The following is a 288,358-nucleotide window of genomic DNA, read 5'->3' on the forward strand; positions in this document are numbered from 1 at the left end:
TCAATTGTTTACGACCTTCAAATGATTTGTAATGCAATTGAAAGAATCTCAGAAGTCATAAATTGGATTCTGACCTCTTAAATTAACTTCATTTAAATAGCTCCAACATCAGGAAAGAGCAGACCTTCTTGCTTTGGGGACAAAAAGAATCATAATTTGCAATGGCAGTTGCCTCAGGCAGGCACATCCCTTTGAGTTGTGTTTAATCATGGCTTAAAGCTAGCTTCATTGTGAGCTATAATTAAGTCACTAAAGTCATCTCTTTTCATCTGATTTGGAAATTGAATTTAATATTACCTAATATAGGGAAAACAGTTAATGTATATAATATCTACCTTTATATAATGATACTTTTCTCTAAAAAAATACATTAAAAATAAATAAATAAAATAAAAATTATTTTAAAAATCTAAAATTTATAGTTATTCAATAATTGAAATTCTTGGTATAATGTTAGTACATATTAATGTAATGGAAACATAGAGATAAAAATTAATTCAGTAATAACAATGACAATATGTAGTTAGTGATTACCTAAGGGGGGCAATACAAAAGCTTTCTGAATTCTAGAAGTATAAGTCTGTGAAAATAAGTAACGTTATCTTCAACAAAATATTTTTTAAAAGAGGATCGCTCCTATTTAGGTTGATCCAGCATAAATCATTCTCAGTGATGCCAGTAATATCTTCTCACATAAATTATTTTTTTAAAAAATATATCTTTAGCCACGACCAGTTTGGCTCAGTGGATAGAGCGTCGGACTGTGGACTGAAGGGTCCCAGGTTTGACTCCGGTCAAGGGCATGTACCTTGGTTGCGGGCACATCCCCAGTGGGGTATGTACAGGAGGCAGCTGATCTATGTTTCTCTCTCATCGATATTTCTAACTCTCTCTCCCTCTCCCTTCTTCTCTGTAAAAAGTCAATAAAATATATTTAAAAATATATATATCTTTATTAATTGCAGAGAGAAAGGGAGAGGGAAAGAGAGATAGAAACATCAATGATGAGAGAGAATCACTGATTGGATGCCTCCTGCACGTCCCCTCCTGGGGATCAAGCCCACAGTCCAGGCATGTGCCCTTGACTGGAATCGAACCTGGGACCCTTCAATCCACAGGCTGAAGCTCTATTCACTGAGCCAAATCAGCTAGGGCTCACCATAAATTCTTTATAGCACATATAGAAACTTAAGTTATGTGCTAAATATTTCTTAATCCAAAAAAAGGAAACCAAGATTACAAATGGAGACAATTAGGAAGTATCAAGAATGCACCAAATTAAAAATTATGACTGCAGCCTGTGACAAAGAAAATGTATACTATTAAATATTTTTAGTAAATTCAACTAAAGAGGCAATAACAAAGGAAAGAAAAATTAGCAGTCAGGAAGATATTTAAATAAGGAAAATAGAAAAAAGGAATTGTTAGGGTCACCAAAGGAGGAACGCATGAGGCCAAAAGGGGTAAAGATGTATACATTTATTACTACATCTGCTAGCAGAAGGGCTGGGGCCAAAATGGCATCAGCAGTGCAGAGTAGGGGGAGTGGGATATTTATGTCTCCTGTAAAGGTCAGTCAGAGTAACCAGTAGGACCAGGTGCAAGTGGGGGCTTGGTGTAGGCAGTTCACTGAAAACTGAATCATGAAACCTATAATGAGAACAATAAGAAAATCGGTGGGGAAGATGGCAGCATAGATAAACACCGGGAAATTGCTGCCTCCCACAACAATTGAAAAATACCTCAAAGGACAGAGCGGACATCATCCAGTCAATTCTACAACTAGAAGGAAAGAAAAGCACACTGAGAGCCAGAGGAGCTGCGGAGGTGAAGTGCAGAGGTACAGCGCTCGCGCGCGGGCGGAAAGCAGGTGGCACCTGAGGACGCGGCTGTCTTTTTGAATCACAAGCTCCCGACTGCTCTGAACTCCGGTTCCGGGAAGTCTCTGGGGACCCAGGACTCATACGGGGAGAAGCTACACTGTCGGGCAGCGGGCGAACTTGAGAGCGGCTTTCCCTCAGAGGTGCTTGCAGCAATTATCGGGACACTGAGACGCGCAACTCCTTAGGGCTGGGCGGAGAATCAGCCATAGCTGCTTGCTTCGCCCTTTGATTCCCTGAGACCCCGCCCCACCCAGGCTGCAGCAGAGGCTTTTGCATGTGAATGTACCAGCCCTTTGCAAACTGATAATTACCTAACTGCAGCCCCAGGCAGACCCAGAACTTCCAAGAGAAGGCCCAAGGCCCCGCAGTGGCTTGCATTGCTTCACAGCTGAGCCTCTTCGTGGCTCCTGCTGTGTGGCCTCAGGCAGAGGCTGAATTAGCACCTCCTTAGATCCAGGAGCCACTGTACCCAGTGGTCAGAGGGGGACCATCCAGATTGCAACTCCTCAGATCCATAAGGGACACACTCAGGGAGCAGACTCAGTGAGCACCAAAGCCCCACTGAAGCAAGTCTTGCCCCAGAAGGGTGTCTTCAGCACAGAAGTTCTCCCACTTCAGACACAGCTGATTCTCACAGCCAATTGGCCTGGAGGTCAATTCCTCCCAGTGCTCCTACAACAACCAAGGCACCAAGAGTGTCCACCTCAGGTAACTGGGAAGGCTGAGACACTGGGCCCTACAGGACACCTGGCGCGCAGGGCCACTCTATCAACACAGGGAAGCAGCCAAAATGTGGAGACAAAGAAACAGGTCACAAATGGCAGAAATGGAGGAAAGCAAACGACTGGATATAGAGTTCAAGGCCACGTTTATAAGGTTTTTCAAGAATTTTATGGAAACCGCCGATAAATTTAATGAATCCCTCAATAAGTATAGTGAGACCATGGAGGACATGAAAAAGGACCAACTAGAAATTAAGCATACACTGACTGAAATAAAGAATAATTTACAGAGATCCAACAGCAGACAAGAGGATCCCAAGAATCAAGTCAAAGATTTGAAATACAAAGAAACAAAAAATACCCAACTGAAAAAGAAAAAAGAAAAAAGATTCCAAAAATATGAAGATAGTGTAAGGAACCTCTGGGACAACTTCAAGCGTACCAACATCAGAATTATAGGGGTACCAGAAGGAGAGAGAGGGCAAGATATTGAAAACCTTTTTGAAGAAATAATGACAGAAAACTTCCCCTACCTGGTGAAAGAAATGGACTTACAAGTCCAGGAAGCGCAGAGAACCCCAAACAAAAGGAATCCAAAGAGGACCACACCAAGACACATCATAATTAAAATGCCAAGAGCAAAAGATAAAGAGAGAATCTTAAAAGCAGCAAGAGAAAGACAGTCAGTTACCTACAAGGGAGTACCCATACTACTGTCAGCTGATTTCTCAACAGAAACCATGCAGGCCAGAAGAGAGTGGCAAGAAATATTCAAAGAGATGAATAGCAAGAACCTACAACCAAGATTACTTTATCCAGCAAAGCTATCATTCAGAATAGAAGGTCAGATAAAGGGCTTCATGGATAAGAAAAAGCTAAAGGAGTTCATCACCACCAAACCAGCATTATATGAAATGCTGAAAGGTATTCTTTAAGAAGAGGAAGAAGAAAAAGGAACTCTTACCATTTGCCACAGCATGGATGGAACTGGAGAGTGGATAAATACCACAGGATCTCACTCATTTGTGGAATATAATGAACAACATAAACTGATGAACAAGGACGGATCCAGAGATGGAGAGGCATTAATTGGACTGTCAGGCCTTCGAGGGGAGGTAGGGGAGGGTGGGGGGAAGGGGGAAAGATCAACCAAAGGACTTATATGCAAGCATATAGGCCTAACCAATGGACAAGGACAACGGGGGGGTGAGGGCATGAGTTGGGGGTGGGGGGTGGTAGGGCGTAACGTGGGGATAAGGACACATATGTAATATCTTAATCAATAAAAAATATATTAAAAAAATAAAAATAAAATATGCATATAAATTTAAAAATAAATAAATAAAATAGTTCAACTTAAAAATATATTTTTGAGGTGAAGAAAATAAATAGAGAAAGTATAGGAAAACAAAACTAGGTTTTAAGAAAGATGGCTATAGTTATTTTCCTTTGCTATGCAAGAAAAAGAGAACTTAGAGTTTATAGAATTACTAGTAAATGTAGTATTAGTGGAAGTATATTATAGTAAACCCAAAGTTATAACTTCCTTTTCTTATATAGACATCATTTATGTGATTTAAAGAAAAATATGCGGAAGGAAAAGACAACATTTCAGTACCTTTAAAATTGCTCATAAATACACCTGAGGTGTTAAATTTAACAGAAAGGTAGGCTGAAGCATAAACTACTAAGTAAAGATAAAACTATAACGTATTTCTGCTTTATTTTACTGGGGCACGGATACCATATAAAGCTTGAAGTACCTTTAATGCCCAAATGATATATATTCTAATTTATATTAAAAAAACTCTATAAAATTTTAACTTCTGATTGAGCTGTTGCGGGGGGGGGGGGGGCGGGGGGCAGAGGGGGGAGGAACATGGCACAAGCTCTGTCCGAGGAGGAGTTTCAACGGATGCAGGCTCAGCTTCTGGAACTCCGAACAAACAACTACCAGCTTTCAGATGAACTACGCAAGAATGGTGTTGAACTCACCAGTCTTCGACAGAAGGTCGCCTACCTGGATAAGGAGTTCACCAAAGCTCAGAAGGCACTGAGCAAGAGCAAGAAAGCTCGGGAAGTCGAGGGGCTGCTAAGTGAAAATGAAATGCTGCAAGCAAAGCTGCACAGCCAAGAGGAGGACTTCCGCTTGCAGAACAGCACACTTATGGCCGAGTTCAGCAAGCTCTGCAGCCAGATGGAACATCTGGAGCTGGAGAACCAGCAATTGAAGGATGAGGCTTCCAAGGCAGGGGCTGCCCAGGCCAGGAGCGTTGTGGATGGGGAGCTGCTGAGACTGCAGGTGGAAAATACAGCCTTGCAGAAGAATGTGGCAGCTCTGCAGGAGCGCTATGGGAAAGAGGCTGGGAAGTCCACAGCTGCCATTGAAGGCCAAGGGACCAAACCCCCACCGTCTTGTCCCCCATGCCACTGGCAAGGTGGAGCTGAAGTGGGAAATGGAGAAGGAGGAGAAGAAATTGCTCTGGGAGCAACTACAAGGCTTGGAGAGTTCAAAGCAAGCCGAAACATCCAGGCTACAGGAAGAACTTGCTAAGCTCTCAGAGAAACTGAAAAAGAAGCAAGAAAGTTTTTGCCATCTGCAGACAGAGAAGGAGACACTATTCAATGATAGCCAGAACAAGACTGAGGAATTACAACAGCGGAAGGAAGCTGTTCTCAAAGCTCAGTTGGCTAGAAATCAGAAGCTGCAGCAGGAGCTCCAATCAGAGCCTGGAGAGCTAAGAGATCAGCGACAGGGGGAACGGCTGCAACATGCAGCAGCTCTGCGAGCCCTACAAGATCAGATCCAAACAGCAAAGACCCAAGAGCTGAATATGCTCCGGGAACAGACTGCTCAGCTGACATCTGAGTTGCAGCTGCGGCAGACTGAGTATGAGCACCTCATGGGACAGAAAGATGACCTCAACTCCCAGCTTCAGGAGTCATTACGGGCCAATACTCGGCTGCTGGAACAACTTCAAGAAATCAGTCAGGAGAAGGAACAATTGACCCAGGAACTACAGGATGCTCGGAAGAGTGCTGAGAAGCGGAAGGCCATGCTGGATGAGCTAGCAGTAGAGACGCTGCAGGAGAAGTCCCAGCACAAGGAAGAGCTAGGAGCTGTCCGACTTCGGCATGAGAAGGAGGTGCTGGGGGTGCGTGCCCGTTATGAGCGCGAGCTCCGTGAGCTGCATGAGGACAAGAAACGGCAGGAGGAGGAGCTCCGTGCCCAGATCCGAGAGGAGAAGGCCCGCACTCGGGAACTGGAGAGTCTCCAGCAGACAGTGGAAGAGCTTCAAGCTCAGGTACACTCTATGGATGGAGCCAAGGGCCGGTTTGAACGGCGCCTGAAGGAGGCTGAGGAATCCCTGCAGCAGTAGCAGCAGGAACAAGAGGACGCCCTGAAGCAGTGTCAGGAGCAGCACGCCAAGGAGCTGAAGAACAAGAAAGAGAAACTACAGGGTGTTCTGGATCAGCGCCAGCAGGCCCAGGAGGAGCGTGACTCCCACCTGAAGACCATCAGCAACCTGAAGCAGGAGGTGAAGGACACCGTGGATGGACAGCGCATCCTGGAGAAGAAGGGCAGTGCTGCGCTCAAGGACCTCAAGCGGCAGCTGCACCTGGAGAGGAAACGGGCGGATAAGCTGCAGGAGCGGCTGCAGGACATTCTCACCAACAGCAAGAACCGTTCCGGCCTCGAGGAGCTGGTTCTCTCAGAAATGAACTCACCAAGCCGGACCCAGACTGGGGACAGCAGTAGCGTCTCCTCCTTCAGTTACCGAGAGATCTTGCGTGAGGAGGAGAGCTCGACCATTCCAGCCCGGTCCTTATCCAGCAGCCCTCAGGCCCAGCCCCCGAGACCAGCAGAACTGTCAGATGAGGAAGCGGCTGAGCTCTTTCAGCGCCTGGCAGAAACACAGCAGGAGAAATGGATGCTAGAGGAGAAGGTGAAGCACCTGGAGGTGAGCAGCGCCTCTATGGCAGAGGACCTCTGCAGGAAGAGCGCCATCATTGAGACCTACGTCATGAACAGCCGGATCGAGGTGTCCGTGGCAGCAGGCCACACAGACCGCAGCGGGCTGGGCAGTGTCCTGAGAGACCTAGTGAAGCCAGGTGACGAGAACCTTCGGGAGATGAACAAGAAGCTACAGCACATGTTGGAGGAGCAGCTCACCAAGAATATGCATCTGCATAAGGACATGGAAGTTCTATCCCAGGAAATTGTGCGGCTCAGCAAGGAGTGCGTGGGGGTCTCCTGAACCAGACCTACAACCAGGAGAATCCAGCTAAAGACCTGCAGGCTGTCCCCACTCCCACCCCTCCTCTCCCCTCCCCCTGAACACTATTCATTTGGGCTAAAGTGGGGAAATGGGGGCTGGCACCAAAATCAAATAGGTTGGGACACTGGACATTAAAGGGCTGGAGGCCTGGTGGCTGGTTGTTAGTGACCCTGTCTTAGGACAGTGGTCCCGGGGAGTGAGGATCCTGAGGGGAGTGGCAGGGGTTCCCAGGGGCATTTGCCTCCATTTCTGCATGAGTTCTCCCTCCCAGGGACCAACTGTTTTTTATTTTACTTTATTTTTAATTTATGTCAAAAAAATTTTAAATTCTAAAATTAAATTTTAAATTTTGCTTCATACTATACGATCTCTTTTCTGTTTGAGAATTAATATAATGCCTATTGGCAGATTACTTTACCTATCTAAGCCTCAATTTCTTCAACTATAAAATAGGGGAAATATTCTGAGTAGTGAGTGAGAACAGGCAGTATGCATGCGGAACATGAAAACAATAGGCTTGGCCATTCTCACTCTATCATCTCTTTGTTGACATGATAACCTAAAACCGGGGTCGGCCACATGCGGCTCTTTGGCCCCTTGAGGGTGGCTCTTCCTAAGCCTTAGGAGTACCCTAATTAAGTTAATAACAATGTACCTACCTATACAGTTTAAGTTTAAAAAATGTGGCTCTCAAAAGAAATTTCAATCGTTGTACTGTTGATATTTGGCTCCGTTGAATAATGAGTTTGCCAACCACTGACCTAAAAGAATAATCAACCTGATTAGTAATATTTTGTCTAATATATAGACGGTACTTGATAAACATATATACTAGTTTGAACTGAGTTCTTAGAACACTAAGAATATCATATCTTAGCTCTCACACATGGCATTTCTGTCCAATATCTCTCTCAAATGTCACCAGTACATATAATATCCCAAACTTCTGACCTATGCTGATGACAGATCTCCATCTATTGTGATGTCATCCAGAACGTCATGGTAATAATTCATATGACAATTTTTCTGGCCATAGTTTAAAGGGCACTTCCTGTTTGTGGAGTAAAGCCTACCCCATTCTCAAAATATGTAACTGAAGGATTACAGTATGCCTTCCTGTGATTTCATTACTATATCGTTGCCTAAGTAGCAATGAGTAAATCTTCTAAATTATGTCGTAAGACTTCTTGTCCAAGAAGCAATATATTCTGCAATCTTGTTGACAAAATTGTTAAAAGACCATCATTGCAGTTTTTGGGTCAATGGGGATATCACTGTTATGAACCTAGAATTTACAGAACACTGGCAAAAATTCTGAGGTACGTTGACTTGGATGGGTTTGACATACTACTCACAGATTACATCGCATTTGTGGAAAAATCAGGATACCGTTTTGAACTGAATTTTAATCTTGAATTTACCGAAATATGTGTCAATACAATTCTGTACTGGGTTTTTGCCAGAAAAGGTAATCCTGACTTTGTGGAATTGCTTCTCAAGAAGACAAAAGACTATGTTCAAGACAGAAGTTGTAACCTGGCACTGATATGGAGGTAATAATCTCATATGTTTTCCCCATAAAAGAAGGAAATTGTTATTTAGGAAATTATATTACTACTTTTTTCTAAAATGTATATGTATAGTGGCTATACATACATATGGATAAGAAATCTTGACTTGAATGCTCATTCATTTGTTCACTCTTTCATTCCTTCCTTTTCTTATTCAATAAATTTATATATATATATATATACCAGTAAATTACTAGTGGTTCTGCTCTATAAAGCTTACATGTTAATGCTCAAGGTAATGCAATGTTAGACAATTTAGATTTCTCTTAAGTAGACAAAGGTACTATATACCGAGAATGTATATCTATTATGTATATAAATGGACTTTTTAAAATAAATTGACTTTCAAAAAATAATTTAAAATATACACACAAATTCACTTAGTAATACTTATTAAACACACTTGTTCCCTCTTTGTATGTTAAGCATTGATAAATGTGACTCCAAACTCACCAGAATTGAGCACAATGAAAGCCAAATACCTGCTTTAGTCTGTTATAGAACAAACTTTCACATAGTCTGCACCTGTCAACCTAGCTAATAAATATTACTGAGGATCTTGTAAAAATAAATCTCCAATGTGACCTCTTTGCAGAGTCCATAACATAGAGTCCCCAGTTACTTAACTTGCACTAACTCCAGTTTGTGCTTTAATTTTAGGTATTGGTTTGATTAGATGTGCATTTGTTCATTCATTCAAAATCATTTATCATCTTACTATGTGTGATGCACTGTACTAGGCATGATGATAGAAGCATATATGCCATGAAAAACAACACAGATAAGATCAGTTAAAGACTAAACCAATTTAGATTCCACCTGAAGTTGAACTCTTTTCTTAATTGTGTATCACTGTGGTATTGGAGAACTGGATTTCTTTCTTTAATGACCACCCAAATACAGGAACTGATAGCTCTGGTATGCAACATCAGTAATAAAACCCTGAAATAGCACTTTTGGTTGTTTTAAGGACTATTATATTTGTAACTATAGCAGAGATCAGCAGCCTCTAATATGGAGTGAACTAGCTGATGTCTCTCTTTTTCTTTACATTCCACATCTTATCTGTCAGGATATCTGTTGGTTCTACTTTCAAACAAGATACAGAATATGACCACCTCCACTGTTATCACCTTGTACCAAGCTAAGTGACTTCCCTCCTTCTATCCCATAACAAATTTTCAACAAACATAGGTCATGTTGCTTTTTTTACTCAAAATCTCCAATGGCTCCTCCATTCCATTTAGAATAAAAAATTAAGTTCTTACAGCGATCTACAAGGCTCCATCTGATGTAGCATCCCATGACCTGTGTGCTCATTTCCTACTATTCCCACCCTATTCACTTTCAGCCACACTGGCTCCCTCACTCTTCTTTCACCACTCCAGGTACACTCTCCTACCTTAGGGTCCTTCTTCTTTATCCAAATGTCATCATTCTGCTATGCCCTCTCTTATCATCCCATTTAAAATTGGAAAATGGCCTCACTGCACCCTCCTGCATGTCCATATTTCTTACCCTGCTCTACTTTTTCTTTTCCCACTCATCAAACCTTCCAACATTATAAAATTTGCTTATTTGCAATGTTCATTTGGCATTGTCTGTTACCCCTCACTACAATATAATCAAGAAAGGAGGCATCTTTGTTTTGTTGATCCGTGTATCCTATGCACCCAAAACACTGCTGGCATATAGTATGTATTCAATAAGTATTTGTTGAATGAATTAGTAGACAACAGTTGAAGTTAAAGCCATAGATGAAATTGCCTGAGAATAATTAGTCAAATGAAAATTAGTGGAAAGGCCATATCTGCTTAAATGTTGAGGGCAGAGAAATAGAAACCAGTAAAAGAGGATTGAGAATAGTCAACTGTCTTAAATATCAAAGATAAACTTATTACAAAGAAACAACTATTAAATTTACCAGTTCAAAACCAAAGGAGAAATCGTAAAAGAAAATACATTAGAAATAATTAATATAGCTTCAAAACAAAATCATTCTCTGCATGTCTACATGGAAATATTATGTCCCATTTCATAAGCGTGTGTGACAGGTTTTCAGATACGGAGAGTTCAGTTCATTAACCTCACATTTAAAAAAGGATTCCTGCTTTGCTTGCTTCACTCCATCCATATAAGAACTATTATAATTAACTGTCAGTACAGATTAAGCAGATTTTGGTTAATAGTAACACGCTCTTTAAACATGGGAATTAATCATATGTCATTTGGGTACAGATTAGACTTTTAAATCTCATTTTAAACTTACTTGAGTTTTAGTTAGGTTTTCAACATTTTTGGTGCAAAATATCTTATTTATAGGACTCTTAGGTCAAATATCTTCTTAAGGTTAGCAAGATGAATAAATTAGATTGCTTTTGAAAATTTTAAATGATTGCACTTAACTAAAAATCTTATTAGGTCTGAAAGCTACAGGATAGATTTAAGGAACATATATATATTAGGGATAATAGTGAGAAATAATAAAAAAAATTTATGTGTCTACTATGAGCAAGGATTGTTCTAGGCATTAAGGGATATAGCAGTGGACTAAAACAGACAAAAATTATTGCTTTTGTGTAGCTTAAATTTGTATAGTTCATCTTGCTCACTCATTTATTTTTGAAGAGAAAATTAAAGATTAAAAATGTCCAAAATGATAAGGGCTTAATGGAAGTATGCACAAAGTTCCATGTGGATAAGAGGAAGATCAGGTAATCAAAGAAGACTTCACAAAAGTGTTTATTAGACAGGGCCTTATAGAATGAGCAAGATAGAATTTAAAAGGTAGGAAAATAACATATAAATCAAAGAAATGTGAGACAGTTGGATGCAGTGCTGTTTGGGCAAAGTGAATACCAATAAGCAGGATAAGAATGCAAAAGGAGAAGTAGTTTAGGAGTTCAATTTTGGATGTGTGTTGGGAGTACTTGTAAAAAGATGAAATGTCTAGTACAATAATGACCTGGAGACAATTCCAGGAGAGAGTACATATATTTGTATATACAGAACTTAGAAGGATATAGATATACCATGAAGAGAGTTATGACAAAACCCTCTTCTTTTAAAAAAAATATTTTTATTGATTTCAGAGAGGAAGGGAGAGGGATAGAGAGATAGAAACATCAATAATGAGAGAGAATCATTGATCAGCTGCCTCCTGCACACCCCCCCCCCCGAACTGGAGATCGAGCCTGCAACCCCAAAATGTGCCCTGATCAGAAATCGCACCGTGACCTCCTGGTTCATAGATCAATGTTCAACCGCTGAGCCACGCTAGCGGGCTACCCACTTCTTAATTTCTAAACTGCTGCTCTACACTGCACTGTCCTATTATTGTTTTGTTTAAATCACGAAATCTTGTCATTTTAGGGCTCAATGAAGTTTTGGAGATAAAGTAGTTGGTTTAGTGATTTTCAAACTTTACTTTTTAGAGGTCCTGACAGAATCATCACAGAGGAGGTCTCTAGGACCCCCAAATACACTTCAACCAGAGAACTTACCTAATACAAAATATTAATTTTTATATAGGTAATTCAGGTACAACAATTCTCCAATGTTGGTTTATGAAACATTCTTTCCAATCTTTTTGTTGGCAAATGCCTACTAATACTTCCAGTATTAGCTCCAGAATAAACTAGAGCAATGACTGTTCCAGTAGAGTAAGTGTCCTTCCTCAGTGCTTTCAGAGTGCCACAACCATGCTTCTAACATAGTAATTATAACCCTGCCTTATATTTATTGAATTATTTGTCTGTTTCCCTTACTAGACTGTAATAAACATTTTAATACCAAAACTATATCTTTCATCTCTGCATACCTATTACTCAATATGCTCTAGATAAGCAAGTATTAAATAAATGAATAAATGAATGAATGAACAAGCTAATACATAAATGCAAAAGGAAACTGAGACCCAAAGAGGTTGACTTACTCAACATCGTACTAGCTAGTTAGGAGAACCAAAACCTAGAACCTAGAACCCTTAATCTCCATTTTTATGGCATTATGCCATGTCACCTCCCATTTTAATTAAGTATATGCAATCTTAAAATTCCTCCTTTCAAATAATGCTTTCCTTGTTCTGCATAACTGTCCAAAACCAGAATTTATAGTTTGTATACTGTCCTGCAAAATATATTAGCATTTTATTAGACCAATCAAGAGAAACCAGAGACAAGAAGCATGAATAAAATGTCCCTTTCTTTAACCCTAAAAGTCATGTTTACTTGGCCAAATTAAGGCCTGATAACATAAAATACCCTGTGGTTGGTTCTACTATGTCCTACCTATATATGGAGACCAATTCAATAGCAAACATAAATATCTTTAAATGAAACAATTGCAAGACTCTAAATGTAGAAACAGTCATTTTCATTTCAGTCATAGGGAAGAGGAATTTTCAAGTCTAGTCATCATGAAGCCCATCAGGAAAAGAAGATTGCAGAGGATTTTCATAACTTTACTAAAGAAAGAAAATAAAATTCTGCCCTTGAAGGATCTGACATGGCATTTACATTTCTTAAACTTACAAATACCAATTCTAATGTTATTAAAGTGAAAAATTGAATTTAAAAAAGTTAAAGTAGTTGCACTTACTTCTCTTCACCCAATATTTAAACTCAATTCAAGCACACCAACACTGACATATAATCGAGAACAATAAAAACAAACAAGAAGATATCAAAATGGTCATATAATTCTGTGATATTAATAAGGTGAAAAAGTCTTTCTCCCTTTTCCATTTTAGATTTTTCAGAGCTGCATCAGTTTTATAATACTTGTTATAATCGCAATGGATTTCTCAAATGAGAAACAGAATTACTGTTACTAAAAGTAAAACTTCCTACACATTGCATATCTTTTGTTTGTTTGTTCTTACAAGTGTAAAAAGGGTTTAAGTATGTAGTAGAAGTTTTCTTATTTCTTTAACCTTGAGTATGTTCTAGATTAATAGAGCAGAAAACTAAGACATATTCTATATAAAGTTACATGAACATTTAAGACATTTAATATATAAGCAAGTACTATTATTTTCCTATTATTGTTAAGACAAAGTGTTTACCATATCTCTTAGTTCTATATTCAGTGAGGTTCGTTTGTTTGATTCACAGAACTTTCACACCAGTATACTGTCCAAGCCCACTAAGTGGCATCACACCTCTACTTTATGTAGCTCAGACAAGACAATCTAGCATCTTAAAAATACTCCTGCAATATGGAATCTTAGAAAGAGAAAAAAACCCTATCAACATTGTGTTAACAATACTGCTCTACCCTTCAAGAGTGAGAATAATGGTTGATCATGAATTGGTAGACATCCAGGAAGATGCGAAAACGTGTTTAGTGCTATGTTCCAGAGTGCTTTCTGTCATTTCAATCAGAGAAATACAGGTAAGCAAAATATTGTTCTTTGGGTTTGGGCTCAACTGTTGATCAATTTTAAGAAAAAAAACTTGTGAGGCAAAAATGAAGTTAATTTTTAATCTATAGATTGTAGTCATTGAAAAATCAATCATTGAGTATATGCTTATAAGTTACAATTAGACAAAATTCAAATTTTCTCCAATATCAGTCCTTTATTTCATAATTTTGTCTTCTAAATATAAATATAGTTTAGAGTTTATTTTAGTACTTTTAAGTAAATGTATGTGTGTTTTTTGTTGTTGCTGTTTTGAATTTTCATAAGAACTTTATAGGATGATTCACACATGGTGTATTTTCAAAGACTGAAAAACTGAAATAAAATAACATTAATTATAATTTCCATAAAATCATACATGCATAGCAAAATATATGATTATTGCTCACATATTAAGGCACTCACAATACATTTTATACTACACACACAGGCAAACTTCAAAAAGGTTGGATCTTAATAACAAAATGCTTTTTTTCCCCTTTTTTTAAAATATATTTTTTATTAAGATATTACATGTGTCCTTTTCCCCACGTTACCCCCTACACCCCCCCACTCATGCCCTCACCCCCCCCCCTCACCCCCGTTGTCCATGTCCATTGGTTAGGCCTATATGCTTACATATAAGTCCTTTGGTTGATCATTCCCCCTTACCCCCACCCTCCCCTACCTCCCCTCCAAAGCCCGACAATCCAATCAATGCCTCTCCGTCTCTGGATCAGTCCTTGTTCATCAGTTTATGTTGTTCATTATATTCCACAAATGAGTGAGATCATGTGGTATTTATCTGCTCTCCAGTTCCATCCATGCTGTGGCAAATGGTAAGAGTTCCTTTTTCTTCTTCCTCTTCTTAAAGAATACCTTTCAGCATTTCATATAATGCTGGTTTGGTGGTGATGAACTCCTTTAGCTTTTTCTTATCTGTGAAGCTCTTTCTCTGATCTTCTATTCTGAATGATAGCTTCGCTGGATAAAGTAATATTGGTTGTAGGTTCTTGCTATTCATCACTTTGAATATTTCTTGCCACTCTCTTCTGGCCTGCATGGTTTCTGTTGAGAAATCAGCTGACAGTTGTATGGGTATTCCCTTGTAGGTAACTGTCTTTCTCTTGCTGCTTTTAAGATTCTCTCTTTGTCTTTTGCTCTTGGCATTTTAATTATGATGTGCCTTGGTGTGGTCCTCTTTGGATTCCTTTTGTTTGGGGTTCTCTGTGCTTCCTGGACTTGTAAGTCTATTTCTTTGACCAGGTAGGGGAAGTTTTCTGTTATTATTTCTTCAAATAGGTTTTCAATATCTTGCCCTCTCTCTTCTTCTGGTACCCCTATAATTCTGATGTTGGTACACTTGAAGTTGTCCCAGAGGCTCCTTACACTATCTTCATATTTTTGCAATCTTTTTTCTTTTTTCTTTTTCAGTTGGGTATTTTTTGTTTCTTCGTATTTCAAATCTTTGACTGGATTCTTGGGATCCTCTTGTCTGCTGTTGGATCTCTGTATATTATTCTTTATTTCAGTCAGTGTATGCTTAATTTCTAGGTGGTCTTTTTTCATATCCTCCAGGGTCTCACTAAATTTATCGGCGGTTTCCATAAAATTCTTGAAAAACCTTAGAAACGTGGTTTTGAACTCTATATCCAGTCGTTTGCTTTCCTCCATTTCTGTCATTTGTGACCTGTTTCTTTGTCTCCGCATTTTGGCTGCTTCCGTGTTGGTAGAGTGGTTTTGTGTGCTAGGTGTCCTTAGGGCCCAGTGGCTCAGCCTCCCCAGTTACCTGAGGTGGACACTCGTGGTGCACCCCCCTTGTGGGCTTTGTGCACAGTCTTGTTGTAGTTATGCCTTGATTGTTGTAGGATCACTGGGAGGAATTGACCTCCAGGCCAATTGGCAGTGAGAATCAGCTGTGTCTGCAGTGGGAGAACTTCTGTGCTGAAGACACCCTTCTGGGGCAAGACTTGCTTCAGTGGGGCTTTGGTGCTCACTGAGTCTGCGCCCTGAGTGTGTCCCTTATGGATCTGAGGAGTTGTAATCTGGATGGTCCCCCTCTGACAACTGGGTACACTGGGTCTTGGATCTAAGGAGGTGCTAATTTAGCCTCTGCCTGAGGTTACCCGGCAGGAGCTACAAAGAGAACTGCAGATTCCCCTTCCTTTTTTGGAGTTTAGAAGTGCCCTGATGAGGCCCAGCTGTGAAGCAATGCAAGCTGCTGTGGGGCTTTGGGCCTTCTCTTGGAAGTTCTAGGTCTGTCTGGCCCAGCTGCAGTTTGTTAGGTAATTTTCAGGTTGCAAAGGGCCAGGGCATTCATATGCAAAAGCCTCTGCCTGCAGCCTGGGTGGGGCGGGGTCTCAGGGAATCAAAGGGTGGAGCAAGCAGCTATGGCTGATCCTCAGCCCTGCCCTAAGGGGCCGCGCATCTCAGTGTCCCGATAATTGCTGCAAGCACCTCTGAGGGAAAGCCGCCCTCAAGTTCAGAGTTCTGCCTGCTGCCAGACAGTCCAGTTTCTCCCCGTATGAGTCCTGGGTCCCCAGAGACTTCCCGGAACTGGAGTTCAGAGCAGTCGGGAGATTGTGACTCCCTCCTGATTCAAAAAGACAGGCGTGTCCTCAGGTACCAGCCCCTTTCCGCGCGCGCGCTTGAGCCTCTGTACCTTTGCACTTTACTTCCGCAGCTCCTCTGGCTCTCAGTGTGCTTTTCTCTTTTCTTCTAGTTGTAGAATTTCCACTCAGCCAGCCTTCCTGTAGTTCTGGATGATGTCCGTTTTGTCTTTTTGTTGTATTTTTGAAGTTGTTGTGGGAGGCAGCAATTTCCCGGTGTTTACTTATGCCGCCATCTTAGTTCCTAAGTAAATGTATCTTAATATTACATTCTAATTACATAAAAACCTATTTTATTAGGATTTCTATGTTACTTAAAGACACAATAAATTAAAATTTTAACAAACTTTTTCTGCCAATAGAATAATTTCTCTTTTTTTAATATATTTTGATTTTTTTACAGAGAGGAAGGGAGAGGGATAGAGAGTTAGAAACATTGATGAAAGAGAAACATCGATCAGCTGCCTCCTGTACACCTCCTACTGGGGATGTGCCCGCAACCAAGGTACATGCCCTTGACTGGAATCGAACCTGGGACCCTTCAGTCCTCAGGCTGACGCTCTATCCACTGAGCCCAACCGATTAGGGCATATTTTCAATAATATTTACATTTCCCTCAAACTACAATCAGATTTTTTACAATCAGGATACAAATTTTTCTTTTCAAAATCTCTAAATAATTTAAGCATAAAATATAAAGGTTTAGATCATATCAATTGATGCAGAAAAAGCATTTGACAAAATCCAACACCCTTTTTTTTTTATAAAAACTATCAGCAAAGTGGGAATAGAGGGATCATACCTCAACATAATCAAAGCCTTATATAACAAACCTATAGCCAATATCATATTTAATGGGCAAATACTAAAACCATTTCCCCTAAGAACAGGAACAAGATAGGGATGCCCACTTTCACCACTCCTGTCCAACATAGTTTTGGAAGTGCTAGTCATAGCAATCAGACAAGAAGAAGAAATAAAAGGTATCCAAATTAGAAAAGAAGAAGTAAAACTGGCATTATTCACAGATGACATGATATTGTACATAGAAAACCCTAAAGAATCCATCAAAAAACTACTAGATTTAGTAAATGAATTCGGCATCATAGCAGGATACAAAATTAACACCCAGAAATCTATGGAATTTTTATACACCAATAATGAACTCACAGAAAGAGAAACTAAAAACAAAATCCCATTTACCATTACAACAACAAAAAAATTAAGATATCTGTGAATAAACTTAACTAAGGAGGTCAAAGACCTGTACTCTGAAAACTATAGGACGTTGAAAAGGAGATAGAGGAAGATATAAACAAGTGGAAGAATATACCATGTTCATGGAATGGTAGAATCAACATGATTAAAATGTCCATACTACCCAAAGCAATTTATAGATTCAACACAATCCCAATTAAAATACCAATGGCGTATTTCATAGACCTAGAACAAACTCTTCAAAAATTCATTTGGAATAAAAAAAGACCCTGAATAGCCACAGCAATCCTGAGAACAACAAAGTTGGAAGGATCACAATACCAGATATCAAGCTATATTACAAAGCCACTATTCTCAAAACTTCCTGGAACTGGCACAAGAACAGACATATAGACCAATGGAACTGAACAGAGAACCCAGAAATTGACCCAAGCCATTATGCTCAACTAATATTTGACAAAGGAGGCAAGAGTATACAAAGGAGTCAAGACAGTCTCTTCAAGAAATGGTGTTAGGAAAATTGGACTGATGCTTGCAAAAAAATGAAACTAGACCACCAACTTACACCATACACAAAAATAAACTCAAAATGGATAAAAGAATTAAATGTAAGATGGGAAATGATTAAAATCTTAAAAGAATCCATAGGCAGCAAAATATCAAACATATCTCGTAGCAATATATTTAATTGATACATCTCCCAATGCAAAGGGAACTAAGGAGAAAATAAACAAATGGGACTACATAAAAATAAGAAGCTTCTGCTCAGCAAAAGAAACTATCAACAAAATGAAAAGGGAACCCATTGCATAGGAGAATATATTTGCCAATTTTATATCCAATAAGTTCTTAATCTCCAAAATTTATAGGGAACACATACAACTTAACAACAGGAAGATAAGCAATCCAATCAAAAAATGGACAAAGGACCTAAATAGGCACTTTTTTATTTTTTTTATTTAAATTCTTTATTGTTGAAAGTATTACATATGTCTCTTTTTTCCCTCATTGACCTCTCCCCAGACACTCCCACCCCCAGCACATGCCCTCACCCCCCTGGTGTCCGTGTCTGTTGGTTATGCATGCATACAAGTTCTTTGGTTAATTTCTACCCCCCTCTCTCACTCTCCCTTGCCTGCCCTCTGAGCAGTCTGTTCAATGCTTCTGTGTCTCTGGATCTATTTTTGTCTATCAGTTTATGTTGTTCATTATATTCCACAAATGAGTGAGATCATGTGATATTTATCTTTCTCCAACTGGCTTTAAATAGACACTTTTCAAAAGTGGACATACAGAAGGCAAAAAGGCATATAAAAAAATGCTCAAAGTCATTAATCATCTGAGAGATGCAAGTCAAAACGATAATGAGGTACCATCTCACACCTGTCAGAATGGCTATCATCAACAAATCAACAAGTGACAAGTACTGGCGTGGATGCGGAGAAAAAGGAACCCTCATGCATTTCTGATGAGAATGCAGACTGGTGCAGCCACTGTGAAAGACAGGATGGAGTTTCCTCAAAAAACTCAAAATGGAACTCCCATTTGACCCAGTGATCCCACTTCTAGGAATATATCTCAAGAAACTAGAAAAACTAATCAAAAATAATATATGCACCCCTATGTTTATAGCAGCACAATTTACAATAGCTAAGATTTGGAAACAGCCTAAGTGCCCATCAGATGAGTGGATTAAAAAATGGTATATCTACACAATGGAATACTACACTGCTTTAAAAAAGAAAGAACTCTCAACATTTGCAACAGCATGGATGGACCTGGAGAGCATATGCTAAGTGAAATAAGCCAGTTGGAGAAAGATAAATATCACATGGTCTCACTCATTTGTGGAATATAATGAACAACACAAACTTGAACAAAAATAGATCCAGAGACATAGAAGCATTGAATAAATCATCAAACCTCAGAGGGATGGCAGGGAGGGTGGGCAGGGGTAGAGGGTGGGGGTAAGAGATCAACCAAAGACCTTATATGTATGCACATAATAACCAATGAACACAAACAGTAGGGGGATGAGGGCCTGTGCTGAGGATGGGCGCAGTCTGAGAGAGGTCAATAGGTGGAAAAGGAGACATATGTAATACTTTCAACAATAAAGAATTAAAGTATATATATTATATGTATATGTATATACAGTATGTGTATACATGTGTGTATGTGTGTGTGTGTGTGTGTGTATCCTATATAATAAAAGGCTAATATGCAAATCAACCAAACGGTAGAACAACCAGTCACTATGACACACACTAATCACCAGGGGGCAGACACTCAATGCAGGAGCTGCCCCCTGGTGGTCAGTGCACTCCCACGGGGGTTGTGCCACTCAGCCAGAAGCCCTGAGCTGGGCTCACTGCTAGCAAGCGCAGTAGCGGTGGTGGGAGCCTCTACCGCCTCCATAGCAGAGCTAAGGATATCTGACTACTGGCTTAGCTCCGCTCCCCCGAGGACATCCCCTGACGGCTCCCAGACTGCAAGAGGGCACAGGCTGGGCTGAGGGACCTCAGCCGTGTGCACATTGGGGACAATCAGGCCAGCAGGGGAAGGCCGTTAGGGGCAACCAGGCAGGCAGGCAGAGGCAATTAGGGGCAATCAGGCAGGCAGGGGAGCAGTTAGAGACATTAGGCAGGCAGGCAGCTAAGTGGTTAGGAGCCAATGGTCCTGGATTGCGAGAGGGATTTCTGACTGCCGGTTTCCTGCAGGATTGGGCCTAAACCAACAGTCAGACATCCCCCAAGGGGTCCTGGATTGGAGAGGGTGCTGGCCGGGCTGAGGGACCCCCCCGCCACATGCACGAATTTCATGCACCGGGCCTCTAGTATGTATATACATCCTATGTAATAAAACACTACTATGCAAATCAACCAAACAATGGAATGACCAGTTGCTATGACTCACACTGACCACCAGAGGCAAACACTCAATGCAGGAGCTGCCCCCTGATGGTCAGTGTGCTAGAAGCCGGGCTCATTGCTGGTGAGCGCAGCAGTGGTGGCGGGAGCCTCTCCCACCTCCGAGGCAGCACTAAGGGAATGGGCCTAAGCCAGCAGTCAGACATCCCAGAGGGGTCCCAGACTGGGAGAGGGCGCAGGCCGGGCTGAGGGCCCCCCAGTGCATGAATGTCGTGTACCGGGCCTCTAGTATATATATGCTTAAATATTTGCTCAGTAGAAAATACCTATCCCTCAGAAATGTGGAGGGATTCTTCTCCTTGATAAGATTTTTTGAGATAAACCAAATTTAGAGGGGGGAAAATCAACCATACGGAGGTCATCTTTACCCTAACAAAATGAACTGCAAATTTTCACATCATTGTATCATGTCTACTAGCATAGCAAGAAATAAGTCTGCTTAAGGACAAGAAAGCTACTCCTATAAATTTAAACCAATAAAATTACCAAGGACTTTAGCAGTTCCCCTTATCTTTAAATGCCTTCAGAAACAAATTCCTTACAAATATAACTCTGTTGGTATTTTGTTTTTTCTTAAGTCTTAACAGTGCATATCAATCAACCATGCATTAGACCACTATAAAGAAAGCAAATTGGTCAAATTATTTTGGCAACCAATTTTTAAAACAAAAGCAATTAAAAATTTCTGCATCTTCAGTAACTTGCTTGTCCTCATTCAGTGCTAATCCTGCACAATTATTATAGAAAAAGGAATTCTCAACAAATTCCTTGAGTGCTATTTCTTAGGAACAATCAAACTAGAAAAGTACTAGAATAGAGTGAGTTGATCAAAATCATTTGCCTGAGGGGCAAAAAGATTATAGTTGGGTTCTAATCAATTACATTTTAATAAGCTAAAGTAGCACTGAGCAAGATGGTCAAAGAGCATAAACACTGGCTTAAAGAACACTTTAAATGCCCCTACTTTGCATTTCCATACTTCCTAGTACTGTAGTTCCCCTATTGAGGCCTATTTATTTTATGGTAAACATATAAATGGTTTTACCTCTGGACCACCGTCCTATCATCACAGACTATGTCTATTTTGTGTACCAAAGCACCGAGCTCAGTTGTAGCATATACTACTTTTTTAATAACCAAGTATTGAATAAATAATGAAAAATTATCTACAGCCCGAACCAATATGCTCAATTAATATTTGACAAAGGAGGCAAAAACATACAGTGGAGTCAAGATAGTCTCTTCAATAAATGGTTTTGGGAAAACTGGACAGATATATGCAAGAAAATGAAACTAGACCACCAACTTACACCATACACAAAAATAAACTCAAAATGGATAAAGGACTTAAATGTACGATGGGAAACCATAAAAATTCTAGAAGAATCCAAAGGCAATAAAATCTCAGACATATGCCGAAGCAATTTCTTCACTGATACAGCTCCTAGGGCACTTGAAACTAAAGAGAAAATGAACAAATGGGACTACATCAAAATAAAAAGCTTCTGCACAGCAAAAGAAACCATCAACAAAACAACAAGAAAACCCACTGCATGGGAAAACATATTTGCCAATGTCATATCTGATAAGGGCCTAATCTCCAAAATTTATAGGGAACTCATACAACTTAACAAAAGGAAGATAAACAATCCAATCAAAAAATGGGCAAAGGATCTAAATAGACACCTTTCAAAAGAGGACATTCAGAAAGCCAAGAGACATATGAAAATATGCTCAAAGTCACTAATCATCCGAGAGATGCAAATCAAAACAACAATGAGGTACCATCTCACACCTGTCAGACTGGCTATCATCAACAAATCAACAAACGACAAGTGCTGGAGAGGATGTGGAGAAAAAGGAACACTCGTGCACTGCTGGTGGGAATGCAGACTGGTGCAGCCACTATGGAAGACAGTATGGAGTTTCCTCAAAAAACTAAAAATGGAACTCCCATTTGACCCTGTGATCCCACTTCTAGGAATATATCCCAAGAAACCAGAAACACCAATCAGAAAGGATATATGCACCCATATGTTCATAGCAGCACAATTCACCATAGCTAAGATCTGGAAACAGCCTAAGTGCCCATCAGTAGATGAATGGATTAGAAAACTGTGGTACATCTACACGATGGAATACTATGCTGCTGTAAAAAAGAAGTAATTCTTACCATTTGCAAAGGCATGGATGGAACTGGAGAGCATTATGCTAAGTGAAATAAGCCAATCAATGAAGGAAAAATACCACATGATCTCACTCATTCATGGATAATAAAGACCATTATAAACTTATGAACAATAATAGATACAGAGGCAGAGCTGCCTCAAACAGATTGTCACACTGCAGCAGGAAGGCCGGGGAGGGTTGAGGGGCAGGAGGGAGAGGGGGGGAAGAGATCAACCAAAGGACTTGTATGCATGCATATAAGCATAACCAATGGATATAAGACACTGGGGGGTAGGGGAGGCCAGGGGATTGTCAAGGGTGGGGAGAAAAAAAAAAGGACACATATGTAATACCCTTTGTAATACTTTAAGCAATAAAAAATAAAATAAATAAAAATAAATAATAAAAAAAGAACAAAAAAAAGAAAAATTATCTATCATTTAAGTGAGAGTGTCATGTAGTCTGTAGAGTGTAGGTTCTACTGGAGAAATGTCTGCAACACAGTAATACTTTTAATTCTAAGTCAACCTACTGCTGTTTGGCTTCTAGAATTAAATCTCTAAAAGGGCACCTTAACTGAAACTTTAAGACTTAGTCTTTTCATCTGGATGGGCCTCCTGTTAGGTCTTCTAGTGGCTTAGCTGTATGAAGTTGTACTCTATAATGATTAGAACCATTTGAGGAAACTTTTAGGATTTATGTTGTCTGTGCCCAAACCCAGATCAAATCAGACTTTCTGAAGTAGAACCTTAGCACTGGTATATCTTAAAGTTTCCTAGATTGTTCTAGTGTACAACCAAGTTGAGAACACTACTCTAATAACACATATGTACTTCACCAGTTAAAGAAAGACAAATACCATATGATCTCACTTACATGTGGAATCTAGTGAACAAAATAGTAAAAGAGGCATGAATACATGGAACACACTATCAGTTCTCAGAGGGGAGGAGGAAAAGGGTGACGAGGTGAAAGAAGGTGAAGAGATTAGCCAAAGAACATATATGCATAACCTACATAACCTATAGACAGGCAACAGTGTGGCGATGGTCAGAGAGAAGGGGGGCAGAGACTGGGTGGAGGTGGGCATAGGAGGAAAAAATGGGGACATCTGTAATAGTGTCAACAATGAAAATAAAGTTAAAAAAACAATGTATGATCTGTCTAAAATTAAAAACATATACAGATTCACTGTTGTAAGAAATAATGTATGTCCTACGTATATTAAAGTGTATATATAGTTGTAATAATGAAATGGGAACAAAAATATTTTCCTCAGATGAAAATGCTTTATAAAAAATATAAGGGTCATATACATTTAAGATATAGTTTATTAATTTAAATAAAAATGCTACTTGAACTCATCCAATGATTAACATTACAAAATTAAAATGTTTCCCTTTTCATCAGACGCAGCTAAGTCTAGGAAGACGTCCAATTATTTCAGATTGGTTCGACTACATACCTTCAACGAGATACAGGGATCCATGTGAACTATTACATCTTTGCAGAATAACCATCAGGTCTCAACTACTGACCAACAACATGCTCCCAAATGGGATATTCTCACTTCCAATTCCTGTTCGTCTACAGAATTACCTGAATTTAGAAAGTTAACACGTGTTTTTTCTGAGTTCTTCAAGGATACTCACCATTGTATGGCTTAGAAGTTAATAAACTATTAACTTCATGCAAATTTTGATTGTATTAAATATTCACACGACACCCTAAGTGAGACAATTTTAAACCAACATATAGCTCTTCCCATTACCTTTCTATACTGTGGAAGAAATATAGGCATTTTACTTACATATTTTATATTTACCCTTTTAGTCCACTCTTAATGGTTGTCTTAGATAATTCTTGCTACTTGTGGAAATTTTGGTCATGTTAATGTTCTGAATTCTCAAGCTCTTCTTATTAGCATGTAGTAAGCAAGATAAATAGTACTTTTATATTATGCAATCATATTAGCACATATTTATTTACTAAGATATTTTGCAACTAAAATATTATAGTTGGCAGTAGGGAATAATCAAGGAAATTAAGATGTAATGCCTTCCTTGAGAAGAAATTCTAATTCTGTGGCAGCCATAGTTGCAAATATAAAGAATTAGTCAACTAAAGGGTAGGAGTTGGAAGTAGAATGACAGAAATGGATTACATTTTAAAATAACTTGCCTTAAATTACAATATGGGGCTTTGGTGGTTTGGTATATAATATATCTAAATACTAGCTCAGTAGTATTTTTTTAATATATATTTATTGATTTCAGAGAGGAAGGGAGAAGGAGAGATAGAAACATCATTGATGAGATTGGCTGGCTCCTGCACACCCACTACTGGGGATCGAGCCTGCAACCTGGGCATGTATTCTTGATTAGAATCGAACCCGAGACCCTTCAGTTTGTAGGCTGATGCTCTGAAACTCAAGAAGATTAAAAATACTGGCCAGGGCAGTATTTTTAATCTATACTAATAATAGAGGAATATGCAAATTGGCCAGGACAGCATCATGTAATGACCAACCAGGATGGGGACAGGGCCATGGCAGAGAGCTCTCTGGGACTCAAAGGGCACAGAGAGGAAGGGAGAGAAGATAGGCACTTAGGGTGATGAAGCCAGGAGGGAGCGCATATAGGGAGTTAGGGGAATCAGGCCAGGAGGGGAGCGCAGATAGGCAGTTAGGGGGATCAGGCAGGCAGGCATGCAGGTGAGCAGCTAGGAGCCAGTGGTTCGTGATCCCTGATTGGAGAGGGTGCAGGCCAGGCTGAGGGACCCCCATACCCCCGTGCATGAATTTTGTGCACCAGGCCTCTAGTTGAGATATAATTGTCAAATATCATAAGTTTCCAGTGTACATAATGATTCAATATATGCATATATTCCAAAATGATCACCACACATAGTTACAATATTTTTCATGTGATGATAACATTTAAGATCTATTCTCTTGCTCTGGCCAGGTAGCTCAGTTAGTTGGAGCATCATCCCATACACCAAAAGGTTGCGGGTTCAATTCAGGGCACATGCAGATTTGATCCCTGACGAGGGTGTGTATGGGAGGAAACCAGTCAATGTTTCTCTCTCCCCACCCCTTCCTTCTCTAAAATCAATAAACAAGTCCTCAGGTGAGCATTAAAAATATCTATACTAATAAAAGAGTAATATGCCGATTAGACCGGGAGACCTTCTGGACATCCTTCTGGACAAAGCCATGGTGGTGGGGCCGAGGCAGAGGCAGTTAGGGATGATCAGGCCAGGAGAGGAGGGCAGTTGGGGGTGATCAGGCCAGTGGGGGGGGGGGGAGTTGGCGGTGAGTAGGCTGACAGAGGTGGCCAGTTGGGGGTAAGCAGGCTAGCAGGGGGGGCATTTGGGGGTGAGCAGGTGGGCAGGGGGGCCAGTTGGGGGTGAGCAAACCAGCAGGGGGTCAGTTAGAGGTGAGCAGGCCAGCAAGGGGGGGGCAGTTGGGGGCAAAAAGGCTGGTGGGGGGGGCAGTTGGGGGCAAGCAGGCTGGCAGGCAGAGTGGTTAGGGGCAATCAGGCAGGCAGGCAGGTGAGCAGTTAGGAGCCAGCGGTCCCGGATTGCGAGAGGGATGTCCAACTTCTGGTTTAGGCCCGATTCCACAGGAATCGGGCCTAAACCGGCAGTCGGACATCCCCCGAGGGGTCCCAGATTGGAGAGAGTGCAGGCCGGGCTTAGGGACAACCCCACCCCTTTGCACAAACTTCGTGCACCGAGCCACTAGTAATAGTAAAATAAAAGATCTATTCTCTTAGCAACTTTCAAGTATACAATAGAGTATTATTAACTTCTTTATTTTATAAGTGGAAGTTTGTGCCTTTTGACCACTTTCACACATTTCACCCACCCCTAAATTATATACATTTTGATGCCAAAAGATAATTTTGATCCAACATTACATTAAAATGAAAACATTATCAATTAAATATATATGTTCTTTGCTTACAAAGAATCCTATCTTTTAAAAAACTAGAATTTATTCAACTACAACTTTTTAGCCCCTTTCTAATATTTAGAATACTAGACTTTTCTCTATTAAACTCTAAGGTCAAACCATGACAACACAAATACGAGAATTGGGAGAGAATTCTCCATGTTTCTCTCATTTTTCTGCCTGTCCTATGAGCAAAGACACTGGCCACCTCATTCTCCCCCCCCCCCCCCCCCCCCAGTCCTTAAAACAGGCTCTTTAATAACATTTATGTCTTCATTGAAGAGCTTCGCTTTTCCCACCCAGCAAGGGACTAGGGCCGGCACCTGCAGGGAAGCAGGGTCCACTGGATGATGGACACGATGGCGGTTGCAAGGCAGGACTGGTGGCATCAGGGCCTTGGCGCTGGGCTAGTAGGAGTACTGGTTCTCCACCGTGTGAGTGTGGCGTGTGTGCGGCTGCGGGATCCCTTGCAGGGCGCAACCTCAGGGGGCTCCTCTGCACCATTCGCCTCCAGCAGCCACTTGATGCTGTACCTGCAGCTGCGATTGCTCACTGACTACCTTTTTAAGGATGTTTGTATAGTGAGCAGCATTGAAAGGTAGAGACAGTGTCTCCCTATGAGCAGAGGGCAGGTTGCTCAGTGTCTCCCTAAGGAGAAGGTAATGTCTTCCCAGGGGGAAAAGGTTGAGAATGTTTGCTTAAAGCTCATTATAAAAGACTGGAGTTCCCCAAGCTTGGGGTTCCTTAGCTGTAACACAAATCCATTGTGAGCACATCTACATGGACCACTCCATGTTTCAGAGGATGGGGATGCATGGAACCAACACAAACATGCCACCCAGCTGCATGCTCAGCCACCAGTAATCAATCAAGTCTTTTGTTTTTGACCCGGGATTTTTTTGTCTTCTGACAGCAAACATCAAACTATGGTCAGCTAAACTGCTAGTCTGCAAGTAAGGGAAAAACCTTGGACCCTTTATAGTTCTTTTCTTTTACATTGAGATATAACAGTAGTCCCCCCTCATCTACAGTTTCACTTTCCATGGTTTTAGTTACCCACAGCCAAGTGTAGACTGAAATATTAAATGGAAAATTGCAGAAATAAATAATTTGTAAGCTTAAAAACTGCATGCCATTCTGAGTAGCATGAGAAAGCTTGTGCTCTCCTGCTCCATCTTGCCTGGGATGTGAATCATCCCTTTGTCCAGCATATCCAGACTATAGGAGCTTCCTGCCTGTTAGTCACATGGTCACTGTCTGATCTAATAACCAATTGTGGTATCCCAGTGTCTATGTTCAAAAACCCTTATTTTACTTAATAATGGCCCCAAAGTGCAAGAATAGTGATGCTGGCAATTCACATATGCCAAAGAGAAGCTATGAAGTGTCTCCTTCAAGGGAAAAGGTATGTATAGGAAAAAAACATAGTATACATAGGGTTTAGGACTATCCACAGTTTCATACATCTACTAGGGACCTTGGAACACATATCCTACAGGTATGAGGAGGCTACTATATATTCATTTTATATATAAAACAACATGATTCAATATATGTATATATTGCAAAATGATGATTACAATAAGTCTAGTTAACATCTGTCACCATACATAGCAATGCAGTCATGGTTCTCCCCCCCCCTTTTTTAAAAAAAAATACATTTTTATTTATTTCAAAGAGGAAGGGAGAGGAAGAGAAAGATGGAAACATCAATGATGAAAGAGAGTCATTGATTGGCTGCCTCCTGCACACACCTACTGGGAATCAAACCATGACCTCCTGGTTCATGGGTCGATGCTCAACCACTGAGCACAAGAGCTGGGCCTATCACAGTTCTTGACAATGAGATTCTGTTCTCCACCTCATCACTATGTATTTGAGGATACATTTTGATAGATTATATCAGATAGTACCCATTCTTACTGTTTACTTCAATCTGAGAACTATCAAAAACTTTGACAATTCATAGGTAAAGAGTATTTATTTTGATTTTATAGGAAGATTAAAAAAAACCTATATGATTTAGCCCTGGCCAGTATGGCTCAGTTGGAGCATCATTCTGTGCACTAGTCAGGACACATACCCAGGTTGCGGGTTCGATACCTAGTCAGGGAATGTATGGGAGGCAACTGATCGATGTTTCTCTCTCACATCAATGATTCTCTCACTTTCCCTCTCCCTTCCTCCCTGTCTAAAAATCAATAAAAAACACATACTCGGGTAAGGATTACAAAAAAAAACAACTATAAGATTTAAGTTTCTAAAGAACAGCATGGAAACAGCAAAGTGGCAAAACAACTAGGTTACTTGCTTTTCCTTTCTTTCCATTTTCATTCCTGTGAGCTACAAATGCATTATTGGATTGAATTTATATACTTAATTATAATGTTACATATTTTAAGCTCATAAATAAGTATATAGAAGTTCATAGTACACACCGTATATTAACATTTGAATTTTTAAAAAAATATATATTTTATTGCTTTTTTACAGAGAGGAAGGGAGAGGGATAGAGAGTTAGAAACATCGACAAGAGAGAAGCATCGATCAGCTGCCTCCCGCACACCCCGCACTGGGTACCCGCAACCAAGGTACATGCCCTTGACCGGAATCGAAACTGGGACCCTTCAGTCTCTAGGCCGATGCTCTATCCACTGAGCCAAACCAGCTAGGGCAACATTTGAATATTTTTAATAGTAGCATAAACATAATTATATATAACTAGAGGCCCAGTGTATAAAATTCGTGCATGAGGGGGTGTCCCTCAGCCTGGCCTACACCCTCTCACAATCCGCGACCCCTCAGGGGATGTCAGACATCCCTCTCGCAATCCGGGACCACTGGCTCCTAAACACTCCCCTGCCTGATCGCCCCAACCCCTCTGTCTGCCTGCCTGATTGCCCCTAACCACTCTGCTTGCCTGCCTGATCACCCCTAACCATTCGCCTGCCTGATTGCCCCTAACCACTCTGTTTGCCTGCCTGATTGCCCCTAACCACTCTGCTTGCCTGCCTGATCACCCCTAACCACTCGCCTGCCTGATCGACCCTAACTGCTCGCCTGCCTGCCTGGTCACCCTAACCTCTGCCTCGGCCCCTGCCACAGCAGCTTCATCCAGAATGATGTCTGGAAGGTCGTTCAGCTGTCCGGTCTAATTAGCATATTATGCTTTAATTATTATAGATTTACCAAACATCATGGTGATAGATAGTATAGCAAGGAATTATGCAACTGAGAAATGTACTAAACCTGGCCCTCTGACATTTTATTATATGTTTAGCCCAACAGTCATGATACACACCTCTAAGCACAGTACTAACTCAAGAACTTTTTAATCTAATTCAGATAGTTAAAAATGTGTTAATATGAAAGAAGTATTAAAAATACACTTAGTCTAGCTTATAAAGAAACACTAGAGTGCTGATTCAGGTAAAGTCATTTGTTTGGGAAAATATTTCAGCAAATCATTTTACATTTATTCTCTGATTTCCATTTGTTTTTTTCCATTCCTCCTTTTCTTACATCTTCAACAGTAAAGGGAACTTAATGAATTTGGTCTAGTCATCACCTTTACTGAACATGTCTCATATCTATGTTAAAGGATGGGCAATAAACAACACCTAAATTTCTAGAGATTCTCATTGGAATTCTTATTACTTCCCTATTTCTCAGCATGGTTGATGGCTCAACACCCATAATCACATTTAACCCTTCCCTTAGTTTGGCAGGGCTGCCATAGCAAAGTAACACAAACAGGATGGCTTAAAATAACAGAAATGAATTGTCTCAGAGTTTTGGAAACTAGAATCAAGTTTCCAGCAGAGCTATGCTCCCTATGAAACCTGTAGGGGAATCCTTCCTTGCCTCTTTCTAGCTTCTAGTAGTTTTCTAAGAACCGTAGTGTCACGCCAATCTTCTGTAATCACATGGCAATCTTCTTATAAGGACACTAGTCATATTCAATTAGGGGCCCACTCTACTAGTATAACCTTATCTTAACTAATTACATTTAAAATGATCCTATTTCCAAATAAGGTCACATTCTGAGGTACAGAGGGTTAGGACTTCAGGTATCTTTTTGGGGGTGTGTGTGGGGGGAGGGGGGAAGCGGCAATTCAACCCATAATACCTCCTTTGAGTAAAAAAGTGATGAGTCACTAATCTTGTTAATCTGTCACTAAATCTCCTTAGTAGCTTGCAAATCAGTGTCTTCTCTCTTCCAGGAGTCACTCTACTCTCTCCATTTTTCTCTTCTCCTCCCCTCATCCCCACAATTCTGTTCTACGCTCACTGCTTCTACCTTTAACGGTCAACTCTCTACTGGATTACCAAAATAGTCTCTTAAACAATCTGGTCTCCTTTACTATGGTTTCAATCACCCTTCCCCAAATCATTCATGCTATCACTCAGATGATCTTTCTAAAATGGAAATCTAATCATGCTATCCCTCCACTACCACCACCATCGCCCTCTCCCACCCTGTGAGAACAAACACTCCTTAAAACTCTTCAGGGGTGTATAGGAGAAATTTATTATAAGCACCTAGATTCATCTTTTTGCTGCTCTATTTTGCTGCTCTCTCATACACATTCTAACCCCAGCTAAACCAAGCTGCTTCCTGTTTCATATTTCTTTGCTTTTACATATGCTGATCCTTCTAAAATGCTTTTCTCTTCCTAAATATCTGGTATACTTTACTATCTTTTAAACTCCCTTGACCCACAAAGAACTGTATACTTTTTTGTGCCACTACCCTTTTTAATATGTTCCTCTATAATTGTACTTATTACATGATGTTTCAACTCTAATATATATATTTGCTCTTTACTACTCCTGAAATATCCACCTCAAGGTCAGACATATTTTGTACTCCTAGCACCTAGTATATCATCTGTTCCATACTAAATTAAATCTTTAAAAAACTGACTATACCTAGTACTAGAGAACATGTGGGATAACTGGAACTCTCTCTACATGGCTGATCATAATACAAAATAGTAAAGCCACTCTGGAAAATAATTTAGCTGCTTTTTATGAAGTTAAATATATACTTATAACATGCTGGACCTATTTTACTATTTAACTGAGATAAATTAAAACAACACTCACACAAACATCTGTACATGCATGTCTGTAACAGTTTTATTCATAATTACAAAAAACTAGAAACCCCAAATGTCCTTCAAAGAGTGAATTGATAAACTGTGGTGATACAATGAAATACTAATCAGCAATAAAAAGGCACAAGGATACATTCTAAAACACATTATGCTGAGTAAAATAAGCCAGTCTCAAAGGTTACATGCTATATGATTCCATTTGTTGGACATTCCGGGAAAAAACATATAGGGAAGGATTACTTAATCATTCCCTGTAATAGGGGTCAGGGAAGGAATTGACTATGAAGGGATAATACTAAGGGAGTCATTTGGGGGTGATGGAACTGTTCTTTATCCTGGTTGTGGTAGTGGTTCCAAGAATCCATAAATGTGTACCATTTAACCAAAACTGTATATCATAAATTAATTTTACAGTATGTAAATTTTAAAATAAACAAATGCATTGCTTCCTAAGCATAAGCATAAGCTGCCCTTTCCCTCCCCTCCCACATATCTTACCCCTAGCCTTAAAAAAATATGACTTCGTGTGAGGAGAGAAGTGGAACATACTAAAAGAATGCCTTTGAAATGGAAATTAAAGGAATTTGCTACAACATTATGGACATTTATCTTAAAAAGCTGGATTATGAGATAATGATTTATAATTTTAGAGAAAGGCAAAGGTGAAGAGGCCTAAAGAGGAGAGCAAATAGACCTTAAATTTTTTTTTTAATGGCTTGTCTTCCTAGTATTCACCTCTTTCTATAGTACCATGACATAATAATTATATCTTCGTGTACTTTGCTTTTTTTATGTTTCTGATACACACGAAAAGATTAAAAAAGTAATTTAATTTTAAGAAGATACAAATTTTTTCAGAATTCCAAATCTAAAATGAAATTAATCAGCTGCACATCAAAAGCTCTAAATGATGAAAAATTTCTTAAAAGTCTGGTTGAATCTAATATTAGGATTAAATCTAAAGGAAAACTAATACAATTAAGGAAATGATATTCAGTATATTTAATACTTTGCACCTGTCTCTAAATGCCTGTTTCTCTGCTATGCCTGCTCCCCTCTGCCTTTTATTGCTTCCTCCCTTTTCTTCCCTATCCTCCCAAACAATATGCATGCCCTCTTCCTCCCCAGTGCCTCCTAGAAATTTGCCACAAGCTTAAATTATCTAACTGATTTTAGGAATTATTGCATAAAATATTTTTCATTTCAAAGGCCATGAATTAAAATATAGCTAGTAGTCAAATTCAAATACTGTGGTACTCTCTTCCTAAAACAGGACAATGGGGAATATAAGTAGTATAAGAGAATATCCTATATAATAGAAGGCTAAGCCCTGACCATTTTGGCTCAGTGGATAGAGCGTTGGCCTGCGGACTCAAGGGTCCCGAGTTCGATTCCCATCAGGGCTATGTGCCTTGGTTGTGGGCACATCCCCAGTGGGGGTTGTGCAGGAGGCAGCTGATCGATGGTTCTCTCTCATCGATGTTTCTAACTCTCTGTCCCTCTCCCTTCTTCTCTGTAAAAAATCAATAAAATATATATTTTTTAAAAAAGGCTAATATGCAAATCGACTGAACAGTGGAATAACTGGTCATTATGACGTGCACTGACCACCAGGGGGCAGACGCTCAATGCAGGAGTTGCCCCCTGGTGGTCAGTGCACTCCCATAGGGGAAGCGCTTTTCAGCCAGAAGCCCTGAGCTGGGGAGCAGGCCTAAGCTGTCAGTCGGACATCTCCAGCGAGCTCCTGGACTACGAGAGGGCACAGGCTGGGCTGAGAGACCCCCACCCCCCAAGTGCAGGAATATTAAACTAGAGACCTGGTGCACGAAATTCCTGCATGGGTAGGGTCCCTAGGCCAGGCCAGCAATCAAGGCCGATCTGTGGGGTGACCAGGGGGGCGATCGGGGGGTCCTTGCTGGCACCTGCCTTGGTTGGCCAGGGCCTGTGGGCTGGGGGCAGCTTCTGCATTCAGCGAATGCCCCCTGGTGGTCAGTGAGCATCATAGTCACCAGTCGTTCCACTGGTCATTCCACAATTCAGTCAATTTGCATATTAAGCTTTTATTATATAGGATACCAAATGTAAATACTAACACTAACTCAACATTTACTCTTCCAACAGTATGTGTGTAATTTGAATTATAACTTTTTCAATATAGCTTGTTACTAATATGTACTTAGAATGCTGAAAAAGTTTAATAAAGTCAAACATATTAATAATAAATTTATAAGGCAAATTATGTGTATGCCAACAAAAATAGGGCCCTAACCAGTCTGAATAATTTTTTTGGCCAAATTACTATTAATTCTGAAGATGACTGAATGTATACCCTGAGTTCCAGAAACTTAATTGTCCAGGAAAAAAATAACTTCTCTATCTTAGGCTTCTGAGCTGAGATTATGGGCTGAGATTATATAAATAAGTCATTTACTGTGATGGAACTGTAAAAATAAGGTTTTTGAGAAGACAGCAGCTCTTTACAGTTACTGAACAACTGACGGTCTTCCATTTTATTTTGTCCATTTATGAAACAACAATGACCTGTGGGTAAATTCTAAAATGGTGGTGTAAGTCACATGCCTATGGAAGAATAGTTCTATAAAATGTTTTCTGTGAAGCAAGAAATGAGGTAAAGAAATTTATATTATATTCTAACTGGTTTGGCTCAGTGGATAGAGCGTTGGCCTGCGGACTGAAAGGTCCTAGGTTCGATTCCAGTCAAAGGTGTGTACCTAGGTTGCGGGCACATCCCTAGTAGGAGGTGTGCTGGAGGCAGCTGATCAATGCTTCTCTCTCATCGATGTTTCTAACACTTGATCCCTCTCCCTTCCTCTCTGTAAAAAATCAATAAAATATTTAAAAAAAATTGATATTACTTTTCTGCAGCCTTGGTTAACTCACCTAAACTGGCCAAAAATGAAAATATAAAAAAGAAGAGAGGTTGGTGAGTACAAAATGGCACACCTGGCTATTGGGAAACACTCCATGCATTACACAGACCTATGTGTTTATTTTCACAAATATAAACTATACTGAATATCAAAAAGAATACTTTAAAATTCCCAATATCATCCTAACTAATTTCAGAAGCATCCAGTGTTAGAATTTTGGATACTTAGTAAAAATTTATTGAGACATAAGGTATTATTGTTTTAGAGTAGAGTGTAAAAAACTCAAGTTTCCAGACATAAAAAGAAACTTGTTTTTTTAAACTAAGATATTTATAATACCATCTTAAACCATAACTTTACCAATAAACTTAAAATAATAATGTAAGTTTTCATAAATGAAAAAAAAGTATCATCTCATACTTTTTCCCCCTAAAAATCAATCCTTTAAATTGTTCGCATTGTTAGCTAAAAATAACAAATATTTTCTTAAACAGAATACATAGAGAATTATAATTCTAAGGTTAATATAAAGTAATTGTCAACTAAAATATAAAATTATAAAAATATCTTCTTTTGCTCTTGGGAAAAATGAATTCTATAAGATGTGAATTGTTATTCTTCTTCAGTCCTTCCTGAAACTTGCTCAGCCTTGGGAAACTCTGCTTCGTACTTCTTTTTGAGATTACTCAAATATGTTCGTAAACTGTCTGGATCCAACCGAGAGTTTCGAGCAGTTTGAACTAGCCTAGTAGCTAGATGGTACACCGCTCTCTGTCTCTCCATCTCAGGAGTACTTCTTTGATATTGCTATCATTGAAAAAATACATATATATATAATTTAAAATATGACTACCATGATTCTAATATTAAAATTTTAGTAATTCTCTATATCTTTTAATAGAAATATAGAATTTATGGGTTAGCAAATCCCTTCATCTAAATCAATTCCATCCAATCAATTCCATATATTCCAAGAATATATGAGAAGAAATAAAGATATATTATTTTGGAGAATAAAAGTTCTCAAGAGTATTTACAACTTTATGACAGATTCTTATAACCTTGAAAATCACTTTTCAATTAAAAGAAAAATCTGCTAAGTAGGTCAACTATCTCAACACAATACCAGAAAGCAATAGAAAATCCACCAGAGTTATGCTCTACAAACACTTTCTCATTAAAAAGGTATGGAAAAAGAGCACTGCTCATTGCTATTCAGTATTCATAATTTTAATTGTCACCCAAGAGTACCACTCTGCTATCTCCTATATTAATCCCCCAACAGATAAGCTGGTGGAAAGAATGGGTCATCAATAAACTGCTTGTCCCTCAAGAGAGTTCATACATAGAAACTGCTAGAGCCTAAGAGAAAATACTGCCTGAAAGGCAAATTACAATTTAAAAATAAGCAACATAATTAGCTACTTAAAATTATGCCTTGAATTTCAACAAACTACTTAAGGATACCCAAGAAGTAATGTTTATAATGGCAATTTTCGAATTCTTTGTAAGATCTTTATATATTCAGTCCTTGAATAATACTTCAGGGTTGGAGGTACAGCTAGAAAATTCTTCATTCACTTCTTGCCTGACCTAGATAGGGGAGCCAGCATTTTCAATGTTAACTGTGTATGCAAAGTCTTAGTGAGTTTCTTTTTACTAAGGGAAATAAAATCCCTCAACTCTTTCCTAATAGCAAGCAATTCCAGATATTCTACTTTCACTATAGGAAAAATAAATATGATTTTGTGAGTAGAATAAGATTATCATATATTTACCCATGTGCCTATTTAATACATTGATCAACTATCAGTTTATTATTTAAATAACAAATAGTTATTGAATATCCATTGTTATCTATATTCTGAGCCCCATACCTTGTATTTACTAGTACACGTATAGGAGATACAAAAATGTCTACCTGATATGATAATGAACTCAAGATCAGTCTTATAATGTAAAAGACATATTTATAAGCAACTAATGATGTAATTATGATGAGTCCCATTAGAGAATACAAAATGCTCAAACGAAGAAGAGCTCAGATAAAGAAAAGTGTGAATATGATAGGGTATTTGGAATCAATCTTGATAGACAAGAAAAGCTTAGAAGGAAGGATATTCTGGACAAAGGAAACACCTAGAGAAGACACATTAAAAGCATGGTACAGTTATATAATCTTATTACCCAATGTCAACCCAATAAATCAATAAATTTAACTTTAAAATATTTATAAATAAGAGAGAGAGAGAAAGAGAGAGAGAGAGAGAGAGAGAGAGAGAGAGAGAGAGAGAGAGAGAGAAAGGCAGGAAGGAAGGAGGGAAGGAAGTTAGTTATACAATCAGGTCAGAACAACAAAATGACAAATATCCAGAAATGTAGGTTATATAGTTAAGTAATATTGTGTAAGGCTGGGGTAGTAAGCACTGATCTTTATTATTTCCTTCCTTCTGCTTACGCTGGGCTTTTCTTGTTGCTCTTTTTCTAACTCTTTGAGTTGTAGGGTTAGATAATTTATTGCCATTGTTTCTTGTCTTTTGAGGTAGGTCTGTACAGCTATGAACTTCTCTCTGAAGACTGCTTTCACTGTGAACCATAGATTTTGGATTGTTGTGCTTTCATTGTCATTTGTTGCCATGATGCTTTTTATTTCTTCTTTGATCTCTTTGGTAACCCAATCATTGTTTTAAAGCATGCTACTCAGCCTCCAGGTGTTTGATTTTTTTTATTGTTTTTATTACAGTTGATATTTAGTTTTATGCCATTGTGATCTGAGAAGATGCTTGATATGATTTCTATCTTCTTGAATTTGAAGAGACTTTGCCTGTTCCCCAATATGTGGTCTATCTTTGAAAATGACCCATGTGCACTTGAGAAGAATGCATATTCTGTGGCTTTGGGGTGGAATGTTCTGAAGATGTCAATTAATTCCATCTGATCTAGTGAGTCATTTAGGATTGATGTTTCTCTGCTAATTTTTTGTTTAGATGATTTTTCCAGTGGTGTTAGTGAGGTATTAAAGTCCCTTACTATGACCATATTGCTGTGAATCTCTCCCTTGATATCCTCCAGAAGTTTTTTTGTGTATTTGGGTGCTCCTGTATTGGGTGCATATATGTTTATCAGAGTTGTATCTTCTTGTTGAATTACTCCCTTTCGTATTATGAAGTGGCCTTCCTTATTTCTTGTTATGGCCTTCACTTTGAGGTCTAATCTGTCGGATATAAGAAATACTACCCCAGCTTTTTTCCATTTCCATTCACTTTAAAAACCTTTTTCCATCCCTTCACTATCAGTCTGTGTGAGTCCTTTGTTCTGAGGTGGGTTTCCTGTAGACAGCAGATATATGGATCATGGTTTCTTATCCACTCAGCTACCCTATGTCTTTTTATTGGGGCATTTAACCCATTTACATTTAAAGTTCTTATTGATAGGTACTTGTTTGTCGCCATTTTTATTCTTTATGCCTGTGTTCCTTCTCCCCTTCCTATTTGTTCGTTTTACAGCTGACCCTTTAGCATTCCTTTTTTTTTTAAATATATTTTATTGATTTTTTTACAGAGAGGAAGGGAGAGGGATAAAGAGTTAGAAACATTGATGAGAGAGAAACATCCATCAGCTGCCTCCAGCACACTCCCTACTGGCGATGTGCCCACAACCAAGGTACACGCCCTTGACCAGAATCGAACCTGGGACCCTTGAGTCTGCAGGCTGACACTCTATCCACTGAGCCAAACCAGTTAGGGCCCTTTAGCATTTCTTGCATTGATAGTTTGGTGGTAATAAACTCCCTTAGTCCTTTTTAATCTATGACGCTCCTGATTTCACCCTCAATTTTGATTGATAGCCTTGCTTGGTATGACATTCTTGGATTCAGATCATTCCTTTGCATGACTTTGTATATTTCATTCCATTCCCTCCGGCCTGACGTGTTTGTGTTGAGAAGTCAGTCGATAGACTGATAGGAGATCCTTTGTAGGTAACTTTCTGTCTCTCTCTGGCAGCCTTTAAGATTCTTACTTTGTTGTTGGTATTTGCCAATTTAATTATAATGTTTCTTGAAGTTGATCTTTTGGGGTTCATCTTGTTTGGGACTCTGTGAGCTTCTTGGACTTGTGTGAGTTTTTGTTTCCAGATATCAGGGAAGTTTTCTGTCATTATTTTTTCAAACAGATTTTCTATACCTTGTTCAATTTCCTCTCCTTCTGGCACCCCTATTATGCAAATGTTGTTTTGGTGCATGTTGGCTCAAAGTTCCCTTAGGCTCTCCTCCTGTTTTTTAAGTTTTTTTTCTAGATGCTGCTCTGCTTGGGTATTTTTTCCTACCTTGCCTTCTGGCTCACTGATGCAGTCCTCTGCTTCTTCTAGTCTACTGTTGATGCTTTCTATTGAATTCTTTATTGCAGTAATGTCATTTTTCATTTCTTCTTGGTTCTTCTTCATTTCCTCTTGGTTTTTACATATATTGTTTAATTTGTCTTCCATCCTTTTCAGCGACCTTTTGACCATTTCTCTGAATTCTTTCTCTGACATATTGCTTGCCTCCATTTCACTTACTTCCTTTTCTGGTGATGCCTCCTTTTCTTTCTTATGTGGGCTGTATTTTTGTCCCCCCTATGATCGCTCCTCTCAGGGTTTCTGGTTATGTAGCTCTCTCTCTCCTGCATTGACTTAAAGGCACAAAATACAACACAATGAGACACAACGCACAGGGCACCAAACACAAATGTTTTCACAATACTAATACCCCTAAATAAAGGTGACCACCAGAGAAAAGAGAATTAGGGAATAGAGATGAGTGCAAAAATGATATTGAGAAAAAGAAAAAATGTAAGAGAAAAGAGAAAAAAAAAGGGAAAAAATATGTATATGAGGGAAAATGCCAATAAAACAACTAATCCAAAAAATGCAAACAACAAACACCCAGATGAATCTGAGGAGGAAGAGCTTATTTCCAGGAGGTAAATTGATTGAATGGGGAAATACTCACAATTCAGTATAGAGGAGTTAGAAAGAGAATGGCTGTATAAGAAGAAGAGTTAAAAATTAAATACAGGAAAAGAAAAAACATATATATATTGAAATATATATATAAAAGAAAATTTATATATATATTTTTTATATATATAAAATTTTCCTCCTTATTTAATCTATCTATCTATGTATTTGTTTACTATTGGAAAAGGAGGATAGAGAGTAGATAGGCCTGAGTTGGTGATTGGAAATAGTTAAGCTATTAGTAGAAGAAGAGAACAAGTGAGGAAAGGAAAACCAGAAGCAAAAATCACACAAAAAAACTAACCAATAATCAAACAAACAACAACAAGACAGAAAGAAAGAGAAAGGAAAAAAAAGAAAAAGAATTTAGATAGTGAAGAGAGAAGTGTGTAGGGGTTTGGAGCAGGGGAGAGGAGACTAGATGTGTGAGTAAGATCAATTTTTAACAGGGAGTTAAAAGAAAGGATAGAGGAAAACTAAAGCAGGAACAGGGTAAGAGAAACAGGACAAAAAAAGGGGAAAAGTGATAAAGAGAGTGTTGGCATAAAGGAAAAATTGAGATAGAGTAAAATAATGCTAAAGGGAAAATCAAAATAGAATGCATAACACTAATCCTAAAATAAAATAAAGTAAAATAAAATAAAATAAAATAAAATAAAGAAAAAATAACATAAAATAAAACTTTTTAAAAAGGGTAAAATAATAGTATTAATACTAACAGTTAAAAATAAAAATATAATAAAAATAAGGTAAAATCGAGTGAGAGAAAAAAAATATGTTTCTTAAGTAAAAGATAAAAAATAAAAATGTGAGGTAGTGAAGGTGGCTGGTTCACTTCCTCCACTATTCTGCTTGGCACGTCTTTTTCCTTGCAGGTAGTCAGCACAGTATTGAAGTTCCCTGGTGTCGTAAGCCACACCCTATTTTCAAGCAGGCGGATCTCTCCGCTCTCTTTGGTTCTCAGTCTTTTTTTAGTTGTGTTTACAATTTCTGCTACAGCCCCTGGGTGGCAATGTTTCTGTCTTAATAACCTGGGATAAAAGGCCTCTCTACTCTGGCTCTGTGCATGACTCTGGGTGCCACCCTGCACAGCCGGTACAGTACTTCAGGCTGCCTTTCTGGGTCCAATGCAGCTGTGGGTTAATATCTAGAATCCCCTTCTGCCAGCAACCCTGTGGACCCCCTTCCACATTCGAGGGCTACACTGATCCCAACAGCCACGGATTTTGGGGGGGCAGTCTTTCTCTGAGGCTCTACTTCATACTGCGCGCGTTTCTCCCTCTAGCCTGGATAGTGTAAGGAGCCTCTGGGACAACTTCAAGCGTACCAACATCTGAATTATGGGGGTGCCAGAAGAAGAGAGAGAGCAAGATATTAAAAACCTATTTGAAGAAATAATGACAGAAAACTTCCCCTACCTGGTGAAAGAAATAGACTTACAAGTCCAGGAAGCGCAGAGAACCCCAAACAAGAGGAATCCAAAGAGGACCAGACCAAGACACATCATAATTAAAATGCCAAGAGCAAAAGACAAAGAGAGAATCTTAAAAGCAGCAAGAGAAAAATAGTCAATTACCTACAAGGGAGTACCCATACGACTTTCAGCTGATTTCTCAACAGAAACCTTGCAGGCCAGAAGGGAGTGGCAAGAAATATTCAAAGTGATGAGTAGCAAGAACCTACAACCAAGATTACTTTACCCAACAAAGCTATCATTCAGAATAGAAGGTCAGAGAAAGAGCTTCACAGATAAGAAAAAGCTAAAGGAGTTCATCACCACCAAACCAGTATTATATGAAATGCTGAAAGGTATCCTTTAAGAAGAGGAAGAAGAAGAAAAAGGTAAAGATACAAATTATGAACAACAAATACACATCTATCAACAAGTGAATCTAACAATCAAGTGAATAAATAATCTGATGAACAGAATAAACTGGTGAATATAATAGAATCAGGGGCATTGAAAGGGAGTGGACTGACTATTCTCGGGGGGAAAGTGGTGTGGGGAGTGCGGGAAGAGACTGGACAAAAATCGTACACCTATGGATGAGGACAGTGGGGGAGGGGGATAAGGGCAGACGGTGGGGTGGGAACCGGGTGGAGAGGAGCTATGGGGGGAAAAAAAGGAACAACTGTACTAATCTGAACAATAAAGATTTAATTTTAAAAATAAAATAAAGACTATAATGAACAAAACCCAAAATGTTTTGAGAGGTAAAGAGGATTCTTTTAAATATTTTAATTATTATATACTTAAATCCAAGGCCATTATAAACATATACACTAGAACTATCCTTAAGTTTGAAAAACAATTCTTACTGCTAAAAAGTTTCTTACCAAAATTTGTCTGGTAATTTGAGTTGTGATTTCTTTGGCATCCAAGACAATTGATGGTGGGAGTGATGACACCTCTGCAGCTTTTAATCCTAAAATTATAAGCAATGGGGCTTCAATATTATTCTTGCTAGTGACATTAGGTTTCTTTTAACCAGTATTAATCTTTTCTCAGATATTTAAAATTCCATTCATATACATTTCTGAACTACTAGACAATTCTCAAAATTAAGTTTTCCAAAGTTCAGCTTTCCATATTATTATATTTAATTACATATACAAGACATATTGGATAAAATCTCTGAAGATATTTCTGTGATATAGGAAAACATGTTATCAAAGGAAAAGAGGCAATTAGAAAATTGAAAAATAGTAATAACATTGACCAGCTACAAATTCAGTTGGTAACAGAAGGTCCAAGTATATATAAGTTTTACAAGGGAAGAGAATGTTTAGTCACAGAGATCACCATACAGCTGAATGTTCCTCTAGCTAGCAGATCAATAAGAGAGGAATTTCTCAGAATATAGAATGGTAGGTGATTACTCTTCATGCAAATTCAAAGTACCAACTAGTAGTCTCATGCTCTCAGACCTTAATTTAACTGTATAAACTAGAGGCCTGACGCACAGAAATTCATGCAAGGGTCTCAGCCCTCGCAGCCCCGGATGCCACCTTGGCCCTCACAGCAGCCCTGGCTACCACATCGGTCCAGCTGCCTCATGCCTCCCCCCCTCCCCCTGCCACTGGTCGAAGGTCATCCTGGAAAGTTGTTCTGCTGCCCAGTCTAATTAGCATATTAGCTCTTTATTATATAGGATGCCATATATACTTTCTACTGTATGCTAAAAATTTATTGTATTTATTTTTTAGAGGCAATAGAAGCATATAATATTTGCTTAGAAGTTAATAATTGCTAGGCACTATACTAGTTCATATTTGATAATTCATTTAATCTTCACAAGTCCACATATGTGGAAAATTATCCCATTTAATAAAGTTGAGGCTTATAAAGATTAAACATCTGATACAAATTAAGCTATCCATTTGATTTCCTATTTCAAATGGTAAAAAAAAAAAAAAAAAAAAAAAAGATGCTTTTTTCCCCTCTTACAAGGGTCACATTTACAGCTAAAATAATTTTTGGAATGTTTTATGTATAGGTCAATTGAAAATTCTCTGAATCCATGAGATTTCACACATGTCAAAAATAATGTAGAGGGAAAATATGTAATCAAGTTTATGAATATCATATGCTTTGGTAATATACCCCATTTTAAGACTTTAGATTTAATTATCAAGTTCCCAGACTCTTAAGAATACAGAAAAAGAACCCTGTTACTGAAAGAGTGTAAGAAACACATAATTTTTAATTCATTATATAACTTGCAAATATAAACTAAAGTACATTTTCCTAAGGATAGACACTAATACTTCTGAGGCCTTCATGTGTTATAATTCTACAGTTACTGGTTAATATAAGTTTTAAAATGAACATATAAAATAGAAGTTTGACATATAAAACAGTTTTAGAGCATATAAGCACTCAAAAGATTGAGAGGGAAAGTTACTTAGATTGACAGCCAAGTAAAGGAGAGAAGAAGAACATATAGAGTTTCAGTATATAGATAAACTTTCTTTATGTATTACCATAATTTTTTTCTTCTGTGAATCCTTTAGAGAGTTTGTACGTATACAAAATTGCTTCTTTATTTCTTGAGGTATTCTTTACATGTTGAACTTCAAAATGCATGTTTTCTACATTAGGATACATGGCATCTATATGGCATAATTCCAAGAAATGTGTGGCAAACAGTGTGAATGCCTAGAATATACAATAATGAATTTTAATACTTTTGAATGAATAAGAAAATTCTATTTTAACAACTTTAACATAAAATTTAGCTCTGTTTTTCAAGTAGCTTAGCAGAAAAGTAAGAATGAAACTAATAACTTTAAGTCTAACATGGTCAATTCATTTTTAAATGTTTCAAAAATTTATATTCAAGGAATAACATGTTTATTATGTTTATACATACACAATTATGTTACATTATGGAAAAGAAAACAAATCCAAAAATGAAATCCTAAAAGAAGAGTCTAAAGATATTGAAAAGGTAAAGTTTATCAGAAATAAAGCTATTAACTTCGGTAATCATTTATTAGAGAAGTAATCCATAAACAAAATCAGTATTTCCCTCAACTTTTTTTAAAAAAAATAACTACTTTAAAAGTATCTTCCCTCCATATAAATAGTTTGTGAACAATGGAATCAGTGGATAGTCTTAGGTATTTGAAATTGCAAAGCTTTTAAGTGTGTTTTGTTTTTTTAAAAAATATATTTTTTTATTGATTTTTTTACAGAGAGGAAGAAAGAGGGATAGAGAATTAGACACATCGATGAGAGAGAAACATCGATAAGTTGCCTCCTGCACACCTCCTACTGGGGATGTGCCTGCAACTAAGGTACATGCCCCTGACCGGAATCGAACCTGGGACCCTTCAGTCTACAGGCTGATGCTCTATCCACTGAGCCAAACGGGTTAGGGCTTAAGTGGTTTTTTAAAAATATATTTTTATTGATTTCAGAGAGGAAGGGAGAGGGAGAGATAGAAACATCAATGATGAGAGAAAATCGTTGATTGGCTGCGTCCTTCATGCCCCCACCCCACCCCCGGCCGCCACACACACACACACACACACACACACACACACACACACACACGTTGGAAACTGAACCCGGGCATATGCAACCCAGGCATATGCCCTGATCAGGAATCCAACTGTGACCTCCTGGTTCATAGATCGATATTCAACAACTGAGCTACATTGGCCAGGCAAAGCTTTTAAGTTTTTGAGAAAATTGTTTAGGACAATGATTCTCAAACTTGAGTAATCATCTGGGGAGCTTGTTAAAGATGCACATTCTTGGTGCTTATCCCCCTGAAATTCTCAATCAGGAGCTGTAATGTGGGGCCCCAGGAAACTTTTTTTTCCCCTAAGTTGATTTTGATGGAGGTAATTCAAGTGACTTATGACCAGCACATGGTTTCTTACCCAGAGTTACTAAAGCAGATAGAAATTTGAATAGTTGATTAAGTTTAAGACATTACCAGTGAGCAACTAAATAGGTTATTAGTGGAAAATTACAATATTAAGACATTAAGATAAAATATTTGACTGGCAAATGGATATCAACTATGGAAGGTGGTGGCAAGATATAACAAGAGTTGGAGGGGCCAGATGTAACAACTTATACTTCACCTCAACATGGGAATATCATAACATATGCCCTACACACTGGATCCCTAGAAGCAGTGATCAGAAATTTCACTGAGATAGAAGGCCCCTGTACTTTTGTCAGATTTATTTCCCCCATCTGACACACAGATGTCTTACCAATAAATCTAGAGTAGTTGCTACTTCTTGCTTGCTAGATCCAATTATCATAATGTAATCAATGTAATGGACCAGTGTAATATCTTGTGGCAGGTTAAAGTGATCAAAGTCCTTGCAAACTAAATTATGACATAGAGTTAGAGAGCTGATATACCCCTCAAGTTGGAGGTATATTGCTGACATTGCCAGCTGAAAGCAATCTGTTTCTGGTGGTCTTGATTGATAGATATAGAGGAAAAAAACATTGGCTAGACCCGTGGTCGGCAAACTGCGGCTCGCGAGCCACATGCGGCTCTTTGGCTCCTTGAGTGTGGCTCTTCCACAAAATACCACGTGTGGGCACGCACGCACAGTGTGATTGAAACTTCGTGGCCTATTCGCAGAAGTCAGTATTTTGTGGAAAAGCCACACTCAAGGGGCCAAAGAGCGAGCCGCAGTTTGCCAACCACTGGGCTAGACCAATTAGTTGCATCCCAGGTACCAGGGGATACATTAATTTACTCAAGCAGTGAGACCTCATCTGATACAGCAGCTGCAATTACAGTCACCACATGGTTAAGGTTATGATAATTCATTATCATTCTCCAAGATCCATCTGTCTTTTGCTCAGACCAAATATGTGAGTGTAATGGAGATGTGGTGGAAATCAAAACCTTTGCATCTTTCACCTCTGCACCTCCTCTAACCACAGGATGGGCTGGGAACCCACTGGGCCCAGTATGAGATAGACCTGAGCTAAAACTCCATTTATCACCTGACTCTGTTTTTATAATTCGATAGACCTTTGTTCACTTGACCTAAAACTTTTATGCTTATACAGATTAAGTAAGAATTTAATAAATTTCCTAACTCTTTCACCTCTAGAGACACCATGATCAACCAGCCAATGTCACAGGTCTTCCCAAGTCAAGACTTACTCTGATTGCTGCTTTGACTCTACTGTCTGTTTTGGTAGCCACACCAACCTTACCTTTGGTGGTTGAGTGCTACCAATTGGCTCCTGCAACCCTGAGATCCAATTACTTCCTTGTATTTAGGATTCCCAATTCAATAACTACACTTTCCACTGCAAGGACTGGCCTATAGAGAAAAGCTATCAGAGCTCTTCAAGGATGTCGGGGCTCTCCTCACAAATTTATTTCTCCCAGTCATGGTGAAAGATATGTCTTTTGGCCCTGTCTAGGGTGGGTGAGTGGGCCTTAAATAATAAATCTACAATAACATTCTTATCTCCCTAAGCCTTTGAAACACTTATTCTATGGATGGAAAGTAACCACACAGGGCATCTGATCATAAATTCCTAACTGGGCAGGTCCTGATGGGTAGTCAGACCTCTGGCCTATATTGCCTTTAGTAAAAAGGTTTTAAGCCAGCAGTCAATTGTTCCTGTGCATCTAGGTTAACACACCTTTGAAATATAAAAAGAAATACCCCTGAAATATCAGAGTATTAACCCTCAAGAAATCATATAATTTTAACTATTCTGTAATCCAACCTCACCTTGCTTTTTCCCCCACCTTCATGTAATCTTCTTTATGTTCCCTCCTAATTTAAAATGCATAAAGGAAACTTAAAAACTGCTATTCCCCAGAGCATTTGAGATCTTTCTCCCCAGCACATGTCCGTTTAGCTAAAATAAACCCTTATAAAAATTCTCTACAAGTTTAGACATTTCTTATATCAAGAGCTCTACATTAAAACAAGGCAAATCCAACACTTCCAACTCACCATGGGCGACCTTTTGGTTCATGTTTCAATCAACCAACCAAACATCCCAAGTTGCAACATTTATTAATAGGGACTCTGCCTAGCAAGTCCCTATTAATAAATTCAGTCTGATCCAACTTTATATTCTTTCTATCATTATACCATATCCTTAATATCCAGTTCCACACATGTTTTCCAGATTTCTATCTGTATAAATTAGAAAACTCAAGTAGTTCTTTGGAAGTATAGTGTCCCTCCTCATCAACCATAAGTTGTACTTTACCCTTAGGGACCTGCTAGGACCTGTATCCTATTATGAAGGTTGCTACAAATGGATCCTAAGGAAAATCAGCATTGTCTTACACAACAACTGCGTCAGGGGAGGCCATTACGGTTTCTCCAGGCAAAGCAGAGCAAATCCGCACAGATGGGGTGGCAAAGCTACTCCCACTTATGGTAGAGAGGCATCTTCCACTGGCAAAAAAGACTCATCAGAATCTAGAGGTTCAGCCCAGCTGGTGGTGGTCAGTGGTTGAGCATCGACCCATGAATTCCCAGTCAGGCACATGCCGGGATTCAATCCCCAGTAGGGGCATGCAGGAGACAGCCAATCTGTGATTCTCTCTCATCAGTGATGTTTTCTCTCTCTCTCTCTCTCTCTCTCTCTCTCTCTCTCTCTCTTTCTCTCTTCCTCTTTCTGAAATCAATAAAAATATATTTTAAAAAAGAATTTAGAGCCTCAATGCTCCCAGCTTCATCAAAGTCTTCCCACATGTCCCCCTTCCAACTTTCAGGATCCCATTTCTTCCTAATCAATGCCCTCACTTTAATAATAGAATTGCTACCATATGGCTAAGAGTTCAACTTGCATTGTAATTCAGCCAGTTACGGGATGAGATCTCGGTTGTATTTTCAGAATCTCAGTCCTGAGGTGTAAGACAGGAGGTAAGAGGCACATGCCCCTTAAGGAAACAAATAGAAGCTTACAGGTCATGTATATAGAGATTTATGCAGGCATTTCAATTCCTGATTGCCTCCTTTTCTTTCCCCATTTTGTCCAAAAACATTAGGAGCAACCAGCCAATCTCATTAGACTCCTTAGTTTGCAAAAAATATTTGTAGGTATCATATATACAGTCACCCAGTTCCTTGCTTCTCGTAAGTGTTTAAGAGTATCCAATGGTGATATTTTGCATATTTCTATTGCCAGGATTAACAGTGCTTTCTTTACTCCTGGAAATAGAGTCATGAGTATCTTAATTAATCATATTAGAGAGTCCATTCCAGAAACCCTAGAACCAATATGTTATCCAATGTTACTTTTGACTCATCACATAACTTTAAGTATAAAATAATATTTTTCTCATTCTATATAATAAATCATTATGAAATCTCATTTAAGGTATATTAAGGTATAATAAATCATTATGGACTTCCCATCTTAGGGATTTTTTTTGAGGTACTTTAGAAATGGAAAAATATTTATATTCAAGTTTTTTCATATCTGAATATAATTTGAATGATGATCTAAAAGGTACTTCACAAATTAACTTAATAATAGAGCAAAAGTCATAGCTTGTTTTATATAATTGATTTTTGGAAAAAAAACATTTTCTTTAAAGGAATGGACTGTCAGGTAAATAGATTTTCCATAAAGTGACGTCTAATGCCTGGTTCTATTTCATGCTGTGACATCACAGTCAATGCTATTACACATGAAGACAATTACTGAAATGCATTCATGTTTCGCAAGTGACTAGTTTTAACATTATTTGTGGTTTTTTATTTGCTCCTTTCCTTGTCTACATCATGACTATTGATTGTACCAACCATTCCTACTTCCATCAGAAGTAAAAAAACAAAAATATAAATGCTATAGTACTTTTCATTATCTAAAATTGTTTAAAGAGCTATTTATAGGTGCCTGTAAAATCCGATCCTGATAAGTAAAGGACACATCAAAAAAGGGCTCAAAACTAATATACTTAAAATAGAGAAGAATACCTTTAAGCTCAGCAGATATTCACAAACAGCATAACAAATCCCAATACCTTCTTCTGTATTAGTACCTCTGCCAAGTTCATCAATTAATATTAGTGATTTGTCATTAACATTATGGAGAATATATGCCATCTGAAAAACATAATTTTAATATTATTCATTATAACCAGTTATAACTATCATAGAAAAAATTCAGTCTATTTGTTCATCTGAAATATATTTTTATAGAGAAATTCAACTGAGCAGAAACTAACATACTGTGTTCTAAAAATCTCATGACCAATAACTCCAATAGCATAGCTTATGTGTACACAGACATAAGCATATGTGTCAAAAAGAATAAATAATCAGCATCTAAAAAATATTGACATTTTAGATACAGTGGAACAAGCAAAGCAATGAATTAAATGTTTAAATAAAGCATAAAGATGGTCATTTCCTTCTCCACAAATGATTAATCAATTGTCATAAAATACTCAAAACTATATCTCAAACTAATTGTAACTTCTTTATAGCTTGTAAAGATAGAAAGAAAATTTTGGGGAAAAGCATCCAATCCAAGTCAATTGATTCCTGGTTAAACAAATTAATTTAAATTCATGCCCAACAAAGATCAAGACTTTAATTAACAAATATGCTCCTTCTCCATTGAAGATTATTAACTTCCTTCTCAAAAAACAGAATACCATCTTTGTTATGTAATAGCACAATAGTAACCTTCATGGCTGTTTTACCTTGCTATAGTACTAAGCTTCTTGAGAGCTAGAACTATTTAAAAATATAACTTGAGCCCAGCTGGTGAGGCTCAGTAGTTGAGCATTGACCTATGAATCAGGAGGTCACAGTTTGAATCCTGGTCAGGGTACATGCCCAGGATGTGGGCTCCACTCCCAGTGTTGGGTGTGCAGGAAGCAGCCGATCAATGATTTGCTCTCATCATTGATGTTTCTATCTCTCTCTTCCTCTCTGAAATCAATAAGAATATATTTAAAAATAAATAAGAAGTGATGTATTCCATTAAAAAATAAATAAATAAATAATAAAAATGTAACTTGGAGCACCTAATACATTGCTATATTACCCCATAGATATTCAATAATTATATCTGTCTACAGAAAATTAGCCAACTGTATAGTGATTAAATAATTCCTAACTATTAAAAGTAGGCCAAGAGCTATACTGCATTCCTTTAGCCCAGTGGTTGTCAACCTTGGCTGTGCATTAGAATCACCTGGGAATCTTTTTACAATCCTGATTTCTGGGCCTCATCTTCCGGAAATTCTGTTTCTTTGTTATGGGGTGGGGCCACAACATTAGTAACAAAGAAACAGAATTTCCGGAGGATGAGGCCCAGAAATCAGGATTTTAAAAAGATTCCCAGGTGATTCTAATGTGCAGCCAAGGTTGACAACCACTGCTTTAGCCCTTCAAGCCTACTTGAGATTTTCTCAGATAAGAAGTAGGTGAGAGAAACCAAGATGGCGGCATAGGTAAACACCGGAAATTGCTACTCCCACAACAAATACAAAAAGACGGAACAAACATAATCCAGAACCACAGGAAGGCTGGCTGAGTGGAAATTCAAAAACTAGAAGGAAAGAGAAAAGCATACCAAGACTCAGAGGAGGTGTGGTGGGGAAGTAAAATACAAAGGTGTGGAGGTGCATGCGGAGAGGGCTGGCGGCTGAGGACCCGGTTGTCTTTTTCAATTGGGAGGGAGTCTCAAGCTCTGAGCTCCAGTTCCGGGCAAGTCTCTGGGGACCCAGACTCATACGGGAGAAACTGACTGGCATTGGTCGGAACTCGAGGGCAGCTTTCTCCCGGAGGTGCTCACAGCGATTGCCGGGGCCTCAGAGGGCAGTACTGAGAGCAGCCATAACTGCTGGCTCCACCCTGTTGATCCCCTGGGACCCCGCCCCCACCCAAGCCATGCATTGAGGCTTTTGCATATGAAAGGCCCGGCCCTTTGTAATCTGAAAATTATTTAACAAACTGCAGCTGGCCCAAGGCCCCAGGGCAACTTGCATTGCTTCACAGCTGGCTTCTGCTAAGTAGCCTCAGGCAGAGGCTAGATTAGCACCTCCTTAGAGATCCAGGAGCCAGTTCTCCCACTGCAGAAACAGCTGATTCTCACAGCCATTTGGCCTGGAGGTCAATCCCTCCCAGTATTACCTACAACAATCAAGGCTTAACTACAACAAGACTGTGCACAAAGCACACAAGGGGGTGCACCAAGAGTGTCTACCTCAGGTAATTGGGGAGGCTGAGCCACTGGGCCCTATAGGACACTTAGCACAGAAAGCCACTCTATCCGACACAGTGAAGCATAAAAAATGCCGAGACAAAGAAACAGGACACAAATGACAGAAATGGAGGAAAGCAAACTGCTGGATATAGAGTTCAAAACCACACTTTTAAGGTTTTTCAAGAATTTTCTAGAAACCACCGATAAACTTAATGAGACCCTCAAGAAATCTAGTGAGACCCTCGACGTTGTGATAAAGGACCAACTAGAAATTAAGCATACACTGACTGAAATAAAGAATAGTATACAGACTCCCAACAGCAGACCAGAGGATCGCAAGAATCAAGTCAAAGATTTGAAATACGAAGAAGCAAAAAACACCCAACCGGAAAAGCAAAATGAAAAAAGAATCCAAAAATACGAAGATAGTGTAAGGAGCCTCTGGGACAGCTTCAAGCGTACCAACATCCGAATTATAGGGGTGCCAAAAGAAGAGAGAGAGCAAGATATTGAAAACCTATTTGAAGAAATAATGACAGAAAAGTTCCCCTACCTGGTGAAAGAAATAGACTTACAAGTCCAGGAAGCGCAGAGAACCCCAAACAAGAGGAATCCAAAGAGGACCAGACCAAGACACATCATAATTAAAATGCCAAGAGCAAAAGACAAAGAGAGAATCTTAAAAGCAGCAAGAGAAAAACAGTCAATTACCTACAAGGGAGTACCCATACGACTTTCAGCTGATTTCTCAACAGAAACCTTGCAGGCCAGAAGGGAGTAGCAAGAAATATTCAAAGTGATGAATAGCAAGAACCTACAACCAAGATTACTTTACCCAGCAAAGCTATCATTCAGAATAGAAGGTCAGAGAAAGAGCTTCACAGATAAGGAAAAGCTACAGGGGTTCATCACCACCAAACCAGTATTATATGAAATGCTGAAAGGTATCCTTTAAGAAGAGGAAGAAGAAGAAAAAGGTAAAGATACAAATTATGAACAACAAATACACATCTATCAACAAGCGAATCTGAAAATCAAGTGAATAAATAATCTGATGAACAGAATAAACTGGTGATTATAATAGAATTAGGGGCATAGAAAGGGAGTGGAGTGACTATTCTTGGGAGGGAAAGGGGTGTGGGGGATGCGGGAAGAGAATGGACAAAAATCGTGCACCTATGAAGGAGGACAGTGGGGAGGGGGGTGGGCGGAGGGTGGGAGGGGGACCAGGTGGAGGGGAGCTATGGGGGTAAAAAGAGGAACAACTGTAATAATCTGAAAAATAAAGATTTAATTTGACATTAAAAAAAGTTAAATCTGAGAAAATAGCTAATAAAATTAAAGTTGGTTGCTTGGTGGATAATGGGGGTAGGAAGGTGAACAGAAGGGGCTGCTGTTTTGTAAAAATTACTTTTAGCAATATTTGATGATTTATGCTATTCAACGATAGCACTTTGATATAAATAAAAGTTGGCTAAAATAATGTTAAAAAAAAGAAATAGGTGATGATACATACTTTTTTACAGGAAGTGAAAATTCTATAAGAGCACAGAATATAGGATGATTTTTAAACACAGTGATCTTTTATTTTAAAACTAAACCTAAGAGGAATAGATACTATGCAAATTGTTCCTGAACAAGTAATTCATATCTCCCATACCAAAACATGAATGCATGTTTTTATCATTCAATAACACTAGCTTTTTTTTAAAAACTGTATTTTATCATTAAACATTAATTTCCATTTCCACATAAGACAGAAATTAGGAAGTTGTCTTTGACTGCCCTCTGGCTCTTGCAGGGTAGTATAAGCACATCTGCATGTTTTAGTTTAAGAATACTTTCTTACATGATCATTGACTATTAGCAGCAGAATTCAATTTTTTTAACATAAGAAAAGTTTAGTTTGGGTACCTCTTTCATTTCCTTCATAAAAGTTGATGAATTTGTTTCTATATCATCATCGGTACTGATTCTTGTAAAAATCTGTTCAGCAATTCTAAAGGAAGAATATTCTGCTGGAACATATGATCCTGTAAAATATAAGATAAAAATAAACTGAAATATTTTTGTAAAATATAAGTACTAACATTTTGTACTTTCCATAACCTCAGGTTATTTACTAGCCTACCTAAGAATTATGTGGTGAAAAAACCCCTGGATATGGAGTTAGAAAACATGGCCCCAGCTATGTTATTTATTGTATAACCTTGGACAGCACTTAAATTCTCCCAGTCTTTTTCATATATAAAATAGAATATTTGCGCTACCTATTGTCCAAAGTTATTTGGAAGTTTAAATAAAATAGTGTATACTCAAGTACATTAGAAAGGTTTGTTACAAAAGTGATAAAATTTTTAAATAATAGATGATAAAGAACATTCAAAGTATGAAAATTTGAGGAAAATGCTTATAAAGCTAAAGTTAATAAAATCATTATAGAAAAATATATTTTTAAATATCTGTTAATAAAAGTATACAGAAATACACACAATCAGAATGAAAGCAAAATACTTCTTTTGAAAGTTGAATATTCATTTATAAGATGATTTCTGCCTGAGAAGTGATCAGGGTAACTCATCTAAAATGTTCATCTTTTGAAAACAATTCTGATTAATACAACTACTTCACTATGAAATGGCATATAAAAGGCATTCTGAAATCATAAGAAGATAAAAACATACAAAGAGTTGAGTGGGAAAAGTATCAAGTATACAGAATTCTACATAGACAAAATGGTGAAATAATGGGAGTAAATAAAAACACAGCTATACTAGTATTAGTTAAGGATTTAAAACAAAGGTAAAGATGGAGAATAGGATCCACCTCCGAGAAATAAAAAGTAGTAGGAAAAGATGGCAAAAGTCAGGATACTACTTCTACTATTACTATACTAATAATAGAGAAATATGCAAATTATCCATTACAGCTTCACATCATGATTGGATCCGCAGGCTGCGTCCCCGCCCTCTGCTCAGGCAGCTGCAAGGCCCAGGGTAGGCTAGGATATGACAGGAGGGGATAAGAAAGGAGAGGGAGAGGAAGGCAGGTCTGCATGCAGACAGGCAAGAGGAGAAACAGAAATACAGAAAGGGAACAAAAAAAGATGCAGGAATGTGCCGGGGTCCAACCCCAGCAGGTCCAGGGGTCCCCAAAGGTGTGGACGGAGTCGGCGAAGAAGGAATGACACGGAGGCAGCCTTCGGGTGATCATCATAGCCAGGTTCCTCTAGCCAGGTTCAGTAGCCAGGTTCTAGTCAGGCTCTCTTGCCAACCTCTGCAGTCAGGTTCAGTCCAGGATCCCCTGCCATGCTCTCTCGCCAGGCCCCGCCTCCAGGCTCCGAGGCCAGTCCCTGTCCAGGATCCTCCAGCATGCTCTCACCGGCGAAGTTCTTCTGTCCCTAGAGAACGTTCTGTGTAGGTTCTGTGCCTAGGCTCTGTCTCTCTTGGTCCTGTCTTCCAAGCCCTGTGTCCTTAGTTCTGTGTTCTGCTGTCTTCTGAATTCTGTCTCATGAGTTCTGTGTTCTGAGTTCTGAGTGAGTCTGTCTTGTTACAACTGTATTTATACCAGTTGATTCAATCCTATCAATCTCTATTACAAAGGTTAGGGTGTTTCTTATCTCCATTCCAGGGAGAAAAGATTATGTAGTTTAAGCATGATTGTTCGTAGTTAAAGGGATTAATTACCCGCCTGGCACTTAGTTGAGGGGTTTTATTCCCTCCCTAACTTCAGGGGAAAATCCCTACCTGGGGAAAACAACCTTTCTCAGAGACCTTGGTTAAAACACATAGTGCCAAGAAGGTGAGCAAACATATTAAGAACAGTATGCCATATATGCCAGGTCCCTTGAAACAGCAAGCATGGACCGGCTCCCGGCAGGAATGGAAAAGGAAAGGAAACGTGGGGCTGCACGCTGGAGGAGGTGGTGACCTTGGGGGGGGGGGCGGGCTGTGGCCCCCAGTGCAGAGGCACCCACAGGTCCAGGATGGAGTGGTGGATGGTCTGAGGCCTTCTGGGCAGAGGAGCCCCTGCTTCCCGGCAGCAGCAGCGCCCGGGCCATGAGGGCCTTGGCCACCCTCACTGGGCCAGGCATCCCAGGCAGGGAATGGGAGCAAGACGGCAGTGGGGAGGCCGGGAAGGGGGGGCAGGGGGGGTGGCAAACACCTGGCTGGGGCTGAGCCCTGGGCTGGGGGCTAACACCCTCCCCCCCCCCCCCGGAATGGAAACTTTAAGATAGGAAGGAGGGAAGGAAGAACTTTATAAAGGAGTCAGGAGAGAGCAGAGTTAAAGAAGGAAAGAGGATGTATGAGTGAACTGTAGAAGGTATAATGAAAATCAAGTATAGTTGTGTACTGGGGACAGATTTTAAAAGTAGGAGTCAGAAAAGAAAAAAGATAAATGATAGTGAATAATTAGGTAGGTAGGTAGATAGATAGATAGATAGATAGATAGATAGATAGATAGATAGATAGATATTAAAACAGTGGAAGTAAGTAGAGAAGAACATATGGGAAAAGTAGGATGAGAGAGAAAGAGGCAGGGAAGAAAAGTTTTAAAGGGGAGTCAGTAGAGCTTAAAAGAAGAATGGGAAGAAGGAAGAAATGGGAGATGGAGCAAAGCAGGTCTGAGGGAGGAAGTGAAGAAAAACATTAAGGTGGGAAGGAAGGAAAGGGGGAAGTAGGGGAGGGGTAAAGATAAAGGAAAGAAGGAATGTGGGGAGGGAGGGAGGGTAAAAGAAAGATGGGGAAAAGGATGATGGAACAGAAGTAGGAAATAAGGAAGAAAGAAAAGTTTATAAATGATGAGTCAGTAGGAAAAAGTGTTACATAAAGGAGAGAGAAAAATTGTGTGAGAGGGAGAAGCCAATAAGGAAGTCAAAAACAATTGTGTGTGCCGAGACTGGTTTGGCTCAGTGATATAGAGCGTCGGCCTGCGGACTGAAGGGTCCCAGGTTCGATTCCGGTCAGGGGCATGTACCTGGGTTGCGGGCACATCCCCAGTGGGGAGTGTGCAGGAGGCAGCTGATCGATGTTTCTCTCTCATCGATGTTTCTAACTTTCTATCTCTCTCCCTTTCTCTCTGTAAAAATAATTAAAAGAAAAAAAAAGTAAAAAAAAAAAACAATTGTGTGTGAAGGGGGTAAGATTTAAAAAAAAAAGTTAATAGGGGTGATCAGGCCGGCAGGGGAGGGCAGTTAGGGGGATCAGGCAGGCAGGCAGAGTGGTTAGGGCAGGCGGGCAGGCAGGTAAGCAGTTAGGAGCCAGAGGTCCCCGATTGTGAGAGGGATGTCCAGCTGGTAGGATGTCCAACTACCGAGGGCTCCCAGATTGGAGAGAGTGCAGGTCCGGCTGAGAGACACACACCCCTCCCTCTCCCTGTGCATGAATTTCATGCACAGGGCCTTTAGTTAATAATAACAATAGTAATTACAATGATTGCACCTCAGAGAGCAGATTTCTTAAACATAATTCATAAGATTATCAAAAGGATTAAATGGGAAAATAAATGTGAAAGTACCAAATACAGAATACAGCATATTTGATGTATGTTTATATTTTCTCCTCTCTCTTATCACCACCAAAAAGGCTCCCAATATTTTTAATCTAAATTATTACAGAAACCTCCTGGCTGATATTTTGCTTCTGGTCTGGCTTTCATCTAATCATACATCAACCAGAGTCATCCATCGAAAAGTTAAATCCAATCATGCCATTCTCTTGCTTAAATTTCAACAGCTCCCTACAGATTTCTGGATAAAGTTCAATCTCCTCAGTTAAGTTCCTAAGGCCCTCATGATCTGACTCCTTCCTGTATATCTTTCCAGTTTTATTCCCTGCTACAAAGCAAAGGAACTACAAAGGCTTTGGACTCCTTACAGTTCCCTGGGAATACCATGCTAATTTTTATTTTTATTTTTTGCTTCTATGCTTAATAACATGTTCTTTATCTCTGCCTGAAAAGTCTCCTTCTTTCTCCTTCCTGGAATCCATATCACTGTATACCCATTATCAATCTTTACAACTATTCTCAGAAGTAGTATTATAATTTTCATTTACAGACAGGAAAACTAAGGAGGATAAGTAATTTGTCTAAGAACACATAACTAGTAACTTGATAAGCTAAGTATAGTTCCAAAGCCTATGTTCTTCACTTCCATGCATTCCGAGTCCTACTGTTTCTTTATTATTGGATCATGCAAGATTTTATATTTATATATATATATATATATATATATATATATATATATATATATATATATATCCTATATAATAAAAGAGAAACATGGTAATTAGCGTACGACCGCTACCCTTCCCATTGGCTAATCAGGATGATATGCAAATTAACTGCCAGCTAAGATGGCGGCCGGCAGCCAGGCAGCTTGAAACTAACATGAGGCTTGCTTGCTTCAGTGATGGAGGACTCCAACGTTCCCCGCCTGCCGCTGCAGGCCTCTGAGCTGCAACTCTAAGCAACTATGTAACAAATATAGAAGCTAAACAAAACCCCAGAAACCTGCTTTAGTCCACCGCAGGGCTTCAGCCAGCAGGATCGCAACATTCTAAGCAAAGGCCAGAAACCTACTTTCAGCATCAGAGGCCTAAGAGCTGGAGCCAAGCCTCAAAGCTAAAGCTGGCCCAGAATAAAAAAAAAGAAAAGAAAAAAAGGAGCGGTTGGGAGCTTCAGTCACCTCCAGCCTGAAAACAGCACTCAGCCCCTCACCCAGACTGGCCAGGCACCCCAGTGGGGACCCCCACCCTGAAGGATGTGTGACCAGCTGCAAACAGCCATCATCCCCTCACCCAGGCTGGCCAGGCACCCCAGTGGGGACCCCAACCCTGATCCAGGACACCCTTCAGGGCAAACCAGCCGGCACCCACCCGTGCACCAGGCCTATACCCTATATAGTAAAAGGGTAATATGCCTCCCAGCACCGGGATCAGCGGAGCCGCAAGGCCTCCAGCACTGGGATCAGCGTAACAGGGGGCAGCGCCCAAACCCCCTGATCGCCCTGGGGCTCTGTGTGTGACAGGGTGTGGCGTCTCAACCCCCTGATCGCCCCGCGGCTCTGTGTGTGACAGGGTGCAGCGCCCCAACCCCCCCGCCCCCCACGGGCCCTGTTCTGTGTGTGATGGGGCAGAGCCATAACCTCTCCATCGGCCCTGCCCTGAGTGTGACAGTGGCGGCGCCCCAACCCCCTAATCAGCCCTGCTCTGTGGGTTATAGAGGGCGGCGTCCCTAAACCCTGATCCGCCCTGCCCTGAGTGTAACAGGGGGCAGTGCCCCAACTCCCCTATCGGCCCTACTCTGTGAGTGACAGGGGGGAGCTCCTCAACCCCCTGATCGGCCCTGCTCTGTGCATGACAGGGGGGAGCTCCCCAACCCCCTTATTGACCCTGCTCTGTGCGTGACACGGTACGGAGCCCTAACCCCCCTGATGGGCCCTGCTCTGTGCATGACAGGGGGTGGTGCTGCAACCTCCCCATCGACCCTATCTTGAGTGTGACAGGGGGCGGTGCCCCAACCCCCCAATCGTCCCTACCCTGAGCATGACTGAGGGTGGCATCGCAACCTCCCAATCTGCCCTGCTCTGTGCATGACAGGGGAAGGTGCCCCAACTCCCCAATCGGCCCTGCTCTGAGCCCGACCAGGGGCTGCACCTAGGGATTGGGCCTGCCCTCTGTCACCCGGGTGCAGGCCTAAGCCAGCAGGTCATTATCTCCCGAGGGGTCCCATACTGCAAGAAGGCACAGGCCGGGCTGAGGGACCCCCCTCCCCCCCGAGTGCACAAATTTTTGTGCACCGGGCCTCTAATATATATACACACACACACACACACACTAATAAAAGACAAACATGCAAATTGACCATACCTTCACTATGCCTTAAGCCACGCCCACCAGCCAATGAAAGCGACTATATGCAAATTAACCCAACCACAAAGCTGGAGCGAGCAGGGAGCCAAGCTTCCCGCCTGCCACGGCTGGCTCTGAGCTCCACTCAAGGCAACAAAGTCTCAATTATAGAAGATAAATAAACCCCAGATACCTGCTTTCAGCCAGCTGTGGCCATGGAGCTGGAGCAAGCAGGAAGCTTGGGTTGCCCTTGGCGATGGAGGAAGCCAAGCTTCCCGCCTGCCCTAGCCAGCTCTGAGCTCCACTCAAGGCTACAAAGTTTCAATTATAGAAGGTAAATAAATCCCAGAATAAAAAAAAAAGAAAGAACGAAAAAAGGAGAGGCTGGGAGCTTCCATCGCCGGGGGGGTTTGGCCAGCCTGCAAACAGTCATCAGCCCCTCACCCAGGCTGGCCAGGCACCCCAGCGGGACCCCAACCCTGATCCGGGACACCCTTCAGGGCAAACCAGCTGGCCCCCATCTGTGCACCAGGCTTCTATCCTATATAATAAAAGGTAATATGCAAATTGACCCTAACAGCAGAACGACTGGGAATGACTGGTCACTGTGACACACACTGACCACCAGAGGGCAGATGCTCAATGCAAGAGCTGTTCCCTGGTGGTCAGTGCACTCCCACACGGGGAGCTCTGCTCAGTAACTGGACATCCCCTGAGGGCTGCCAGGCTGCCAGAGGGATGTCTGACTGTCAGCTTGGGCCCGATCCACAGGGAGCAGGCCTAAGCCAGCAGGCGGACATCCTCCAAGGGGTCCCAGACTGCAAGAGGGAAAAGGCCGGGCTGAGGGAACCCCGAGTGCACAAATTTTTGTGCACCGGGCCTCTAGTGTGTGTGTGTGTGTGTGTGTGTGTGTGTGTGTGTGTGTGTATGTATATATATGTGTATATATATATATATACATATACATACACACACACACGCATACACTCACATACATACATTTTAGGTATTTCAGAGGATTAAGATAGACAGTGATAAGAGAAGTACAATAATTTTCTTCAAATATTTGATTAGTTATTATTAGGAAAGACTATTCTGTGATGCATAGAAGATAAGAATTAGGACCAATGAGTAGAAGCTACAGTAAGTCAAATTTTAATTCAATATAATTAATGCTCTAACAATTAATGTTGTCCAATTGAATAGTCTGTTTTTTAAAGGACGGAGCTTCTCCTAACTATTCAAACACAAGTAGGGTGATGTTACATATGAATCTGTATTCTTATAAGGAAAGGGAAGTTGGTTAAGATGTTCTTTTAATTCCACTAAAATCATAAACTCAATAAAATATTTACTATTACCTCATTCATTCATCTCCAATTTTCTTTCTCAGTAAGGGTAAATTTGCACTGCATCATCAATATTATTACTGCTGTATTGCCCTTATAATTATTACTTTAGACCAGGTTTTCTCAACCACAGCACCTACTAACATCTTGGGCTGGATAAATCTTTCTTGTGTTTGTGGAGGGGATGTGGGGAGGGAAGACGTCCTGTGCATTGTAGGATGTTTAGCAGCATCCCTGGACTCTACAGTACCCTCAGTTGTGAAACCAAAAATGTTTTCAGATATTGCCAAATAACAGGAGGAAGGGAAACCAAATCACCCCTGGTTGAGAACCAATCATCTATCTCTGATTCATATAATCTCAAGGAAACCCAGTTTTCAGAGACTAAAGGAAAGCTGTGTCTCTATACCAAGAAATATGTGACAATGTTGGGCCAGTGACAGCCATTTATATGCATGTGTGTACACGTGTAATATATCAATTGTTGTGGACAAGCAATTGGTACCCCTTAAAATAAATAAGGGAAATGCTTATCTGACCAATGTTAAAACTTTGGAAAAATCTTATATGGGTTATTAAAGGCAGTAGCTTATCCTACTTATTTTACATTTTCTCACAACAAAGTTTGTTTTTAATAATTATAATATTCATTTTATTAATAATTGATTCAACATGAATAGTTATAATAAGGAAGTCTTTACTTCTGTTATATTCCACAAAATTTTTAGTATAATCCAACCCAAAACTGGATGAAATTTAATAAATACCAAATCCTAAAAGTTATGGTCTACATAATGGACACTACTATATAATCTTTTAGGTAAGAAAGTCTACTCCAAACTGTTCTTGGGTTAATTAGGCACCTGGATCTAAAATATCAGGCACAAAATATTAAAAATGGGAAGAAGAAATGGTAACTATAAAGTAAGACATAACTTACCAATCTGGGCCATAATCTGACAAAGTGCAATCTGTTTTAAATATGTGGATTTCCCACTCATATTTGGTCCAGTAATTATCAAAAAATTACTCCCTTCTGTAATATAGGTATTGTTGGCAACAGGTTTTTCCACAGATATTCTTTCAAGAATGGGATGCCATCCTTGTTTGATTGCTAAAGTATCAGTAAACTCTGGCCGAACTAAAGAAAAAAAATAGAATAGTTTTTGAAAGAATAATCTATATTTATATTTTAAAATTATGTGATAAGCATATACTATGACACCTTACAGATTTTACTAGGGTCAATTCTGAACAGTAAGGTATTATTTTATTGCAAATATATATATATATCCATCTAAATTATAACTGACACACTCTAAACACCATCACTTTTACTCACTTCCAGGGAGCTCTAGGATTTAGTTACCTGTCATCCTGGGCTCCAAAAGAGTTCATGACATTTTCAGATTTGTATATATTAAGAAGAATCAACTAGTCAGATAGTAGTTTTAAAATAACAATCAATTACAGGTACTACAAAATTATACATTACTAAATCCCCACCTTAAGTATTATTTCAAATCTGGCATACTTAGCTTTTCAAATGAGGTATAAATATAGAGTAAAACCAAATATAAAAATAATTTTATGTCTAAACCCTTATAAAAATTGTATCTAGAATGAAATCTCAAAGGCTAAAGAAAACATACACAAAATATGTTAATTTATAGAAACTTTTTGTGGTAAAGGGAGAAGGAAGAAGGTCAAAGAGATATAAAATGTTACATTCCTCTAGATCAGTGGTTCTCAACCTTCCTAATGCCACGACCCTTTAATATAGTTCCTCATGTTATGGTGACCCCCAACCATAAAATTATTTTCGTTGCTACTTCATAACTATAATTTTGCTACTGTTATGAATCGTAATGTAAATATCTGATATGCAGGATGTATTTTCATTGTTACAAATTGAACATAATTAAAGCATAGTGATTTTATATGTGTTTTCCGATGGTCTTAGGCAACCCCTGTGAAAGGGTCGTTCAACCCCTAAAGGGGTCACGACCCACAGGTTGAGAACTGCTGCTCTAGATGAAACACAGGGATAAACTTGAAAGTATTCAGTGAAGTTGGTTCGAAAAAATATTTTTAATTATTTCAAAATATTTTTTTACACCAAAAATTCATTATTCAAGATGGTCCCTCTTAAATTAAAATGAAGCAGCATCAAATATCTTAACAGTTAAGAAAACTACTATAAAGATTAGCTGATCCTTAAGGAAATACAGCTAATCTTGACCCAAAAGGAAATAAAAAGATTAAAAAATGTGGGCCTATAAAATAACTATTAAAAAAGTTAATATTTCCATAAAAGTATGTAAATATGAAAAAATATTTATAAGATATTTATTTCTCATCATAGAAATAAATAAGCATAACATTTTGGAAATGTTACTGCTAATTATAGGAAAAAAATTTGTTATTAATGTTGTTAAGTTCATAATTATTCAACCTTAATTATCACATACTAGTTCTGAAAACTTGTATACGGGAGTATGGTTATTGCTGGTGAATTAAATAAGAAATTTCAAGTATTCATTTAACATTAGAAAATTACTTAACATTTATATTCAAGGCCTATACAAAAATAAATTATATAATTCCTGATCCTGGGAAGCTCACATCTAAGGAGCTAGTTTAGAAAATGCTCACTTTGGAGAGTCATTTCTCTCATGTCTATTAGTATTAGTCACTCTGCTTTTAATGAGTCTTCAAATTGGAACTTTATAAATTTGGGTCATTATCATTTTCACCAAGGAAACAGCTCTGAAGTCTTTCTTATTTAGGGAACCTTTAAAATTTCTTGCACTTTTTTCTTTCTGATTTGTCAATTTCTCAGTAAATAATTTCTTACTTTTAAAAGAAATTTTAAGGGCAATTTCGTTTGCTCTGTTTTGAGCGAGTCTAGGACCATCAGCAAGAGACTACATTTCAGGTAAAAATGCAAAATGTTCATAATCTATAATAAAAGCATAATATGCTAATTAGACCGACGACCTTCTGGACAAAGCCAGGGATGCGAGGGAAACCTGGGTCCCGAATGCCAGAGAGAAGCTGGTGGTGGCAGCCGGGGGAAGGAAGACCTACTCTTGCACAAATTTTGCGCATTGGGCCTCTAGTTGTTATATAAAATTGCTTGAATGGAACAGAAATTTCAGTATGCAACATACTTATTCCAAAGAAAATAACTTACCATAGTCAGAAAGAGTGCAGGCATGAGCAAATGACAGTAGCATATCCAGCATTGACACAGTGTCAGACAATTTATACAAACAATGAATATGTTCATAAATTTCACTAAGCAGTTTGCACACTATCCTGAAAGTACACATTTGGTAAGATAAGTCATTCTTTTTAAAGAGGGGCATACTATGAAATTGTAAAACAATATTAAACTCATTGCCTCAGGTAAAATAACATTCACATTTGAGTTATACACTAAAGATAAGTCTTTCTCATTATAGACATGAAGAAATTGAAGCTCATGCTCAAGGTCATAGCTACTTAGTAGCAAAGAAACCATCTTCTTGTGTGTGAGCACCATGTTTTTGAAATGACTCCTTTTTATTAAATCTTAATGAAATAAACTTTTATTAATAAAAATATTTTATATAGGTTAAGTGTTCACTATATTTCAACATATCCTATCTGCTAATAATTTTGATTTTTGTATATGTTAAATTCTCCGCAAAACCTGTCATGTATTTTCTCTCACCCATATATTCTCTCTCACACACACACATACACCTTAACAGCATAATTATTTAAGCTTTTACGTGGTAGAGTTAACATAATTGTGACATAATATAAAAGTTTTTTCCTTACAAGGAAAAATATATTCCCAGAATATACTGCATCATGTAATCTCTGTGGTCTCTGCCCTGAAATTGTTTGGAAAGCCCAATATTCTCTTTATCATCTCAGCTCACCAATTCTAAACATCCTATTTCTTATTTCTAGCTAAACTACTATTGTTTCATGAAAAGCAAGAGACTGACACTTCTGTGATGTTGCTGTAAAGCATGCAAAGTGGAAGTAAACTGAATAAAACCCCAAATAAGGCCAGGATGTGCCAAATTCTATATAATGGTAAAGTATGAGTAGTAATAAGGTTATTTGGCAATCAGATTTGCCCTAAGGCTTCTGTGAGACTCACTAATCCCGATCACAGTAACAAAATTTGTTTGTCCAGAAAATGTTCTTTCTTTACCATTTATTTTGCAATCAGATAAAAAGTAAATTAATGAAATTTATTATAATGACTCAAATGAAAGCAATTTAATTCAATACTCAAAAATTTCAAATGCTCTTACATATAAGTCATATGATAGATTTCTCTCAAAGACTCTTGGCATCTTTCATTCATTTTAATTAAATCTGCTGATGTAAAGCTATAAGAATTTTTCACTTTAGAGATCTGTCAGGAAATTAAAGAACAAAAGTCAATATAGATGTACACTCCTATGAAATAAAGCATACAAATCTTAAACAATAAAAATACAGATATTTAGGTTAGTCATTTTAATTTTTCAGTTAGTTTCTCAGAGAAAGTACCAAATAATGTTTGTGAATGAGAAAAGATCACGTCTAAGGTTAAAACAGAATTTTTTAATTTAGTCCATTGACATGACTTTTTTTTATAAGTCTTAAAACAACTGTATAGAAATGCTTATTTTAAAGTCTTATTATCAAGTAATATGCAGGACACATATTAGTAGTCCTCACTCCGATTCTGATGCCTATTTTAGGCCTTTCCCCATAACTGAACGTCACTCAATCTCTAATCCCATTACCAAGTCTCAATCCATTCTTCACTTCATCCATCCACATTACTTGGTAATACAGTATATATTTTAAAGCCCTGAAATTTAAATGGTTTGTTTTTGTCAAAAGGGACTCCCTTGGAGCAGAAAAGCGAAGACTAGAGTAGGTTAGATGTTCCCAAAGTGGTATATTATGGAGGAGTTAATACGTATATAGGAAAAAATATTTCCCTGGTCCAAAAGTTTGGCAATATTAGATTAAAACAAATTAAGTATATTTCTCTACTTCAGTCCTTTTAAAACTTTAATAGGCAAATGTGCGCTACAGAACTACCTAAAATGAGACGGTACAGTATTTTCTAAATTTCTTTGATCAAAAATATCTTTTGGACTATCTTTCTTCATTTTTCTTTTTTACCAAGCTCCCAGAACTGTGGGAAGCACTGCTTGGTATTTCTCTTTTTAAAAAATGCTCATAAATCACTCTTAAATTACTATAGCTATTAGATGGGTAGGTAGGAATAGGAGAGGCAATATACAGAACATTAGTAAATTTGGCATGTAAAACTCAAGAAGTGCCTGAAAATATGTAAACGTAATCCTGAAAAGTCAGAAACAATAATATCCTAACCAAGCTCTAGAGCGTACCTTAATAAACTCTGAAGGAAGTTGATCATTGGGTAGGGCTGCACAATCTATAGTCATCTGAATGAAAAATCCTCTAGCAGAGCTAAAACTTGTCCTTAAAGGAAGACTATATTTTTCTGCTAGCTGCGATATCATTCCTAGTAACCAGAAAAAAATAAAAACAAAATAAATTTTAATGAGAAATTATTTTTTCTGTTTAAAAATACCACATCCACTTTTTATTTTACATATAAATAGGAAGGTCTTTTTATACTTTTAAACTCTAAAGACTTTTAATGTCTAAAATATCTGGTTAAGTATTCTTTTTTTAAAATTGTAGAGCAAAGCTAGTCATTTGATTGGTATTTTGAAAGTAAAAGAATTGTAAAAATTAAATTAAATTAAGACTATTTTATGTTCTCTGTATTAGGAATATTAGGGGTTTATTTATTTTATTGTTTAAAGTATTACAAATAGTAGTACATATGTCTCCTTTTTTTCTCCATTGACCTTTTCCCAACCTCCCCTACCCCCCAGCACTTGCCCTCACCCCACGGTACCAGTGTCTTGCGTCCATTGGTTATGCTTATATGTATGCATGCAAGTCCTTCAGTTGATCTCTTACCTCCCCCCCAATCCTCCTGGCCTTCCCACTGTAATTTGACAGTCTGTTTGATGCTTCTCTGCCTTTGTAACTATATTTTTGTTCATCAGGTTATAATGTTCTTTATTATCCATAAATGAGTGAGATCATGTGATAATTTTCTTCCACTAACTGGATTATTTTACTTAGCATAATGCTCTCCAGTTCCATCCATGCTGTTGCAAATGGTAAGAATTCCTTCTTTTTCATAGCAGTGTAGTAAACCATTGTGTAGATGTACCACAGTTTTCTAATCCACTCATCTGCTGATGGGCATTTAGGCTGTTTCTAAATCTTAGCTATTGTAAATTGTGCTGCTATGAACATAGGGGTGCATATATCCTTTCTGATTGGTGTTTCTGTTTTCTTGGGACATATTCCTAGAAGTGGTATTATTAGGTCAAATGGCAGTTCTAATTTTAAATTTTTGAGGAAACACCAAACTGTTTTCCACAATGGCTGCACCAGTCTGCATTCCTACCAGCAGTGAAGAAGCATTCCTTTTTCTCCACATCCTCTCCAGCAATTTTCATTTGTTGATTTGTTGATGATAGCCATTCTAACAGGTGTAAGGTGGTACCTCACTGTTTTGATTTGCATCTCTCGGATTATTAGTGACTTTGAGCATCATTTCATATGTCTCTTGGCTTTCTGAATGTCCTCTTTTGAACAGTGTCTATTTAGGTTCTTTGCCCATTTTTTGATTGGATTGTTTATCTTCTCTTTGTTCAGCTATATGAGTTCTCTGTAAATGTTGGAGATTAAACCTTTATCGGAGATAACATTGGCAAATATGTTCTCCCATGCAGTGGGCTTTCTTGTTGTTTTGTTGATAGTTTCTTTTGCTGTGCAGAAGCTTTTTATTTTGATGTGGTCCCATTTGTTTATTTTCTCCTTAGTCTCTCTTGCCCTAGGATCTGTGTCTATACAGATATTGCTACGACATATGTCTGCAATTTTGCTGCCTATGGAGTCTTGTAGGATTTTTATGGTTTCCCATCTTACATTCAAGTCCTTTAGTCATTTTGAGTTTGTTTTTTATGTACGGTGTAAGTTGGTGATCTACTTTCATTTTTTTGCATGTATCTGCCAAAATTTCCCAGCTCCATTTATTAAAGAGGCTGTTTTGACTCCATTGTATGCTCTTGCCTCCTTTGTCCAATATTAATTGAGTATAATGGCTTGGGTCAATTTCTGGGTTCTCTATTCTGTTCCATTGGTCTATATGTCTGTTCTTGTGCCAGTATAAGGCATTTTGAGAATCATGGCTTGGTAATATAGCTTGATTTGTGGTATTAGGATCCCTCCAACTTTGTTCTTTCTCAGAATGGCTGTGGCTATTGAGGGTCTTTTTTTATTCCAGACGAATTTTGGGAGAGTTTGTTCTAGACCTTTGAAATATGCCATTGTTTTTTAATAGGTATTTCATTGAATCTATAGATTGCTTTAGGTAGTATGGACATTTTAATGATGTTGATTCTAACAATCCATGAACATGGTATGTTCTTCCATTTGTTTATGTTTGCCTCTATCTTTTTTTTTCAATGTCCTATAGTTTTCCAAGTACAGGTCTTTTACATCCTTAGTTAAATTTATTCCTAGGTATCTTAATTTTTTTGGTGCAATGATAAATCGGATTTTTTTTTTCATTTCTCTTTCTGTGAGTTCATTATTGGCATATAAAAAGGCCATAGATTTCTGGGTGTTAATTTTGTATCCTGCTACATTGCCAAATTCATTTATTAGGTCCAGTAGTTTTTCCATGGAGTCTTTGGGGTTTTCTATGTATAGTATCATGTCACCTGTGAATAAGAACAGTTTTACTTCTTTTCCAATTTGGATGCCTTTTAGTTCTTATTCTTGTCTGATCGCTATGGCTAGCATTTCCAGAACTATATCAAACAGGAATGGTGAGAGTAGTCATCCCTGTCTTGTTCCTGTTCTTAGGGGAAATGGTTCTAGTTTTTGTCCATTGAGTATGATGTTGACTGTAGACTTGTCATATAAGGCTTTTTTTATGTTGAGGTATGATCCCTCTATTCCCATTTTGCTGAGAGTTTTTATCAAGAAAGGGTGTTTGGATTTTGTCGAATGATTTTTCTGCATCCATTGATATGATTATGTGATTTTTGTCTCTCAGTTTGTTTATGTGATGTATCCCATTTATTGATTTGTGGATATTGTGCCATCCTTGCATCCCTGGAATAAATCCCACTTGGTCATAGTGTATGATCTTTCTAATGTATTGCTGAATCTGATTTCCTAGAATTTTGTTGAGGATTTTAGCATCCATATTCATCAAGGATATTGGCCTGTAGTTCTCTTTTTTTGTGGTGCCTTTATCTGGTTTTGGGATTAGGGTAATGCTGGCTTCATAGAAAAAGATTAGAAGTCTGCCTTCCTCTTGAATTTTTTGGAATAGTATGAGAAGGACAAGTTTTAATTCTTCTTTGAATGCTTGGTAGAACTCTTAAAAGCCATCCAGACCAGGGCTTTTGTTTGCTGGAAGATTTTTGATCACTGTTTCAATTTTTTTGGTAGTTACCAGCCTATTCAGGTTTTTTTATTCTTCTTGGTTGAGTTTTGGGAGCTTGTATTGTTCTAATAATATGTCCATTTCATCTAGGTTGTCCATTTTGTTGGAATAGAGTTGTTCATAGTATTTTTTCATAATCGTTTGTATTTCTATAGGATCAGTTGTTACTTCACCTCTTTCATTCCTGATTTTGTTTATTTGGGTCCTCTCTCTTTGCTTCTTGGTGAGCCTGGCTAGAGGTTCATCAATCTTGTTTATCCTTTCAAAGAAGCAGCTCTTGCCTTTGTTGATCTGTTGTATTGTTTTTTTGGTCTCTATGTTGTTTGATCTTTATTATTCCCTTCTTTCTGCTTACGCTGGGCTTTTCTTTTTGCTCTCTTTCTAACTCTTTGAGTTGTAGGGTTAGATAATGTATTGCCATTGTTTCTTATTTTTTGAGGTAGGCCTGTACAGCTATGAACTTCCCTCTCAAGACTGCTTTCACTGTGAACCATAGATTTTGAATTGTTGCATTTTCATTGTCATTTGTTGCCATGATGCTTTTTATTTCTTCTTTGATTTCTTTGGTAAACTAATCATTGTTTAATAGCATGCTATTCAGCCTCCAGGTGTTTGATTTTTTGTTTTTGTTTTTATTATAGTTGATTTCTAGTTTTATGCCATTGTGATCTGAGAAGATGCTTGATATGATTTTCTTGAATTTGCCTGTGTCCCACTATATGGCCTATCTTTGAAAATGACCCATGTGCACTTGAGAAGAATGCATATTCTGTGGCTTTGGGGTGAAATGCTCTGAAGATGTCAATTAATTCCATCTGATGTAGTGAGTCATTTAGAATTGATATTTCTCTGCTGATTTCTTGTTTAGAGGATTTGTCCAATGGTGTTAGTGGGGTATTAACGTCCCCTACTATGACTGTATTGCTGTCAATCTATCCATTGATATCCTTCAGAAGTTTTTTTATGTATTTGGATGCTCCTGTATGGGGTGCATATATATGTTTCCCAGAGTTATGTCTTCTTGTTGAATTGCTCCCTTTTGTATTATGAAGTGGCCTTCCCTATCTCTTGTTATGGCCTTCACTTTGAGGTCTAATTTGTCAGATATAAGTATTGCTACCCCAGCTATTTTTTCATTTCCATTCACCTGAAAAACCTTTTCCATCCCTTCACTATCAGTCTGTGTGAGTCCTTTGTTCTGAGGTGGGTTTCCTGTAGACAGCAGATATATGGATCATGGTTTCTTATCCACTGAGCTACCCTATGTCTTTTTATTGGGGCATTTAATCCATTTACATTTAAAGTTATTATTGATAGGTACTTGTTTGTCGCCATTTTTATTCTTTATGCCTGTGTTCCTTCTCCCTTTCCTATTTGTTCTTTTTACAGCAGACCCTTTAGCATTTCTTGCATTGCTAGTTTGGTGGTAATAAACTCCCTTAATCCTTTTTAGTGTATGAAGCTCCTGATTTCACCCTCAATTTTGATTGATAGCCTTGCTGGGTACAGTATTCTTGGATTCAGACCATGACTTTGTATATTTCATTACATTGCCTTCTGGCTTGATGTGTTTCTGTTGAGAAATCAATCACTCGTCTGAAGGGGGATCCTTTGTAGGTAACTTTCTGTCTCTCTCTGACCACTTTTTAGATTCTTACTTTGTCTTTGGTGTTTGCCAATTTCATTATAATGTGCCTTGGCATTGGTCTTTTGGGGTTCATTTTGTTTGGGACTCTGTGAGCTTCTTGGACTGGTGTCAGTTTTTTCTTCTCGATATCAGGGAAGTTTTCTGTCATTATTTCTTCAAACAGGTTTTCTATTCCTTGCTCAGTTTCCTCTCCTTCTGGCATCCCTATTATGCAAATGTTGTTTCATTTCATGTTATTCCAAAGTTCCCTTAGGCCAGGGGTGGGCAAACTTTTTGACTCGAGGGCCACAATGGGTTCTTAAACTGGACTCAGAAGGAGCTGCAGCTGTGTTTCCCGACGTTGCCATGTTAACACTGCTGCTGGTGAAGGAGCGGAGGGGAGAGCAAATGAACCCTCAGCTCTTTTGGATCAGCGGGCCGGATAGAACAGCTGAATGGGCCGGATCCGGCCCATAGGCCGTAGTTTGCCCACAGCTGCCTTAGGCTCTCCTCCTGTTTTTTAAGTTTTTTTTCTAGATGCTGCTCTGCTTGGGTATTTTTTCCTACCTTGCTTTCTAGCTCACTGATGTGGTCCTCTGCTTCTTCTAGTCTACTGTTGATGCTTTCTATTGAGTTCTTTATTGCAGTAATGTCATTTTTCATTTCTTCTTGGTTCTTCTTCATTTCCTCTTTGTTCTTACATATATTGTTGAATTTGTCTTCCAACCTTTTCAGTGACCTTTTGACCATTTCTCTGAATTCTTTCTCTGACATATTGCTTGCCTCCATTTCACTTACTTCCTTTTCTGGTGATGCCTCCTTTTCTTTCTTATGTGGGCTGTTTTTTTTTTGTCTCCCCATGATCTCTCCTCTCTGGGTGTCTGGTTATGTAGCTCTCTCTCTTCTGTGTTGACTTAAAGGCACAAAATAAAACACAACCAGGCACAACGCACAAGGCACTGAACACAAATGTATTCATGATACTAATAACCCCAAATAAAGGTGACCACCAGAGAAAAGAGAATTAGGGGATAAAAAAAAAGAGTGTAAAAATGATATTGAGAAATGGAAAAAAGCAGGAGAGAAAAGAAAGAGAATAAAAAAAGAAGGGGGAAAAAACTATGTGGGGAGAAAACTCCAATAAAACAACTAATCAAAAAAAAATGCAAACAACAAACACCCAGAGATAAATGCAAACTACAAACAATAACTAATAAGAAGCGAGAAGAGAAAAAACAGAAGCAAAATTAAAAAAAGAAACAATCACACAAACAAAAAAAGTAAACTAATCAACTATGAAAACAACAACAACAATAGGACAGAGAGAAAGAAGAGCAAAATACAGCAAAATAAAACAAAAAAAAATCTAGAAAAGAAAAAATAAGGGAAGATAGAAAAAGAATTGGATAGTGAAGAAAGAGAAGAGAGAAGTGTATATGTACTTGGAGCAGGGGAGTGGAAATTAGATATATAATTAGGATGAATTTTTGACAGGGAGTAAAAGAAAGAATAGGGAAAATCTAAAGCAGGAATAAGGTAAGAGAAACAGGACAACAAAAGGGGAAAAGTGAGTAAGAGTGTTGGCAGAAAGGTAAAGTTGAGATAGAGTAAAATGATGCTAAAGGAAAAATGAAAATAGAATGTAGGACACTAATCCCATAATAAAGTAAATAAAATAAAGAAAAAATAAAATGAAACTTAATAAAAGGTAGGATAATAGTAGTAATAATACTATTTAAGAATAAAAATATAATCATTAAAAAGGTAAAATCAAGTGAAAAAAAATGTACTTTCTTAAGTAAAAGATAAAAAATAAAAATGTGAAGGTCATTCACTTCCTCTACTGTTCTGTTTGGCATGCCTGTTTCCTGTAAGGTAGTCAGGACATTATTGAGTTCCCATTATTGAGCTCCTCTGTGTCGTAAGCCACAATCCTGTTTTCAAGCAGGCGGTATTTCTTTGTTTCTCAGCCTGCCTTTAGTTGTATTTACACAAGAGTCAATTTGTGATTCACCCCTGGGTGGCAGTGTTTCTGTATTGACATCCAGGGCCAGAAGTCCTCTCTTTCCAGTATTTAGTTTTTGTTTTCCCTGCAGCACTTAATACTGGGTTGGGGGAATGGACTGCCCCAGACTGGTTTTCTGATCATTTCTCCCTGCTCTGATCCCCAGGTTCCACAAAAACAACTTTTCCCTGCAGTCTGAGAGTGTTTTCAATTGGGAGATCCTATGTACTGGGCTTAGGAATCAAAAGCAAGGATTTAAAGAGAAAAAAAAGCCAGAGACAGTGGACTCCTGACGTTTCCCCCCAGCATTGCGCACGTCTCTGAGCACATCCTGTTTCCTTGGCAGTGCACAGCCAGTATACTGGTAGAACTTCAGGCTGTCTTTCTGTGCCCAGCCCAGCTATGGGTTGATTTCTAGAGTTCCCTTCTGCCAGGAGTCCTGTGGAACCCCTTCCACATTCGTGGGCTATGCTGACCCCAACTGCCACTGATTTTGTGGGGCGCAGACTTCCTTTGAACCCTAGATACCACTGCGTGCGTTTCTCCCTCCAGCCTGGATCGCAGACCTCACCTTTCTCTAGGTGATAATTTGACCTTTTCGTGAGATGGTGCAGGGCTTGTCCGCATCCACGTATTCACGCTGCTTGAGACCTGGTATTCCTGGGTTTGTAGCTGGTCCCTGGGTAACGTGGTTGTAGGGTCCTGGGAGGTATCCGAGTTCTTCCCGGTTGAAGATAAGGCTAGGCGTCTGTTCACAGCCACTCTCGCCTTCAAGATGGCGCAGTCTCTGCGGCAGAGGCGGCTGCTCCGGGAGAGATTTCAGCAGCAGTAGGGGCTGCCTGGTCAAGGGAGCCCGGTCAGGCAGTCCCCAACAGTCCCTTGGAATATAGCTGTCCCTAATAGACACTCCCCACACGTCCACACTCTCTCCTTCCGTTCTTTCACTCACACACTATCTTGCAGCCTGCCTTCCCGTCAGCAGCCACCTTCCAAGCTCTTTTTTATTGATTAAGCTATTATATATGTTCTTATTCCCCCATTGTCCCCCCACCCCACTCCCGTTCATGCCCTCACACCCTTGGTGTCTGTGTCCATTGATTATGCTTATATGCATGCATACAAGTCCTTTAGGAATATTAGTTTTTGATTCATTCTATTTTTTTAAAAAAAGAGAACACATAAATTATTGCAATAATTACTTCACAATAAGAAATACCCTCTATAAAACATATTTTACAAAACAAAATATTCCAGCCCTGGCCAGTGTTAGACAATTGATGTGCCCCTCTCATGCACATGTTTCTGTACAAGAATGTTTCTGTTTTATGTATTCACAACTGTAAATCAACTTTTGCTCACCCCTATATTTGTTAAATTACTATACTGGCTCAAATGCATCCTCTTCTAGATAAAAATGATATCTCTTCCTCCACTGAAACCCTTTAATACTGATAGCCTGCATTTTTTATGCAGTTTCTATGTTCTATAAAGGTACTTCTATATTTAACTTTGGAGAAAAAAAATAGACATATTATAACACTTTGTAATCTTTATTTTTTTAAATATTCCTTAAGTGGTAATATGTGTTAATATTACCTGTTTGATAAAAAAAAAATTAAAAGTATTCATAGCAGGTTATCACCAACAAAAAAGCACAGCATGTCTAAAAGTTTGTTTTCTTTCTAAAAAACAAAAAAATATGCTCAATTAAATTACCTGCTATGTCATCTACAATCTCTGTATATGTTCTTCTAGCTATGTCCAGAAATTCATTTATATTAGACCTCACTGCATAGCACTTTTGAGTCCTCATGTTCAGGCATCCTTTCATGTACCTTGCATCATCATTAATTACTGTTTTAATCTTTTCAAGTATGATTCCAAACCTAAAAAAAGAATATTACAGGCAATAAGTAAGACAATTATAATTCATAATTTGAGTCATAGTTAATGATAACAAATATCATATTATCTTAAATCACTGTTGAAAATAATGATTAAGCAATATATATTTAAATTTACATAAGTTAGAACTTTGACTATGTCAATTTTAAACTACTTTGTTGGACTAGATTCTGAAAATAATATGAGGCCACCAAGAGCGATTCTACAACTGCTAGTAAACAGATCTCCCAAATTATACATACTGACTGTGACAATGAATATAAAATGTACCCTGGAACAACTGTTAAAAAATTTCTGGTTTCATGTTCATTGATTCAATAAACATTTACTTATACCATGTATTAAGCACTCTGTTAGATGCAGAGATTCAAAGAAGGATTAACATATGGTCCTCACACTTAATGGGGGAAAGGGAGACTGAACATATATTGTGAGACAGTATACAAGTGATTAAATACAGTGATTATGCAAACCAGAAGTCTAACGTTTTGTTTATTCTGTTCTGTATTCTATTTGTAATTCAGTTTTATTATGAACCCCAATTTGTAGGCTTACATAATATCTGAATCTTAAATCAATGAAATAACAGTTTTTAAGTATCAAGTCATTTTGGTCAAGAGCCAAGGTGCTACTGCTATAAACAATATTAAAATTAAATTGTATTTAGATCTTATTCAGTATTCATGTCTATTATTTTTGGTTATATTAGGCCCTTCACAATTTAACAAAAGAGAAAATACATGCTTATATTTGTAAGACTTTCCATAAGAGAATGGCTAAAAAGATATATTAAAATTGTGTATGATTTTTAATGCTATTCTAATTGTCCATTAACACAAATACTCAATATGATGTTGCCCTACTTATTGGTATTTACAAGATAAAATGTATAGTTACAATTTTGAAGAATAGTTTAAAGGATCTATTAACTAAAGCTCAAGTAATTATTCTACAAAATATAATTAGAGTTCTTAAAAATCAGTGACGATCAGGAAGAAAGGGATAATCTGATATTTGATTAACAGTTGAGTGACAAAGACCTCTTATCTTCCAAGGAACCATAGTAAGCTCTTAATAAAGGTGTATTACAGTTCTTCAGAGCAATCTATTAGAGAATAAAATAAAGATAGTTAAGGATAATGAAGTATGACATTATTCACACATAGCATTTTACATTTGTTCAATACTTTACAGCTTACCAAGTGCTTTCTTGCTTCATCTTCTCACTTACATACTCATAAAACATATTTTAGATATGTAGGTGAAGACAAATGGTATCTTTCTCATTTTCCATATTAAGAGCACAGGGCCAATAAGTGGCCTCCACTGCTTCATTATTATGACTTATTTTTCTTGTCTCCCAACTAACTGTTAATACCCACTACTTATCAGCGATAAGTACTTAAGCAGCTATCATTATACATTTGGAGTACTCTACATAAAATTCCAAAATTTGCATTATATTTACATTAAACTAAAAAAGTGCTCTGTATATTAAAAAATAGAGCAACTTCTCCATTCTTATATGGTAAAAGTATAGATTTTATTTTGCTCAATGGCTACTATAAGTTTCATTACTTGAATAAACAAAACAGTTTAAGTGCTATGAGGCAATGGCAATATTTTTTGTTTATGAATAAAATGTAATACTTATACATTAATAAAAACTAAAAAACTCAGAAAAACATAAAGAAAAACATTTAAATCACTCTTAATTCTACCACCCTTCCAAAGATAAATAATCTAAATATTATGGTACATTTCCTGTCACTTCTTTTAAAAAAATTCATTGCATGTTCCTTTTCTCCTCCACTTAATACTATAGCATAAGCATTAAAAAAACTTTTATAGCAACAATTTTAAATAATTCCTAATATGTATTCCACCATGAAGGAAGCAAGTTGTCTCTTCTCCTAATTATTGGAGTTCTAGGCTACTTATAATTTCTAATATAAATAATGCTGCAATTACCATCACTAGGCATAAATCTTGGTCAACATTTTTTAAGTTATTTCAGACAGATTTCTAGATGTGGTATTACAGGATCAAAAAACATACTTTTCAAAAATTTCCTGTAAAATATGTTCAATTTTTATTCCTGCCAGCTATGGAGTTTCCCTTCTCACTGTTCTCTCAGTAGCAGTAAGTTGCACTTTGATTTCCATTTTGTAGTCATTTTCCTTATTTCCACTGTCATTCCAGTATTTTCTTTAAAAATTACATAACTTTTATGATGAAAGAAATTAGTATTTTGTCTTTCCTTTGCTATAAATTTTTCCTGAGGTTCTTTGGCTTTTACTTTGCCTTTGAAATATCAAAATTTGAAATTTGTTGAATCAAATCTATCAATTTGGGGAGAAGATTTATTACTATACCACTTTCATCTTAAGAAAGATAACAATGATTTTGAAATCCTTTGCCAAATTGCTTTTATTACATATTTACCAGAATAAACTCTATAAAAATTATTCCTTATTTTTCATTATTTTTTCTTTTAAAAAAGTTTTTTCTGCCACTTTCATTTTTAAAATATTCTGCACAAGATAGTACTTAAAAATTGATAAGAAAATCACCATTTTGTGACCAACAGGTAATTACTTCAGGTAAGAGTTTGGCTCAGTGGATAGAGCACCGGCCTGCAGACTAAAGGGTTCCCAGTTTGATTCCAGTCAAGGGCATGTACCTCCTTTGCAGGCTGGATCCCTGGGTGAGGTGCATGCAGGAGGCAACCAATTGATGTATCTCTCTCACATTGATGTTTCTCTCTCTGTCTCTCTCCCTTCCTTCCACTCTTTCTAAAAGTCAACAGAAAAATTACCTCAGGTGAGGATTAAAAAAAAAAAAGAGTTGTAATAAATACCAAAATCAATGAGTGAAAGTCTGATGAGAAAAAGGATATTTAGCCGAAACCAGTTGGGCTCAGTGGATAGAGCGTCGGCTTGCGGACTGAAAGATCCCAGGTTCAATTCCGGTCAAGGGCATGTACCTGGGTTGCGGGCACATCCCCAGTGGGAGATGTGCAGGAGGCAGCTGATCGATGTTTCTTTCTCATCGATGTTTCTAACTCTCTATCTCTCTCCCTTCCTCTCTTTAAAAAATCAATAAAATATATTTTTTTAAATAAAGGATATTTACACAGTCTCAAAGTATTTCTTCATACATTACTTATAACTTTAAAAAGAAAAATAGGGAAATGACATCAACATGAGAAATATACATTTTTACAGAATATTACTGCCAAATATGCATAAGCTGAATTTAACCATGAATAAATAATCAGACAAATTGAAGAATATCCTATAAAACAACTGACCTTTACGCTTCAAAATGTCAATATCATAACAAAGAAATGCTGAGAAACTTTTCAATTCGAAGGAGTATATAAAATCCTGACATTAAATATAATGCATGGTTCTGAACTAGACCCTGTAACTGGGGGGGGGGGGGGGGGGGGGAGAGAGTGGAGGATGGAATCCATAAAGAACATTATTAGGACAACTGGAAAATTTTAAATATGGGCTATAGATTATATAACAGTAGTCTATTAATGCTACATATCCTGAATTTTATAATCATACTAGAGGCCCGGTGCACAAAAATTTGTGCACTCGGGGGGGGGAGGGGGGGTCCCTCAGCCCGGCCTGTGCCCTCTAGCAGTCTGGGACCCCTTGGGAGATAACGACCTGCTGGCTTAGGCCTGCTCCCGGGTGGCAGAGGGCAGGCCCAATCCCTAGGTGCAGCCCCTGGTCGGGCTCAGAGCAGGGCTGATTGGGGAGTTGGGGCGCCGCCCCCTGTCACACTCAAGGCAGGGTCGATGGGGAGGTTGTGGAGCAATCCCCTTTCACACACAGAGCAGGGCCCATCAGGGGGGTTGGGGCTCTGTACCCTGTCACGCACAGAGCAGGGCCCATCAGGGGGTTGGGGTGCTGCCCTCTACCACCCACAGAGCAGGGCGGATCAGGGGGTTGGGGCACCGCCACTCTCACACTCAGGGCAGGGCCGAGGGGGAGGTTATGGCTCTACCCCGTCACACACAGAGCAGGGCCCGTGGGGGGGGGGGGAGCTCCCCCCTATCAGGCACAGAGCAGGGTGGATAGGGAGGTTGTGGCCCCACACCCTGTCACACACAGAGCCGCAGAGCGATCAGGGGGTTTGGGTGCTGCCCCCTGTCATGCTGATTCCAGTGCCGGGAGGCCTCACGGCTCCGCTGATCCCGGTTCTGGGAGGCATATTACCCTTTTACTATATAGAATAGAGGCCTGGTGCATGGGTGGGGCCGGCTGGTTTGCCCTGAAGGGTGTCCTGGATCAGGGTGGGGGTCCCCACTGGGGTGCCTGGCCAGTCTGGGTGAGGGGCTGAGGGCTGTTTTCAGGCTGGGGGTGACTGAACTCCCAAACGCTCCTTTTTTCCTTTTTTTTTTTTTTTAATTCTGGGCCAGCTTTAGCTTGAGGCTTGGCTCCAGCTCTTAGGCCTCCGGCTGAAAGTAGGTTTCTGGCCTTTGCTTACAATGTTGCGAATCTGCTGGCTGAAGTTGGGCGTATTTGTTACAATGTTTCTTAAACTGCCTGCTCAGAGGCAGCAGCAGGCGGGGAACGTTGGTTTCCTCCGTCACTGAGGCAAGCAAGCCTCATGTTAGTTTCAAGCTGCCTGGCTGCCGGCCGCCATCTTGGCTGACAGTTAATTTGCATATCTCGCTGATTAGCCAATGAAAAGGGTATCGGTCGTACGCCAATTACCATGTTTCTCTTTTATTAGATAGGATGTGTTTGGGTAAAGGAACATATTTGCTCTTAGGAGATATACACTTTAGTATTTAGGTACTATAACTTATTCTCAAATAGTTCAGTAAAAATAATAATAGTAAGGCCTTAGCCCAGTGGTTCTCAACCTTCCTAATGCCGTGACCTTTAATACAGTTCCTCATGTTGTGGTGACCCCCAATTTCATTGTTACAAATTGAACATAATTAAAGCATAGTGATTAATCACAAAAACAATATGTAATTATGTATGTGTTTTTTGATGGTCTTAGGTGACCCCTGTGAAAGGGTCGTTCAACCCCCAAAGGGGTCACGACCCACAGGTTGAGAACCGCTGTCCTAGCTGTTTTGGCTCAGTGGAGAGCGTCAGCCTGCAGACTGAAGGGTCCCAGGTTCAATTCCAATCAAGGGCACATGCCCGGGTTAAAGGCTCCATCCCAAGTAGGGGGCATGCAAGAAGCAGCCAATCAATGATTCTCTCTCATCATTGTTTCTATCTCCCTCTCCCTCTCCCTTCCTCTCTGAAATCAATAAAAATAAAAAAATTAAAATTAAAACATAAAAAAGAGACAAAAGAAACATCTGAAATTTAAAAAAATAATAATAGTAATAATATGCGTATGTATTGTGCATGTAAAGATAGATAATATGGGAATTAGTTATACTATTTTGTGATTTCCTCTGAGTTTGAAATTTCTGCAAAACAAAAAATTTAAAAATATGGATTACTAGACATGTTTTGTACAATACACACACACATAAATTACCTTTAAAGGATCCACAAGTTCCAAGGTATGTTTTAGGTATATTAAATTTGTTATCTTTGATTCAGCTACATTAACCTATTAAAATAAAAATCCAAATGTGGATACCATAAACATTTAATACAAAATGTGCTTTTCAAAAAAATGTGTTTTCCTCTAAACATTCTATGCTTATCTTATTTCATATACTTTTTACATATCAATCAAGCCAAGGTACCTGCCAGCCTAAATACTGTTAGGAAATTACTGATCCATTATAGTAAGACTAGCACACTAGTCTCCTGAAAGTCTGAAAATGAAAAAGAGTTCACATCATTGTACCCAATTTTCATTTCTATTAAAGCTCCTTGATCTACCTTAACTCATAGTAGTGATAGGAAATAACAGTTCAATTCTGAGCAAAAGGATTAACTGAAAAAGGCAAAAAGATTATTTCTGGATAGAAGATATTTGAAAAACTGAATCCAAACAACCCAGATAATTACAAAACAACACAAATTTCCCTTATCGGTTCCTGTTTGTTCAAATAAAATAATTTTCATAAAATTCCAGTGGCCCAAAGGACTTACAGTTTTTCAAAATAAAGCAACACCAGCATCCTAAATTTTATAAATAAACATTTTATAAATTAAATAATAGTACAATCTCTAAAGTGGCACTATACCTGGGGAAATAAAAAAGTTCTCAAGGATGGACTACTTTACCAATCTGACAAAAACTTTAGGGATATTACTATTGAGATATAGTAGTAATTAATATGGCACTGTTTCTTTTTGAAACCTTCTGACTTTTATCCCCATTGTACACGCAATGTACCTGAACTGTTCTGTCATCAGATGGGTCAATTTAAAAGAAATACCAAAATGTAGGTTTGTAACCCTAAAACAAGTTATCTCATGCTTTCTTATAATGGATCTCTGAAACTAACTGGAAGATTAAAAATAAATAAAATTCATCAAACAGAAGACAACTATTATTACTATTACCAAAGGAAAACATCTTCCAAAAATAGCCAAAACACCCTTGTATAAGAACAAGGTAAAAGAAATCTAACAAAAATCAATTTCTAATAGAGTAACTAAGAAACTGTGGTATTGGCCTAAGGACAGACAGAGACCAATGAAACAAATAGAGACTAGAAATAGACCCAATAAATTTTGAGTACTTGATTTATGACAAAGGTGGGAGAAAGGACAGTCTTTTCCATAAATGGTGTCAATATAATTATGAATCTATAGGAGGAAAAATGAAATGTGGTCCCTTCCTCATACCACATACAAAAATCAATTCCAGATATTTTTATTGGGAGGAACCAAGATGGCGGCATAGGTAAACACTGGAGATTGCTACCTTGCACAACCACTTCAAAAATACAACTAAAAGACGGAACGGACATCACCCAGAACCACAGGAAAGCTGGCTGAGGGGAAATTCTTCAACTAGAAGGAAAGAGAACAGCATACCGAGACTCAGAGGAGGCGCAGTGCGGAAAATACAAAGGTGTGGAGGTGCACGCTGAGCTGGCTGGTGGCTGAGGGTGCGGTTGTCTGTTTCAATCGGGAGGGAGTCTCAGGCTCTGAGCTCCAGTTCTGGGCAAGTCTCTAGGGACCCAGACTCAAACGGGAGAAGCAGGACTGTCTGGCATCGGTTGGAACTCGTGGGCAGCTTTCTCTCCGAGGTTTGCAAATCACCCCCAGTATTTCCTACAACAATCAAGGCTTAACTACAACAAGACTGCGCACAAAGACCACTAGGGGGTGCACCAAGAAAGCATAAAAAATGCAGAGACAAAGAAACAGGACACAAATGTCGATGGAGGATATAGAATTCAGAACCACACTTTTAAGGTCTTTCAATAATCTTCTAGAAACTGTCGATAAACTTAATGAGATCTGCAAGAAATCTAATGAGACCCTCGATGTTGTGATAAAGAACCAACTAGAAATTAAGCATACACTGACTGAAATAAAGAATAATATACAGACTCCCAACAGCAGACCAGAGGAGCGCAAGAATCAAGTCAAAGATTTGAAATGCGAAGAACCAAAAAACACCCAACCGGAAAAGCAAAATGAAAAAAGAATCCGAAAATACGAGGATAGTGTAAGGAGCCTCTGGGACAGCTTCAAGCGTTCCAACATCAGAATTATAGGGGTGCCAGAAGATGAGATAGACCAAGATATTGAAAACCTATTTGAAGAAATAATGACAGAAAACTTCCCCTACCTGGTGAAAGAAATAGACTTACAACTCCAGGAAGCACAGAGAACCCCAAACAAAAGGAATCCAAAGAGGACCACACCAAGATACATCATAATTAAAATTCCAAGAGCAAAAATCAATTCCAGGCAGATTGTAAATCTAAATATTAAAAAAAAGCAATAAACATCAGGAATATAACAAAGAAGAATATCTTCATTTCCTGTTTGTTCGAATCAGTTTTTATAAATTTCATAATTAATGACTTGGCATCCATTCATCACAAGGCCTAACAATGGCCAAAGTTGTTCACATCTCCCCTATGGTCGTGGCTCTTATGGATGCACAAAAATCATATTATAAGCCCTTCAACCACAAACTCCAACATTTGTGTTTTGCATCCTACCCAATAGGGGATGTTTCCACCTAACAACTTCCCATTATAATAAAGATTTTTGCAATGTTTTCCCCTCACTCCTTTTGACTCATGACCAACCCTAATACTTTCCCATGTGATCTTGTGTGGTATGCTCCCTCTTCTCAGGAATACTAAGTAATAAAAATCTTCTTTTAATGACAGCCTCACCATATCATCACTCAGTCACCTCCATAAATTAAAATCCAATGGGTGCAATCAAAACATTGGGTTAGATAAAAATTTCTTAAGCAGGATACAATAAACACTAACTACAAAGGAAAAAAACACAAACTAGACTACATTTAAATTAAGAACTTCTATTCATCAAAAGATACTACTGACACAGGCCTGGTTCTCCAAAAGCCAAGTTTGAGAAACTAGAATTTGAGGCAAATAATGTATTTGAAAAGTAATTTCAGTAAGCAGAAGTAAGAAGGGAAGGGGAGGACAGCACAAGAGGATGCCTTGACGATCTGGTTACTGCTGCATGGTACTATGGCTCAGACCTGTCAAAGATGGTATAAGGTAAGCTTTGGAAGCTATCTCCACAGGTAAGAAAAGTGGAATATTTATTCATCTACTCCTGTTCAGTATTGGTTATGACCTATTGCCAGAGCAAACTCTATTCTCTCCTGCAGCCAGAGAAAGTCCTCAGGCAGTAAGTTTCAGCTACTTGCATAAGAGGCCTTCCTTGTACAAAAGTGAATGCCAAGGGGATGTGGGTAGTACACCAACAGCATCTATACCACAATATTGAGTGGGAAAAGCAAACCAAAAAGTGGGAAAAGATATCTGCAACAAAGAACCAATAAAGGGCTCATATCTAAAATATAAAAAGAAATTCTACAAGTCACAAAAGAAGATAATGAAGAAGAGGAAAATGAGCAAGAGACTTGAACAAGACTTTCACAAAAGTATTCAAGTTGTATATATATGAAAGGGTGTTCATCTTCAGTAATAGGAAAATGTAAATTAAAATCACAATAAAATACCATTATTTACCAATCACAATGCCTAAGATTTTTAAACTGACAATATCACATTTTGATAAAGAACAATGAGAATTCTAATACACTGCTGAGAATATAATTTGTGCAATGATTGTGAAAAACATTTTGGCAAATATTTTGCCATTATTTCCTGAAGTTGAAGATATACATCCTCCAGAACCCCAAAATTCCACTCCTAACTATGAACCCAATAAGTGTGTAAACAATTGTATTAAGAAACAGGTACATATTGTTTACCAGCATTATTTCTAATTGCCAAAAGCTGTCAACAAGTCAAACAACAGTGAAAGGAGTAATGGCATATTCATACAATGAAATATTATTTCACAATAGAAATAAATGAGCTATACCTACATGCAACATGATTAAATCTCACAAACATAATATTGACTAAAAGAATCCAGATATAAAAAATAAAAATTGGGTTATTATACTAGTATATAAAGTTTTAAAATAGGCAAAATTAAATTATAAAGAAAATTTGGGGGATTTTTGAAAGAGGTAGAAAATAAGATGAGAAGGAGCAAGAAGGGGCATTTTTGAAGTAATGGCAGTATCTATCTCTTTACCTGAGTATTCATTACATGGATATTCACTTTGTGATAAATCAGTGAGCACTGAATTTTGTTTTGTGCAGTTTTCTTTGTGTACAGTGCAAGAAAATGCTGATACTCTGACTACTGCTATAGTTGTAAGTACTCAAGCAACCTTTCTTCCTGACCCAGGACTCTCATATCTTCTGTCAGCATCTATGAAATTGTGTTAGGCTAACTTGTTAGTTTGCAAATATGGTAAAATATCAGATGTCTAATAGTTCTTGATATACTATGCTGTAATTGCCTTTTTTTTTAATATATTTTATTGATTTTTCACAGAGAGGAAGGGAGAGAGACAGAGAGCTAGAAACATCGACGGGAGAGAAACATCGATCAGCCGCCTCCTGCACATTTCCCACTGGGGATGTGCCCGCAACCCAGGCACATGCCCCTGACCGGAACCGAACCCGGGACCCTCCAGTCCGCAGGCCGACGCTCTATCCACTGAGCCAAACCGGTTCTGGCAATTGCCTTTTTTTTTTAACCTAAGTCTCACACTGGATCATTAATTCCTTTGGTGTAGAAACTTACTTCTTAGAGTATCCCTAGCACTTATCACAATGTTTGGTAAAATAAAATCACTTGTTGAATTAACGTAAAAAGGAACCATACACTACAAATATTCATATATGGCAGTCTGAAATCAATTGAGAAAATTAAGTTATTCAAAATGAAGCAAAGAAACTTAGATAAAACTTGAAATTGTTGGTTTAATATTGACATTTTCAAATATTAAAGAATTTTAGATGTCTGTAATGAAAAACACAAAACCTTCTAATACATTAAATAGTATGGTCAGCCCTAGCTGGTTTAGCTCAGTGGATAGAGTGTCAGCCTGAAGACTGAAAGGTCCCAGGTTTGATTCCGGCCAAGGACACATGCCTGGGTTGTGGGCTCGAACCCAGTAGGGGGAGTGCAGGAGGCAGCCGATCAATGATTCTCTCTCATCATTGATGTTTCTTTCTCACTCTCCTTCTCCCTTTCTCTCTGAAATCAATAAAGAAATATGACCGTATCCTGGCCCTGGCTGGTTTGGTTCAATGGATAGAGCGTCAGCCTGTGGACTGAAGGGTCCCAGGTTCGATTCCGGTCAAGGGCACATGCCCGGGGTTGAGGGCTCGGTCCCCAGGAGGCAGGCGATCAGTGATTCTCTCTCATCATTGATGTTGCTATCTCTCTCCCTCTTCCTTCCTCTCTGAAATCAATAAAAATAAATTTTTTAAAAAAGAAAAAAATAAATAAATAGAATAAAATAGTATGGTCAGAAACATTTTATAGAAAGAAAAGACATTTAGGCCCTAGCCGGTTTGGCTCAGGGGATAGACTGTCAGCCTGCAGACTGAAGGGTCCCAGGTTCTATTCTAGTCAAGGGCACATGGCGGGAGTTGTGGGCTCAATCCCAGTGGGGGGCATGCAGGAGGCAGCCAATCAATGATTCTTTCTCATCTTTGATGCTTTTTCTCTCTCCCTCTTCCTTCCTCTCTGAAATCAATAAAAATATATAGAAATAAAGGAAGGAAGGAAGGGAGGGAGGGAGGGAGGGAGGGAGGGAGGGAGGGAGGGAGGGAGGGAGGGAGGGAGGGAGGAAGGAAGAAAGAAAACATTTGGGTTAATTCAAATAACAAATTTTAAGCATTATTCTTCTCACTAAATACTTATGATCAAAAAACGGCATTTTCTAAAATCAATATCCTTACGGGGAAATACAATAACTCATCTTAAGCAATTCCATACTGGAGATTTTCAGAGGACATTTAGTTTAGTCAGAAGTTTTTGCTTTTAAAGGCCTTAAAAAACTTTGATATTAATAATGAAGCACTTTTCCAAAATATTTTAATAATGTCCAATTGTTACATTACATTAAGACAAGTTTTATCACAATGAATAATAATAATGTAACCTATAATGTATATATAAACATACCGTGTCTTGCTTTGGAATTTGGACTAAAACAGAAAGAAGCTGCTCTGTATCAAGAAATCTTGCTATAACTAAAACAAACAGAAACAAAAAAATAATGAGCATTTGAACTTTTTAAAATATAGACTATGTATCCTCAAATAATAAACTAGAACCATTCTACCTACAAATATTACTTGTTTTAGGTGTCTTTATCTATCTTACATGTGCCAGGAATAAAATAATACTCAATTCTTAATTTGGATTACTCACAATCTGTCTTCCAAATTTGACACTGTTAATCACCCCTCATTCTTGAAACTCTACTTCTCTAACTTTTAGATGTTGCTTCTCATAATTTTCTTCCCACCTTTCTGATCTCTAACTTTTCTTTCTGATACTTAAAAAGATTAGTTTAAAAGCATAGTTAGACCACTAATCATGTAATCTTCCAGAAGTTACCTAACTTCCATCTTTTATTTTTTTTAATATATTTTACTGATTTTTTACAGAGAGGAAGGGAGAGGGATAGAGAGTTAGAAACATCGATGAGAGAGAAACATCCATCAGCTGCCTCCTGCACACCCCCTACTGGGGATGTGCCGGCAACCAAAGAACATGCCCTTGACTGGAATCGAACTTGAGACCCTTGAGTCTGCAGGCTGACACTCTATCCACTGGGCGAAACCAGTTAGGGCCTAACTTCCATCTTTTAAATGTGGATAATGACATCTACCTCCTTAGGGTTGCCGTGAGGATTAAGTGAGATAATGTGTATAAAGTATCCTGAACATATCACAGCTCAAAACTGTTTTTATTCTTCTCAACTCATTTTCCAGTTTAAAGTACAGTGGGGCCTTGACTTACGAGTTTAATTCGTTCAGTGACGGAGCTCGTAACTCAAATTACTCGTATGTCAAATCACTGTGACGTTCATTGTGCCAACTAGCAGTGGGGTATCTGAAGCTGGCTCGTAACCCGAATTTTAGCTTGCAACTCAAAGCAAAAATCGGCCGAGAGACGGCTCGTATCTCGAAAAACTCGTTAGTCGGGACACTCGTAAGTCAAGGCCCCACTGTATTCTATAAAAATAAATGTATAGGTAATTATAATCTATCTCTTTTTAGTAAAAGGCGAAAGATTTATACGATCTGAAGAGAAACCAGAGTATTAATCTATCTCTTTTTAATATCCCCAGGTTGTTGTTTCTATCTCTCTATCACTCTCCCTTCCTCTTTCTCTAAAAAAAAAAAAAAATCAATAAAAACATATCTAAAAAAAACACCTTTTTATGTCACTTGCTTCCTGTTCAAATCACTAAGTCTTCTGATAATTTTCAGTGTGCCTATTTCTAGCACTGTGCCCTTTTCTAATTTACCACTTCTATTGTAAATTAATTATGTTTGAACTGTTTTTAAAAATTAGAGTAAATAGGCTCAGTATACTACTTATAATACTCTTATACTGTTCAATTATGACATTTTACATGTGATTCCACTAGACTCTTAAAGTCCTTAGATTAGCGTTTCTCTTTTTCAGTCTCTTCCTTCTTCCTTTCCCCAAATCTATCACAACAACCAGAATAATGTTTCTAAAATAAAGGTTTGCTTGTATTACTCTCTCAGTTTAGAACTGTCAGGTCCCTATGTCCTGCATGATAAAATCCCAATGTCTTAGTATTATATAAAGTCCTTCATAAGCTAGCCCCAGCACTCATTTCCTGCTATTCCCCAATGCTTCAAGTCATAAATAAGTACTGGCCATATCTTAAATACAGCAAGCTCTTTTATATCAATGTAAGTATAACTCTACCTTACCCAACTTCCCCAAAAAACAAGTGTACTTTAAAAAGTAATGAGTATTTAAAATCACAGCCAATAGGACTCATACCAGATCTTTATCCCTGCTACCACATCTAAACATATTTTCTGTTACCCCATGTGCATTAACAAACCTTGCATAGGCATGCTCCCTTTGTCTTGAATATCATTTCTAGGATTCTCCTGTTGTCAGTCTTACTCATTTCCTCAAGATAAGCTGAAATATTGTCTTTGTGAATCCCATATGGATTCTGTCATTATCCCAGTTTCTTCCTCTGTGTTCCCATAAAATACTCAATTATGGGTGCATTTACCACACTGCATCACATATTTGGAGGTCTGCTTCCCTAACATGAATTTAAGATCCTTGTGAACAGAAACTTATAACTTGCTCTTCCTTTTTATCCCTAATACCTATAAAATACCTACAATAAAGTAATACTGGGTCTTTTAAAGTAAGTTTCAGATTCTCGTATTTTAATAAACTATAAAAATTACTCTCCCACCCTGCTCTATGTTCATATTCCCCTACTTTTTACATGTTACAATAAATTATAAACTGTCACAATACAGGAAACATAGAAATGGTTGGAGATTGACTAACATTACATGATTAAATGACTTGAATATTCCTGGCACTTATGTATTACACGGAATGCCAGGTATAGATAGGCCAACAAGATGTTGCTGTGAACAAGAAAAGGGTTATCAGTTAAAAACGGCTTCTTTGTACCTTTCCCAAGTTTTACTAAATACACTGGAATATATAGAAAAAGTGAATATATTCAACAACATTGGACGTGCACAGTCACAGACAATATAATGCCAGAATTTTTAAGGAACTGTAAAATTAAAATGTATTTGGAATTGGAATGAGGAAAAATTGTTCAGGCTGTAAATGCCTTCCAGATTTTCATGTGCCAATTGTTTACACTACCAGTACACCAGGAGGGTGGTTGGAAAATGGGGTATGAAAGACAGACCAAGTTCCTAGAAACCAGGAACTGAACTAGGAACAAAGCATACAAAATGTCCTTCCACCAATTTTTTAAGAACATTGCACTGCCATGCCGGTGAACAAACAGCCAGGTGCCATGGGCAATTCTCTTACCTCATGTTATGGGTTAGATTGTGTCCCTTCAATAAGATATTTTAAAGTCCTAAATCCCCATATCTGTGAATGTGACCTTATTTGGAAATTAAATCTTTGCAGGTGTAATTAAGTTAAGATAAAGTCGTTAGTGTGGGCCTTAAACTGACTGGTGTCCTTATAAGAAGACAATGTATCTTTCTAATAATTTCTATTTATAAACTTAGAGGATATTCATTTACCTGACTGAAGTCCAAAGAAGAGTTCCTCATCTTGAAGTAGTTCTTGAACACAATCTAACCTCATGTTAATGGTTTCAATATCAACTAGAGGTTCTAAGATATTAGATCGAAGTCTTCTACTCCCTCCAGGAGTCTTAGTGTAATTTAGAACACCAAAGAGAGTGTGATTATTCCTTTGAAAACACAAGTTGGAAAATTTTCATTAAGTATACAAAAGACAAATATAAGAAAATTGCAATTTAAATTTGTAACTAAATAATCCTATAATCTATAGGAGTGAATCTCAAATGTTAACATGCATACAAATCACGTGTATATTCTGATTCAGGACAGGCATGAGACCTAAGAATACGCTCCCTACATTTTGAATACGCTCCCAAGTATGCTGTCAGTCAATGAACCATATGTTGATTAATAAGGACCTACAATATCTTCTTACATTTAACAATTTTTTCATAGATCATTTACCATATTCAGACTAATATAAAATGTTCTAATCCAGCCCTAGCCAGTTTGGCTCAGTGGATAGAGCATCAGCCTGCAGACTGAAGGGTCCCAGGTTCTATTCCAATCAAGGACATGCCCAGGTTGCCTGGGTTGCTCAATCTACATTAGGGGGTGTGCAGGAATCAGCTGATCAATGATTCTCTCTCATCACTGATGTTTCTATTTCTTTCTCCTTCTCCCTTCCTCTCTGAAATCAATAAAAAGATATGTTAAAAAATAAAAAAAAGTTCTAATCCGGCGGTTCTCAACCTGTGGGTCGCGACCCCTTTGGCGGTCAAACGACCCTTTCACAGGGGTCGCCTAAGACCATCCTGCATATCAGTTATTTACATTAGTATTCATAACAATAGCAACAGTACAGTTATGAAGTACCAATGAAAATAATTTTATGGCCGAAACCGGTTTGGCTCAGTGGATAGAGCGTCGGCTTGCGGACTAAAAGGTCCCAGGTTCGATTCCGGTCAAGGGCATGTACCTGGGTTGCGGGCACATCCCCAGTAGGAGATGTGCAGGAGGCAGCTGATCGATGTTTCTAACTCTCTATCTCTCTCCCTTCCTCCCTGTAAAAAATCAATAAAATATATAAAAAAAGAAAAAAAAAAGAAAGAAAATAATTTTATGGTTGGGTCACAACATGAGGAATTGTATTTAAAGGGCCAGAAGGTTGAGAACCACTGTTCTAATCTATGACATTCCATTAGTAATAGCAAGATATCAATAATAACCCTATATAATAAAAGGCTAATATGCAAATTATCTCCTCCACCAGGAGTTCCACCCGGAGTCCAACCAGGGGGTGAGGCCAGCCCGCCAACCACCCACGTCCCCTCCCCTCTGGCTGGCCCCGGTTGATCGGCCCCAATCGGGGCAGGCAGGCTGGACCCCACCCACGTGTGAATCCATGCACCAGGCTTCTCTAGTTGATATAATAAGGATATATTTTTTTCTGGGATGAAAAACAAATAATACTAATTCATCCTTAGGTGGGGAAAATATTTTACATTAATAAAATGAGTATTTAATATAATCACTTCATTCTAACTTAAGAAGTTAGAGAAAAACAAATGAAAGAGAGAGAAAAAATTCAGGTACAGAAACTGTTAAAAACAAACAAACAAAAAAACACAGATTTGCATCCTCCCACCACCACATCAAAATTACAACTAACCATAATTCAGAACATCCTGAAATAAAGCAGAATGGAAGTCCCACAACTAAGGATATAAAGAAGAAGCCACTTGAGACTAGTAAGAGGGGTGGAGACGCAGACCAGGCTAGTCCCAAACCCATGTTTGGTGAATAATGGAAGGGATCTCAGCTGCAGAGATCCCCCCTGAGGAGCGAGGGGTCCCAGCCCCACACCAGGCCCCAGAGACCAGGATTCCAGAGCCAGGAAGAGAAGTTTCCATTACTGTAAAAACTAGCAGGGCCCGGACCTGCGTGGCTCAGTGGCTGAGCATCATCCTATGAAACAGGAGGTCAGATCCACAGTGTGGGACATGCAGGAGGCAGCTAATCAATGATTCTCTCTCATCCATTGATGTTTCTATCTCTCTCTCTCTTTTCCTTCCTCTCTAAAATCAATTAAAGTATTTTTTTTAAAAAAAAAAAAAAAGCAAAAACTAGAGGGGATTGTAGCTGAGTGAGATGAAAAGATGTTGGAGTTCCAAGAGGCAGTTCCTCCTAAATGGCCCATGCATGGACTTACTCAGACTCGCTCCCTCTGGGCTCCAGTGCCAGAGCAACAGCTGAAAAGGTACCAGGGACATGCGGACAGAAAAGGAATTGTCTGGCATCAGAGCAAGAGCTCAAAGGGCAGAGAAGTTCTGGCAGAGACCACTGTTCCTTTTCTGAGATACAATGACCCCTCCACAAAGTCAGCAGGCAGGCACCGTATCTGAGTTTCCATCAACCTGGCTTGCACTATTCTCCCTATGCTGGGATTCCCTGAGATCTTGCCCCACCCAACTTGGGGGCCCACCCAGGCTGTTTCCAGCGACTTTTCCATACGAATGACTTGTCTAGACTCGTGCTTCAGACTTTTCTAAAACCTCTTAAAATAGCAGCATTTGGCCTCAGTGTGCCCCATACCTCTCGTTAAGTCGCCCCAGGCCTGGCACTAGCAGTAGCCAGCCAGCCTTGGTTTGTAGCTTGGCCTCTCCTGGGCAGCTCCAAGCCCAGCACAAGTAACAGGCATCTGCAGATCACTTTGTAGCTTATGTCAGATGGCCCCAGGAGCCCTGGGCAGCACACAGGCAGTGGCTTATGCCATTTCCGCAAGTATCTTTTAAAAATCTGATTTTGGTGAAACATCTGAACAGTTGAGCAACAATGCAATTATTCTCCATTAACCAATTTTTTAAAATATAAACTATACATAAAAAATATGACATAGTAAAATATGCTGATACATTTTATATAAAAAAATGGGTGATCTTACCTAGAGTCTTGAATATTAACTAGTAATTCAAGATTTTGGGCTGATGATGAATCTATCATGGCTGTCTGTTCACTACCTTGGAAACAAATCTTCAGCGATTTTGGTGCATAAACTGAATTTTGAATAAATTCAACATATTTTAATAAAGCTGCCACAGCTGCAAGGCAGTAATACCTGTAAGGTGACCCATGATACATCATTATAAATCTGTAGAACAGCGGTTCTCAACCTGTGGGTCGCAACCCCTTTGGGGGTCAAACGACCCTTTCATAGGGGTTGCCTAAGACCATCGGAAAACACATATATAATTACATATCGTTTTTGTGATTAATCACTATGCTTTAATTATGTTCAATTTGTAACAATGAAAATACATCCTGCATATCAGATATTTACATTATGATTCATAACAGTAGCAAAATTACAGTTATGAAGTAGCAACGAAAATAATTTTATGGTTGGGGGTCACCACAACATGAGGAACTGTATTAAAGGGTCTCGGCATTAGGAAGGTTGAGAACCACTGCTTTAGAATTTTAAAAAATTGCTCTAAGTGAAACATGTATTGCAACTTAATACTAGAAAAATTATAAATACTTGCATAGCACTGCTCAAATTTAAAGTAAAAAAAAGTACACTAAGTGTTCTTGATTTTTTAAAAAACAATGTAAATTACCTCTAAATCATAAACCATGATAAAAATGAACAATTTTCTGAAGTCTGACACTCAAGGGATATTAAATGCGAATAAAATCACATTAGAAGTCAACATTCAATGATAATTTCTGTCAATTTTTTATGTGCCATTATAAGTATTCAAATAATATTGAAAGAGTCTGAGCTTCGAAGGTAAAGTCAGGAGGTCCCAACATATAGGAAAGTACATTATGATCTCAGTGCAAGTAGTCATTATGATTAACTGAGTAAACAAGTGGTCACAGTATCTATTTAGCATGCTTTAAGAAATATCCTTTCCAAAAATATCATTCCCTGTCTCGTGCTGAATCTTTTAGGAGTAAAGTTATGAAGTAACAGGAACACAGCTTTAATCACATTTCTAGTTTACTAAATAGCTATTGAGCTTTTCACTCCAAAATAAAGTAAGCAGCAACCATTAGGGCAATAGATTATGACTAATTTGGAGAAATTATATATAAATTAAGTTAGCAAGATATGCCTTGTGTATAAATTTTAGTTAACTATTTTACTATTTTAATAACTACTCAATAGTATTATAAGCCAGGCACTTTTTGCCCTGGCCAGTGTGGTTAAGTTGGTGCATGCACTGTCCCATGCACCAAAAAGTTGCCAGTTTAATTCCTGGTCAGGGCACATGCCTAGGTTACAGGCTCAATCGCTGGTAGGGGGCATGCAGGAGGCAACCAATAGGTGTTGCACTCCCATATTGATGTGTTTTTCTCTCTCCCCTTCTCCCTTCCTCTCTCTCCAAAAATCAATCAATAAATAAATAATTTTTAAAATATTTTTAAAAATAAGCCAGGCACTTTTCCAGGTAATAGGAATATAGCAGAAAACAAAACAGACAAAAGACCTTGTCCTTGTGGAACTTACACTAAACATTTATGACTGTCCTTAAGTCATAACTTACTTGGACTGAACCTCCATCAGGACAGTGCTGAATTCTGCGATGCATAACTGTTCAATGTACTCTAATCCTTTTGTTTCATTGAAGTATTTCCTTTGGACTGTAGTGAAATTTACATTCTAAAAATAAATTTTAATTTCAAAATAAAGTTTAAGTTTCATGCACTTACCCAAAACTGGTTTCTTAAACAAATGTGTGTGTATATAGCTTAAATATTATATAAAGTTTATTTTTATGTTTTCTAGAATTAAAGTTTTCTTATTTATAAAAAAAGAATGATTATTTGTCTTGAGTGAATTATAATATAGCCTGTAGTTCTTATTAGAGCATGCTCACGTGAAATTTAACTGAATATGTTAGGAAACATAATAAAAAATAAACATAAGAATATCCTTCTTCTAGTAATTTTATTCTACAGCAACATCATCACACAGGCTTACAACCAGCCTGGCATACTCCATCATAATTAAGAGAAGATCTTTATAATGTGCTAGTTGAGGAAAAATGAAAACATCTGTTGCATCTACCAAATCTATGAAGTGATATCCTTATGAGGTGAATTTAATTTATTTAAAATAAAGAAAAGTTAATAATGGAATTTTAAAAAAGAGAAAAACAGCATGAAGTTATGGAGCAAAAGGTATATACTACTTTGAATAAAAATAGGTAAGAAAGGTAATTTAACACTGGATTGTTTAAAAGCTGTAAAATTGAAAAAAGTCATAAACAGATAATTTGTTATGTGCCAAGAATGTTTCAACAGTTGTCATTTAATCTGCACAATAACCCTATGACATAAGTCTTATTAACTACAATTTCCATGTAAGTAAAATTCTGAAAAGTCAAGTCACTTTTCACGTATCATACAGTTGATATGTGTCAGAGCTAAAACTTGAATTTAGAATCTTTAACTTACAAAGTTTATGTTCCTTCCACTTCATATTGCTTCTGATTTAATGAAGGTCTACTTATAGTAAGTGTGGTAATAATGATAATACTGATTTTTCCATCTACTTGTAATACTTTTAGCCCAAATACTTCCATGGCTTGCTACCTCACTCCATTCAGGACCAAATGTAACCCTCTTGATAAAGTCATTTATGATTTCCCTACATAAAAATCAGTTCTCTAAGGAGACAGAAATTGTTATTGTCCCTATTTCACTGACTAAAAAAATCAAAGAGTTTAAGTAAGTTAACTTGCATAGTCACTTAAAATCAGCATCGACAGCCAAAACAGTCCAACTCCACTATGCTTAAGCACTATGTTATACCGCCTTACACCTCAAGTGTAGTGAATATATGTTGTTTTTGCCTTTGTGGTCTGACTGTCAATTATAGTACTCTGCCTCACAGCAATTATAGTACTCAGTACCCCACAGCATAAATGAAGCACATGACCAGAAGTTAATCAATTAATAGTGTCTCCAGCCCCAGAAATAGAGATTAGCCTAATGTTTGGGAATGTAAACAAAGCAGAACCAGTCAGGGTCCTTCCTGGAATTCCTATATTGACACTAGAAGAAAGAAGTTCTTTTTTTTTTTTTTTTTAATCAGAGTTGAGTTAATTGAGATGAATTAGCCATCAGCAATCTTCCTCTTAAACCTCATAGAGGTTACCTATCAGCAGTTTAAAAAAAAAAAGCGTGGTGAGATAGCATCTATCCAACTAGTCGGCTTCCATTTACATAAGTCAATAAATTTCTTTTTCACTCAAGCTAGTTTAAGTTGAATTTGTTATTTATAACCAAAAACAGAATGCTTAATCAAAACAAAGTAACGGAAGTTGGAGAGGTTTACTTTAATAAGAGTGATGGAAAGAAGTAGTGAATGAATGAAAGAAGCAACAGATAAAGAGACTTGTCTAATAGAGACAATAGATTTACAAGAGGGAGCATTTCTGGCAGAGAATCAAAGACAGCTGAGCTACATAGGATCCAGAAAAATCTTTTATGACTACAGATTCTGTATATTAAGAAGAATACAGCCCTAACCAGCTTGGCTCAGTGGATGGAGCATCAGCCTGCGGACTGAAGGGTCCCAGGTTCAATTCCAGCCAAGGGCACATGCCTGGGTTGCGGGCTCAATCCCCAGTAGGGGGTGTGCAGGAGGCAGCCGATCGGTGATTCTCTCTCATCATTGATGTTTCTATCTCTCTTTCCTTCTCCCTTCCTCTCTGAAATCAATAAAGAAATGTAAAAAAAAAAAAAAATTTTTTTAAAAAGAAGAAGAAAACAGATTCTGTATATTAAGAACAATAAAGAACTCATTGGACCCTAAATCTCAGCTTTGGCTCCCAAAGTGTCAAAAATAAGTCTACAAACATAACAGAATACAGAGTATTGTGAAAATAATTTGCACTCATCAGTAATTATTCTGACTGCAATGCTGCCTACTTGGTTCAGAGCAACAGCCCCCCTTCCACAAAAAAAGGAAGATTTTCCAGAGGGATAAGATAAATTACATGGTGGAAAGGGCCTTACTGAGGGGAAGTGCACTGGTTGGATAAGGTTCCAGAGCACTTACCTGTTATTGTCCCACAGATGGAGGTTAAAGTAGGAGGCTAATTGTAAGGCAATACATACTACCAAAGCAAGCTGAAACAATTCTGTAATATAGATCAAATTCTTTAAAGGAAAGTACTTGTTGATAGCTGCTACTCCCTAAAGAACAAGAACTTCAATTTCAACTAATCTGCAAGCATAATAACTAGTTTCCAGGAAGCTAGACCTAAGGAAATCCATGCTTTCTCTATGGGTTTGCCTCTTGTATACTCGGAAGAAACCTCCTTATTACCTAAAATATTTTCCCTTTTATTTAAAATAGATCAAGGCTCATTTTTATTATATGTATTAATAGTTCATTAGATTAGAACTTGTATTTAGTACATTCTTCAGGGAACTAAATACAGGGTGGGACAAAAATTGGTTTACAGTAGTTGATATGGAAAATAATACAATAATACAAGAATAAACTCTGTTAAACCTACTTTGGGTCCAGCCTATAAAGTATTGTTCTTTAGAATAATACTACAAAATGAATTTTAAATAAAGTAAGATCTCCAATGTTACCATTGAGAATAAAATCACATACCTTGAAATTTTCTGTGATCAGAGTAAACAACTTAGTTGAATTCCCCACAACACAAGCAGTATTTGACATTATTATTTCCAAAGGTGATAAAATTTTGAGTTTAGTGATCACCTAAAATAATTTGAAAAATCAGTTTCTTAAATGTAAGCTTAGAATTCTCTTAAACAAAAATTTGTCATATTGTTTTAGAGAGAAGTACTTAAAATCATTTCATAGAGATATAAAATTACAACTTTCCAAATTATATATTCAATTAAAATGTATTTCTAATGATTATGTATTAATCATATATCCTATATAATTACAAATATAAAATATTTACATAAACATAGGGTATTTATTCATAATAGTTTGTAACAATTCAAAGCCCAAAAATTAACTTGAATTTATCCAATACATATTCTTAAAATAAGGTTTTTTAAAATAAATTCTTCCAATCAGCATTTTATCCATCTCAATGTAAAACATTCAATAGTGTAACTATGGTGATACAATCAATATGACCTCACCAGTACATCTTAGAAGTTGAAAAGTAAAAAAATCAAAGATGACAACATCTGCTTCATGACTTATGCTTTTCCCAATATACTAGTAAAGGGCATTTTTTAGAAATACTTTAGACATACCAAGTCTTTTGTCAGTTTGATTAACATTCCTATTTTATAAAAACTTATTTCCTATTCTTTTTAAGTTGCATAAAAATGTGAAATACCACCCTAGCCGGTTTGGCTCTGTGATAGAGCATCAGCCTATGGACTGAAGGGTCCCAGGTTCAATTCCAGTCAAGGGTATATACCTCGACTGCAGGCTCCTCCCCAGCTCAGGAGGCAACCAATCAATGTATTTCTCACACATCAGTATTTCTCTCTGTCTCTGCCTCTCTCTCCCACTCTCCCTAAAAATCAATGGAAAAATATCCTAGGGTGAGGATTAAAAAAAAAAAAAGTGAAATACCCAGAGATGAAGGTAGTAGACAGTACTAATATCAGTTAAGTTGTTAGATATATTTAAAAATTTATTATTAGGTAAGAAAAGAAAGCCTACATCCTGGGGCATCATTATGGACTTAGAGTAGGAATAGACTGCCTCTACCTTTTAAGTCACACAAATTCCCATAATAGGCCACTGGCCCAAATTAATGAGTAATAGGAAGTGAAGGCAAGAAGACATATTAAATTATGATTGATCAAAGAGACCAATTTCCCTTAACACTCAAAAATAAAATTCAAATACAGTTCAGTGGAAATAACACTTTGGAGATAGCATTATTATAGACTAGAGGACTAGTGCACGAAATTCGTGCATGGGTAGAGTCCCTAGGTCTAGCTGGTGATCAGGGCCGATCAGGGCCTTCCAGCTGCTGGCTGGGGCCTTCCTTCCCCAGCTGCCGGCCGGGGTCTTCCTTAGTTCCACGCCACTCCCTGGTGGTCAGTGCACATCATAGCGAGTCGCCGAACTCCTGGTCGGTCGAATTCCAGAAAGGACAATTTGCATATTAGCCTTTTATGATATAGGACTAGAGGCCAGGTGCACAAATTTGTGCACGGGTGGGGTCCCTTGGCCTGGCCAGCGATCAGGGCCCATCAGGGCCATCTCACCCAGTCCCAATCGGGGCTGATCAGGGCCGGCCAACCGGGGGTAGGGACCACAGGAGGTTGGCCAAAAGCAGGAGGTTGGCTGTGGGAGTGCACTGACCACCAGGAGGCAGCTCCTGCATTGAGCATCTGCCCCCTGGTGGTCAGTGTGTATCATAGCAACTGGTCAACCGGTTGTAATGGTTGCTTAGGCTTTTATATATATACTAGAGGCCCAGTGCACAAAAATTTGTGCAGTCAGGGGGGTCCCTCAGCCCGGCCTGTGCCCTCTCACAGTCTGGGACCCCTCGGGGGATGTACACCTGCTGGCTTAGGCCCGCTCCCCGGGGGAAGGGGCCTAAGCTGGCAGTCAGACATCCCTCTGGCAGCCCAGGAGCCCTCGGGGATGTCCACTTGCCAGCAGGGAGTAGGCCTAAGCTGCAGTGGAACATCCTTAGCGCTGCTGAGGAGGCGGGAGAGGCTCCTGACACCATCGCTGTGCTGGCAGCTGTCAGCCTGGCTTGTGGTTGAGCAGAGCTCCCCCTGGGGGAACACACTGACCACAAAGGGGCAGCTCCTGCATTGAGCGTCTGCCCCCTGGTGGTCAGTGTGTGTCATAGTGACCAGTCATTCCCAGTCTTTCTGCTGTTAGGGTCAATTTGCACATTACCCTTTTATTATATAGGATATAGATAGATAGATGATAGATAGACAGATAGATAGATAGATAGATAGATAGATAGATAGATAGATAGATAGATAAGAAAGAAAGAAAGATATTACCTTTGGAACAAATCCAGGAATTATTAAAGGTATAATTTTAGAAACTAGTATTAATAATTTGAAATGTTTAAGTAATAGCAAAACATTACTTTTTAGAACTATACTATATAATAAAAGCCTAATATGCTAAATGTCCAGTCATCCATGCAACCAATCAAAGCATAATATGCTAATGATATGCCAAGGTCGCTTAACTGCTCACTATAACATGCTATGACATGCACTGACCACCAGGGGGCAGATGCTCCGACCAGTAGGTTAGCTTGCTTCTGGGCTTCGGCCAATCGGGACTGAGCGAGACAGGTCAGACATGCCCTGGAGCCCTCCTGTGGTCCCTCCCCGGCTGGCCAAACTGCCGCGTCTCTCCCTGGCCCAGATCCTGCACCAGTGGGGTCCCTTGGCCTGGCCTGCCCACTCTCAAATTCCAGGCTGAGGGACCTCACCCCCGAGTGCACAAATTTCATGCACCAGGCCTCTAGTATATACTAAAAATATATGAGATGAAAAGCAATTTTATTTTAATTCAGACTACCAAACCTGCATGCTACCAAAAAGTAAACTAATTAGGAAAGTTATGACTTGAAAATCAGGCTAGTGCCCAATAGATCAATCATTTTCTAGGATTATAAATACTTACCTTTGCATATGTTGTGTTGTCTGCAAACTGAGATAATATAATTTGTGGGCTTTTTAAATCAATACTTGCCATTCCTATTTCTCCTCTGGCAAGTCCTCTCCCTTCTACAACAGCTACAATAACTGATGGGGAGTGTACAGAAACTGCAGATGAAGATGTAGCTGCTAAAAATAATTTTTTAAATGTATAAACATTAATAAAAAACATTTCCAGTTTTTTCTCATACAATGTCAAGACATCAAATCTAGGACACAGCTATTAATATCCAAAGAAATAATCTTTTTTTACTCATCAAAAAATAACTTTTCATATTCACACCAAATAAAAATGTTAATTCTCAAAGTATTTTGCCAAAACTTAACTTCATTAACATTTAGAAATAATTTATATAGTCTTAGTTTTCATTTCATTGAAATGTAGTCACAAAAGAAACACTAAATTTGGGATTAAAAAACAACAACAACAACAAGGAGAAACCAAGATGGCGGCATAGGTAAACACCTGAAATTGCTGCCTTCCACAACAACTTCAAAAATACAACTAAAAGACAAAATGGACATCATCCAGAACTACAGGAAGTCTGGCTGAGTGGAAATTCTACAACTAGAAGGAGAGAGAAAAGCACACTGAGATTCAGAGGAGGTGCAGAAGTTAAGTGCAGAGGTACGGAGGCCCATGCAGCAAGGGCTGGCAACTGAGGATGCAGCTGTCTTTTTGAATAGGGAGGGAGTCACAAGACCCCGACTGCTCTGAACTCCAGTTCTGGGAAGTCTCTGGGGACCCAGACTCATATGGGGAGAAAATGGACTGTCTGGCAGCGGGCAGAACTCGGAACTAGAGGGCGGCTTTCTCTCAGAGGTGCTTGCAGCAATTACCGGGACACTGAGACCCGGGGCCTCTTAAGGCAGGGCTGAGGATCAGCCATAGCTGCTTGCTCCACCCTGTTGATTCCCTGAGACCCCGCCCCACCCAAGCTGCAGCAGAGGCTTTTGCATATGAATGCCCTGGCCCTTTGCAATCTGAAAATTACCTAACAAACTGCAGCTTGGCCAGACAGACCCAGAACTTCCAAGAGAAGGCACAAGGCCCCACAGCAGCTTGCATTGCTTCACAGCTGGACCTTATCTGGGCACCTCCAAACCCCAAACAAGAAAGGGGAATCTGCAGATCTCTTTGTAGCTCCTGCTGGGTAGCCTCAGGCAGAGGCTAAATTAGCACCTTCTTAGAGATCCAAGAGCCAGTGTACCCAGTGGTCAGAGTGGGACCATCCAATTACAACTCCTCAGATCCATAAGGGACACACTCAGGAGGCAGACTCAGTGAGCACCAAAGCCCCACTGATGCAAGTCTTGCCCCAGAAGGGTGTCTTCAGCACAGAAGTTCTCCCACCGTAGACACAGCTGATTCTTACAGCAATTGGCCTGGAGGTCAATTCCTCCCAGTGATGCCTACAACAATCAAGGCCCTACTACAACAGGACTGTGTACAAAGCCCACAAAGGGGTGCACCAAGAGTGTCCACCTCAGGTAACTGGGGAGGCTGAGCCACTGGGCCCTATATGACACCTAGCACACAAAGCCACTCTACCAACACAGGGAAGCAGCCAAAATGCGGAGACAAAGAAACAGGTCACAAATGACAGAAATGGAGGAAAGCAAATGACTGGATATAGAGTTCAAAACCACACTTTTAAGGTTTTTCAAGAATTTTCTAGAAACCGCCGATAAATTTAGTGAGACCCTGAAGGATATGAAAAAAGACCAACTAGAAATTAAGCATACACTGACTGAAATAAAGAATAATATACAGAGATCCAACAGCAGACAAGAGGATCCTAAGAATCAAGTCAAAGATTTGAAATATGAAGAAGCAAAAAATACCCAACCAGAAAAACAAAAAGAAAAAAGAATCCAAAAATATGAAGATAGTGTAAGGAGCCTCTGGGACTTCAAGCGCATCAACATCCAAATTATAGGGGTGCCAGAAGAAGAGAGAGAGCAAGATATTGAAAACCTATTTGAAGAAATAATGACAGAAAACTTCCCCTACCTGGTCAAAGAAATAGACTTACAAGTCCAGGATGCAAAGAGAACCCCAAACAAGAGGAATCCAAAGAGGACCACACCAAGACACATCATAATTAAAATGACAAAGAGAGAATCTTAAAATCAGCAAGAGAAATACAGTCAGTTACCTACAAGGGAGTACCCATACGACTTTCAGCTGATTTCTCAACAGAAACTATGCAGGCCAGAAGGGAGTGGCAAGAAATATTCAAAGTGATGAATAGCAAGAACCTACAACCAAGATTACTTTACCCAGCAAAGCTATCATTCAGAATTGAAGGTCAGAGAAAGAGCTTCACAGATAAGAAAAAGCTAAAGGAGTTCATCACCACCACACCAGTATTATATGAAATGCTGAAAGGTATTCTTTAAGAAGAGGAAGAAGAAGAAAAAGGTAAAGATACAAATTAAGAACAACAAATACACATCTATCAACAAGTGAATCTAAAAATCAAGTGAATAAATAATCTGATCAACAGAATAAACTGGTGAATATAATAGAACCAGGGTCATAGAAAGGGAGTGGACTGACAATTCTTGGGGGGAAAGGGCTGTGGGGGTGCAGGAACAGACTGGACAAAAATTGTACACCTATGGATGAGGACAGTGGGAGGGGTAAGGGCAGAGGGTGGGGTGGGAACTGGGTGGAGGAGAGCTATGGGGGGAAAAAAGAGGAACAACTGTAATAATCTGAACAGTAAAGATTTAATTTTAAAAAAATAAATTAAATTAAAAAAAGAGTAATAAAAAAAATTGCTTCTAAAAAAAAAACACCCAGATTTTTTTTTTATTTTACACTGTCATTTAAAATCTATATAAATGTGAGCAAATTATTTTATCTATAATAATAAAAGTATAATATGCTAATTAGACCAAATGTCCTTCCAGACAAAGCTGCAGCAGCAGGGGACTAGGCAGAAGCAACCACCGCTGCAGCAGGAGCCAAGCCACTTGCGTGAATTTTGTGCATTGGGCCTCTAGTAATAAATAATCATCAATTACAAAATATAATGAAATAACTCTCTGCCTACCTTGAGCTGACTGAAACAATCAAATAGAATTATATATATTATCCTATAATAGAAGCCCAGTGCATGAAAATCATGCACTGGAGGGATAGTGAGGGTCCTCAGCCTGGCGTGTGCCTTCTCACAGCCTGGGAGCCCTCAGGGAGTGGGTCTAAGCCAGGGGTGGGCAAACTTTTTGACTCGAGGGCCACAATGGGTTCTTAAACTGGACCGGAGGGCCGGAACAAAAGTATGGATGGAGTGTTTGTGTGAACTAATATAAATTCAAAGTAAACATCATTACATAAAACGGTACAGTCTTTTTTTTTTTTTTTTTTTTTAGTTTTATTCATTTCAAACGGGCCGGATCCGGCCCGCAGGCCGTAGTTTGCCCACGGCTGGTCTAAGCCATCAGCCAGACACTATTTTTCTTTATAATTTCTTCCATTGCTTTTCTGTTAAGAAATTCCTCCTTCATTAAGATATTTGATATTCATTACTATTTTCTCTAACTTTTTTGACTTGTTTTATTCATTTTGATCTTTCATCTCGGCAGAACTTTGAGCAGTAAATTTGTCCACATTTGGAATAAGAGATGACAGGAAGTACAGATTTAGACTCATTCATAAGCAGTCTAGCTGGATGGTCAGGGACTTGGAAGGAACAGGATTGGAAGATGGTGACAAGGGAAGCTGGAAAAGACGTATGTGGATAGATCTCTCAGAAAGGACATAAGCTGATTTGGCTCAATGGATAAAATGCCAACCTGTAGACTGGAGGGTCCTGGGTTTGATTCTGGTCAAGGGCACATGCCCAGGTTACGGGCTCAATCCCAGTAGGGGCTGCAGGAGGGAGCTAATCAATGATTCTCTCTCATCATTCACGTTTCTATCTCTCCTTCGCCTTTCCTCTCTAAAATGAATAAAAACATATTTTTTAATATATTTTATTGATTTTTTTTACAGAGAGGAAGGGAGAGGGATAGAGAGTTAGAAACATCGATGAGAGAGAAACATCCATCAGCTGCCTCCTGCACACACCCCCTACTGGGGATGTGCCCGCAACCAAGGTACATGCCCTTCACAGGAATCGAACCTGAGACCCTTCAGTCCGCAGGCCGATGCTCTATCCACTGAGCCAAACCGGTTAGGGCTAAAAACATATTTTTTTTAAAAAGGAAGTATGAAAGGGCATTCACTCTAGAGGAGACTCTTAATAATCAGGTGAACAAAATGATAGCTCCGTGGATGTCAAGTAGCCTCTTTCCCAGCCACTCCAGTACTTCCTCAATAGACCCATTAACAAATGGCCATGGTGGCAGGATTGTGCCTATGCATGGGCTCAATAACAGGAACTTCCTCTTATCAAAGTTGACCTGGTTTCTCACACTGCTGAGTGCCTAACCTGCCAAAAGCAGAGATCAACATTAAATGTCCCAAAAAACACCACTCCTCAAGGAGACAGCCTGAGATTCATTACATCATGGAGAGGGAAGATATCTGTCTTCACTGGGACAAACACATATTCTAGATACAGATTTGCCTTCTTTGCACACAGTGCTTCCACCAGCATCGCCATCTATGAATTCACAGAATGATTTATCCACCATTGTGGCATTCAGCACAGTAATGCATCTGATCAAAATGGTCAGTGGAGGATAAGGGTAGAAGGGTTTCCCTTATAGATATCAAGATGTAATATAAAACTAAAGACAGTGTGATATTGGCAGAGATTGGAAATTAAGAGAGGCAGAAACAGAACCATATGGGTCTATGATATATGACAAAGGTGGAGGAAGGATATTCAAGAAATAGGAATTATCTCTGTGGGAAAATTAAGACTTCTTACCTCATATTATAAACAATAATCAATTCTAGGTATATTAAAAACTTAAATGTAAAATGCAAAGCTTCAGAAAACTTAGAAGAAAATATAAGAGAATATTTTTCTGACCTGGGACAGGGATAAAGTTTCTAATCAAATATACACAATGCAGCAATCATAAAAGAAAATATTGATAAATTTGACCCTGCTAAAATGAAGAATTCTGATTTCTGCTTCTGGTAATGGTAGGCAAAGTTATTTTAAATCAATTGTCTTGGTGAAAGCAACAAAGTCCTACACAAAATATAAATATACAAATAAATATACAAAAATCATACAAAACACAAACATAACCAAAATACATACAAATATACAAAAAAACCTTAAAAGTATTAAAGAGCTTCAGGAATACCTGTGTTTGTGTGTCAAGACATATTGAATTACACACTTTAAATGTGTAGTTTATTCTATGCTAATTATATCTTACTAAAGCTGTTGAAAAATACGCATGAGGTCATACTGATACTTTCAATTTACCTAAAAAAAAAAAAAAAGAAGTATTAAAAAGCAGAAAGATACTGAGGACTTTTGGGGTCTAGATACAAAAAATATAACAATCCAGAGAGGAAAGCCCAGCAAAAGTAGACAATTTTTCTTTAAGGCCAGAATCTTTAAAATAATGTAGACCTGAATTAATTAATGAACTATGAGAAACTAACCTCATCTCAAATTATGGATATGGATAAATTGGTACATTTATCTTTCAATCAGTCATATCAGGTACAAAACACTTCAAATGAACATAACCACCCTAATTTATAATTTAAAAAACTTTAAAGTTTCAAAAAGTCATTTAGCTCAATATTCCACTCATTTTACCTGAATATCCCATTTGCGGTGTCCAACTTTTATATCCTGATCTCTGTGGATTTCCAGCAGACAATGGAGTCTTTAGAGTTTGAGGATAATTATTGTCTCGTGTAGAAGATGAGCTTGTTCCAAAATTAAAATTTGATGCAAATGTATTTTCTGCATAGGATCTTTTGTTTTCAAAGTATGAACCTAAATCCAAAAAATTAAATATCAGTTTTTAAAGATTCAGAATTATGCAATGATGCCTACAATCCTTACAATTTTACCATGTTTACCTTCTATAAAATTTCATGTTAATGATTTTTTAAAATATAATGAATTATGACAAATGACATTATTGATAAATAATCTTATACTAAAACATAAGGAAAAGTGCTAAGAAGGCTTTTGCTTCTACAAGTTCACTAAGATTACTCTTGCTGAAATTTTAAGTTACCTCCTAATTTTCAAATACACCAGATATATTTACTTTGTAATTATGAGATGACTTTTCATCTGTGGACTTGAAATTCTCTCCTCCCATGTAAATGTATAAAGAAAGCTCTGGATTCACTTAAATTCAGTTCCTTGTTTAGGTACTTAACCTGGTATATTACCTATTTCGCAGGACTGTCATAAAACTTAAAAGAATGTACACAAACAGCCTGGCATAGTGTTGTTTTTTTAAAAATAATAATAATAATAATGGGGCTTGGCTCTGGCCAGTGTTGTAAGTTGGTTGGAGCATGGGGTTTGATTCCAGGTCAGGGCACATACCTAGATTGTGGCTATATCATGCAAGGAAGGCAACCAATTAATGTTCTCTGTCACATGGATCTTTTTCTTTCTCCCTCCTTTCCCCTCTCTCTAAAATCAATGAGCATATTCTTGAGTGAGGAATATATATATATATGTCCCTTGATTTCCATGACAATTATCTTGATTCTCAAGCCACTTGCTTTTAGTTTCCTTTGACAGATCCTTATTTTTCTGCCTGCTTCTTAACTGTTGGCTTCTAAGGATTCCATACATTTTCATCACTTCTCACAATTAACATTATATATTTTCTCTGGGCCTCTCATCTATTCTATTAGTTTCTATTAATATCTATTTCCTGACAAGTCTCAAGTCTTCATATACAGCCTTAACTCCTCTCTTACACTGTAAACCACAGGTTGTCAAACTTTTTAATAAAGGATCAGATGATATAGGCTTTGTGGGCCATATGATCTGTCACAATTACTCAACTCTGACATTATAGCAGGAGAGTAGCCATTGACAATATGGAATTGAATGAGCATGGCTGTATTTCAATAAAATTTTATTTGTGAATAGTGAAATCTGAATTTCATGTAATTTTCAAATGTCATAAAATATTATTTTTACCTTTTCAGCCCTTTAAAAATGCAAAAACATATATTCTTAGGTCTATAGCTGCATTATTCAATATAGTAGCCATTTACCACATGTGGCTATTTAATTAAATCAGAAATAAATAAAAGTAAAAATTCAATTCCTTAGCCACATTTCAAATGATCTCAAGCCATATTTGACTAGTACAGATATGGAATAGTCCCATCATCACAGAAATTTCTATCAGCTAGTGTGGCTCTAGGTTCCTCTGTCTAACTACCTCTTGGATGTATTTAGATATCTTCCTCAAAATTTTAAAGGTCCGTAAGTTAATTCAATATCTTTCCCTCAAAATTTATTCTTTATAACCAGTTGTGGTCAATTGTACCACCTTGTACTCTGTCACCCAAATCATAAACTTAGGAGTCATCCTTTTTGAGAGAGAGAGAGAGAGAGGGGGGGGGGGAGAGAGAAAGAGAGAAAGAGACTGGGAAAGACAGAGACAGAGAAACATTGATGAGATCCACTGGTTGCCTCCCGCATGTGCCCTGACTAGGACCTGGGATTGAGCCCATAACCCAGGTATGTGCCCCTGATAGGAATCAAACCTGGACCCCAGTCTGTGGGCCGATGCTCCATCCACTAAGCCAAACTGGCTAGGACAGAAGTCATTCTTAATTCTTCTTTCATCGATCCTAAAAACCAATCCATGAGCAAGCCTTGTAATTTTTTCTTTTAAATGTCAATAAAATTTCTCTCTACCTCAACTCCTACTGGCCCATTTTAAGCCCATATCTTCTTCAGGATTTTTTAAAAAGTCTCCTAATTGTCTCCCTGCCTCTGGTATAATGCCTTTCTAATAGTCTTCATATCTCTGGAAAAAAAAATTCACCATGTCTCCCTTTCTTACAATTCCTCAGTGTCTCCCATTACTCACCAAATGATCCTATATAATAAAAGGGTAATATGCAAATTGACCCTAACAGCAGAACGACTGGGAATGACTGGTCACTATGACACACACTGACCACCAGGGGGCAGACGTTCAATGCAGGAGCTGCCTCCTGGTGGTCAGTGCACTCCCACAGGGGGAGCTCTGCTCAACCACAAGCCAGGCTGATGGCTGCCAGTACAGCAGTGGTGGTGGGAGCCTCTCCCACCTCCTCAGCAGCACTAAGGATGTCCAACTGCAGCTTAGGCCTGCTCCCCGCTGGCAAGTGGACATCCCCCGAGGGCTCCCGGGCTGCCAGAGGGATGTCTGCGAGCTTAGGCCCAATCCCCCAGGGAGCGGGCCTAAGCCAGCAGGTGTACATCCCCCGAGGGGTTCCAGACTGCAAGAGGGCACAGTCTGGGCTGAGAGACCTCCCACTCCCCAAGTGCACACATTTTTGTGCACCAGGCCTCTAGTAAAATATAATTCCTTTGTATGGGTCCCAGCAAGAATTGGATGACATATTCAAACTACAATTATTTTAGGAGAGTTTGATAAAGGGAATTATTTCCAAAGGTATGGAGAGGGTATAAGGATATCATCATAAAGAAGTGTGTAGATCCAGAACAAAGTCTGCTCCATTACCACCTATAGGCTTAAAGGAGCTAAGGAAGGGAGAGGTTACCAGAATCTGGAGGCAGAGAGGAGTATGTCTTGTTCTCAGGTTACTTTTAGACCCTAAGTTCATTCCTCCAATTTCCTTGACCTCTCTTTTGTTGCACCTTATCTTCTCCCCTCCGGCCTCAAATACAGTGGTAATTTACAAATCTGTATCTTTCCCATTTCACTTCTTATCACCAGATCCATATATTCAATTGCCTTAATATGAATATACACATATATCCCAGAGATTCTTCACACTCAATATGTCCATACAGAATTATTATTTTCCCTCTAAAAGTTGGTTCTCCAACTAAATTCTTTTTTTTTTTCCAGGAAACAATACTACTGTTTATCCAGTCACCAAAGCCTGTTGCTGGCATGGCAGACAAAACCTATTTCCCTCCCAGACCAAACTGCTATAAGTACTACAGGTTTATATCAGATCATCCTTCTGCTCTAGTCAAAATTAGTTGCGGTTCTATAAGCATAATATCCTATATCAGACTTCTGTGCCTTTGCACAATGTTTTCTCTTAAGGCTGTTCAGTTTCTCTTCTCTTTAGCTGACATTCTTTGTCCTAGTAATGCCTCAATACCAGTTCAAGTTGCACGTCCTCTATAAAATTTTTTTGTTCCCTACCTTTCTTATAAAGACCTAAAAAAATCCATGAATAGCTAGTTATTTTAGAAATTTATTTATTGATATTCAAGTCTGTCTTCTCTACTGAACTATAAGTTCCTCAGGGACACAGAATATTATTATGCTCAGATCCTTACATAACTCTTTGTGAGGATCAAAAATACCACATGCCTAATAAGGAGCTAGAACACAGTAGGTGCTCATTAATTAGTGACTGTTATTATTACTGTTGAAAATAAGTGTGTGAAAAGCAATTCATGAAGAGGAGAATTATACTGACAATGTGAACATGCATGCTGCTTTGGACAAACTCCACATAGCCCAGTTAGGTTAGAAAATAGGATCAATATAAAGAAATGATCTGCGATAGGCTGTAAAGACTGGAAAACAGACCCAAAGGGCCTTGGTTGTCCTGTTAGAGTTTGATCTCATACCTGCAAATACAGAACCACTAATTTAAGTGGCAATGGATATAAGATTTTCATTTCCCCTGACTCTGGTGACACTAAGCTTGGAAAAAGGAATGCTTAGGAGTTTGATGCAATAATTCAGATGTAAAATAATGAGGTTCTGTAATGGCACAGAAACAGAAAGGGACAGACTTATTTGGAAGATAAACAGGACTATATTTGGATGTTGTGAGGGAATACTTGAATTGTTGAAGTCTTCTAAGTTTAAAAGATTTAGACAACCCAATGATTGAGATAAGGAGATGAATTCATTTATTCATATAGTGAGTCTGAGGTGTCCACTGGTCCCTCACTAGAAATTCCTCCAGAGGACAGTCTGAAAGCAATTTGGAACATAGATGAAATCAGGGTTGTGGTAATCACATCCAAGTTGAAGTGGTCTAGGAAGAACTAAGGACAAACCAACAATTAGAAAACTCACAAAGGTGAGCACAGTTCTCTGGAAGACAAGAGAAAACTGGGAGTAGAGCCAAGAAAGTCAAATTAAGAGAATTCATGAAACACCAATCAGAAAGGATACATGCACCCCTATGTTCATAGCAGTACAATTCACCATAGCTAAGATTTGGAAACAGCCTAAGTGCCCATCAGCAGATGAGTGGATTAAAAAACTGTGGTACATGTACACAATGGAATACTAAGCTGCTGTAAAAAAGAAGGAACTCCTACCATTTGCAACAGCATGGATGGAACTGGAGAGCATTATGCTAAGTGAAATAAGCCAGTCAGAGAAAGATAAATATCACATGATCTCACTCATTTATGGAATATAATGAACAACATAAACTGATGAACAAAACAGATCCAGAGACAAAGAATCAGCGATCAGATTATCAAACCTCAGAGGGAAAGTAGGGGAGGGTGGGGGTAAGAGGGAGAGATCAACCACAGAACTTGTATGCATGCATATAATCCCAACCAATGGATACAGACAACAGGGGGATGAGAGCATGAGTGGGGGCGGGGGGGGGGAGGGTTGGGGGTTAATGGGGGGATGAGGACACATATGTAATACCTTAATCAATAAAGAAATTAAAGACTGAAGAAAAAAGAGAATTCATGAAAAGACTCATGAAAATCTAAATATATAAAAGCCTAATATGCAAAGTGTCCCCTCGGGAGTTCTACCTACCTGGAGTTCAATTGCTCGCTATGACATGCACTGACCACCAGGGGGTGGTGTAGAACGAAGGAAGGCCCCGGCTGGTGGCCAGCAGCTGCTAGGGACCCTACCTGTGCATGAATTTCTGGAACTGGGCCTCTAGTATTAAATACAGTGGAAAGGTCACAGGAGATGAAACTGAAAAGTGACCATTGGATTTGACATTTGTGAACTTACCATTAAGTTGCAATAGCATGTGAAAAAAAGTGATGGTTTTGCCATGGAGTGACCAAATATAAAACAAATGAGCTGAACTCACCTTGTAGGACATAGATTTTGTAATATTAAACAATACCATTAGCCTGAATTAGATAAAACGTTAAGTTTAATATATTTTCATCACATCCTAGAGAAGGCTTGGAGACTTAAGTTCAGGAGCCAAAATGCTCACCATTCCTATCACCAAACTACACAAATTCCGTCCTTTTGTCATACATAGTTGACCCCTGAACAAGGGTTTGAGCTATGCAGGTCCTCCTTATATGTGGTTTGTGTTGGGTGTTTTTAAATAAATACTAGCGATGTGTTTTCTCTTCCTTATGACTGTTTGTTTTTAATCCTCCCTGAGGATATTTTTCCATTGATTTTTTTGGGTGTGGAAGAGAAAGGGAAAGGCAGACAGAAATATCGATGTGAGAGAAACACATCCATTGGTTGTCTCCTGCAGGCTCCCTATGACCAGGGCCCCAGCGGGAAGGAGCCTGCAACCGAGGTGCACGTTCTTGACAGGAATCGAACCCAGGACCCTTCAGTCCACAGGCCGATGCTCTACCCACTGAGCCAAACAGGCTTGGGCTGATTTTCTTTCTTTTTTTTAAAAAAAATATATATATTTTATTGATTTTTTACAGAGAGGAAGGGAGAGGGATAGAGAGTTAGAAACATCATGAGAGAGACATCAATCAGCTGCCTCCTGCACACTCCCTACTGGGGATGTGCCCGCAGCCAAGGTACATGCCCTTGGTCGGAATCAAACCTGGGACCCCTCAGTCCCCAGGCCGACGCTCTATCCGCTGAGCCAAACCGGCTAGGGCTGATTTTCTTAATAACATTTTTTTTTCTCTAGCTTACTTTATTGTAAGAATACAGTATTAATACATATAAACATACAAAATACACATTAATTTATTGTTTGTATTACTGGTGGTAAGGCTTTCCGGTCAACAGAAGGTTAAGTTTTGGGGGAGTCAGAAGTTACACAGGGATTTTCGATCGGGTGGGGTCGTGGCCCTAACACCCCCCACACTTACACTGTTCCTTCAATGGCCAACTGGACTTTGGGGGGGGGGGGAGTGGCGGGAAGGAGGGTCATTATACCAGACAGTTCAGTCTTCCTCGGGACTTAGCCATCCGCCATCACAGCCTTGTAATCAAACCAGTTGGCACTGTCAGCCTGCTAATCACTCTGACCATCACATTTCCAGGGCACCCGGTTCTCCTCCTCCAACCAAACCACTACTGAGATTTCTGCGCTAACCACCAACCACCTCCCGGCACCCCCGGGGGCCGCAGGCCGCCACCCACGGGAATTCCCCCCACCTCTCCTTGCCTGGAGCGCGGGGAGCCGGCAGGGCGCTGGGCACAGGCCCCGGGAGGCTGCTGCTGCTGCTCCGGTCGCCCGCGGCCCCGGACGTGCCCCAAGGGGTGGAGGCAGAGGCCTTGGCTGAAGGGAGGCTCTGAGGGGTCTCCTGGAGTCCGAAATTGTAGCGGGGCCCTTGTGACCAAGGCTCCGCGGACGACTGGGAAGCCGCAGGGACCGAAGGCGAGGTGGATGAGATCTCCGGCCTCAGCATCCTCACACTCCGCAGGCACCGGGAGATTCCGGAAAGGCCCTTCGCCCTCGGACAGAACAACGTGGCTCGGGGACAGAAGTGACGCAGGAAAAGGCGGGAGGGCAGCGCGCAGGCGCAGAACCGCAGGGTGCAGGCTAGAGCAGCACGCAGGCGCAGAGAAGCAGGGCGCAGGCGCCCAGGACTGCAGCTTTCCACATCCGCATGTCTTTCCCCATCCGCTCCTAAGAAAGTACTCCCAGTGGTTTCCAATCCCAACCTCCCACAAGATTTGGTTATGAGCTTAATCTGAAGTACAGCCCTCCTCAACCTGCAGGTTATCACTTGAACGGAATTTATGGCTCACCAATGACCATTAGTTTGCCTCCTTCTTCACTTCCCACCCCATTTCCCTCATCCCAAGGCCTAATTTAGTATTTCCCACATACTCCCAAACACATTCGCTTCTTAGAAATATGATTTTATTTTAGAGAGGAAGGTAAGGAAAAGGGAAACATGGATGAGAGATCAATTGGCTGACTCCTGCACGCCCCCTACTGGGCATGGAGCCCCAAACCCAGGCATATGTTCTGACCAGGAATCAAACCTGTGACCTGTTGGTGCATGGGTCAGTGCCCAACTGAGCCACATCAGCCAGGGCCACACTAGCTTCCTTTTAATGCTCGTGTTTTATAGTACAACACATCTAACATTGGTCTTGTGGCTAAATACAGGAAAGAGCCATTAATCTTACTGCAGCGGTTCTCAACCTGTGGGTCGCGACCCCTTTGGGGGTTGAACTACCCTTTCACAGGGATCACCTAAGACCATCCGAAAACACATATATAATTACATATTGCTTTTGTGATTAATCACTATGCTTTAATTATGTTCGATTTGTAACAATGAAAATACATCCTGCATATCAGATATTTACATTACAATTCATAACAGTAGCAAAATTAGTTATGAAGTAGCAACGAAAATAATGTTATGGTTGGGGGTCGCCACAACATGAGGAACAGTATTGAAGGGTCGCGGCATTAGGAAGGTTAGAGAACCACTGCCTTACCGCATAAGCACCCACAAGACTGTTACCCTTCAACCATTAATAGGAACCAGGCAAACAATGGATCTGTCTTGGGAGAGATTTAAAAACGGCTCCCAATCTCAATTTCTACTACAGTGCTTTCACGCAGGTAATTTAGTTAGGAGCAAATTACAAAATTTCAAACTATAGCTTCTCAACAAATAACCTTTGGGAAATTAAGTTCTGTATCTGTTCAGTTTTCATAAATATGGAAATAGTACCATGGTTTCATAGAAATTATAGGATTGAAAAAAAAAAGAGTAAAATACTCTGGATACCATTAGACATTCCTTTAAAATATTGATTTCATGCAATTAACAAGATATTCACAGCATAGTTCACCCATATGCAGTGCCCATAGACATCGAAACTTCTTCAAAAATACCATTTAAATAAGCTCTTCCATCCAATGACTTCCAGGCTTTCAGAAAGACTAGTGTATTATCAAATGCTATTGGACACTCAAAAGAATCTAATGTAAGCACTTATATGCAAGATAAAATTGACACTGGTCAATGTGTTAAGTGAACCATCATTACTTGGGCAGAGCCAGCTCAGCCAACGGTTCAAAAGCCTGAGGGCTGTAAAGAATGAAGAAATGACAGAGAGTAAGCTGAGTCTAGGTGGATCTTCCTGTGCCTGGCTGAGACCACAGAGAGATCCAGAGGCAAGCAGAGCCTTTATTTTATAGCCAGAGGTAAACAAGGTAGTGGTCACCAGTTACAATGTTCTTGTTTCACTTGTTTTGGCAGTACTTGCTGCACCTCTCCCAGCCCATTAGCTACCAGTAAGATGTAGGGAGCGTCATAAGGTCAAGCCTAATTATGCTGAGGGCTGTGCCCTCTAAGCTGCGACTTGTTTGTGGCTTAACCCTATAGCTGCACCCTACAATTACTCATGTGGAAAACTACTCCTAAAATGACTAGTATACAAGATATTGCAACATGTTTAAAACAGATTTCAACTTCCAAGGAAAATGTTCATAGCATGCTCTCCCTTCTGGGAGCAGGCCCGCCTTTCACCTCCCATCCCTGGCACATCACTTTGACCTTCCATACTTCTAAGCTCCAGGGACCCTTCCTTTGCATCTATAAGTTGTTTCCGCAGTCCATTTCTTCCATAACTTACTTCTACTTTTGTGATCTTACAAATGCTCTTAAAAATAATATTCATAGAAATACCTTATTTTCACCAAGAATGCAAGACAGGAATTATAGTCTATCTGAAAGCACATATACAAAAGTATTGTAACTATCTTCTGTTTCCTTATTGGGGGGGGGAGCCAACCCTTTGGTAGTCAATAGCTGGCATTCTGACATAAAATGTTAAAAATTAGCATAAAGTGTAGCCCAGATATCAATCATATTCTAAAATGGTGAATTGTCATTTACCGAAATTACTCTGTGACCAACTCAGAATAACCATGCTCCTATGAAATAACTTCCAAATTTCAAGTTTATTTCACTTTGTGCATCTTTTAATTCATGTGGGGCATATCAATATTTATCATCAGTTAACAATTTCATTGACATAGACCAATTTACATGAACTATCATTACATAACATGGAGGAAGCACATGGGGAAATCAAGTCAAATACAAGACTTCATTAACTAGAGTTCTTACTCTTAGGGAAATTTAAATACATTGAAGTGTAAACAAAATATTGTATTCAGAATGACAGCATTCTATAAGAAAAGCAAAAGCTGAAGACAGGCCTTTATTTTACAATATGTATACTTATATAATTTATTAAAATTATCACAATCACAACTCATATACAAAATATTAACAGTCATTTTTAAGTATGACAAGCACTTCAAAACAGAAATTTTAGGATGACAAAATTATACTAAGCAACTTTGCATCAATGAATCTAGCTCACTAGTTCTGGCTGAATATTCATTCTCCGAAGTACTTCTTCAGGCATGCAAAAAACAGGATTAACAGGTTTAATTTGTTCTTCTCCCAAAAGTGACAATCCGGCAATTCCAAATAAAGTATGAAAAGGATCTACCTATAAAAAAATGAGAATTCAAGATTATTAGGAAACAAAAACTTCTAAAACCCTGCTTCTGAACGATGGTTATATTGGAGCCCACTGTATTTTCTCTACTTGAATATATGCTTCAAGTTCTCGTAATAAAAATGGCTTCAAATTGTGCTGTTAACCATACACTATTTTGGAAATGTCATGAGAAATTTCTGCAAACTTGTTTTACTATTCTTTGCAGTCTCAAAAATTACAAAAAAAAGCATACTGCTTTCAAAGCAACACTAGGAAATACCATCTATACTAGGAAATACCATCTATTTCTAAGTCTGGAATAGCTTAGAACCATAAAATGGAAAACACTGAAATGTAATTGTTACATGAATATGTCAGAAATGTACTTGCCATATCTCCTGGCCTGTCTGCAAATCCTCCAGTTTCTTCATCTTGACATGCTAAGATGAAACTGCGCAGTTTCTCTCGATCAATCCAATGAAGCCTTCCTATTATCTTTAGGGAAGCCAACACCCACCATGAATAGCATACATCTGGTAACTAGGAGAGAAAAAAAGCCACAAAGTTGCCACAATTTTTATTCTCTAGTCCACTTGGGTTGGGAGGGGGAGGAATCAAGCACTATAGTGATACGCAGTATTTGAAATGCTGAAATTCATAAACATAACTGCTTAGAATTAAAGATAATCACTGGAAAAGACCAAATACTCTAATTCATAGAAAGGTTTGCTATGTGTTTCAGTATTTTGTGGGGAAAAAAACAAAAACCCACCTACTTTTATTCTTCTGCAATGAATGCCTAACTCAGTCCCTTACTCAAATTGCTGGTAGTAAGGCTCATGAAATCTATGATGATGGATATTGCATTTTCAACAAGTACTCCCAGGTAGCTATAGATCTGCAAAATCACCTGAAGCCTGGCCCCTCAAAATACAATTTAAGAAATTCAAGAGCCCAGCTGGCGTGGTTCAGTGGTTGAGCCTATGACAATGCCAGGAGTCATGGTTTGATTCCAGGTCAGGGCACATGCCCGGGCTATGGGCTCGATACCCAATGGGTCACATGCAGGATAACATGTGACCCACTGACTGGATACGGCCAGTCAATGATTCTCTCATCATTGATGTTTCTATTTTCTATCTCTATTTCCCTTCCTCTCTGAAATCAATAAAAATATATATTAAAAAAAAAAAAAAGGCGCAGAAGACACCACTTGAGACTGAACGCAATCTTCAGTAAGATCCTTGGGTAAATCATTCACATGATGGCCAGAGAAGGGAGGCAAAAGAAGAAGAAAATGGGGGGACCTATAATAGCCAACAATAAAGAAAAACATTGTCTGTCCTACATTGTTAAAATGCTGGTTCCTGTCAGTTGCCACTCCCAACTGTTTAAAGTTGCCCAGGTTTTCCATAGGACCTTAACTAGAAACCATCTGTGGTTATTTCCCTACTCCATTCATCCCCAACTCATCAGAAATATCAAGCAAACAAAAGTGATAAAAGCACTATGCACCTATAATATATTTTTAGGGTTAGGAACCAGCAAACTATAGCTCAGGTCAAATCTAGACTACCACCAAAGAATAGTTTACATGTGTAGTTTTAAAAATGTTTAATTGACAGAAAAATCATATGAAGCACAAAATGTACCCATAATTTTATTGCAACAGAGCCATGTCCATAATCTTACTGTCTATGGAAGCATTTCCTCTTCGGGCAGCAACAAGACCATAAACTACAAAGCTGAAAATATTTACTATCTGACCCTTAAAGACCCAATTTAGAGCTTAATGTGTGTGACCTAAACAAAACTGAACTTAAGAAAAATTAATTTCCTTCTTCCAAATCCAAGTGTCAAAAATTAAAGGTTTTTCTTTTTTGGGGGGGAGGGGGAGAGATAATAAAAATACTGAATAAAAAGTTTTAGCAATTAAAAATGATCCATTGTCCCTTCACACCCATAAACCAACGTAGAAGTTTCTATACTAGATGAATGTGTTCACTTAACAGTAGTTTGGCTCCCAGACATACACCATTTAATGCATGAATTATTCCCTGGTATATACCCAGAAATTAAAAGGTTTGAAGAATTAGCTTCATTTCAATGCCTGAGAAATGCAAGGCCTTTAGAAGGATGGGAGAGAAAAGATCCACTCAGAATTTAGATTATGTGTGAATATAAACATATTTTAAAGCTAAGAATATTTGCCATTTTTGTATTCTCCTTTAGATAATTCAAGAATTTACTTCAGGATAGGGAAAACCAAAAAACATCAACTTATAAAACAAGCATCAGAAGGCACCATGCACATCTTTTATTCAAAAGTATATTTTAGATACAGAGGAACTTATGCATATTACTAAGTGAAAGAAGCAATTCTGAAAACGCTACATCTATATAATGCCAACTATATGCATTCTGGAAAAAGCAAAACTAAAGTTAGTAAAAAGATCAGTGTTTCCCAGGGATTTGGGGGAGGACAGAGGGGTGAATAGGCAAAGTACAGGGCCTTTTTTTTCATGGTACAATAGAAAAATTATAATGAAAGGAAGATAAAAAGCTAACTATCAATTTACAAGAGCAATATTGAAAAAGTTAAAGTAAAACAGCACTCACTGAAGTTATAAAGCTGTTAGAACACAATGTATCTTATGAAACAATACCTTCTCTGGCCTTCCATTCAGTCCACCTGAAGGTAGCTGTCGTTCACAAAGCCACCACCCAAGTAAATCAGAGTTTACTTGGTGCAACTGATTAGTAATAGCCAGGAATCCTGTGCAACAATAGATCTAAAATTACAGACATAAAGTACAGGTGTATAATAATCTGCAATAAGTGATGAAAACTACTCAATTAAAACTCCATTTTATGCCTAAAAATTTCCCTACAATTGAACATGGAAATATCACATAATTATTTGGAAAAAAAACCAACAACACCACCTAAGCATACTATTACTAGGATCGAATTTTGCAAAGAAATACTATTGTCAAAAGTTCTCTATGACTAAGATACTATTTTATTTCACAACTATTTATATGTATACAATGTTCTCTGGCATAAGCAAATATAGGAACAAACTGCTTTCAATTATTTAGTTAAAAACTAATGGAGCCCACGCCAGGTAGCTCAGTTGGTTAGAGTACTGTAATCTGGATACACCCAGGTTTGGGGTTCAATCCCTGGACAGGGCACATATAAGAATCAATCAATGAATGCAAATTGGTTTCTCTCTCTCCCTTCCTCTTCCTCTTTATATATATATAAATATAAATAAACACTAATGGAAAATCAAAATGTATTTTTGGTGATTACAAACCTACTTATGTTTGACTGGATCGGAGTGTTTCACCAGCAGGTGAATGTATATAAAGCAAACTATTGTAAAAAAAAAAAAAAAAGAGGCCTTCCTTAACCAGCAATTAATCAACTATAATGTAACATCCCACATTCATTATAGTACCTTTGGTCAAATTAACTTCATTCATATTTAACAAACACTAAAATTGCTATTAACATATTTTAATCTGCATTAGTGAATTACCTGCCCAGCATGGGACTCAGAACCTGGCCTACAACCAAATCCACCATCAAAGTTCATGCACGATAAAACAAATTCAATTGCCTTTTCCACATTAATAGCATCCAGCTTCCCCTATAAACAAACAAAAAACAATGCCTATAAATTCCAGAGTAACCATGGACACTAATTAATTCCAATACAATAGTCATAACTTACCAATAGAGCCAAAGTTGCCACAGCACAAAAAGAGAATCTTGTATCAATTTCTCCTAAAAATAAAAGGAATCAAACCAAAACTTAAGTGTTACTAAACGCTTCTGATCATAACATACACAAGTTATTCTGTACAATTACTATGGTTAAAACTTAAAATTTACTTGTAGGTCTCCAGAAGGAAAGCTAAATCTAAAGTGAAATCATTTTACTTCTAAGAAAACTAAGATCTAGAAAAATGCTTTGACAAAATACAGCAAATTATCTAGAGTTTACACAGTACCCAGAAAGGGAAGGTAATAATTAACAGAGCCAAAAGGACCAATCAGTTTCTAATAATAATGAACTTACCCTATTACATATAAGTAGATTTTCACATCCCATGAAGCAGCTGGTCTCTCCGGCCTGCACTGTATTCAGCCCTGAAGTAGAGATTATCTAATTTATCAAGTAAAATACTATTCCCTCCCTCCACTCAAATACTCAGTAAGTTTGTAAAGTTTTTATCATCTTTCCCTTGCCAGTAAGCAGTTTTTTAAGAACTTTACAAACCCACCAAATATTGGGGGGAAAAAATTTCACCTACCTTATCTTTTAGACTGACCCCCTCTGTTCCAGCGCTCCTGTAGGCTGACATAACTAGCTCAGTGCATGCTGGAACTTCCAGCAGACTATTAAGTCCAGTTAGACCAGCTGCTTAGTGGGACCTGAAAAAATGAAAAACTTTTTAAAAAACTTATATAAATTAGCAAAGTCTCCAATTAACTGTACTTAAAAATATGCAGCAGAGCTTATTACAATAAACACCAAAACATTTAAGATTGGTATATTTGGTAGAATGAATTAAAATGACATTACCCCAAATATCTCCAGCAAAAGAACCATCTTCTTTCTGTAGACTCTGAACATATTCCACAACTTTATTTACGTCAATAACATTAATACTATCATACAGAGTAAGAATCTGTAACAAAAAAAAGTTAAATAAATACATCTTCAACCCTAATTGATTCTAATGTTCTTCAACTGTCTTTTAAGTCAAGCCAGCATGTCCTTTTGTCTAGGAATATTATAAACTTTTCTCAAACATGCAAAGTATCTTCTATGCAATAAAATTATAGGTATTAAAATCCAAACTTCTAAAAGCATTTTTCTACATATAAATTGTAACTTAAAATTTTAACTCTTAAATAGTCTAACTTATGTAGACTTTAAACCCTTATTTGTGGGATCTTCAATATCAAAATTAAAACATGTAACGCCACCTTGTGATTTCCAAATATTTACATACACTAAACCTTTTACCATCCAAGGTCTCAGTGTAATTTTAGAATTTGCATCAACTTTGAATTCAGCTAATACATGCCATCACATCATTGACCTTGTTAAATAGACTTCATTTGCAAAACTTAGGGTAACTTTTTGACATACTCATTTTATTACTTTCCTGGTTTCAAATTTCCCCTCAGGTTAAGAGCATACACTACCAAGATTGCCAAATTTTAATCAGTATTTAATCAGTACCTGGACAGCACTCAGAGTGTACAAAAGATGAGGATCATGTCCAATACTAGCACTTATTCCACCACACTCGTGTTGACATGACTTAATAAATGCCAGAATTTCTTCTTTATTCATGCGATTCAGTTGTCCCATGAGATCCATTACAGTCAGACCCCAATAGACGCCACTCATTCTCAAGTACTCAGACATACAGTACTCCTAAAATACACAATTACTTTAATGTGTCAGTTTGAATTCATGCTGGGTCAGAAACCAAACATATAAACATTTAATCCTATCAATGATAAGTTTAAATTTGTGGCTCTCAAATCTGGGGGACAGAAGTTCCACTATCTGAGAAGTATATGATAAATTCACTTGTTACTGACCAAAAAGGGCTTTAACTCTTCCAGGAGCCAACCGGAAGAGTAAATGAGAAGACCTACTTTTTTTTAAGTTCGGGGAGAACATCTTTCAGAGTACCTACATCGTATTTAACGACTCCATAATGACATGGTTATGGGAACATATTACTTAAGTCGAGAATTTATCAATACTAGGTATTTCCCATGGTAATCCAGCTGTTGAGGCACTAAAGGGAAAAATATTTACTTCCAGGTGAGCTGCTCACTACTTTATTCAAAGATCGTCCCAGAGAAAAATTATTCTATGTTTAAAACTCAAGGTAAAAGTTTTTCAAGGTCTCAGAGTAATTCTAGAGCTAGTGTTATTACACATCAGCTGTAAATTCAGATAATACATGCCAACACATCATTGACCTTGAAAGTATTGCCTCAACTACAAAAGTAGAAATTTATTCTGTACTTCAAACCTCTTAGAATGGGCCATAAATATTGACCCACTGACTGCTTATGGAGAATAGTCTTCTTTGAAACTTTCAACATAAAACCATACATACATAATCATCTTTCTTTGAGCCATAGGATGCAATATAATCTGCATGCTTCTCCAGTAAGAGGGTGTCAGGCGCATCTGGCTTGATGGTAACATCCTTCTGTGGTGTGCCCTTTCAAAATAAAAGCAGTGATTTCATAAACGTTTACCTTTTAATGTCTGACCCCAGGACACATTCAATACACATCGGAACTTGAAGCTCTTGCAATGACTCAGGTTATTTTTCAGGTCTCAGAGTAATTCTAGAGCTAAAGTAGTCGTAATCAACTTTAGATTCAGAATACATGCCGGCTCATCATAGACCCAAAAAATTACCTTTATCGATTGCTTATCTTTCCCTTAAAGAGTAAAATAAAAACTATGGAGTATCGACGCTCACAAATTCAGGACAAGTTATGGTTTACATGTGGCAATAAGCAAGCGGATGCATAAACATACCTAACTAGACAATAATTTGCAATTAAGTTATTTAATGAAATTTTATTAATCTAGAAACTCGGTTTCAAAGCACTTTCTACGCACCCAAGTTATTCCATTGCTTAAGCAAACAGTACCCCGTTAGCCCCATACTCTCCAGCTTTCGTCAGTTTCTGAATTTCTAACAAGCAGGTGATGAGAATGCTGGTCTAATTCTCCCCATTATCTAAAACTTCGTGACTGACACTGAATTGTATTCATTTTTAAGTAGGTCATGACGATTACTAAAAAGAAGTTATTAAATTTCTTCCAAATTCCATTTAAAATTTACCACCTTACCAGTCACGGTTCTAAAGATTGAGTCACTAAATACATATGTATAGAGAGAAGGAAAAAGCAGCGCCTACATGGTCTGATTTTGTGGGATTAAAAAATCGGGCCTTTGAATCCCGAGGCCCGCCCGACAGGAGGAAGCCTGCAGAAAATGACAGGCGGCAACCGGCCCGCGAGGCCTGCAGGAAACGCTGAGTAACATTTCAGCCTTTCTGAGCTCTCAAGAAACCTCCCAAGGCCCGTGGCTTAACCTAACCATTCTCCAACACCTGCTAAGCCACACTACAATCATTGAGCGGCTAAATACTACGCCGCGCGGCCTCCTCCCCGACCCAGCGGGACTGCAGCGCAAAGGACAGCCACACTCACCATGTCTGAGAGCGAAAAGAGAGCTGAGCTCGTTGGAGGGTGTAGTTAGCAGGCTCGCGCGTGCGCAGAAGCACCCCTCAGGTCCCCTCCGCCGCCAGACATAGTTGACTAAGCTCCCGCCTGTCCCATTGGCTACACTAGGACCCCACCGACTGCTTATAGCTGTCTTTGCTGCCTGTGCTCAAAGGTTTTGCCTCCCTCTCCCCCCCCCCCCCCCCCACACACACACCCTCCTTTTACTAATCTCATAATCCTATCGTTTGGTCTAAAATAGTTTTAAGTAATACTATCTCAATTACTTTTTTAAAAATATATATTTTTTATTGATTTTTTTACAGAGAGAAAGGGAGAGGGATAGAGAGTTAGAAACATCGATCAGCTGCCTCCTGCACACTCCCTACTGGGGATGTGCCTGCAACCAAGGTACATGCCCTTGACCGGAATAGAACCTGGGACCCTTAGAGTCCGCAGGCTGACGCTCTATCCACTGAGCCAAACCGGTTAGGGCTCAATTACTTTTTTAAAAAAACTCTTTTTTTAAAAAATTGACCTCTCTCCCACCCTCCACCCCCTCACCCCCGCTAACCCCCCCCTTTAAGAAATCATTTGCTCCTAAGGCTCTTTGAACTCTGAAGATCTGAAATGGCTAGTGCTTAGTAGAGTTCTTGCATGCACTGTTCATTGTTTGCAGTGACTATTAATGAAATGTTCCTGCCCCCCTCCAATTTGTCTTGTCCATTCAGGGTCCAGACCCTCACTTCTTCAGTAAGTGCTAATAGCAGAAGTATTTGTAAATTACTTTAGAAAAAGGAAACATCCCTGCGCCTTTTAAGAACTTTCCACAGAATTCATATTTGTTGTGCTTTCTTAGGTCTACTACTTAAGCATTTTTGAGCACTCATTCAAAAATATTGGCACGCCCTCCCATGAAAATGCATTGCATTTGTTAGGGCCAGAAATATAATATTGGGGACTAGCTATTAGCTATAAGAAATAAAATAAGAACTATTAATCATGTTCTGTTAACCATGATGGTTTTGTTCTGATTAAAGAAAGCACATTCCAACCTGACTGGGAGTTGTATGCCCTGGGACATGGGAGCTAACATTGGCATGCAGTCCATCCTCTTGACCTGAGAACTGCCTGTCATGGAAAGATTTACAACCTCCCGGCTGAAACAATCTAGTCCCGGAGGCACCTGTTCTTTGCAAAGCCCAGCCCCTATTACCTGTAATCTAGTCTGACGGCATCCAGAGGTACCTGCCTTCTATGATCACCTACCTCCCCCCACCCCAGTCCACATGACTTGTAACCTGTAATGATCATCCTGTGCCTACTTTTCCATACCTGTAATTCCCACTTTCCCACATAATCTTTGTCCTTCTACTCAATATAAGCAGCTGGCTTATAGTGGGATGCAGAGCATATTTTTGTGGATGACCTACAGCTCTCCCATACTGCTGGCATTATTGGAATAAACGCTCATATATGATTCAACCATATCTCTGCTTAGTTGGCTCAAGCAGTGACAGGGAGCCCGGAGCCCTTGGTTGTCAGTTTGCACATTCAGTAGCGATTTGGAGAATGGTTCTGCACAGTGATATCCATAGCTGAGAATGTTGAATCAACAATGATAGCTTTCATTGTTCCTCCCTTTAATTTTGTTGATATTTCCATTTATAGTTTGAGGTTCCATTATTAAATGCATGCAAGTTTATAGCTCTCTATTTCTGGTGATTTCAGCCTTTTGTCATTAAATCAGATGTGGGAGGAGTAACCAAGAGAGAGGGGGCAGTGTTCAGATCTCCTTGGTAAAGCAATGTTTAAAATAAGAATAATATAAGCATCAGATCCAAAGAGTAAGATTAAGATTGAGTCAATAATTGCTGAAGGAATGAAAAATAAGCCTCAATTCCTATTTTATAAATTTATTCAAAAATATGTATTGGAAGCCAAATATTAATCTAGATTCTGGGAAACAATGGTGAACAAAATGGAAATATTTTTAGGTGTACCAGACTGAAGGGGGCCGTTTGCCTGTGCTCCTCAAAGCCCAATAAGACACATAGAAGAGTTTGCAGCCAAGAAAGTAAAGATTGATTCAGGTGCCATACCTTAAGTCCCAGGTAGCTCATACTCAAATACCTGGCTTTCTGATGGCTTCTAGAAGATAGGTTATAAAGGGGAATAATCATTAATCATGGTGACTAAGGGAGTTAGGGTCATGGTCAGGGTCCTGGCCTCTACTGATTGGTCAGCCCTAAGGTGATGGCGGGGTGGGGGTGGGGGGTAGGTGATCACTGCATCGGGTCCTAATGTCAACCAAGGCATTACTGAGCCTGGTTTCATAAGCATGTGGTCAGTCAGTGAGGTTGTTCTGGAGCTGAAACTCAACTGAGGCCTAGATGTTTTCTCTAGTTTGGCCAGTTTCTCTGTGGTCAACAAACCTGAGGCTTTGTTCCTAAAACTACTGGATGCTGACCAGAACCTCTTTGGCTTAATGATTAAGCAAGGGAAAGGGAGGGAGGTGAGTTAGGGTTTTAGGTGAGGCCAGTTCAAGTCAAAGGAAAAAAAGGGGGTAGGCAGATTAAAGAAAACAAGGTTTCTGTGTGTGATTACATAGAGAGCATCTGTTCTAGCAATTCTTGTAATAAATTCAACAATTATAGGTATATCTCCTACAAATATACTCGCCTGGGTATGAACTTGTGGCAGAATAGTAAGAACCTAGGGAAATTCCTGGGCAAGTGGAATAGAGAAACAGACAAGAAAATTAAACAAAGCCAAATAGTTTGGGCAGCTTGCAGCCAACTTGTGAATTGAAAGACCTTATCTTCTCCTACCAAGAACACTTGAGAGGAAGTGGTTAATATCTCTCCTCCTTAACTGAAAAATACATAGCTTAAATCACCCTGGAACTGCTAAGGCAGGAGGAGAAAAGGGGGAAGGAAAAAAAAGGAAATTTATCTCACACACTAAACAGAGAAGTCAGCTGCCTTAGGATTTGCCATACAAGACATCTGGTGTTTGTACAAACCTCCTAAAATAAGCCACAACAATGTAGCCCAGGACTTTGAAACCTAATCTGCTACCCAAGATATCTGGCAGAGGACCCTTGAAACCTATAGGGAGAAAGGGAATAAAACCCCTTGAACCCCCACTGGGCATGTGCTCAGATTAGCTGGGTGGTCCACTTTTGCAATATGCTAAATACCCTATCTAATAAAGAGGTAATATGCAAATTGACCATCACCCCAACACATAAGATGGCCGCCCCCATGTGGACACAAGATGGCCAGCAGGGGAGGCAGTTGGGGGGAGCCAGGACTGTAGGGGAGGGCAGTTAGGGGCGACTAGGCTGGCAAGGGAGGGAAATTAGGAGTGACCGGGCCAGCAGGGAAGGGCAGTTGGGGGTGACTAGGCCTGCAGGGGAGGACAGTTAGGGGCAACCAGGCCAACAGGGGAGGGCAGTTGGGGGCAACCAGGCCAACAGTGGAGGGCATTTGGGGGTGACAAGGCCAGCAGGGGAGGACAGTTGGGGGTGACCAGGCCGGCAGGGGAGGACAGTTGGGGGCGACCAGGCCGGCAGGGGAGGGCAATTAGGGGTCACCAAGCCAGCAGGGGATGGCAGTTAGGGGCAATTGGGCTGGCAGGGGAGCAGTTAGGCATTGATCAGGCTGGCAGGGGAATGGTTAGGGGTGGTCAGGCTGGCAGGCAGAAGTGGTTAGGGGCAATCAGACAGGCAGGCAGGTGAGTGGTTGGGAGCCAGCAGTCCCGGATTGTGAGAGGGATGTCCGACTGCCCATTTAGGCCTGATCCCACTAGGATTGGGCTTAAACCGGCAGTTGGATATCCCTCAAAGGGTCCCAGATTGGAGAGGGTGCAGGCTGGGCTGAGGGACACCCCCCCCCCCTGCGTGAATTTCGTGCCCCAGGCCTCTATTATTTTTAATAAATTTTCTTGCTTTGTTTCAACACTGCTGTCACTTGTCTGAAAACTTTCTTAGGAGACTGACAAGAACTGAGGAGGCGACAGCTCTCCCTCTCCAACTAAGGGAGCTGTATGATGTGCAAGAATATTAAGCTGCAGTTTTTGCAATAGCAAAAGATTACAAATATTTTAATTAATCATCAAGGGTTATATAAACTATGGTATATTCATTATGCAGCCATTAAAAAGAATGAGGAAGCTCTGCATACATTGCTTTGGGAAGATCTCCAAAATAAATTAATTGAAAACAAAACCAGAAAGTTCTAAACTACATATAGTTTGCTACTATTTGTGTGGGAAACAAAGGAAAATTTATATGGATATACTTGCACATGCACAGAATTACTAAAAGTAGTTGCCTACAGCCAAAACTAGTTTGGCTCAGTGGATAGAGCGTCGGCCTGTGGACTGAAAGGTCCCGGGTTTGATTCTGGTCGAGGGCATGTACCTGGGTTGCAGGCACATCCCCAGTAGGAGATGTGCAGGAGGCAGCTGATCGATGTTTCTCTCTCATCAATGTTTCTAGCTCTCTATCTCTCTCCCTCTCTGTAAAAAATCAATAAAATATACTTTAAAAAAAAAAGTAGTTGCCTACAGAAGGAGAAATGGCTGACTGGGAACAGGATTTAAGGAAGGCTGACCTCTCACTGAATATTCTGGTACTTTTGAAATTTGGTATGTTTTTGCCCATTCTAAAAGTAAAAATGGCACAGAACCTGGCTGGAGAACCTAGCGAGAGAACATAGCAAGAGAACCTGCACAGAACTTGGCTGGAGAACCTGGCCATAGAACCTGGCTAAGAGGAACCTGGCTATGATAATCACCTGAACGCTGCCTCCGTGTCATTCCCTCTTCGCCGACACCGTCCCCACCTATGGGACCCCCTGGACCTGTTGGGGTTGGACCCCAACAAGTAATATGTATTTTCTACATATAACTTTAGAGAATCCATATTGGTAACTCAGTCTTTTTAGAGCCATTAATAAATCAGGGGATTTTTTCATTGTTGTTACACGAATTACAATGTAAATTAACCCACATCCTGAGTATAGTTACAGCTATGAACTTGCTTTGTGAACATTGCAAAGTCATAATTTCTCTGGCTTCTGTTCTTTCCTCTGTTATATAAAGTAGATGCTGAGGAAATCTCTAAGGTAAAAATAAAATAAAATAAAATAAAATAAATGAAAGTAAAAATGTACCCCCTGCCAAAGAAAGGTAACTACAAAAAACACACACAATATTGATTAAAAACAAATTCATCTCCACCTTAAGACCTACATTGACCAATATAACCACATGGGGCTCTTGAAATGTGGCCAATCTGAATTGAGATATGTTTTAAGCATAAAATACACACCCCTATTTCAAAGACTTAGTAGTAAAAATAGTACAAAATATCTCATTAACAATTTAAAAGTATTGATTGTTTAAATGATATTTTGGATATGTTAGGATAAATAAAATATATTCTTAAAATTAACTTCACCCTTTGTTATTTACTTTTTTTAATATGTCTGTATGTGAAGAGTTCTAATCAGTTAAGAATTTAATGCCCACTGAGAAGGAGAACAGTTATTTGAGTTCTGGACCCATAAGTTTACTTTTGGCCAGTGGATGAAGTTGTAGAAATGATAAATCCTCAATGTGTCTGTATAGCTATAATCTACACTAATCCTCTCTAATAAAAGAGAAACATGGTAATTAGCCGTAACTTTGCTACCCTTCTCATTGGCTAATCAGGGCGATATGCAAATTAACTGTCAACCAAGATGGGGCTGGCAGCCAGGCAACTGACACGAACAGGAGGCTTGCTTGCTGCAGTGACGGAGGAAGCCAAGTTCTCCGCCTGCCGCTGCTGGGCTCTGAGCTGCTCTCTAAGAAACATTGTTACAAATATAGAAGCTAAACAAAACCCCAGATACTTGCTTTCAGTCAGACGGGATCTCAGACCTGGAGTCGCAACAAAGTTTCAAATACAGAAGGTAAACAAAGCCAGAAACCTGCTTTCAGCAGCCAAGGTCTCACAGCTAAAGCCGGCTCTAGCTCCAGTGACAGTCATAGAAGGTAAATTAATCCAAGAATAAAAATTAAAAAAAGGAAAATAGGAGAGGTTGGGAGCTTCAGTCACCCGCCAGCCTGAAAACAGCCCTCAGCCCCTCACCCAGACTGGCCAGGCACCCCAGTGGGGACCCCCACCCTGAAGGGTGTGTGACCAGCTGCAAACAGCCATCATCCCCTCACCCAGGCTGGCCAGGCACCCCAGTGGGGAACCCCACCCTGAAGGATGTGTGACCAGCTGCAAACAGCCATCATCCCCTCACCCAGGCTGGCCAGGCACCCAAGCAGGACCACCCACCCTGATCCAGGACACCCTTCAGGGCAAACCAGCCAGCCCCCACCCATGCACCAGGCCTCTATCCTATATAGTAAAAGGGTAATATGCCTCCCAGCACCAGGATCAGCAGAGCCGCGAGGCCTCCTGGCCCCTGGAGCAGCATGACAGGGGGCAGTGCCCAAACCCCCTGATTGCCCTGCGGCTCTGTGTGTGACAGGGTGTGGGGCCACAACCTCCCTATCTGCCCTGCTCTGTTCGTGACAGGGGAAGGCGCCCCAACCCCCTGATCCGCCCTGCTCTGTGGGTGACAGGCGGTGGCGCGGCAACCTCCCCATCGACCCTGCCTTGAGTGTGACAGGGGGCGGTACCCCAACCCCCCAATTGGCCCTACCCTGAGCGTGACTGAGAGTAGCATCGCAACCTCCCGATCCGCCCTGCTCTGTGCATGACAGGGGGCGGTGCCCCAACTCCCCAATCGGCCCTGCTCTGAGCCCCACCAAGAGCTGCGGGGCAGGCCCTTAGGGATTGGGCCTGTCCTCTGCCACCCAGGAGTGGGCCTAAGCCAGCAGGTTGTTATCTCCCGAGGGGTCCCAAACTGTGAGAGGGCACAAGTGTGGCTGAGGGACACCCCCCCCCACCAGTGCACAAATTTTTGTGCACCAGGCCTCTAGTCTACACTAATAAAAGAGAAACATGCAAATTGGTGTCACTCGGCTATGCCCACCAGCCAATCAGAGCGACTATGCAAATTAACCCAACAAAGATGGCAGTTAATTTGCATACAAAGGCACGGAGTGAAGACTGAAGACTGAAGACTGAAGAGGCTTGGCTTCTCCGCTGCAGCTGCCTTGCTGTGGCCACAGCAGAGAAGCCTAGCCTCGAGGCTTGGCTTCTCCACTGTGGCCAGACCAAAGGCCTGGATCCCGGATGCCAGAGGAAAACCAGAGTCGGCAGCCAGGGGAAGGAAGGCCAAATCTTCATGCAATGGGCTTCTAGTATGTCTATAATTACACATCTATAGTTACATATCTATTTCTGAACAGTATAAATTAATAAATTTAAGTTTACATACATTGCTTCTTATTTTTATATGCTACTAGAGCCTGGTACACAAAATTCATGTACTCGGGTTGCAGCAGCATGGGGGAGCAGAGTCCCTCAGCCTGGCCTGCACCCTCTTGCAGTCTGGAGCCCTCAGGGGATGTCCCATTGACGGCTTAGGCCCGCTCCACACAGGGAGTGGGCCTGAGCGTGCAGTCAGACATCCTGTGGCAGAGACAGGAGAGGCTCCCGCCACCACCCCTGCACTTGCCAGCCGTGAGCCCGGCTTCTGGTTGAGCAGTGCTCCTCCTGTGGGAGTGTACTGACCACCAGCGGGCAGCTCCTGTGTTGAGCAAGATCAGGCCAAAACTGGCTCTCCGACATCCCCTGAGGGGTCTGGATTGGGAGAGGGTGCAGGCCAGTTTGATGGACCCCACCGGTGCATGACTGGGGTCGGGGAGGGATGCAGGAGGTTGGCCAGCTAGGGAGGGTTTCAGGGTGTGTCTGACCTGTCTCACTCAGCCCTGATTGGCTGGACCCCAACAGAAAACTAACCTATCTGTCGAAGTGTCTGCCCCCTGGTGGTCAGTGCACATCATAGTGACTGGTCAACCAGTCGACTGTCTGCTCCCTGGCTGATTTGAAAAAACAATTAGGTATAATTTTGATTCATTCACACTGAACAGCTATTGCTGTGTAGGCTGTTGTCATTTTATTATTTGACAAACTAAGGAAAAGAGTTCAGTGCCCCTGACTAAATAGTCAGGTATTGCACTTTTTAAAAATTCTTGAGGTGCACCACTGTACTATGGCATACCAGTTGAAAATTGTTGGTTTACTGATTAACCCCTTCACCAACAATGTAAAAAGTTAATTTTTACCTTTGATTAGATAGCAGAGATTTTGTCTTACCAGAATAATTTTTCTGAGCTCTCAACATTGACTTTTTCATATCCTTAATTATTTTTTTAAAAGGAACAAAGTTTCCTCATTTGCTAAATATCTAAAGTCCCTTATAATCATACTAGAGGCCCGGTGCACAAAAATTTGTGCACTCGAGGGGGAGGGGGGTCCCTCAGCCCGGCCTGTGCCTTCTCACAGTCTGGGACCCCTCAGGAGATAACGACCTGCAGGCTTAGGCCTGCTCCCAGGTGGCAGAGGGCAGGCCCAATCCCTAGGTGCACCCCCTCAGAGCGGGGCCGATTGGGGAGTTGGGGCGCCGCCCCCTGTCATGCACAGAGCAGGGCAGATTGGGAGGTTGTGATGCCACTCTCAGTCACACTCAGGGTAGGGCCGATTGGGAGGTTGGGGCACCGCCCCCTGTCACACTGAAGGCAGGGTGGATGGGGAGGTTGTGGCGCCACCCCCTGTCACGCACAGAGCAGGGCCAATCCGGGGGTTGGGGCACTGCCCCCTGTCACTCACAGAGCAGGGCCCATCGGGGGGGTGGGGTGCTGCCCCCTGTCATGCACAGAGCAGGGCCCATCTGGGGGTTGGGGCTCCGCCCTCTATCACCCACAGAGCAGGGCCAATCAGGGGGTTGGGGCACCACCACTCTCACACTCAGGGCAGGGCCGATGGGGAGGTTATGGCTCTACAGTGTCACACACAGAGCAGGGCCCGTGGCGGGGGGGCGGGGGGTTGGGGCGCCGCACCCTGTCACACACAGAGCAGGGCCGATCAGGGGGTTGGGGAGCTCCCCCCTATCAGGCACAGAGCAGGGCTGATCAGGGTGTTGGGGCGCCTTCTCCTGTCACGAACAGATCAGGGTGGATAGGGAGGTTGTGGCCCCGCCCCCTGTCACACACAGAGCCACAAGGCGATCAGGGGGTTTGGGCGCTGCCCCCTATCACACTAATCCTGGTGCCGGGAGGCCTCGTGGCTTCGCTGATCCCGGTGCTGGGAGGCATATTACCCTTTTACTATATAGGGTAGAGGCCTGGTGCACGGGTGGGTGCCGGCTGGTTTGCCCTGAAGGGTGCCCTGGATCAGGGTGGGGGTCCCCACTGGGGTGCCTGGCCAGCCTGGGTGAGGGGATGATGGCTGTTTGCAGCTGGTCACACACCCTTCAGGGTGGGGGTCCCCCACTGGGGTGCCTGGCCAGTCTGGGTGAGGGGCTGAGGGCTGTTTTCAGGCTGGGGGTGACTGAAGCTCCCAACCGCTCCTTTATTTATTTATTTATTTTTTATTCTGGGCCAGCTTTAGCTTTGAGGCTTGGCTCCAGCTCTTAGGCCTCCGCTGCTGAAAGTAGGTTTCTGGCCTTTGCTTACAATGTTGTGATCCTGCTGGCTGAAGCCCAGCGGACCAAAGCAGGTTTCTGGGGTTTTGTTTAGCTTCTATATTTGTTACATAGTTGCTTAGAGTGGCAGCTCAGAGGCCTGCAGCAGCTGGGGGGTGGGGGTGGGGGGGAACATTGGAGTCCTCCGTCACTGACGCAAGCAAGCCTCATGTTAGTTTCCAGCTGCCTGGCTGGCAGTTAATTTGCATATTGCCCTGATTCGCCAATGGGAATGGTAGCGGTCGTATGCCAATTACCATGTTTCTCTTTTATTACATAGGATTACATTCTTCTGTGTTTATTTATTGTCCATTTCATTAAATAGGTAACCAAGTGTTCTTTCTCAGGCACCTTTAATCCTGTCTTACTCAAGATATCAGATCATCTTTGCCATCTCTTTTAATTTTTCCCTTCCTGTGGTCAAATTTTGAATTTAGACAAATTAAATTTCAGGATATATTTTACACCTGAATGTATCCTTGAAATCTTTTGTGGTCCCTGTAAAATCACAAAAACTATTCTTTCACTTTATTTTAAAAAAAGATAGTAAAAACAATTACATATTTCCCATCTTGGAGATTTGTCAATGTCCTATTTCCCTCAGGGCAAATAATGCTTTAAATTCTTATGAGATAGTTACACACTATGCTGCAACAGATACTTCAATTCACTTCCATTCTGACATTATTGGATATAGTAATTAACTACAACATTCAGTCTTGATCATTGCAATGAACTGAATGTTTGTGTTCCCCCAAAATTTGTATGTTGAAATCCTAATCCGCAATGTGATATTAGGAAGAGGGGCCTTTGAGATGTAATTAACACATGAGGGTGAAGTCCTTATGAATGGGAGTAGTGCCCTTATAACAGGGATCCCAGTGAGCTCACTCACCTCATTTCTGCAATGTGAGGTTACAAAAAGTTAGCAGTATGCAACGCCAGAGAGGGCCGGCACCTTGATCTTGCACTTCCTAGTCTCTAAAACTGTGAGAAATAAATCTTTGTTGTTTGAGCCACTTGGTCTATGGTATGGTTACAGAAGCCTGAACTAGGGCAATCATCTACAGATAGTCTCTGTTTTACGCTGATGCTAGCTAGAAGGCTAGAAGGCTATGCTGTAAGCTACAGCCCAAAGTTTATGCATTCAGGGCCAGTCTCAGAGACACATGGAAAGGATCAGATATTTTGAACTATCGATAGATAACTTTAAGGAAACCTCTTGGGTAGAGACTTCCAAGCCGACATAGCTTAGACAAATATCACACTATATCAGTGACTGAGTCAGGGTTTCTAGGACTCTTTGGTCTGAAAGTGGATGGCTACTTGAAAGCAGTTCACTGACTCAAGAACAATTATAGAGAACTGAATGAACCAATGAGTGAAATTTAATCATGGCTACTTGTTTGGAATATTGTTCTGCAGTTGTAATGTTCTATTTTTATGGATATGTGAGGAAGCCCTTTTTAATTCTTAGCCTATCTCTAGACTTCAATTTGATGGGCTCTGCTTTTGTAAACTGGATTTTTTTTAATTTTTTTAAAATATATTTTATTGATTTTTTTTTACAGAGAGGAAGGGAGAGGGATAGAGAGTTAGAAACATTGATCAGCTGCCTCCTACACACTCCCCACTGGGGATGTGCCCAGAAACATTGATCAGCTGCCTCCTACACACTCCCCACTGGGGATGTGCCCGCAACCAAGGCCGGAATCGAACCTGGGACCCTTGAGTCCACAGGCTGACGCTCTATCCACTGAGCCAAACTGGTCAGGGCTGTAAACTGGAATTTTAAGATAGTATCTGATTGTCACTGAGTCTCCAGAATTCAGAAGCATCTCCTGGATCTCCTTACATTTCATGGCAATTTTCAAAAGGAGTTGGCACTCCTGTTTCCCAGGATATAATTGAAGAGATTGATTGTGTAACCAAGGCCATACCTAATATGTCATACAGTGGGGCCTTTACTTACGAGTGTCCCGACTAACGAGTTTTTCGAGATACCAGCCGTCTCTCGGCCAATTTTTTGCTTTGAGTTGAGTTGTGAGCTAAAATTCGGGTTACGAGCCAGCTTCAGATAAGCCACCGCTAGTTGGCGCAGTGAATGTCACAGTGATTTGACATATGAATAATTTGAGTTATGAGCTCCATCACAGAATGAATTAAACTCGTAAGTCAAGGCCCTACTGTATTTGGAAATAAAGCTTATTTAATCAGCTATGACTAGCCCACTAATAAATAAGCTGACTTTATATGTAGAATCAATGCCTACAAATTATCCCAGTAAAACAGAAATGGCACCTGGCTTACAGGGTTCCAGTTTTACAGGGAGGGTCCTTCTTGGCAAGCCAGGAACCTTAGTAAATTTTGGAGAAGCCAAGGAGAGAAATTCTCCCAAATTCTGAGTTACTACTGGAGAAATCTGGTGGAAGGTTTCTTGGACTTGGTTTCCTAGCCTTTAGATACCAAATTATGGAGGCTTTAAAAGTTCAATTTGAGTACTTTATTAAAACTTTTATTGTTTTTTTAATGACAACTTTTAGAAGTTAATCCTGTCTCTGGATTTCCAAAGTTAATACAAGGCCTACATGGTTAATTTACACTCTTACAGTATCTAGGTCAATAGGCCAAGCCGGCCTTCTAGTTATCAAGGGTAATCTTGGCATAGTGTTTGTAATCATAGGAAGACACTATCAAGAAACATTGTCAAAGACTTGGAAATGGATAAAAGAAATTACTGAATATCCTTTTAGTGAAGTGCTAGGTATTGTCTAATGGATCCTCTGGGTATTTTCTGAAGGGGTGTGTACCTGTGACTGTCTTTCTATTGGCAGGCTGTTTTACAACTCTGTAAAGTTAGAAGTTATATTGTAGAAAATGGAGAATAATGCAAATGAACTATGAACTACTACTGATTTCTGCTCTGTAGAAAAGATGACTCCTTTAGATATTATTGCCCTATAGGTTATTAGCCAGTCTCATATCTATTAGCAACTTCTTTTAAGCATTTTTAACTGCTTTTATGTCTGTTCTTCAAATTCTCCCTTTTACCAGTTCTAACATCTTATTAGTTTCTTCATTGAGTTCAATGAAATGTTTAACGTGTTGAAACAACAAAAGCACTGTTGCCTATAAACTTTAATTGTTAATCTCCAAAGATCTTTTGTACTATTTTGTTTGTACTATTTGATAATGGGTAATATACTAAAATTAATGAATGTGATTCTGGGAGCCGTATAAACTGCTATTTTTATTTTATTTTTAATTCAGAGTAGTCTTGGAATAATCTCTTCTCCCTTTATGCAAATTGATGACTCTGGTAGAGCCTTAAACATTCATTCAAGTAATTTGATAAGTATATGGCATTTTTTTTATAAAATAACAAGAGGCCCGGTGCACAAAAATTAGTGCAATCGGGGGGAGGGGCGGTCCCTCAGCCCGGCCTGTGCCCTCTCGCAGTCTGGGACCCCTCGGGAGATAATGACCTGCTGGCTTAGGCCTGCTCCCGGGTGGCAGAGGGCAGGCCCAAACCCTAGGTGCAGCCCCTGGTCAGGCTTAGAGCAGGGCCGATTGGGGAGTTGGGGCACCTTCCCTTGTCACACTCAAGGCAGGGTCTATGGGGAGATTGTGGCGCCACCCCCTGTCACGCACAGAGCAGGGCCCATCAGGGGGGTTGGGGCTCTGTACCCTGCCACGCACAGAGCAGGGTCAATCAGGGGGTTGAGGAGCTCCCCCCTGTCACTCACAGAGTAGGGCCGATAGGGGAGTTGGGGCACCGCCCCCTGTCATACACAGAGCAGGGCGGATCAGGGGGTTGGGGCACTGCCCTCTATCACCCACAGAGCAGGGCCGATCAGGGGGTTGGGGCGCCGCCAATGTCACACTCGGGGCAGGGCCGATGGGGAGGTTATGGCTCTACCCCATCACACACAGAGCAGGGCCCATGGAGTGGGGGTTGGGGCGCCGCACCCTGTCACACACAGAGCAGGGCTGATCAGGGGGTTGGGGCGCCGCACCCTGTCACACACAGAGCCGCAGGGCGATCAGGGGGTTGGGGAGCTCCCCCCTATCAGGCACAGAGCAGGGATGATCAGGGGGTTTGGGCGCCTTCCCCTGTCACGAACAGAGCAGGGCAGATAGGGAGGTTGTGGCCCCGCACCCTGCCACACACAGAGCCGCAGGGCGCTGAGGGGGTTTGGGCGCTGCCCCCTGTCACACTGATCCCAGTGCTGGGAGGCCTCGCGGTTCCGCTGATCCCGGTGCTGGGAGGCATATTACCCTTTTACTATATAGGATAGAGGCCTGGTGCATGTGTGGGGGCCTGCTGGTTTGCCCTGAAAGGTGTCCTGGATCAGGGTGGGGGTCCCCACTGGGGTGCCTGGCCAGTCTGGATGAGGGGATGATGGCCGTTTGTAGCTGGTCACACCCCCTTCAGGGTGGGGTTCCCCACTGGGGTGCCTGGCCAGTCTGGGTGAGGGGCTGAGGGCTGTTTTCAGGCTGGCAGGTGACTGAAGCTCCCAACCACTCCTTTTTTTCTTTTCTTTTTTTAAAATCTGGGCCAGCTTTAGCTCTGGCTCCAGCTCTGAGGCCTCTGCTGTTGAAAGCAGGTATCTGGTTTGTTTGGGTTCTATAATCGAAACACTGTATCAACTCCAGCTCTGAGATCCCTGTGGGCTGAAGGCAGGTTTCTGGGGTTTTGTTTAGCTTCTATATTTGTAACAATGTTTCAAACTGCAAGCTCAGAGGCCGGCAAGGCAGGTGGGGAACGTTGGTTTCCTCCGTCACTGAAGCAAGCAAGCCTCATGTTAGTTCCAAGCTGCCTGGCTGCTGGCCGCCATCTTGGCTGGCAGTTAATTTGCATATCACCCTGATTAGCCAATGGGAAGGGTAGCAGAGGTACAGCTAATTACCATGTTTCTCTTTTATTACATAGGATTCCTCTTCCCGGAACCATCAATTCACAGATAAATGCAATTAGCAATCATGTTTATCCTATCTAATAAAAGAGAAACATGGTAATTGGCGTACGACCGATACCCTTTTCATTGGCTAATCAGCGAGATATGCAAATTAACTGTCAGCCAAGATGGCGGCCGGCAGCCAGGCAGCTTGAAACTAACATGAGGCTTGCTTGCCTCAGTGACGGAGGAATCCAACGTTCCCGCCTGCGCTGCCTCTGAGCCTGCAGTTTAAGAAACATTGTAACAAATACGCCCAACTTCAGCCAGCAGATTCGCAACATTGTAAGCAAAGGCCAGAAACCTATTTTCAGCCGGAGGCCTAAGAGCTGGAGCCAAGCCTCAAGCTAAAGCTGGCCCAGAATTTAAAAAAAAAAAAAAAAGGAAAAAAGGAGCGGTTGGGAGCTTCAGTCACCCGCCAGCCTGAAAACAGCCCTGAAGGGTGTGTGACCAGCCTGAAAACAGCCCTCAGCCCCTCACCCAGACTGGCCAGGCACCCCAGTGGGGACCTCCACCCTGATCCAGGACACCCTTCAGGGCAAACCAGCCGGCCCCACCCGTGCACCAGGCCTCTACCCTATATAGTAAAAGGGTAATATGCCTCCCAGCACCGGGATCAGCGTGACAGGGTCAGCGCCCAAACCCCCTGATCGCCCTGAAGCTCTGTGTGTGACAGGGGGCGGGGCCACAACCTCCCTATCCACCCTGCTCTGTGCCTGATAGGGGGGAGCTCCCCCCCCCCACGGGCCCTGCTCTGTGTGTGACAGGGTGCGGTGCCCCAACCCCCCCGCCCCCGGCCCTGCTCTGTGTGTGACGGGGTAGAGCCATAACCTCCCCATCAGCCCTGCCCTGAGTGTGAGAGTGGCGGCGCCCCAACCCCCTGATCCGCCCTGCTCTGTGGGTGATAGAGGGCAGCACCCCAACCCCCTGATGGGCCCTGCTCTGTGCGTGACAGGGTACAGAGCCCCAACCCCCCTGATGGGCCCTGCTCTGTGTGTGACAGGGGGCAGCGCCCCAACCCCCGTATTGGCCCTACTCTGTGTGTGACAGGGGGTTGCTCCACAACCTCCCCATCGACCCTGCCTTGAGTGTGACAGGGGACGGCGCCCCAACTCCCCAATCGGCCCTGCTCTGAGCCCGACCAGGGGCTGCACCTAGGGATTGGGCCTGCCCTCTGCCACCCGGGAGCAGGCCTAAGCCAGCAGGTCGTTATCTCCCGAGGGGTCCCAGACTGCTAGAGGGCACAGGCCAGGCTGAGGGACCCCCCCCTCCCCCCCGAGTGCACAAATTTTTGTGCACCGGGCCTCTAGTAATTTATAATTCTACCTACCCTTCTGGCTTTTATACCTCTAGACAGCTGATAAGTGGTGGGAAATCTCATATGTGAATATTAGATCTTATACTATTACTAGAAGCCTGATGCATGAAATTCATGCAAGGGGTTTGGCCCTTGCAGCCGCCCACTGGTCGTTCCGCAAGGTTGTTCTGGAAGGTCGTTCCACCGTCAGATCTAATTAGCATATTATCTATTTATTATATAGGGTGGGATCAAAGAAGCAGAGAAAACTAAGCTACAGAACAAGACAAAATAACAACAACATATGACAGCAAGAAGTAGAGTTGTGAGGTAGAAAAATAGTATTTCATGGATTGCTAAAGACTGTTTGGGTTCTAGTGCCTTACTAAAACTGACTCCATCCCTGCCCTTTAGATCCACGAGGCACTTCAATATACAGTTGACCCTTGAACAACTTGGATTAAACAGCACTGGTCTCCTTGTATGCGGATTTTTCCCCCCAATAAGTACATAGAGTACTATAAATGCATTTCTCTTTTTTTATGATTTTCTTAATAACAGTTTATTTTCTCTAGCATACTCTATTTTAAGAATACAAGATATAATACATATAATATACAAAATATGTGTTAATGGACTATGTTCTCAGTTCTCAGTAAGACATCTGGTAGAAGTAGGCTATTAGTAATTAAGTTTTTTGGGAGTCAAAAAGTCATTAGTGATTTTCCACTGCCTAGGGTTGGAGGTTGTGGGGGTAATTTCACAGCCCCTGACCCTGGAGTTGTTTGAAGTTCAATAGACTTAAATACAATTGTTCACTTTTTAACTTAAAGTAGCTTAAGTTCATTTGTGTTACTTGTGACTAAAGTCTTAATTGATAGTTATATAATTGCTTAATACTTATTAGCAAGGGTAGTTCAATAAATATTCTCATCATATGGCTCTGAAACATATTTTTATCTAGAAACCTTTATGCTAGTATTTAGAATTGGTAAATTTTTGGACCTGTGTATTATAAATCCAAATCTGCATTTGGAATATACATATATTCTATTTAACTTGTAATTTCTATGTAATATCCAATTTGGGGTATTAGGAAGTCTTCAAATCTCTTCAAACTCTAGCTGTGCCATTAAAATACAATTTTATAATTGAGCACAAAAAATTTGTCATTTAAATATCTTTTGTAAAAGATTTGATTTTTATAATTTAGTGTGGTATAGGATATGTATTTGGCTTTTCTTCCCACTCCCTGGCTCTGAGTTCCTAAAACCCTTGGAATTTTTTTGATAGGAGTTTGTTATTCATAATGAGATTCTTTAAAAAGATCACTTGAGTTTATGCAAATAAGGTGACTTAGGGTGGGGGTCCTAGGAAGAACAGGTTACCAGAAAGACTAATTTGAGGGTAGTGTAATGGACTGCATTGTGGCCCCCTAACCTTCTCCCTTTATGCAAATTGAATCCCTAACCTTTCCCTTGTGACTGTATTTGGAAATAGACAGGGGGTGATGGGGATGGAGGTGCAGAGAGAATGCAGGTGTCCACTGAGCTCGCTCTCACTCCGCCTGCTTCCCTCCCCGCCAGGACTTGTGCACCAGGGAAGCCCCCACGCTCAGGTGCCGGGCACCCGCCCGCAAGGAGCACGCCTCGCACCTCCACAGCTTCTTCCGGGTGAGCTGGGCCACAGCCCCTGGGACCGCAGCGGCCAGTCGGACTCCCTGTGGATTCGCACAGGAGCTGGTCTGCAAGGCTGGCTGGGAGAGAGCGTGCTGCCTGCCTGGCTTCTGTGCGGTGCCTCTGGGCGGCCCAAAGGCCCATGTTGTGCCCTGGCTTGCAGCATCTGGCCTCACTCACTGCATCTCTGTGTGGGGATTCGGGCGCTGTGACTCAGGCAGAGGGGGGCGTGCCGGGCCTAGGGGCCCAGGTGCTGCTCAGGGCCCAGAGGTTGCTGGGACCTGCCCTTACATGCCAGACACCTGTGCGTGAGTTTCATGCACCAGGCCTCTAGTAATAATATAATCTCATGAAAAATGGGCAAGTAACTTTATGCAGTTCAAAATCCAAGTAAGATTTTTATTCCATCATAGTATATAAATTAGGTATCCACTATTACACGAAGTAATAAATTTTCTGGAAAGAATACACGTACACTGCCCTGGCTGCTGTGGCTCAGTTGGTGGAATTGTTGTCCCATACACTGAAAGGTGGCAGGCTCGATTCCTGGTTAGGGCACATACCCAGGTTGTGAGCATTTGGGAGGCAACTAATGGATGTTTCCCTCTCTCGTTCTCTCTTTCTCTCTCTTCCCCTCCCCCCTTCCTCTCTCTAAAACCAATGAAAAACATTTTCTCTGGTGAGGTTTAAAAAAAAATACAGACACAGTAGTAAGTATTGAAGACTTTTATTTAAAAGTTTCTTTTCAGTATGCACATGAAATGAGATTGGAGTCATATAAAAATAATTTAAGGCAAACTTTATTGATTTATTTTAAATAAGGCAAGTGAAAATGTGGGCCCAGAATTAAACAAAAATTTTAAGTAACTTCTGGTTGTTGTATAATGGGAGAATATAAGCATCAAATTTTTTACTATCACTGTATAAAATTGAAAACAAATATTTTCCAAATTCTAGCAAAATGAACTCCTCTAATACAATATCATTAAGTCTACAAAGTCACTGGCAAGTTATTTGGTTGCATCCAAATCCTATAAAAGTTTCTCATTGTAAATTTTAGAATATCCTACTTTTATAAACCCACCATTCTGTCATTGGAAAAATATTGAAATTCCAAGGAATTTCTGTTACTCTAATTTAAAAGAAGTCAAAATAACAAAAATAATGCATTTTTCAAGGTTAATATAATTCAAGTACAGTGGTACTGAAGACAAACATAATTTAATGAAACCAAATCTATTTGAGGAAAGGCAAGTCAAACAAAGGAAAAATTACTATTAGAATCAGTTGTATATGATTAGTGAAGAGTACTTATTTGAAGATTTTCACTGGGAAAAATTTTGAAGCCCTTTCTTTTTCTGTAGCTTAAATACTGGATTTTGTTCTATTTATTCAACAATTAGTCATGTTTCTACAGAGACCTTGTTAATTTTTATATCTGCCAATATGTTCACGGGCTATAATAAGCCTTTGAATTTGTGCTGTACCTTCATAAATCTGCAAGAAAAAAAAGATATACATGTAGGTGAAATATCTTCGTTACACAAATACTTCAATTTACTTAATATTTTAAAAAGTAGTTTAAGCTCTATTTTAGTACCCAACTAAATAAAATCATATATAGGGTCTATAGTGATTCCAAAACTTGATTTTGTGAAAACCATGAAAATATATAATTTTGTAACAATTAGTTAAATTATAAAAAGTGATTTACCAAAACTTTGGAGTTGTCTTAAAAAATCAAATATTAACATTTCAAAAAGTTTGGGAAATCTAACATTTGATGTTGCAACATATTCTCTCTTAAGGCATGTACTTAAAGGTAATATACTTATTTGTGTTAACTAGTTCAGATTACAAACATCTATGATGTCATTTGTTATTACTAGTGGCATAAAATTCCTAAATGATCAAATCTAATGTCATCTACAAACATTATTTTCCTAAAAAACAACAAAAATTATTTATAACCTTACCTGATAGATCTTGGCATCCCTCATTAGTTTTTCTACTGGATATTCTGTGTTAAATCCATTGCCTCCAAAAATCTGCACAGCATCAGTAGCTAACTGATTTGCGATATCTCCAGCAAAAGCCTTTGCAATAGACGCATAATAGGTATTTCGTCGACCAGAATCAACCTCCCACGCGGCTCTCTGGTAACCTAATCTGGCTAGTTCAACTTTCATTGCCATTTCAGCCAGCAAAAATGATACTCCTTGGTGCTAGAATTAAAAAGAAAACGTTTAAGAATATATTTTAATTTTTGTTTTCCTCCTGGAATTAAAAAAAATTTTTTTAAACTAAGTTTACTCTTAAAAAGTTACATTCTGCTTCCTCCAATGTTAACATATTATAAAACCATAGTATACTTATCAAGAAGTTAATTTGATAATTTAAACTTCATTGAAATTTGGCCAACTTTCCCACTAATGTCCTTTTTCTGTTCAAGGATCCCAAATATAATTCCAATTGAATTTAGTTGTTATTTCTTCTTAGTCTTTCCCAGTCTGTTACAATTCTTCAGTTTTTCCTTGTCTTTCATGACCTTTACACTTTTGAAGAATACTGATTTGGTTATTTTTTTAAAAAATATTTTTATTGATTTCAGAGAGGAAGGGAGACGGAGAGAGATAGAAACATCAATGATGAGAGAGAATCATTGATTGGCTGCCTCCTGCATGCCCCCTACTGGGGATTAAGCCCGCAACGCAGGCATGTGTCCTTGACTGGAATCGAATCTGGGACCCTTCAGTCTGCAGGCTGACGTTCTATCCACTGAGCAAACCAGCTAGGGCGGTTATTTTTTTTTAATAAAGTCCATCAACTTGAGTTTATTAGATGTTTTCACAGGACTGAAAAGAAGTTATGCATTTTTGGGAAAAATACCACAGAAATTATTTGTATCCTTTTGAGTGTCTGCTGGGATTTTTAAAGAAAATAGCTCCATATTGTGAATAATAATGTATATCAGATGCTGACAGGGGAAAGCGAATGCTGTGACAAGGACAAATAAAAGATGCCTCTTCTAGAGGTTCGTAACCAAATAGGGGACATAAGATGGATACTTTCAATAAGAGATAGTGTTCTATGAGTTATATGGCAAAATATATTATAGGATGGAAATATGTTCACCATATATTGATAAGTGAAAAATTCAAATACATAATATAGTTATAGATTTGGAAAATATATTCATGGAAAAAGAATATAGAGCAAAATGTCTACACTAATTGTCTCTGGACAATTGGATTATAGATAAGGTTTCTTAATTTTACTTATATTGTATCATATAAATTATTTCAAATGAACATGGAATAGAACATATGCTTTAAAGTAATATACATTAAAAGAAGTTCCACAGGCATTCAGAAACAAGAATACTATGATGATTAGAAAGGTGCTTTGTGTAGTAGGCAACATCAAAATAGGTTTTGAAGACTAAAATGTTATAAAACCACACAATCTATGACTGTGTGGATTAATAGAAACCAAACGTTACAAAAAAATAAAAAAAGTCACTGAGCTGTTTAATTTCAATTTACTATATTTAGAGCATATATCCAGTCACACTATAATGTGACAACTTACTTGATACTGGCATGGTAATTGAGTCTTAGAGGAGGCATTGTTAACCAATCTGAATAATTCCTATGTGGAAGAAGTAAAGTAATATCCTCCCTTACTTCTACTTGTCTGAATTTTGCCCATTCTTCTAAGCCAGTGATTTTTTAAAGTTTTTATTTTTAATTTTTTGGTTTAGTTTTCACTGTTGTTTTTTTTTTTTTAATAGTGAAGGAGCGTTTATTAGTGAAACAGTGAGATATTCAAGTTTTCCTCTCACTTCTATCATCCTTCCCCTTCCCCATCTCATTTAATTCCCCTTCCTGGAGGTAACCAGTTAAACAGTTTTGTTTTCTAATCTTTCCAGAGATATTACATATACATATGAAAGCAAATACTTCAATAGTCTCCGTTTTTTACACGTTAGTCTACCACGTTGATGGTTCTTCATTTTGCTTTTATTATCAACAAACCTGAGTGCTTTCTATATCAATATATAAAGAATTTCTTACTCTTTTTTTATAGCTGCAAAGTATTCCACTGTATGGATGATCAACATTTTGGTTGTTTCTATGTTTGGTTATTTCTACACAATGCTATAATGAATAACCTATACTTATGTCACATTGCACATATGGGAGTATCATATGAAATATAACTGTAGAATAACCATTGCAATATGAGCCCAAAGGCAGGTATTTTTGATATATATTTTACCAAAATGTGGTTCATAAAAGTAATACCAATTTATATTTCCATTGGCAATATATATTAGACCTTATTGTACTATAGCTTTGGCAACCTGGTATAAGATGCCCATGCTTCTCTTGAGAGATTTTTTCTTTTCTTTTTTGGTTAATCCTCACCCAAGGATATTTTTCCATTAATTTTTAGAGAGAGCAGAAGGGAGAGTGAGAGACAGTGAGAAACATCGATGTGAGAGGGACACATCGATTGGTTGCCTCCTACTACACCTAGACCAAGGCCAGGGAACCTGCAACCACGGTACATGCCCTTTACCAGAATTAAACCCAGGACCCTTCAGTCCATAGGTTGACGTTGTATCCACTGAGCCAAACCGGCTAGGGCCTCTTGAGAGATTTTGATGAAAAAATCTGGGGTGGTGCCTAGTTTATGTGTTTTAATCAACACTCCCAATGAGTCACATTCATTGCTTTTCAGCCCATGTTCTGATAAACTGTTTAAACCCAGCTCAGGTTCCCTGTAATGTGTCTAACCAGTACACAGTACTCTCCTTTTGGTTTCTGTAACCCTGTCTGTAGTTCTCGTTTTGGGAGTTAATCCTATATTTCTCTATATTATTTTTTAATTTGTTTTATGATATGTATCTTATCTCTAAAGTCAATAAACACACACATGATATATAATGCTGGGTAGTGATAAGAGCTATGAAAAAAAAAGCAGAATTAGTATGTATAGAGTGTCTGAGGTGTTATTTTTTACATAGGGCGCTCAGGGTAGTTTCTTTAGTGAAATGAATGACAAAGTAGATATTTGAGGGGTAGAATAAAAGTAAGACAACAGCAGCAAAAGGCCAGTGTGGCTAATAAAGAACCATTGTAAGGATTTTGGATTTTAATCTGAGTGTGATAAGAAGATACTAGAAGAATTTTGAACATAAAATCTATACTAATAAAAGGGTAATATGCTAATTATACTGGGACACTTTCCAGGAGACCTTCCGGACGTTCTTCTGAACAAAGCCATGGTGGCAGGGCTGAGGTAGAGGCGGTTAGAGGACCAAGAGGGGAGGGCAGTTGTGGGTGATCAGGCTGGTGGGGGACGGGGCTTTTGGGGGTAAGCAGACCAGCAGAGGGGCCAGTTGGGGGCAAGCAGGCCATCAGTGGGCGTCAGTTGGAGGTGATCAGGACAAAGGGGGGCAGTTTGGAGTGAGAAGGCCAGCAGGGGGGCAGTTGGGGGCGAGCAGGCCAGTGGAGAGGGAAGGTGGGGATGAGGCCGGCAGGCAGGGCAGTTGTGGGTGATCAGGCTGGCGGGGGGGGGGGGAGGCATTTGGGGGCAAGCAGGCCAGCTACAGGGGGCAGTTGGGGGCAAGCAGGCCGGCAGGCAGAGTGGTTAGGGGCAATCAGGCAGGCAGGCAGGCAGGCAGGTGAGCGGTTAGGAACCAGCAGTCCCAGATTGCGAGAGGGATGTCCGACTGCCAGTTTAGGCCCGATCCCTGTAAATCGGCAGTAGGACATCCTTTGAGGGGTCCCAGATTGGAGAGGGTGCAGGCCAGGCTGAGGAACACCCCCTCCCCGAGCATGAATTTCGTGCACTGGGCCACTAGTAGTTAATAAAGAGGGAGGTATATTTCATTCTCAAATAACCCTTTTCCACCTCTGATATTTTCCTACCAAGAAAGGGAAGTCATTGGGAAAAATTACTGGTAATTAACAATAATAATAAATTCAAGTGAGAGTTATTCTTAACAGACTCTTTCATACTATCCTAGATCACTCAAATTCACCAAAACATAGGGTTCTGACTAGACAAAGGAGCAGGCAATTACTGCCATAAGAATTTTTACCATCCAGTAATCTGTCATCAATTTTCCTAGTTTTATTCATTGGCAAGAAAAAGTACCATCATCTGTTTGGGGCAGCTTTAGTTACATCAAGTTAAGCAATATAAGAATAAGTAACAGACATAGCATTCACTTAAGAGAAGTGATAATAACAATAATAATAAACACAGTAGTGAATAGGATTTTAAAAAAGACCCACCCATTTTTATTTATTCTTTTTTGAGATAATAAACCAAAGATATACATAAATGGGCCCCTTAGTATTTATTTTGTTTAGCCTAGAAAAGAGGAGAAGACTAATGGTGGGGAATCCTAGAATTGCAAACATGCTCATCACATTACTAAGAAAAAATAGAGGGCATGATAATTTTATTTTATCATTTTGGACTGTGTGGAAGAAATATTATGGTTGGATGCTTTATAAAGTCAGGTCATAAATTGATGAGTCTTTGTGTTGCATTGAGTCAAAAGGTAGTGGGGTGTCATATACTCCAGCATAAAATACAGCCAATATACCCAGACAGTAAGAATAAGAAACCATAATGGTAGAAATAGAATAACAAATAACTAAGAACTATACAAAAGCTGGTTATTTTGGAAGTGAGGGGAAAAAAGGCAGACACATTGTAACATAGTTGTCTTTTAGAAAGTAAGTCCTAATATATTAAATTAATATTTTAATTTTAAATGGAAGAAAATAAAGTAGATTACATGGAATGTTATAGATGAGTCTGGAATATCTACTGGTATAGACAGAAAAACAATGTAGATGGAGCTAAAGTAGGCTTTATCATAAATAAATGAAAAAAAGACTGCAAACTATATCACCTTTTATCTCCCCTCTTTCCCATATTTATACCACATCAACACCTAGTACAAAATTAACATATTTACATTTTTTTGGCTTCAGATTTCCATATGAAAACATAGGTATATGGCAATATATCCTTGAATATTTCCCAATATCAGACATGAAATGGCTAATCAATTATTCAAGTGTGGATTCCAAATATGAGGTAACTCTTCTTATTCATAATGCTATAGTCCAAGAACATAGATGCCAGCAGATTTGAGTTGTAAAGAACATAGATTGGGGGGTAGGGGTGCTTGGCAAAAGGGTGACAGGGAATTATGGCATCGTACCACTATACATATTGAGATTATAGGCAGCCAGCATTTTGCAGAGTAATTAAGAGGTGATGCAAATCTTCAGGAGAAATCAAATGATAAAAGACTGTATTTTGAGTAAGTAGTAAGTAAAGACGAAGACTTTTTCTATACTTAATAATGAAGGGCCATGAGGCAAAATATACTGGGGCAGGTAGTAAGAATTCAGAAAACAATCTCCAGAGCCCACAAGAAAGGGAACATACAAGAACATTCCATATTGAATGAAAAGTTACTAGTAGATACTTGGTGAGGAAGACCCGTAAATGATGACAGATCTCCACTGAATAACATTGTAGTTTTTATCTGTTCAAGAGTAAGATTAACTAATATTCAATAATATTCATTTTATTAATCTGTATATATGCAGTCTGGCAAGATGAATGAGCTAATGTAAACTCTTTTTATGGCCACGAACATAAAGAAATGGTTGATTTAGGAGGAAAAAAAGAGCGCAAAGGAACGAAACAAATCTACAGGTACCTCTCAGAAGGAATTTAAATCTTGATTGAGAATAAATGACACAGGGAAGGAAAAAAAATCAGACAGATTTGGGTTCAATGTGAAAATAGCTGGAGTTTTAGTGAACACACAAGAAGAGGTGACTTGGATGTAAAATGAAGAAGATGAGGGGTGAACATTGAGATTCCTTACGCACACAGAAAAAGCACTTAGGAACAGAGCTTCCTTCGACAGGGGAACTAAAAGTCTCTGCTCATGAGCGCAGGAAGGCCACGAAGTTTATCTCTTGCCTAGGACTCTGACTGGAAGGTTCAAAAACAGTGGAATCAATGTGTACAGCCTCTGTGGATCAGGATTCTCCCAAGTGGAGAAAGTAATGTAAAAAACTACAATAGCAGCAGCTTTTGAAATGGTGAAATCTCTGAGGTACCTGATAAAAGTATAAAAAAGTACAAAAGTCAATGTATAGGGGCTATGTCAATGCACTGAAGAAAAAGAATACCTGCAACAGATAAACTTACAAGCAAAAATTAAGAGGGAAAATAATTGGCTGTAACAGAGATAGAAGATGCAACAGACCTAAAGATTAACACCCTAAGATCTTGAGACAACAGAAAAAAAATCTGAAAGTGACTATAAAAAAGTACTTTTATTTAATTAAGGAGATAGAGAAACCCGGACACCATAAAAGAAGGAGTGGAACCCCTAGTATATTCAAAAAAGAACTGAAGCCCTAACCGGTTTGGCCCAGTGGATAGAGCGTCGGCCTGAGGACTAAAGGGTCCCAGGTTCCATTCCAGCCAAGGGCATGTACCTTGGTTGCCGGCATATCCCCAGTAGGGGGTGTGAAGGAGGCAGCTGATCAATGTTTCTCTCATTGATGTTTCTAACTCTCTATCCCTCTCCCTTCCTCTCTGTAAAAAATCAATAAAATATATTTAAAAAAGAAAAAGAACTGAATATATATTCTGTGAATTTAAAGAGTCATTAAAATTCAAGATAGGATTAAGTAGCAGATTAGGGACAGGATCAAAGGACTGGAAAACTGAGAAAATTATCTAGAATACAGCACAGAAAGATAAATGATGAAATTAAGGTTAATGGACATAGAGCAATACTAATCTAAATTTAATCTGTGGGCCAGTTCACAAACTTTTACTGGTTCATGGCATAGAAAGTGAGAGTAAACATTTAGAAACTTTTATAACAATATGATGTTGTTACATTCTTATATTTATAAAAATAATAGTCCACAATTGCTTAGAAATGAAAAATAAAAACAAAAACCTAATCTTTCACCACAGATGGTTTGAGAACCATTGACACATGAGGACTGAAAGAGGGGGTGTTCACTGTACAACCTCAGGAGAGTTACAGGAGAAAATACAGATACTATATCTCTCCAGGACTTGAAGAGATTAAGAGTTAAAAATTTCCCTAGAAATTCATGGGAGACATGACTCTTTAGTATGGAAATTATTTGAGACTAAGAAGACGTGGAATATCACATGGATTAAGAACATGAAATGGAGTCCTAGATCTGTGATACATAAATTGTGATCTTGGACAAATTACTGAATCTCTCTGTCTCTGTTTCCCAATCTTAAATGGATATTTTAAGGGTAGTACTGGGAGAATTAGACAATTTATTTAAAATGTGTAGCACAGTGTCATGTATACAATAGGCACTCAGTAAATACTGGCTATTCTTTTTCTTCTTCTTAATTAGCACAATCCCCTGAGCAGACAATAGTAGCAGAGTATAAAGAAAATCTGCTCTTGCCCTGACCGGTTTGGCTCAGTGGATGGGGCGTCGGCCTGCGGACTCAAGGGTCCCAGGTTCGATTCCGGTCAAGGCCATATACCTTGGTTGCAGGCACATCCCCAGTGGGGAGTGTACAGGAGGTACCTGATCAATGTTTCTAACTTTCTATCCCTCTCCCTTCCTCTCTGTAAAAAATCAATAAAATATATTAAAAAAAAAAGAAAATCTGTTCTTGAAACTCATCCTGACAGACCACATTATCTTCTTGCTTATATAGCAGAAATAGTTTGTACTTAAAAGACAATTATCAAATATTTAGATGAAAATGACTGTATTTACATTTGAACAAAGCAAGTTCAATGTTAAATTACCTCGACAAGCAACTTTCCAAAAGTTTTCCTCTCCAGGGCGTACTTGGTAGCTTCATCCAAAGCTCTCTGTGCTAGTCCCACAGCACCAGCGGCTACCTAGGTTTTACAAAGCAGAGAGATCATGTAGTCTTTAAAACACACAGTATAATGGCTACTTGCCTAAGATTCTACAGTAAGGACTATACAGAGATAAACTAGCTTAAGGCAATGTGTTGAGGGTGCACCAGGATTTAAATTTATATTATTTATGAATTTAAGCTTAATAGAAGGCATTTGTGAGGCAAAGGATCATAGCTAGAGATAAATCATTCCCTCAGTTTAAGAAAGGAAAGCTTCTTAGGGAAATATTCCTAATGAGTAAAGCAAGAGGAAATGAGTACCTATCAATAGGAATGACTGTCTGCACTGCCTCTGTAAAATCTAGCAGCAACTACAGGAATTTTATAATTGCTAAAATAATTTCTGTAACAGGCAGCAAGAGAGTTGAAGAATTCTTAAAGAAAACTATCTCTCCACCCTTAATAAGAGAAGCAGATACTAGAAAAGAAATATACATGAAGTATACAATGTTAAACTAAAACTACTCAGTGTAATAAAAGATCCTATGAAGATGATCAAGTCACATTACTTACTGGAGGTCTGGTTTTATCAAAAGCTCCCATTGCAATTTTGAAACCAGCTCCCTCACCAATTAAAACATTTTCTTTAGGCACTTTTACATCTTCAAAGACAATTCCTCTTGTATCTGAACATCGCTGGCCCATATTTAATTCCTAGTAGGAAAAACAATAAATATTAAAGGAACATTTTTTGAGCTAGCATGAATTTTTGCTTTAATCACTATTTTATGATTTCTGCAACTGTCTTAAACAAGGGTCAACAATCTATAGCCTGCAATGCCTACTTTGTAAAGAAAGCTTTATTGGAATATAATCATACCCATTCATTTACATATTACCTATGGCTACTTTCTCGCTACAATGACAGAATTGAGTAGCTGTAACAGAGACCATACAGCCCTCAAAATCTAAAGTATTTACAATCTGGACCATTACAAAAATAAGTGTCAACCCCTACCTAGTTCAAAACAATGTTTCACAAATTTAGAAACAAACACTAGTCTAGAGTTCTTCATGTATATATCACCTACAAAGACAAATTTCATTATATGTTTGAAAGCTACCTTTTTTTTTTTTTTTTTTACTGTGAATGTCAGGAAAAGCATTTATCAAACAATCTGATAATTTGGCATGTTTAATTTTAGCTTAACAGAGTTAGCAAAGTAATATACTGGATAAAAGTTGAATTTCTGTTTTCTCTTAACTGTTTCTTAAAATTAGGTTGAGATAGATTTTACATACAGAAAAATTCACCATGTTTGCATATACATTTCTAGTAGTTCTGACAAATGTCTGTGTAATTACCACCACAGTCAAGATACAGAATATTTCAGCACCCCAAAAAGTTATCTTGAACACTTTCAAAAAATACATTTTTATTGATTTCAGAGAGGAAAGGATAGATAGAAACATCAATGATGAGTGAGAATCATCGATTGAACTGTGACCTCTTGGTTCATAGGTTGATGCTCAATCACTGAGCCACACTGGCTGAACTTTAGTACCCCCCTTTTTAATCAATTACCTTACTCTATCCAGCTCCAAGCATCCACTGATCTGATTTCTGTCAATACAGTTTTTCCTTTTCTAGAATGTAAGTGGAATAGCAAGGTCAGCCTTCTGTGTCTGACTTTTCTCTTTTTATAGTGCTTTTGAGGTTCATTCATGTTGCTGCTGGTCAGTAATTCATTTCTTTTACTGCTGAATAATATTCCACTGTATGGATGTACCACATATCCATTATCCATTCACTAGTTGATGGACACCCCACTCTCTCCACACTTTTTATCAATTATAAATTAAGCTGCTATGAGCATTCATGTTTTCATTTCTCTTAGATAAATAACTAGGAGTGCTGGGCATACAGTAAGTGCATATTTAACTTTATAAGAAACTGCCAAAGTAGCTACATTTCCTCAATTTTTTATCTTGAAAATATTCACATCAACAGAAGAGCTGGAGTAGTATAATGAATACTTATATACCCTTTACCTAGATTCATCAGTTGTCAACATTTTGTCATATTTGCTTTACTTCTGTGTTGGGTGTATGTATAGCTATCAGCACTATTTCAATTATTTGAGAAATTGCAGACATCATAACCCTTCTCCTTACGGGGAAAAAAAATCTTGTTTTTAATGATAAGTATGAGCTATGGGAACATAGAGCTGTAAACAAATTCTTTAATTTGCTTGCTTTAATATTAGTAGTCTGCTTCAAGGCTTGAAGAAATGGTAACAACAATATATAGTCTGACAGAAAAATAAACCAACATCTCTTTATTTTGTCTTTTTAAGTCAATAAACTCTAGTACCTCAGACTTTCACTCAGGTAATGAGAAAACTGTTTATGAAAAGTACTTACTCTATCCTGTTTCCAAGAATCAACCCAAATACCAGAATATTTAAAACAAAAAGCTTCCTGGACTCATCTCAAGCTATATAACTTCTAAAACACAAAACATTTTGAAAATCATCAAATTTCACAAATCTATAAAATGCCCAATATTTCAAAAAAATATTTAAGGAGGTTGAGTTATATACAATATAATCATGTCTCTCTCACTAGAAAGAAAGCTCCCCAAGAGCAGGGACATATGTCTTTTTTTTTAAAGCCTCACATGAGGATATGCTTTTATTGCTTTTTAGGGAGAGAGGAAGAGAAGGAAAGAGGGAGAGAGAGAAAAACAGTGGTTAGTAGCTTCCAGTATGTGCCACAGCCCCACAACGGGGACTGAACATGCAACTTAGGTATGTGCTCTGACCAGGAATCAAACCCGCCACCTTTTGGTGTACAGGATGACGCTCAAACTAACTGAGCTACACCAGCCAGGGCACCTTTTCTTATCTAAGTACATTTCTTCTTGCCTTCCCACATTTAAGGCTCTTTGCTATTTCCACCCTTTTCTCAAGGCACAGATTTTTAAAAAATTTATCTTTATTGTTGAAAGTATTACAGATGTCCCCTTTCCCCCTCCTTCTCGACCCCCTTCACCCTGCTCGCTTCCCCTCTCCAGACCTTTCCTGCACTATTGTTTGTGTTCATGGGTTATGCATATATGCATGTAAGTTCATTGGTTAACCTCTTCCTGCCCTACCCCTTCCCTCTGAAATAAGACATGTTTCAATGTCTCTGGGTCTTTTTTGTTCATTAGATTCCACATATAAGTGATATCACATACAGAGTTTTATGTTAGCATTGTATGGCATTGGGTAGTCAATTTATGTCACATTGTTTTAATCCATAAAATGGGCATAATGCCACTTACCCTACCTGAAAGTTTTCTGTGTGTAAGAAAAAGAGTGGGAAAGACTTTTTTTTTTTAAATATATTTTTATTGATTTTTTTACAGAGAGGAAGGGAGAGGGACAGAGAGTTAGAAACATCAATGAGAGTGAAACATCCATCAGCTGCCTCCTGCACACCCCCCACAGGGGATGTGCCCACAACCAAGGCACATGCCCTTGACCGGAATCGAACCCGGGACCCTTCAGTCCGCAGGCCGACGCTCTATCCACTGAGCCAGACCGGTTAGGGCGGGAAAGACTTTTGAAATATCTAAAACTCCATTATTGGATAGGTCCTATAAATAACATTATCCCTCACAACTGTTATTAGCATTCTCTGCAGACTGGCACCATGAAATACTACTCCTTCAAAGAATTATTCTCACCTTAAAAAATCTCTAGCAATTTATAGGCTATTTCACCTGATAACATCAAAGCACAGATTTATTTTTATTCCAACTTAATAAAAATAAAATGTTTTCATAAAGGAAACTGAAGTGGTAATTTTGAAATTTACGGTTAAAATAATTTTGAGGCTTTAACCACTGATAAATATACATTTTACCTTTCTTCCAATCTGTATTCCTGGGGTGTCTGCTTCCACAATAAATCCAGTAAAGGCTTTACTAGCAGAAGCCTTAGGATCCGGATCAGAACGAGCCAATAAAAAATACCTAATATAATATATACATACATGATAATAAAGAGAATATTAGCAGATAATTCATGGTGACTGCTATCTCAGTTAATCTTCCCAACAATCCCAATACTATTATCCCCCTTGTCCAGATGGCGAAATGAAGAATCAGAGGTTTAAAAGCTTGTCCAAGTCATACTTATGGCATGGCAAAGGTAGTATTTCAAGTCAAGTCAACTTCTCAATTAATATGTTTAACTTCTTTTAGTAGTGTGACTTCAAAGTAAAAACTCCTTATATCAAGATAATGTAAAAAGAAAGTATGCGCATGTTGGAACTGGCACTTTTTCTTTCTTTTTTTCCCCCCAAACTGGTTCAGTTCTTTAAGGGACTAGCTATCTGGCAAAGGAGGGCAAATAGGACTGCCAATGAAAAGAAATAATATGAGATAGAGACCTCAATGTTCTGACTATTGTCCTCTTTATGCAGCAGTCAAGTTTTTTTTTTTTAAAGCTGAATTATTATGAATATTTGCTGGGGTTTTCCTTTATCCCAAAAAGATGTTAAAATGAAACACAGGAGAAATGCAAAACATCCAAATATCCATGTAACCCATGTTCTAAATCCCCTTGTATGAGAGAATTTTCTAAAAATTCCTTCAACTAATTTATTTTCTACTTTTAAAACTAAGAAACTATCACTCTCTATAGTTTTAGTAATAGTGATAAATAAAAAAATAGGTTTTAGCTTTATATATTACCTAATTTGTCTTATTACATGAAGAGTTGTACTTGTCCTGGCAGGTGTGGCTTAGTTGGTTGGAGATTCATCCCATAAACCAAAAGGTGGCAGGTTTGATTTCCGGTCAGGGTACATACCCAGGTTGTGGGTTTGATCCCCACACAGGGCACATGTGGGAGGCAACTGATTAATGTTTCTCTCTCACATCAATGTTTTTTTTCCTCTCTCTCTCTCTCTCTCTCTCCCTCTCACATCCCCCCTCCTCTAAAATTAATTTAAAAAATTATAAAAAAAGAATCAACCAATGGATGCACAAATAAATGGAACAATAAATGATCTCTCTCTCTCTCTCTCTCTCTCTCACTCTCTCTCAAACCAATCTATAAATTAAAAAAGGAGCTGTACTTAATGAGTTCTTAAAATTATGAATACTTCTAATTGCATGGTTAGATTTCACTCAACTTGTTATAATTTTAAGTTTCTCTACTTTTTAATCACTTGTTGGTATTATGACGACTTACTTAAAGATAATGATATCTGTACTATTAGACACCTCCTTAAAGGGATAGAGATGCTTAAAGTAAAACAAATGGTTTCCTGGTAAGCTCATTCCCAAGAATAACGCTTTACTTGCTGGAGCACACAGATATATTGAATCATATTTTTTTACAAACGAGGAAAGATAGCCTCTTAGTTCATCATTCCAATCACCAGAAAGTCCTCATTCTAGAAGTCTCTACTTATACACTTGCAGTGATAGGTAAATACATTATTTTCTGTAACAACTTAACACACACTTGACAGCATTGTTGTTGGAAAGCTTATCCTTGTGTTGAGCTGAATTCTACATTTTTCTAACTTTCACCCATTAATTCTAAACTGGTTTCTGAAGGAAATGTGCAAGACTGCTCTTCTTTCCATATGACATTGTTTAAAAATTTTCAGAAGTCTTCCAAAATAACCAAACCTAATTCCTTTACTCTTCATAAGACATGTTTTGTAGGCTCCTCCTAATGCAGGACTTATGCTTGATTCTGAATTTATTCCATTTGCCAATGCATGTCTTAATATGTTTTGCCCAGAATCGTTACTATCGTGTTGATGCTATTCTTCTATTACATTAGCAAGAAATTATATTAGCTTCTTAAAGGCAGCTACACCACAGTGCTGATTCCTACTGAACCTACAGTTATTTTAAAAAATGTTTTTATTAATTTTAGAGACAGAGAGAGAGAGGAAGAGAGAGGGAGAGAGAGAAACATTGATGTGAGAGGGAAACATTGATCAGAGATACATTGACTGGCTACTTCCCACATGCACCCTGACCAGGGATCAAGCCCGCAACCTGGGCATGTGCCCTGACCTAGAATTGAACCAGTGACCTTTCAGTGCACAGGATGACGCTCAACCAACTAAGCCACACAGGCCAAAGCTATAGTCATTAAATTTTTCTCTCCGCCCCCCCCCCCACAAATAATACTATCAAATATGTTTTCCTTCAACATTTTAGATTTATACAAGTGATTTTATGATCTTTGTTGAACTTCATGTCATTATTTTTGAACCTATACGTTTAGACCTTTTAGATTTTATTAAAAGTAAAATTCTGTCTTTTCTAAAAGATAACCTGAGTTTTCAGATTGCCAATGCTTATTGCTTGCAATCAAAGAAATGTGCTGTTAATGGTTTTCTTTCTTCCTTAGTGTTTGAGGGGCAGTTCCAAGGAGGTGCTGGTGTAGGGTATGGAGAGAGGAGATAGTAAGGCAAATAGATGGAGTTCTAGCTTTCCTAATCAGACTCAATCAGAGCAGGTGTTTTTGTTTTATTTTATTTTTCTAATTAAACTTCTAAGAGTCAATTTGAAGACATAGTTTAGAGCTTAAGAATAGTTTTTGAAAGTCACTGAACTACTTATAATCTTTTATGGACCTTCCTTAAGTTCTTTGAATAAAACTTAATCATGGTGGTTTCATAATAAAAGAAAGAATAGAGGGAAGAATCTGAATATAAAGTAATTAAGAAGCAATATACAGAGATGTTTTAAATAGCATACCAATTAGCTTTTCCTCCATTGGTTATCCACATCTTCTGACCGTTAATAATATACTCATCTCCTTTCTTTTCTGCTTTGGTCTTTATACCGGCTACATCAGAGCCTGCTCCAGGTTCTGTTACACAGTAGGCCTGAAATATATGGAAACAAGAGAAAAAAACTAAATGCTAATTATTAAATTATGAACACAGAATCAGCAATGTATTTTTTAAGCCAGTATTTTAAATATTTAAAAATATGCAAAAATAAAATGTTCTTGGAGAATCAAATGAACTGCTCAAATGTAAAATTATTTAATATAATTTAAACTTGATGTAAGCTACCAGTAAACCATACTAAAAATTAAAATATTAGATTTCTTCAACCAAGTTAAATTCCATTCCACATGTACTCTCTCATTCAAACATGTAGTAAGTATTATCTACTATGTACAGGTTATAAACTAGATGGAAAAAAGGCAGATACAAAAGACATCCTGTCTTCAAGATTTTTACAATATAACAGGTAGAGACGAATGCTATATTGGAATCATGTATCTATTAAAGTCATACACAACAGGCTTGAGAAACTAGCTTAGCTTTAGCACGTCAGGAAAAGCTTCCCAGAGGTGATACTTAAATTAAGTCTCATGAAGGAAAAGGAATTCTTTGTGGGTAGGGAAAAGGAGAAATGTACATTTCAGGCAGAGTGAAAACACATGCAATAATACCAAGATAAGAAGGAGGGTTACCCAGTGTGTGAAATACAAAAGTACCAGAGTTCTATAACATGTAAACTCTGTGTATATAAGGGAATGTTAGGAAATGAGTCTGGAAAGTACCTACACAAGACTGAACATAGGGACACAAATTAGGAGGCTTTGAAATAGTACAGGCAAGGAAGAAATAGTACAGGTAAGAAAAAAGCAAGGCATGGAAGAGCAGATGGAATTGAAAACTGTGTGTGAAATTCACAGACATGACAACTAAATAGGATGCTGAGGAGCTAAAGATGTTCAGATGAGTCTCAATATTTTATTTTAGGCAGCTTCCAATAGATAATCTAGAGGAGAAGCAGTTCTAAAGAATGGGAAGAAAATAATTTGGATCCATTTCATTGAAGGTATATAAGTCTAGCCAAGAACAAATGTCTAATAGACAAGTGCATATAGAAGGGAGAAACTCAGGGGAGAAGTCAGTGCTGAAACTAGAGTTAATAGGGTACTTAATGAATATACCAAAAGTTAACACCAGATGGGAAACTGATTCAGTAATTTAAGTGAAGTAAACTTTAAATAAATCAACAGTGCTAATGCTATAAGCTATATTTATAAAGTATCTGAGGTAAGAGTGATGGAACCACCCTACTCTGCACTCATCAGACCATGCTAGAACACTGTATTTAGCTCCAGCATATAAAGTAATAGAGTCAGTGATTAGTAAGAAGGTGATGGGACTCATGTTTTATGAATAGATGAAAATTTTTTTGATATAAATAGCTTAGAAAACATGATAGCTATGTTCAAATATCCAAAACACTATATAGCCAAGGGAGAGAATTTTAATTGTTAAGAGAAAACTGCAGTGGAATCATTCAACTTTTATTGAACACCCATTATGGTGTGAGGTGGTGAGATCATAAATAGAAATGGTACAGTCCTTTCCTTCAGGACATTAGAATCTAAAAGAGCTTTCTAATGGTTAGAGAGGCTCCCAGATAGAGTTGGTTCAGGATGTTGTGATTCCCAGGCATGAAAACATAAACTAGATGACCTTTTGACAGGGTGCTATAGAGGGGATTCAGGTGTCACATGGGTTAAGTCGATTACTCTCCTACCTAGAGATTCAAAGATGTTTTCAGCAACCTAACACCACCACCACCACCACCACCACCACCACCAAAAAGAATGACAAATGAAATGTCCGGAAAAGATAATGCTTCAAAGTACCAAAATGTTATTTTAACCACCTCTGAGAATTTCGTTTCCCTGAAATATGCTATTAGACATTTCTTTGCTTAATAATAAGGCAAAGTTATTAGAGCTTATGAAGTGTATGGGTATGTTTCTATACAAAATGGCTGTTTATTCAGAGATGTTACTTGACTCATTCCTAGTAATTAAAATTAATTTTATAATTCACTTTCAGCAGAAGCCTTCTTTTTGTTTCCATTGCAACTTGTTCTCTCCTTTATCACACTATATGGTATTATCTAGAGTATTATAGTCACTCATGTGTTTCTTCCTTAGCCGTATTAGAACTTCTTGAGGGTAGGAATGGTACTTACTCCACTTGGTATCCCTTGTACCTATTAAGTGCTTAATAAAATACATATATTTAGCATTTGTTATTCTAACTAGTTTGACTTACAACTCTAAATGTTGCCATGCAAACTAGAAAGCGAAGCAAATTAGTAACATTCTTTTAACCATATTTACTTATGAATTTACTATTTTACATAATCCTATACAATAAAGAAGGAATATGCAAATTGACCATCACTCCACCACAAAGATAGCAGCGCCCACAGAGGAGGCGGGGCGGGGGGTGTGTTTCTGTAACACAAGATGGCTGCACCCACAGCGGAGGTCGAGTTTCCCTTACGAGCCTTAACGAGCAATCAGCAGGGACCTGAGGCTGCGCCGCCCCCCTGCCCCTGTGGGGCTTGACAGGGGACCTCATGCTGTGCCCCCAACCCTGGCGCCAGGCTGGGGGACCTCAGGCTACGCCCCCCCCACCTGACAGGGCTGGACGAGGGACCTCAGGTGATGCCTCCCACCTGGCAGGGCTAGACAGGGGACCTCACAGGCTGCACCCCCCGCCCGGCAGGGTTTGACAGGGGACCTCAAGGTGTGCCCCCCATCCCAGTGCTGGGCCAGGTGACCTCAGGCTGCTCCCCTTGCCCTGGGCCAGGGGACCTCAGGCCATGCCCCCCTACCCAGAGGGGCTTGACGGGGGACCTGAGGCTGCGCCCCCCACCTGGCAGGGCTTGACGGGAGAACTCAAGGAGCGCACCCCATCCGGCGGGGCTTGACGGGGGACCTCAGGCTGTGCCCCCGCCCTGGGCCAGGGAACCTGAGGCTATGTCCCCTGCATGGTGGGGCTTGACAAGGGTGGGACCGGCCAGATCTGGATCTAGCCCAATGGGGGGGGGCCGCTGGGTCTGGTCTCGCGTGATTTTGAGGTGCACATGGATGGGCGGGGACTTGACTCTGGGTCCCGTGGTGCGCCCCAGACACTGACAGAAGGAAGACTTTCATATACATTTTACTAATTTTCTTTCATCTCTGATACTTCTATTATAGAGAAAGGGCAAATAGCAATATTAAAATATTTCCTCTAATTAACCCCCTTTTAATGTGCACGAATTTTGTGCACTGGGCCACTAGTTCTATGTATAAGTTAATATATTCTGGGTAAGGATCTAAGGGTGTACCAGATTACGTTCTTTTGAGTAAGAGCCAAGTTTTATTATTTTACTAGGGGCCCGGTGCACGAAATTCGTGCACTGGGTGTGTGTGTGTGGGGGGGGGGGGCAGTGTCCCTCAGCCCAGCCTGCCCCCTCTCACATACTGGGAGCCCTCAGGTGTTGACCCCCATCACCCTCCAATCGCAGGATTGGCCCCTTGCACAGGCCTGATGCCTCTGGCCTAGGCGTCCGGCCCAGGCAGCGGGGACCTGCAGTGGCAGCGGGGGGGTGGGGGGGGGCGCCGCGATTGCGCGGGCTCCGCCCCTGCCCCTGCAGGATGCCTCTGGCTGAGGCGTCCGGCCCGGGCAGCGGGGACCCACAGCTGCAGCGGCCCCGCGATCGTGGTCTTCGCTTTAGGCCCAGGCAAGGGACCCCTAGCTCCTGGGACTGCCAGCTTCAACCATGCCCAGCTCCCATCGCTGGCTCCACCCCTACTTCCTGCTATCACTGGCCAGGGCGGAAAAGGCACCTGATTCTCTGATCATGGCTGGGGGGCAGGGCAAAGGCGGCCCCGGGGCCGCCTTTGCCCTGACCCCCAGCTCTTAGCTCCCCCCTGGGTTTCTGATCACTGTCAGTGGCAGGGGGCTTCTTCCTGCTTTCCCTTTCGCCTCCCTGCATTGTGCCTACATATGCAAATTAACCGCCATCTTGTTGACAGTTAACTGCCAATCTTAGTTGGCAGTTAACTGCCAATCTTGGCAGTTAATTTGCATATAGCCCTGATTAGCCAATGAAAAGGGTATCGTCGTACGCCAATTACCATTTTTCTCTTTTATTAGTGTTGATTCCTGGTCCACCTGGTATACAGTGTTGAAATATTTGAATGAATGAATATAGCATTATAACTTTATTAGAGACTAGAACACGTGAAATTCGTGCACTGGGAGGGGGGTCTCTCAGCCCAGTCTGCTCCCTCTTACAGTCCGGGATCCCTTGCGCAGTCTGGGACCACTCGCTCCTTACCACCCGCCTGCTCACTGCTCCTTACCACTCGGCTCCCTGTTCCTTAGAGCTGTCGCAGAGGCGGGAGAGGCTCCCGCCACCGCACTTGCCAGCCATGAGCCTGGCTTCTGGCTGAGTGGCGCTACCCTGGTGGGAGCGCACTGACCACCAGGGGGCAGCTCCTGCGTTGAGCGTGGTGGTCAGTGCGCATCATAGCGACTGGTCGTTCCACCGTTCAGTCCATTTGCATATTAGGGTTTTATTATATAGGATAATACTCCCACCTTATATAGCTTGCAAAGCAATTTTGTATTTATTCTCTATTAAAAACTTTATTTTGCCTTACATTTTAATGGGACTTGAGGTAGCTTATATAATACATGTTTTTGTTTTTGTTTTTTAAATCAAGGTGAAGAGAAAATAAATATAAAACCAGAAAGAAAAGTAATACACTACAATACATGTTTTAAGGTTCAGATAATTACTAATGGTGGGATATAAAATTGGCTCTATGTGTCTCACTTACCAAAACAAAAAAAATACTAGTTATAAGTATAACTTATAAGTTAGAAATTTGAAATGCTCATAAGCTCAAGTTTGGCATATAGCAGGTAACAATATTAAATAAATGAATGAGTGAATGGTTAGCAGTTAAAGTTAAACTACGTTTCCCCTGGTCATTAGGTATGAAAGAAATTTCTCTAATATACTGTTGTGAAAGGGACGCACTGTGAAGATCTAAAATAATAAAAGGGTAATATGCTAATTAGACTGGATGTCTTCCGGACGTCATCCTGGACGTCCTTTTTGATGAAGCCGGGGCTGGAGAGAAGCCAGGCGGGTCCCGGGTGCCTGCGGGCGGCCCGGGGGAGGCCAGCCCGGGTCTCAGGTGTCTGCGGGTGGCCCAGGGGAAGCCAGCCCGGGACCCAGGTGCCTGCCGGAGGCTGGAAGAAGGAACCTGGTTCCCAGGTGCCAGAGGGAAGCCGGTGCCGGCAGTCGGGGGAAGGAAGGCCTACTCTTGCATGAATTTTGTGCATCGGGGCTCTAGTATTATTATAAAACCACTAGGGGCCCGGTGCACGAAATTCGTGCACTGGGTGTGTGTGTGGGGGGGAGTGTCCCTCAGCCCAGCCTGCGCCCTCTCACATACTGGGAGCCCTCAAGCGTTGACCCCCATCACCCTCCAATCGCAGGATCGGCCCCTTGCCCAGGCCTGACGCCTCCACCAGAGGTGTCAGACTTGGACAGGGGACCCCCATCTCCCTCTGATCGCTTGCTCCACCCCCCGCCCAAGCCTGATGCCTCTGACCCAGGCTTCAGGCCTGGGCAAGGGGACCACCATATCCCCCCAATCCCCGGCTCAGCCCCCCGCCCAGGCCTGATGCATCGGCCAGAGGAGTTGACCCTCATCACCCTCCGATCGCCGATCACCGGATCGGCCCCTTGACCAGGCCTGAGGCTCCGGCAGAGGTGTCAGGCCTGGGCAGGGGACCCCCAGCTCCCTGCGGTTGCAGGCTCCGCCCCTGCCCAGGCCTAACACCTCTGGCTGAGGCATTTGGCCTGGGCAGCGGGGACCCGCAGCTGCAGCGGCCCCGCGATCGTGGGCTTCACTTTAGGCCCAGGCAAGGGACCCCTAGCTCCCGGGACTGCCAGCTTCGACCATGCCCAGCTCCCATCGCTGGCTCCACCCCTACTTCCTGCTATCACTGGCCAGGGCGGAAAAGGCACCTGATTCTCTGATCATGGCTGGGGGGCAGGGCAAAGGCGGCCCCGGGGCCGCCTTTGCCCTGCCCCCCAGCTCTTAGCTCCCCCCTGGGTTTCTGATCACTGTCAGTGGCAGGGGGCTTCTTCCTGCTTTCCCTTTCGCCTCCCTGCATTGTGCCTACATATGCAAATTAACCGCCATCTTGTTGGCAGTTAACTGCCAATCTTAGTTGGCAGTTAATTTGCATATAGCCCTGATTAGCCAATGAAAAGGGTATCGTCGTACGCCAATTACCATTTTTCTCTTTTATTAGATAGGATAAGCATTTTGTTTTTCTTTACTATCCCTTTGAGATATTATACTCCCTATTTTCAGAACAGACTGTAAGATGAAGTCACTGTATAAGATCCCATCCTATCTAATAAAAGAGAAAAATGGTAATTGGCGTACGACGATACCCTTTTCATTGGCTAATCAGGGCTATATGCAAATTAACTGCCAACTAAGATTGGCAGTTAACTGCCAACAAGATGGCGGTTAATTTGCATATGTAGGCACAATGCAGGGAGGCGAAAGGGAAAGCAGGAAGAAGCCCCCTGCCACTGACAGTGATCAGAAACCCAGGGGGGAGCTAAGAGCTGGGGGGCAGGGCAAAGGCAGCCCTGGGGCCGCCTTTGCCCTGCCCCCCAGCCATGATCAGAGAATCAGGTGCCTTTTCCGCCCTGGCCAGTGATAGCAGGAAGTAGGGGTGGAGCCAGCGATGGGAGCTGGGCATGGTCGAAGCTGGCAGTCCCGGGAGCTAGGGGTCCCTTGCCTGGGCCTAAAACGAAGCCCACGATCGTGGGGCCGCTGCAGCTGCGGGTCCCCGCTGCCCGAACCGGATGCCTCAGCCAGAGGCGTTAGGCCTGGGCAGGGGCGGAGCCTGCAACCATGGGGAGCTGGGGGTCCCCTGCCCAGGCCTGACACCTCTGCCAGAGGCCTCAGGCCTGGTCAAGGGGCTGATCCGGTGATTGGTGATCGGAGGGTGATGAGGGTCAACTCCTCTGGCCGAGGCATCAGGCCTGGGTGGGGGGCGGAGCTGGGGATTGGGCGGATATGATAGTCCCCTTGCCCAGGCCTGAAGCCTGGGTCAGAGGCATCAGGCTTGGGCGGGGGGTGGAGCAAGCGATCAGAGGGAGATGGGGGTCCCCTGCCCAGGCATGATTCCTGGGCCAGAGGCCTCAGGCCTGGGCGGGGGCCAGAGCCAGTGATCAGGGGGAGATGGGGGTCCCCTGCCCAGGCATGATTCCTGGGCCAGAGGCCTCAGACCTGGGCGGGGGCCAGAGCCAGTGATCAGGGGGAGATGGGGGTCCCCTGTCCAAGCCTGACACCTCTGGCGGAGGCGTCAGGCCTGGGCAAGGGGCCGATCAGGCGATTGGAGGGTGATGGGGGTCTACGCCTCTGGCCGAGGCATCAGGCCTGGGCTGGGGGCAGAACCACTGATGGGGGGAAATGAGGGTCCCCTGCCCAGGCCTGACGCCTCTGTCAGAGGCATCAGGCCTGGGCAAGGGGCCGGTCCTGCGATTGGAGGGTGATGGGGGTCAACGCCTGAGGGCTCCCAGTATGTGAGAGGGGGCAGGCTGGGCTGAGGGACACTCCCCCCCCCCCCACACACACACCCAGTGCACGAATTTCGTGCACTGGGCCCCTAGTTACTATTATATGGCTGAGCCAAGAATTGAAGCCAGGTCTTGGGATTCCAAGTTCAGTGCTGTTTCAGTTATATGCCAGTTACTTCCTAGCTCCATTAGAAATGCATGATTTTATGACAAGAATTTCCTTCACCACTGTTAGGCTTTTTAATGAGACTTCTAGGTTCTAACACCATGTTTGGACAAATGAATTTATTGAACGTCTTGCCTAGGGGTCCTCAAACTATGGCCCGCGGGCCACATGCGGCACGCTGAAAGCATTTATCCGGCCCGCCGGGTGTTTTTGCCGCCGCTGTGTGCATAGGAATTTGTTCATAGTTTTTTTTTAAACTATAGTCTGACCCTCCAACGGTCTGAGGGACAGCGAACTGGCCTCCTGTTTAAAAAGTTTGAGGACCCCTGGCTTGCCCATAACAAGCTTGTTGTAATAGCCTCATACTTGTTTCTAATTGCTTAATATGCATATATTTTAGGTATATACTGTTTAAAAGATTTAATCCAATCTTTAAAAAAGACATATGTTTCTAATTAATTACTTTAATATTTTATATATGATATATATAATATAATCAGTTTTTATTTTTGAAATTTTTTGCAATGAATAGTATTAAAAATAATTATGGTGTCCTCTTTTATCTCTATACTCACTTTCTCAGAAAGAATATATCTGACCACATGATTAGATAAGAGATTAAGTCTTATGAATATGTAAAAACAATACAACTGTGATGTGAAGTTAAATCCCAAAACATATCAATTTTTTCTGTATCAATTTTTAAAATGACATTTTTTTTAAAAGCAAAAATCTAAGGAATTTAAATATTCACCAAAGTAATAGTGAAATAATGTATAGTATATCAATAGGCATATTATACAGAAATAAATATCATAGTATTTAAAAAGAAATAGAATATAAGAAAATATTCATGATATATTAAGGATATAACTGCACAAATAATATGACCTCAATTGTTAAAAACACATTACTATGTATTAAAAATTTGATAGACACAGCAAAAAAAAACCATCAACAAAACAACAAGAAAGCATGGGAGAGCATATTTGCCAATGTTATCACCGATAAGGGTTTAATCTCTAACATTTATAGGGAACTCATACAACTTAACAAAAGGAAGATAAACAGTCAAAAAATGGGCAAAGGACCTAAATAGACACTTTTCAAAAGAGGACATTCAGAAGGCCAAGGGACATATGAAAACATGCTCAAAGTCACTAATCATCCGAGAGATGCAAATCAAAACAACGAGGTATCATCTCACACCTGTCAGAATGGCTATCATCAACAAATCAATAAACGACAAGTGCTGGAGAGGATGTGGAGAAAAGGGAACACTTGTGCAATGCTGGTGGGAATGCAGACTGGTGCAGCCACTATGGAAGACAGTATGGAGTTTCCTCAAAAAGTTAAAAATGGAACTCCCATTTGACCCAGTGATCCCACTTCTAGGAATATATCTCAAGAAACCAGAAACACCAATCAGAAAGGATATATGCACCCCTATGTTCATAGCAGCACAATTCACCATAGCTAAGATCTGGAAACAGCCTAAGTGCCCATCAGCAGATGAATGAATTAGAAAACTGTGGTACATCTACACGATGGAATACTATGCTGCTGTAAAAAAGAAGAAATTCTTACCATTTGCATCAGCATGGATAGAACTGGAGAGCATTATGCTAAGTGAAATAAGCCAGTCAATGAATGAAAAATACCACAGGATCTCACTCATTTATGGATAATAAAGACCATTATAAACTGATGAACAAAAATAGATACAGAGGTAGAGCAGCATCGAACAGACTGTCAAACTACAGTGGGAAGGCCGGGGGGGGGGGGGGTTGGGGGGGCGGTAAGAGATCAACCGAAGGACTTGTATGCATACATATAAGCATAACCAATGGACACAAGACACTGGGGGGTAGGGGAGGCTAGGGGAATGTCAAGGGGGGGAAAAAAAGGAGACATATGTAATACTCTTTATAATACTTTAAGCAATAAAACAAAATTTAAAAAAAATTTGATAGAGAATATAGTATAACAGTCATACCAGTTAAGTTCATCTCTAAGGGATTATAGATGTTTTTGTTCTTCATACCTTTCTAAATCATCTATACTCTTATTATAATTAAAATAGAGGCCTGCTGCACGAATTCATGCATGGGTGGGGTCCCTTGGCCTGGTCAGCGATCAAGGCCTATCAGTGGGGCTGGCCAGCTGAGTGGAAGGGCTGTGCGAGATTGGCCGATGGGGGGGAGGGGCTGTGGGAGGTTGGCTGTGCTCCCACTGTGATGAGCATCTGCCCCCTGGTGGTCAGTGTGCATCATAGTGACTGGTTGACTGGTTGTTCCAGTTGTTCGGTCGTAATGGTTGCTTAGGCTTTAATATATATAGATAAAAATATTTTTTAAAAGTTTAGATAAAACACATTATCCTATCTAATAAAAGAGAAACATAGTAATTGGTGTATGACCGCTACCCTTCCCATTGGCTAATCAACGAGATATGCAAATTAACTGCCAGCCAGATGGCAGCCGGGAGGCAGGCAGCTTGAAACTAACATGAGGCTTGCTTGCTTCAGTGACGGAGGAAACCAACGTTCCCTGCCTGCTTTGCCGGCCTCTGAGCCTGCAGTTTAAGAAACATTGTAACAAATATAGAAGCTAAACAAAACCCCAGAAACCTGCTTTCAGCGAGGCCTTATCTCAGAACTGGAGTTATACAGTGTTTCGATTATAGAACCGAAACAAACCAGACACCTTCTTTCAGCAGAAGCCTCAGAGCAGGAGCCAGAGCTAAAGCTGGCCCAGAATAAAAAAAAAAAAAAAAAAAAGGAGCAGTTGGGAGCTTTAGTCCCAGCCTGAAAACAGCCCTCAGCCCCTCACCCAGACTGGCCAGGCACCCAAGTGGGGACCCCCACCCTGAAGGTGTGTGACCAGCTGCAAACAGCCATCATCCCCTCATCCAGGCTGGCCAGGCACCCCAGTGGGGCCCCCACCCTGATCCAGGACACCCTTCAGGTCAAACCAGCCAGCCCCACCCATGCACCAGGCCTCTATACTATATAGTAAAAGGGTAATATGCTTCCCAGCACTGGGATCAGGGGAGCCAAGAGGCTCCCGGCACTGGGATCAGCGGAGCCGAGAGGCCTCCCGGCACCGGGATCAGCGTGACAGGGGGCAGCGCCCAAACCCCCTGATCGCCCTGCGGCTCTGTGTGTGACAGGGGGTGGGGCCACAACCTCCCTATCCGCCCTGCTCTGTTCATGACAGGGGAAGGCGCCCCAACCCGCTGATCAGCCCTGCTCTGTGCCTGATAGGGGGGAGCTCTTCAACCCCCTGATTGCCCTGTGGCTCTGTGTGTGACAGGGTGCGGCGCCCCCCCCCCATCCCCCCACCCCACGGGCCCTGCTCTGTGTGTGATGGGGTAGAGCCATAACCTCCCCATCGGCCCTGCCCTGAGTGTGACAGTGGCGGCGCCCCAACATCCTGATTGGCCCTGCTCTGTGGGTGATAGAGGGTGGCGCCCCAACCCCCTGATCCGCCCTGCCCTGAGTGTGACAGGGGGCGTTGCCCCAACTCCCCTATCGGCCCTACTCTGTGAGTGACGGGGGAGCTCCTCAACCCCCTGATAGGCCCTGCTCTGTGCATGACAGGGGGGAGCTCCCCAACCCCTTGATTGACCCTGCTCTGTGCGTGACAGGGTACAGAGCCCCAACCCCCCTGATGGGCCCTGCTCTGTGCTTGACAGGGGGCAGTGCCCCAACCCCGATTGGCCCTGCTCTGTGCATGACAGGGTACGGATCCCCAACCCCCTTGATGGGCCCTGCTCTGTGCGTGACAGGGGGTGGCGCCGCAACCTCCCCATCGACCCTGCCTTGAGGGTGACGGGGCGGTGCCCCAACCCCCCAATCAGCCTTACCCTGAGCGTGACTGAGGGTGGCATTGCAACCTCCCAATCTTCCCTGCTCTGTGCATGACAGGGGAAGGCGCCCCAACTCCCTAATCGGCCCTGCTCTGAGCCCGACCAGGGGCTGCTCCTAGGGTTTGGGCCTGCCCTCTGCCACCTGGGAGCAGGCCTAAGCCAGCAGGTCGTTATCTCCCGAGGGGTTCCAGACTGAGAGAGGGCACAGGCCGGGCTGAGGGACTGCCCCCTGGGCCCCCCGAGTGCACAAATTTTTGTGCACTGGGCCTCTAGTTCTATATAATAAAAGGCTAATATGCAAACCGACCGAACGGCAGAATGACTGGTCACTATGATGCTCACTGACCGCCAGGGGGCATACGCTTAATGCAGGAGCTGCCCACTGGTGGTCTGTGTGCTCCCACGGGAGGAGCAACACTCAGCCAGAACATGGCTGGCGAGTGCAGCAGTACTGGCAGGAGCCTCCCACCTCCGCAGCAGCACTAAGGCAGTTGGACATCCCCTGAGGGTTCACCGTCTGTGAGAGGGCACAGGCCAGGCTGAGGGACTCCCTGAGTGCATGAATTTCGTGCACCGGGCCTCTAGTATGTGGTATAATTTTATAAATATTTATTGGAAGTTAAACAATTAACTGAATCTCAGTGTAAATTAACCAAAACTTAAAATTAATATAAAATAGTAATATATAATTAACATAATTATAAATTACTATTTTCGTTTTACCCTTGGCTTTGTATTTTGAGTAGATCTATTGCTATAATGCACTAGAAGGTATGAAATGTACATTAAACATTTATTAATTCATAAGTTAGAGTAGCTTAGGAACTATAGTGAATGCATTTTTACATATACTAAAGATATTACTATCTAATAAAACTGCCAAAAAATGCTTTATATACTTGAACTGCTTTTAAAGATTCTAATATTCTAGAATTACCTATTTATATCTAATAAGAATAATTATAAATATTCTTATCAGTGCACTAAGACAGGTTCTCCTAAGCATCTATATTCTATAACTTTTAGCCATTTTCTAATATTCTATATTTTACAGAATAAGACTCTAGATATTTCACACAATTCTTAGATAATACTAAGAATTACCCTTTTAATAAACCCTCATTTGTTGAAAAAACCTTAGCAATTAACTAGGGAATATGCATAATGTCTATAGTAAGCAGTTTGCCCAAAATACAGGTGCCTTAATAAAAAACATGTATTTTCAAATATTACATTCTACTCTTTCAGATTAATTCTCACAATTAGCTCAAGTCTAGCAACAATTTATTATATTTCAGTATCACATCACAACCTAGATTAAAATTTGACTAATAAAAAAGAAGTAAAAATCCTTCAGTTAGAACACTTTCAGAATAGAACCTCAGTATGTGTGTGTATATATGTATAAAAATAGCTTTTAAAAAATACCCAATTTAAACATTGTTGAGTAGCTCTCAGGGAAACTATACTAATAAAAGGTTAATATGCTAATTAGACTGGACATCTTCCAGACAACCTTCTGGATGTCCTTCCTGATAAAGCTGGCCCAGGCGAAGTCGCCTGCCCATGGTCCCGGGTGCCAGTGGCTGCGGCTGCAGCCCGGGAGAAGGAGAAGCCGCCTGCCTGCGGTCCTGGGCACCAGCAGCTGTGGCTGCGGCCCGGGAGAGGGAGAAGCCACCCACCCGCAGTCCCGGGTGCCAGTGGCTGTGGCTGCAGCCCCGGAGAAGGAGAAGCTGCCCGCCCTTGTTCCTGGGCGCCAGCAGCTGCAGCTAGCCCAGGTGAAGTTGGCCTGGGTCCCAGGTGCCTGCGACTGGCCAGAGGAAGGGAATCCTGGGTCCTGGGTGCAGGGCCGAGGTAGAGGTGGTTAGGGGCGATCAGGCCAGCAGAGGAGCAGTTAGGGGTGATCAGGCCAGCAGGGGAGCAGTTAGGGGTGATCAGGCAGGCAGGCAGAGATGGTTAGGGGTAATTAGACAGGCAGAGGTGGCTAGGGGCAATCAGGCAGGCAGGCGAGCAGTTAGGAGCCAGCAGTCCTGGATTGCGAGAGGCATGTCCAACTGCCATAGATTGGGCCTAAACTGGTAGTCGGACACCCCATGAGAGGTCCTGGATTGGAGAGGGCGCAGGCCGGGCTGAGGGACTGCCCCCACCCGCCGCCATGCACAAATTTCCGGGCCTCTAGTCCTATTTAATAAAAGCCTAATATGCTAAGTATCCAGTCGTTTGGTGGGCCATTCAACCAATCACAGCATAATATGCTAATGATATGCTATGGCTGCTCAACTACTCACTATGACGTGCACTGACCAGCAGGGAGCAGATGCTCCGACTGGTAGGTTAGCTTGCTGCTGGGGTCCGGCCCATCGGGACTGAGCGAGAAGGGCTGGATACGTCCTGGAGCCCTCCCGCAGTCCCTCCCCGGCTGGCCAACCTCCCACATCCCTCCCCGGCCCTGATCGTGCACTGGTGAGTCCCTTAGCCTGGCCTGTGCCCTCTCGCAATCCGGGACCCTTCGGGGGATGTCGGAGAGCCTGTTTTGGCCCAATTCCGCAGGCCACGCTGAGGGACTAGCTAATCTATAAATATTCTTTCCAAGTTACTCATTCAACAAATAATTATATCTTTTCATTCACATTAATTTATTAGTTCAAAAGACTACTAGTTCAAACACTGCTGTCATACATTCAATCTGAACTTGTGATACAGCCACTCAGTTCATGAACTGCAGAGTGCTCCATTGAGTAGATATTTCTCTAGTGGAAATAAGCTAGAGGATTATTATGACACTTTTCTGACACTCAAGATATTAAGTAGGTATCTTCCACCTGGAAATAACCAAGAGTTATTATTATGACAGTTTCTTGGCATCCCAGAAATATCATAGTATGTTGGTATTTCTGTCTTAATGTGCTATAGCCCAAAGTATACATGTAGATTGAAAAGGAGAAACAGCACCCTGTTCCCTTCTTTAAAAGTGACATCCAGCAGCAGCTGCACATACTCACACACATTAATGGCTCTTCAGTCATCCTCCCCAAATACTTCTTTTGTTGTTGCTCATTTCCAGCAATAATAACAGGCATTTGCTATCAAAGAAAAGTGACATTAAAGAAATAAGATATTTTTATTGGGTATATAAATTCAGAGATACTACCAATTAAAATAAAGAACTATTTTCCCCCAATGGGTAAGTATAAAGAACTGGCCTTTATTCTGCCTCCTAGTTGGAAAGCTAAAATAAGAAAATAACTCTGTAATCTAAGTATTTTCATAAAATTAAGTTATATAGGGCTTGATATATAATATACAAAGAATTAAATTTAGGATAAATAACGTGTTATATATAATCAGGCCTCCTAAAAATTGCTCACTAAATTGTAGCATTGCAAGCAGTGGCAGCAAGCCATCAAGATCCTTCTCCTGAATGCTGGATTTCGGCCTTGCCCTTACCTAAGAATTGCCACTGACGCAGCAGCCAAAGTGTATAGTTTACCCACAGGGTTAGTTAGGACTCCAAGTACTGGAGACAAGGTCAGAATGGTAAGTTTTTGGAATCAGAAAGACAGGCTTCACTGAAGAATGTTGTGTACCTTTGAAAAGAAAACTGCTCTACCAACTCACCTAACCTAGTAGTACTGTCTCATTGACAACAGCTCAGTTACACAATTAATTTTGTAAGTAACTTACCCCCAAAGAATTCGCTTCAATAGCAGTCTGAACTCCTGTACATCCATAAGCCAATTCTTCAGTAATTAAACAGGAATCAAAAGTTCCAAGTCCAAGACCTCCTACAGTATCAAAATATTTTAAAAGCCCATTATAATATGTAGTACATCTCAGCTGAAATTAAGGTGAATTATTACTTCTAATATGACTTAATCAGAAATAATTAAAATAGTTCATCTAATGGTTTTAAAAGCATATTTGCAAATATAATATCTATAACCCAAGAAACTAAAAATGTGCTAAGGCTAGCACAGTAACAAATTATAGTTCTCTAAAGTAAGTTTTAAAAATTTCAAAAAAAATTCTCTTGCTATTTGTAATCTGGACTTGTCTTCATGTTTCAACTTCTATAAAAACTTAATTCCACTCTGCTGACCCTTTGATCCTTTAAATCTGAGGAAAGGAATGAAAACCTCACAGAAAAAAACAAAAACCTCTTAATAAAATGTAAACTCAAAGGTAGAATTAAAATGCAACAAATTGACCAATTCTGGAGGAAAAATTTACTAACGTTTAGGATCAAGTTAAGGTTGGAACCTGTTATAAAGAAGGAATAATGCCTCTCTAAGTGTTGAGTACAAGGCTTCTAGAAGCAGGCAGTACTGAAGTCTGATCAGGGAGACATGGGTAGAAAGCCAATATTTAATGGTAGTAAGTATTTAAAAGAATGACTGAGCACAGTTTCACAATTTTTCTTGCTTATATGCATTCTAGAATTTAAAAATGTGAAGAAAGCTTACCACAACTTTCTGGAATGTGTGTATTCATTAACCCAAGTTCCCAGGCTCTTTTAATAAGGGGAACAGGATACTAAAAGAAAAGAAAAAAGATGAAAGAAAATAGCTATGTACATTTAAGAATCTAGATAACTTGATTATATAGTCTTGTAAAAAATGTAAAAGATTTTTCTCTCCTTAAAATGCATAGAGGCTTCTGGTCAACATGACAGAGCAGGCAAATGTGGTATTTGCACCCTCCTACAATCACATCAAAATTACAGCTAAACTACAGAAAACCATAATTCAGAACCACCTGAAATTTAGCAGAATGGAATCCTACAACTAGGGATTTACTAAAGAAGCCACATCAAGATTGGTAGGAGAGGCAGAGACGGAAAATGGGCTGGTTTCACACCCATGGGTGGCAGATAAAAATTGGAAGGGGTATCTCAGCCATGAAGGTGCCCCCAGAGGAGTGAGGGGGTCCCAGCCCTATACCAGGCTACCCAGCCCAGGGTTCCAGTGCCAGGAAGAGAAGTCTCCATAACTTCTCATTGTAAAAACCAGCAGGGATTGTGCTGAGGGAGACGGAGGGTTGCTGGAGTCCCAGGTAGTATCTATTAAAGGGCCAGCACACAGACTTACTAGGACTCACTCACTCTTGAGCTCCAGCACTTGGGTAGCATCTCAAAAGGCACCAGGGACACACAGGGAGGAACTGAATTGTCTTACACAAGGGCAAAAGCTGGAGGGGCAGCTTTCTCCCAGACAGAAGTGCTGGTAGAGTCCATCGTTCCTTTTTTGAGCCCTTCCCCGCACAGCGCCGAGAGGGAGGTGCCATATCTGAGTCTCCATTAACCTGGCTATCACAGTTCATCCCACACTGGTGATACCCCGAGACTTCACCGCACCCTACTTTCTGGCCCACCCAATCTGTTTCCAGTGGCTTTTCCATACAAGTGGCCTGTTTGGGCTCATGATTCAAACTTTCCTAAAGTCTCTTAAACAAACTGCATCTGCCCTCTGCAAGCCCTATTCCTTTTGCTAGGTGCCTAAGGATGGGCACTAGCGGCAGCTGGCCTTGGATCAGGCCTGGTTCGCAGCTTGGCCTCAGCGGGGGCCCTCCAAGCCCAGCACAAGTAGCAGCCATCTGCAGATGACTCTGTTGCTCATGCTGGGTGGAACATGGGGTGGGGGTGCGGGTGGCTGGCCTTAGCCTACACTTCCTGGGAAGCCCAGAGCCAGCTTATCTTGTGGACAGCTTCAGACCACATCAAAGCACCAGCCAACTACCTCCATAAGTGACACACTCAAGGGGTGGCCTCAGTGGGCACCAGAGCCCAGCTGAAATAAGTCCTGCTCTGTGGGATGGGGTCCTACACAGCTGATCCTCCACTGAGGTCACAACCAGTCCTTGCAGCCAATCGGACTGGGGGTAAATCCTTTCCACTGACATGCCAATGGCAATCAAAGCTCAGCTACAACAGAGGGTGGAGGGCCACCTGCAGTGCCCAGGTAAGGTGAACAGGGAGACTGTGACACTGGACCCAACAGGATACCTGCTCAGTAGGCCACTCTGCCACGCTAGGGAGATGCAGAGCTCTACCCAATATACAGAAACAAACACAGAGATACCTACCTCGCCAGTTCTATCATATTCTGCAGCAACTGGGATTATTTCCTCCCTGGCAAATTTACGAGCAGTGGCTTGAAATTCTTTCTGCTGTTCAGTGAACTCTAAGGAAAAGTTATTTAGAAAACATTAAAATAGAATGAGTTGAGGGAAAAAAGCCCTATGGAATTAGTATGTAGAAATTTATGCATATAATGAAGATTTTTAACCTTTGATTAAGCAGAAAGTCAAAAGATTACAAAGGAACTTTGTAACTAATCAAGATTTCATTGTGCAATATAAAGAAATCTAAGCCAAAGGAGATAGGTAATATTTCTAGCTTTTACAAATATTTCCTGAGAACAAGTGAACTGAGAAAATGGGTCTTTTAACTAGGGGAAAGGAAATAATTTGAAACAAGCAGTACTTTAGGAGGCAAAGGATGCTTAAGATAGGGATTTTCATTTCAAACGCTTTGCCCAGGATCTTCATTTTATTTATTTATTTAGTAAACATTTCAAAAATTGATTTTATAGAGAAAGGGAGAGAAACATCGACATGTGAGACATTGATAGACTGCCTCTTGCATCACCCCCCACCCCAACTCCCGCAAACAGGTGGTCAAAATCTGCAACCTGGGCATGTGCCCTGACCCGGAATCAAACCTGCCACCCTTTGGTGCAGGGGACGACGCTCTGTTATTTATTTTGTGCTACATCCTTAGAAAGAAGAGCAGGAAAATATGTATGCTGCTAACAGCTCTATGGGTAGGGTACTTATGCTAAAGAAAAAACGAGGTCAGCAAGAATGGGTGTGACTAACTGTGGACAATCGGTGGATGGTGATTGATTCTGTTCATTGACAGACATTACTAAGATTTTTTCATCAACATTTCAGACAAATACATACATAGAGAGCTGCATATACATAATAATTTAAGTTCCAAGTCAAAAGACAGAACAAAACATATACCAAAACTAAATCCAAATCCTTGTTCATGTTTTAAGGCAGCTTTTGTATGTTGTGATCTCCAGTCAAAGCGAGAAAGACTTCTCAGGGCCTGTAAAGAACAATTTTATTAAAATAAATTTGATAAATTAAACATTAACCAAATAAGAGAGTACTGACAATTACGAGTACAACAACTTGTTTGATCCCACTCAAGAGCAGAGTGCCTTTAACTATAATTTGATTTCTATAGTAAATAAACCAATTACCAGATATTTGAACACCTATCAAAAAGGAATTTTTTTTAAAGCAATGAAAATAGATCTATTCAGTAGTATTTACATTACTAAAGTGGGAGTATTTCCAAGGCAAATAATAGTCAGGGGTAGCAGCTAACTTAGAACCACTAGTCTGGAAATCTCACCTACGAGCTCTAGGGCACTTGTGATTGAGGAGAAGTGTTGGCAACAATAGGATGGTATTGTACTGTGTGCAAAAGTTGCCCAGTACATCAACTTATTTATTTTATTTATTTCTTACCCGAGGATATTTTTTACATTGATTCTTAAGAGGGTATGAAAGGGAGGGATGAGGGGGCAGAGAGGGAGAGAGAGAAAGAGAAGGAGGGAGGAAGGGAGGAGAGGGAGGGAGGAAGGGAGGAGAGGGGGGGAGAGAGAGAGAGAGAGAGAGAGAGAGAGAGATGACAGAGATACATGGACTGGCTGCCTCCCAGGTGGGGAGTGAACCCACAACCAAGGTAAGTGCCCTTGACTGGGAATCAAACCCCCACCGACCCTCTAACCACTGAGCAACCATCCAGGGCCAGTCCATCCAGGGCCAACTTTGACACTGTCCCTGTGAGCCTCCCACAAATGCCTCTAGGAATCTTCTGCCTGAAGGATATTTTTTCTAAGATATCTCACTCTATTTCACAAACCAAAATAGCCTAAAATCATGTTTTTTATCTTCTGCTGTTTAAGTATTCTCAGAATGTTCTAAGGCAGGGGTAGCCACCAATTTTGTAAATTACATTTTATTGGAACACAGCCACACCATATTGTCAATTGCTGCTTCCACACCAAAGTTGTGTAGTTGCCACAGGGACCGTATGATCCACAAAGCCTGTAGGGCGCGGCTATAGGGTTAAGCCTGGGACTGACCTGTTGGCAAAGCCACAAACAAGTCCCAGCTTAGAGGACACAGTCCTCAGCATAATTAGGCTTGACCTTATGAAGCTCCCTAGATCCTATCTGGGAAGCTAATGGGCTGAGGGAGACTTAGCAAGTACTGCCAAAACAAATAAAATTCACAAGAACACTGTAACTATGGTGACCACTACCTTGTTTACCTCTAACTATAAAATAAAGGCTCAGCTTGCCTCTGGATCTCTCTGTGTGGCCTCAGCCAGGCACAGGAAGACCCACCTAGAACCAGCTTATTCTCTTTGTCTGCCATTTCTTTAATCCTTCGCTGCCCTCACTCAGGCTTTCAAACCCTTGGCTGAGCTGGCTCGGCACAAAAGCCAAAGCTTACTACCTGTTCCTTTACTTTTTTTAAGTTTGCCAGTTCTGTTCTAGACTATTAATATACTACTTGTCTTAATATACAGGGTGAAGCAAAGGTAGGTTTAGAGTTGTCCATATGAAAAATAATTCGATAAATAATAATATAAGAATAAACTGTTTCGAGTACTCACAACTGTAAACCTAGTTTTGTCCCACCCTCTATATGTATATTTCTTCAAAGATATACTAAAGATATAATCACATCTGTACTTATTGTTCCATTTTAAACTCATTGACAGTTTTTTAAAAAAGTAATCACTTGTATCTGTTAAAATTATCAAATTGAAAACCACTTAACTCCTGAGTAAATATTTGAGGACGGCCAAAAGTACACAATTTATATTTCAAAGAATTTTGATAGAACTATCCCTAGGCAATTCTAGTAAGTTAGGCAAAGAAAAAAAGAGAGAAACTGAATAATATACTAAAAGATCAAGAACTTATGTTGTGTTGTTCAAAATCTATAAAAAGAAACTGTCCACTATGTAGATTACAACTTTAACTTACAAAGAGAATCACCTACATTTAAAGTGACAATACAGATCGTCAAGTATCTTAATTTAAACAGCCCTTTCAAAATTACATACTTTATACTACGCAACATACTTTATACTACAATTTTGAAAAATTACATAAAGTATGAAAATTCACATTTCTTTATAATTTTGCTTAATTTTATTTTCGAAGTGAAATACGGTTTCTCTGGTCCTCATTATCCAGTTGTAACAGACCAAACCTATTCTCATTTACAACCACATGCCACATGTTAATTCACTGATTGTCCAGGTCAGGCCTAAGAATAAGGCACTATATTGATTCCTATTTTGCACTTGAAGAAACTTAGGCTCAGGAAGGTCAAGTAAAATTGGCCAAAGTCACTCTGCCATTAGTTGGTGGAACCAAGATTCTAACTCTAACATTTACTAAGAGCCCATGCCATTGACCGCCTTGCTATACCACTCTTTCAGTTTCAAGTCTCCTAATTGGTTATTAGGTTCTATAAAGAAGAATAACATCCCACTGAAATCAACCCCCAAAACGTGACTCTTCTAAATATGTGCTCAGATGCCACTATACAAAAATTAGACCTCACAATAAAAAATGTAAAGTGGCTTTCTGAGAAACTTTAAATAGGGTATATTAGATTGAAAATAATTTACAAAAAATATGATTTTTTAAAAATACATTTTACATAAAACAAAGTACAAAAGGTAGATGCAGCCAGGGAACAGTGCCCATTGACCTGCTAATTATATAATTTAATGTTAATCATTTAGTGATGTGTTTTAGTAGATACCAGATATAGGAACAGTATATTATTTGGACTTAGAATTGCTAAACTCAAGTTGACTTTGAGTTTGACATTCCACAAAATTTTTGAGACCTTGGATTGGTTACAAACTTCTTGTCACTTCTTTTCAAACCTGGAAAATGGAGTTTGAAAAGGAATTACCATTTGTTGAGATGATTAAAACAGGATGATGTCTTGGAAGCATAGTGCCATATGGTTTTAGTACATTGGGTTCTCTGCCCAGAGCAATAGCATTCCAAATCTCTAAAAGAGAGCAACTTTAATCAAGTGTCAACTCTGCAATAATGGCACAACTGAAATTAAACACTTCTGTATATTTCTTAGGGATATAAGAGCCTTAGCATTAAAGGAATGTCAAAAAAGGAATACAGGGGCTGAAGTTTTCTGGATTTTTTTTTTTGTTTTTTTTTTCTATATCCTTCCTTAGAGAGACTGAGAAATCTGTCTTCTTTTTTTCTGGTGTCAGAGCTAAAAATCATTTTTTAAAAATCCCCCTATTTCTGCCTTCAGAAGCGATGAACTTACACAGCAATGACAAATGTGGAGGAACAATCCATTAGAATTATTCTAAATTCTAACACTGCTACTTTCTTCGGTCAGGAACATAACTTTCTTAACTCAGCCATAAGTGACCTTTTAATGGCAGTCTTGTGTGTATATATCAATAATATTTAAGATAGCAAAATACATCTAGTGACAGTTTAGAATCTGTGCAACACGACCCTGGAATGTACAAACTTCAAGGAGCAGTCTGCAGTAGGTTTTTTTCTTTTTTTTAAACGGATGTAACATGGAAACATCTTCCTCCTCATTGCACACCCCAAAGCGCATTAAACATATTAAGTATCCACTTCCCGTTCCCCGTGACTTTGCAGGCCTTCGCGATAAGACTATCTGAATTCTGCATTTTCTCATCTACATCAACTGCAGAATGAGATTCCCTTCGCGGGCTGGGGACAGGGAGCTGCGAGATGGAAGAGATACGAAGCCAGTTCAGCACAAACAGGCCCGCCCAATGCAGACAGGTCCACTTCGGCCAAGGGCGGGGTGCCCGGGGAAAACAGGTGAAGGGTTCAAGAGCAGAGACAGAAAAAGGACATTCTAAAAGGTGGACGCCATTGCATCCGGGCAGCTGCCGAGAGGATAGGGAGGGTCAAAACCTGGGTTGTATTCAGTCCCACTGAGAGAGCAGGGGTGAGCCCGACGGCAGGAGGTCCGGATCCCGGCCCGGGACGGGCTCCTTCCTCACCGCGGCTTCCGACCCACCTCCCGCCTCGCCCCCTCGCCTGTCTCCCACCGGTGCCCACCCCCCAACCACCCCAATCACCCCGCCTCCCCAGCCCCATCCGGCCCTGCTCTCCCTCTCACCCCGCCGCTGCGCCTCAACATCGCTGCCATGGCGACTCGCTGAACGACTGCTCGGTCCTTCACCCCGCGCGATCGGCCGAGACTAAATCGGGCTCCGGGGTCGCCAGTGACGGGGGCCCGGATGCCCCGCCCTCCCGAGACCGACGGGGGGCGGGGCCCGAGGGGGGGCGGGGCCCGAGGGGGGCGGCGCAGCCAAAGACGGCAGCGCGGAGGGCCAAGGATGGAGGGACTGCGCGGCGGCTCGCCGGGGGCTCGCTCCCTGGGTGACCGGGCGGCGCCGTCCTCGCCCCGCTGGTCCGGGGGCTGGTCCCTGAAAGGGCTTCGCCGCCTTCGGGTCCTCGGTTCAGACGACGCGCCCTCCTGGGGGAAACCGAGGCTGACGGCGGCGTGAAGAGGGAGCCCGGAAGGCGGCTCGGCCGTGGGACGCTGGGGCGGGGGGGCAGCGAGCACGCGACGTGGGAAGGGCGAGGGGAGGAGGGAGAGAGGAGGAGGGGATCGGGGGCTGGACGCGGGGCAGGCCGGGAATGTGGGTGAAAGGTCACGGTCGTCGCCGGAGGCTTGGGGCAAAGGTCACCCTGGGCTTCACCCTTGATTTCTCTGGGAAAAGCCGTCAAACCCAACTCGTTTCTGCTTTAAGGATTCAAGATTCATTTTACTCTCAAATGCCGGACCTAAAGCGAAAGGATGTTCTGTGCGCCTCGGCCATGTAAACGAGCAGGGGCATTTCATCACGTCGGTACATCCGACCTTTCGGAATATTGCCCGGGCTATTTATTCCTGCCCACGTGTGCAGAGGCCGAGAGCGTCCTTGCAAGTGAGGTTGCAACAGGAGCCTAAATCCAGTTGGCTCAGTGAGTGACTGTGGAAAGAGAGTGTCTCCGGAAGTGTCTGCTTCCAGTCACCCCCTCTTCCAGTTAGACCCCGGGTTCTGTGATGTTACAAAGCGCAGGGATGTGCAGAGTTGTCCAGGTTTGGGGAGCTCTGTGAAGGCGCGCTCCATGGGTGACCTTGCGGCGCCGTCCTCGCGACCTTGGGAGGGGTCTGATGCCCCGCTGGGGACTGACGTGGTCCGAGGGGTGGTCCCCAGGAAAGCCGGGAGTGTCAGTGTTTCCCACAATCCCTAGGACTTTCCATTTTTCTTGCTCCCGCCCTAGTACAGGCCCTCATCACTCACACCCATGCCTTGTTACTAATTTAACAATATTGTTGCCTGCCGAAGGCTTGCCATAATCTCATTCTAATTTAGCTGTTTGATTTCTATATCTGGTTATTGTACTCCCCACGCAAGAACCTTATATTTTGTCTACTGGGAACTTATATTTATTCAGACTAGGTACAACGCAGAGTCTTAATTAAGTGCTAAATTCATAGTAAAAGTAACAGGGGAATTCGGAAAAGAGAACTCAGTTTGTCCTGCAATCAGCAAGAAAGCCTTCAAGAGGTAGATAAAACACAAAATGGACTGTTAAAGATTGGTAAGGCTTGGCTATGCATGCATTTTTTCTCCAAATTTCTTATTCTGAACATTTTAAACAGAAAAGCTGAACAAAAGAAGTACAGAATCACCCATATGCCCATCACTTGGATTTAAAAATTATTTGTCATATTCGTTTTACGTATATGTTTGTGGGTACATATATATATATATATATGTGCGTCTGATTATTTTTGTTTGTTTTGTTTTTGTAAGAACCTAAGTTTTAGCTATTAAGACACTTCACCTCTAAATACTTTCGCCATACATCTTCCTTGAGGATACTGGCCTACATAACCACAAAACATTTATCACATCTAAAAAAATTAAGTTATTTTCTAATATAAAGTCAATATTTATATTTCCCCAGTTGCCCCAAAGTGCCTTTTGTATGTATAGCAGGGTCCTTGAATAATGTTGTTTTGTTATGTTTTTTTTTTCTGAGATAAACTATGTTTTATTGAATTGTATTAAAAATATTTAATATATTTAATGTAATTTAATTGAACTTGAGGCAAAATGACTTTTTTTTTTTTTTTGCCTTAGGTACTACTATTTCTTTTTATTAACACTATCACCGATGTCCCCTGCCTTTGTCCACATCCACCTAGCAATCCCCTTCCCTGGCCTTCACCACACTTCTGTGTGTGTCCATGGCGTAACCATATATGTTCCTTGGCTAATCTCTTCACCTTCTTTTATCCAATCTCCCCCACCAGCTCCCCACTGACATTCCTCGGTCTGGTCCATGTATCCATGCCTCCGGTCCTATTTTGCTTGTCAGTTTATTTTGTCCATTAGATTCCACATATTAGTGAGAGCATATGGTATTTGTCTTTCTCTGACTGGCTTATTTCACTTAGCATAATGAGTCTCCAGGTCCATCCCTGCTGCCGCAAAGGGTAAGAGTTCCTTCTTAATTACAGGTGCATAGTATCCCATTGTACAAATGTCCCAGTTTTTTTTTCTGTAATGTTGTTGATGAGATGTCGTAAGAACTCAACTCTTCTTTATATCAATTAGCCTATGATAAAAATGGCTTTGTTATACTTCATTTCAACTAAAGTTGCAGAACCTATCGATGATGTTAAGTAAAGATTTAACTTACAGTACTTTGTTTTTGAACCAGGATCCTATCAATGATTGCCTATTGCAGTTGGGTTTTAACTGTCTTTGGTCTCTTTTAACCCAAAACTTAATCTTTATTCTCCGCCCGGCCTGTCCCCCAAAAGAAAAATAACTTTGATTTTTTTTTTTAAAAGAAACCAAGCCAGTTGTCCTGAAGAATGCCTTAATTCTGAATTTTTAAATTGTATTTATTTTTGCTTCTAGACCTTGAATTTCCTGTAAACTGCAAGTTACTAGATTCTTGAGTGGTTGAGATTAAAAAAAGGATGCTTTTTAAATGATACTGTGCCATTTATATTGTCTCAAATTAGGTCCTAATGTGATGGCGAACCTTTTGAGCTCGGCGTGTCAGCATTTTGAAAAACCCTAACTTAACTCTGGTGCCGTGTCCCATATAGAAATTTTTTGATATTTGCAACCATAGTAAAACAAAGATTTATATTTTTGATATTTATTTTATATATTTAAATGCCATTTAACAAAGAAAAATCAACCAAAAAAATCAGTTCGCGTGTCACCTCTGACACGCATGTCATAGGTTCGCCATCACTGCATTAGGAGGTGTTTAATGTCAGGTGGGTCCCATTACTAGTGATGATAAATTTGATCATTGGATTCAAGTGCTGACAGGCAGATTTTTCTATGGTTAAAGGCAATTTTTTTACCTTGACAATTAAGAAGTAATTTATGGGTATATTTGACATAATACCAAACAACCTCTCCTAAATTTTTCCCAGTAGTAGACATGGAATCAGCTCCTTTTTAATTGGAGATTGTCCCACAAAACTTATTCAATTTTTAGGTGAAATAAATATCCCCCCATTGTTCCTTTGTCTCTTGCCACCTTCTTGTAACTCATGGGAAGGTGACATAAAAACAGACCATTCTTTTAATTAGTGGTTCTTAACCTGGGGCTATTGAATAAACTTAAGGTAGATCTGAGAATCATTTGAAGTTAAATGGGAAAAGAATTATACCTATGCATACATTCTCTAGGAGACGATCCTAGCTGGTGGGCAAGTGTTTATGAGTTCAGATGCCAATATTTGGAAGATGTGATGGAGGAAGTAGTTGGAGGTTTTCTTCTGATTGTTTCTGTTTCTCAGTGGAATAGGAAGTTAGGTTATTAGCTGAGAGTGAGGAAATGTTGTAAATCTGAGGAAAGAGTGAAACATTGTGTAAGCATTTCTTCTTTACTCAAACTTTCTAGGGATGGAGATGTAAAGGGATGAGGGACAGTGTAGAGGTGATAAGTTCAATGCATCAACATGCTTAGTGAGTTTGAAAAATTAATGGATCTGGAATATTGGAGAGAATTATCTGAAAATATAGAGGCTAGCAGTCCTATGGACGAGTGTACTTAGAGTAAAGACAAGGTCTAAGGTACCATGGCAGTAAGAAGTTGAAGCAGAGCAGAGAACAATGTTATTGTAGGAAAGGGAACCAAAGCATTGGAGAAGCCAGCATAATGGAAGAATTATCTCTGTGGATACTGAAAATGTTAAAAATTATAACTTGTTTGAGAGAAAGTGACTTTGAGCCAAGTGCAAAGCTCTTGGTAGCATATATGTTTTTCTCTCAGTTAAATAAGAAAAGTGATGATAGAATTGTAATTATAAGCTAATATGTTTGGTGCAAAACAGTATTAACCTTTCTGGTACCTGATGTTTTTTCTCTTTCAGTTCTTTTCAAATAGTACTCTTGTTATGTTTTCTCTAGCAATAGTAATAGAACCAGATATACTATTTCGTTATCATAAAAGATGATTTTGTGGAAAAGGAATTGAAATTTACACCTCTGCCAAGCCTCTAAGAGTTGCTTAAGGCTTTGTCAATCTTGGCAATGAAAACCCAGTTTCTCAAGTGACTCCTCTGTTTTTGGAGCAAAGGACATAATCAAATATGACTGATCCTACTTTAAGAACTAGGTATAGCTACTTAGATTCAGGACCAAATCCTTATGGTGATGTTTTTCTCTTAAAGACCTCTTTCTTTCTTTTTTTTTTTTTTTAAACGCATGAAAGAGTAATCTGTATATTCATTTTTTTAAGTGAGCCTCATAAAATGTAGTCACATTGGAACCACTAATTGTTGTGGTGTTTTGTTTTTCAATCGCAGAATCAAATTTCAAATGATCAGTTTTCCCCAAATAAAAGCAGAGTGTAAACTCTAGTTTGGACCACCGTAGGTAAAGGAGCTAAAATTCACCAAAGGACAAAAACAGTCTTTACTGCCTAGTATACATTCCTCAAGCCAGAAAATAGAGGGAAACAAGTTAGGGACAAGCGTGGGATTTCCTGGGTGCTGGAAACCAATATAAGGGTGAAGAGAATGCTTGCAAGATTGGGTCAGATGCATAGTGCTTCGTAGATGTTACCTTCGTGGGGAAAGGTCCTGCAGGAACCAAGAAGTAGAGCACAGTCCAGAGACAGAGGGAGAGGACTATTCTGGGAAGATTCTAAAGGAAATAGAAAATACCTCAACCCAAGCAGCAATAGTAATAGAATTCTCATTTCATCCAGAAGCCTTTGCAGCAGCACGGTCATACAAGGTGATGACTAGCAAGAGGCCCACAGGCGACATGTAGGTACCTAGTTCATGACTTAATTTCAGCATGAAATTAGTTTACTAGGGATGTCAAGCACTGGCTACACTCCTCATACCCCCTCCTGTGGGAATCTTCCCTGCCTAGTTTGTGCTCCCAATGTGTGAATCTTCCTGCCTCTTGCCTACAGATTTATGGGATGGGCTGTTTGACCTAAGGGAAGTCAGTTCATGAGCTGATCAGCACTTTTTACCAATGGCATGGCATAAAAAGATTAATTTAGGGAATCAAACAGGTTGCCTGTCTTGGAAAACTGAATCAAAGAAACAGAGGAAAGAAGTATTTGTTGGTGGTAGGCACCTGACATTCCAGCAATTAGAGAGCTCCTGGTGGTCATGTGAAAATTAAAAGTTAGAGAGGAATAAAAACTATGAGCATTGGAAGCCAATAGGTAGAGAGAGAAGAATGGAGGAAGTGAGTAGAGAAAAACAAAATCACCAGGAAAATGAGGAAAATAAAAATCTTACATCTTCAAGTAGAGACGATTATATTAGTTGTTTCCAAGACTTGTCTTTTAGTTTCAATTGTCATTACGCCCTGCTCTACTTAGGGGCCTTGTCCTTGGAGTCACATAAGAGTCCAGTTGTATATTTATAGGAAAACTCCTTGAAATAGGTTGAGCAAATCCTTGTTCCTTGTAACCAGAAAAACCAGAAAGCATTTCTCTTTTTCCAAGCTGCTGTGCTAATTAAGCTAAATTGTGCCTAGTTATGTTCTTGCTATATAAACTCATCTTTTCTACGCTTTGGGCTCTTATTTAACAACTTAATTTAAAAAAATTGATATACAATTAATTTCACATATTTAAAATTTACAACTTGATGAGCTCTGACCAATGTATACACTTTTGAAACTGTCACCACAATCAAGATAAACATTTCCATCACTCCAACATTTCTTCACGCCCCCTTTGTAATTCATCCTTCTTTTCATTCTTGTCCCCAGGCAACCACTGATCATTTTTCTGTTATTGTAGATCAGTTTGTAATTTTGTAGAATTCTATATAAATGGAATCACACAGAATATACTCTTTCTTGGCTGGCTTCTTTCTTTTACCACAACTTGAGATTCATTCATATTTAGAATATCATTATTTTGTATATTTTTTCCTGAGTAGTATTCCATTGAATATACCATAATTTGTTGATGGACATGAAGATGGTTTTCAATTTGGGATTAAGCAGTAGAATCAAAAAAATCAAAAGTAGATTTTTTTGAATAAAATAGATATGCCTCTAGCAAGATAAGAGAATGTTTGATCAGTTTTTAAAAATTGTAAGAGAAAACTACAGATTAAGTGTAGGTTTTAAAATATCACAAGAAAATACTGTGAAACGTTTTTTTACCGATAAATTTAGATAAAACATACTTTCCTAGAACTATATAGAAATTACCAAAATCATATAAAAAAGAAAGGAAAACTGGAATATAGCATTAACCACCCTCCCAGCTATTCTACCTCCAGGTTGTTTGTAGCATTTAATTCTTTGCTATGTGATTATTTTGAAGCAAGATCAGTTAGTAGTATGATTTCAATATATGGCTCCCATAGGTTTGGTTATTGTTTTTCTAAATGTATTTATATTTTTCAAACATTATTACAATAGATTTCTAGGTTTTAGAAACCTTAGCATTTACTACAGCACTTGGAGGGGGAAACAGCAGAAACAATAGAAGCTGATCTGGACTCTGCAGATACACTGCCAGGCAGGCACTCAAAGATGGGAAACTTTTCCAGATACAGGGCCCTGCAGATCTATGTGTGCACCAGGGACACAGATTCATCCTGTTTGCAGCTCCTTACCTCCACTCTGAAAACTTTGTTGTAATGGCTCTGGAGCCATGGCCTGAGCCCAGGGCCCTGAGCCGTGGGCCCTGGAGTGGGTAGGGGGACTTAGGGGCAGCTTACAGCCCAGCAGGACTTCCAGGCAATGGCACCCCCATACTCTAGCTTACCACCACCTCCCATCTCCCCTCTGTTTTTACACTGACAGTGCACAGGTCTTGGTGGTCTTGAATTTCATGAGCACGAGAGGAAGGGAGTGCAAGGGCAGCCACCACCTGGAGCTGCTGCCGCACACAATGCATGTGCTGTATGCCTTCAGACCTCTCTGAGGAGTGCATATGCAGATACTTTATTCTGTCTTCATGTTGGATATATGGATTGCATGGCTGCACAGGTGATTTATATTTTTTATACCATTCTGGGTTTTGTTTTCTAAAGACTTTTTATCATATCCAACTTGCCTGAGCTCTTAAGATATGTCTTGTGTCAGGTTCAATCTTGCCAGGGCTTTGAATTAATGAGAACGAAGGGTATAGATACATTTGAAGTTATCTTTCTTCCTGAGAATGGGGTCTAGAAGTAATCTAGACTTGTGTACCTTGTACCTTGTCTCTAAGACTCTCTAGAGGTTAGCATCGATAAATTGCAAAATATAGTCATAAGAACCTCTCTGAAGAAGTCTGTGGTCATGGCTTGTATCCTAAAGCTTATCAGAAAGAGGCAGTGCAGTTGGTATATACCTGGTCTGGCTAGTTTAGTACCCATTCCCTCCTCCCACCCTGTATGATTCCCCCCTTTATAAAGACTAGTTTGCCTGCTTTTCTCTTCTATAGTGATTTGGAAGTTAAAAGCATTCTATTTTAAATTCTACTGCAGGTCAGTAAAAATTTCAAGACATTATTAAACATATAATTGTCATTATAAAAACAAAATAACTTTAGATCCTTCTTTACAGAAGATTTAAACCTAGTTTTTATTTATTTTATCCTTCATTTAGAATTATAAAGGAGACAATAATTCTACGTTGATTTTGTATTAGGTAATTTAACTTTTTTTATTTGGAGTTTTTTAAGAATCTTTGTTTTACTTTTGAGCTTTAAAAAATCACCATGATAGGAGCTCCAGTGGCGCAATCGGTTAGCGCGCGGTACTTATAAAAAATCACCATGATATATTTATCCATTTTTTCTTGGAACTTAGGGAACTCTGATCTCTGGGATCAAATAATTTTTTAGATCAAGAAAGTTTTCTTTTAAATATCATTGATTATTCCTTTTGCTTTATTTTTTAATGCCTATAATATTCTATTCACAGATTAGAAAAGTTAGAAATACATGACTTTCTTCTGTATTCATTATCATACCTCCTGTCATGTTTATCTCTTTTCTTTGTCCTGTATTTTGCATCATGAATTCAGTTTGCTAAACGGTGAGCTCCTTCAGGCCAGGGACTATGTCTAATTTATATTTTTGTAATAAGTACTTAATACAATGTTTGACACATAATAAGTGTCTCTAATATGAATATGCTCTAGCTGTTTTATATTTGGTTTTCCTGTGTTTCTTATATTGGTCTGATGATTGCCATTCCAGTACACAAATCTTTCTTTGCAGAAATGCCCTTAGCTAAAGGTAGGGCTGGAGGCTAAAATTCAGTCTGAGCTCCTTAGGTAAGATCTGCAGCCTGGTGCAGGTAAGGGCACTTTTTTTTCTAATTTGCATAAATGTGTTCTATGGGCTAATAGAAACCTTCATTGATCTGGTCTCTTCAGACTTTCTTGTTTAATTAATTCAATGTCCTCCTAAGAAACACTTTTCTTGAATACATAAAGATTTATTTTGTTTTCAGCAGAAAATTAATTACATGAAATTTTGTTCTTTTCCTTCTTAGTCACTAGAACATGGCTCTCTCATCTTTTGCTGTATATTTTTATATAGGTTCAATATAAAGATATATATGTGGCTTTTATTATTTGCTGATGTACTGGCAGAAACCCTTTTGTTATTCTATGCAGGAGGAGGGTAAGATGCTATATAGAGAGTTTAGGAAAGTTCTTGGTACGTTTGAGATTCCACTTCTTTCTGTCTTCAAGGCAGTAAAGAAACTGCCCAAGTGCTTGCTTCGGCAGCACATATACTAAAATTGGAACGATACAGAGAAGATTAGCATAGCCCCTGCGCAAGGATGACACGCAAATTCGTGAAGCATTCCATAAAAAAAAAAACAAAAAAAAACTGCCCAAGCAGTTTAAGGCTGAGTGTCAGGAAAATTGTGTGTGTGTGTGTGTGTGTGTGTGTGTGTGTGTGTGTGTGTGTGTGTGACGTAGAGGGGGCACTCAGGATTCTGTGAACAAGAGTTAGTAAACATTCATTTTTCAAATTGGCAGGATTTTCCAACTATTAGTTCCCAGGGTATAAAGGACTCCTCATCTATATCTGCCACCAGCTCCTAAGTTGGGGCAGTAGGATGGTTTGACATGGGACCTCATTTTTGTCCTGCATTGGATGTGACTATCCAGTTAAAGGTGATACACTAAACGAGGCCTGTGGCTCGCCTGCCGCGGGTTTGACATGCTTGTGGGGTTATCCCAGGAGGCAGGTAGAGTAGAAAACTTTGTCCAACGTTTGTTAGAGTGTGTCAATCCTAGTGGGACACCAAAAGTAGAGGAAAAAGACCATGAGCAGGTAACCAGCACAGGGCTCTAAGGTACAGGAAAACCAAGTACCAGGCTTGGGATTCAAGAAGGAAACTAGGTCAAACTTAAGGACTGAGACCTCAGTAGAAATGAAATTTAAGGAAGTAGTACCTGATTGATAGAGTGTTTTATCTGCCAGTGTGTAAGCACTCAAGGGAAAATTAACAGAGGAACAAATTCTAAAGGAAATTTAATTTAAAAGATTATGTTCAAGATTCAATATTTCTATATTGCTCTGTTTTCTTCATAGAGAGTTAAATGTTCTTTTATCTATAGAAAGATAAAAAAATTTGATAAAAGTTTTTCAAAAGGTTCCCAGGATTCGGTTAGATTTTTACTAAGTAAGTCTTCTCACAGAATATAACTAAAGAGAGTTAGTAGTTATCTATCTTTAGCCCTGGTGCACTTCCCCAGTATAGTTTATTTCCTCTTACCTGGACTGCTAAAATAACTTTCTTTAAAAATTATAATTTCCATTAGGTAATTTCATTGTTGTCTCAATGGGACAGTAAAATATGTGGCAAAAAACATGACAACACTCTTAGAGGATTCAAAGTTTCAAGAATGGCAAAATATATGGAAAGTAGTATACCATTATCCAAAGCAGGAGACAATCAGGATGCTTCCAGGTGAAGACACTGGCTTTCCAAAGGACCTTCGTCTGGGAGCATGCTTGTTTATCTTCTGCTTTGTGGAAACACCTCCATATGCTCCTATATTCTTTCAGTCTGCAGGCCAACGCTCTATCCACTGAGCCAAACCGGTTAGGGCTTGCTCCTATATTCTTTGGCTAAAAGGAAATTTTACATCTCCTGATAGTGACAACTGGGTTTTTCCTTAAATTATATTACTTTTCTTTGGATGATCATAAATAATGCATTCACATGGTAAAAAAATTAAACAGTGAAATAAAGAAAGGTGTCTTTCTCTTATTTTGGCACTTGCTTTCATTTCCCCAAAAAATCTGCCATTGGTATTTCTTGTGTATCTTTTCAGATATTTACACATACCTGTGTCTCATTATCCTTAGCTATAAGACTAGAGGCCCGGTGCATGAATTCATGCACCAATGGGGTCCCTTGGCCTGGCCTGTGTGATTGGGCTGAAACCTGCTCTCTGACATCCCCTGAGGGGTCCCGGATTGCGAGAGGGTACAGGCCAGGCTGAGGGACCCCACCAGTGCATAATTGGGGCCAGGGAGGGATGTGGGAGGTTGGCCATCCAGGGAGGGACCACGGGAGGGCTCCGGGGCGTGTCTGGCCCATCTCACTCAGTCCCAATCAGCTGGACCCCAGCAGCAAGCTAACCTACCAGAAGAAACATCTACCCCCTGTTGGTCAATGCACATCATAGCGACTGGTCGACCAATCGACTGTCTGGCCCCTGGTGGATAGTGCACATCATAGCGAATGGTTGAGTGGCCTTAGCATATCAATAGCATATTACACTTTGACTGGTTGAATGGACGACCAGATGATCAGATACTTAGCATATTAGGCTTTTATCATATAGGATGGGGTTAATACTAGATCCTATTAAATTTTTTTTCTTCTGATATAAGAGCAGCTTCGGTATAGGAGTTTTATTTTATTAAGAAAAATAAGGAAAGCCAGAACAGCTTTTTTGTTTGTTTGTTTTTGCTTTTTAAATATTTGCTGTTTTTCCAAGTGCCTGTAACTCAAAATAGTTAACGTGCCAGTGTGGCATATTTTGGGGTGGAATGTTCTTAACACCTCCAGTGGCCTTATTTATTTTTATTTGGAGGTCCTTTGAGCTTTTATTGGTTGTAGATTTTAAAGTTGTTCCTACTTGTGTTTCACATTCTGAAAAAGAAATGTTGATAAAATTTAGCATGATTATTTATCAAGAAAATACTCTGCATCAATCCTGACAGCTATTCTAGAAAAACTATTATCAGCCTTGTAGTTTGTCTACGATAGAGACACTGAAGGTTTTGGGAAAGAAAGCATTACAGTTGCTGATGTAGTATATAAAAATTTAAGAATATTTCTGTAAATATTCTTGTCTTCTCTCAATAATCTCTGAGACTATTCCATCATTTGTTCATCTTAACTATTATTGTTTTTAGTTACTTTTTGATAGTATTGACACTTAGATTTTTGGCCTCAGACAATGGATGTGAAGTAAAAAAGTATGAGAATAATTACAGATATTACTATCATCAACAAATAAACAAATGACAAGTGCTGGAAAGGATGCAGAGAAAAAGGAACCCTCTCTCACTGTTGGTGGGAATGCAGACTGGTGCAGCCACTATGGAAGACAGTATGGCATTTCCTCAAAAATTTAAAAATGGAACTTCCATTTGACCCAGTAATAACCACTTCTAGGAATATATCCCAAGAAAACAGAAACACCAATCAGAAAGGATATATGCACCCCTATGTTCATAGCAGCACAATTTACAATAGCCAAGATTTGGAAACAGCCTAAATGCCCATCAACAGATGAGTGGATTAGAAAACTGTGGTACATCTACACAATGGAATACTACGCTGCTATAAAAAAGAAGGAATTCTTACCATTTGTAGCAGCATGGATGGAACTGGAGAGCATTATGCTAAGTGAAATAAGCCAGGAAGTGAAAGAAAAACACCACATGATCTCACTTATTTACGGATAATAAAGAACATTATAACCTGATGAACAAAAAGGTAGATACAGAGGCAGAGAAGCATCAAACAGACTGTCAAATTACAGTGGGAAGGCTGGGCAGTGTTGGGGCGGAGGGGAGGTAAGAGATCAACCGAAGGACTTGTGTGCATGCATATAAGCATAATCAATGGGCACAAGACACTGGGGGTGGGGTGGGGTGAGGGCATGTGCCCAGGGGGTAGCGAGGCTGGGGGAAGGTCAATGGGGGGAAAAAACGGAGACATATATACTACTATCTGTAATACTTTAAACAATAAAAATTAAAAAAAATTACAGATATTATAAGAAACTTTTGGAACCCATTTTTTATCTAACTTTCCAGTTGGCCTAGGCCCATCCAAAATAATAATTCTCAAAGATCAGTTTTGATTTGGCCAAATTTAGATAACGAATTCTTTGAATAATTGTGTTTTCTATTTTCCTGAAGCAATTACTCAGGTAAACAGTACTTTTTAATTATGACACAGACCTTATCTTGACTAGTCAGTAAAAAGTTGATGGTAAAAAAAAAAAGTTTATGGTAAATCTATTATCACATAAATTTTATGCTGGTTTTGGCCTTTGAAGCCTGGGCTGTTTTATGTACTGTTGGGCCATAGTCAAGAATAAATTGTGAGTCATATGTTTATTTTGGGAACTGTACTTTGTCTGAAATCCAATGTTTTGGATTCATCCTGGCAACTTTACAGATGGGGCTCTTAAATAAGAGCTAGGGAGTTTTAAAAAAATATATGTTTTAATTGATTTCAGAGAGGAAGGGAGAAGAAGAGAGAGAAACATCAGTGATGGGAGAGAATCATTAATAGGCTGCCTCCTATATGCCTCACACTGGGTATCGAGCCTGCAACTCAGGCATGTGCCCTTGACCAGAATCAGACCTGGGACCTTCAGTCCACAGGCCCTGGCTCTATCCACTGAACCAAACCAGCTAGGGCTAGGGAGTTTGTTTTGAATACTTGAAAACCTAGATGACTATGTCACTTTAAAAAATACATATACTTTTATTGATTTCAGAGAGGAAGGGAGAGGGAGAGAAAGATAGAATCATCAGTGATGAGAGAAAATCATTGATCTGCTGCCTCCTGCATGCCCCACACTGGGGATCGAGCCTGCAACCCAGGTATGTGCCCTGACCGGCAATCAAACTGTGACATCCTGGTTCATAGGTTGACACTCAACCACTGAGCCATGCCAGCTGGGTGACTGTGTCACATTTTGATGTGGTGAGCATGAAAGTTCCATCACAGTTTATAAGAATAGTGTTGGGGTACATATTGAGAATATAAAAATACATAGTTATGAACTGCTTATTATCAATACTATCTAAATTTAATTGTACTAATTGCAGGGGGCATGTACTCTGAATGGAGTTAAATAAATCATGCAAATTATTTCCATAGAGCTTTGTGAAAAAAGAATTATACCAGAGCTTGTCTCAAAAAACCGTGGTACATCTATACAATGGAATACTATGCAGCTGTAAAAAAGAAAAAACTCTTAACATTTGCAACAGCATGGATGGACCTGGAGAGCATTGTGCTAAGTCGAATAAGCCAGTCAGAGAAAGGTAAGTATCACATGATCTCACTAATATGTGGAATCTCCAGAACAACATAAACTGATGAACAAAAATAGACCCAGAGATATAGAAGCATCGAACAGACTGTCAAACCTCAGAGGGAAGGCAGGGAAGGGTCCTGGGAGGTTGGGGAATAGGGAGGGAAGAAATCAACTCATAACCCATGGGAACAGACAATAGGGTGGTGAAGGCCTGGGGTCAGGGCCAGGGACAGGGTGGAAAAGGTCAATGGGGAGAAAAAGGGACATATGCAATAATTTCAACAATAAAGATTAAAAATAATCTCTGACTTCTGAGTTTGTTTGAAGGTTTGGAAGATAACAGGAGCAGCAGCTATAATTTGGGGGAGCTTAGAGACCAGTTAAGATCTAGTTTGGATTCTTTAGTAGAAGGATATGTCAGATGACAAGTCCAAAGCTGAAAAGATTGGAGGCATTATGATTATTTGAGAAAAGCAAATTAAGGAGCTCAAAGGGGTTTATAGGAAGAGGGTAGTCAAGGAAAGAGACAAAGGACTAGAATGGCCACATTAACAGTCTTGTATCTTGAACCAACACAAAGGAAAGAATATTGCAAGTATTAATAAAACAAGTGTTACATACAAATCCAGTCATGTGTCACTTAACAACTGGGATACATTGTGAGAAATGCATGATTAGGCAATTTTGTCATGTGCATATCATAAAACACACACACAAACCTAAGCTATATATGTGGTATAGCCTATTGCTCCTAGACTACAAATCTGCACAGCACGTTACTCTATTGAATACTGTAGGCAATTGTAACACAATGGTAAGTACTTGTATATCTAAATATAGAAAGGGCCCTGTAAAAATACAGTATAAAAATGAAAGGTGACACACCTGTAAAGGGCACTTACCATGAATGGAACTTGCAGGCCTGGAAGTTGCTCTGGGTGAGTCAGTGGTGAGTGGTGAGTGAATGTGAAGACCTAGGACATCACTGCACTTCTGTAGGCTTTATAAACACTGCCCCATAGCCCTCTCCCTGCTTCTTTTCAACAGGGTCAGAAATAGAACATCGAAGCTGTCAGTGCTGCTGTATGAACAAGAATATGGTCTGGATTGATTGAAAATATTGAGAAACTGGCTGGGTAAGGCATAAATTACCATAATAGTGACTGAGAGGAGGGAGTTAAAGGATCTACTGAGGATCAGTAGTAATAAGAAATCAAGATGGAGAGAGAAAAGAATATAGGGCTTCATCATGGCAATGTGGTTTTGGCTACTGCAACTTTGAACAGTGGTCAGATTAAGGAACTTTGTGGTATTCATAAAAAAAAGAGGGTGTTTTACACATGGAGGGTGTAGAACTGAGGACTCATTATTTGACTTGGGAAATTTGGTTTTGGTTCCATTAACCCCATCTGGCACAAAGGGCTCTCTCTGGCATTGAAGTGATTGAAGAAGTAAAACCTATACTTTACATATTGCAACCTGAAAATATTTCCAAAGTACAGCAACAGGCTGCTCCACACTATCATAGAAAGCTTTTATTAAGGTTGCAATGGCACATAATACCTGCTAACGTAGCTTCTGTGGTTGACCTCTATTTAAACGAGGCATGCAGCCCACTGGCCACAAGTTTGACATGCTTGTGGTACAGGATCTTAGGTCCTCAAGAAAGAATTTACAGCAATATGCTTTGAAGACCGTCAAGGTAGATCTGGGAGGGCTGTATCACCTCTGAAAAAGTAGTGCAGGAGGGACAGGCTCCTCTGTGCTGAAACAGGTCAGTAGCTGACTGACTGGGATGTAATCTGTACACTTAAAACTGAGGTCCTGTGAGTGAGAGTCAAAGTATTACTAAGCCCCACAGTTATTGCTCCTGTTAGAGAAAAAAAAAACACCCAACCCAAAAACGTCATTACCCACATACCCTTCCATTTCTTACAGGAAATTCAACTCTATTATCTTATTAGAGGCCCGGTGCACAAAATTTGTGCATGGGGAGGGGGTCCCCTCAGCCAAGCCTGCACCCTCTCACAATCCAGGACCGCTGGCTCCTAACTGCTCACCTGCCTGCCTGCCTGATCGCCCCTAACTTCCCCGCCTGCCAGCCTGATCACCCCTAACCTCCTCTGCCTGCTGGCCTGATTGCTCATAACTGCTACCCCTGCCGGCTCGTCCCAACTGCCTCCCTCCACTGCCTGGTCGCCCCTAACTCCCCCCCCCCCCCCCGCTGGCCTTGTCACCCCTTACTGCCCCCCCTGCTGGCCTGGTCGCCCCCAACTGCCTCCCCCACTGGCCTGATCGTCTCCAACTGCCCCCCCTGCCAGCCTGATTGCTTCACGCAGTCTGCTGCTCAGTCATTTGATCATCCCTCACTAAACCCCCTGCTGGCCTTGTCGCCCCACGCAGCCTGCTGTTTAGTCATTTGGTCGTTCCTCACTAACCCCCCTGCCAGCCTTGTCGCCTCATGTAGGCTGCTGTTCGGGTTGTTACTGTTACTGTGATGGTGTCCTGGACAATTTGCATATTCCTCTATTATTAATATAGATGAACCACTGTCACATATGTGATCCATTGTTGACCAATAAGTCATTATGGAGAGTGTGACTAATAAAATGGTCCTCTGGACTGCAGTAAAATTGTTTATCCTGTGATGGTTGTTTGTGTCAACTGGACTGGCCACAGGATGCCCAGATTACACATTATTTCTGGGTGTATCTATAGAGGTATTTTTAGATGAGATTAGCAATTACATTAGTAGTAGACGCAATAAAGGAGATTGCCCTCCTCAATGTGGGTGGGACTTATCCCATTCATTGAGGGCCTTAATTGAAAAAAAAGGCAGAGGAAGGAGGAATTTGGTCCTTTTTTTCTGTTTCATCACTTGAGCTGGAACATTTCATTCATCATCTTCTGCTCTTGCACTGAGATTTACCACATTGGCTACGCTGGTTCTCAGGCTTTCAGACTCAGGCTGAATTATATGACTTTTCTGGATTTCCAGCTTACAGATCATGGGACTTCTCAGCCTCCATAATCATGTGAGCCAATTCCTTATAACCTCTCTCTCATATAAAAAAAAAATATATATATATATATATTATGATTCTGTTTCTCTGGAGAACCCTAATATACATCTTGATGTGTAAAGTCGTAGGAGGAAGCTGTCTATATCTGATGTAGTCTTTTTTGGGGCCCTGGGGTGGCTATCTACTTGTAGAAGTCATTTCTTTTTGGAGACTTTTTAGTGGGCTTCGAGGTTAGATTTTCAGTGGGAATAGAAATTTAGTGTATAGGATTCTTAGCTCATGTACACCTGAAAGCATGAATTCAAAGGTGTTTTCTCCATTTTAAGGAACAGTATTTCTGGTTAAAAGTACCTTGATTTTTTTCCCCCCAACATGTTTCTAATGTTGAGTTATTGGTATCTTTCTATTATATTCAGTCTCCATATTGTATATCATGTATATCATGGTGTCTTTTGGAATGTGCAGCTTGCATCCATTGGGTATATAACTGTATATGATATTGGCTTTTAACAGTATCTGCCAATTTAGAATGTTATATTTGACATTAAATTCTGATGAAAATTTGAAGTTTTGATTTTAATATAACATCAGTTTGTTTTATCTTCCCAGAGCTTGGGGAATTACATAGAGAAGTAAGTTCCTGTTTTAAAGAAAGAGCGTTAAGTATTTCACCTGTAAAGTCAGTTTCTCTATTTCTACAGGGTATTGAATGTATTCCCCATGTGAGGAATATAAAACTCATAAACATTTTTATTGCAACAATTATAGGATTAATCTTTTGACAAAGGAAAATATAAAACAACTAGAAATTTCCATATTATTTCTAAAATATAATTAAAGTTTTAATTTAGGAACTTGCGTGCTATACATTTATAAATGTTTAGATGATTCTTGTAATATTCAGAATTTTATCTTACCTTTATACATGTTTCTTTAGTTATAATTAGAATTAAAACAAGGTTTTGTCACTGGTTGAGCCTGTCAGGTAATATATTCTCACTGATATGTTTGTAACATTTTGTCCTGTTTGTCCCGCTTTTAACAGAACAGATGTTCTGATTGTTAACTTAGTTACCACCAAGTTGCCTTCTTTGAAATGTCAAAGTTTATCTTGCCATGCATGAGATAGTTTTAAGCTAACCACTATCTTTCTCTTTTCTATAGTGATAGAAGAATTGCTTTCTTTGATCAAATTCTCCTGAGTTATTTAAATCAGATTGGGCAATTATCTTTGAGATGCTAACAGTGGATAAATCAGTATGAGGTGTTGATTTTGCAGAGTAGTATCTTGAGTCATTCCCTTTTGCTTAAAAAATTATCTTTAAAGCGTCAACCTTCACAACTGAGATTCCATTCAGATATTGAATTGACTCTAGTAGCTCATTAATTTATTTTCTGTTTTTGAATAGGGTTTCTGAGTTTGTTTCAAGGGCTTACCAGAATCATAAATAATGTGAAGGCATATTTATTAGCATAAATGTTAAGTTTACACCTTTAATAAGTTGCATACTTGTGTTATAGCTACCAATTCAGCTATCTGAGCAGAATGAGCTATTGTATAAAGATTTCAATCACAGAATGTTTAGAAGGTATAGTATACCCAGCATAACATAAATTTTATTAATTCTAAGTTATGAGCCATCACGAAAAGTATATCATTGTCTGGGGAAGCACCAGGAGAGTCAGGACATTGCATCCTTAGATTCTGAATAACTATTAGTCATGGAGTTTACCTTTTCCAGTTAGGGAAAATAGGTAACTGGATTTAGATTTAATGGCATTTGACAGTTTTGAGGGAAGCAGACAAAAAAATAATTTTTAAGCAGTAATATGGCTGGCTAAGAAGAGTTGAGTATTGTTTTGGAGTGAAAAGGTTTCTACCACATGAGGGACCCCTAGGGAGATAGGTAGATCTAGAACAATGCCTTTAGGGTTCAACTAGACTAGGTGCCTCTGCTACAGCATGTAACCAGGGTGAATAATTCTTAGCTATAGGGTCCAGAGAAATGCTAAGGTAGGCAATGTGCTTATGATGGATTCCTACAACACAATCACATCTTTTGGTAGAGAGTTTAGATCGTAAGGAATACTCAAGGTCAGATGTTATTTAAGAATGGCAAGTGTCTTTCTGCATCCATCTCCCATGGAAGGGCCTCTGAGTTATTTGTTTTCCACCTTAGTTTTGTTTAGTCTGTACCATTTCCCTCACCATAAATCCTCAGGGTAGAATTCTGACATTTTCCTGCATGTCTGAAGGGTTTATTTCATTTTGTTTTAATGTTTTTTTTTAAAAGTATATTTGTATTGATTTCAGAGAAGAAGGGAGAGGGAGAGAGATAGAAACATCAGTGATGAGAGAGAATCATTGATCTGCTGACTCCTGCACGCCCACACTGGGGATCGAGCCTGCAACCTGAGCATGTGCCCTTGACCGAAATCAAATCCGGGACCCTTTGGTCTGCGGGCTGACACTCTATCCCCTGAGCCAAACCGGCTAGGGCAGACTTTTTTTAAAAATCATATTTAACTCATAGGGATGTTGTGAGAATTAAGTGAGTTAATAGAATAATTGTTCCCAACTGCCCCCCCCCCCCGCCCCGCCGGCCTGGATGCCCCCAACTGCACCCCCCTGCCAGCCTGGTCGCCCCTAACTGCCCTCCACCGCCAGCCTGGTCCTCTTACTGCCCCCCTGCTGGCCTGGTCGCCCGCAACTGCCCCCCGGCTGGCCTGGTCACCCCTCACAGCCCCTCCCGCCGGCCTGGTTGCCCCACGCGGCCTGCTTGTTCAGTCATTTGGTCGTCCCTCACTAATCCCCCACCGGCCTGGTCATAGGCAGCCATCTTGTGAGGGTGCGAGGGATAATTTGCATATCACCTCTTTATTATATAGAATACTACCATTATCTAGGAAGTCATCCAAGGCTAGAAACCTTGTTATCCTCATTGATTCACTCCTCTCCCCTACAGCCTCACTTAATCAGTCATTAGGCACTGCCAGTGTTGTTCTCCAGCATGTTTCCTCTCTCCCTGTTTCTTATGCGTTACTTTAGGTCTGAAACCTCTCTTGTCCCTTGTATACTATAATAACCACAAAATTCTCCCCTCCTCTAATGCAGTTTTCACATTGCAGCTAGAGTTATTTTTCTCAAACATAGGTCTAGATATTCTGCTTCCTTGCTTGAAGCTTTCCAAGGTTCCTAATCACTTACAAAAACAAGTTTAAATTAAATTTCTTATTGTGCCCTAAATTCTCTTTATGTTTGTATCTTAAAGCAATTTTTCTTTTTTTCTATTAGTACTTATTACTCTATTTTATCATTGATTAATAACATTAATGCTTTCCATGTATGTATTAATTTTCATAATAGCAAGGACTATGATTTATTGAGTTTTGTATTGCCACAGCCTAACAGAGTAACTGGCATTAATATTTAAAGCTCAGTAATTTTATGAATTATAATTATAATACATATTCATTGAGCTCCTACTATGTACAAGACTGTTTAGAATTTCTTTTACATGTAAGTAAGGCATTCTTCACAACAATCCAGCAAAATAGATACCCTTTTTATTCCCATTTTATAGGTGAAGAAACTGAGACTCAGAGCAATAACATAATGTCTATAGTCACACAGTTAGTAAGTGGCAGTACTGGGTTTCAGATCCAGACAGTCTGACTCCAGAGTCATTTTTTAAAATCACTATACATGTCCAGTGATTTTATCAATGAATGAAAGAAAATCAAGAGAAATATATTCCATATACAATCCTAATATAACTGCTCACATTTTCCCCAGCTTTGAAATATCAACCAATGCTGTTAAATGGAAAATGCTCTAAGATGAACACACTAAATTTTTGTCAGGAGAGAGAAATAAAAATATAGCTTATATACATAGTTCTTATTCTGTGCAAAGTACTACTCTAAGACCTTATTTATTTGCCTTATGTTTTTCTTAATATATTTTTCCCTGATTTTTAAAATCAGTCCTTTATTGCCTTTATGATCAATTTTAATTTCTGATTTGTAATGGACAGCTATGGGAGTAGGCTTGTTTGTATTTTAACTCTACAAGAGAAAAAAGATGGCCAAGACTTATCTATAAAAGGCAATCATCAATTTCAGAAAATAAAAAGGCAATCGAGATGATAAAAAGCCAGATTCCTGAGTCATTCTTTTATTACTCAGTAGCACTCAACACTGTTGACAACTCTTTTTTAAATTGACCTTTCCACTGACTTTCACATTGTTATTGTTTTCTTGTTCTCCATTCTTTCTTACACAATTATTCTTAAGCTTTCTTTTCTGGTTTCTCCATCTTTGTTGCCTATTAAATGTTGGTGTAATGTAATGTGCACCATATGTTAGACTGAGCTCTCTGGCAATGGGGAATTGTATGCAGACTGGGGAATATGCTTGGGAGATTCACTTCTAAGGAAGTAAGGAAGACAGTGTTGGGCAGAAGAAGCTGACTGTTAATGTGGTTGGAACTGAGACCTGGAGAAAGCTCTGGAGCTGGGACGGTCTTGTAGAGCTATCCCAAATCAAGGAAAGAGTTAAATCTATACGTCAGCTTTAGCCAGCCATTGGCTACAGATCAACCACTGGGTAAAGCAGCTCCTTGCAGCCAAGGCAATTTCAAAAGAGGGGTATGGCATAGGTCTCTAACAGTGAGGGTATGGGTGCATGGGCCTTGAAGAGCTCCACAGTATAATTACACACCCTAAGGCTTTTCCCCTATACACTTCCTTGTTTATCTTTCTACAAAAAAGTTTGATCTTATCTCTAATTTTATACCTACCCTGGTTTGATATTATTTACTAGTAGCCCGGTGCACGAAATTCGTGCACTGGGGTGGGCGGGGGGGGGGAGGTAGAAAGGGGCCCCTCAGTCTGGCCTTCACCCTCTCCAATCTGAGAGTCCTCAGGGAATGTCCAACTGCCTGTTTGTGCCCACACTTTTAACAGATAACAGCTCCATTGTTGTTTCTTTCTTATGCTTAAAACCATTGGAATTAGTAGGTATTCAAAGTGTGTATACATTCTGGGGGGACACCCTGTATATCTCTAGTCAGCGGTGAAAGAAACCAACAGCATATTTGGAACCCCGAGATAGGGAACCTCGCTCACTCCCCACATGTCTCCCCACTTCACTTTCCACCTTCATGGGCAGCAGGAGAATCAACATTTTCTTTCTATCATTAATTCGGAAAAGCACATCCTGTCACCCGCTGCCTGGCAGGAGAGTGCTAGGCCCCAAGCAAGCGAGGCTCAGTCAGGGCAGCCTTCGCTCATGGGTGCTGGCACCCAAAGTGCACATTCCTCCTCTAAAGTCGACCCGACTATCCCACTGTTTCACTGAGAGGACGGAATTACTCTCCGCCTCTTGGTTCTTGATCTTGAATGCTGACCGACGGCACCTCAGAGAGGGCCACCTGTGCCCACCAGGTGTGTCTGTCTGCATCTGCTCCCGCCTTAGCACCTGCATTAACCCCCCAGAGGTGATCTCGTAGCTGCACTGGCCTCCGTGGGAACAGGGCATCACCACTCCGCCCTCTCACTGTCATCTCACAGGCGCCCACCCTCAGCACCCAGAACACCCAGACACTCCCCAAAGGATGTGAGTGCATCAGAGGGGATGTGTGCACATCCTGTGGGGGTGTTAGGCATGCCGGGTTGATGGAAGTGTGGTGGAGAGGCGGGGAGAACTTGTGTATGCCTTGGTTTGCAACTGTTGCAGGCATGGGAGGGTGTTGGGGGATGTTCGCACGCGGGGGGGGGGGGGGGGGGGAGGGATGTGCACACTGGAGGCCTCTGGCTTTGCAGATCCGCAAACCCCCGTGGTGCGGCTAGGAGGACGTCAGTCTGGCCCGCCACAGTGGCTGTCCCTGCGATCCTGCACCTTCTGGGTCAGGAGGCGGATCTTGCACAGCCACTCCTGGGCGCTGATGGCCTGTAGGCGCTACTTCAGCTCAGCCTACAGGCTCTGCTTGGTGCGCTCACAGCTGTCACCACCGCCATGTGGGGAGTACAGGCCTCCCTCCGCCGGCCTGCCTCTCCTGTCCAGAGGCTCTCTGCGCTGCTCACCTGCCCAGAGTGACTGGGGCTGGGCAGAAGCCAGGCGTCCTGCCCTGCCCAACCCCGGCCAATCCACCCCTGTGCGAGTTGTTGCCCCACTGGGAAGGGTCACAGATCTGGGTACCAGGACCACAGACAGCCTCAAGCACTGCCCCTTGCCCAGCAGGGTCACAGATCCGTGTCTTGGTCCTGTGGACAGCCTCAAGCACTGCCCCCCGCCCGGCAGGGTCACGGATCCGTGTCTTGGTCCTGTGGACAGCCTCAAGCACTGCTCCCTGCCCGGCAGGGTCACGGATCCGGGTCCCAGACTGCGGACAGCCTCAAGCACTGCCTCCCGCCCGGCAGGGTCACAGATCCGGTCCCAGACCGCGGACAGCCTTGCTCGCTGCCACCTGCTTTCAGTATGCAAATTAGCTGCCATCTTGTTGCTTCAGGGTGGGGGTTCCCACTTGGGTGCCTGGCCAGCCTGGATGAGGGGATGATGGCTGTTTGCAGCTGGTCACACCCCCTTCAGGGTGGGGGTCCCCACTGGGGTGCCTGGCCAGCCTGGGTGAGGGGCTGAGGGCCGTTTTCAGGCTGGCAGGCGACTGAAGCTCCCAACATCTCCTTTTTTTCTTTTTTCTTTTATTCTGGAATTTATTTACCTTCTATGGCTGTCACTGGAGCTGAGAGTCGGCTTTAGCTCTGAGACCTCGGCTGCTGAAAGCAGGTATCTGCGTTTGTTCTATAATTGAAACAGTGTTACGGTCCTGCTGGCTGAAGCCCGGCTGGCCGAAAGAAGGTTTCTGGGGATTGTTTAGCTTCTATAATTGCAACATTGTTTCTTAGAGAGTAGCTCAGAGGCCGACAGCGGCAGGCGGGGAACCTTGGCTTCCTCCGTCACTGGAGCAAGCAAGCTTCAGCTGCCTGGCTGCTGGCCGCCATCTTGGTTGGCAGTTAATTTGCATATCGCCCTGACTAGCCAATGGTAAGTGTGTTGGAGGTACGGTTAATTACCATGTTTGTCTATTATTAGATAGGATAGGATAAAGTTAAAACTTTATTGCATTATAGAAAATAACTTTTATTTCCTAACTCCATGCAAGTTTTCCAAGTAATCTCCCTCATATATCTCTTTTATGTCATGTTCTTTCCCACCACCATGCCTTTCCATAAATTGATCCTTCTGCACATAATATCCTGCCTCTTGGAGCTCTATCTGGTTATTACTCATCCTATGAGAGGCAGCTCAGACGACAATCTTGATGAAATTCCCAAAGCTCCTAGTCAAATCAAGTATTTCTTCTGTTTGTTTTTTGTACAAACCACTTTTATAATATAATCTTGTCAACATAAGATACATTCAAACCTATGAAGAATTTTTGTGAGTTTATTTGAGCGAAACTGTTGACAGTTGCCAGAAAGTAAAATCTCAACAGATTGAGATAATGCTCCTGAGAATGGCAGTTTTGTACCTTATTTTATACATTACAATAAAAAGAGGAGACATATGTGGGTTACATGAAATCCATTGGTGATAGATTAGAGAGGCAGGAGAAAGCAGAGTGGGAAAACCTCTGGGATAGGATGAAAAGTAAAATGATAGACACATACTTCTTTTACTTAGGGGGATATAGGATAGTTAATAGTCAACAATTAACTCAATAACAGTGAGGGGGTTTGTGGTCTCCACAAAGCAGTGCCTATGCTTTGAGGGGTCAAGAAAAAGGAAAATAACTTATATTTCAATGATATAATATTGTAGATGCAAAAAGACAGGCTCAGTTAGGATAAAAATTGACATTTGTCAGGGAAGATGTTGACCTAGGACATAACTACCCAACATAAACTGCTTTAAGTTAAAAAGTTTTAACTTCAGGCCATCCTTTGTGGTTACTTTAGATCTCTGAGTTTGCAAGGCTGCCGCACAGGCCTTCCCTGAGCTAGTCAGGTTAGTATGTGACCCCTTTTAGTCCACAATCTTAAAAGCTAGAGCTCTGCTTAGCCCAAAATCTATCCATTGTTACTTATTAGGAAGCATAATATAATAGTGAATTTATTAAATAGGAGGAATTATAATGCTTTACTTGCATGTCTCCAAGAAAACCGTATAGATTCAGTTTATAATTCATGACTATGGTCTGTTTTTTCCCTTTCTCTTTTTGCTATTGATTTATTATTTTTCATTCTGAAATTGCATCCAAGTCTCTTTCTACCCCTGCCTTTATTCTTCATTCCTTATTGAGGAGAAAACCCACAAGTGCAGCTCTTGCTTTTCTTATTTTCTCATTTTATTTCCTCTCTTCTATACACTACCTTCCTCTCTTCTATTCCTTTACTTCTTCCCCTATTCTTTTATTCTTTTTTTTAATTTTAGTTTTTCTTTTTTATTATTAAATCTTTATTGTTCAGATTATTACATTTGTTCCTTTTTTTAACCCCCCATAACTTCCCTCCTCCCAGTTCCCGCCCCACCCTCCGCCCTCACTCCCCACCCACTGTCCTCATCCATAGGTGCACGATTTTTGTCCAGTCTCTTCCCCCATCTCCCACACCCCTTTCCCCCCCAAGAATAGTCAGTCCATTCCCTTTCTATGTCCCTGATTCTATTATGATCACCAGATTATTTATTCACTTGATTCTTAGGTTCACTTGTTGATAGATGCATGTTTGTTGTTCATAATTTGTATCTTTACCTTTTTCTTCTTCTTCCTCTTCTTAAAGGATACCTTTCAGCATTTCATATAATACTGGTTTGGTGGTGATGAACTCCTTTAGCTTTTCCTTGTCTGTGAAGCTCTTTATCTGACCTTCCGTTCTGAATGATAGCTTTGCTGGATAAAGTAATCTTGGTTGTAGGTTCTTGGTATTCATCACTTTGAATATTTCTTGCCATTCCCTTCTGGCCTGCAAAGTTTCTGTTGAGAAATCAGCTGACAGTCGTATGGGTATTCCCTTGTAGGTAACTGAGTTTCTTTCTCTTGCTGCTTTTAAGATTCTCTCTTTGTCTTTTGCTCTTGGCATTTTAATTATGATGTGTCTTGGTGTGGTCCTCTTTGGATTCCTTTTGTTTGGGGTTCTCTGCGCTTCCTGGACCTGTAAGTCTATTTCTTTCACCAGGTGGGGGAAGTTTTCTGTCATTATTTCTTCAAATAGGTTTTCAATATCTTGGTCTCTCTCATCTTCTGGCACCCCTATAATTCTGATGTTGGTACGCTTGGAGCTGTCCCAGAGGCTCCTTACACTATCTTCGTGTTTTTGGATTCTTTTTTCATTTTGCTTTTCCGGTTGGGTGTTTTTTGCTTCTTCGCATTTCAAATCTTTGCCTTGATTCTTGCGGTCCTCTGGTCTGCTGTTGGGAGTCTGTATAGTATTCGTTATTTCAGTCCGTGTATGCTTAATTTCTACTTGGTTCTTTATCATAACATCGAGGGTCTCATTAGATTTCTTGAGGATCTCACTACATTGATCAGTGGCTTCTAGACAGTTCTTAAGAGACCTTAAAAGTGTGGTTCTGAACTTAATATCCTCCATTGACAGTTTTGTCCTGTTTCTTTGTCTCGGCATTTTTTATGCTTTCTTGGTGCACCCCCTAGTGGTCTTTGTGCGCAGTCTTGTTGTAGTTAAGCCTTGATTGTTGTCGGCAATACCGGGGGTGATTTGACCTCCAGGCTAACTGGCTATGAGAGTCCACTGTGTCTGCAGTGGGAGAGCTTCTGTGCTGGATCTCTAGGGCGGTGCTAATCTAGCGTTTGCCTGAGGCTATCCGGCAAATGGCTCTGTGCAGGGCTTGGGCAGGGCGGGTCCCCGGGGATCTACAGTTATGGCTGCTGTGAGTTCCGTCCCTAGGGGCTCTGCCTCACAGAGTCCCAGCAACCGCTGCAAACCTCGGAGAGAAAGCTGCCTTCGAGTTCCGACCGAAGCCAGACAGTCCCGCTTCTCCCATTTGAGTCTGGGTCCCTAGAGACTCGCCCAGATCTGGAGCTCAGAGTCTGAAACTCCCTCCCGATTGAAAACAACAACCGCGCCCTCTGCCTCCAGCTGCTCCGTGTGCACTCCGCATCTTAGTATTTCACCTCAGCACTGTGCCTCCTCTGAGTCTGGGTATGATATTCTCTTTCCTCCTAGTTGTAGAATTTCCACTCAGCCAGCCTTCCTGTGGTTCTGGATGATGTCCGTTCCATCTTTTAGTTGTTTTTTGAAGTGGTTGTTCGAGGCAGCAATCTCTGGCGTTAACCTATGCCGCCATCTTGGTTTCTCTTCTTATTCTTTACTAGAGGCCTGGTGCACGAAATTTGTACATGAGTGGGTCCCTAGGCCTGGTTGGCAATCAGGGCCGATTGGGGCCTTCCTTCCCTGGCTGTCGGCTGCCAGCCAGGGGCTTCCTTTGTTCTGTACTGTCCCCTGGTGGTCAGCACACATTCTAACTAGCGATTGAACTCCTGCTCTCCCGGTTGAACTCCTGAGGCTACACTTTGCATATTAGCCTTTTTATTTATTTTTTTTTAATTTATTTATTTTTCTTCTTTATTAATATTTTAATTGCATTATAAATGCTCAAGAGGAGTTTTCTGGGATCCACCTTGGTGGAACATGTGACTGCTTTTCCTGGGCCCCTGGCCTCCTTTTCTGCCTCTGCTCTCTCTCTCCTGTTTTCAGAGGTCACCTCTCAATTAAACTACCATCACTTAAACCCTGCCTCTGCCTTTGGGGAGACTTAAACTAAGGCAATGACTAAAGAGGTCATAATCTGTTCAGCAAGAGCAGACTCCTCCTCCCATCCCAACCTATCCCAACACACAAGACACATACCATCCCCTTACACTCACACACAGAGACACACACACACAGGGAGACACACACATGGACACACACATACACGCAGACACCAACACATATACACACAAATACATACACAGTACAGGCTTCAGGTCACTGTCTCCTATCAGGTTTTGCTTCCACCATCTAAGGGTATAAAGAAACACCATCTCATCCGGCCAGTGTTGCTCAGTGGTTGAGTGTTGACCTATGAGCCGGAGTGTTGACCTATGAACCACAGTTTGATTCTGGGGCAGGGCATATGCCGGGGTTGTGGGCTTGATCCCCATTAGGGGGCGTGCTGGAGGCAGCCAATTGATAATACTCTTTCATCGTTGATGTTTCTCTCTCCCTCTCCCTTCCTCTTTGAAATCAATAAAAGCATATTTTAGAAACTATTAAAAAGAAACACCATCTCTCCATCAACACCATGTCCCTGAATGCTGGCCTTTTCTCACAGCCTGGGCTTATCTAGCTATGACATTCTGGACTTGTCCTCTTTACTACAATTAAGCAATTGGTTCAAGTGCAAGACAACATCTTATAACAATGGGAGAAAATGTCAAGGTCTTAGTTGAGCCAAAATACAAATACGGTTTCAAGTTCCTCTGCTGGCTTGTCTCAACGTTGTTGTTGTTGTTTTTTTAATAATTTTTATTTCTTGAAGTATTACAAGGAGTATTACATATGTCTCCTTTTCCCCCCCTTGACATTTCCCCAGCCTCCCCTACCCCCTAGTGTCTTGTGTCCATTGGTTATTCTTATATGCATGTATATAAGTCCTTCAGTTGATCTCTTAACTGCCCCCCCCAAACCCTCCCCAGGCTTCCCACTGTAGTTTGACAGTCTGTTCAATGCTGCTCTGCCTCTGCATCTACCCCTGTTCATCAGTCTATACTGGTTCCCATTATCTGTCCCAACCTCACCGGGGCTGTCCTGACCTCACCAGGGCCATCCCGACCTCACTGGGGTCATCCCTACCTCACCGGGGCTGTTTCAACCTCACCAGGGCCGTCCCGACCTCACCGGGGCCGTCTTGACCTCACTGGGGCCATTCCGACTTCACCGGGGCCGTTTCAACCTCACTGGAGCTGTCCCAACCTCACTGGGGCCGTTTCAACCTCACCGGGGTCGTCCCGACCTCACCGGGGCCGTTTCAACCTCACCGGGGCCGTCCCGACCTTACCAGGGACGTTTCAGCCTCACCAGGGCTGTTCCAATTTCAGCCGGGCCGTCTTGACCTCACTGGGGCCCTTTTGGCTTCACCGGGGCCATTTCAACCTCACCGCGGCCATCCCGACCTCACCAGGGCTGTTTCAACCTCACCGGGGCTGTCTCGACCTCACCGGGGCTGTCCCAACCTCACCAGGGCCGTGCCGACCTCACCGGTGCCGTCCCAACCTTGCCGGGGCCATTCCGACCTCACCTGGGCCGTCTCGGCCTCACCGGGGCCGTGTCAACCTCACTGGGGCCGTCCCAACCTCACTGGGGCAGTCTTGACCTCACTGGGGCCATCCCAACCTCACCGTAGCTGTCCCACCGTAGCTGTCCCAACCTCACCGCTGCCATCCGACCTCACCGGGGCAGTCTTGACCTCACCAGGGCCGTCTCAACCTTTCCGGGGGCATCCCGACCTCACCGGGGCCGTCCCAGCCTCACTGGGGCCTTTTCGTCCTCACGGGGGCCGTCCCAGCCTCACTGGGGCCTTTTCGTCCTCACGGGGGCCATCCCGACCTCACTAGGGCTGTCCCGACCTCACCGGGACTGTATCGGCCTCACTGGGGCTGTCCTGACCTCCCCGGGGCCGTCCCAGCCTCACCAGGAAACATGAAGTTTGGCACTCTGTCCCCTGCTGGGCGCCTCCCCACCAGACAAAATCTCCAGGCGTTCCTGGTGGCTGAACATCCAGAACACCTGCTTGGACTTCGCCCACCACCAAGTGCACAGACTGCCTGTCTGCTGTCCCCCAGCGTCCCACGCGAGACTGGAACCGGTGGGTGTGCTTGTGCGCCTGCTGGTACCACGGTACCACATCGCCGGCCCAGCCAGGCCCAGCCCTGGCCTGCCCTGAACCCGACTCTGCCCCCTGAGTGCGTCCTTCCCGGATGCGAGGAGCTGAAATCTGCAGCCTGCTTTGTTGGGCTCTGTACTTGGTGCCTCTGCACATCCTACTCAGTCTCAATGCTCTTCTTTCTATGCGAGGAGTTGAAATCTGCAGTTTGTTGGGTTGGGCTCTGTACTTGGTGTCTCTGTACATCCTACTCGGTCTCAATGCTCTTCTTTCTATGCGAGGAGTTGAAATCTGCAGTTTGTTGGGTTGGGCTCTGTACTTGGTGCCTCTGCACATCCTACTCAGTCTCCATGCTCTTCTTTCTTTCCTTCCAGTTGTAGAGCTTCCACTGGGCCAGCTTTCCCATGGTTCCGTATGATAGCTGTTTGTCCTATAGTTGGTAGTTTCGATGTTGTTGTGGGAGGCAGCACGCACAGGTCTGTACCTTACGCTGCCACCTTGGTTCTCCTTGGTCTGCTTCTTGAGTGTGTCTCCCATGGGTGCGAGGAGTTGAAGTCTGCAATTTGTTGGGTTAGGCTGCAAAAGTGCAGGTGGGTCTTTTTGTGCCCCTGGCACAGCTTGGATGGGGATGTAAATTGATTAGGGCTGGGTCTCAGGGAGTGGCCAGGGTGTAGCAAATAGCAATGGCATCTCCACGGCTCCTCGCCTCTCTGGGGCTCTGGGACTTCACGTTCCCGAGTGCCGGTGAGCAGCTGCGCGCCAGAGCCTCCCTCGCTTTCTGACAGCTGCAAGGCCGTGCCACCTCTCCCCGTAGGGTCTGGTGCCTCATGATCCCCCCCAACCAGCTCAGTGGATTGAGAGTTTGTAAAAGCACAGGCGTTTCCTCTTTGCCTCTAGCACAGCATGGATGGGATTGTAAATTGAGTAGGGTGGGGTCTCAGGGAGTCACCAGGGTGGGGAAAATAGCAATGGCGGTGTCTCTGCGGCTCCTCGCCTCTTCAGGACACCGGGACTTCGCGTCTCCCAGTGCTGGGGAGCAGCTGCGTGCCAGAGCCTCCCTCGCGTTCTGACTGCTGCAAGGCTGTGCCGCCTCTCCCCATGGGGTCTGGGGGCTCAGAGACCCGCCCCGAGCAATCCAATTGAAAAAAACCACGCATCCAGTTGCAGCCCGCCTGGCGTGCGACTGTGTACCTCTGTTTTTGGCGCCTCTGTAGCTCCTACTGTGTCTCACTGTGTTTCTTTCTTTCCTTCCAGTTGTAGAACTTCCACTGGGCCAACTTCCCCATGGTTCTGAATGGTGGTTGTTTGTCTTATAGTTGGTAGTTTCAATGATGTTGTGGGAGGCAGCACGCACAGGTCTACTTCCTACGTTGCCATCTTGGTTCCCCCCATATTAGCCTTTTTAAAAAAATATATTTTATTGATTTTTTACAGAGAGGAAGGGAGAGGGATAGAGAGCTAGAAACTTCGATGAGAGAGAAACATCGATCAGCTGCCTCCTGAACAACCCCCACTGGGGATGTGCCCACAACCAAGGTACATGCCCTTGACCGGAATTGAACCTGGGACCCTTCTGTCCGCAGGCCAACGCTCTATCCACTGAGCCAAACCAATCAGGGCTGCATATTAGCCTTTTATATATCTAGATTGCTTTATTGAGAGTGAATTTACATACTTTAAAATTCACATTTTTAAATGCACAATGTAAAGGCTTTTAGTATATTAACAGAAATGTGCAACCATCAAAACTACCTAATGCTATTACCATGTGGTTTTTATTCTTTATTTTGTTTATGTGTTGTATCACGTTTATTACGTTGCAGATATTGTACCAACCTTGTATTTCTGGGATACATTCCACTTGATCATGGTGTATGATCTTTTTAATGTATTGCTGGATCCAGTTTTCTTATATTTTTATATTTTGTTGAGGATTTTAGCATCTATATTCATTAGGGATATTGGCCTGTAATTTTATTTCTATTAAGTGTCTTTATCTGGTTTGGGCATTAGGATAATGCTGGCCTTGTAAAATGAGCCTGGGTATCTCTCTTCTCTTGAATTTTTTTTTTGGACAGTTTGAGAAGGACAGGTGTTTGAGAAGTAAGGTACTTCCTTGAATGCTTGGTAAAATTCACCTGTGAATGTAACAGTTAAAGTAAAATGTAGAGCAACCAAAACAGTAAAGATATGTTTAACAGAAAAATATTTGACACTGCTTAATTTTTTAATGTAATAAAATATGTGTATAAGCATGACATTTGCTATTTCAGCCATTTTACAATACGTGTACAATTCAGTGACATTAACTAATACAGTGTTGGCAACCATATCATTTCTCTATTTTTAAAGCTTTTTAAACACTCAAACAGAAACTCTATACCCATTAAGTAATAACTCTTCATTCCCCACTCCCTCTACCTCTGGCAACTTTTAATCTATTTTCTGTTTCTATGAATTTGCCTATTTTTGGTATTTCATATAAGTGGAATCCCAAAATATTGGAATGTGTGTGGCTTATTTCACTTGTTTCATATAATGTTTTCAAGGTTTATTCATATTGTATCAACCATTTCTTTTTTATAGCTGAGTTATATTTCATTGTATGTATATATCACATTTTGTTTATTTATTTGTTGATGGGCACGTGGATTGCTTTTACATTTCAGCTGTTGAGAATAATGCTGTAAACATGTCTCTCTTCTCCGTGTCCAGCACGGCTAGAGAGTGGTCCGGTTCTTGAGTAGGGGCGGCTGGGGATTGAGAAAATGAAAGAGACAGACACAGAAGTGGAAGGAAAAAGCTGAGGTCGGGTGGGACCACTGTCCTCTGACTAGGACAGGGACAGAGACAGTGACCTAGAGCCCATACAGCGTTTTTATTTTATACAGCAGAAAACAGGAAGTTGACTAAAAGTCAAGGCAAAGGAGATTATTTGCATTCTTAGGTGGGCCCTAGATGTATTCATTCTGGTGCTTGGCTGTATTTAAATAACAAAACCCAACCCCTGGCACCTGCGCTGAAGGTCAAGCTGACAACACTCCTGTCTTTTGGCAAAGGACATGTTTCCAGGATGTGGCTTTACCAACGGCTTCAGCTGACAAATAAAGGAATGCCCATGTGCCTTCCCAGACGCTCTCTACAAATGCCATAACAAACATTTGCACACAAGTATCTGTTTGAGTCCTTGTTTACAATCCTTTTGGTTATACACGTAGGAGTGGAATTACTAGCTCACACGACTGCTTCAGTTTTTAAATTGAAATTAATTAAAATTAAAGTAAATTAAAAATTGTGTTCCTTAGTTGCTCTAACCATATTTTGAGACCTTAATAGCCACATATGGATAGTAACTACAGTTTTGGGCAGTGCAGGTCTTGAGTTGGACATTACACTCAGTAATTTAGTGAATGACCTCATAAGTCTACCAACTGTGCTCTTCTTTCTCTACTGCTCAAATATGCTTTGTACTTTCTGTTTTTGTGTTTTTGTTCAGCTTTCCTTTTGTCCTCATTTTTTGGGGGCTTGGGGTATCCACCTAATTCCTATTTTCCCTTATAGAAATTTATTTCTTTCAAGAAATATTATCACTGTGGCCAGCATTGATCTCTTCTATTCATAAATTATCAAAGTATCTAACTTTAAATTTCTATGACATATACTTTGAATTATAATTATCTCTCTATATATATATTTCTTAGTTTCTAATGTATATTTTAAACTCCTTAGTTGTAAAGATATTAACAATAGAGAACTAACCATTTGTTAAATTATTGTAATGCTTCCAGCACAATCTTAATAATTTTGCACACTCCATTTTATTTAATCTTTACAACAGACCTAGGGAAGAAGGTATTATTATCTGATTTCTAGATTTAGGCTTAGAGGCTAAGTAACCATATTTCTAATGAATGGCAGGTAGCATCAGGATTCAAACTTAGGTCTTTTAGGTGCTCTCCCATATCTACTTGTATTACTTTATAAACATTACTTTGGGAAATCTTTACAAATAATATCTCACACTAATTGATTATTTTCTGTGTGCTAGATCTTTATTTTTCATGTATACAATAATTTAATTCTTACAACAATACATGGGGTAGGAGTTGTGAACACTATCATTTAAATGGTATGTGAACATGGTACAGAAAAGTGGACTTTCATATCTAGGAAATGGAGGAGCAGTATTTGAACTCAAGTAGTCTAAGTCTAGAGCCTATATTCTTAATAATCACATTACTTATAAGTTCCATTTAACAAACATTTGCTGAGTGATCACTGTGTGTCCAGGCACTTGTACAGTGCCAGAGATTTAAAGATAAATAGGTAGCTGATCCGGTAGTGCAGCCCAAACAGTCCCCAGGCAACACTGTTGCTGCTGGTCAGGGAGGTGCTCTTGAGAACTCTTTGGATACATCTTTTAAGGAGCATACTATATGCCACCTATGTTTGTTCGGGAAGGATTTATTTTATGTAGTCATCAAGAATATGGGTCACCTCAAAAGAGACAAAATGGTGGCCGAATAGGTGGATGTGTCCTGTGCCTTGTCATGGAGCAGATAGAAGAAACAACTAAATTGAATAAGATCCACCCAGAATTGGTGAATTAAACACAGCTTGTGAGATAATACATGGCCATAAAGGACAGAGGACACCTAGAGAATGAGAGTGAGTTTCATAACCCCCTGAGAGGAGACTCCATCCACGAAAGGGACAATAACACTCAAGACCCAACTACACCAAGAGACCCAAAAATACCAAGTAAGGAGCCCCTAGAATACCCAGCCCAGAAGACCTGAGAGATTACACCACTGGTTCCCACAAAACACCTACTATACAAGACAAACTCAAAAAAATCTGGATGACAAAGAAGTTTGATCTAATATATAGAAACAATCACAAAGGAACAGCAAAAATGGGGAGACAAAGAAATAGCCCCCATACGAAAGAAAAGGAGAAATGACCAGAAAAGGAAGTAAATGAAATGGAGGCAAGCAATTTATCAGAGAAAGAATTCAGAGCAGTGGTCATAAGGATGCTGAAAATGATGGAAGACAAACTCAACAACGTGTAAGAATCAAGAGGAAATGAAGAAGAACCAGGAGGAAATGAAGAATGACATAGCAGCAATAAAGAACATAATAGAAAGCACCAACAGTAGACTAGAAGAAGCTGAGGACTGCATCAGTGAGCTAGAAGACAAGGTAGAAAGAAACACCCAAGTAGCAACTGGAAAAAGAAACAACTTAAAAAGCAGAAGAGCCCAAGGGAGCTCTGGACAACACGAAATGAAACAACATCTGAATAATAGGGTGCCAGAAGGAGAGGAAACTAAGCAAAGAATAGAAAACCTGTTTGAAGAAATATGACAGAAAACTTTCCTGATATTAGGAAGAAAAAACTCACACAAGTCCAAGAAGCACACAGAATCCCAAACAAGATTAACCCAAAAAGACTGATACCAAGACACATCATAATTAAATTGGCAAACACCAATGACAAAGTAAGAATCTTTAAAGGCTGCCAGAGAAAGACAGAAAGTTAACCTATAAGGGGTCTCTCATTAGAGTATCAACGGATTTCTCAACAGAAACACATCAGGTCAGAAGGGAATGGAATGAAAAATATAAAGTGATGGGAAGGGAATCCAAGAATACTATACCCAGCAAGGCTATCATTCAAAATTGAAGGTGAAATCAGGAGCCTCACAGACAAAAAAAGGGCTAAGGGAGTTTATTACCACCAAGCCAGCAATGCAAGAAATGCTAAAGGGACTCCTGTAAAAAGAACAAATAGGAAGGGAAGAAGGACAACAGGCATAAAGAATAAAAATGACACAAACAAGTATCTTATCAATAATAACTTAAACATAAATGGATTAAATGCTCCAATCAAAAGACATAGGGTAGCTGAATGGATAAGAAAACATGAACCATACATCTGCTCTCTGCAAGAGACCCACCTCAGAACAAAGGACTTACACAGACTGATAGTGAAGGGATGGTAAAAAAAATTTTCAGGCAAATGGAAATGAAAAAATAGCTGGAGTAGCAATACTTATATCTGACAAAATAGACCTCAAAATTAAGGCCATAACAAGAGATGAGGAAGGCCACTTCATGATATTAAAGGGAGCAATTCAACAAGAGGATATAATTCTGGTAAACATATATGTACCCAATAGAGGAGCACCCAAATACATAAAAATAACTTCTAGAAGATACCAAGGGAGAGATTGACAGCAATATAATCATAGCAGGGGACTTTAATACCCCATTGACACCACTGGATAAATCCTCTAAACAAAAAATCAGCAAAGAAACAGCAATCCTAAACGACTTACTAGATCAGATGGAATTAATTGACATCTTCAGAACATTTCACCCCAAAGCTACAGAATGTACATCTTCTCAAGTGCACACTAGACATTTTCAAAGACAGACCACATATTGGGACACAGGCAAAGTCTCTTCAAATTCAAGAAGATAGAAATCATATCAAGCATTTTCTCAGATAACAGTGGCATAAAATTAGAAATCAACTACAATAAAAACAATAAAAAAATCAAACACTTGAGGCTAAATAGCATGCTATTAAACAATGATAGTGTTACTGAAGAGATCAAAGAAGAAATAAAAATCATCCTGGTAACAAATGACAATGAAAATACAACAATCCAAAATCTATGGGACACAGTGAAAGCAGTCTTGAGAGGGAAGTTCATAACTCCTCGGGCCTACCTCAAAAAATGGTAATAAATTATCTAACCCTGAAACTTAGGGAATTAGGAAGAGAGCAATAAGAAAAAGCCCAGAGTAAGCAGAAGGAAGGAAATAATAAAGATCAGAGTGGAAATAAACGATATAGAGACCAACCCTCCCCCCCCAAAAACAAAACAAAACAAAAATGAAGAAGATCAATAAAACCAAGAGCTGGTTCTTTGAAAGGATAAACAAGATTGATGAACCTCTAGCCAGGCTCACAATGAAACAAAGAGAGAGGACCCAAATAAACAAAATCAGAAATGAAAGAGGTGAAATAACAACTGACCCCACAGAAATACAAAAGATTGTAAAAAAATACTACAAACAACTGTACTCCAACAAACTGGACAACCTAGATGAAATAGACATATTCTTCAAAAAATACAAACTTCCAAAACTCAATCAAGAAGAATAAAAAAAACTGAATAGGCTGATAACTACCGATGAAATTGAAGCAATCATTAAAAATGTTCCAGCAAATAAAAGCCCTGGTCTGGACAGCTTTACAGGGGAGTTCTACCAAACATTCAAAGAAGAACTAAAACCTATCCTTTTCAGACTATTCAAAAAAATTTAAGAGGAAGGCACACTTCCAAGCTCTTTCTATGACGACAGAATGATTCTAATTGCAAAACCACATAAAGACACCACAAAGAAAGAATTACAGGCTAATATTTCTGATGAATGCTAAAATCTCCAACAAAGTTCTATGAAATTGGATTCAGCATTACATTAGAAAGATCATACACCATGACCAAGTGGGATTTATTCCAGGGATGCAAGGATGGTACAATATCCACAAATCAATAAAAGTGATACATCACATAAACAAATTGAAAGACAAAAATCACATAATCATATAAATCACTTCAGAAAAAGCATTTGACAAAATTTGACACCCTTTCTTGATTAAAACTCTCAGCAGAGTAGGAATAGAGGGATCATACCTCAACATAATAAAAGCCTTATATGACAAACCTACAGCCAACATTATACTCAATGGGCAAAAACTAGAACCATTCCCCCTAAGAACGGGAACAAGACAGGAATGCCCACTTTCAGTCCTCCTGTTTCACATAGTTCTGGAAATGCTAGCCATAGCGCTCAGACAAGAAGAAATAAAAGGTATCCAAGCTGGAAAAGAAGAAGTAAAACTGTCATTATTTGCAGATGACATGATATTGTACATAGAAAACCCTAAAGATTCCATCAAAAAACTACTTAATAAATGAATTTGGCAATTTCGCAGGATACAAAATTAACACCCAGAAATCTATAGCTTGATTATACACCAATAATGAACTCACAGAAAGAGAAACTAAAAAAATAACCCCTTTTACCATTGCAACAAAAAAAATTAAGATACCTGGGAATAAACTTACCTGAGGAGGTCAAAGACCTGTACTTGGAAAACTACAGGACATTGAAAAAAGAGATAAAGACATAAACTAGTGGAAGAAATATGGTGTTCATGGATTGGTAGAATCAACATCATTAAAATGTCCATATTACCCAAAGATTTATAAACTCAATGCAATTTCCATTAAAATACCAATGACATATTTCCACAGGCCTAAAACTAACTCTCCAAAAATTTATATGGAATAAAAAAAGACCCCAAATAGCTGCAGCAATCCTGAGAAAGAAGAATAAAGTAGGAGTGACCTCAATACCAGATATCAAGCTATCTTACCAAGCCACTGTTCTCAAAACTGCCTGGTACTGGCACAAGAACAGACATATAGACCAATGGAACAGAACAGAGAACCCAGAAATTGACCCAAGCCATTATGCTCAATTAATCTTTGGCAAAGGAGGCAAGAACATACAATGGAGTCAAGACAGTCTCTTCAATAAATGGTGTTGGAAAAATTGGTCAAATACATGCAAAAAATGAAACTAGATTACCAACTTGTGCCATACACAAAAGTAAACTCAAAATGGATAAAGGACTTAAATATAAGATGGGAAACCATAAAAATTTTAGAAGACTCCATAGGCAGCAAAATATCAGACATGTTGTAGCAATATCTTTACCAATACAGCTCCTAGCACAATAGAAACTGAGGAGAAAATAAACAAATGAGATTATATCATAATAAAAATCTTCTGCACAGCAAAAGAAATCAACAAAACAACAAGAAAGCCCACTGCATGGGAGAACATATTTGCTAATGTCATATCTGATAAGGATTTAATTTCCAACATTTACAGGGAACTCATACAACTTAACAAAAGGAAGATAAGTAGCCCAATAAAAAAATGGGCAAAGGACCTAAATAGACACTTTTCAAAAGAGGACATACAGAAGGCCAAGAGACATATGAAAACATGCTCAAAGCCACTAATCATCCAGAGATGCAAATCAAAACAACAATGAGGTACCATCTCACACCTGTCAAAATGGCTATCATCAACAAATCAACAAATGACAAGTGCTGACGAGGATGTGGGAAAATGGAACCCTCATGCACTGCTGGTGGGAATGCAGACTGGTGCAGCCACTGTGGAGAACAGTATGGAGTTTCCTCAAAAAACTAAAAATGGAACTTCCATTTGACCCATTAATCTCACATCTAGGAATATATCCCAAGAACACCCATCAGAAAGGATATATGTACCCCTATGTTCATAGCACAATTTACAATAGCTAAGACTTTGAAACAGCCTAAGTGCCCATCAGCAGATGAGTGGATTAAAAAACTGTGGTACATCTACACAATGGTATACTATGGTGCTATGAAAAAGAAGGAACTTTTACCATTTGCAACAGCATGGATGGAGCTGGAGAGCATTATGCTAAGTATAATAAGCCAGTCAGAGAAAGATTCGTATCACATGAGCTCACTCATATGGGGGATATAATGAACAACATAAACTGATGCATAAAAATAGATCCAGAGACAAAGAAACACCAGACATTCCAACCTCAGAGGGAAGGCAGGGGAGGGCGTGGGGGGCGGGCAGTTTAGAGATCAACCAAAGAACTTGTATGCTGGCATATTAGCATAACCAATGGACATTGGGGCTGTGGGGGCTTGTCCTGGGGGGGGATGGGGTGTGAGTGGCCGGGGAGTGGTGAATTGGGGAAAAAGGAGACATATGTAATACTTTAAACAATAAAAAAAGATAAATAGATAAAAAGAACAGTGTGTGTGTGTGTGTGTGTGTGTGTGTGTGTGTGTATTTTGTAGGAGCTTAGTGTGGTAGGATGAATAAGACAAGTTTGTCATTCATATGAAAGTTATTAAACACAGCTACAACCACCACAAAAATAAGAAGAATGAGGACTCGCTATTTCCTAGGTATTGTTTAAAGTGTTTCATTTGTTTTCACAAAAACCTTGTGTGGCAAACACTCCAGGTCCCCGGATAGTCAAGACCAATGGGAGCACAGAGGCCTTGTTATCAATACACCAGAATGGCCAAAGGCCACTCTGGGTGTGTGCCTAAATGGGATGTTTAAGGACGCTGAGCCTGGGAATCTTAATCAAGTCAAGATACCATGAGCGGGTGCAAGGACACATAGTACACTGTGCCCTTGAGTTGCCAATATTATATAACTATTGGTATGAAGCCTTCTTTGTCTAAATGGTATAAAAGTAGGTTACTTACCTGTTAGTTAGCTGGAGTAGGCTGGAGTGAGAAGTCTGCTCAAGTATGGAGAGAGAGCAGCTAGAATATAGTGTGAGAAGTCTGCTGGAGAGAGCATCTGGGCAGGAGAGAGGAGAAGCTGCTGAGCCAGAGAGCTCAGATACAGCTACGATGTGAAGCAGTCAATCTAGGAGGCAGCGTATGACTTGCTCAGATACTAGCTATGGGTACCGGGACTTATGCTGTTTTATGGGAAATATATATGGTCACTGGCTGGTGTCTGGCTTCCTGCCTCTATGGACTTTGCTGTGAAAACTGTTCTTGTCTGATGGCAATATGGCCACTGGCTTCAGCAATAAAAACTCATTCTTATACACCAACAACTTCTCATGCCTTCTCCGTCTAAGACCCAGTGTACTAGGAGGTCCAGCTCCAGGCAGAGGGGCTCAGACCCAACACCTGTTATTAGTGAGCAGAAGATAAAGGAGGAATTTGGACTAAGTTCCCAACATTTAGTACAGTGTGGGCAGGGTTCGAGAAGAACCAGCCCTGGCATAGATAGGAGAATTTAGAAGAATATATGACTCACAGCCACTCAGAGATACTCAGAGCACCAGAACTCGTGCAGGGCTCCTGCTGCCTGCTCTGACGCCTTGCAAGGTCATTATTATTCTCATTTTCAGATTGGGGAACTGGGTGACAAAGATGTCTAAGCTGTGAAGTGAAACAGCCAGCTTAAAAAAACACAATCTGGCTCCAGCACCCAAGTGCCTAATTGAATATTACCTGTAGGTAACAACTTCAATTTTTCTAGAGTGTAAACAATTATTATAAATAGAATATTAAAAAAACAAAACTTTAACCATATTTTGGAACTTGGAGAAATGAAGCTAATTCCAAAATGAGATTCAAGAAGGTGCAGTTACTAGAATGGTCAGCAGAGGGTGAAGGGAGGCTGTATCTGCAAGGCACTGCTTTTTAAAGTGGGGAAAACTGAAGAATTGATCAGATCTGAAGTCCCCTATTGCTCTAACATTCTTTGAGTATCCTTGTCTGAATTTCATTACTTCAATGCAATATAAAGGAATATATATATATATTGCTTTTTATCTGATTTAGCATAGTATTTATTGCAATATTTGTTAAATGTTTGTTAAGAATTTCTCTAAAGAAATGAGTGTAAGATGGTCCATATCATTAATGAGCTCAGGGTCTCACCAAAGTGGTAGGGTAAAAAAAAATTTAAATGGTGATATAAAACATCATATTAATAAGGTTTTAGAGGAGTTCAGAAACAAGGAATAATTACTGGGGCTGAAATGGAACAGGGCTACTTCATGGAAAAGGTAGGCTTGCTCCAGTACTGAAGGGTGAATAGTATGTGCATCAGTAGAAAAGTGGAAGAAACTTGGTCTTTCTTTAAAATTAAATTCAGTTTACCAAGCACTGTGAGCTGCCTTCAGTGAGCAAGGTGCCATTCCCAGCACTGCAGAGAAAATAAGCATGGGTTATACAGTCTCTGCCTGAAGTCACAGATGCCCCAGAAGTCAGGATATTGTGGTTGAATAACAGGATCTGGTAGACAAATATCGAATGCTCTATTAGAAGCCACTAAAGCTGACAACAAAATGATGTGTGCCTCTCATTCTAAAGAGAGGTACCAGGTCATTTACGTAGAATTTTGTAAATTCATGGTCCTAGACTAGTTCTGCCAGCTTTAGTTGGTCACCCATCCCCGCACACATACAAAGCTGAGACTGAAGAGAAATTTCTTTGGAGAGGAGGTGGCAGAGTACTTCATTTCACCCACTTTATTACACCTCTCCAATGGGGAAGGAGAAGAATGTGTTCCTCTATGGTAGAAATAAACACGAATGGAAACTCTGAGGCTGCTGCAGAGCTTGCTGAGAGAAAAGGAGATTGCTTCAGTGCAGGCCCCGCAAGAATTTCAGAGCCTGGAGGATGTTGCCTTGTGTTGGCTTTCTAAACTGTTTCTGGGTATTGATATAGCTGCAAGCATGAAAAACACTGAATCCACAGCCTTATCTGATCTAGAATATTGGCAGGCTGCTAATTTCACTGAACTCCAGATGGGTACTTATGGAATGTACATAGCAATTTATTTACTGCTTCAGGTGTAAATAGAAGTAAAAAAAAAAAGCCTCATATAGAGGACAAGCTGTCTTTTCATCTGTCCTTGAACCTAGGCCAAATAGCCTAGTAGTAGTAGTAGTAATAATAATATAGAATATGGTTGATGCCCCCTCTTCTCAAATCAAGGAGATGCTTTCATAGGGGTCACTTAAAGAGCTTTGTGCACCTCCAGGAACTTGAGGGTCTTACCAGTGAATATTTTAAAGGTGAAATGCTGTGGTTGGAACTGTCGTGTCTGGTGGCAGAACACACAGGTGGCTGCTTTGGGGCTGGGCTCTACTCCCTCCCACAGTAGAGTAAAGGTGCATGTTTTTGGACTTGATAAGGACTCTGGAAAAATGATCCTAATCAAGTGTTCTGTCCAAGGGACATGAACAGAATGTAGATCCTACAAATCCAGTAGCCAGACAGAGAAAGGCAGACCAGACAACCACAGGGGATTGATGAGGAGTCCACAAAGGTATCCACAGAGTGAGCAACTATCATTGCCAAAGAGGGCCCTGCAGATGTGATAAAACTGTACATGCCATGAAAACTGCCCCATTTCCCTAGCACTTACCCTCCTACCCTATCTCCTCCTTAAGGCTATAGATATCAGAAACAGTGATGACTAGCAAATTGGGGTGGTTAGAGAATAGGAGGAATTTAAATTTGAGTGGGTTTGGAGTTTGAAATTATATTAGACTAGAGGCCCAGTGCATGAAATTCATGCACTCGGGCGGTGGGTGTCCGTCAGCCCAGCCTGCATCCTCTTGCAGTCTGGGGGTCCTTGGGGGATGCCCAACTGCTGGGAGTGGGCCTAAGCCAGCAGTCAGACATCCTTACACTGCCACTGAAGCAGGAGAGGCTCCCACCACCGCTGCTGCGCTCGCCATTACAGAACCTTTAGTTCTATAATAGTACTGTGGTTCTCTTTGTTTTCTTAGCTTTGTATTTTTCATTTTTATCTTTAATATTGCTTTACACCAATTTTATTTTTAAAATTGCTTTTATGTTCTCATTAATGTCTATATCATGAAGTACTTGCAGGAAATTTTCTTTGTGGGGCTCTGCTAACTTCCAGAATGGTTTCTTCATCTGTCTTCTCCTTTCTGATATTTATTTTTGCTGAATATAAGTTTGCAAAAATTGTTATGCCTTTTCTCTTTATTTTTCTTATATTGCATATGAACAGCTTTCTCTAGACCTTCTATTCGCTCTGCTATGGTGTGGGTGAATTCCCCTGGCTCTTCTATTACCTTAGGTTCAAGGAGCGGAGAAGAGCTCAGCTGTTGCTATGTGTGGCTTTGGTTGGAGGACTTTGCTCAGTTCTCCTGGGATTTTATTAAAATTTTCCTGCGCTAAACTCTGCCTGTATATTGGAGTTTATCTCCATCACACTAAGAAAATCACAAGGCTTTGGATTATTCCTTCTGATCATTCTGGAGCCCTGAGTTCTTCATTTCCATTAGAGAAAGTAATTTGAAATTTTGTTCTGTTTTGTTTATTGGGTTATTTGCTTCAATTCACCAATTTTCCCTCTCCACATTCACCCACTTCTCCCCAACAACAATTTTTCTTCCTCCCAATCCTGACTCTTTCCTCCTCTGGAGAAAAGATAAATAATTAATGGAGAGGTTTGCTCCTATATCAATAATATGTGTGTAGGTTACTTCCCTTCAGGCATTAAGCATGCCCCTTTTTCACTTTCCTTCCCTCAGAGACTTTTGTCCTAATTATTTTCTCTCCTTCCTTTTTGCTAAATCACCATGCATTGTTGGAGATAATTAATGCTGGGCATCAATGATTGTTCTGTTGTTCTCTTCATTTTTCTCTCAGCTGGAAGATCCCAAAATAGGGAGTCCCATTAGTTCCTTTCTCTGGTAGGACCAGAAGGTGGTTGTGATGGGACTTTTCCTCCTTTTGGACATTATCTCTTCCAAGGGCTATGTATATCTCTCCAAATCTCTCTGTCGTGTTTCATGGCAGGTTTGGGGAGTGGTTAAGATGTTTCAGGATTTTGTTCACGCATCTTCCCTGCATAATGCATGTATGGAGGATGATGTTAAGAGGCTTGCTATACTGCTCTGAGCTTTGTTTTGTAAATTCATGGAAACTCCTGTGTCTCTTTTTTGATAGCCACCAATTTTTAAAGGTTATGACTTGATCCTTCTCCTTCTTTGATTGCTATTGATATTTTAAAAATATTTTTTATTGATTTCAGAAAGGAAGGGAAAGGGAGAGAGTGACAGAAACATCAATGATGAGGAAAATCATTGATCGGCTGCCTCCGGCATGCCCCACAATAGAGATCAAGCCCACAACAGAGGCATGTGCCCTGACCAGGAATCAAATCATGACCTCCTGGTTCATAGGTTAACGCTCCACCACTGAGCCCTACCGGAGGGGCACTATTAATATGTTTTTACTGCTTTACAAATTTTTCCCCATTTGACATTTTTATAATTAAGTATGGTAACTGGAGATTTTTAGATTTGGTTGAACTCTAATATCTAAAGCTTGAGATCTCTTATTCCCATTTGTCAGTTGTAGAAATTGAAGGTCATAATATTTAAGTGATTTGCTTGAAACTATACTTATTGAAGAAAGTGGCAAGGAAGAGCCACGATTTGAATCTACGGGTGTCTTTATCCACTAATTAATATTCTCCTCTGTTACCAATGGAGAGTAGTCAGGATTTTTACATAGGTGACTGATGAAATGAAGCATTAATTTTAGGTTTGGATGCTGGCATGCAGTCTACTAGAGATATATGGGATTAATTTATAGTCTGGAAACTATGAAAGCAATAAGAGGAACTGACCTATCCCATGAGGGGAAAGGGAATACAGTGAATGAGTGCCCAGCTACCCCAGCTGTTCAGGACACCACTGGAGAAGCACATTTCTTTCATGCAACACCCGGAGTATGAAGGCAGACTCTCCAAGCCTAGGGGGAGGGAGGAAATCAGGAAAGAGGCAGATAAGACTATCAAGGGACATGGAAGGGATCTGGTTTCTGCTGACTGCTTTTAGGACACCAGTAGGAAGCCCCTCAAGAGACATGGGGAAAACCTAATTCAAGGATGCCCCTGCCTGGCTTACAGGCACCCCAGAATCCTGAGTTCTAAACCCACACCTCCCCCTACTCTGCAGCTGGCTCCCTAAGCCTGCTATCAAGCGCAGCAGAAAGAGTAAGCTCCTGTAAACAGGGATTCTCTTCAGAAAACAGGCCAAGGTCTGGGAGCAAGGGAAAAACCACAACATTATCGCACCACCTTCTAGAAAACAAAAGATGCTTCCAGTAGCCAACCTGGTGATTTGTAAGAACCAGAGAAGACATGTAATCTTAAGAATTATGCCACAAGAGGGAGCAGGCAGAGTGGAGCAGATGTATTCATACAGGGCTGGAGAAAGTACCATATATAAGCTGGACAACAAAAAATATCTGCGAGTAGAAGTTAATAATTAAAGATTTGAGGAGGTATCTGCTGCTTCAAATGCTAAAACAAGGCCATACAAAACTCCAAGGAACATGAAGAACCAAGGAAACATATCATCACCATATAATAATAATAATACTATAGTATACAAATTCAAAGACATGGAATTTTGTGATTTAGCTGATAAAGAATTCAAAGTAGCTGTTTCAAGGAACTCAGTGAGCTATAAGAAAACACAAAGAAAAGTCAGTAAAATCAGGACCACAATCTATGAATAAAATGAGAAATTTAGCACAGCGATAGAAATTATAAAAAGGAACCAAAATTCTGGAGTTGAAGAATTCAATGGAAAAAATAAAAAAAATGCTATAGTGAGCATCCACAGCAGAACAGATAAAAAATAAAATATTATCAGTGATCTAGGAACTTTGAAATAATCCAGTCAAAGGAGAAAAAAGAATTAAGAAAGCCTACATGTCTATGGGACATTATCATATGTACAGATAGACTAATTAGAGTTCCAGAAAAAGAAGAGTGGAAAAACGGGTATAAAGTATACTTTAATAGCTGAAAAATTTCCAAACCTGGGAAGAGATTTGGACATCCAAGTTTTTTTAGGCTAATAGATCCCTCCATTATCTCAATGCAAAACAATGTTCTCCAAGACATATTTTACTGAAGCTGTCAAAAATCAAAAGACAAAGAGAGAATTCTAAAAGCTTCAGATTTAAGGACACACAGAGGTTCAAAGTAGAGGGATGGAAAAGACATTCCAGGCAAATGGAAAGCAAAAGAAAGTGGGAATACCTATTTGTATGTATGTTAGACAACATAGATTTAAAGCCAAAAATTGTAACCAGAGACAAAGAAGATCATTATATAATGATTAAAGGACCGGTGCACAAAAATTTGTGTACTCGAGGGGGGGGGGGGGCAGTGTCCCTCAGCTCGGCCTGTGCCCTCTCACAGCCTGGGACCCTTCGGGAGATGACCACTTGCTGGCTTAGGCCTGCTCCCCAGGGGATTGGGCCTAAGATGGCAATCAGATATCCCTCTGGCAGCCCGGCAGCCCTCAGGGGATGTCCACTTGCCAGCGGGGAGCAGGCCTAAACTGCAGTCGGACATCCTTAGCGCTGCTGAGAAGGCAGGAGAGGCTCCCACCACCACCGCTGTACTGGCAGCCATCAGCCTGGCTTGTGGCTGAGCAGAGCTCCCCCTGTGAGAGCGCCCTGACCACCAGAGGGCAGCTTCTGCATTGAGTGTATGCCCCCTGGTGGTCAGTGTGTGTCATAGTGACCAGTCATTCTCAGTTTTTCTGCTGTTAGGGTCAGTTTGCATATTACCCTTTTACTATATAGGATAGAGGCCTGGTGCACGGGTGGGGGCCAGCTGGTTTGCCCTGAAGGGTGTCCTGGATTAGGGTGGGGGTCCTGTTGGGGTGCCTGGCCAGCCTGGATGAGGGGCCGAGGGCTGTTTTCAGGCTGCCTGCACCCCCTTCAGGGTGGGGGTCCCCACTGGGGTGCCTGGCTAGCCTGGATGCGGGTCTGAGGCCTGTTTTCAGGTGGGCCAAGCCTGCAATCGAAGCTCTCAGTCTCTCCTTTTTTCTTTTTTCTTTTTATTCTGGGATTTATTTACCTTCTGTAATTGAAACTTTGTTGCAGCTCCAGCTCCAATGCCAGGCTGTCTGAAAGCAGGTCTCTGGGGTTTGTTTCGCTTCTATAGTTGAAACATAGTTGCATTTCGGAGCTGTTGTTTTCAGGCTCAGAGCCGGGCACAGCAGGCGAGGAACCTTGGCTTCCTCCATTGCCGGGGCAACCAAGCCTCATGTTCACTTCAGCTGCATGGCTGACGGCCGCCATCTTGGTTGGCAGTTAATTTGCATATCACCCTGATTAGCCAATGGGAAGCGTAGCGGAGGTATGGTTAATTACCATGTTTGTCTAGTATTAGATTAGATAAAAAGTTTATTTATAAAAAAGATATAATAACTATAAACGTATACATACCCAACATTGGAGCACCAGCTATATTACATACTAACATTTCTGAAGGGGGAAATAGACAACAATACAATAACAATAGAGGATTTGAACACCTTACTTTCAGCAATGGATAGATCATCAGATAGAAAATAAACAAGGAAACATTGATTCAAACCATATGTTAGATCACATAGACCTAATAGACATTATATAGAACATTCCTTTTAACAGCAGCAGAATACACAGTCTTTTCAAGTGCACACACAAAACATTCTCCAGAGTAGGTTATGTGGTAGGCCACGAAACAACTTTTAGCAAATCTATGAGGGTTGAAATCATACTGAGTATCTTTTTCAAACACGATATGAAAGTAGAAATTAACAAGAGGAATGCTGGAAATCTACATGCTTGTGAAAACTAAATAACACACTCCTGAACAACCAATGGGTCAGAGAAGAAATCAAAAGGGAAATTTAAAAAATAAATCTCAAAACCAATGAAAATGGAAACACTAGAGATGCTGTAAAAGAAAACCAAAAATAACACATTGAAAGGATTGTGCAGGGTGGGGCAAAAGTAGGTTTACGGTTATAGAATGTATATGCCACCATGTATATGCCACAATCATGTGGGATTTACCCCTGTCACAAAAGATGGTTCAACATACACAAATCAATAAATGTGATACACTACATTAATGGGATGAAAGGTAAAAGTCATGACTTTCTCATACATGCTGAAAAAACAAAATACAATTTTGTTTTATCATTAAAAAGAAAAAAAGCCCTCAACAAATTTGCTATAGAAGGAACATACTTTGGGATAGGCTGTTGTTTGGAACTTTGCTGTTTAGCCTTGGTCTGACTCAGGATCAGACTGTTCCCACTGGAACGACTGGTATTTAGCCTGCAGGCTGTTTGGGCCTTTGCTCTAGCAGAAAAACTCTGAAAAATAGGATACCCGTTATCTAAATACTTTGAAGACTCCCTCCCCTCGCCCTTTATAGGGATCCTGACCAATTTTATGGTTCAAAGCTATGACTAGAACTTAAATTTCCTGATTCAATATAGTTAGGTAGTTCTAATGAGGATAATGTTTTTGGCTTAGGAAACCAATGAATATTTAATTCCTCATAAACTGTTTGCCCTGTGCCTCCTTGCACATCCTATCTAATAAAAGAGTAATATGCAAACTAACCCTCACTCTGTCACAAAGATGGCAGTGGCCACAGAGCTGGAGCGAGCAGGAGGCTCAGGTTGCCCCCGGCGATGAGGAAGCCAAGCTTCCCGCCTGCCCTGGCCAGCCCTGAGCTCCACTCAAGGCTACAAAGTTTCAATTATATAGGGTGTCCCAAAATTTGAGGGTGTCTCAAATTTTGCGTGAGCATTAACAACAACAACAAAAAATAAAAGCCTAATTTTACTTGGTTTATTGAATCAGATTCTAATATCTGTTGCCCTTTGATTTCAATCCCTTCAATTTGATAAGCATTGCCAAGTACCAATTATGGCCCAGGAGCAGGGACAATGAAGACCAATGAAGACCACAGCTTTGCATATGTGCCAGCAAAGCCATGGCGGCCATTTACCCGATGTTCTATTCCATACATAATCCTATACTGTATACTTTATGAATCAATAAAAAATTTACAATTTTTAATTATAAACCTGTGTTTTCTATCAAAATTACTTCTTGCGTGAATTTTGGGACATGCTATAGAAGATAAATAAATCCCAGATACTTTCTTCCAGCCCCTGTGGCTCCGCTCAAGGAAGTGCTGGGTTGCCAGGAAGCTTCTAGCCGGACCAAGGCTACAAAGTTTCAAATATAGAAGTTAAATAAATCCCAGATACCTGCTTCTAGCCCGCGGGCATGGCCAGCTTGAAAACGGCCATCAGCCCCTCACCTAGGCTGACCAGGCACCCCAGTGGGGACCCCCACCCTGAAGGGGGTGTGACCAGCTTGAAAACAGCCATCAGTCCCTCACCCAGGCTGGCCAGGCACCCCAGTGGGGTCCCCCACCCTGAAGGGGGTGCGGGCAGCCTGAAAACGGCCCTCAGCCCCTCACCCAGGCTGGCCAGGCACCCCAGCGGGACCCCCACCCTGATCTGGGACACCCTTCAGGGAAAACCAGCTGGCCCCCACCTGTGTACCAGGCCTCTATCCTATATAATAAAAGGGCAATATGCAAATTGAACCTAACAGCAGAACGACTGGGAATGACTGGTCACTATGACACACACTGACCACCAGGGGACAGACACTCAATGCAGGAGATGTCCACTGGTGGTCAGTGTGCTCCCACAGGGGGAGCTCTGCTCAGCCACAAGCCAGGCTGATGGCTGCCAGCACAGTGGTGGTGGCGGGAGCCTCTCATGCCTCCTCAGTAGCGCTAAGGATGTCTGACTGTAGCTTAGGCCTGGTCCCCGCTGGCAAGTGGACATCCCCCGAGGTCTCCTGGGCTGCCAGAGAGATGTCTGACTGCCAGCTTAGGCCCGTTTCCCCAGGGAGTGGGCCTAAGCCAGCATGTGGACATCCCCCGAGGGGTCCCAGACTGTGAGAGGGCACAGGCCGGGCTGAGGGATCCCCCTGAGTGCACAAATTTTTGTGCTTCGGGCCTCTAGTTGGCATATATTGCTTCTGGGAAGGCTTAATCCACCTAGAGAAAAGGGATCATTGTTTAGTTTTGAATCTCAAAGTTGACTTTTTTGAGTCCCCTGTGAGGCAATTGTCTCAAAATCCAGGCTTTTTAAAAGGGAAAAGAGGCATCTAAATTTTGAAATCATCCTTTTGCAAACTAAGAGGAAAGTTTAGTTATTTGAAAATAGTTTTGTAATGAGCCATAATGGAGAAAGAATGAAGGAAAGGATCCAAGAGAAGTCCCACTGTATGAAAAGCAGAAAGTGCTAGGGAGAGAGTTAAGGGGTGTGTGTGTATGATACAAATGAGCAAGAGATAAGACATTATCCTTTACTCAAAGTGCAACTCAGTGAATAGATAGTTTTGGGGAAAATTTTGGAACGTCAAGAAGAATGGAAAATACAATTTGGTCCATTGTCCAAAATATCTTAGAAGCATTTATTTTTTGTGCCATTAATTTGCAAATTTCTCACTCACATATGAAGTAATTGGTTGGTAGACTGGTAGACTGGGTAAGGGAACAACACTAGAAAACAGGAATTATGATGGAGAAGGTTGCTGCAGGCAGCTTGAGAACATTTTTGAGATAAACTGATTAATTGGAAGCTAGCAAAGGCCGTATCAAACATTCTGTCCTCTGGCAGGCCAAGTGGAGTATCAAATAAAGTAATATATACATTCCAGAAAATATTTATAGTTTAGCTATGGATTAAACATAGCAGACTATCTGTATACTGACTAGCCTTCCATCCATAGCCTGCCTTACTCAGGCTAGGTCTGTACCACTTCCCTCAGGGGAATTTCTAGGTAATTTGAGTAAAGACCCAGCTTTAGGGTTTCTTGTTCCTCCCAAATGCCTTCTTTTGTTTCTCTTTGGTTTCTGTGGTGTTGAACTATAATAAGCATATACTTCATTGTAGTTGCAAAAGAGCTCCATGTTAATTTGCTCTTTTTTTGAAGAGGAGCATAGTTCTAGAGGTGACAGTTGGCAAATTGAACTTAGCAAAATTAAATAAAATTTGCTTCTGTGCAGATTGAGCATGGTATTTCAATTGCTAATATTTCTAGATGTAGTGTTATGGTTAAGGCACCTCTGAGATGTTTGCTCTGAAAGCAGTAGATATTAAGAGATCTTTTTGTGAAGGTTTTTTTCTAAGAAACCTAGAATTTACATTTAAGCCCCTAAATCGTGCTCTGAATTTCATGACTTTCTGTGCAATTTGAATATGCGTAAGTGAAATTACGTTTCTTAAGGTCAGGGTCATCAATGGGAGAATTAAAATGGGGTGAAAAGAAAAAGATTCTATGTAAGCTCTCACTTCAGGACTATCCATTTAAATTCAGGTGAAATTTTATTATAATGAATACCTGTGTCATTCTGGTTATCATAGAGAAAGGGAAGAAGTCTTATCCAAGGTCTCGTGCATCCATTCTGGTGTGTGGGGTAGGGTAGAAAGGCAGCCTCAGTTTCCTCACTCCTTCACATGTTGATCTGAGTAGGTAAGTGCTGCAGGAATTTTTTTTTAATGCACTAGTTGGACTATACCACTCTCTTCCCACTATCCTTTCTCCTTTTGCCTTTCTTGAGCTCTAGTCACATATTGTAGGTTCCCTTAGAACCTCAGATGAAGGGAGTGTTATGATTTTTTGTATGTAAAATTTAAAAACTGGTGTTTTTTCAATAGTGGGCCAAGTTTGGATTCTTTTGACATCTTTTGGTATTAACCTGATTAAAATCAGTGGGGCTTTTGTTTTTCATTTTCCCTAAACTACATTAATTTATTTATGGATAGACATTCAATGTTAAAAATTTAAGCCAGAAATACTCTTCTGAGGATTATATTTTTAAACCTTTTTACTGAAAGTACAATAACTACAATGAATGACAATCACACTTTGTGTATTATAAATTATATTTTAATTTTGGTTTTTAGTATAATTTGTATGAAAAATTCATTTTCCCTGTTGAGCTCACTTGATACTTCCAAGGAGGAACATGTATTACTTTTCTCCAGTCTGATTATCTTTTTTACTCTAGAGGTAGTCTTGACAGGGCTAGAATAATCTAGAAAGAATGATTACACCATACGTGTACCATTTTAGCATGGTGGCTACTTTTTCTAAAAGGATTCATCAGAACCTTTCTATAAGGAAAATATATTAGGCCAATTTTGTCCTTATAATCATCATCACCCTCCTCATCAAATGTGTAAGTTTCCTCATGCCCAGCAGAATCACATGTGACTTAAAAATTATTGTATTTACTATAGTCATTTTCACTTATGGTTCTAAGAATGGCCACAGATTTAGAAATACCAATGTCTGTAATCGATCTTTAGAAATCATGATTAGGTGGACCCAAAAACTTGATCACTGCTAATTTTAAGAGCATGTGGACACCATCAGAATCAACTATACCCAAGGGATTCCATCAGTCTCTGTTCTCAATTGATAAAATGTAAAAACAGACATACAGACACACAGCCTATGGACTGTATACAGGGTGGGGCAAAAGAAAGTTTACAGTTGTTCATATGGAAAATGTGTAAGTGAAATTACGTTTGGAAAACAATACAATAATTAATAATAGTACAAGAATAAACTGTTTCACATATAATTATAAACCTATTTGCCCCACCCTGTATTATTGGCAGATGTGTTCTGTTAGGCCTGCCTTGTTTTGCTTTATGTGTTAGCCAACATCAAAACAGATAATTTACCTGCAAATGTATATTCCTGACTCCTTTTGAAAATATCAGAATCCTTATATCCTAGGATGCCTTTCCTATAAGACATCCTGTGTCTGTGTAGTAGTGCATGTGTTCTCGGCAACCTGCAGTCCCTTACCTCTCATTCAAGTACAGCCTACATATTTATACTGATCCCTACGGGCACTCTGTTTGTAACCCTTAAACAAAAGCATGCACGGTGGCCTACTCAGGAAACAGTTGGCCTGGAAACCCAGGGCCTGAGTAGTTCTGACCGCAATGTCTCTGGGTCACACTGGACTGAATAAACCTCTTTTGGTGATCTCCTGGGAGTGTTGTGACCTTCAATTGAGAAAATGCAGGTAAGAACATTTTGAAGTGTAAAAGTGTAAAAAAAATGCTAATCATATCCAGATACAAAAATTAGATATACTTTGTCAACTAAAATTTTGAGTTTCTTCTGCTGAGAATAGGATTGGCACTATGGAAGAAATAAATAGAAAAAAAGGAAATGGTCCCTGTTCTGAAGCAGAACTATTCTATTTAGTAATAGGCAGCTGGTATCATAGGAAGAGCCTGATACTGAGTTAGAAGAGCTGCACAGAAGTCCTGGGAGCTGTGCACAAGTCATTGCACTCCATGAACCCCATTCCTTCATCTATAAGGCATGGAAGGCAGGACCTGCCCTCTAAATTCATAGATTTGTGGGCAGGATAAATGAAATAGAGTGTGTGAAAGTAATGAATAAACTGTAAGGCATTATTCTAACGTAGGCAATAAATCGTATTAGTGATAAATTATGAATACACAGACTAAGCATAGTTACATGCTTAACATTTATACACCGTAAGAGTTTTAAGAGATGACAAAGTAATTTTGAATTAAATCAGAGGAGGAAAATTTCGACTGAGTCCATTTTTGGTCATAAGTCTGAGACTGGGCCTATTTTGCTAATTAAAATAAAGTTTTTAATTTGTGTTTTACACCTTTCTTGTGACAGGGATTGAATATTTCACATGTTCTTCAGGTTACTTTAATACATGTATAAAATTAAATTTAGGAAGAGTGCAAAAATAAACGTGATGATTTTTGTGACTAAAAATTCTTAGGAAACTTATTAGAGTTGGAAGAAATCTTTGAGACGATATTCTACAAACCAGAAAACAGAAGAATAGAGGACTTAAATGCCTTGTGCAAATTTTCAAAGCTAAGTTGTAGGGGTATGGAGTCCAGTGCTTTTTCTGCTGCACCACATTGATGTGGGGGCAACTTTTAGCTAATGATACTGAATTGAATCCCTGGGTACTTATTTAGATAATCAGATTGGGTTGGGAATGTAAGAGGGGAAAGGAGAAGTCTTAAGATCACTGGGAATTAAGGAAGTGAATGTTGGGGAAACATCAGCTTCTGTTAAGGAAAAAAGACTGCATCCTTCTCCCATACTGGAACCCCCTTTTCCCTCTACTTCTTCTGCCATTCTTTTAATGCCTAAGTTACTACCTTTACATTCTCAGAAGTGTCTTAAACTTTTGCATGCCCTTGCAGATCTGGAACATTGGTGAGATTCCTTCTCTGATCAGCACTCCAGAGGAGGACAGCTCCTCCAGGAAAATAAAAACTTTCCAAACCCCCAATCTGAGTGAGAAAGAATACAGCCAGTGGACCAGTTTCTGTAGGAAGCCAAGAAGCCACCCCTCTCCCAATTCCCCCAACATAACTGAGCGTGAACTTTCTGTTCTCTTTTCCCACAGCTCCAAGGGAACTGTCCTGCGTCCTCACTATAAAGAAGTTTAGGCCTGAACTAGGTCATCCTTCCAAAGGGTCTGGTGGTAGGCTGCCTCTAGGATTTAATTTCTCTTCTCTCCACCAGCCTTCAGTTGGCCTTGTCCCTCTTCCCTTTTGGTTCCTCGCTGTCGCCTTCCCCAGCAGCAGTGACGGGTGCTATCTCGGGTTGGATTGGAGCTGGAACTCAGACGGGACCCCAGGGGTGGAGGAGTGGGGGAGGGAAGTGTGGGTAAGGGGGAGGTCAGCTCTGGCGGGCGCTCTGGGGACCCTGCGCTGCCCCCTCCAGCAGCAGGAGCAGCAAAGCAGCGTCAACAGCAGCCACGGTGGCCACAGCAGCGTGAGAGTGAGGCTGGAAGCGCAGCGCAGCCCAGAGCCCAGGGACGCCGGCGCCTGCCCGAGCCCAGCGGAGCCGAGCGCGCAGCCAGGCCGCCACGCTGCTGCCTCGTAGATGCCATCACAGCAACAAAGAGCTCGCTGAGCTGAGAGCCTTGGCGGCGAGAGCTCGCCTGGAAGGCTCGGCACTGTTTCCAGGAGCTGGGCTGCAGCTGCAGGAAGCGCGTGTAGGGTCTGGGGAAGGAGAAAGGGCAGAAGATGGCCCAGAGGAGAAAGCCCCCCAGCATCAAGGGTGAGTTCCGCTCTATTCCCACCTCGCGTCCCATCCCACCTCCCGCCCGAGGTCCTCCCCTCTGGCCTGCCTGTTTCCATCCAGACTCTACCAAGTGGGAGGCTGCCTGCCGGGGAAGAGTTTGCCTTCTCTGAGAGGTGGGGGCCCCCAGCACTGCTGCACCCCCTTTGCCTCTGGGGACACTCTGACAGGAGTTTGTCCTCTTTTTGTGACCTGGGAAGAGCTGGAGACTCTCTGTCACCCCATCCCTTTTCTACCCCATGAGCTTGCACCCTCCTCCTCTCTCAGGGTAGTCAAGGTAGTGGGAAGAGAAGCGAATCTGGGCTCCTAGAGTCTCATCCAAAAAGGAATGAGGCAGTGTGTGTGTGTGTGTGTGTGTGTGTGTGTGTGTGTGTGTGTGTGTGTGTGTGTGTGAGAGAGAGAGAGAGAGAGAGAGAGAGAGAGAGAGAGAGAGAGAGTTTTTTTCTGTGGTCTCTTCTATTCCCTCCTCCCAGCCTCCCCCTCCTCTAGGGTAACTAGTTCTGCATCCATTTTCCCAACCTCCATTCTCAGGAGGAGACAGGAGTTGCCTGGCTCTCCTTTTCCTCCGCGGTCAAGGGGACTTGCTGCCAGCCGGTCATCTCAGGCTATTTCCCTGTATCCGACTGCCTAGGCGGCAGCGACTCCAGCTGAGCAATCCCCCTGTTGCTCCTTCGGAACCAGGGCTTCCGAAGTTGGAAAGTTCAGGGGGAGAAGCGACAGCTGGGAGGGCAAGGAAGACCTTGTTGCTGGGGTGACTTGAGGCATCTTGGCGTGATCCAGGCTGAACTTGGGAGGGAGCCTCCTGGGTGGCATCGCAAAGCAGCGTGCGTGTGCGTGTGGGAGCAGGGGCACTGGCAGAGGTTATCGCTCGCCCGGCTCCCGCTGGGAACCGGCAGTGGCCAGGAGGTGCCCGCAGCACTGCGGAGAGAGCAGGCAGCCCCGCGCCATGCCCGGCGAGGAAGCCTGTGCTGGGGAAACTGGACCTGAACCTTGTGGGGAGGAGGAAGCCGAGGCGTTTGAAGTTAGAGTTTGACCCAATGGGGCTAATGGCCCAGGAGGCGAGACTTCCTGCGCGGCGGGGTTAGATAAAATCAGGACCAGGACTCGGAGATGGGAGGGTGTATTATTAAATATATCGGCTTAATCCACAGCAGCATGCTCGGCTTAGGCATGCTTCTCGCTTTTCTCCCCCAAGTCTTGCTTGTGGGAGCTTAGCTCCACTCTAGAGGTCACTAGGGGGACACAAGTTTATCTTGGTGCTGCAGCTTGCTTTTTAATTCCGCCGGAGTGCTCAAATCACTTATTGGAAAGGGTTTAAAACCACGACCCTGAATCTTTTGGAACGTGTTACTACAAAACACCGGGGATGTTCTGCTTGAAACAATAATATATGTGTAATAATTTTATTGCAGTAAATTTCTTTAAAAACATTACAGCTCCTGTAAAATAGAAGAGGCCTTAACAGACTGATTTTCCCCTCTCCTAATGAATTAGCACACGTTTATAGCAGTGGATGACTAAAGAATGAGAATGCAGTCATCAACAGTTTCCTTACCATAATATGAAAGATTTAGTCTGAACCCAGATTGACAAGGTGCATTAGCTGCACTTTTGGTTCACTCGCTTTTTATGGAACCATATGGCACCATGAAGGAAACAGAAGGATTGGTTTTCAGCACTGCTGATGTGGCTAGCCATTGGCAGGAATGCATTTCATACCCACCCCAAACCTTGCAGATTGTAAATGGTCCGTGAAGAATGGAAAAAAATGTTAGAGTTTTACAGTACATGCTGGCTAGAGACAACCTCACCCTTGAAATTAATATTGATAGAAACACAAAAATATATGAATGAGACCAAATTAATGAGAAGTGAACTCTCTGTAGAATGAGGTTTGATTTAAAGATACCCTTGTTTCCCCCCCAAAAAAAGAAACAACAAGAACTTTTTGTGTTTTGTATGCTAAGATTGTGTGTATTTTCTTAAATTTGATAGTAAAATAATTAAAGAATGGTAGTTAGCAGAGTTCTGTTATTTAAGTGTTCATTGTTCCTTTTGAAGAATTAATGATCAAGCTTTCCTAGGACAGTCTCAGTCTCAAGAAATTTTATTCAGTTCTTTAAAAATAATGTTTACTCATGCTATGTGTTTTTTCTTAAAGAGATAGTTATTGAGCTCTTATTGACTTGTGTTTATCTCTCTCTTGACCAATGTTAAGTTTCTTTTTTTGTTACCAGTTTATTTAATCTTTTCTTAGAAGGAATGATACTTTTTTTAATCCTTGGGGTTTCAATTTAGCAAAGCAGGATTAATTGTGATATTTTATAGCTAACAAAAGCAACCTCAGGAAGCTGTAATCCGTTGACTTGCCTCAGTTTTGCCTCTTTTTAAAAATATATTTTATTGATTTTTTTACAGAGAGGAAGGGAGAGGGATAGAGAGTTAGAAACATCGATGAGAGAGAAACATCTATCAGCTGCCTCCTGCACACTCCCTACTGGGGATGTGCCGGCAACCAAGGTGCCCTTGACTGGACTCGAACCTGGGACTCTTGACTCCGCAGGCTGACGCTCTATCCACTGAGCCAAACCGGTTAGGGCTCAATTTTGCCTCTTAAGAGGAGAGCTCTACAAAAGCACCTGCCTGCAGGCTTGCTGAACTGCTCTCAGACATCTGCTTCTAAGCTACAACCACTAAACTGGGACTGCCTGGTAGAAATCCAAATGCTAAATTTCTAGGCTTTTTTTTTTTTTTTTTTTTTTTTTTGCGGGACATCAGGGTGAACTCTGTTGGATAATAAACTATAGGTTTAGCAATACATTCCATGCTGTGTTGGTTATCATTTTTTGAAATCTGCTTCTCTGCTTAGCTACACTGCATGTGGAGAGAGATTATTCGTTGGAACATGTGACAGGCAAGTTGTTCATTGGCTTCTGAAGTCTTAGCAATAGAGATTACATGTCTAGAACAGCTAGAAACTGGCAAAAAGGAAATGCAGTTTAATAACATCAACAGACGAATACAGTGAGTTGGCCATATTTCTCAACGGAGAACAGCATTTATTTGTGATAACCTCATCCAAGGACAGCTTTGCAAAAAGGCAAAGGGAATATTTATTAAGCCAATATTTATAATGTTTTCACGAAGAATGCTGTAGTCCATGGTCAACAAAAGTCTTATAAAAATGTTAGTTATGTTAGTCATAATCATATTAACACTCCCCACTTTTCCAATATTACTACAAGGACTTTTTACTCAATTACTTAAGTTTAAAAGTTAAGTTATGCCTGGGACATCTATGCATTCATTTAGCACTTATTTATTGAGCACTGAATATGTACCAGCTTCTGTGCAAAACACAGGATGCAATGATGAACGTAGTAGACAATGAAGAGTGTAGTAGGAGGGAGGCTAGGATGAGCAGGCAAACAAATACATGAATAAGAAAATACACAGCGATTAATACCATGAATAAAATAAAATGTTTTGCAAGAAAGTGATTGTGAGCTCACTTTAGATTGTCTGAAGAGGTGACATTTGAACTGGGAACCAAATGATGACTTGCAATTGTATGCCAAAAATGAGAACATAGCACTATAGGCTTTAAGGTAGGAATGAGGTTGCAGCTTGGCCTGTTCAAGTGTAGGCGAAAGGACCGTTTGGCAGAATTGTAGTATGTGAGGTAGATCCAGGTTGGGAGAGGCCAGATCTTTTGGACTCTAAACAAAAGTAGGTTTTATTTTAAGTGCAGTGGGAAGTCGATTAGATACTCATTAGATGTTTGGGGTTACAGTCCTATTTTTGAGGGTAGTTTCAGGGAGAGCAGCTTTTCTATATCAAGTCCCTAGGCCAAGTAGAGCTACCCAATGGACTTCATTTTTCTAAAAGGTCCAATTATACTCAAGTATATACTCATTTGTTATATTCACCAAAATACCTATAATATTTGGGGCTCTGGTGTTGATAACATCTCTAGGAATCTGTTTTTTTTTTAAATCTTAAAGAAAATGAAGACTAATTCAACATTTTAGTAAAGATTAACAGGTTAGTCACCCACCTAGCAAGCAAGTAAATATTTTTTTAAAAAATATATTTTATTGATTTTTTACAGAGAGGAAGGGAGAGGGATAGAGAGCTAGAAACATCGATGAGAGAGAAACATCGATCAGCTGCCTCCTGCACATCCCCCACTGGGGATGTGCCCGCAACCAAGATACATGCCCTCAACTGGAATCAAACCTGGGACCCTTCAGTCTCTAGGCCGATGCTCTATCCACTGAGCCAAACCGGTCAGGGCAAAGCAAGTAAATCTTAAGAAAAACATTTTGTAGTATTAGAAGGGAGGATTATAAAGAGTCTGAAATGTTACTGAGCAATAGGCGGAATGCAGAAGGCAGCATGAGGGGTTCCTAGGTAATGAAAAGGGAGCCAGGGAAGAAGAGTTGGGAAAGGGGACGTGGGAAAGCCGCTAAGACAACATCTGCCAATTCATGATTTTGCCAAGAGCAGCAGAAGCCTGATGTGAGAGTGTTCCAAGAGAAACACTCTAATCCAAGAACAAAGGGAGTTCAAACCAGGTACCTTTATGTTTTTGACTGATCTTTTACTTGTGAAGCATAACAAAAACATATAGGCTTTTATGTATTTTTTTTATTTTTGTTAATCCTCACCTGAGGGTATTTTCCCATTGACTTTTAGAGAGAGTGGAAGGGAGGGGGAGGGACACAGAGAGAAACATCGATGTGAGAGAGACACTTTGACTGGCATTGATTGGTCACCTCCCACACATGCCCTGACTAGGGGTGGGGATTGAGCCTGCAATCGAGGTACAAGTCCTTGAAAACATATAGGCTTTTAAAAGATGTCTTTGATTTTACTTAATCATCATTAACTTTTTCTTATAGAGTACAAATCTCAAAGGTGAAAATAATTTAATGATGAAAACTGCCATTTGTCCTAGGCACTGTTTGGCTCAGTGGATAGAGTGTCGGTCTGTGGACCTAAGGGTTCCGGGTTCAATTCTGGTCAAGGGCAGATACCTTGGTTGAAGGCTTCTCCCTGGCCCAGGCCCTCGTGGGGGCACGTGTAGGAGGCAACCAGTCTATGTGTTTCTCTCACGTCGATATTTCTCTGTCTTTCCCTCTCTCTCTGAAAATCAATGGAAAAATATCCTTGGGTGAGGATTAAAACAAAAAACAACAAAAAAACCACCATTTGTTCAGGGTGGCTGTTTGACTTCTAGTTAGCAGAGAAATTATACTTTTGGGTCTCTGATCTTACTGTAAAAGTGTTGACGGTTGGGAGCAGGGGGAATTGGGGTCTGCTGGATGATTTTCTGCCCTTTGAACATTTGTGACTAGAAGGTGTCATACTGTTTAGGGAAGATATACATAATAATTATTTTAAAGCTCTCCACTGTCTTCTCCTCTCAACTGCTTCTTTGCCAACGATTAACAATAAAATAAAAAATAGGAGAGTATCCTATTTTACTAAGCAAAATAAGCCAGAGAAAGATAAGTATCACATGATCTCACTCGTATGTGGAATCTAATGAATAAAAGAAAGTGATGAACAAAATAAATCCAAAGACATGAAAGCATGGAACAGACTGAGGAATTTCAGAGGGAAGGTGGGAGTGGGAGAGTGGGGGGAGGAGTAATTGACTAGGAAACTTAGGGGCCCAGTGCATGAATTCGTGCACTTTGTGGGCTGCGAGGCTGCAGTAGGCACAGGGGCGAGTCTCAGCCCATCTTCCAAGCCCCTGCCCAGCCCCTCCCACTGTGGCTCCCGGTCCCCTGTCTGCTGGCAGTCCTGCTCCATGACACTGATGGCACCGGCCCCCCTTGTACCCCCTGACAGCACAGAGTGATTGGGGCTGGTGCCAGCTGCGGATGCGAGTGGGGCTGGCGCTGTCAGTGGGTGTGAGCAATGACTGCTGCTCCAATTGCCCCTCAGAAGCAGGGGGAGGTGGAGAAGCCCTCAGGGACAATCAGGGCCGGCAATCACTGCTCACACCCGCTGATGGCGCCGAGCGATCGGGACCCGTGCTGGGCACCAGGAGTGGGTGTGAGCAGCAGCTCCAGTGCCAGCAGTGGGTGCGAGCAGGGCCAGTGCTGGCAGCAAGTGTGAGCGCTGGGTGGGACTGTGGCACATAGGAGCAAAGAATTTTCAGTAACCACCAGAGGCTCACCCCGATGACAGTGACTGGTGCCCCGCCTTGGTCTGGTGCCCCCGCTCACCTGTTCCACCACATTCTGCACACGCCCCTTGGTGGTCAGTGCACGTTATAGTGACTGGTTGTTCAGTTGTTCTGGTTGTTCCACTGTTCAGTCTATTTGCATATTAGCCTTTTATTATATAGGATTATTTTATAGGATATGCATAGCCCATGGACACAGACAGTAGTGTGGGTAAGGTCTGGGAGGGACAAGTACAGGGTGGAGGGGGTTAATAGGAAAAATAAAACAAAGCAAAGAGGACTTCTGTAATACTTTCAATAATAAAAAGTTGGAAAAATCCTATATAATAGAAGGCTAATATGCAAATTGTCCCCTCAGGAGTTTGACCGACCAGGAGTTCAATCGCTCACTATGACATGTGCACTGACCACTAGGGGGCGGTGCAGAACGAAGGAAGGTTCTGGCCGGCAGCTGGAAGGCCCCGATTGGCCCTGATCGCTGGCCAGGCCTAGGGACCCTACCCATGCATGACTTTTGTGCACTAGGCCTCTAGTAAATAAATAAAAAGGAAAAAATAAATATACAAACATTTTTTGTGTGCTTTAGGGAGGGCTTTGCTCAGTTCCCCCCCCCCTTTCTTTGTACTTCAAGTCTCTCTTTTGAGGCTAGCAAGGCTGGTGGTACCTTAGGAATTATGTAACTAAGAATGAGTCTGGCCCTTAGTGATACTGTAACACAATGTGTTTATGACATCAGCTTTTTTTCATAGTATGTTAGTGTTGGACGGATAGCTCAGTGTTTCCAGAGTTATTTCAAAGACTGATAGAGTAAGAGGTGAGTGATGCTGCTAAATATGAATAGCATGTGTCTATAAGGAATTTGGTTAAATTTAGTATTGGTAGATACATATTCTATATGTCAGGATATATATATACACAGATCTCAGTTCCCAATTTATATTCAGACTTCACTGTTTATACATGTGAGTGTGGTAATATCTATATTTTATATGTGAGAAAATTGAGATAGAAATACATTAGGTGCTTTCTTGAGGACTAAGAAATAAATTATGGACTGTGGATAAAGGCAAAACCAAGGCCCTGTGACTCCTGTTCCTTTGTGTACATCCAATATTTTAATATCTGTTCACTTTCCTCCAGATGTACCAAGTTTACACAATAAAGTTAGACTTTTTTCCCCCTACTGAATCAAGAGGATGATATATCTTCTTATACTTTCCTCAGAAGTGTCATAACTTTATTGTTTGTGATCCACTTTTAAAATTAGAAATACCTTGCTCATAAAAAGTAGGCTAACTGCTCACAGATGCTAAGGCGATATTGCACAGAGGTTTTAGCGCTCTCTAGAGATGGGAAGGCAAGGGAAGGTGAACAAATGTTCTCACTTTTTGAAGTGGAATAAGCAGGAAAAGATGGGTCAACGCTGAGGTGGATTGAGATTATTTTGTTATTCATGTGGCAAGCCATTTGACTGCTGTGGTAGCCAGCTGCACAGACGGCCTCCATGTTCTTCACCTACTGGGATTCACACCCCTCCAGCCCTGGATCTGGGCTGACCTGGGTGGCCAGTAGAGTACAGTAGAAGGTTACATTATACCTGAAGGCGTTGTGGCTTCTGCTTTGTGTATACTTTGCTCTCTTCTATCACTTGCTTTGGGGAAAACCAGCTGCCATGTTGTGAAAACGCCCAGGCATTCCCATGGAGAGTCTCGTGTGGGAAGGAACCGAGGCCTGCTGCCAACAGCCAGACTAACTTGCTGGCCATGTGAGTGATCTTCCTTGGAGACTGGCCCTCCAGCCTGGTTAAGCCTTCATATGACTGTAGGCTCAGCTAACATCTGACTGAACCTCATGAGAACCCCTGACCCAGAACTGCCCAACCAAGCTGCACCTGGATTCCTGTATCGCAGAAACTACAAGAGAGACGAACTGCCTACTATTGTCTTAAGCCACTAAAATTTGGGATAATTTGTTGCAAGCATTAGATAATGAATACATCTATGATTCATTATTTTTGCTCCTCTATCTTGGGAGATAGGGACCCTCTCACTCTGTGTAAATATTACAGAACGCGATGTATGTGTGCAAGAATATATATATACTTAAACAACCTTTCACTATAGGGATTAATTTACTTATTTATACATTTACTCTAGGGTTTCCTCTGTTTCCCATCAACTCCTGAGAGTGAAAGGAACACTGTAATTCACTAATTAATGCTAATCTTCATCACTAATCTCAGCATTGGCCTTGAATCCTAATCCTGTTCCTTACTTAGTGAGTTGGGCTGACAACCCGAAGTTCTCTTTTCTGGTTTCCTTGACTGCATTTTAGCAGCTTGTTTCCTCCTCTGCTTTTTTAGTGATCACTCCTAGTCCCTTTGGTTCACTTAGTTACAGTGGTTCTCAACCTTCCTAATGCCACGACACTTTAATACAGTTCCTCATGTTGTGGTGACCCCCAACCATAAAATTATTTTCGTTGCTACTTCATAACTGTAATTTTGCTACTGTTATGAATCGTAATGTAAATATTTGATATGCTATACGTGTTTTCCGATGGTCGCGACCCACAGGTTGAGAACCGCTGGTTTAGAAGGTACCTTTCAACTAAAAGCCCCACCAACATAAAAATCAGAGTGATAAAGAAAATTTAAAGGTCCAAAAATCCCCCAACAGCCAAAAACTTCACAGTCCCCCAAACTGAAAATATAAAAAGTCCCTTAACACCTAAATTCCAGTAAAAACCTCTTCTGCTATATTATCTGCCCTTCCCTACGAAAGAATCCCTTCCACCTCCCAGCCCAACTGGTCCTGATGTATAACCAGGAGAGTGAGAAGGAAGACAAAGGAAAAATGGTGAAGGCTGTCAACCCTTCTGCTTTAGGGTGGGATTAGTCCACTTTATTTTACTCACTCATTTATTATTTTATTCACTTGACAACTACTAATTGAAGATGTACTCTGTGCTAGGCACTATCCTAAGTGTATTTGGGAAACTGCAGAGAGCAAAATGGAACTTTTGTGAAGTTTACATTATAGATAGGAAAGATAGACAATGAATAATAAATATAATAAATTGTTGATATTAAAAATTGAAGAGTACTGTGAGAAAAAGAGAAAAAAATAGAGCATAGTAAGAGGAATTTAAAGCACTGATGATGGGATGAGGGAGAGAGTGCTGGTTATTAATACTTAATATTAAACTATTAAGTATTAATAGGTTGGATACTGTAGACCTAATTGAAAAGATAATATTGAAGGAGGTGATGTATTTATCCGCAGAAGGGGCAGAAGTTTCTAGAAAAAGGGAAAAACCAGGGCAAAGACCCAAGTGAGAGCATATCTGGCATGTTTTTTAACAGAAAGGAGGCTGAGTGAAATTATTAAGGAGAACTGAAATAGGAAAGAGCATCAGAATGACGAGGAAAGGGCAGATCAGTTCAGAACCTTTACTTAATTTTAAGGACTTTGGTTCTAATCCCGAGTGAAATAAGAAGCACTACAAGTTTTGAACAGAGGAGTAATTGAATCTGACTTACATTTTAAAAGAATTACTGTGGCTGCAGTGTTGAGAATATCCTATAAGAGCAAGGAAAGAAACTGGAAGACCAGCAAAAGAGTCTTCTGCAATAGTTCAGTTCAGAGATGGTGGTCACATCTGTTGGGTTGGTAGCAGTGGAGGACATGAGAAATGGATGGGTACTGAAGATACCTTGAAGGTGGAGCTAGTACAGTTTCTTGAACTAACAGGATGTGGAGGGTGAGAGAAATATGAGTCAATGGATGCCACCAACTGCATTTTAAAAGTTGTGGATGTGGCAAGTATAGGGGAAGAATTGGGAGTTCACTTTTGGAAACATCTGAAATATTTATTTGACATTCAAGTGGAGATGACAGTAGGAAGTTGGATATTACTCTGGAGTCTGGGGGAGAGGCCTGGGCTGATGATGTGAATCTGGCTGTCATTGGTACATAGTATTTAAGATCTTAGACTGGACGACTCACTGGGAAGTGAGTGCAATCTGAGATAAATGATCTGAGCCCAGGGTTACTTACTGCATTAGTAAGAGGAAGGAGAAAAGATGAGGAAACCCATAAAGAAGATTGAGAAAGAGCAGTGGTAAGTAAAGAGACTGTTTGGCCCTGGAGCCAAGGGAGAAAGTGTATCCGGAAGGAGAGAAGAATCAACTGTACCAAATGTTGCTGATAGCAAAGTAAGATGAGGGCTGAGAAAGGACAACGAAGTTTATTAATGTGATCACTGGAGACCTGGACAAGGGCAGTTTAAGTGTAGTGGTGACAGTGATGGTCTGAATGCAATAGGTTAAGAGAGAATAGGAGGAGAATAATTAGAGATAAAATTGTCAATTCTTTTGAGAGGTTTGTTACAAAGGGAGCAAAAAAATGGTGCTGTGGCCTAGAGTGGGAGTAGTAGTCAAGAAAAAAAAATTTTTTTATTTAACATGGAAGAAATGGCAGGTTTTGTTCCTTGATGTTTGTTACAATTTGTTTTTCCAGGTGGTCTTTAATCTCTTTCACTATTTTAAATTTTGGTTGCTTTTTATGACAGTTTCCTGAGAAGTAAGGAAGAACAAGTGTAGAATGGTCTTATATCATTGAGTGATAAGAAACCTATTTATCTTTATTTCTCTAAATGTATTATCTTAAAAAAATTAAACATAGTATTAAAAGTGCATAAATGGACTTCCTGACAAAATATTTGATAAAATATGAGAAAATTGCCAGGAGAATATAGTTTGCCAGTAATTATGTTGCTGGCTATAGCAGTCCATTCTCTCAGTTGGCAAGTTTAAAAGGAACTAAAGAAAACCTTAAAAAATCTTTAGGGTACGGTAGGGTAGGGACTTAGAGGCAATTTTGCAGTGTCTGGAGACATTTTTGATTGTCACGACTGAGGTGGTTCTATTGACCCCTAGTGGATAGAGACCAGGGATGCTGCTAAACATTTTGTAAAACCCAGGAGAGTGCCCCTCCCCCCACCAAGAATATCTGGTTCCAACTGTCAACAATGCCCAGGTTAAGAAATGATGGGCTAGCCGCTAGCCCCATCATTTTTCCAGAGAGAAGCTAGGAAGCTACTTCTGAGAAAGGAATCCAAAAGGGCCTGTTTTACCTATCCCATTGTTCCATGTTTGGATGAGCAACAGTTTTAAACAAATAATTAGGGTTAAAAATAAAGATGTTTCTATCCCCCCCTTGATTTCTCTTTGTTCCTCTTTATCCTTCTTTAGGTTTACATTATATACTAGAGGCCTGGTGCACAAAAATTTGTGCACTCGGGGGCGGGGGGGAGGAGGGTCCCTCAGCCTGGCCTGTGCCCTCTCGCAGTCTGGGACCCCTCCGGAGATAACGACCTGCTGGCTTAGGCCTGCTCCCGGGTGGCAGAGGGCAGGCCCAATCCCTAGGTGCAGCCCCTGGTCGGACTCAGAGCAGGGCTGATTGGGGAGTTGGGGCGCCGCCCCCTGTCATGAACAGAGCAGGGCAGATTGGGAGGTTGCGATGCCACCATCAGTCACGCTCAAGGTAGGGCCGATTGGGGGGTTGGGGCACCACCCCCTGTCACGCACAGAGCAGGGCCGATCAGGGGGTTGGGGAGCTCCCCCCTGTCACGCACAGAGCAGGGCCAATCAGGGGGTTGGGGTGCCGCCACTGTCACACTCAGGGCAGGGCCGATGGGGAGGTTATGGCTCTACCCCATCACACACAGAGCAGAGCCCGTGGGGGGGGGTTGGGGTGCCGCACCCCATCACACACAGAGCAGGGCCCGTGGGGTGGGGGGGTTGGGGCACCTCACCCTGTCACACACAGAGCCGCAGGGCGATCAGGGGGTTGGGGAGCTCCCCCGTATCAGGCACAGAGCAGGGCCGATCAGGGAGTTGGGGCGTCTTCCCCTGTCAGGAACAGAGCAGGGCCGATAGGGAGGTTGTGGCCCCGCCCCCTGTCATACACATTGCCGCAGGGCCATCAGGGGGTTTGGGCGCTGCCCCCTGTCACGCTGATCCGGGTGCCTGGAGGCCTCGCGGCTCCACTGATCCCGGTGCTGGGAGGCATATTACCCTTTTACTATATAGAATAGAGGCCTGGTGCATGGGTGGGGGCTGGCTGGTTTGCCCTGAAGGGTGTCCTGGATCAGGGTGGGGGTCCCCACTGGGGTGCCTGGCCAGCCTGGGTGAGGTGATGATGGCTGTTTGCAGCTGGTCACACACCCTTCAGGGTGGGGGTCCCCACTGGGGTGCCTGGCCAGTCTGGGTGAGGGGCTGACGGCTGTTTTCAGGCTGGGACTGAAGCTCCCAACCGCTCCTTTTTTTCTTTTTTCTTTTTATTCTGGGCCAGCTTTAGCTCTGGCTCCAGCTCTGAGGCCTCTGCTGCTGAAAGAAGGTTTCTGGTTTGTTTAGGTTCTATAATCGAAACAATGTATAACTCCAGCTCCGAGATCCCAGCTTGCTGAAAGCTGGTTTCTGGGGTTTTGTTTAGCTTCTATATTTGTTACAATGTTTCTTAAACTGCAGGCTCAGAGGCCAGCAAGGCAGGCGGGGAACGTTGGAGTCCTCCGTCACTGAAGCAAGCAAGCCTCATGTTAGTTTCAAGCTGCCTGGCTGCCGGCCGCCATCTTGGCTGGCAGTTAATTTGCATATCTCGCTGATTAGCCAATGGGAAGGGTAGTGGTCATATGCTAATTACCATGTTTCTCTTTTATTAGATAGGATTACTATTTTTATAAAGTTGGGTAGTTTTCCACTAGGGTCCAAGATATTAGAGGAACATTAAAGTCAAGGTTTTAAAAAACCCCAACTAGTTCAATTGAGGAACCACAATTTCACGTTGCTGATTTCTATTCTGCACCTGTCTTTTCAATTTTGTGAAAGAAAGGATCAAAAGCAGGATGACTTGTTAAGCTCTGGCTCTATAGTCTTTAATGTGAAAGGAGCTGTGGTCTCTCAGCCATCTCTTCATGGCTCCTTTTGGTCATTAGGACTTCAAAGCAGGACTAGTTCTAAGCACTTGTTGAGTGAAAATGTTGCTGTAGGATCAAAAATTTTAAATCATTTTATAAGAAGCTGCTTAAAATTTACACATTAAAAAAAACGTGAACAGCTTCTTTATATAAATTTTGTAATCTATTGTTCAAATTCAGAGACAAAAGATTTTGAAATTGATATTAATATTTTATTACAAGCTTATTATCACTTCAGGTGTGCCTTATAAAAATTCAGGTCATTTTAAAGTTAGCCTATGATTATATACATTTTATAAGAATTAGTTTAAAAACATCAAAAGTCATGAAATGTAAATAAAACTGTAAAAGCTACTAATGTACATTCATACTTCACAAATTCCAATATTAACAGTATTTTCCATTTTGAATTAAGCTCTTTTTTTTTTTAAATTCACTTTTTACCTCCTATTATTTATCCTTTTGTTGGGCTGCACAAGAGTGTCATTGCATTCTTTTTCCATGGTGATGACATTCATCCAGCTGATTTAACACCTTCACTCCACTGAAAGAATATCTCTGACTAAAGAAGGACCATTATGTTGTTTAAAAAATTATTTGGCCATAAATAAATGTATTCAAGGATGTTTTAGCTGTATGAGACTGGGGTAGACTTGAAGTTCTAAGGAATAGCTTTGCAATCCACTTTTCCCCTCATCCTTCTCAACCACTAAGGAAGTCTAGAGGCCCGGTGCATGACATTCCTGCAGGGGGGGTGTCCCTCAGCCTGGCCTGCACCCTCTCCAATCTGGGACCCCTCGAGGGATGTTCGACTGCCAGGATCAGGCCTAAACTGGCAGTCGGACATCCCTCTCACACTCTGGGACCATTGGCTCCTAACTGCTTGCCTGCCTGCCTGCCTGCCCGATTGCCCCTAACCACTTCTGCCTGCCAGCTTGATTGCCCCCTAACCTCTCCCCTGCTGGCCTGACCGCCACAACTGCCCTCCCCTGCTGGCCTGATCACCCACAACTGCCCTCCTCTACTGGCCTGATCGCCCACAACTGCCATCCCCTGCCGCAACCTGCCTCCTCTGCTGGGACTGGCCTCCTCCACGCGAGGCGGCGGAGACGCTGGGACTGGCCTCCTCCATGCCATGCAGAGCTGCAGGACCCCCAGGCCTCACCGTGCAGAGCAGCTGCCGGGCCCTGCCTCCGTGTTTGCGTGGCCATCTTGCGACGGCCATCTTGTGACAACATGAGGGCGTGATACCACCTAGGCTATTTTTAGTATAGATGTATGCTCTGAGTCTACTGCCATAACACCCTGAATGCATCTGATTCCTTCTAAAATGTATTCTTTGTAAAATTTAATGGAAACTCTATACTGAATAATTACTGCACTTCCCACACATACACTTTATTTAGCAATCTCTAGAAAGAAAACAAAACGAAAGAAGGACATTTGCTTCACATGCCGAACTCAAAGATCAAGAAGGCTTATGTTTTAGCAAAGTGTAATTTCTCACTACCTAATTCTGAATTAATGCCTTAGGTATGATGAAGAGTAAAAAAAATCAACAGATTACATGTGAGTTTATATATGGGTCAAGAGAGGTACGTAACCTATTTAACCTATTTTGGAAATAAACCATCTTCAAGTTTTTAGCAGCATTAAATGGTAGAAAAGTATATTACTTAGGAGTAACATGAATTTTAATGGACAGTATTTTTAGCCAATTGCTTATATTAAAGGACTGGAATATCTTTTGAATATTTAGGAATTTAATGAGTCTAGACTTTCTTTCCTTCAGCTGGCCCTACTTAGGAGGTTTTAAGCTACATCATATTTTCTGAAAACTAGGTTTGGAGGCTGAAGAATCTTGAAAACTGCCATTGTCAGATCATGGCTCAGTCATCAGCAAGACCACTATTGGGGTGGGAAGGTGGGAAGATGGTGTTCTGGGAGGGCTCTTTTTAATATATTTTTTTTATTGATTTTTTACAGAGAGGAAGGGAGAGGGATAGAGAGCCCTTGGTATTCCTAGGTAGGAAAAGCATTGGAATAGATGTTGACTTACATCTTTAAAGGCTTCTCCTGTACGTGCAGAAGCAAGGATAACATGAGAAAAGGTATCAATACAAACATGCACATAGCAAAGTTTGCCAAAAGATGGGACATGAGTAATATCCATCTGCCGTAAATCACAGGGTCTAAGTCCTCTTGGATTAGCTCCAGTAGCAGGGCTAGGAAAATGAGTAGGACAATGGCCGCAGTTACGCACAATACTTCGAGCAGCTTCTCTAGATATGCGATAATATAGAGAGAGCAGAAGCATTTTGATGGTGAATGGCATGAGACTGCCGGGCTTCTTCTAGAAAGGATAGGAAGCTCAGTAGCTGCCCTGACAGAAGAGCAAGGAGGAAGGGGTCAGCAGTTCCTCCCTCAAGTTGCACTTCCATTATAATTCCTGTGAGCCAAGTGGAGGGGACCTTCTCTAAGTGGGCTGCCTATTGGGGCAAAGCCGAGAGGGGGTGGTGCTGATTACAGCAGGTTAGTTGAAGAGTTCCTTGTGCATTGCAGGAGATATGTAGGCCATAGGACGCTGCTGAGGGACTCCAAGAATCCACAGATGTGTCTTGTGAGATTCAATTTTTGGACACCTGCCATGACAGAGCATGTTTAATAGTTAAGTGAGAATTATTAGCAGGACCTCCTTTTTTTTTTTTTTTTTTATCTCTACCATCTTCCAGGGTTCAGAAATATAAAAGGCATGGAAAGGGACGGGTGGTGTAGGGAGGGAAGAAAGGAGCATAAAGAGAACAGAACAGATCCCTCCTAAGCTTCTGTACATAACTGGGGCTCAAGTATTTTTAGAAAACTACCTTTTCTACACGATCATATCCCTATAATAACTCATTTTATAGGAGTTTTCATTATAATTCTGAAATTACATTCTTTGTTGCCGACAACTTAGCTTTTAAATTGTTGATGGTAATAGTGGTATTAAGTAGTTGGTGCTTTTATTATTTTATGCCAGTGGACCAAAATGACTCAAACATTTTGAATATAAGCCAGCTCATTTAGCTAGCTCCACCATTTCTTTAAAGCCAAGATACAACATGAAACAATTTTAACAGACTCCACGATCATCTTTTAGACAATGAGCTTTGGTGTTTGAAAAAGCTTGATGAAATAATACAAGTGCTAGTTCCCTCTCTGGTTTCTCTTTTAAGCCTCTCCCTGCTAATGCTAATGGTCCTTGACTCTCTAAGTAATGAAAGGATTAAATCATTGGAGTCATTATATCTTGAATTTGGCCGTTTTCACCAGCCTTCAGGGTCTGGCCTGTTTGAGTTTAAATGGGCAAAATTGAATAATACCATTTGTTTTAAAAACTTTGATTGCTTTAGGATAGTTCTAACTTGTACTTATAGCTAGGCGTCATGGATAGTAGGTATCTGGGACAGAGTCTTTCCTCCCCTCAGGCACTAATCCTATCTTGTAGGCTTTGATTAAAAAAAAAGAAATCTTCTCTGCAATATTCTAAGAGTATGGGTCCTAACCCATTATTCTCTTTAGACCCTATAAATTCTCTAACAGAACTAACTTTAGAGTGTCATGCCCCTTTCTGCTAAAAAGCCTAGTTATTTAGTATTTAGTCTGTTTCCTTTCTATGAACAAGGAATTATGGACTGTGTGGTTGGAACAACATAAGAAAATACAAATATATGCATATGAATCTCAAACCACAAGTTTTAGAGCCAGTCATATGAGAAGCTCACCCTCTGTGTTTTAGGGGATAGGGATTCATTATTCAGGATATTGCAAGTTTTGCTCATTGGTTAAGCTCATAGATGCTATAACTGTCCATAAATATTCTTTAAAGCTTAATCTAGGATTTTGCCATTTTATTTGATCTTTTCTTTCTTGTAATACTAGTATTCTAACAAGAATCTGTATTTGCATCTTTTGACCCTAATAGTATAATCTAAATCTATTATGTAGGTAGTTGTTTTTTTCGTTTGTTTGTTTTTGGAAGGGTCTTAACAAGAGCCTCCATGCTTTTAATGTTTTATCAATAGATGCTTATGTAATGTGAGTACAAACATAGAGACATACTCACTAGATTGTTTTCAATTTTCAGCCAGTAAAAATATACATGCAAAGTGGTATATTCACTTCTTATAAGCTGGAATATTAAAATATATAATAGTTTGAAAGATCTCAAGAGCTAGTTTTTTGTGTTACTTCCTTGAATTCTCTCTTTTTTTTCTTTTTGTTGGCAGATTGAGATAAGTTGACTTTTTTTAGTGTAGATAATTGAATTTTGGTTTCTTAAAATTTTCTAAGTTACAAAATTTCTATAGAGTCATATCAGATTTGTTCTCATTTATTATGTCTTCTTTAAACCATATCTACTGAGAAAACTATTTTCAAAATCATTCCTAGGTCTTAACTCACTATATATGACTTGACAAGAAGTGTAATTAGTAGGAAAGACATCTCTTGAATGCATTGGCTCCATGAAAAAAAATGGTATTCATTTAGAATTCAAGATGAAGAGGAATATACAGTAGTTTAGGAAAGTGAGTGAAGGAGGGATCCTTTTTAAAGATTTTGCTTAGGCACCTATAATTTATTTTTAGTTTATAGTCGCTGATTTAAATTTATATATTCTGGCCAAATTCAGCTGATTAGGAAAGGCATTTCCCTTCATTCTGAAATGCCTTTAGTAGTCATCTAAATGTAATGTTTTACTGATTACAACCAACTCTTTTTTTCTGATAAATTAATGATTGTAATTCAGAGTCTCTTCTTTTTCCAGAGTCTCTTTTATATCTTGACTGAAACCACAACCTTCAGAAATTTAGACTGTACATTTATTTTTTCTTTTTATTTCAGAGAGGAAGGGAGAAGGAGAGAGGAATAGAAACATCAATGATGAGAGAGTATCATTGATTGGCTGCCTCCTATAAGCCTCCTACTAGGGATTGAGCCTCCAACATGGGCATGTGCCATGATTGGGAATGGAGCCTTGATCTCCTGGTTCATGGGTCAACACTCACCACTGAGCACACTGGCTGGGCTAGAGTGTAGATTTTAATTCTTTCATTTAGAATGAGCATTTAAAGCCCTAAGACCTCAGTTTTTAATCATTATTACTATCATTGATTAAAATTTTTATAATAATATGTATCATTTTTTGCTCATATGGTAGATTTTATATATTAACTAAAGGTCTGGTGCACGAAAATTTGTGCACTCGGGGTGGGGGGTCCCTTAGCCTGGCCTGCGCCCTCTCGCAGTCCAAGAGCCCTCAGGGGAGGTCTGATTGATGGCTTAGGCCCGCTCTGCATGGAGAACGGGCCTAAGCCACAGTCTGGCCTCCCTCTGCGGGAGGCTACTGGGCCGGCTGATAAGGGGATGGCACCAGCCGGCAAGCAGTTGGCCCTGCCCCCCCGATCACCCCTCCACCACTGCTGGTCGCTGCTACCCTCCTCCCCCCACAATTGCTCTCCCCTCCTTCTGCCCGCTGGCATGTGCCTTGGCTGGCCTGGTGCCCCCTGCTCGCCAGCCCCACCCCCTGCCAACTGGTAGTTCCACTGTTCTGTTGATTTGCATATTACGCTTTTATTATATAGGATATTTTTATACTTTAAATGCTGAAATTTGGCATAGATAATTTTTTTCTTGAAAACTTATAGTAGTGTATAAAATCATGTACATTACAATATACCTATGTTTTTGGTTAGATAGGAGAATAAGCCATTTGGTAAATAAAATATTTTATTTAATTGAAGATTATTGTATATACATTATAAATTAATAACTGATTTGGCAAATATAATAAAATGCCTATACCACTAAAACTAAGCAAAACAACTAAGACTTTCTAATAGTGAGTCAAAATAATTATTACAAACATTTGCTGTCATTGTGCTATAGATTTAGAGAGGTGCTATGCAATTTAAGAAGAGGTAAAAAGAATGATATAAGAAGGCAATAGTATGCTAGATTTCTTTCTTTGATATTTTAGTAACTTATTACAGAGCTTGAGTAAAATTCTTTCAACTAATTGTTTAAACTTGTTTAGCTCATAACCATTAAAAAGTCATAGAAAATGAATAGACAAATAAATATAAATTATATATTAGGAATTTTTATAATTCTCCTTCCTTAAATTTTAGGGAAAATGTATTTAGGGGCTGTTTAAAGAGTATAAAATATGTATGTAAAGGCTATTAAAAACTAGTTTTTAACAGATCCTTGTAGGGAATGTCTTTGGAGCTTTATACTCCTGAGTTTTTATTGTTAGATTAATTGCATATTAAACACAAAACAAAGGCAAAACATTAAGAATAATAAACTAATATAAACTAATTTATTAATATAATATATTAAGCTAATCTAATCTATGATCAAAGTGTATTGGGAGTTTGGAAAGTAGAATGATTCCATAAATGAATACCCTGAATAAAACAATAGCTAACATGTATTGTATGCTTAATATATATCAGACACATTTAAAATTATTTGTACTTATTAACTTGTTGAATTTAATTATTTGATAAATATTTATTGTATACCTACTCTCTGGTGGATACTAGTTTAGACTCTAAACAGAAACAAAACCCTCTGCCTTCAGGGAATTTATTTTCTAGTCAGAGCAGACTCACACTAATCAAGATTAATAAGGAAAACATAATGTGTTATATGGTAGTAAGTTTTATGGTGAAAAATATAGAGTAAACTAAGAAAGGGTGTGCCAGTGAATGTGGGGGTTCTTTAATTTTTCAAAGATTAGAGTAGTCGTCATTAAGACAGTGACATTGAATAAAGACCTGAAATAGGTGCTAAACACGTGTGGACATCTGGAAGAAGAAAGGCCCAGAAACAGGGAATGTGCAAAGGCCTTTAGATGGAAACAGCTTTGAACATTCATTCCAGGTAAGCAGAGAAGCCCACATGATGGAAAAAAGTGAGCCTGGAAGAGAGTAACAGAAAATGAGGTCCAGGAAGTAATGAGGCACCTTATCGTGAGGACTTGGGCTTTTATTCTGAGGGGAGATACAAAGCCATTGAAGCGTTTGAGCAGAGAAGTGACACAACCTGACTTACTTTCTAACGGTTTCGTAACTGCTGGGTTGAGAATAGACTGTGGGGACAAGGATTGGAAGAGGAGGTCAATTAGGAAGGAGTTGGAATAACTGAAGCAGAGATTATTTTCTTGGAACAGAGTTGTATAGTGCTGCAGTGTAAGGAGAAGTGGTTCGATTCTGGATGGGTTTGGAAGGTAGAGTGGGTAGGATGTGGTGTCTGAGAAGAGGAGAAGACTCAATTATGACTCAAGGCTTTTGCCCTGTATAAGGGAAAGAGGAAATTACTATGGAGATGCAAAGACTATGGAAGGAGCAGACTTGGAAGGGGTAGATAGGAACTCAAGTTTGAACCTTTTGAATTTGAGATGCCTATTTTGACATCCAAGTTAAGATGAGTCCTCAATTCAACTCTTTGAGGTAGTTACTATTATCATACTTCTTTTGCAAAGTATCAGTATAGAAAGATTACTTTCTATTTATTCCCTCAGGAAATAATAGAGGTAGGATTAAAAAGACCATATATTAAAAATGTTGTTTGCATTATATCTAGGTCCATGTGTATTTCTCTTTTATCTAGAGAGCTACAACTCCATTCCTGTGTAGCTCTAAATAGTTGTGACAACAGTTCCTATTTTTACTACATTTCTGGCCTTATTTGTATTGATGCCTTTTAATCTCAAACTCTCTAGTATCTTAGCTTCAAAGAAGCTCCTGCGCCTTTATGATGACATCCTGGATGTTGGTTGGCTTAACATTCTGGTTTCCTAGGAGTAATTGTTAATGGCATTGCTCAGGGTTAATATTCCTTACAGTTCCATGTGGCCCAATGTTCTTACAGTTGTTTAATTTAGCACATGGTAGCTGTTGAGGTACCCTTTGTCAGTGAATCTTACCATACAAGTTCAGTACAGATAACTTGTGTTGCACTATACAACTCAGCAAAACAAAGATCACAATTTAAACATACACTCTCTGAATTAAGTAGAAAAATTTTAACAACTGTGGAGTTCAAAAACTACTTTTTAAATAATTACTTATGATCTAGGCTAAGTGTCCTGCTGGCTCATAGGAAATGTTTTATATCTTGGCCCGTCATCCTGAAAATATGTATTTGTAAATGAATGTTTTACATACCATTAACTACTCGACAATACATTCACCAAATCAATACAAATGTAGTGTATGGTCAATAATATAATTTATTTGTCACTTAATGATTTGTTCCCAAGGAAATAAGTCCAATATTATAAAAAGCTAAATTTTTCTATCCTACATTGCATGCTGTATTATTGCATGAAACCCAAGTGTTAAAGTCTGAACTCACTATATTTCATACTTACAAATAATAATGTATGTGGCTAGAAGAATTTAGTGATACAATGTGTTGAGGGAATTTAATCTTATGCTGCATTGAAGGAATGTATGACTTGGAGTTAAAAAGCTTGATTAACTATTAAAAATGTGCAGGATATATAAATTAGGTAGTTCTAGGAAAAATGATTTTTGGATTTTTTACTTGTGTAAATTTTAATGAGCATTTTAATGTGTAATATGTTTTCTATAAAAAATAGGAGTGATGGCACCCTTTTCTCCAAACTTTGCTTTTCAGAGTTTCCCTCCCTAAGACTTCCCTCTTTCTTCTTTGTCCTTCTTTATTAAAGGAATATGTAGTACTGCCATTCACCTACAGACCCAGAAGACTCTTTTGTGTTTGATTCCTATTAGTTTTCAAGCATGTTGTGGATAAATATTCATACATGTGTAATCTGTCTTTCTCTGTATCATTTATTGTTTAAATTATTTGCTTATATTACTTAGATGTCTACAATACTGGGCTTAATACTTCTGCTAATGCCTGGACCTAGAACAGGACAGAGCCACATCTAGGAGAGATGTGTTTTGTAAGGTAGAAATAGCATTGGACTGATCTTTAGGGGTGCAGGTGTTGGATTATGGGGTGCTTGGAGGAGTGAGCTGCATTAGAGGTGGATTACTGAAGGTTACTTACTCCACAGTTTTGCCTAAAAGCCATATCTGCTTCTACCTTATATTATTAAGCAGTTTGCTTTATCAGCACTGCTGGGTTATAGTTTAGTATCAGCAATATTTGTTATTTTCAATATTTCATCAAGATTTATCTGTTATTTAAATCTGCATAAATTTCAGGTGACATAAAAGAAGAAAAGTTCTGAAGTTTAGTAACAGATACTAAATTATTATTAGGATACTAGAGGCCCAATGCATGAAATTCATGCAAGAGTAGGCCTTCTTTCCTGTGGCTGCCAGGACCTGCTTCCTTCTGGCACCTGGTACCCAGGCTTCCCTCGGAGCCCTGGCTTTGTCCAGAAGGACATCCGATCTAATTAGCATATTATGGTTTTATTATTATAGATTCTTAAGTAAGGTAGACCAAAGCCATTATATATGGTAGATCATTCACTAAACAATATTAATGTGTATTTTCTACCCAGGCTTCCTTGAGATTAGATTGCTGCAATGCAGTCTACCTGGAATAACTTTTGAAAATGGAAGTCAGAAAATGAGAGGGGTCTGACTTCCTAAAGAGATAAACCACAGAAAGAACATTGTTTCTGTCCTAACCCACAACTTGGGTGTGTGCCCTGAAGGGGAATCGAATCCATGACCTCTCAGTGGACTGGGTGACTCCACAACCAACTAAGCCACACCAGCCAGGTCAATTTCCTTCTTGATAAACTAGATTAGGAGTTAATTAATTTATACCTCCCCATTCCTTTTTATCTACATATAATTATATCAGTAGTCTAATAGAACTGTTGTGGCAGAATGCAGGGGAGAATGATCAGCCAGCATTCTAAGGGAGGAAAGTTTAACCTTTATTTCGCAGATCTGCTAGTCCAGGGAGGAATTCCGGATCCAAAGCCTGAACTGAACTCCTGGGGAGGCTCTGCCAGTGGTGGACCCTTGAAGGTCCCCACAGCTTCACCCAAGTCAGTCTTTTAAAAAAATATATTTTGTTGATTTTTTTTTTATAGAGAAGAAGGGAGAGGGATAGAGTTAGAAACATCGATCAGCTGCCTCCTGTGCAACCCCTACTGGGGATGTGCCCACAACCAAGGTACATGCCCTTGACTGGAATCGAACCTGGGACCCTTCGGTCCACAGGGCAATGCTCTATCCACTGAGCAAAACCAGCTAGGGCAGTCTTGGCAGGACCTTGGCAGCTCCGTCCAAGTCGGCTGTGATGGGGTCCTGGGGCTAGGCTCCACAGCTCTGCCCAAATCAGTCAGAGTGGGGAAGGAAGACTACAGTTTTAACCAGATATTGAACTGGGTTGCAGCGCCCCCACCCCCACCCCCATTTTTCTTTTCAGAACTTCTTTGCCACTCAAAGGAAAATGTTCCTTGCTTCAAATCTCAAATAATTATGTTTTTAAACATTCTATCAATTGACTTTATCATAGTCCTACCTTTTTCAGAATTCTGTTTATTCAGTTCCCTTTCTCCTGGGACACAGTACGCCTGGGTCCAGTATGTCCTGGCTCCTGTCTAGGGCCTTTCCAAAGCTGTCATCCTAAGACTTTCTTTTATTCTCCCCTAAGCAGCACAGTCTGTTTCTTAGATCTTATATTTTTTTCTGGCTTATATGCTCCATCTAACATCCTAAGGAAGGGTTCACAGGAGGTAAATGAATGAAGTCTTGTAAACCAAACCAGAAATGTCTTTATTCTACTTTCATGCCTTACTGACCTAAGCATTTGGCTGGAAATAGAATTCTTGGTTGAGAATCACTTGCTTTCAGAACTTTGGAGGCATCGCTTCATTGTTGTCTAGCACTTAGTTTTGTGAATGAAAAAAGTCTGATGTCAGACTAATTTTAATCCATTTGTTGATTGCCTGTTTTGTTTTGTTTTTCTCTCTCTGGAATCTTTCAGGATTTTTCTTTTATTTTTGTGTGTTTTGTTTGAACAATGTATGTATGTATTTACTTTTAGCTCTAAGATATTCTCTTATATTATTTCTCTGATCATGTTCAGTATTCTCTTCTTTCTCTAAAATTTATTAGGGATTATTTAATATTCAGTATTTATCCTCTCTGTTTATTTATTCCATATAGTCTGTTTCTTTATCCTACTGTTCTATGTCCTGGAAGATTTCCCTGGTTTTATTTTCCAATACATCTCTTGAACTGTATTTTTTTTATCTAAGAGCACTTTCTTGTTTACTGGCATTTTTCCCCTCATAATATCTTTCCTGTTTACGGATTCAAAGTTTTCTAGAATCCCTATAAATAATATTTTGAGGTTTTAAAAGTTCTCCAAATCGCCTGGATTATCATTTTTCCTGTGACATCATTTTTTTCTGCTAATTTACCTGTATCTTTCTTCTGTAATAGTTCAGGCTTTACTCAGATGTCTGCTGATTTTGCTGGGCTGTTCATATGGATGAAACTGAGGACTCAGTGTACACAATATGCCTCCTGAGTGGTCCTTGCTTTTTGGTTTGTAGCCTGGGCACTGGCCCTTAATCTTAGGACTCTCTAACTACCAGGGTGAGAAATGCTTTAACCATCATACTGACACTCATCCTTGCTGCCTTTCTTTTTCTTAGTGTAACCAGACAAGATAGCTCAGATTTCTTTATGCAGCATTACAAGTCTGGCTTCAGGCAGTCGTACTTCCTGGGAAGAGGGAGGCATTTGTAAATCTGTTGATTGTTCTATAAACCAGGGGTCAGTAAACATTTTATGTAAAGACCTTGCATTCCTGAGAGAAGACAAAATCAAGTAAAGCAAGCATGAGTAATATAAAAACAGTTTATATAAAACTAGTGGCCCGGTACACAAAATTTGTTCATGGGGGCAGGGGTTCCCTCAGCCCTGCCTGCACCCTCTCTAATCGGGGATCCCTTGGGGTGATGTCTGACTGCCAGTTTAGGTCCGATCCCTCTGGGCCTAAACCGGCAGTCAGACATCCCTCTCGCAATCTGAGACCACTGGCTCCTAACCGCTCACCTGCCTGCCTGCCTGATCACCCCTAACTGCCCTCCCCTGCCGGCTGATCTCTACCCTAACTGCTCTCCCCTGCCAGCCTGATCGCCCTTAACTGCCTCTGCCTGTCTGATCACTGGGTCCAGGGTGCAGGTGAATGGGATTCCTGGCTGGCAGGTTGCTGACAGCAAGCTATCCAACAGCCGATTCTATGAGGAATAGGGCTCCCTCCTCCCTCCTGTCAGGGTCCAGTTTGAAGGCCAGCCACGCCCCCGATTGCACAAGACCCAGAGTTCCACCATGCTCCGGCCAAGGCCCACAGCCCCCTCCTGCCACAGCGCCGTGGTGTCCTAGGGCCCACAGCCCCATTGGCAGTCTGTGGGAGTTTGGGGGGAGGGACCAAGAAGTCAGCAGTTCAGCCTGCTTGCCAGTCCCCACCCACCTGAGCCTGCTGCGCATGCAGCCTGGCATTTGGTCATCCCTTTGGTCGTTTTGGATGTTATGGACCCTGGATACACACACACACACACACACACACACACACACACACACACACACACACGGGGCCCAGTGCACAAAATTTATGCACAGGGTGCGGTGCCTCAGCCCAGCCTGCCCCTGCTCACAGTCTGGGAGCCCTCAGGGGATGTCCTACTGATGGCTTAGGCCCGCTCCCCATGGTGAGCGGGCCTAAGCTGCAGTCTGACCTCCCTCTGCAGAAGGTGACCAGGCTGATCAGGGGAAGGCGCCACCCCCATCACCCTGCTGCTGCTGCCACTGCCGGCCACTGCAGCCGCCAAGGTGTTTTCATCAACACGGACTCCAGTCTCTTCACCATGAAAACATGACAACTTTCTTTGGGCATTTTCAAGATGCCTCTTTCATAGGATATGACATTTCTTTCTTTTTTTTTTAATCCTCACCTCAGTATATTTTTCCATTGATTTTTAGAGAGTGTGAAAGAGAGAGGGAAAGACAGAGAGAAACATCAATGTGAGAGGGACACTTTGATTGGTTGCCTCCTGCATGAGCCCTGACCTCAGCCCCAGCCAGGGAGGAGCCTGCAACCTAGGTATGTGCCCTTGATAAGAATCGAACCCCGACCCTGCGGTCAGCAGGCCGAGGCTCTATCCACTGAGCCAAACTGGCTAGGGCAGAATATGACATTTCTTAGCCCCTCCAGCAGTGGACCTATGTTTTTTCCTCCAGGATTGTGGTGGAAAAACCCTAGATCACCTTCTTGGATTCTTATTGCCCAAGTTACCAAGAACACTGCGAGTGGTGTACAGGGAGCTTAGCCAATGAGTGGTCAGAAAAGGTGTTTCCTCTGCAACTCACGTGCAAGAGGCCCCCCTTTGTGTGTCCACTGCGGGTGTGCTCCAGTTGTGCCACGGCTGCTGGGAGCAGGCCCCTAGACCTGTGCGTGTCCACCGGGGTGAGGGCATGCTCCGAGCCATGCGCAGCCACTGGGAGCAGGTCCCCAGCCCTGTGTGTGTCCGCTGCGCCGGTTGTGACTGTTAAGGCTTGGAGCCAGTGTGACTGTTAAGGTGTCCTGGACAAATTTGCATATTACCTCTTTATATATATAGATTGTAGGGATGCATTGATATGATGGAGATTGGAGATAAATGATTCATATAATTAGGAGTTTGGATTTGATGTGGGAAACAAATGAGAGCCATTAGAGTTCTCTGAGAAGGGAAATTAAGAACCTCTTTAAAGAAGAATGTTGTTATTTAGGATGTTTAATTTTTGTAAGGAATAGATTGAATGGAGGTGAGAAAGAGTCCAATGAAGGTTGGTGGCGATTAGGAATCTAAGGGCTCATTTGAGAAAGATGGAGGAAAAAGCTGAAGTATGGAGAATGGGAAGGCAAAGAAAAGTTCAAAGGAAGAGGTCAAGCTCTTAGGAATCTTTAAAAATGGGAAGGATAGTAGAGAGAATAAAAGAGGGAAAGGTCTGTATCTGGACCAGTTAGAACTGAGAAGATAAACTGGAAAATTTATTGGCAAGAACTCTGCTTCATCTTCTAAATCTACTCTCATCATTTTTTTTTTGTACTAACTGTTCTCCTCTTCTCTCCCTTATTCTCATTCACTACCTTCTAGTTAAGTTATTACAAGGAGTTGTGAGCTTTTTGAAAGCAAGAGCTGAGCCATCTTATCCCAATGCCTCACATAGTGATTATTATACAAAATAAATCCCCTTAATTGTGAAAGAAATAACAGTTGATATTTTTATTTTTTTTATTTTTTATTTATTGCTTAAAGTATTACAAAGGGTATTACATATGTGTCCATTTTTTCCCCCTGCCCTAGACAGTCCCCTAGCCTCCCCTATCCCCCAGTGTCTTATGTCCATTGGTTATGCTTATATGCATGCATACAAGTCCTTTAGTTGATCTCTTACCCCCCTACCTCCTGCCCCCCAACCCTCCCCAGCTTTCCCGCTGCAGTTTGACAATCTGTTTGAGGCTGCTCTGCCTCTGTATCTATTATTGTTCAAAAGTTTATAATGGTCTCTATTATCCATGAATGAGTGAGATCATGTGGTATTTTTCCTTCATTGACTGGCTTATTTCACTTAGCATAATGCTCTCCAGTTCCATCCATGACGTTGCAAATGGTAAGAGTTCCTTCCTTTTTAGAGCAGCATAGTATTCCATCATGTAGATGTACCACAGTTTTCTAATCCATTCATCTACTGATGGGCACTTAGGCTGTTTCCAGATTCTAGCTATGGTGAATTGCGCTGCTATGAACATAGGGGGTGCATATATCCTTTCTGATTGGTGTTTCTGGTTTTTTGGGATATATTCCTAAAAGTGGGATCACAGGTTCAAATGGGAGTTCCATTTTCAGTTTTTTAAGGAAACTCCATACTGTCTTCCATAGTGGCTGCACCAGTCTGCATTCCCACCAGCAGTGCACAAATGTTCCTTTTTCTCCACATCCTCTCCAGCACTTGTTGTTTGTTGATTTGTTGATGATAGCCAGTCTGACAGGTGTGAGATGGTACCTCATTGTTGTTTTGATTTGCATCTCTCAGATGATTAGTGACTTTGAGCATGTTTTCATATGTCTCTTGGCTTTCTGCAGGTCCTCTTTTGAAAGGTGTCTATTTAGGTCCTTTGCCCATTTTTTGATTGGATTGTTTATCTTCCTTTTGTTAAGTTGTATGAGTTCCCTATAAATTTTGGAGATTAGGCCCTTATCAGATATGACATTGGCAAATATGTTTTCCCACACAGTGGGTTTTCTTGTTGTTTTGTTGATGGTTTCTTTTGCTGTGCAGAAGCTTTTTATTTTGATGTAGTCCCATTTGTTCATTTTTTCTTTGGTTTCAAGTGCCCTAGGAGCTGTATCAGTGAAGAAATTGCTTCGGCATATGTCTGAGATTTTGTTGCCTTTGGATTCTTCTAGAATTTTTATGGTTTCCTGTCGTACATTTAAGTCCTTTATCCACTTTGAGTTTATTTTTGTGTATGGTGTAAGTTGGTGGTCTAGTTTCATTTTCTTGCATATATCTGTCCAATTTTCCCAACACCATTTATTGAAGAGACTATCTTGGCTCCATTGTATGTTCTTGCCTCCTTTGTCAAATATTAATTGAGCATATTGGTTCGGGCTGTACTCTCATCATTTTTGTCTTCCAGAAGAGTTGGTGAGGATTTGTATAAACCTATTGAAGGTTAAGTTTTTGTTTTGTTTTGAAAAAAAAATTGTTTTGGTACCAGTCCTCTAAAGGCATTTTACTAGGAACAATTTTTTAAAAATAGAAAGTAATACATTCTTCATTGATAATAAAGTCTTGAGCTTAAGTGAAAAGACTCTTAGAGCCTTCAAATTGTACATGAGTTTTTATTTAAACTGATTTACTGCTGTAGTCATAACTGTTACTTTGAAGGCTTCCTCTATGGAGAAAAAATTATAAAACGGAATCTACTGCTTTCTTACAATGTCGATTTCTTAGGCACCAGTCCATAAATTGGCATTATTAGTGTGGAATAATACTGTGTCTAGCTACACGTATTTAACTGTATGCTAAAAAGATTGCTCATTACTGCAGCTACAGGGTAGCTGTAGCCACACATTAATAAGTTATGAGCTACTGTTCCAGAGAAATTGCTCTACCAATAATAAGTAGCCTATGTTTCTTTTTCTCCTACCTTGGACATCTGCATGGAAAAAAAGTAATTCAGAAAACAATCTCAGAGAAGTGGGAAAACCTAAATCACCTCATAACTGGCCTTTACCTCTCTTCCCCAACCTTATTAAGCAGCATTTAGAATTATTCTAGCATATTAGTTGTTCTTTCAGACCACAAATCTTGAGCATTTGTTTTATTTCACACATCCCTGCAAGGTCACCTCCCACTGTTTTTTCTGTTAGCAACCAGTACATGTGTTATCACACTCTTGTCGTTTTCCACATTTTTACCTATGAGTAATTGACTCTGAAGCTTCTTTTCCTCTCCTTCTACCCGCCCCCTCCCTTTTTTTGTCATCCGACAACATGGGAGCAGGCTAACTTTTAGGAATCCTTCTTTCTTAGGATTTTGCAATGAGCAATTTCTCAAAAGCCCCCAGGTCCTTTAAGAACACTTTCCCCGCCCCACCCCAATCTCACCTATTCTTTCTTTTTTTTTAAAATATATTTTATTGATTTTTTACAGAGAGGAAGGGAGAGAGATAGAGAGTTAGAAACATTGATGAGAGAGAAACATCGATCAGCTGCCTCCTGCACATCTCCTACTGGGGATGTGCCCGCAACCCAGGTACATGCCCTTGACCGGAATCGAACCTGGGACCTTTCAGTCCGCAGGCCGACGCTCTATCCACTGAGCCAAACCGGTTTCGGCTCTCACCTATTCTTTTAACAAATATATCATTGCCTCTAATGTACAGTAATGTAATTAAAATATTGCTGCTTGGTTACTGTTTGATATTTCTGCTTATAAAATTATGCAAAAGGTTCTAATGCCAGAGTGGGAGGTATATTGTCTAGAGAACTTCTGAGACTGTCATGTATGAGGTGGCATGCTGTGTGGGGTGGCATTTTGTAGGGGTTGGCATGCTGTAGGGGTGGCATGCTGTGGGTGGCATGCTGTAGGGGGTGTCATGCTGCATGGGGTGGCATGCTGTAGGGGTGGCATGTTGTAGGGGGTGGCATGCTGTAGGGGTGGCATGCTGTGGGTGGCATGTTGTAGGGGGTGGCATGTTGTAGGGGGTGGCATGCTGTAGGGGTGGCATGCTGTGGGTGGCATGCTGTGTGGGGTGGCATGCTGCATGGGGTGGCATCCTGTATGGGGTTGAGCTGCTCTTAAGAAGGTAGCACCTTTTCTGTTCCACATTTAACTTTGGATAAAAGTGCAGCATCCTGAAGAAACCAAGGATACCTTAATACCTGCAGAAGTTGTATGACTCTGAACTCATCCACTTCCAGGATCATATAAGCATTAAGCTAAGTAGCCCAAAAGAGACCAGGTATATTGAGTGCCCACCTTTGTATTCACTCAACATTCCAGTCCAGTACTTGTCCAGTGAAAATATGAGATGGACAGGTAGCAACATAATGTAGTAGCTAAAAGTGTGGGCTCTGGAGTCAGACACTGAAATCTAGATTTTCTGTGTACAATTACATGATGTTAGACAAGGTAATTAACCTCCTTTTGTGTTAATCCTTTCACCAGTAAATTAGGGTTATTAATAACGCCTATACCATAGGATTATTGATACTAAGTGAGGGGCCTGGAATAGCTTAAATATTAAATAAATGTAAGCTGTTGTTATTTGTTACTTTCAGAACAAAAGGGATTATTTCTTTTTTAAAAATTTATCTTTATTGTTGAAAGTATTACAGATATCCCCCCTTTTTTCCTCATTGACCCCCTCCACCCCACACCTGCCCTTCCCAAGCCTTCACACACTATTGTCCATAGGCTATGCATATATGTATTTAAGTTCCCCTGTTAATCTCTTCCCACATACCCCCTCACCCCAGCCTTCCCTCTGCGATTAGTCGGTCTGTTCCATGCTTCTATGTCTCTGGTCCTATTTTGTTCATCAGTTTATTTTGTTCATTAGAGTTCACATATGAGTGAGATCATGTGATACTTATCTTTCTCTGACTGGATTATTTCGCTTAGCATAATACTCTCCAGGTCAAGAGGGACTATTTCTTTAAGTTTGTGCTGAAATCTTTTATTGGCTGTAGTCAAAGAAAGGCATTGTCAGTCCAGCTTTTTTAAATGAAATCTTTCCTGCTGCTTTCTGCATTATATCAAACTAACTTTGTAACATAATTTACGCGTCATTCACATGTATATACATGTTTGAATTATATTTTTAAAAATCTAGCTGTATTTTCACCAAAGCTTTATGAAAAAGGTTGTTTGTTAGAGATGATAAAAATATTTACCTTTTAGCAGGATGATTTATTTTTGCACTGGTATTGCAAGTTTGGGCCAGTGTTATTTTGGGTGACTGCTTAAAATTACCATGAGAAAAACAACACATATTCTGCTTTCAACTGCAGCTGGAATTCACTATTTTTCCTATAAACTCAGTCTCAAAGCTTTGAAAAAAAAGGCATTTTTATTGATATTTTGATTCTATCAAAATGATTTCTGAATCTCATAGAACTGTAGTTACAAGTAGACTGAAGGTGACTATCATGCACCTTTTTATTTTAACTAGTACTGGGATAACTCCAGCCCCTTTTAATTTTGTATGAGCTGGAGCTCTAATCATCAGGCACTGAGTCTTAATAGTTTCTGGTGCTGTGGCATTCTGTTTTTCTCCCAGTTCTCACAGGCCCCAGACACTGATTTCAGAAGTGCCTCATTACTGCACAATGTTCCTGGTTCATTGTCATGAACAGATAGCCTGAAGGGGAAGATATGCTATTTAAAGACAGCAATGTTTTTTTGGTTTGTTTTTTTTTTTTTTACACTTGAATAATGCATCACTGTGAAAAATAGCACCTTCAATATTAAGTTTTGGAAGCCAAATTGAATTCCACAAAATTTCAAAAGTTTGTGTCTCAAATGCTATTCTACTACTTATAAAGCTCTATCCATACCAGGTAGGGAAAACATCTGATATCTATGCTGTCCAGTGCCAAGCATTTGGAATAAGTTGTATTATTTAATTCTCATAATAGTTTCTGGAGGTAGGAATTATTAACCTCATTTTATAGAGGAGGGAACTGAGAATCAAAAAGGGAATATTATTTACAAAACTGTTAGTACACAGCGAGGACTTGATCCTGGACCTGACACCAAAGACTGTCCACCTTTCCACTCTACTGCCTGCAGTGAAGGAGAAATAAATGTATGTTGTGAAAATGGAAATGGATATGACCATCTGGAAGGATAGTTGTGCCAAGTTCTAATATGAAAAATGCTGGATCTTGTTATGGCGAACATTAACATAAAATTGAACCCCTTGACAGCATGATCCCACTCCTATAGAATACTATAAGTTTTTGTTCTGAGTTTTGTTTCCATACCCGAGGGTACAGTATTGCTCATAATTATTGCTGTTGTAACTTTGTACATTAATGGCAATTTTGTGAGGGTAGGTGAATTTTCCTATTTAGCAAGAGCTTGATTGTTCTCTCTACACTTCCTTTATCTCCTGCTGAGATCTTGTTAAACATTTTGAGGATGAACTAATCAGTGTTTTGTATCCTTTCAATAATGTAAATGCTTCCCCACCCCAGCATAATTTAATGTGAGACTATTCAGATGGAAATAGATGAAAAGACTCTCTCACCAGTCATGATCTGGGAAAATAGGCTGGATTAGTGATGCTGATGGGTAGGCAATCTCATTAAGGTTTAACCAAAGGTACAGACTTCAGGTAAACATTTGTAATGGGCAACAATTTATAAATCATAAGTAATCATTCATTCTCTCATTCTCAAAATTGAAATTCCTTCTGGGGGTATTATGAGAGGATGGTGATCCATTTGATCCATTCACAAAATGCCAAAGCTTTTGGTAGTGCCTGTTGATGCTTGAAAATCACCCCAGTGGATCACTTCCACACACACTTAGAATGCTTAATTTGAAACTAATTCTCCTCAAAGGAGAAATAGGCCTAATTTTCCTGTAGAGGCTATAAGTACTGCTTCTTTGAGTTTAGTGTTAGTAGATTATAGTACTTTTCATGTTGTTCCTGGGTCAAGATAGTGGATCAGCATATTACAACTTGTAACAAGGAGCCAGCGTGTATAGGGATAGTGTTCTGATGTACAAGGTGAAAATATATTTTGATGGCAAGAATCTTTTAGTATAATTTTGCATCATTTAAATATGTACAGACAAGGGTAATAAACCAGTATTTTTTTCCCCAATATGCTACAGGGTGCGGATTTTAAATTTCAGCAGTATAATTAAGATTTTTGCCTTATGTTCTGTATTACTCATCTGAATATTTTTCAAACTTTTCAAAGACAGTTTTTATGATTTGGTTTGAAACAATTGGAAATCATATGGTGTTTGTGATTTTCAGATATCTGTATGAAAACTGAAACAGTCAAATGCTTTGATATATAATGTAATGGAGCAATTATGTTATTTTCATTTATTATATGGTTTAGGATGATGAGTTCACATGTGTATAACCATTTCTCTATGTTTCATACCAAATGACCCGGGATTTTCCAGAGACTTAAAATTTTTTTCAGACCCATATATAAAACCATACTCTAAATTATTTGCTTGATAATATATATATATATATATATATATATACACATATATATATGTATATATATTTGGTTTAATTATTCTTAACCAATCCTTTGGCTATCATTTAAAATATTTTATAAAAATAATTTTTCTAAACAGTATAAAGATGTTATCTGAACTGGGATAACATAATAGAAAACTTCATTCAAGATAAGATTTTGGACTTCAGAGTAGGTAGAACAGATAAACTACTTCTCTTACAGAATGGTTTCTGAAAAAAGCCCCTTGTTGTTCAGGTATGCCATGTTTGCTCATTTAAAATATACTCGTACAGCCTGGCTGGTGTGGCTCAGTGGTTGAGCATAGAACTGTGAACCAACAATTCGATTCCTGGTCAGGGCACATGCCTAGATTGCCAGCTTGATGCCCAATAGGGGTGTGCAGGAGGCCTCCAATTAATGATTCTCTCTCATCATTGATGTTTCTTTTTATTTTATTTATTTATTTTAATTTATTCTTTATTTTTATTGTTTCAGAGAGGAAGGGAGAGGGAGAGAGAGATAGAAACATCAGTGATGAGAGAATATCATTGATGGGCTGCCTCCTGCATGCCTCCTACCAGGGAACGAGCCTGCAACCCAAGCATGTGCCCTTGACCGGCATTGAACCCGTGACCTTCCAGTCCGCAGTCCAATGCTCTATCCACTGAGCCGAACAAGTTAGGGTTCATCATTGATTGACCTTCCAGTCTGCAGTCCAATGCTCTATCCACTGAGCCAAACCAGTTAGGGCTCATCATTGATGTTTCTATCTCTATCTCCCTCTCACTTCGTCTTTGAAATCAATAAAAATATATATTTTAAGAAAGGATTAAAAAATACTCATTTATATTTATCATCATCATCTAGTATTTTTTTTCAGTGTTAATGAGTTGGTAAGGCAACTGGTTTTAAATTGTTAACTTCAACAACTGCTTAACTTATTTTACATCTCCCACAAAACTATCCCTGAGATTTTACTTTGAAACTCTATTTACATCCAAAATGTTTTCATTGTCTTACCAAAACAAGGGTCCCTTTATTTGCATACTTTATGAAATGTTCTTGTATAAAACTGTACTGTGCTAAACTAAACTATACTATCGTTATGATATTAAGCTATAGGTTAAGTATGGTAGCAGTCATCTCAGGTAGAAACTATAGTTTAACTTTAACCCTGCTGTTTGGCTTCTGTACTTATTTGCTTTGTTTAACAATAGAAAGGTTATTTTGATTTTCTGAACTTATTATGCTATCCCAGTTGATTGAATGCTCCGTTGTTGGTGGTTTGAATATCCCATTGATTGTGATCTCACTGGTTTTAGAAGGCACATTCTTCTGTATCTGGAACTAGGACAGCACAATTACCCTAAATTACCTCAGTGGCTACAGATAATGTGTTCTGGTTGACTCAGTGGTCCCAAGACCAGGACAGCACAATTACTCTAAATTGCCTCGGTGGCTCCAGATAATGTGTTTCTGTCAACTCAGTGGTCCGGAGACCCAAAACTATAATTTAACTAACTTGCTCAATTCCACTTCTGTAACAAACTGCTTTTTTGCAAACCAGGTTCCTCATTCCAAACCCAAAGATGTAATTGATACCTTTGTGATTTTTGCCTATATAAACCTGGTGTTGGGACTAGGTAATTACTACAAGATTTGAGAGAGCAAAATGCCCCCTCATAGTCCCTGATTTGCAATAAATGTGACTCCTTAATTTGACTTTTTGAGGTGTCCTTGTGTGATTCACGGATTACATTACAACATAGGTAATCTACATTTTAAATTCCACAGAATCTATTTTTTGTCTATCAAAAAGAAAAATATAACAAACAGAAGTGTCAGTAGTTGAAAGGGACCAAAGCTAAGTTTCAAAAAGACAATATTTTTGAAATATAATAAATAAGCATATTTGGAAAACTTCACAGTATTTTCCTGTGAACTATTTCTTGAGTTTTTCACATATTGAGGATTAATTAAATATCTTGATAGCTAGAACAAAGTGTAGAACCACAAAATTATAGACAAATAATAACGAGTGATATCACTTATCTGGTAGAGAAATAAACTGTGGGAGGGCACAGATCTTGAGTTGGAAGAAAATACGGATTAAGGAAAAACTTTCATGAAAGTTAGAAAGGCAAAAACTACAAATTACCCTAGCAATTACTTTAAAATTCTGTCTTCTAAAAATAAAAATAAAAAAAATGCAAAATAGTGATATCATTTTTGGACTTATTTCTAGAAAAAGTAAAAACAAGAATTTAAAAACACTTTTCATAGAGGAGGCTGATGGGGTAGGGGCAAAGAAAGAAAATATGAATAAAAAATTGGAAATAGTCTCATATGACTATAAGGAAGGTATTTATCAAAATTTTATTGAAAGATCCTAAAGTTATGTTTGTTATAATGAAAAGTGTTACATTAATTTTGCTCTTGAGAAGTAACTCATAGCTCCAAATAAAATTTTCTCATTTCCCCTGTTCCAATGCAAATTAGATTATAGCTATCACTTCATGGTAAATTATAACAGTAATAAGCAATAAATTTAAAATCACCATAGTATGACAATAAATAACCTCAAACATTTTTGTTCACTGTGTTTGTTGGCAATGACAACTCTTATTCTGTATACAGTAGAGAGAGTGCCCTCTAAAAATTGGAGAGATTTTGTGATATAATCACCTAAAATATTGGACTATCGAGCTCTACAGTATTGGATATTATAGGTGCTAGAGATATAGTAGTGAAAAATACCAAAGTCATGGTTTTCATAGTATTTACAGATGTGGAACTCTTACATCATTGCAGGCCGGGCTGAGAGACCACCCCGCCCCCCATGCATGAATTTCATGCACCAGGCGAATCTACACTAATAAAAGAGAAACATGCAAATTGGCATCACTCCGCTACACCCACCAGCCAATCAGAGCAACTATGCAAATTAACCCAACAAAGATGGTGGTCAATTTGCATACGCAGGCGCAGAGCAAAGACTGAAGACTAAAGAGGCTTGGCTTCTCTGCTGCAGCTGCAGTGGAGAAGCCAAGCCTCGCTGCGGCAGGACCAAAGGCCTGGGTTCCGGGTGCCGGAGGAAAACCGGTGCAAGCAGCCAGGGGAAGGAAGGCCTATTGCGTGAATCTTCGTGCAATGGGCTTCTAGTATATAATAAATATTTATGAGGTTGATCTCATAGATGGAGATGAATAGAGTGTGGCTTGTATTCTTAGTCATTGTGGAAACATTTAATCTTCTAACTATGAACCATGTTGTTCTTTCCTCATTTTAAAATTTCGTTTTCTTAGAGACGGTATTCTATCTAGATAATGCTTGAAGAATATGAAAATTACCCCGACAGAACACCAGAGAACTTTTTAGATATGAGACATTCAGGAACTGGTACTACATCATAGGACAACACAAGAGGCAAATATGTGCAGTTCAGCTATAGGTCACCATTTCCCACCCCTCCCTTTCCCATACTCACTCCTTCCACTGCAAGGAAAAATAGAAACTAGTATGTTACTTAACAAATACCTCCATGCTTCCTGTGGCACTCATATCATATGAAGTCCATGTTGCCCAGGAGGAAATTTCTTCCTCTTGCTTGGCATATTAGGATGTCTTGCAAAAATTTATGCAAACTTTATTCATATAGTAACACAGTTAATAGGCTTGGGAAATAATATAGATCAAATCCTGACTCTATCTGTTAATAGCTGTGGCAGAAATTAGTAGTTTGCTCCTCTGGCCTCCCAATCTATGACTCTGTTCTTCTTGTACCATTGACTGTTTGAGACTGACTCAAACTGTCAGTCTTGTGCTCTAGCCCTTTGTCCCAGACAACCACTGATGCGATGTCTATCAATATAAAGTTCTTTGCCTGATTTAAACTTTCATTTAAATTGAATTACTCAGTACTCTTTTGTGTCCAGTTTCAGTCAGCATAATACTGTGAGGTTCAACTATATTTTCCCTTTTAATTGTGGGTGTTTAATCCATTTACATTAATATAATTATTGAAATGTTTGGGTTTAAGTATACTATCTTGCTATTTTTTATATTCCATTCCTTATGTTTTTTGCTCTGTTGCTCTTTTTTACTGACTTTTGGGTTGGCTGGATATTTTGTGTGTGTTTTGTATTAGTTCCTCTATTGACTTCTTAGCTATATCTTTTATTTTCTTTTAGTGGCTTATCTAGGGTTTATAATAACATTATCTAAAGGCAATACTTACCTTTTGTATTTCCTACCTTCTTTTCACACTTCTCATTTCACAAATATAATAATGTTAATCAGTATTATTCCATTACGCCCTTTTCCAAAGTCACTTTTTCATTTAAAACCATACAAATGACTGTTCATTTTTTCCTGGTACCAAATAACTCCTAACATGGCCTTTTAAATCCATTATGTTTTGGACTTTGTCCACATTTCTAGCCTCATCTTTTGCCACTTCAACTCCAGGAATACTGATTTTCTTAAAATCTTTCAAATGTATCTTGCTGTTTCAAACTCTGTGTCTATCTGGAGTTCACATCTCCTTTTGCCATTTTAAGAATTTTTTCAGGAGAACTATATGTCTGTGAGCCTTTTCCTGATTCCTCTCCTCCACGAAGAATTAATCATTAATCATTCTCTACTCTGTCCTATTTCTGTCTTATATCAGATGCTTTTCATACACCACTTCAGATATTCCTTGCCTTATCTCTTATTCCAGCCACAACTGCAATGACAGTTTCTGTGAAGATGCTGTTCATCTTCATTCAGGTACCACCTGACAGTCTCCTTCCTCAGGCGTGTACAGTTTACCTCTCACTCCCCCACTCTACACCCCCACTCACCCCCATGGATTCTGTACTTGATGGTGAAGCAGCATGAGACACCACTGGGATTTTGTTCAGCATTCAAGCATGTGAAATGCAGAAGTGACGAGGACTTAATACTCTGGGTGTGTGTATGGGGGGCAGGGAGTGCCCTTGACCAATGAAGAATGGAGTAATGGATAAATACTTCTGCTTTCTTTCCCTTGGAGATTGTCAGGCTAGTTCTAGAAGACTGAATATCCAGCTTTCTGCATGGGTAGCCAGTCAGTGTAATAGTGAATCTTGGTTTGACTCTCCTTCCTTCCCTGCTTTGCTCCCTGAATCACACTCCTTTGTCTTAGGCTCTGTATTCTGGGGAACCCAGGCTGAGACAATGCCTTTATCACTTCAATAGCACTGTGTTGTAATTATTTGTCTGTTGCTTCTCCAGACCAGTAATTTTTCAAACATCTTAGAACAATAATATGTCAAACTCCAAAATATAAAACTGGTAAAAGTAGAGCAAGTCTGATTGAAATGAGAATGAGGGCAGAGGCGTTGAAAAGCAAAAATAATTTGCTAATTAAGCTATGAACTTCGTGAGAGTTAGAAAAGATGTCTTATTAGTCTTTGACTCCTGGAACAGTGGCTGGCTCACAGCAGGCAGTCTATAATGTTTGTTAAACTGAACTAAATTGAATTAAGGGGAACTAAAGTCTAAAAAATAGAAATACCTTCATTTAGGACACAGTGTGGAAAAAGGAAGAAACAAAATAGAAATATAGTTCTAGAAAAGTGACAATAAAACCTTTTCTGGCTCTAACTGGTTTGGCTCAGTGGATAGAGCATCGGCCTATGGACTGAAGGGTCCCAGGTTCGATTCTGGTCAAGGGCGTGTACCTGGGTTGTGGGCACATCCCCAGTAGGGAGTGTGCAAGAGGCAGCTGAATTGATATTACTCTCTCATTGATGTTTCTAACTCTCTATCCCTCTCCCTTCCTCTCTGTAAAAAAAATCAATAAAATATATTTAAAAAACAACAACAAAAAACCTTTTCTGTAAGCTCAAGTTTTTCTATTCTTGACTTGGTATATAATTTTCAAACTGTTGTCCTGATTTTAAAATCCCCCAAACAATTTGTTAAGTTGTTTAACAAAAATGAAAGACATGTAACGTTATCAAATGTAGAATAGGTAAGATAGAAAGCTAAAGATAATTTCTAGAAAGTAAACATGCTACTATAAAACCAAAGAGCCATAAATTGAAGCAGCTCTAATGTATTGTGATTACAATCAATATTGAAAGGTGTCATCATTTATTAAAAGTGACAGAAACTCCAGAGAGATAGATTTGTCAAATTAGTTATTATGAACAAGGTTTTTCTGAACATTCAGAGATAGGGAATAAAGCCCAAATGGAAAAACCTGGCCAGGAATGTGTGCTCTAAAAAAGTTAGTGTGTTTTTTGTTGAGATCAGCACAGGGAGCTTGCATTAGTGTATTCATTACCACCGTAGGTTAATGTTTTGTCAAATGTGTTTCTTTACACCACAACTTTAACTTTATGGCTAACAACTTAGTGACTGATTTCTATTTTCTTTATTGTGAATTGAGCTCATTTATTATACTTGTGAGTAAAATATAATCTTAAAATACATCTATCCAATCATTCAACATAAATGTCAGTAACACATACTTTGTGCTAAGTCCTGAAGCTTCAGTAGTGAAATAGTTTATGGATATTAGAGATGGAAGGGACACCAAGAGACATTATAGGATGGGCTGAGAGGCGTAATGATTAATGACGCAGTCATGTAGAAAGGTTAAGTGACTTGCCCAAGGTCACAGAGCTTATGTTATTCCTCAGAAAATATATTTAATTTTAGATATTTTTTATGTTTCCAATAATTCCCTCTGTAAGCATTACTGAATGATAAACTATAAAGATAACTAATGGCAAACGGTAGTTGTTCAAATGAGAAAAGAGTAAAAAAACTTTGAAAGAGTGGGAGTTAGGGATAAATTGGGATGGAGTGGGAAAAATTTTTAGGATCATTTCAGTTTATCTGGAAAATTTTCAAACTTGGATTTTTTTTCCTTGTTGAGTTGCATATGATTTAAAAAATAAAACAGATAAACTAAAGACAGTTTATTGAGAGTCTAACACATACCAGCCACTTTAATGTATATTAACTCATTTAATATTCACAACTGTTCTGTAAAATACTGCATTGTTAAACCTGACTGGCCATTTCAGCCTGGTGTTACAGGGTATGTGTCATTCCTTAGTGATCGTTATTATCCACAGCCTGACACACAGTTTTTAGGTTCAGAAACTGGGTTATTATGTGGTCACTCAGAAGTTAACAGGCCCAGGCAAATTGATTTCTTCTAACCAAATTTACGGGAGACTGATTATAACCCAGAGCATCAATTTACAAGTCTCTATAAGGAAATTAACTGCCAAGGAGGCTAGAATAATCATGTCAACTTGTCAGCCCATTCATTCCCTGTGAGGAAAAAAGCTTAGGGAATACAATTAAGGACAGAAGGCTGCCAAAGAAGTATAAAATTAGAAGTGAATTGGATGATTTGAATTGGGAAATTGTCACTCAATTATTGGAACCCAATGTGCCTTCTGCACCATCAGACTTTACCTGTAGCCTAAGGGATATATTTCAACCAGTCATGTCTTTCTCTGTTAATATGTCTCAAATTGTGGCAAATTGTGGACTCAGCTACAGAAAGACAGAGAAGATTGGGAGTGTAGTATTGGATTATAATTAGAAGTTTGAAGTGAGACTTAGAAGTTTCAACAGTTTTAGAAAGTAGAAAAATAATTATGTGGAACAATATGAAATATCAGCTCTGGGCTTCTCAACATGTAACAATGAAAGTGCAAAATTAAAAGAAAAACGTGATAACACTTTCAAAGTAGATTTAAAAATTACTTTGAAAAAGTCTTTAATTTGGTCATACTTATAAGGAAACTAAGAAGAAGAACCTTCAGAGAAAAGAACGGTCATATCAACTAATAGATATAGAAGGAATACTGAAGCTAGAAAATCACCATTTTGTAACCAATAGATGTTAAACGTTTGAAGAGGAATGGAATATATTGATGTATTATCATAGCATAACTCCAGAGATTTCTTATTAATCGCAAAATGAGAAATGGTAACCTTACAGTGAAGCAACCTGACCAACACCATCTTCTTGAGTGATCAAAATCAATGTCATCAATGGTGGGATAAACTGAGATTTGACTCCTGATGTGGAATGCTGAGAAAGTCACAACATGGTTTATATTGTTTTTCTGCCAAAAATGCCTGACCCGAATCTAATCATGTGGAAACATCAGACAGACCCAAAGGTACTTTTGAAAAATTTCAATGGCATGAAAACCAAAGTGTGAAGGATTGTTACAAATGAAGAAGATCAACTACAAATGTAGATATGCCAACTACACGTACTGTGTGATTTTGTATACGGTTCAGAAAAAAATTCTGTAAAGGACATTATTGAAACAATTGCAGAAAAATGAAATAGATTGTATATTAGGGGAAAGTGTTATATGAATGTTACATATCTGGAGTTGATAAATGTACTGTGGCTACATAAGGGAATATCTTTGTTCTTAGGTAATGAACACTGAAGTATGTAGGTATAAAGGGCATGATTCTGTAAATAACTCAAATGCTTCAGGAAAAATATTTTGTAATGTGTATGTGGAAACAGAGAGAAACAAGATATTGCAAAATCATAACCACTGGTGAATCTGTTTCAAGGGTATTCAATAGTTCTTTGTTCTATGCTTCCCACTCTTGTGTAACTTTGACATTATTTCAACATTACAAAGTTAAATTTAAAAAATGAGTGATTATTAATCACCTTCCTGAGAAAGGTGTTCTTTTCTCCCTGAGACACTGTCCCCAAATAGAAAGCATTTGATAGTGCTGAAGTGAAGCTATGGACCCCATGAAACAGAACTGATGGCAGAGTTGGTAGATGAACTTGCAGTCTTATTTATCAGTATAATTCAGAAAACAAACTCAAGTTTCTTATAATTCTCCCCCCAGACTTTTACCTTCTCTGAATAACTCAGTTTATTTTTATAAACATTAATGCAGCTCCTATTATATGTCAGGAACTTTGCTAGGCAGCAGGGCTACAGTGATGATTAAGTCTCCTGGTCTCAGGTTACTGACAGCTGGGGAGGAGAAAAGCAATCAAACAAACTTAATATGCAACAGTAAATGTAAACCTAGAGAAAAAGCCAGCGGAGAATGTAATAAGACAGTATTGGAGAGGAATGGGTGTCATGGTGGAGGAGAATGACAGTGAGGCCCAGGAATGCCCCACTTGTTGGTATGCAGTAATGGGGTGGAACAGGTTCCAGGCAGAGAGCAGTAAGTAATTACAAGAAAGCTTAGCCCGCGGTCGGCAAACCGCGGCTCGCAAGCCACATGCGGCTCTTTGGTCCCTTGAGTGTGGCCCTTCCACAAAATACCACGTGCGGGCACGCACGTACAGTGCGATTGAAACTTCGTGGCCCATGCGCAGAAGTCGGTATTTTGTGGAAGAGCCACACTCAAGGGGCCAAAGAGCCGCATGTGGCTCGGGAGCCACGGTTTGCCGAGCCGCAGTTTGCCGACCACTGGCTTAGGCTATTTGAAGTAACTTGGATTGCTGAAGTATCAGCTTTCTGATTTTCAGTGTGTAATAATAAAAAATAAATGATTTTTGGTATAGTTATAGTTTAGTTATGAATATTTATAAGACATTAAAATAGTATGAAATAACTAACACTAGAGAACATATAATACAAATTGACCCTTTGATGAACTTTTTATTTTGAATGATGTGGCATCTCATTATGACATGGGATTCCTGTTTTGATCTAGTACCTATAATAGTTTTTATCAAATTTAAATAACATACAGACCCTTTTTAAGGAAAATATGTCCTTAATTTCCAATGGTCACATCTTCAGATGCTTAGTTGGGGGTGGATCTCAGTTTGAGAAATGCTGAGTTAGTTGATGAAAGTCTTATTTTATGAAAATGTCTTTTCATTACAAATTGTGACTATAAAAGAACTATGTTTTCAATTGACAAAATTGTTTTGAATTATCAAAATGAAAACAAAACAAATAATTAAAACATAATCATCAAGCAATGAAAAATTATTGGCAACCTTTGAGTCCAAGGCTTAATATTCTTAATGGGAAAGCTTAACAAAAATTATTAAGTAATACATTTAGACACCCATAAGTACATGTACAAAGAGCCCAAATAAATAATTTACAAATAGTGAAATAAAAATTTTTATTATAAAATAAAAATTTTGGAAGATGGCGGCGATATAGGCAGACGTGTCCCAGGTCGTGTCCCGGAGCAAATGGAGCGAGCAGCTGAAGCTAGTAACACTCACACCGAATTGGCGAAATTGCTCAGCTGGTGAGAGGGTTTGCAGCCGGGAAGAGCAGAACTCCCCTGGAAAGGTAAAAAAAAACCCAGGGATTTGGGCAGGAAAGTTTGCCTGACCTCTGAGCCCAGAGAGTCGGAGGGAGACCGCGTGGCAGACAGCCGCGTCCCTTGGGACAGGCACAGCCCCTGACGGGGGAAAGGAGAACCGCAGGATTCCTGGCGCTGCCAGGGAAATTGAGAGCTGGGTTCTGTGATCACGGAGGACTGAGCCTAAAGGGGGCAGCCTGAAGAGCTGACCTGACCATGCAGTCCCGGTAAGAGAAGAAGCTTACAGAAACCAAGCCTTCCCCGTTTCCGCGGCCGGCATTTGTTTGTTTGTTTACACTGAATCCTATTCATGGGACATTTCGGATACAGACACTCACCTGTGCTGAAGAGAGGGAGAGTGTGCGGAGGAGTGGAATCTGGGGAGAGACTGGGGAAAGAGGGGGAGCCGGGAGAGGTGGTAGTGAATTGAGTGCTGAGACACCCCTGAGCCCAGGACTGGGGCAGCCACCCGCTCCTGAGAGTGAGTCTCCTCCCCCCAGCCCCCAGGCAAGAAGCACAGCCACACCCAGATTCCACCCTGTAGGAGATCAAGGATTAAGATAACCTGATCAGTCCCTGGGAGTTAACAGGGTCTGGCCTATAGGGGGATTTTCAATCCCAGCAACAACATAGCACCGGTAACTAACTATTACACAGTCAGCTCTGGGCAGTGAACTTCCACTGGACAGAGAGGCCCTATAGCCTCAGAGGCCAACCCCAGAACACTGCCACCCAGAGGCTGACCCACAAACTGACTCTTTGCTAAACACAAAATAAGGCAGTCTGGGAAATAAATGCGGCATGCTTTAAAATAAGGACTGTGGTTTACAACACAGAGGAACAGTATATCGCAGGGAAACTCAACACTCTCCTGAATACCTGGAAGGTCTAAGGCGAGCCACACTGAAGAATAGAAGAAACGAAGGACATTCACTACTGCAATTTTTTTTTCTTTTTTCACTTTTTAACTAAGAAACCAATTTTTTTTCACTTTTTTTTCTGTTCTTTTTTTTTCTTTTCTTCTTTTTCCATCACCTGATTTTACCCTTTTAATTACTACCTTCTTATTTTTAACCAGTATTATTACTGCTACCATTTTACCATTTTTTAAAGTGCCATTTTATTTTTTCTTTATTTTATTTTGGGATTAGTGTTCACCATTCTATTTTCATCGTTATATTATTGGTTGTTTCTAGTTTGCATTCATATCCAGGGAGCTGTTGCTGGAATTTGTTGGGATTAATGGCTGTTCTATAGGAGTATTCTCCTCATATAAAAAGTCTCTTCCCCTCTTCCACTTCATTCTCTCTTTTCGCTCTTTTTTTTTTCTTTTCTTTTCTCGCTTTTATTTTCCCCCTTCCTTTTTCCCAATTTCATTTTTGCACTCCCTTTTTTTGGTCCCTACTTTTCTTTTCCTTTCTCTCTTTTCTCTTTTTCTCTTACTTCTTCCTTATCCCCTAATTCTCTTAATTCAGGTGGTCACCTTTAATTGGGGTTATTAATATCGTGAATATATTTGTGTATAGTGCCTGGTACGTGGTGCCTTGTTGTGTTGTATTTTGTGCCTTTAAATCAACGCAGCAGATCCAAGCAACAGCAACCTCCTGAGCACCACATCCTCTGCTGAGGAACAGCAGCTGTACGTGAAACCTCGCCCCACCAGCCAGAAGAGCCACCACAGCTGTGAACAGCACCCACCAGAGGAGCTGCTGCCAACTGAAGAGCAGCTGTTACTGCAACCGCCCGAAGAGCAACCACAGACCAAGGAGTCACTGCCACCAAGGGAGCAACCACTGAACAACTCAACGTCTAGATATGTCAGTGAGATCAAACATGGGTAGACAAAGAAACCCCCAAAGGAAAGAGAAGGAGGACTCTCCAGAAAAGCAGCTAAGTAATACAGAGGCATGCAACATGACAGATAAAGAATTCAGAATAAGGATCCTAGAGTGCATAAACCGGATGGAGGAAAAAATCGACAACCTCTTCAAGAAGCAAGAAGAAACAGATGAAAAAATCGAGAACATATGGAAGAAGCTAGAAGAAACAGATGAAAAAATCGATAACATATGGAAGAAGCTAGAAGAAACAGATGAAAAAATCAACAACCTAAGTAAGACCCAAGAAGAAATGAAGAGTGATATAGCTGCAATGAAAAACTCCATTGAAAGTATCAACAGTAGACTAGGAGAAGCGGAGGACCGAATTAGTGAATTAGAAGACACGGAAGCAAAACACACCCAAAATGTACTGCAATTGGAGAAAAAAATGAAAAGACAGGAGGAGAGCCTAAGGGAGCTTTGGGACAACATGAAACGAAACAACATACGAATAATAGGAGTACCAGAACAACAGAAGGATGAACAAGGATTAGAAAACCTACTCGAAGAAATAATATCAGAAAACTTTCCTGAGGTGGGGAAGAAAAAAGTCACACAAGCCCAGAGAGTCCCAAACAAGGTGAACCCGAAAAGACCCACACCAAGACACATCATAATCACCATGGCAAATGTTCAGGACAAAGAGAGAATCTTACAGGCTGCAAGAGAGAGACGGAAAGTTACATACAAGGGATCTCCCATTAGATTGTCAACCGACTTCTCAACAGAAACACATCAGGCAAGAAAAGAATGAACTGAAATTTACAAAGTGATGCAAAGCAAAGGACTGAATCCAAGAATACTCTATCCAGCAAGGCTATCATTCAAACTTGAAGGGGAAATAAGAAGCTTCACAGACAAAAAAAGGCTAAGGGAGTTTGTCACCACCAAGCCAGCATTGCAAGGAATGTTAAAGGGACTGATATAAAAATAAGAAATAAAAAGCTCAGAAAGAAAACAGCCACACAAAAAAAGAAATGGCTACAAACAAGTACCTTTCAATAATAACTTTAAACGTAAACGGACTAAATGCTCCAACCAAAAGACATCGAGTGGCTGAATGGATAAAAAAACATGACCCATACATCTGCTGTCTACAAGAAACCCACCTCATTAGAAGGGACTCACACAGACTGAAAGTGAAAGGATGGAAAAATATCTTTCAGGCAAATGGAAAGGAAAAGAAAGCTGGGGTAGCAATACTTATATCGGACAAAATAGACCTCAAAGTGAAGGCCTTAACAAGAGATAAGGAAGGCCACTTCATAATACTAAAGGGATCAATACAACAAGAAGATATAACCCTGGTAAACATATATGCACCCAATGTAGGAGCACCCAAATTCATAAAAAAACTCCTGGAAAATATCAAAGGAGAGATCGACAACAATACAATCATAGTAGGGGACTTTAATACACCATTGACAGCACTGGATAAGTGCTATAGACAAACAACCAGCAAAGATATAGCAATCCTAAATGACTCACTAGATCAGATGGACTTAATAGACATCTTCAGAACACTTCACCCCAAAGCCAGAGAATATACGTTCTTCTCAGGTGCTCATGGGACATATTCAAAAATAGACCACATATTGGGTCACAAGCAAAGTATCCCCAAATTCAAGAAGATTGAAATCATAAAAAGCGTCTTTGCAGACCACGATGGCATAATATTAGAAATAAACTACAATAAAAACAACCCAAAATACTCAAACACTTGGAAGCTGAATAGCATGCTATTAAATATTGATTGGGTTACCAATGAGATCAAAGAAGAAATTAAAAACATCCTGGAAACTAATGACAATGAAAACACAACAATCCAAAACCTATGGGACACATTGAAAGCAGTCCTGAGAGGGAAGTTTATAGCTCTACAGGCCTATCTCAAAAAACAAGAAAAAATGGTAGTAAATCATCTAACTCTACAACTCAAAGAATTAGAAAGAGAGCAACAAGAAAACCCCAGAGTGAGCAGAAGGAAGGAGATAATAAAGATTAGAGCAGAAATAAATGACATAGAGACCAAAAAAACAATACAGAAAATCAATGAAACCAAGAGCTGGTTCTTTGAAAGGATAAACAAGATTGACAAACCTCTAGCCAGACTCACCAAGAAGCAGAGAGAGAGGACCCAAATAAATAAAATCAGAAACGATAGAGGCGAAATAACAACAGACCCCACCGAAATACAAATGATTGTTAAAAAATACTATGGACAGCTCTAATCCAACAAACTAGACAACCTGGAGGAAATGGACAAATTCCTAGAAAAATACAACATTCCAAAACTCAATCAGGAAGAATCTAAAAATCTCAACAGGCCAATAACTATGGAAGAAATTGAAGCAGTCATCAAAAAGCTTCCATCAAACAAAAGCCCAGGACCAGATGGCTTCACAGGGGAGTTTTACCAAACATTCAAGGAAGAACTAAAACCTATCCTCCTCAGACTACTACAAAAAATTCAAGAGGAAGGAACACTTCCAAGCTCATTCTATGAAGCCAGCATCACCCTAATACCAAAACCAGGTAAAGACAACACAATGAAAGAGAATTACAGGCCAATATCCCTCATGAACATAGATGCCAAAATCCTCAACAAAATCTTAGCAAATGGGATCCAGCAGTACATCAGAAAGATCATACACCATGACCAAGTAGGATTTATCCCAGGGATGCAAGGATGGTACAATATCCGCAAATCAATAAACGTGATACATCACATAAACAAATTGAAAGAAAAAAACCACATGGTCATATCAATTGATGCAGAAAAAGCATTTGACAAAATTCAACACCCATTTTGGATAAAAACTCTCAGCAAGGTGGGAGTAGAAGGATCATACCTCAACATAATAAAAGCCATATATGACAGGCCCACAGCCAACATCATACTCAACGGACAAAAACTAACACCATTTCCCCTAAGAACAGGAACAAGACAGGGATGCCCCCTCTCACCACTCCTGTTCAACATAGTACTGGAAGTGTTAGCCATTGCAATTCGGCAAGAAGAAGAAATAAAAGGCATCCAAATTGGAAAAGAGGAAGTAAAACTGTCCTTATTTGCAGACGACATGATATTATACATACAAAACCCTAGAGATTCCATCAAAAAGCTACTAGACTTAATACATGAATTTGGCAATGTAGCAGGATACAAATTAACCCCAAGAAATCTGAGGCATTTCTATACACCAATAGTGAACTTTCAGAAAGAGAGATTATAAAAACAATCCCGTTTACCATTGCACCAAAAAAATTAAGCTACCTAGGAATAAACTTAACTAAAGAGGTAAAAGACCTCTACTCAGAAAACTACAGGACGTTGAAAAAAGACATAGAGGAAGACATAAACAGATGGAAGAACATACCGTGTTCATGGATTGGTAGAATCAACATCATTAAAATGTCCATACTACCCAAAGCAATCTATAAATTCAACGCACTTCCCATTAAAATACCAATAGCATACTTCAGAGATCTAGAACGAACTTTCCAAAAATTCATCTGGAATAAAAGAAGACCCCGAATAGCTGCAGCAATCCTGAAAAAGAACAAAGTAGGTGGGATCTCAATACCAGATATCAAGTTGTATTACAAAGCCACTGTTCTCAAAACTGCCTGGTACTGGCACAAGAATAGGCATACAGATCAATGGAATAGAATAGAGACCCCAGAAATCGGCCCGAACCAATATGCTCAATTAATATTTGACAAAGGAGGCAAGAACATACAATGGAGCCAAGATAGTCTCTTCAATAAATGGTGTTGGGAAAATTGGACAGATATATGCAAGAAAATGAAACTAGACCACCAACTTACACCATATACAAAAATAAACTCAAAATGGATAAAGGACTTAAATGTACGACAGGATACCATAAAAATTCTAGAAGAATCCAAAGGCAAGAAAATCTCAGACATATGCCGAAGCAATTTCTTCACTGATACAGCTCCTAGGGCACTTGAAACTAAAGAAAAAATGAACAAATGGGACTACATCAAAATAAAAAGCTTCTGCACAGCAAAAGAAACCATCAACAAAACAACGAGAAAACCCACTGTGTGGGAAAACATATTTGCCAATGACATATCTGATAAGGGCCTAATCTCCAAAATTTATAGGGAACTCATACAACTTAACAAAAGGAAGATAAACAATCCAATCAAAAAATGGGCAAAGGACCTAAATAGACACCTTTCAAAAGAGGACATTCAGAAAGCCAAGAGACATATGAAAACATGCTCAAAGTCACTAATCATCCGAGAGATGCAAATCAAAACAGCAATGAGGTACCATCTCACACCTGTCAGACTGGCAATCATCAACAAATCAACAAATGGCAAGTGCTGGAGAGGTTGTGGAGAAAAAGGAACACTTGTGCACTGCTGGTGGGAATGCAGACTGGTGCAGCCACTATGGAAGACAGTATGGAGTTTCCTTAAAAAACTGAAAATGGAACTCCCATTTGACCCTGTGATCCCACTTCTAGGAATATATCCCAAGAAACCAGAAACACCAATCAGAAAGGATATATGCACCCCTATGTTCATAGCAGCACAATTCACCATAGCTAAGATCTGGAAACAGCCTAAGTGCCCATCAGTAGATGAATGGATTAGAAAACTGTGGTACATCTACACGATGGAATACTATGCTGCTGTAAAAAGGAAGGAACTCTTACCATTTGCAACGTCATGGATGGAACTGGAGAGCATTATGCTAAGTGAAATAAGCCAGTCAATAAAGGAAAAATACCACATGATCTCACTCATTCATGGTCAATAGAGACCATTATAAACTTTTGAACAATAATAGATACAGAGGCAGAGCTGCCTCAAACAGATTGTCAAACTGCAGCTGGAAGGCTGGGGAGGGTTGGGGGGCAGGAGGTAGGGGGGTAAGAGATCAACTAAAGGACTTGTATGCATGCATATAAGCATAACCAATGGACATAAGACACTGGGTGATAGGGGAGGCTAGGGGACTGTCTAGGGCGGGGGGATAAAATGGATACATATGTAATACCCTTTGTAATACTTTAAGCAATAAAAAATAAAATAAATAAATAAATAAAAATTTTGTAAGCATGTAAAATATTCACCTTCAAAAATAACTAAAAAAGGCAAAGTGAGAAAAATTTTTGATCTATAACATTAATAACATTATAACATGTTGATGAGGATTTTTAATAATAGAAAAAAATTGCAAGCAATCTAATTATTTGACAGTGTGGAAATAGTTAAAAAATGCATCAATGTAGTATGATATTACTTGGACTATAAATTAATGTTTTTGAAAATTTTAAATAATAAAAATGCTTATGCTACCATCTATCTATATAAAAGCCTAAGTGACCAGCTGACTTTTCCACCAGTAGCTATGATGTGCACTGACCACCAAGGGGCAGACGCTCAATGCACAGGCATGGAAACATGGAACAGACTGATGAATCTCAGAGGGAAGGAGGGAGAGGGGAGGGAGGGAAGAGATTAATCAGAGATCTTATATGCATACTAGAGGCCCAGTGCATGGATTTGTGCACCAGTGGGGTCCTTTGGCCTGGGCTGCGGGGATGGGGACATCCCCCTACGGTTCTGGATTGCGATAGGGTGCAGGCTAGACTGAGGGACCCCACCAGTGCACAAATCTGTGCACTGGGCCTCTAGTATCTATAATAATAAAAGCATAATATGCTAATTAGACCAGACAGCCAAAAGGCCTTCCCGACATCATTCCGGATGTCCTTCTGGATGAAGCCACTGCAGTGGGGGCTGAGGCAGAGATGGTTAGGGGCAATCAGGCATGCAGGCAAACAGTTAGGGGTGATCAGGCATGCAGGCGAGTGGTTAGGCAGTTAGGGGTGATAAGGCAGACAGGCAGAGTGGTTAGGGGTGATCAGGCTGGCACGCGAGTGGTTAGGGTGATGAGGCAGGCAGGCAGGGTGGTTAGGAGTTGATGAGGCAGGCAGGCAGAGGCAGTTAGGGGCAATGAGACATGCAGGCGAGTGGTGAGGGGCGATCAGGCAGGCAGGCAGAGTGGTTAGGGGTGATCAAGCAGGGAGGCGAGTGGTTAGGAGCTGTCAGGCAGGCAGAGGGGTTG

General features: G+C 40.3%; 5 protein-coding genes, 1 long non-coding RNA gene and 4 other non-coding genes across 12 annotated transcripts; 4 read left to right on the forward strand and 6 right to left on the reverse strand.

Annotated features, from left to right (window-relative positions):
* The first annotated feature begins 4,468 nt into the window (after positions 1–4,468).
* On the forward strand, positions 4,469–7,194 carry LOC132230926 (GRIP1-associated protein 1-like). The gene is given in 4 exon segments (XM_059689158.1): positions 4,469–5,004; positions 5,007–5,039; positions 5,042–6,852; positions 6,854–7,194. Coding segments are annotated over 4 exon segments (2,406 nt in total). The 5' UTR covers positions 4,469–4,484; the 3' UTR covers positions 6,896–7,194.
* Positions 7,195–8,037: 843 nt separating this feature from the next.
* Positions 8,038–24,400, forward strand: ASB17 (ankyrin repeat and SOCS box containing 17). Its single transcript, XM_059689165.1, has 3 exons — positions 8,038–8,438; positions 13,571–13,850; positions 24,194–24,400. Exons 1-3 carry the CDS (start codon positions 8,038–8,040, stop codon positions 24,398–24,400), a joined length of 888 nt encoding a protein of 295 aa, XP_059545148.1.
* A 10,964-nt stretch (positions 24,401–35,364) lies between these two features.
* On the reverse strand, positions 35,365–113,021 carry MSH4 (mutS homolog 4). Its single transcript, XM_059691676.1, has 20 exons — positions 112,709–113,021; positions 105,960–106,142; positions 100,184–100,344; positions 97,190–97,300; positions 94,101–94,216; positions 92,492–92,665; positions 89,545–89,717; positions 86,417–86,484; positions 80,274–80,348; positions 75,788–75,852; positions 74,559–74,728; positions 66,053–66,189; positions 64,955–65,058; positions 63,835–63,959; positions 61,579–61,779; positions 53,351–53,469; positions 49,195–49,323; positions 43,735–43,909; positions 42,088–42,176; positions 35,365–35,559 (listed from the first exon to the last, which is right to left on the reverse strand). Exons 1-20 carry the CDS (start codon positions 112,941–112,943, stop codon positions 35,365–35,367), a joined length of 2,805 nt encoding a protein of 934 aa, XP_059547659.1. The 5' UTR covers positions 112,944–113,021.
* Positions 113,022–115,446: 2,425 nt separating this feature from the next.
* On the reverse strand, positions 115,447–122,832 carry RABGGTB (Rab geranylgeranyltransferase subunit beta). 3 transcript variants are annotated; one of them, XM_059689162.1, is made up of 8 exons: positions 122,178–122,707; positions 121,280–121,477; positions 120,614–120,719; positions 119,759–119,811; positions 119,564–119,674; positions 118,683–118,808; positions 116,403–116,556; positions 115,447–116,021 (listed from the first exon to the last, which is right to left on the reverse strand). In XM_059689162.1, exons 2-8 carry the CDS (start codon positions 121,466–121,468, stop codon positions 115,885–115,887), a joined length of 876 nt encoding a protein of 291 aa, XP_059545145.1. In that variant the 5' UTR covers positions 121,469–121,477; positions 122,178–122,707; the 3' UTR covers positions 115,447–115,884. The 3 variants fall into 3 exon arrangements, with proteins under 3 accessions (XP_059545145.1, XP_059545147.1, XP_059545146.1); XM_059689164.1 differs by lacking the exon at positions 118,683–118,808 and having other exon boundaries at positions 122,178–122,832; XM_059689163.1 differs by lacking the exon at positions 119,564–119,674 and having other exon boundaries at positions 122,178–122,827.
* On the reverse strand, positions 121,066–121,137 carry LOC132232157 (small nucleolar RNA SNORD45). Its single transcript, XR_009452300.1, has one exon. It is a non-coding gene; the product is annotated as a small nucleolar RNA SNORD45 (small nucleolar RNA).
* LOC132232156 (small nucleolar RNA SNORD45) lies at positions 121,957–122,038 on the reverse strand. The gene has a single exon (XR_009452299.1). It is a non-coding gene; the product is annotated as a small nucleolar RNA SNORD45 (small nucleolar RNA).
* On the reverse strand, positions 122,399–122,477 carry LOC132232158 (small nucleolar RNA SNORD45). The gene has a single exon (XR_009452301.1). It is a non-coding gene; the product is annotated as a small nucleolar RNA SNORD45 (small nucleolar RNA).
* An 18,820-nt stretch (positions 122,833–141,652) lies between the features above and the next one.
* On the reverse strand, positions 141,653–180,983 carry ACADM (acyl-CoA dehydrogenase medium chain). Its single transcript, XM_059689160.1, has 12 exons — positions 180,557–180,983; positions 176,336–176,423; positions 175,391–175,488; positions 173,773–173,842; positions 172,994–173,094; positions 172,312–172,392; positions 157,582–157,712; positions 154,716–154,824; positions 151,377–151,517; positions 150,745–150,840; positions 142,847–143,095; positions 141,653–142,367 (listed from the first exon to the last, which is right to left on the reverse strand). Exons 1-12 carry the CDS (start codon positions 180,584–180,586, stop codon positions 142,296–142,298), a joined length of 1,266 nt encoding a protein of 421 aa, XP_059545143.1. The 5' UTR covers positions 180,587–180,983; the 3' UTR covers positions 141,653–142,295.
* A 128-nt stretch (positions 180,984–181,111) lies between these two features.
* Positions 181,112–196,360, forward strand: LOC132229465 (uncharacterized). The gene is made up of 3 exons (XR_009451689.1): positions 181,112–181,288; positions 194,321–194,487; positions 195,528–196,360. It is a non-coding gene; the product is annotated as an uncharacterized LOC132229465 (long non-coding RNA).
* LOC132232029 (U6 spliceosomal RNA) lies at positions 189,662–189,768 on the forward strand. The gene has a single exon (XR_009452193.1). It is a non-coding gene; the product is annotated as a U6 spliceosomal RNA (small nuclear RNA).
* Positions 196,361–288,358: the final 91,998 nt, after the last annotated feature.

The sequence above is a fragment of the Myotis daubentonii genome, chromosome 3 (genome assembly GCF_963259705.1).
Source record: "Myotis daubentonii chromosome 3, mMyoDau2.1, whole genome shotgun sequence".
Classification (NCBI taxonomy): Eukaryota; Metazoa; Chordata; class Mammalia; order Chiroptera; family Vespertilionidae; genus Myotis; species Myotis daubentonii.

Bases quoted from the DNA above. Each gene is read 5' to 3' on its own strand.
- RABGGTB (XM_059689162.1), bottom strand. From the start codon at position 121,468: ATGTCTGAGTACTTGAGAATGAGTGGCGTCTATTGGGGTCTGACTGTA. The intron at 119,812-120,613 runs GTAATGTCATTT...TTTTATTTTTAG, and splicing joins TTTTGCTGGAGATATTTGGG to GAGAAATTGATACAAGATTC. The intron at 119,675-119,758 runs GTAAGTTATGAC...GTTTGTTTATAG, and splicing joins TGGCAACTTTGGCTCTATTG to GGGAAGCTGGATGCTATTAA.
- ASB17 (XM_059689165.1), top strand. From the start codon at position 8,038: ATGAGTAAATCTTCTAAATTATGTCGTAAGACTTCTTGTCCAAGAAGC. The intron at 8,439-13,570 runs GTAATAATCTCA...TTTGATTCACAG, and splicing joins AACCTGGCACTGATATGGAG to AACTTTCACACCAGTATACT. The intron at 13,851-24,193 runs GTAAGCAAAATA...CCTTTTCATCAG, and splicing joins TTTCAATCAGAGAAATACAG to ACGCAGCTAAGTCTAGGAAG.
- ACADM (XM_059689160.1), bottom strand. From the start codon at position 180,586: ATGGCAGCGATGTTGAGGCGCAGCGGCGGG. The intron at 173,095-173,772 runs GTAAGCTTTCTT...TTGATACTGTAG, and splicing joins ACACATTCCAGAAAGTTGTG to GAGGTCTTGGACTTGGAACT. The intron at 157,713-172,311 runs GTGAGTATGTGC...CATATATTTCAG, and splicing joins CTGAAGAGCCATTAATGTGT to GCCTACTGTGTAACAGAACC.
- MSH4 (XM_059691676.1), bottom strand. From the start codon at position 112,943: ATGCTGAGGCCGGAGATCTCATCCACCTCGCCTTCGGTCCCTGCGGCT. The intron at 86,485-89,544 runs GTAAATGAATAT...TGTTTGTTTTAG, and splicing joins CTTCTTTGGACTTCAGTCAG to TTATAGCAAGATTTCTTGAT. The intron at 74,729-75,787 runs GTCTTTGTCACT...TTCTTTTTTTAG, and splicing joins GGTTCCTTGGAAGATAAGAG to GTTTGGAATCATACTTGAAA.